Here is a 288,358-nt window from a genome sequence, read left to right as displayed (position 1 = left end):
TACATAGTTGGTCAAATCTTTTAGTTTAGTTTGTTCACAGGAGATTAAAAAAAATCTGGTGATTTTCATGTTTTTAATTCATTGTAAAGATTACATAGTTATGTTTAGAGTAACTAAACATGTGGATGTCAAGTTTTTCCACACAAAAACAAACATATATAGCCAACTGTACGTATAGAGAAAGTGAAACGAGCACCTCGAACATCATTCACTTTAACATTTCAAACTCACCAGATGCTCACAAGATGACACCAAAGTGAGATATGTTCACATCCTGTTTACAAGTAAGTAAGTACATTTACTCATGCACTGTAATTAAATACAATTTTGATGTGTTTTTATTTTACTTGAGTATTTCCATTTCATACTTGATACTTCTTCTCCACTGAGATACTTGTATACATTTATCTGACAGCTGGTGTTACTAGATACTCTAAAGAACAGTATAAAGTAGTTATAATGTGCTTGACCTCCACCAGCTGTGACATCTAAATGCTGTTTACGTGCTAAAGCATCAGTTATATTCCAATAAATAATATTATATATATACTTATAATAACATTCAAATTCAAAATTAATCCCACCAAGGAGCAATTAGTCACGAGCAGAAGTACACAGAGAAACACAGGCCAACAAACACACCAAGGAGCTAAAACGTGGAATAAAATCTATAAATAATATGTATATATAATGCTAAAAAAGAAACCTATGGAGCTCATTTTGAATGACAACTACAACGAGGTAAAAACATGACGGCGCTCTGATGGCAACAGAGATAATTCACTTCCTCATAGAGCTCTCTGAAAGGGGATCATTCTGCACCAAAAGTACTGTTAATTTAATACTTTAAGTGCATTTTGCTGATAATACTCTTTTTACTTTTAATTGAGTGAAATCTTGAATGTAAGACCATGCACCACTGCTTCCTGACTGATTTAGAGAAACTGAACTAGATGAACTAAAATAACTTCACTTATGTTTTATAGTTTGTTCACAGGCCGCAAAATAAATATGAAATGTCAGTTGTGTCGCTGCATCAATCAGTGGAATACTTTGAAGTGAACTATACTGCAATATTTACCTGATTTGTATCAGACAAAAGAGATTTGATCTGCTAGTAAAGATGATTTTATATCACTTTCAATTCTTCTATCTACTTGTGAAGCTTTTTCTCTGAGACAAGGTGCTCACTTCCTGATGAAACTGTCACAAGAGACTGAGGGGTTGAACCAGACTATAAAAGAAAGGTTTGATCAGAGTCGACATCTTCTCTCTCCAGTTCTCCTCTCACACAGTTGTCATTTTCCATCTGTTCACGATGCAGTTTTATGGAGCTCTGATCCTGCTTATGACTCTGTCTGCAGGTAAGAACATCTATCATGAGCTATTCATGTGACTTGGCTTATAATATAATAATGAAAATGATGGAACTATTTTTATTAACAGATCAGTTCAGATCTTTCATCTGCAACACATCCAGATGTTGTGTAATCCTTTCTGGTTTTTTTGTTGAGGAAATTCATATTTCGCAGTTTATTTGCACGTTTTTTTTTGGTAAAAATGTGTAAAACAATGAGCATTGAAATATCCATGTGTGACGACATTCTGTCTTTCTCTACAGCATGTGCATTGAGATGCTACTCATGTCAAGGGGCAACCTGCACAGACAAGATAACTTGTCCGGACAATCCCCCTGCCCCCCTTGACCGTTGTGCCACCTTTGAGGTGAACGGTGAGTTGTTCTTCCACGTCTCATACAAACATTTCAAATCTGTCAATCTGAGTTGAGATATCGCTGTACTAAACGCCTGGTGGCTTTTATTGTAATTGAACTGAGGTTTTTTTTTCTTCATGTCTTGCAGGTGTCATCGGCAAGTCCTGCGTGAACAGTAATTTGTGTCATGACCCCGTAAAGTGCTGTAGCACAGACTTGTGCAACAGCGCCGTACCCACTGGTTCCAGTGTCCTCCTCCTGCTGGTGTCCTCAGCCATCATCACAGTCTTCCTCTGAGGCTCTGCAGCAGCTACAGCTTCATTATATCGGTCTCCTTTAATTACCCAATTTGTAACTCTGGGAGAATAAACAAAATGTTGATGTGTAAAATCTGTGAATGACTGCAGGTCAATATTTGTAATAAAAAAACACAATTTGATCGATCACTGAATTGTTGACTTCTTTAAGTTCTGCATTTCACATGACTGTTTACAGCAAAACAATAGCTTTGTTATGAAGCCTTAATTAGTGACAAAACAGGACATAAAATGTGATGAGCAAATCAATAAATGACATGGTTAGTTGTTGATCCTGAGGATTAATGAAGGAGATCAGCAGACCTTAAGATTTCCTGCTTTGATGCAAGTTGTTATTTTTTACACGTATGTGTTAAAGTGTGAAACATTCAAAAGTTAACAAAATTCTCCCTCCAGACAAAAATAAAATGTAGAAAATGTTCGGTGTGCTCAAATGTGTGTCAAATAACTTGTTTCTTTATGCACAAAATATTCTTTTATCTTTTTTTTTTTTTAAAGACAAAATTAGGCTAAACTTTATTTTAGAGGTGGAATAAAACAGAATAAGAAATGAGGAAATGTGGCGTGTCCTGTATTTGGCAGCCGGATTATAAAACAGTCTTTATAGATGAATAAACTGAAGACAATCTACAAGCTGCTGGTTTACAAGCTAAAAGTACAGAGTTCAACATTTTTATTTTTATTTAATTTGTTCACGGGAGCTTAAACAAAGATGAAAGAAATCTGTGTAAAATAGAGCATATTGATGTGGTCATGTGAAAACTTCTGACTTTAGTTTTGGTGATATTCATGTTGTCAATTAACTGTAAAGGATTACATCATTATGTTTAGAGTAACTAAACATGTGGATGTCATTTATTATTTCAGGCTCTGTTGCATCACAGTGGAAACCTCCACATAGATTTCACCAAAAATGTCCCACAGTTAAATATTAGCCAATTAATTTATTCAGTGTTTTGACTGAATCCCTTTAAATGTATCAGACACTTCTCCCTCACAGCAATTAATCTAGTTTCTCTACATGTCAGCATCAAAAACATATGAGTGATATTATTCCAAACTGTATTGCTTTAGAAATGTTGATCTAATTTACCAGTTAAAGCCCCTGAGTGTTGAACATTTATGACGTCGGCACCATCTGGTGGTCAAGAAGAGACAAGAACGCAAAAAAGTGACACAAAGAGTCATCTAAATGCCGGGAGACGGGGAAAAAAAGATGCATTCATTGAAAATTAGATGATGTTCATGTTTTTAATTCATTGTAAAGATTACATAGTTATGTTTAGAGTAACTAAACATGTGGATGTCACGTTTTTCCACACAAAAACAAACATATTGTGATGTGAATGGGCTGATGAACTGAATGGACAACAGGTGTGCCTGATTGCGGGCTTGCTAAGTACATTTATTTCGATAGTTATTGTGTTCTATGTTTAGACGTGTTTTAATAGTGGGGAGGGATAGCAGCTGGGGAGATCAGTCACGATCCTGAATCTGGAGCTGTTACCTTAAAGTGGTGACTTGTGGGTTGACCAGTGTTAAATTGCAGTGCCTCCAGTAGAGGGAGATATCGTGCCGTGTCCGAGGGGTGTGCCTTAAGCTTGTTGTCTAGCCCTGTGTTAACTGTGATTTCACATCTGTAAGAGCTTTGGATGCTCAGTGGACTTGCAGGTCCCTCCGCGTATCCCTCCTCCCTTTTTATGAATTATTAGGTTTTGATAATAAAGATTGACTATATTTGGTATACATCTGTATTCTGTTGTTATTTGAAGGTTCTGACTTAGTGGCAGTGTTTTTCCTGCCACATGCAAACGAAACCCATATTTATTACAATATATAGCCGACTGTATGTATAGAGAAAGTGAAACGAGCACATCGAACATCATTCACTTTAACATTTCAAACTCACCAGATGCTCACAAGATGACACCAAAGTGAGGTATGTTCACATCCTGTTTACAAGTAAGTACATTTACTCATGCACTGTAATTAAATACAATTTTGATGTATTTTTATTTTACTTGAGTATTTCCATTTCATACTTGATACTTCTTCTCCACTGAGATACTTGTATACATTTATCTGACAGCTGGTGTTACTAGATACTCTAAAGAACAGTATAAAGTAGTTATAATGTGCTTGACCTCCACCAGCTGTGACATCTAAATGCTGTTTACGTGCTAAGCATCAGTTATATTCCAATAAATAATATTATACTGTATATACAGCGGGTAAAATAAGTATTGAACACGTGGAGTAAAATAAGTATTGAACATTTAGCTGATAATACTTTTTTACTTTTACTTGAGTGACATCTTGAATGTAAGACCATGCACCACTGCTTCCTGACTTATTTAGAGAAACTGAACTAGATGAACTAAAATAACTTCACTTATGTTTTATAGTTTGTTCACAGGCTGCAAAATAAATATGAAATGTCAGTTGTGTCGCTGCATCAATCAGTGGAATACTTTGAAGTGAACTATACTGCAATATTTACCTGATTTGTTTCAGCCAAAAGAGATTTGATCTGCTAGTAAAGATGATTTTATATCACTTTCAGTTCTTCTATCTACTTGTAAAGGTGTGTCTCTGGGATAAGGTGCTCACTTCCTGATGAAACTGTCACAAGAGACTGAGGGGTTGGACCAGACTATAAAAGAAAGGTTTGGTCAGAGTCGACATCTTCTCTCTCCAGTTCTCCTCTCACACAGTTGTCATTTTCCATCCGTTCACGATGCAGTTTTATGGAGCGCTGATCCTGCTTATGACTCTGTCTGCAGGTAAGAACATCTATCATGAGCTATTCATGTGACTTGGCTTATAATATAATAATGAAAATGATGGAACTATTTTTATTAACAGATCAGTTCAGATCTTTCATCTGCAACACATCCAGATGTTGTGTAATCCTTTCTGGTTTTTTTGTTGAGGAAATTCATATTTCGCAGTTTATTTGCACGTTTTTTTTTGGTAAAAATGTGTAAAACAATGAGCATTGAAATATCCATGTGTGACGACATTCTGTCTTTCTCTACAGCATGTGCATTGAGATGCTACCAATGTTCAGGGGCAACCTGCACAGACAAGATAACTTGTCCGGACAATCCCCCTGCCCCCTTTGACCGTTGTGCCACCGTTGATCTGAACGGTGAGTTGTTCTTCCACGTCTCATATAAACATTTCAAATCTGTCAATCTGAGCTGAGATATCGCTGTACTAAACGCCTGGTGGCTTTTATTGTAGTTGAGACTGAGGGTTTTTTTCTTCATGTCTTGCAGGTGTCATCGGCAAGTCCTGCATGAACAGTAATTTGTGTAATGGCCCCATAAAGTGCTGTAGCACAGACTTGTGCAACAGCGCCGTACCCACTGGTTCCAGTGTCCTCCTCCTGCTGGTGTCCTCAGCCATCATCACAGTCTTCCTCTGAGGCTCTGCAGCAGCTACAGCTTCACTATATCAGTCTCCTTTAATTACCCAATTTGTAACTCTGGGAGAATAAACAAAATGTTGACATGTTAAATCTGTGAATGACTGCAGGTCAATATTTGTAATAAAAAAACACAATTTGATCGATCACTGAATTGTTGACTTCTTTAAGTTCTGCATTTCACATGACTGTTTACAGCAAAACAATAGCTTTGTTATGAAGCCTTAATTAGTGACAAAACAGGACATAAAATGTGATGAGCAAATCAATAAATGACATGGTTAGTTGTCGACAAGATGTCGACTCTGACCAAACCTTTCTTTTATAGTCTGGTCCAACCCCTCAGTCTCTTGTGACAGTTTCATCAGGAAGTGAGCACCTTATCCCAGAGACACAAGTCTCTAAACTAAATTTTTTGTTCAGAGTCGCTTTGGTTTTGAAATCCTCCCTTTTTTTTAAGGTCTGAAGGTTGGCAAGTATGGCTGGAATGGTTTCAGGCTGATGAAGGGGAGATGAAACTAGAAAATGCATTTCCTGCTGAAAATGCGTGGGAAAGCTGACAGATGAAATTTATTGCAAAGCATTGCTGAATATGCAGAAATGTGAAATGACTTGCCTAAAAATGTTAAAGCTCAAATGCATTGCACTGCACTACTGAAAACCCTAGAAGATGAACTGGCAGAGTTGGAAGCTGAACTGCATTAGCTAAAAAAGCTAAGAGCTGAAATACATTACTAGAAAAGCTGGAAGCTAAACTGTAATACTGTCAAACGTGGTAAATTTGAATTTTTTTTTTGGTACTGGCAAACTTCACATAATTGAAGGAAGGATGAATGGAAAAATGTACCGAGACATTATTGAAAAAATCTGCTGCCATCTACCAGGGTGATGAAGATGAAACGAGGGTGGACATTTCAGCAAGACAATGATCCCAAACACACAGCCAAGGAAACTCACAATTGGTTTCAGAGAAAGAAAATAAAGCTGCTAGAATGGCCCAGCCAATCACCTGACTTGAATCCAATTGAAAACCTATGAACAAATTAAATTTAAAATGAAATGATGATCTCTGTACTTTTAGCTTGTAAACCAGCAGCTTGTAGATTGTCTTCAGTTTATTCACCTATAAAGACTGTTTTATAATCCGGCTGCCAAATACAGGACACGCCACATTTCCTTATTTCTTATTCTGTTTTATTCCACCTCTAAAATAAAGTGTAGCCTAATTTTGTCTTTAAAAAAAAAGATAAAAGAATATTTTGTGCATAAATAAACAAGTTATTTGACACACATTTGAGCACACCGAACATTTTCTACATTTTATTTTTGTCTGAAGGGAGAACGTTTGTTGAGCTTTGAATGTTTCACACTTTAACACATACGTGTAAAAAATAACAACTTGCATCAAAGCAGGAAATCTTAAGGTCTGCTGATCTCCTTCATTAATCCTCAGGATCAACAACTAACCATGTCATTTATTGATTTGCTCATCACATTTTATGTCCTGTTTTGTCACTAATTAAGGCTTCATAACAAAGCTATTGTTTTGCTGTAAACAGTCATGTGAAATGCAGAACTTAAAGAAGTCAACAATTCAGTGATCGATCAAGATGTAAAATGTAGAAAATGTTCGGTGTGCTCAAATGTGTGTCAAATAACTTGTTTCTTTATGCACAAAATATTCTTTTATCTTTTTTTTTTAAAGACAAAATTAGGCTACACTTTATTTTAGAGGTGGAATAAAACAGAATAAGAAATGAGGAAATGTGGCGTGTCCTGTATATGGCAGCCTGATTATAAAACAGTCTTTATAGGTGAATAAACTGAAGACAATCTACAGATAAGCTGCTGGTTTACAAGATAAAAGTACATAGTTCATCTTTTTATTTTAAATTTAATTTGTTCATAGTGATCAATTGGATTCAAGTCAACTGATAGGCTGGGCCATTCTAGCAGCTTTATTTTCTTTCTCTGAAACCAATTGTGAGTTTCCTTGGCTGTGTGTTTGGGATCATTGTCTTGCTGAAATGTCCACCCTCGTTTCATCTTCATCACCCTGGTAGATGGCAGCAGATTTTTTCAATAATGTCTCGGTACATTTTTCCATTCATCCTTCCTTCAATTATGTGAAGTTTGCCAGTACCGAAAAAAAATTCAAATTTACCACTTTTGACAGTATTACAGTTTAGCTTCCAGCTTTTTTAGCAATGTATTTCATTTCTTAGCTTTTTTAGCTAATGCAGTTCAGCTTCCAACTCTGCCAGTTCATCTTCTAGGGTTTTCAGTAGTGCAGTGCAATGCATTTGAGCTTTAACATTTTTAGGCAAGTCATTTCACATTTCTGCATTTTCAGCAATGCTTTGCAATAAATTTCAGCTGTCAGCATTCCCACGCATTTTCAGCAGGAAATGCATTTTCTAGTTTTATATCACTTTCAGTTCTTCTATCTACTTGTAAAGCTTTTTCTCTGGGGTAAGGTGCTCACTTCCTGATGAAACTGTCACAAGAGACTGAGGGGTTGGACCAGACTATAAAAGAAAGGTTTGGTCAGAGTCGATATCTTGTCGACAACTAACCATGTCAACTAACCATGTCATTTATTGATTTGCTCATCACATTTTATGTCCTGTTTTGTCACTAATTAAGGCTTCATAACAAAGCTATTGTTTTGCTGTAAACAGTCATGTGAAATGCAGAACTTAAAGAAGTCACCAATTCAGTGATCGATCAAATTGTAAAATGTAGAAAATGTTCGGTGTGCTCAAATGTGTGTCAAATAACTTGTTTCTTTATGCACAAAATATTCTTTTATCTTTTTTTTTTTAAAGACAAAATTAGGCTACTCTTTATTTTAGAGGTGGAATAAAACAGAATAAGAAATGAGGAAATGTGGCGTGTCCTGTATTTGGCAGCCGGATTATAAAACAGTCTTTATAGATGAATAAACTGAAGACAATCTACAAGCTGCTGGTTTACAAGCTAAAAGTACAGAGTTCATCTTTTTATTTTAAATTTAATTTGTTCACGGGAGCTTAAACAAAGATGAAAGAAATCAGTGTAAAATAGAGCATATTGATGTGGTCATGTGAAAACTTCTGACTTTAGTTTTGGTGATGTTCATGTTGTCAATTAATTGTAAGAATAACGTCGTTATGTTTAGAGTAACTAAACATGTGGATGTCAAGTTTTTCCACACAGAAACATACAACAGGTTGCAACAACCATTTCGTTTTCTTCGGCAGTTTTCACAGTTTTCACTGTTAAGAGAAATATTTCCCTTTATTATTTCATTATTGCATCACAGTGGAAACCTCCACATAGATTTCACCAAAAATTTCCCACAGTTAAATATTAGCCAATTAATTTATTCAGTGTTTTGACTGAATCCCTTTAAATGTATCAGACACTTCTCCCTCACAGCAATTAATCTAGTTTCTCTACATGTCAGCATCAAAAACATATGAGTGATATTATTCCAAACTGTATTGCTTTAGAAATGTTGGTCTAATTTACCAGTTAAAGCCCCTGAGTGTTGAACATTTAGGACATCGGCACCATCTGGTGGTCAAGAAGAGACAAGAACGCAAGAAAGTGACCTCAAAGGGTCTTTCCCATTTGTTCTTTTATACGGCTTGACTCCTCTCCTCGTGTCTTAGTCCCGCCCACGGGAGATGCGAACGGAGGAGGCGAGGAAAAGACTCGAGGAGAGAGGAAACAAGGAAATATGTTTTTAGAGACATGAGACGTCGTTTCCTCTGAAGCGTCACGTGAAGCGAAGTCCGTTTCTGATGACAGCAGCAGCTGATCACATCTGGATCAGCTGTCAGTCGGCTTTAACAGCTGTAGAGACCTTAGATGGAGTTTATGTCTGAACTGATCTAATAATAATAAAGACACTCAGTTCTTCTCAGTGGCAGAGCAGCAGTGTTTCCTCTCTGTAGCCTGTTATCTGTTTAACAAACACCTGCACATGAATAACAGCTGCAGTCTGTATTTCTACTGTGGACTGAGTCCTGCTTAGAGTACCAGGAACCATCTCTACTGGAACAATAACTTTATATTATTTATTCATTATTAGCGTCTGTAGTTATTGATATTCTGACAGTAGAAGTTATGTATTAGGATGAATGTTTCAGGGAAAATGTAAATAATGTAACTCATATCAAACCCGACGTTCAGGAATTATCAGCCTCATGTGACTGAATGGAAATGACTTAAATGATGTAAAAGATGTAAAAGACAAACTCTCCTTCTCTCTCTGACTTTAACTGGATCCTTAATAAAAGTGAATGAGTGAAATAACAGATCATCAAAAGAAAACTCTTTCTAATAAATGAAAGTTATTTGAGGTCTGATAGTTGTCAGCTTTTATAAACCCCTTTCAGTGTCAGACTCCTTCAGTGACGGTGTGAGAAGCAGAGATACTGCAGGTCCTCCTGCTGCTGGAACACCTACAATTAACACTGGTTATAACTAGAAGGTGAATCAGAAGACAACTAAACAATAAAACGTTTAATCTGTGATCTGTCTTCACTCCGGTATAAAACTCCAGTGATGTTGATGTATCAGATCAAACCGATCAGCAGCAGCGTCGAGGATCGAGGAGGCTTGCCGGTGGAGCTATGAGCGAGGATACACCAGTGTATCCTCCACGGAAGTCTTTTACCGACCGACACGCCCCCTTATTGGATATCAGTTACTAATTGGACGCTGCTGCCGACCGGACTGATCTGATAACATTACCTCTCATCATCACTGGAGTTTTATACCGGAGTGAAAACAGATTACAGATTAAAAATGTTATATTTTAGTTGTCTTCTGAGTCACCATCTAGTTATAATCTGTGTTAACTGAAGGTGTGAACAGTGTTGGATTTATTATGTACAAGAATGCTTACAATAACCTGACTGTTGGATTTGTTATGAATAGAGTGATTGTGAGGAAAAGGGAGGTGGCAGGTGCTGTTTTCTTTTGCAAGGTCAAGGAGAGGACGGAGTCAGAAGGAGATAACGAAGAAGAAGACATGCAGCAGAAACATCACATGCCATAACTCATGAATATTAATATTGTGTAAACCATAAAATGCTGGATCAGGGATAGCTCGGGGTTCAGACTTCACGAACTGACCCATGCACTGTATGTTGTCAGGGACACGTAGACTGGATCCAGATATCTGTATACTCTTTTATTTTACTTATGCAACATTAATTGTTCGGAATAAATTGTATTATTATGCTTTAACCCGTCTGTTTGGAAAATCTCTTTGTCATACAAGATTAACCAGCACGTAACTGGGCCTTGACCTCTCGGAGGTAGAAGGCCAGTTCCTTCAATTGGTGACCCCGACGTGATCTTCGGCATTGAGAAGCGTGTCCAAAGGACGGACAGACCGGCGAGAGAGAGAAAGGGATCCCTGAAATCTTAAAGGTAAGCAGAACCTGTTGTATCGAACTCTGCAAATTGGCTTACTCTAAATTATCTCTCTTGTTGTGCTGAATCTCCTTTGTAGTGATAAATGTTGCAAGAGTAAAGACCTTTTGGTGAAAACTAGGGGGAGGAAGCTGCCCTTTTGGTAAAGACTAAAAGGAGGAAAGCTGCCCTTTTGGTGAAAACTAGGGGGAGGAAGCTGCCCTTTTGGTAAAGACTAAAAGGAGGAAAGCTGCCCTTTTGGTGAAAACTAGGGGGAGGAAGCTGCCCTTTTGGTAAAGACTAAAAGGAGGAAAGCTGCCCTTTTAGTAACGAAAACTGGAAGGAGGAAAGCTGCCCTTTTAGTAGCGTGTTGAAAACTGAAAGGAGGAAAGCTGCCCTTTTAGTAGCGTGTAAAAATAGCGCTTGGAGCGCCTGTATGAGTGTACATTAATAACTAGTATTCAGAGGAAAATTAAAACTTACTGTTGATACTGGGCCAACATCGCTGGAACATCAAAGTGTCCAGTAGAAGCTTATGTTGGTAGGATCACAGCGAGGGGCATAGCGACCCATTTACTCTGAATCTAGTTACTGTCATAAACTGAATAAACCTGTGTGAAATAGTACTGGACAGAATGGACGGAGAATTTGACAAAGACTGTGAGGAACGGGGTGGCTGTGGGCCTCCCCGTTTATCATTTGGACAGCAATGGGTTAAAGTCAGGACCAATGTAATCTGTACATTTGATCCCAAGACTAGAAATAAAGAGACTCAAGACCTAGATGAGTGGTATAACATGACAGTGAAGGAAGGGCATTTTCCAGCCACGGGAAGTGAAGCCAAATTCATGCCAGTGATGAGAGCATTAATACAGGTGGTTCATAGAAAGCTGCTGCAAGCAGGACAAGACAAAGAAAAGGGACATATGTTTGTAAGGAGGAAATTGAGGAAGAAAGAAGACGAGTTGGCAAGTAAATTGGTAAAATATAATGTGATACAGATGGCTGCACTATCAGCCTTAGGCAGCCAGACGAAAGCCACCCACGCAAAAACCGCTGAAGCAAAACCACTAGTGAAACCCTCACCCAGTCCTAGCGCACCCCCACCACCAAACCCACATACTAGCCAGCCGCCACATTACATGTCCCTCCATCAGCAGTACCCACCTGGCCCACATCCCAACCCCCCTCCTTATCCTCCTCCTACCCCTAGTCCGGTACCAACCCCACAGGACAGTGATTATACAAACGAAGTTATGGCACCATTGTTTCAAGTGTTAGGTGGTACTTTGGAACTTTAACCCCTACGCTACCTCCTTCGGTAATGCTATTAGACAAAAGTATCCCATACCAGCGGGCAAGCTCCACAGCTTGGTGTTTAAGATTAAGAACGGGGAGAGCGGACGCACGTTCATAGAAAGAGCAAAGACAGAGTGGGCGGGGGCTACGAGGGTGAACCCAGATAAAGAATCACAGCAGCCTCTGTTCAGAATAGCTCTGTTAAAACATGCTCCGGAAGGAGTTAAGAGAAAGATGCAAGAGAATCCAGATATGGCAGGGGCAAAATCATCAAGATGGGAAACACATTTCTGCCATCATCAGGATGCAGAAACCAAGGAGGAGGAAGAGGAAAGTGAGTCATTAAAAGAGATGGTAGCTCAGTTGACTAAATTACAGTTGGCAGATGCACGGACTCGTGCAACAGATAAGAAAAAGGGAGGGAAAGAGAAAGATACCCAGATGGCTCAAATTGTAACACCAGCTCCAGCCCCGCCACAGAATCCTTATCCACTGCAGGGCCCGCCACAGGCTATATATCAACCCCAGTATCATGTTCCTTACCAAGCTGCCCCATATCAGCAGCCCCCTTATCATGGAGGACGGAATAGAGGCAGAGGGAGAGGAGGAGGAGGCAGGGGGAGGGGGTATGCCCAACCAAGAGGAGGCAGTTGTAACATCTGCGGAAACCCGGATCACTGGGCACGTGACTGTCCTCAGAAACAACAACAGCAGATGAGAGGGCCTCCACAGCAGTCATATCAGCCAACAATACAGACTCTACCAAACCAACAGCTAGCTCCAATGCAGGCATACAGCGGGTACTCTGCGCAGGGACCTCCACCTGGTCCATATACACCAGGAATGTTCCCATAGGGGTGCCCGACGGAGATGGAGGGGCAGGGGCTGGCAGAGCCCTGTCTCCAGTTGACAGTGAACGGAAAACGAAGATGGTTCATGGTGGATACGGGAGCACGTTACTCCACCTTAGCTGAACCTATGTGTTCCCTTTCCTCTCACTATGTTTCCGTTTTGGGATTTTCCGGCACTGAACAAAGACTGCCTTTTACTGTTCCACTTCCTGTCCGGCTTGGGAGACAGGTGATGGAGCACCCCTTTTTGTATGCACCTGATTGTCCACGTGATCTCCTGGGAAGAGATGTTTTGGCAGCACTGGGGGCTTCTGTACATTGTTCACCAGAAGCTGTGATAGTGAGTTTCCCCGGAGGAGAAGAAATGGTGTGCTCCTCCCCCTCCAGTGCTGATCGCATGTGCATGTTGAGTCCTGATACCTCACCTGATGCCCCACCACCCTGTGCGGACATATATTGGGCCCTGCTAGCCGACAGAAACCCTCTGATTGACTTTTACAACATGTGGCAACCATGGATTAGGGCTCTACACCCTTACCTCCCTGTTCCCGATCCTCCCCACTGCACTCTGAATTATGACAGAAATAATGATCTTACGTGTCAAGATGAGTTCCAACAAAATCTGTTAGATACAACCTGGGGGATAGGAGTAGGAGGTGTTTATCCATCTCAAGCAGGAAATGGCAGAGGCCGCAGCACTCGCTCTCCCAGATTACTCTCAACCATTCCATCTGGATGTCTCAGAGCAGCTTAGTACAGCCCATGGTGTCTTATATCAGAAACACAGAGGAGATAGGAACGTATTGTACTATTGTAGCATTTTGCTAGACACACAAGAACAGAGAGCCAGCCCCTGTGTCAGATATGCAGCTACTCTGGCAGAAATTGTAGACAAAGTAGGTCATATAGTCATGCACCATCCTCTACAGATTCTGACCTCTCACAGCACTGTAACATATGTCACATCCTCCTGTTTCACTCTCACCCCCCTCAGACAGACCAAGATCTTACAGGTACTCTCGAAACCACACATCTCCTTTGTACATGAGGGCTGTAATATGGCTGACAATATGACTGATGGCGAGAAACACTTCTGTGCAGAAAAATCGCTGCCCTTTGTAAAACTAAGGCTGGACTTAGAAAACTCCCCTTTAACGGAAACTGACCTTAGCTTATTTACAGATGGTTGCTGTTTCCGTCATCCCACCGAAGGGTTAAAAGCAGGTTATGCTGTGGTGTCTATGAATACAGCAAAAGAGGAACCATGTACTCTCGATCACGGTCCTCTTGATGGGAAACAATCTGCTCAGGCAGCAGAACTTACGGCTGTAGTTTGTGCTCTGCGGTTAGCGGTAGGGAAGGCAGTGAATATTTTCACAGACTCTGCGTATGTGTGCAATGCAATTCACAGAGATATGTCTGGCTGGGTACAAGCGGGTTTTAAGACTAGTCAGAATAAACCTATGGCTCATGAGGAGTTGATGAAAGAGTTGTTGGAAGCAATCCAGTTACCACAGAGGGTAGCTGTGATCAAAGTGAAAGGACACAGTCAGGGCTCTGACTTAGAGAGTATAGGAAACGAAGCAGCTGATGCAGCTGCTAAAAAGGCGGCAGGGTATTTACCTACTATGATGGTCATGACCACGGCAGATCTCGGTTCTGAGATAACTGATTTCTCCATTATACAAGCTCAAGAATCTGCCACAGCAGCAGAACGAACCATCTGGGAAGATAAGGGAGCTATAGAACAGTTTGATGGTATATGGTATAACGGAGATCAAATAGTTATGCCCCCCTGTTGGATGTCCTCAATACTGACTCAGACTCATGGACTTGACCATAAAAGCCACAAACAGATGTTACGAGATCTCCGCCACTGGTGGATTCCCCGGAAACATGCTACTATAACTGACTTTTTGACTAAGTGTGACGTATGTAGTACATGTAACATCAGACCTACCATCACTCCTAGGGCAGGAAAACATCCTTCTCCCACTGCCCCGGGACAGGAAATCTTTATGGATTTCACAGATATGGGAGTAAGGGCTGGGGGGAAAAGATTCCTCCTAGTAATTGTGGACGCATTTTCACGTTGGGTGGAGGCCTACCCTACGGGAAAAGAGGACGCAAAATCAGTCATTAAATGTCTGGTGAATGAGTACATTCCGAAACATGGGTTTCCTAAATTGATCAGGTCAGATAATGGTTCACATTTCAAAAATAAAGACCTGCAATCTGTTGAAAAGGCTCTGGGACTACAACACAAATTTGGCACTGTGTATCATCCACAATAACAGGACTCACACCATTTGAGCTTACGTGTGGCCGACCTTTCCCAGGGCCGTCCCAAAACCCCTCTCCCCTTCCTGACCTCGATTACAGACCATACTATTTGAAGGTTAATGCTCTTGTGTCAGCTCTCTCCTATACAGGTGACAAACCTGTCACCCCTGTCACAGAGGACGTTCCAGGACCTGACCCCGGACCCCCGGAACACCTTTGGTTGAAGGTGTTAAAGAGGAAGTGGTCGGAGCCACGTTGGACAGGCCCACACAAGGTTCTGGCCAGAACTGCAACAGCTGTGCAGCTTGCAGGAAAAGAACTCAACTGGTGGCACCTAACACAGTGCTCCAGCAGCAGGACAGGACCTGAAGCAGAGGAGGCAGCCCCACAAGGAGCCCAGGCTACGTGAAAAGAGGGTCACGTATAATTTTTTATTTTTCATATACTGTATAAACTGTGACTGTGATGAGATACACATAAGGGAAAGAAGGTTACAAGGTCTTGCCTGTATTTACAGTTAAATCAGGCTAACATGGTTGTTTAGGTGGACTCATCTAGGTGGTTTTTGAAAAAACATTATATATCACATTGTATTAAAAATTGTTGCTTAGAATAAATGCTAAAATAGACAAAAATAGATAAAAATAGATAAAAAGAGAAACCAGGGGTGGGGAGAATACACCAGAGAGAAATTTCACTTCCTTTCCCAAACCAGTATAAAATAGGACCACCCAGATAAAAGTTTTTCAGTTGCGCGCAGGAAAACAAACTAGAAGCATCATGCAGTACGGCAAACTGCTAATAGCGTTTGTTGTAGTATCTGTGTTTATCTCTCTTGTCCTCTTTTTTCTGGACAATCCTCGACCAAAAAAGGAGAAGCCAGAAGGAACAGGGAAGAATGTAACGATTAAACTAACACCAAACGACACCGAGGCACATCAAAATCGCACTGAAACCGTAAATACAACTGCACTCTGCTAAAACTAGCTAATCACAAGTAACTCTTTTTAACAATAGACAATGCTTTCACTCAGAAGCAGGGTGGAAGGTGTGGGCTACAAGGGGGGGAAGGCTAAACCAAGATTATAAAGAATGATGTAGTGAGGTAGCTCCCCTAATGAATATAAACTAGCTGACCAAATAGCTGCAGGTTTTGAAAACATACCTCTAATAAGTGCTCTGATCCCTATCACTCCTAACAAAAATGTTGACCGCATTAACTACATCCACTATAATGTTCTCCGTTTGACTAATTTAACCCGTGATGCAATTGCCGGACTAGCTGAACAAATGGCTCCTACGTCACTGATGGTGATCCAAAATAGAATGGCATTAGATATGCTGCTGGCAGAGAAAGGCGGTGTATGCTCAATGTTCCAAGACTCATGTTGTATTTTCATCCCTAACAATACAGCGCCGGACGGGACTGTAACTAAGGCGCTAGAGGGGCTCCGGACGCTGTCTGAATCGATGCACGATGACTCAGGTATCAACAGCCCCATTAACGACTGGTTAGACCGTACCTTTGGGAAATGGAAGTCCATGGTGGTATCTCTATTCTCCTCAATCCTTACTGTGTGTACATGCTTAGTATTATGCGGTTGTTGCTGTATTCCATGTATTCGCCACCTCACTGAGCGTGTGATTATTTCTGCTGTGCAACGAAAGCATCCGGATGCACCTCCTTCTTATCAGATGGCCATGTTCCAAGCTGAGAGACAGGGTCTCCTGGAAATGGTGGGGGATAGTGAAGATGTTGACCCTGAAGAGGTTGTGTGATGATGCTTATAATTAATACATCTGTACGTAACATGATGATGCTTATAATTAATACATCTGTACGTAACATTATCTATGCTTATAATAAATATATCTGTATGTAACATTATCTGTAGGTGAACTTAGTTAAGTTCAAAAGAGGGTCTGTTGGATTTATTATGTACAAGAATGCTTACAATAACCTGACTGTTGGATTTGTTATGAATAGAGTGATTGTGAGGAAAAGGGAGGTGGCAGGTACTGTTTTCTTTTGCAAGGTCAAGGAGAGGACGGAGTCAGAAGGAGATAACGAAGAAGAAGACATGCAGCAGAAACATCACGTGCCATAACTCATGAATATTAATATTGTGTAAACCATAAAATGCTGGATCAGGGATAGCTCGGGGTTCAGACTTCACGAACTGACCCATGCACTGTATGTTGTCAGGGACACGTAGACTGGATCCAGATATCTGTATACTCTTTTATTTTACTTATGCAACATTAATTGTTCGGAATAAATTGTATTATTATGCTTTAACCCGTCTGTTTGGAAAATCTCTTTGTCATACAAGATTAACCAGCACGTAACTGGGCCTTGACCTCTCGGAGGTAGAAGGCCAGTTCCTTCAACAGCAGCAGAAGGATCTGCAGTAGCTCTCCTTCACACACCGTCAGTGAAGCAGCCTGACAGTCAGAGAGGTTTATAAAACCTGACAAACTGACTTAAGATAACTTCCTGCATTTATTAGAATGTTTTTTCTTTTCGTGATCTGTTATTTCCCCCGTTAACTTTTATTAATGAAACTATTAAAGTCAGAGAGAAAAGCAGAGTCTGTCAGCAACAAACACCTTTTACATCATTTATCATCATTTCCATTCAGTCACATGAGGCTGATGATTCCTGAACGTCGGGTTTGATATGAGTTACATCATTTACATTTTCCCTGAAACATTCAGCCTAATTAATAATGTGTTCAAAAGACACCATAGTCTTATTCTGGGTTATTAAATAATGAACTCAATTTCAGAATATCAATAAATACTGACACTAATAATGAATAAATAATATAAAGATATTGTGCCAGTAGAAATGGAGAAAACACTACTGCTCTGCCACTGATAATAACTGAGAGTCTGTATTAGTATTAGTACAGTTCAGACACAAACAGCTGTTAAAGGCGACTGACAGCTGATCCAGCTGTGATCAGCTGCTGCTGTCAGAAACGAATGTTGCTTCAAGTGACGCTTCGGAGGAAACGACTTTCCAATACTCTTAAATCGTATTTTCTCGTTTCCTCTCTCCTTGCATGGTTTCCTTGCGTCTCTCCATGCTTCCCTGGTGGGAGGGACTAAGACGCAAGGAAAAGACGCAAGTGAGGGAAACAGGGATGCAATTAAGAGCTTTGGCATGCACCCGAGGAGGCGAAAAAACGACAAATGAGATGGACCTAAAGAGTCATCTAAATGCCGGGAGACGGGAGATTAAAAAAAAAAGATGCATTCATTGAAAATTAGGTGATGTTCATGTTTTTAATTCATTGTAAAGATTACATAGTTATGTTTAGAGTAACTAAACATGTGGATGTCAAGTTTTTCCACACAAAAACAAACATATATAGCCGACTCTATGTATAGAGAAAGTGAAACGAACACATCGAACATCATTCACTTTAACATTTCAAACTCACCAGATGCTCACAAGATGACACCAAAGTGAGGTATGTTCACATCCTGTTTACAAGTAAGTACATTTACTCACGCACTGTATTTAAATACAATTTTGATGTACTTTTATTTTACTTGAGTATTTCCATTTCATACTTGATACTTCTTCTCCACTGAGATACTTGTATACATTTATCTGACAGCTGGTGTTACTAGATACTCTAAAGAACAGTATAAAGTAGTTATAATGTGCTTGACCTCCACCAGCTGTGACATCTAAATGCTGTTTACGTGCTAAAGCATCAGTTATATTCCAATAAATAATATTATACTGTATATACAGCGGGTAAAATAAGTATTTAACACTTCACCATTTTCTCAGTAAATATATTTCCAAAGGTGCTATTGACATGAAATGTTCACCAGATGTTGGTAACAACCCAAATAAGCTATACATACAAAGAAACCAAAACAAATAAGTTCAGAAATTAAGTTATGTGTAATAATGTGAAATGACACAGGGAAAAAGTATTGAACACATGAAGAAAGGGAGGTGCAAAAAGGCATGGAAAGCCAAGACAACAGCTGAAATCTATCAGTAATTAGAAAGCAATCCGGCCCCTTGTCAGTGCAAATTAATATCAGCTGGTTCAGTCCCAACTGATGGCCTATAAAAAGGTATCTCATTACCAAGGTGTCACACAAGAAACATCTCATGATGGGTAAAAGCAAAGAGCGCTCTCAAGACCTTCGCAACCTTATTGTTGCAAATCATACTGATGGCATTGTTACAGACGCATTTCTTAACTTCTGAATGTTGCAGTGAGCACTGTTGGGGCCATAATCCGGTATGGAAGGAACATCATTTTACCATAATCTGGCCACGACCAGGTGCTCTTGCAAGATTCCTGACAGGGGAGTGAAAAGAATTATCAGAAGAGTTGTCCAAGAGCCAAGGACCACTTGTGGAGAGCTTCAGAAAGACCTGGAATTAGCAGGTACAATTGTTTCAAAGAAATCAATAAGTAATGCACTCAACCGCCAATACTTATTTTACCCGCTGTATATACTGTATACTTATAATAACATTCAAATTCAAAATTAATCCCACCAAGGAGCAATTAGTCACGAGCAGAAGTACACAGAGAAACACAGGCCAACAAACACACCAAGGAGCTAAAATGTGGAATAAAATCTATAAATAATATGTATATATAATGCAAAAAAAGAAACCTATGGAGCTCATTTTGAATGATAACTACAACGAGGTAAAAACATGACGGCGCTCTGATGGCAACAGAGATAATTCACTTCCTCATAGAGCTCTCTGAAAGGGGATCATTCTGCACCAAAAGTACTGTTAATTTAATACTTTAAGTGCATTTTGCTGATAATACTCTTTTTACTTTTAATTGAGTGAAATCTTGAATGTAAGACCATGCACCACTGCTTCCTGACTGATTTAGAGAAACTGAACTAAATGAACTAAAATAACTTCACTTATGTTTTATAGTTTGTTCACAGGCCGCAAAATAAATATGAAATGTCAGTTGTGTCGCTGCATCAGTCAGTGGAATACTTTGAAGTGAACTATACTGCAATATTTACCTGATTTGTATCAGACAAAAGAGATTTGATCTGCTAGTAAAGATGATTTTATATCACTTTCAATTCTTCTATCTACTTGTGAAGCTTTTTCTCTGAGACAAGGTGCTCACTTCCTGATGAAACTGTCACAAGAGACTGAGGGGTTGAACCAGACTATAAAAGAAAGGTTTGGTCAGAGTCGACATCTTCTCTCTCCAGTTCTCCTCTCACACAGGTGTCATTTTCCATCTGTTCACGATGCAGTTTTATGGAGCTCTGATCCTGCTTATGACTCTGTCTGCAGGTAAGAACATCTATCATGAGCTATTCATGTGACTTGGCTTATAATATAATAATGAAAATGATGGAACTATTTTTATTAACAGAGCAGTTCAGATCTTTCAAACAGAAAGGATTACACAACATCTGGATGTGTTGCGTAATCCTTTCTGTTTTATTTTGTTTTTGTTTTTTGTTGAGGAAATTCATATTTCGCAGCTTATTTGCATGTTTTTTGGGGGGTAAAAATGTGTAAAACAATGAGCATTGAAATATCCATGTGTGACACCATTCTGTCTTTCTCTACAGCATGTGCATTGAGATGCTACTCATGTCAAGGGGCAACCTGCACTGACAAGGTAACTTGTCCAAACATACCCCTTACCCCCTTTGACCGTTGTGCCACCACTGCTGTGAACGGTGAGTTGTTCTTCCACGTCTCATACAAACATTTCAAATCTGTCAATCTGAGTTGAGATATCGCTGTACTAAACGCCTGGTGGCTTTTATTGTAGTTGAGACTGAGGGTTTTTTTCTTCATGTCTTGCAGGTGTCATCGTTAAGTCCTGCATGAACAGTGATTTGTGTAATGGCTCCATAAAGTGCTGTAGCACAGACTTGTGCAACAGCGCCGTACCCACTGGTTCCAGTGTCCTCCTCCTGCTGGTGTCCTCAGCCATCATCACAGTCTTCCTCTGAGGCTCTGCAGCAGCTACAGCTTCACTATATCAGTCTCCTTTATTACCCAATTTGTAACTCTGGGAGAATAAACAAAATGTTGACATGTTAAATCTGTGAATGACTGCAGGTCAATATTTGTAATAAAAAAACACAATTTGATCGATCACTGAATTGTTGACTTCTTTAAGTTCTGCATTTCACATGACTGTTTACAGCAAAACAATAGCTTTGTTATGAAGCCTTAATTAGTGACAAAACAGGACATAAAATGTGATGAGCAAATCAATAAATGACATGGTTAGTTGTTGATCCTGAGGATTAATGAAGGAGATCAGCAGACCTTAAGATTTCCTGCTTTGATGCAAATTGTTATTTTTTACACGTATGTGTTAAAGTGTGAAACATTCAAAAGTTAACAAAGTTCTCCCTCCAGACAAAAATAAAATGTAGAAAATGTTCGGTGTGCTCAAATGTGTGTCAAATAACTTGTTTCTTTATGCACAAAATATTCTTTTATCTTTTTTTTTTTTAAAGACAAAATTAGGCTACACTTTATTTTAGAGGTGGAATAAAACAGAATAAGAAATGAGGAAATGTGGCGTGTCCTGTATATGGCAGCCGGATTATAAAACAGTCTTTATAGATGAATAAACTGAAGACAATCTACAAGCTGCTGGTTTACAAGCTAAAAGTACAGAGTTCATCTTTTTATTTAAAATTTAATTTGTTCACGGGAGCTTAAACAAAGATGAAACGAATCAGTGTAAAATAGAGCATATTGATGTGGTCATGTGAAAACTTCTGACTTTAGTTTTGGTGATATTCATGTTGTCAATTAATTGTAAGGATTACATCGTTATGTTTGGAGTAACTAAACATGTGGATGTCAAGTTTTTCCACACAGAAACATACAACAGGTTGCAACAACCATTTTGTTTTCTTTGGCAGTTTTCCTTCATAATTCAGGAAGTATTAACTGTTAACATTGAGAAACATTTCCATTTATTACTTCATTATTTCATTATTGCATCACAGTGGAAACCTCCACATAGATTTCACCACAAATTTCCCACAGTTAAATATTAGCCAATTAATTTATTCAGTGTTTTGACTGAATCCCTTTAAATGTATCAGACACTTCTCCCTCACAGCAATTAATCTAGTTGCTCTACATGTCAGCATCAAAAACATATGAGTGATATTATTCCAAACTGTATTGCTTTAGAAATGTTGATCTAACTTACCAGTTTAAGCCACTGAGTGTTGAACATTTTTGACGTGGGCGCAATCTTGTGGGCAAGAAGAGACAAGAACGCAAGAAAGTGACACAAAGACCTCAAGTTTACAGCGATTGTTTCATTTTTCAACAAACAAAACCCTTCAGAACAATGTGAAAGATACTCTAATCCCATAACAATTCCATACATAGTGACTTAAACATTTCAAAAACAGTGCTGACTCTAGCTTATATAGTAATAATTATTTCCAAGCAAGGCATTTAGATGACTTAAACCAGTGGTGTGCTTTTACTTTTTCATGCCAGAAATGCCCGTGTGAGAGCAGATGAACATGTATTCAGACGGCTGATCTTCATGTACTTTTGCGATGTCAGTGCTTGCAGAGCATCAAGCGTACGTCAATGTGTGTTTCATCACTCTGCCGGTTCTCTGTGCTAAAGATGGCATAGCTTAGTTCAGCTGATAAGGCAAATGAAGTCACAAGGCAGGCAGACATGGATGGCACGTTTTAACAAGGTCATCTTTGAGAACAATACCCGTTCAAGGCAAACCAGTAGCATTAGTTTAATAAATCTATTTGTGGATCAACAAAAATTCATTCTAATAAAATGTTTTTGTTTTGTTTTCACCCTGAGCTGTGAATTTATCTTGTACAACAGATGAAGATGAATAGATGTTGGCACTGGAATGACAGAATGGCACAACAGGTCACAGGAATGTAGACATACAAATATTTGTTGATCATCACCAAAATTTAAACCCCAGAGTCACGTCAGTTTACTGTATACATACACTCAAATCCTACAATCAAAAAGAAGTTAATAAATATAAAGACAAAGCGATTCACATGTCAGTGCAATGCTAATTAATTAACGCATGTTAGCTTAAACATAGGTAGTTGGGAGCTTTCTTTCCACAACACAGCAGTTGCCATGGTGACATAAGGTTTAGGCATGCCCTCTGAGCAAGGAGTGCATCGGTCCCACTCGGAGTGCATATTTATTGCCGGTTCAGTGCCCAAACCTGTCAAGCCACAATAAAGACACGTATTAAATCCCTTATCGCACAGTTATTTCATCTACCCTTCATCAGCCTGAAACCATTCCAGCCATACTTGCCAACCTTGAGACCTTAAAAAAAGGGAGGATTTCAAAACCAAACAAAAAACTGAGTTTAGAGACTTTGTTTCCTGCATTCTGGTGACTTTAAAAGAGTGAAAATAACTAAATAAAAAGTACACTGCTAGAGCATTTTTATGTTAAACTTTTCATTTTCCCTTTTACTCCCAGGAAAGAAAACAGAGTAATTCACCCCTCTGGTGTGAACTTGGCGTGTGAATCTCTAACATTTATTTTTGCTACTGCTTGAGTATTTCTTTCTCTTAGTTCTCCCTCCTTCTCTCACTCACTGAAGGTCCTTTCAGACACAACGCGACAACGTCACCACTACGCTCTGAAACCCGTTATTTCTAACAGCTTGCGCTGCGCCACGATGGCTTTTTGCTGCGTCGAGCAAAGCCCAACTTTGGGCACTGCATGCGGTGGTGAGCGCAGACTGCTCTGTCCCGCGGGAAACGACAGTTGGTGTAGCTCTATTGTCGTCCGGGTGGAAACAGCAGGGATTATACACTGTTCAGGTCCAGAAACAGGAAAGAAAGTGTGAAAATGTGCCATAAATTGGGAAAAAGTACGGGAGAACTGTGACCCCGGGAGGAAACCGGGGGAGGGAAATTAAAAAGCATGAGTCTCCCAAGAAAATTGGGAGGGTTGGCAAGTATGATTCCAGCTGTGGGCTGTGAAGAACATTTGTAATCTAGATGTCCGTTAGGTGGAAGACCGCTGTGACGATACAATCAGAGATCGGTTTTACTATCAGCTGTGGAAGGCACATGAGGATGAGGATCAGCTTAAGGATGGAGCAAGAGAATCAGAAGTGATCATTCTTTCTAATTCTTTGGGTGGACGGTTATAATCTGTAGGCAGGAGTCCAAAGAAAGAGGAGACATGAGGTTCATCTTTACCCAAAAAAATCACTCCCCTAGTGGTCATTTCCCTTTGAAAAACAAAACATCTCCTGCTATTTCTTGGCATGTGTGTGTGTGCTCACAAGAATGTATATGTGCATACAGTATGTGTGTGTGTGTGTGTGTGTGTGTGTGTGAGTAATGGGTCTTTAATGTCTTCAGTGAAACCATGTAAAGTAAGCGATCTCGTCCAGGTCCACAGGGTAGTCAGTGAGGTACATGGGGCCTTTATCGAAATGCTCCCCCTTGTAGCTTCTCCAGCGTCCTGCGGGCAGGTAGATGTCCCTCTCCTGCTTCCCCGGCTCCAACACCGGAGCCACCATCAGGTCGTCCCCGATCAGGAACTGGGAGTCGATCTTGTAGGCGGCCTCGTCGTCGTTGGCGAGCCACCAAAGGGGCCTTATGATTGGGTCGCCTGTATCGAGAACCTCGCCTGCCAGTTCGAGAACCCTCGGGGCCACCAGAGTCTCGTGGAGCCCGGTGAACTTCTGCGCTATCTGTACCACCTGCAGGTTAATGCACAAAGATCACAGTGTCAGATCACAGTGGAGCATAACAGACAGTGTAGCATGATGGCTGGCTAATTAGGACACTTCCTATTTGACTTCTGTTATCAAAACACGTTAAAGGGACAGTTTGTAAGATTTAAACAACATCTAGCGGTGAGGTTGCAAATTGAAACCTCTCCCGTGTGTCGAACATGTAGGACAACTACTACTAATCCTGCTAACAGACAAACAAACAAACAAACCAACGCCAGTGAAAGCATAACCTCCATCCTGGGCCTTCGGCCTTGGGGGAGGTAAATAAAGAAAGGATTGGGAGCGCCTTAGTAGCTGAGGTGGTTATGGCGAATGCCATTATATAACGGCAACGTCTGGCCTTTGGACCTTTGTTGCATGTCATACCCCTCTCTCCCCCCATTTCTACACTGTCTGCTGTCAAATAAAGGCCAAAATGCACAAAAACTAATCTTCAAAAGAGAGAGGATTCTACAGAGTTGTGAGTCTTAGATTAGCAGAAATCATCGTACAATTTGTGGACTCAACAACTGATTGAAAAGATGCACTTATCTTATACATCATAAAGGTTTACTCCCCGCTATTTATTACATTAATGCACAGAAAATAACAGAACAGGGGGAAAAAAACAAAAAACATTTATTTCTTGCCACTAACACAACAGTGTTTCACTTTGCTCACCTCGTTGTCATAGGCCCACGGTGGTATGGAGAACTGCATGGCAGGCATGAAGGCAGACAGCTCCAACCATCGGATGTACAGCTCTCTGTCCGGCAGAACACTTTTACCGTCTAAACCAGCTAAACATACAACACACGTGTCAGACTGTGTAGACTAAAACCATATCAAAGATCAACGTGTGTCTTTAAACCTGCAGTAGGCAGTATATATTTTTGGCATCATTGGGAAAAAATTCCATAATAACCTTTCAGCATATTGTAATTCAAGTGTTCTGAGAGATAACTAGACTTCTGCACCTCCTCATGGCTCTGTTTTCAGGCTTTAGAAAATCTAGCCCGTGACGAGAGACTTTGACCAATCACAGGTCATTTCATTGAGAGAGCGTTCCTATTGGCTGTGCTCCGGTCATGTGACCAGAACTTGGCGTTCCTTCACCAGATTTCACAATGAAGGCGGCGACACAAACTTCTAATTTTACAGCTAAACCGTGCACTACAAGATGATTCTGAAAACATCTGAGGAGAGAAATAGGCATTACAGTAACAGAATATTGATTCATATTTGATCAGCGCTGCCTAGTTTGACCGTTTGGTCGGGGTTCACGAGTGATTGACAGCCGGCTCTCATAGACGGCAGATGGAGAGCAGACCTCAGATCAGCTCTTACTGCTTGTTTTCCTCCGGTCTGTGAAATCTTGCAGATGCCGTTAGGAGCACCGGAGGACACAGAGGCACATGATTTTTTTCAGGTTACCTGTTTCATGTACTACTGTCACCATATAATGACCGTTTTATAAAAATAACTTTTTTGAAATCATATTTACCCCAATCTCACCTACTGCAGCTTTAAGAGAGCTGACTTTCTACTCATGTTGTGGAGAACGGTACCTGTGGTGCGGTTGGGGTACGCGTTCCCTCCGATCATATCAGGTAAGACAAACTGGTAGCCCAGAATGCTGATGGTCAGAACGGTGGGGATGATGGACTTGAGGCCGAGCTCGTAACCCCACACAGAGTCCCTGTCGATGATCCTGAAGAAGCAGGAGATATCCTGACTCTGGTAGCCCACCCTCAGCTCTGCACGCTCGCTGAACGGGATGGCCATCTCTGTGTAGCGGCGGGTGAAGGTGGACGGGTCAGCCAGCGGGACCAGGGTGCTGAACTGGCGCGGGAGGTAGCTCGTCTCACCTGCGTCGAACTTGAAAGACGTCACGTCATAGCGGGTTTTGATCATATGCAGGTGTGAGGAATACCACTCACGGGCGTCTGGGTTGGTGAAGTCCAAGATCCCTCCGATGCCGTTCCACCAACGGACCAGAGCAGGCAGCTCGCCGCTCGGCTCCCGAACGAACAGTCCCTTCTCCACGGCGACGCCAAAATTAATGGAGTCATAGTTGATGAAAGGATGTGTCCAGAGCGACACCTGAAACCCGTCCTCTCTGAGTTTGTCAAACATGCCGCTAGCGTTGGGGAACTTCTGCGGGTCAAAGTCAAACTCTCCGTAGTCGGCGGTGTAGCGGTCGTCCAGCTCCAGGTGGGAGCAGGTGAAGCCGTGCTGGGTGATGTCAGCGGCGTAGCGCAGCAGCTTCTCCTGAGTAATGGCCGTCTTGTGGAGAGCCCATGTGGACCACAACGGCTGTTTGAACACTTCAGGAGACGGGACCTTGATAGGCTTCGGGAAATACCGACGCACCTGAACACAACACAGAGCAGAGACTTACTACAGGTCAACAGTTATTGATTTTTCAGTGAAAAAGTTATTCACTTTCTAGCCAAGAGTTAGATGAGAAGAGAAACCACTCTCATATGTGTCCATTCAATTTTAAAAGGACCAGTGTGTATCATTTCCCCAGTATGTCTCTACTCACCATATATTTGTGAATAGAGGTGACGTCCGAGCCCACACACACTCTATAGCTGAGTTCAGGTAAGGCCTGCTGACCCTCTGGTGGTCTGAAGGGAGAGTCCTGGTATCGGGCCTGGAACCTGAGTGTCCTGTCCTTCTCGGACCAGCCCAAATGGAAAGGTACCGAGTCGTTGATCTTGATGGCAGTCGCATTCGAGGACAGCCAATAGCGTTCCAGAATTCCCCCGAAAGCGTTGCGATTGGAGTAGACGTCGCTGGTGATGAAAGGCTGCGGCTCCTCCTCGCCCTGCATCCTGATAGGCCAGTACTGGGTCGCTGTCTCGGCCCCTCCGTACCAGTGAGAGTCGTTATAGGCCATGGCGTGCTCCACCGAGCGCTTACTCTGCAGCTCCTCCCAGCGAACGCGGTAACACATCACCGTGTCCCTTGGCCGAACCGTCTGGATGAAGAAGTTGAGCTTGCCAGAATCGGACTGAGTGCAGCTCAGAGTATTTCCCTCCTTTGAGCAGGAGTCCAGATTCAGAGTGCCAGACCTGGGACAGAGGGGGAGAAAGTATACATGAACTTGTTAAGCACAGAACTACTAATAGTCCACGAGCCAGGGGGTTGGTCCGGCCAGTTTGGAGGGACCATGTGTCATAAAGGTCTATGTCGCTAGTGTTGGAAAATGCATGACAGCATTGCAGCAATGGAAGCTTTCTATGTACTATCACTCCCTTTTCCATCCCTCCATCATTACAATTTTCCCATGTTTTTTTGTCATTTTACACATAGATACTAGGCTGGGACGATACACCTATCTCCTGATTCGATACTATCACAATACTTATTGTGATTGTTAACTTTTTTAACACTAGACCATGGGAAAAAGCTGAATCATACACTTCTAGGGACCTCTACTTTGGACGATATCTAAATTAATACAGTAAAAATGTTTGATTTTCAGCATGTATGTAATCAGAAATGTCCTGAAGTCAAATATATCAGGATCATTGTCAGGAATTATTTATTAACATTTTCCAGCAACCTAAAAATCATAGAATAAAGACATTTCTCTCACAAATTAGTGGTATTTTCTTTTTAATTTATAAGGGACATGTAATGTTTTATACTTCTGGTGAATATAATCCAATCAATCTTATTTCCATATATGTATTATTGTATGTGTATATATATATATATATATATATATACAGTTCCCTTTATTAACACCTTCTTTTGAAAACTGGACGAAAACCTAGCTCTGCTTTTCCTGGCATGTGTGAAACCCAAAGTGTTTGCTCTGCCGTTTTCTGCTTTTTCATTGCGGCCAGCTGCGGTTTGTTTTGGTTGACGGATACGGAACAGACATGACATCACGTTACTCAGTCTACAACAATAAAAGCGGTGACTTCCTTCTACCTCCACATAGACTGAAATGAAGCAAATATATCGATTATCGACATTTCAAAATCATTTCAAAATCGTAAAAAAAAACAAAAAAACTAATAGATACAAAATAAAATAATACAGAATATCCTGAAGTCATATATCATTGAAAAACTTAGACTATAATCTATCCAGAAGTCAAATTACCATGACAAGGTCAAGAGAATTTGACCTTTGACCTCCAATGGGGCAAATTCCAAATGCCACTGCAAATGCCTTTATAACTAGCTTCATATTGATCTGATGTGATGGATAGTTCCAGCATAAAGAGCACAAAAAAAGAGCTTTAAAATGATATATTACATGAATAACAACAATAACAACATCTCTTATCAGAATAAACGTAACTTTGTGTATCTGATAGAATGTTATTGGAGCAGTTTGTAAATGTCTTTCTTTGCAGCAGAAACACAAAATAATACAAAAACTCAAAAAAAAAATCCTAAGAATTGAATTCTCTACCAGGTTTATCCTTTATTTTATATTTTTCCACTCTTAACCCGCTGTCAACATAAACATGTTACTACAGATGATCCTGTACGCTCCATTCTATTACTCTATTTCTCTGCAAGTGCAGGGCCTTTTTCCTATCGACGTGAGCTCGGCTGATAAAGGACACCACTAAATCGGTCTCCCCTCAGGGTGTAATCATGAGTCTGTCTCGTGTGGCTTTCCATTATCCAGCCACACATTTTCAGAGAGGCAGCCTTTTTAGTACCGCCCGGCACACAAAGAGGAACAACTGTGCCGAGGCCAAAAAAAAAGTGCTATATATGTTACAGGGATTCTTGTTAGCCAAGATTTGCTGGCTGTTAGTTTCACAAGAGAAGTGTTTATCACGGGAGTGCACTGGGTTGCATTACAACGCATATGAATGTTCCCATTTTTTTTAGTCATTCTGAGTTTCGATGCTCTGAAATGGCCTCGGGGTCAGCAGGAGGATAATGCTTATCACATACATATTACACCAGTAGACACTACAGGTGAATAGGCTAAATCATTTTAACTAATAGATATCACCATTAAACTTGCCCAGATGATTACATACTTTAAGACAATTTTGTTTTGTATTCCAAGTTTTCTGAAATTACACGTTTAAATATGCAAATGAGGCATTATCTTACGAAATATTAACTTTCCAGAACAGAAATCTGAACATTGGATAAAGCCGGGTTAAAAATTCTTGTTTCATTTTGTTGACATATTAGAGTCAAATGTTTTTACAGAGGGAATATCTCTTTTTATCACTTCATTAATCAGAAAATACTGTCAACAGCCATAAGAAAAAATCAATTTGCAACATGTTTTTAGGAATAAAATATTGTATAAATCAGGCTATGGCTGATATATGAACAAACCTCTCTGTAAAAAACTTCAGAATATAGATAGGAATGAAACTGGAAAGTTTGGTGGGTGTAAGTGCTGCGGAAGTGGAGATTTCAGGCTCAGAGTCTGAGAGAAGACTAACTAACTTTGAGAAAATGGCCTTTAAAGATATGGATTGTAAAATTCCTTACATTTTGCAGACACTACAGGTGAATAGGGTAGAAATTTTAACTAATATATATCACCATGAAACTTCTCCAGTAGCTTATTTACATTAAGAAAATTATTTTTTGTATTACATGTTTTCTGAAACTGTATGTTAAATATGTAAATGAGACATTATCTAATGTAAACTTTTGGTGAATTTAGGATAAATCTGCAGATGTAAATAGACAAATTGTCATAGAATAACTACCTAAATGTGTATTTTGAATGTTTTCTTTCCACTAGTCTGAAAGAAGACCTGTTATACAAGCAAAATAGCCCCAAATCTCAACATTGCCCGGTACATTTTGCCTGTAGTGTCTCGCCTTAATAATAAAGATAAAATTATTTTTTTAATTGACGTAAAATTATTCTGCAAATATTTTAATAATCAATTAATTACTTGAGTCACTTTACCAGCAAAAAATGCCAACTATTCTCTGGTACCAGCTTCTTCAATCTGAGTATTTTCTGCTTTTATCTGTTTTATTTTATTGTGGATTAAATATCTTTGGGTTTCGGGCTGCTGGCTGGACAAACTGAGCAATCTGAATATGTCACCTTGGTCTCTGGAAGATTGTGAAGGGGATTTGTCATCATTTGTTTGTGACATTTTATAGACAAAAAGATGAATGAGGACAATAACAATCAGATTAATGTATAATGAAAACAGTGAACCCACCTGAAGGTCATACTGAAGATGAGAGCCCCCGCCTGGTTATGAATAATAAAACCGTCTTTGTTGAGGTCCAGCAGCTCAGCCTTCAGCAGCTGGGCTTTACGGAGGGACGCGGAGTAGTAGCACCAGGCCACCACGGCAGCCAGCACCAGCACACAGCCCAACATGCCCGCTATCACCAGGGGCCGGCCCTCGTGAGCCAGTTTCTTCTTCAGCGGGGAACTGCCGGATCCTCCGGACATCTGCTGCTCCCCGGGAGCCACCGGCACGATCTGATACATGCTGAAGACTTAAAGGCAGTGAGGTGTGTAGGGAGGGAAGCAGCTTTGGAGGAGGAGGTACGGACAGCTGTAGTTAACTTGAATGGATGATATCCTCTTCACAGCGGCAGAAGTGGAGATGAAGGAAAGCCTGATGTCTACCTGTCGACCTTCAACAAAGTCTCCATTTCTGAATGAGGGTTGATTTGTCCAAACCTGCGAGACAGACAGAGCCAGACAGAGATCAACATTCAAGCCACCAGAGATATCATATTAAAGCTGTAACGATAAGTTGTCCACTATTAAATTAATTGCCAACTATTTTTGATTAATCAGTTTGAGTCATTTTTTAAGAAAAAAAGTCATAATTCTCTGATTCCAGCTTCTTAAATGTGAATATTTTCTGGTTTCTTTACTCCTCTATATGACAGTAAACTGAATATCTTTGAGTTGTGGACAAAACAAGATGTCATCTTGGGCTTTGGGAAACACTGAACAACGTTTTAGAGAATACATAAATAAACTGTGGATATAAAGCGTCATAATCCTATTATTTACAGAATAAGAGATAAGATAATCCTTTAGTAGTCCCACAGCGGGGAAATTTGCAGGATTACAGCAGCAAAGGGGGGACAGTGCAAACAACGAGAGGCATCAGTAAAAAAATAAAATAAATAAGATCTAATAAATAAGCAAGTAAACAATAAAGATATAGTCAGTAAGAGAACAGTAAAAAACTAAATATAAAAATAGACTGAATGGGTGGTTACCCATTATTGCACATATGAATATGAAATGTTGATATTTCACATGAACGAGTGAACCAGTAAAGAAAGCAGCGAGTTTAGTTTAGTGCACAGATAAGTAAAAAAGTTATTAAACTGGAAGAAAGTACAAAAAAAAAAAACTAAGTGAAATTAATAAATTAAAGGAGAAAAATCTCAACGGTGAGCTGGAGCTGCTGGAGCTGCTGGAGCTGCTGGAGCTGCTGGAGCTGCTGGAGCTGCTGGAGCTGCTGGAGCTGCTGTAACAGGCTGCCACTCGTGCGGCGCCGGACGTGAAAGTGTTTAATTCAAAATAAATAATCAGAGCATACAAAACCAGTGTTGATCTCTTGTTACTCCCAACGCAGAAGGTGTTTACTTGACAATCCAGTTGTCATCACCACTGACAGTCTCCAGGAACTACAGTTATAAATAGCTTTGGAGCTCTTCACATGACATGCTCGCAGATTCCTAAGATTCTCTAAAAACAATGTATTGCACAATGAGTCTGTAAGAGAGAGTTCATTTAGTAAGATAATTACATTTCCCCATAGTGCTGCTACATGCCTCACCACCACACTAGCGTATTCTATGTGTTAGTCTCTCCAACAAAGCTGCTATGTTACTGCGTCTGTAGGTGTCCTGCTGCATATATAATAGTTCAGCAGCAGCAGCAGCAGCAGCAGTGTCCAAGCAGAGAGAGAGAGAGAGCACAGAAGCTTTAATCTGGTAAATGGTAGGTAGATAGGCTCTGTAGCCACATTGGCACTGATGGTAACAGAACCATGACACCATAAAAAACAGGCTATGATCACAGAGAGTTACAGACACCATGTCAGCATGGTTACATTTAACTCTGCAGGTAAGAACGCCCTGCACACACAAGCAGGTAAATAATATTTAAGACTATAGAAGCTCTCAAATAACGGCACTGCAGCACGCCGTATGTTTTCAGATGGAGCACACAGGCCAATCATCCACAACAGAACCGTATTTAAACGTCCCAACAGGTATCATTATGCTCCAGCTCAACGCTCTCATTTTATTCTGATGAAGTGTTCGTGGCAATGCAGCAGGGAGGAAGGGAAACCCTGCAAAAACTGGGTTCCTTCACAGACAGACTGCTGCAGGACTCATCTTCCTCTTAAAGACAGCTTAGCCTCTGTTAGAATATTAGAATATCTGCATTTACAATTACCAACAAAACTGCACCATAACGACACACATGAGTATTGTGATATTATGTTTTGCGATACTGTATCGATTCTCCAAAACACAGTATTGATTTTTAATTAAACTCTTAGAAAATCCAACGGACCGGGTATTCTGTCTTTCAGAGGATGTAGCGGGCTCAGTTTTGAAGTTAGAGTGAAGATACTGGCATCATATGCAACTAGAAAACTAGAAAACCTAAGGATTCCATTGTCACCAACCATGTCATACTGGAAAGGAGGCTAAATAACGCTCCAAATTTACACTCAATTTTGGTGAGGAAAAACTGGCATGGCCATTTTCAAAGGGGTCCCTTGACCTCTGACCTCAAGATATGTGAATGTAAATGGGTTCTATGGGTACCCACGAGTCTCCCCTTTACAAACATGCCCACTTTATGATAATCACATGCAATTTTGGGCATTGGGGTTTCTAAACAGTCTTGGTAGTGCATAAATTGGGTATGACTGTAAAGCTGAGACTCTTGTGGATCCAATGAGTCCAGTTGTATTCATGTGTAATGATGTTAGTCCCCATAGTAGCCACTTAACATAGTGACTTTTTAATTTACTAAGAATTCATTGAATCAACTCAACTTGGTTTATTGTGTTAAAAAAAATAATAATTAACTTGATGGCCCAAACAATTCCATCAGACATTGTGTTTAATTTTCAAGTCCTAAATATTAGCACTAACTGCTCTGTAAGGAAACTGAATTATTTTTTCAATCATTACTGCACACGTTGTGTTTTATCATGCATGAGTAATAAGCTATTCTTTTGTTGGGATGTTAGGGGTAGTGTATGTTATATAATAGCCGCCTCACTGTGACCAGAAATCATTTTAAATTTGCTGCTTATGGGGGCCAAATGTGTGCAATGCAAAGTGTTTACTGTTTTGATATACAGCAGCAAATATATCCATTCTGAGGCCTGTACTACGAAGCAGGATTTGCGGTTATCGAGGTAACTTCAGGGTTAACTCTGGGTTTTCCGTACTACGAAGCTGGTTTACTACTATCGAGGTAGATCTCCATGGTAACTTATGCTGAACGGCTAACCTGCTCCGGAGCAGGTTATGTTCCAGATAAGAGATCAACTCCTATGAAATCACCTCCTACTGACCAATCGGAGCTCAGTGCGGGATTTTATGATAATATTACACACATATGAAGAAGTTACAGTCATAATCCAGACTAAAATCAACACAGTTTAAACTGACAAATACAGGAAGGACAGCTGGCTGTATGCTGGGGGTGTTTACCGCTTTGAGTTTTTACATTTATTTATTTTTACTTCCTCTTGAGTCCGTTTCACACCGTCACAGAGGGGGGAAGCAGGTGAAAGGATGTTTAAATAGTCAAAAACGCCATCTGCAACTCATAGGGTAACGAGTACTCCATTCATTTATTATTCTCGTAAATGCTATTTATATTTAGACAAGTATACTTTACTTTTGAGTGTTCCGTAAAATTAATAAATCTGTTAATTTACGGATTCACACATCTGGAGTTTTTCCTTTTTCCAGCTGTTCTTCCTGCATTTAGTAGCTTCAACTGTGTTACTGTTAGTCTGGATTAAGTGTTTAATTTCTTCGTATTTGTCTAATATAGTTTGCTCTTCCTTTGTTAAATGTTCCGCTCTGTCTGTCAGTCAGTAGTCTTGTTCATGTCTGTGATTGGTCAGATGCTGCAAACACCTCCTCGCGCTCATAACCAGACAGAGAAGGTTTGACTTACCGAGTTGATAACCAGCTTCGTAGTACAGTTTATCGAGATCTCGTTTGTTAGGTTAAGTGAAGCCAGATAAGGAGAACATACCCAGGGTATGTTGAACTCGCTTCGTAGTACAGCTCTGGTCAATCTGGTGAAGTACAATAAGCTGCACTCTGTGGGTTATTTTTTTTTATTTATTTGTTTGCATAATAAAACAAAGCGGGCAGAAAAACAACAACAAAAGAGAATAAATTGTGCAGGTGAGATTAAAAAAACACACCAAGGGGCTTATAGAAGTAATGTCACCTCAATAAACATTATATGCAAATACAAAAGTCCTAAAAATATAAATAAACAAGCAAACATAAAATCCCCAAAAAATGTAATTAAAAGGTCCCATATTGTAAAAAGTGCGATTTTCAGGTCTTTTATATTATAAAGAAGGTTTAAGTGCTTTATAAATACCGTTAAAGTATCAAAACGCTTATTATACGGAGAAATACACACAGCCCGTATTTAGAAATTGTGCGTTTGAAACAAGCTGTCAGGATTTCTGTCGATTTGTGATGTCACGAATATACAATATTTAGACCATTACACGGTAAATAAACTGGGAAACATTTAGAATGTTTACGTTTAAAACCGTGTCATGGTCTAAATATTGTATATTTGTTACATCACAAATGGACAGAAATCCTGACGGCTTGTTTCAAACGCACAATTTCTGAATACGGGCTGTGTGTATTTCTCTGTATATTGAGCGTTTTGATAGCTTAACAGTATTTATATAGCACTTAAACCTGCTTTATAATATAAAAGACATGAAAATTTCACGTTTTACAATATGGGACCTTTAAAGCATGTCAACATGTTCTTGTAGAAACACAAAATACAAGTATGAACCTGAAAATGAGCATGATATTGGATCTTTAAGCAACATAAATCAAGCAGAAACATAAAATAAATAAAATATATGTATGTATGATATGTATGATCATAAACACAAACACACTAGTCCTCCATAGTGACTGCTCATTGTTTGTGTTCACATTAGTTGAAGCTAAATACCTAATATATTACACTGAAGATCACTTTGCTGTAATGATAGTCACACACAGCACCTCCAGATGCATATTTTATATAATTTTCCACAAGGGTACAACAGTGTTAAGGGGACATAACTAACTGATCATGCATATCCAATGAGCCAGTGTCTGATCAATAACCCCTGAAGCACCTCGTCGACACGACTCTCAACGCTGCGTTCCAGTGACTCTGTACCTGGTTGTACCAGTTGTCACGGATTGGGCTTTAAAACGGTCGTGTTCGCAGTTAAACGCTCTGTTGGCCGTGTCAATATCACACAAGAAAGTTGGATAATACATTAAAAATGTCATTTTATAGCGCTGTAGTCATAAAACACAGTTATCTTACCTCCGCAGCTGACTCTCTCTGGGGTCAATGTGTACAGCTGTGAGCGCAGTAGTCTACTGCGCAGGCGCACAGCGGTTTGAAGTTCTATAGTCCCGCCCACCAACCAACCAATGATTGGTTGATTTCATCTGTCACTCATCATCCAAGGGGCTTCTGGGAAATGTAGTGTGAGAGTAAGATGGTCTTTAAAATGACTTACAAAAAGAGTCTACAAGAGTTTACAGTTTATCCTGTCAACAAACTGATATTTACAGAGCCCCCCTACACCCTAGGTCAGGGGTCAGCAACCTTTACTATCAAAAGAGCCATTTTAGGCAAAATAAATAAATACATTCTGTCTGGAGCCGCAAAACATTTGATCATTGTGATGAAGGTAACACAGTTTATAGTCTAAGCATATAGTATATAAGTCTAATGCAGTGAGGGCCAAAGAGCTAATGTACTACGGAGTATTAGGGCCACATTGAGGGAAAAAAAATCTGAGATTTATAGAATAAAGTCGTTATATTACGAGAAAAGAGTCATAACTTTACGAGAAAAAAAGTCGTAATATCACGAGAATAAAGTCATAATATTATGAGAATAAAGTCATAATATTATGAGAACAAAGTCAAAGTTTTACGAGAAAAAAAGTCGTAGTATCACGAGAATAATGTCATAATATTACGAGAATAAAGTCATAATGTTACGAGAATAAAGTCATAATATTACGAGAATTAAAGTCGTAGTATTATAAAGTAGTAATTTTACGTGTTATTTTCTTTTTTTCTCTTAAACTTCTGAAATTATTCTCATAATATTACAACTTTTTTCTCGTAAAGTTATGACTTTATTCTCGTAATATTACGACTTTTTCTCTCATAATAATACAACTTTTTTCTCGTAAAGTTATGACTTTATTCTCGTAATATTACGACTTTTTTTCTTGTAAAGCTTTGACTTTATTCTCGTAATATTACGACTTTTTTTCTTGTAAAGCTTTGACTTTATTCTCGTAATATTACGACTTTTTTTCTTGTAAAGTTATGACTTTATTCTCGTAATATTACGACTTTTTTTCTTGTAAAGCTTTGACTTTATTCTCGTAATATTACGACTTTTTTCTTGTAAAGTTATGACTTTATTCTCGTAATATTATGACTTTATTCTCGTAAAGTTATGACTTGATTCTCGTAATATTACGACTTTTTTCTCGTAAAGTTATGACTTTATTCTTGTAATATTACAAAAAAATTTCTTGTAAAGTTATGACTTTATTCTTGTAATATTACAACTTTATTCTCGTAAAGTTATGACTTTTTTCTCGTAATATTACAACTTTATTCTCGTAAAGTTATGACTTTATTCTCATAATATTACAACTTTTTTTCTCGTAATATAACGACTTTATTCAGTAAATCTCTGATGTTTTTTTCCCTCAATGTGACCCTAATACTCAGTAGTACATTGTCTCTTTGGCCCTCACTGCATTAGACTTATATACTATATACTTAGACTATAAACTGTGTTACCTTCATCACAATGATAAAATGTTTTGTGGCTCCAGACAGATTTGTATTTTTTTTTTTGTTGCCTAAAATGGCTCTTTTGATAGTAAAGGTTGCTCAATAACCTCAGTATTATACAGTGTAGTACCACCAAAGTTACTTCACACGTCAATTATCTCCTCATAGTTGTATTACAACATTTAGTTTAGAAAAAAATATTATATTACATAATTCTTTTGAATTTTTAATGGGAAAAATATTCAATAACTTCAGTATTATACAGTGTAGTACCACCACAGTTACTTCACACATCAATGATCTCCTCATAGTTGTACTACAACACTTAGTTTGGAAAAGTATGCTTTTGCATAATTTTGGTGATTTTTTAACGGGAAAAATATTCAATAACTTCAGTATTATGCAGTGAAGTACCATCAAAATGTCTTCACACATAAATTATATTCTCATAGTTGTACTACAAAATTTTGTTTGGAAAAATATTATATTGCATAATTCTTTTGAATTTTTAATGGGAAAAATATTCAATAACTTCAGTATTATGAAGTGAAGTACCACCAAAATCCCTTCACACATCAATGGTCTCTTCCTGATTATACTTATTAAACTAATTAAGACATTTTGATGGCACTACACTTTATAAAAGTGAAGTTATTGAATATTTTTCCCATTAACAATTCACCAAAATTCATCATCCAAGGGGCTTCTGGGAGGACTTTTCAGGTCTATTGAGGAATACAGCATATAATATATACTGTGAAATTATTCAGTTTTTAAGAGAAACTGATTTAGTTAAACGAATATAGTTTTCCTCATTATTATTATTAATATTATTATTATTATTTATTTAATTTTTTTTTCAATTTAATTTAATTTAATTTTTATTTTATTTTTTTTATTTTTTTTATTTTTTTTAATTTTTTTTAATTTTATTTAATTTTTAATTTTTATTTAATTTAATTTTTTTTTATTTTATTATATTTTATTTTATTTTATTTATTTTTTTATTTTGTTTCTGCACAATCTCCCGTTCCACACTCTAGGGGTGCATGCCAAAGCTCTTAATTGCATCCCTGTTTCCCTCACTTGCGTCTCATCCTTGCGTCTTAGTCCCTCTCACCAGGGAAGCATGGAGAGACGCAAGGAAACCATGCGAGGAGAGAGGAAACGAGGAAATACGATTTAAGCGACATGGTTAGGTTAATTGTGGACTCTAAATTGCCCGTAGGTGTGAATGTGAGCGTGAATGGTTGTCTGTCTCTATGTGTCAGCCCTGCGATGGACTGGCGACCTGTCCAGGGTGTACCCTGCCTTCGCCCAATGTCGGCTGGGATCGGCTCCAGCCCCCCCGCGACCCCTAACGGGATAAGCGGTTGCAGATGGATGGATGGGACGGTCGTTTCCTCTGAAGCGTCACGTGAAGCGACGTCCGTTTCTGATGACAGCAGCAGCTGATCACATCTGGATCAGCTGTCAGTCAACTTTAACAGCTGTTTGTGTCTGAACTGTACTAATACTAATAAAGACAAGTGCAAGCTGCAGTCTGTATCTCTACTGTGGACTGCTTAGAGGCCCAGGAACCATCTCTACTGGATCAATAACTTTATATTATTGATTCATTATTAGCGTCTGTAGTTATTGATATTCTGATTGTGAGCTCATTATTTAATAACTCAGAATATGACTATAGTGTTTTTTGAACACTGTACATTATTTATTAGGCTAAAGGGAAAATGTAAATGATGTAACTCATATCAAACCGACGTTCAGGAATCATCAGCCTCATGTGACTGAATGAGGATAAATGATGTAAAAGGTGTTTGTTGCTGACAGACAGACTCTCCTTTTCGCTCTGACTTTAATAGTTTCATTAATAAAAGTTAACGGGGGAAATAACAGATTATGAAAAGACAAATCATTCTAAAAAATGAAAGTTATTTTAAGTCAGTTCATCAGGTTATATAAACCCCTCTGACTATCAGGCTGCTTCACTGACGGTGTGAGAAGCAGAGCTACTGCAGGTCCTTCTGCTGCTGCTCAGAGCTTCAGTTAACACAGATTATAACTAGATGGTGACTCAGAAGACAACTAAAATATAAAACGTTTAATATGTGATCTGTTTTCACTCCGGTATGAAACTCCAGTGATGTTGAGAGGTAAAGTTATCAGATCAGTCTGATCGGGAGCAGCGTCCAATCAGTAACTGATATCCAATAAGGGGGCGTGTCTATCAGCAGCAGCGTCCAATCAGTAACTGTTATCCAGTAAGGGGGCGTGTCGGTCGGTAAAAGACTTCCGTGCAGGATACACTGGTGTATCCTCGCTCATAGCTCCTCCGGCAAGCCTCCTCGATCCTCGATCCTCGATCCTCGATGCACAAATAAGGGCTTTGGAACGGTCTTCAAAATGGCGCACCAGAACAACTTCCGGTTCAAGCGAGGATCGAGGAGCGAGGAAATGAAAATTAAGGCTGTTTTCGAAACCGCATACTGCATACTACTGAGGAGCGCAGTATGCAGTATACAGTACATACTGTAAACTGCGTTCCACAGTAGTATGCCGTATGTGACAGTTAAAGTGATGTATTTAGCAGTATGCTAGACGAGGCTTAAGCCTTCAAACCAGCTCTTAAAGCACAGGACAAAAAAACTAACTTGTACCACTATTACAATATTATCAAAAAATACAACTTTGATTTTGTTGTTTATGTTGTGCTTGTTTACTTTATAAGATACTGCAGGTTTAAACTATTTATTCTGACAGCTCATAAAGAAGTCCGACAAACAGGATCATCAACGAGGGGAGACGGGAAATATAAAACATTCATCCACAACGTTTACTTTACTCAAACTGCTTTTTCAGTTACAGCAAAAGGACTGATCTCCCTCCAGATATTAGAGAAATGTTAAAAAAGTGTCATGTTGTCTCATCAGGAACCTCTCTGCCCCGTCAGAAGCTGCTCTTTCCCTCTCCTCTTCTCTCTCCTCTCCTCTTCTCTCTCCTCTTCCTCTCCTCTCATCTTCCCTCGCCACTCTGCTGCTCTGCAGCCGCTCTGTGAGCGTCACTGGCCGGCTCTCCAGCGAGCTACGCCCGCGGGTGATTGTGGAGCTTTTTAACTCGAAAAAAGGCAAATAAACACAGGTTCCTGTTAATTTATAATGGACATCTGTGTTGTGATATTTAAACAAACTATCCGTCAACAAGGAAATCAAAGCCTCTCGTCTACAGACCGGTCTCTAGAGAGCTCCAGCAGCTCATAGCGGTCTCTGAGCGTGACTACCCGGCTTGCTGGCAGCGACCCGGGCAGGCGCTCGCTGGCTGTCACGGTATTCTGTGGAGCTTCTAAACTCCGACAACGGTGGAACAAATGTTCGATTCGCCATCTAACTTCGTAAAACTGCCGATATTAATAATCTACACAGTTGATTTCTCGCCTCAAAAACTTTCAGAAGTGAATTTAGTGTTGAAATGGCTACAGAAAACGTAAAAAACGAGCAGCTTTTGGCTGCTGTTTTTATACCCGTAGCCTGTGCTGTTCCGGCGCTTATGCATTGTGGGATACAGTAGGCGAGATAGACTGGTCCGATGCATACTGGAGAATTTTTCCAAATCAGTACGTCATCCGGGTATTTCTGGCATACTGGAGATTTTGCTTTTGTTCGCATACTGCATACTACATACTACATTTTGGCCAAATCAGTACGTACTACTAGTATAGTATGCGGTTTCGAAAACAGCCTAAGATGGTTTGCCAACCTTCAATAAACACCAAAGAAGAAGAAGAAGAAGAAGAAGAAGAAGGGGCTTCTGGGAAATGTAGTGTGAAAGTGAGATAGTCTTTAAAATTACTTACAGAAACAGTTTACAAGAGTTTATCCCGTCAACAAACTGAAATTGTCAAACTCACAGGGCATAGATAAGATAGATGAACTATTATTAATAATTATTTTTAAATCATCATCTGTGTGTTATGTGTCCATGGAAACAATTCAAATATCACAAACACTTGATGACTTTCAAAGGATTTTATTAACCTACAAAATAACTTTGAATATATGTGATTTAACATAGCTGCATTTTTTTTATTATTAACTATTTGTCTTTGACGACTTTGGAGGGTGAACACACAATTTTGCTGTGGTTGTATGCAGCATAATAAGCAATTAGTTGGCTAATTAATAGCAGATTCTGACTTGGCTGGACTGTGAGCCACATCAACAGGAACAAGAGTTGAAGAGATTGCACAAGAGCTGTCCTGAACAAACCACAGTGGTGAGTTAATCCACAGCAAACAATGTTTTTGTGACTCTAACATGCTTTTCTAAGTGACCACTGGGTGACAGCAACTAGCTATAAACAGGAGAGCTGAATGACACAGTGAAAGAAGCAAGTACTCAGCTCTTTTGTGTCCTTGTTTTGATCATATTTGTGTTATTGCTGTACCATTTAATTTCTGTTAGCTAGAAGAGCTAACAGTAGTAGCAACAGTAGAAACAGGTGGAGTAACCAGGCCTTCTAGCTGTAGGCCTAGTTAGCTTTATTACTGTTGTTATCATTGGTTACATTAGTGGTGGTGGAGGCAGCTGTGGTAACGTTACCAACAGCACCAACGGCTGAATTAAGCTAACGTTAACCTAGCTAGCTAACTAGCTATAGCAATAGTAGCAGTAACGTTAGCTACAACAAGTACTAGCAACAGAATGCTAGCAGCACTGGTAGTAGCCATAGCAACAGAGTATAAAGCAGTTAACCCTCTGAGACTCACAACAGACCTGTTTTTGTCTTTTATTCTGGTAATATTACAACTTTTTTTCTCGTTAAGTTATGACTTTATTCTAGTAATATTACAACTTTTTTTCTCGTAAAGTTATGACTTTATTCTAGTAATATTACAACTTTTTTTCTCGTTAAGTTATGACTTTATTCTAGTAATATTACAACTTTTTTTCTCGTAAAGTTATGACTTTATTCTAGTAATATTACAACTTTTTTTCTCGTAAAGTTATGACTTTATTCTAGTAATATTACAACTTTTTTTCTCGTAAAGTTATGACTTTATTCTCGTAATATTACGACTTTTTTCTTATAAATTTATGACTTTATTCTCGTAATATTGCTCTTAGATGGTTAGAGCAGAACTATAATTCGCAACTATGTTTTATTAAAAATATTTTAAAAATAACAATTTTAATTAATCAATTAATTGATTATTTTTGTATGTTTTTTTAGCAAAAGTGCCAAACATTCACTGCTTTCAGTCTCTCAGTTGTCTTATGTGACAGTAAACTGAATATCTTTGGGTTTTCCACTGTTAATCGGGCAGAACCAGTATTTAGAAGGTGTCACTTTGGGCTTTTTGTTAAATTGTGATGGGCATTTGTCACTATTTTCAGAAATCACAAACAGGTTTACTGCCAAGCAAGTAGGTTTTCACATACCAGGAATTTGCCTTGGTGTTGTGGTGCATAGTAAACATAGTACTGCAAAAATCAAGAGGCATAATTCTAGAATAGAAAAGGAAAATTAAGAAAATACTATTAAAAAGATATGTATAATATAAAACAATGTGCACCAACACAGGGAGGTAGCCATCCGCAGCACCATCTTGAGTCAGATTGTTTTTCTTAATTAATGGATTAATCTGAAGAATAAAATGCATTTTTTTAATAGGTTGTTTGGCAATGCAAATTATGGTCTGATAGGAAAAACAGGAGTGGCGGGAGTAACACTAGTATTTGTGGTACAGTAGCTGTAGTAACAGAAAAAGTGCCAGTTGCTGGAAGAACAGCTGTAGGAGTGGTGATAAGGGTTGCACTACCAGTAATAGTGATGTTTGTAGCAGCAATAATATTTGCCAACTCTGTTTCAGAAACGGCACTGAGTGAAAAGTCACAGGAGCCAAAGTGACTCATCCTGATCGGCTCGGGGGGGTGCAGAGGCCAGATGCTGCTGATGCTGGTGTCCCTGCTCTGCTGCGTCCCTGCAGCCAAGGCCTGTCTGCAGTGTGACCGCAGTATCAGGCTCCGGGACGATGTCTATATCCTGCAGGCTTCCACTATTGTCATCCAGATGCAATTGGAAAATATACGTAGACATGCCTACAACACCTTCAGGGAGACCAGCAGGGAGCGAATGGGAATCATTGGTGAGATTAAGACCTGGTTTTGCACCGAACAACATGACATGAGCTGATAATTCACGTAAAGCAACTTATACCCCATATCTCTTCTCTTAGTTTCATTAAATTTTTCCCAAATATTGTCAGGCGGCTAGGGTTATTTTATAGGGCTGACCCGAATGCTTCGACCGTTGCCATGGTATTCAACCTCCAAATTGATGCACCCATCCGACTTTTTCAGTCCCAATACGATAGCGTTACCTGGGCTTTGGGTATCAGCCGATACCGAGTACCGATCTGATACCAGTGTTTAATTAATAATCTGTATGCCTCACTGTGTGGAAGCGAACTGGGATCATTCTTTTATGTGTAAGGCGACATCAGGCTTGACATAAACATTGCTTTCTTAACTTTTAAAACAAAATGTGACCAATAAATACATAGATATAAATTTCTCTAATTGTTCTTTATTATTAAAATAATAAATCGCTCACCAGCAACTTGGTAAAAAATCATCAAAATGAACAGGAATTAAAAGTAAACCTTTTTAATGCAGCAACAAATTGTTAAAAAGTTATATGAATTAAAATTACAGTATATAATGTATATAGCATATAAACATAAAATTGAACTGAATAGATTGGCCCCATTGTCACCGATATCCGATCCAGCTATTTGAATCAGTGTTAGCCCGATATTTGATCCAGTATCGGTATCTTTGCATCCCTGTTAGTAGTTGAATGCTTCGTATGTAATAATAATGAATAAATCCTAAAATAGCCCATGAGTTAAGGAATAATCACACAACATTCATTATCATTACTTATTCTCAGACTGATATCACTGTTTGTTATGTGTAGAGGTGCGCGTGTGTACAGTAGTGCGGCACCACAGTGGTCAGTCATACACTGATTACATTACGTACACACCGCCCCCAACGTTGTTTTGCTTTTTTTATAGAAATAAAACCCATTTAGTTCATTTTGGCGTATCAGCGTCATGTTATCAATACATAGTCGGTCGACAGACGCTACAATCTGAAAGTGAAAGTGTCTGCTCCATACGGAGTCTCAGCTCAGAGTAGCAGGAGTCAGATTTCACACACGGGACGAGAGAGAGTTGACAGACCGAGAGATGGCGGAGGATTTGGTGTCGAAGCGAAAAACAAACGCGCCTATTTGGCAATATTTCAGATTTTAACCCAATGCTATAAGGGAACAATAACGTTAATGAGATAATCACTGTGAGGAGGACGGAACGGTCACAGCCGCTGTGCGGGGCGGAGCAGCGCTGGGTGGAAACCTGCGGCGAAAGCTGGACCGGAGAGGCCAGACACTCCGCCATTCGAGGGTAAAAATCAAAGTAAGCGCGCTACACATATTGACCGTCATCTTTTCCTGTTAAATGTCCGGTGTAATCGCTAACACCAGTGTTTTTTCCTCACTGTCACATCCCTAGACAGAAGATTCCAAGCCCAAAAAATTATATTCAGGACAGCCTTAGTTTTTTATGATTTGGCAATTGAAGCTTTCACCGCTTTGGCCCTTATTTATTCAGAATAAAGGTAAGATGTGTCTAAACTGTAAAATAGTAAAATCAGTAACATATAACTGTCTGTTTCCCATTGCTTAGATGCCACCACTTTCTACAGAGTCAAAACGGAGTACCAGAGTGAATTTGACCGCTTCTTGTCTCAGCCATTGGTTGGTGAGAAACAAAATGTGTTCCGTTGTATCATCACTGAATATATTTAGAGTTGACACTTTAATCAGAACATCCAGATTTTAAGACGAAGCCTGCTCTTTTTTTTTTTTTTTTTAAAGGAAGTGTACCAACGGAAACCATTCAGATCATGACTTTGGGCAGGCAGATCTTAACAAAGCACTTGGACAGATTCATCAGTCAGGGTAATTGGCATGAATAACAGCGAGCGCTCTGCACAGTATGAGGCAGGGCACTTTGTGCAAGTCTTCGTCGTGTACAAGATGCATTAGTTACAGATCATTTGCTTGTCTCTCCCTCAGAATTGTGCCCCAACCGGTGTGGTAAGTTTGTTCTGTCTGACCCTTCCCTCTATGAGCACATTGTGCACGTATGCACTATATATTAAGTTCATGTTTACAAGGCGTGTGTGTGTGTGTGTGTATGTGTGGTATGGTTTTCAGGGCTTTTGAGACGAAGAGTACTGGATTGCATCTCTTGCCAGTACAAGACTCACGTCTGTCCCTCTCCCGTTACCCAACCGTACTGCGATTGTATGTATTTCTTTATTTGTTTGTGTGTTCATGTTGTTGGTGAGTGGGTGGGGGCTGGTCGTACCAATGTACTGGGAGTGCACCGTTCCATCTGAGTACATGGACACATGCTGTCACGAGTGTGTAAATGTGTCCCTAAGCGAGGCTCCGCTGTCTGTCCATGTGCACAGCTAATGAAAGAGATTATTCAAGTAATCCTGACGCAAATGAATGAAGCATCTCTCCTCTCATTTTTCCTATCCTATCTCAACCTTTCTCCAGCGTCCTCCATGCTTGCTTTTGAGGGAGATCAGGTTGTGTTGAACTGTTTCCAACCATGGCATCGTCTTCTGTTGGAAAAAACAGAGTACCACTACTCCTGGTCCCCCTACTTGCCAGGATATGTAAGACCCTTTAGCAGCTATGTAAAAAACACTTTGTATGCTTCCTGATTCCCTCTACATTCTGTTCCTTATTTAGCTGCACCGTATCATCAAGAATAGGCAAATTTACTGTCTCACACCCACTAATTTACAACTATCACTTCCTAATGTGTGTTTGTGTGCAGCTGAACGAGAACGACTTCACAGTCCTGGTAGTGACAGACGACTCATCTGTGATCTTAAATCAGGTGCAAGCGAGGGATACGGGAACATATTACTGCTCTCTGCAGAGCCGAAGCGGAACCGTCTTCTACAGAGCCAACTACCAACTCGCTGGTAGAGTACAGCTCTTATTAGACAGGACATCACAGAAAAACTGGCAGATAATTCAAGCGGCAAAAGTCGACATCACATCTGAGTTAATTTAGCACGTTTTAACAGTTGCCACATAAGAGAACAAACACTCCAATAAACATTTGTCAACTCCAAATAATTGGCAGTAAATAAAACACTCAAATCAGATGTCTCAGTCTGGGTGTTCCAGTACAAATGCTCTTTAAATTTTAGTCGTCTGGGCCATGAGGATGTTAAAGGATAACTTCGGTATTTTTCATCCTCTATTTTCCCATGTTTTTGTGTCCAAGTGATTAAGGAGGACAACAATTTTTTTAATTGGTCTGTTATTGAGGGAGAGCGCTGCAGCCGCCAGCCGCTAAACCAGCTTTATTGTAATCATTTGGGGCAACCTGGTACTGTCAGTTTACGTCCACTAAAAGTGCTTGTTTTTGCAACTGACAGGCTGAGATTGTTATTATAAGTGTCTGACAACATAATGGAAAGAACCCTACAGAGTAATGAAACCTTTTTTTTACCTTTTGCTTTCCGTTTGTCATCGTGTCATGTGACTGCTTGCTGGAAAACAACAGTGGAAACGTGTGTGAGAGAGGATTGCCACGGGACACCGGTGTCAGAGTTTATTATGTTGGAGTTAGGGCTGTCAATCAATTAAAGTATTTAATCGTGATTAATCGCAAGATTGTCCTTAGTTGTGAATACAATAAGATTGTCCATAGTTAATCAACATTTTTTATCTGTTCAAGATGTACCTTAAAGGGAGATTTGTCAACTATTTAATACTCTTATCAACATGGGAGTGGACAAATATGCTTGCTTTATACAAATGTATGTATATATTTATTATTGGAAATCAATTAAAAATGACAGATATTGTCCAGAAACCCTCACAGGTACTGTATTTAGCATAACAAATATGCTCAAATCATAACATGGCAAACTGCAGCCCAACAAAACAGCTGTCAGTGTGTCAGTGTGCTGACTTGACTATGACTTGCCCCAAACTGCATGTGATTATCATAAATTGGGCATGTCTGTAAAGGGGAGACTCGTGGGTACCCAGAGAACCCTTTTTCATCCTTTTGATAGTTTTTCCTCACCAAAATTTAGCGCAAGTTCGGAGCGTTATTTTACCTCCTTTGTGACGAGCTAGTATGACATGGTTGGTACCAATGGATTCCTTAGGTTTAGGTACAACCTTAGGTACAAACTCCGAAAGATCAAATGCGTTAAAGAAATGAATGGCATTAAAACCAATAACTTTGACAGCCCTAGTTGGAGTACAGAAAGCGTAGCTTAGTGTTATCTAAAGGATTTTCAATGTCATGGTTGAATATTTAGCTGATTTTGACAATGTGGAGCGAGCGAGACCCACAATAACTAACAGACAAGATCAAGCAAAAGGTAAGAAAAAGGTTTTATTTCTCCATAGGGTCCTTTCCGTAATGTTGTCAGACACTTATAATAACAATCTCAGCCTGTCAGTGGCAAAAACGAGCACTTTTAGTGGACGTAAACTGACAGTACCAGGTTGCCCCAAATGACTAATTACAGCTCGTTTGGTGGCTCCTGGTTACAGTGCTCTCCTTCAATAATTCCAAATTCAAAAAGTGTTGTCCCCTATAGACACTTAGAAACAAAAACATGGGAAAATAGGGTCCAGGTTGAAAAATACTGAAGTTATCCATTAAAGCTAAATTAGCTAAATTAGAAACACTGCAGTTGATTTCAAAGAAATTAATTCACTACATGTTCAAAAGGTGAAGTAAAGACTTGTAATTAGTTACTGCGTATGTGTCTGTTGTGGTTTGGGTCTGTGGGGTGGATTCAGGGTGTGTCAATTTCTTTAAGTGGGTGGGTGGTTTTTCTCTGTTCTTTTTTTTCGCTGTGTGGGCTTCCTTGTATTTCATGTAGTGTTTTCTTCCATATATGTTCCTTATTGCTGTATGGATTTGAATACAAAGCACACCGGGTTTGCCTGTATTGAAATAAGAGCTGTCTCGAATACCATTTTTTGAGCTTCGAAGCACATATTCGAAGGTATTCGAAGCTTATGCTATATACTGCAGATAAAATGACAAAATAACCCCAACCAGAGGATTCATAAAAAGTGTTTTCATTCTCACTATCAGTACCTAGCTGCTAAATTAACAAAATAAATCTTCCGTCTAGTCTCCGTCTATTTGGAGGTTGGTGACTGGCAAAATGATGTGAAAACCCCTCTTGAAAGGCGTAGTCTTTTCCTCTACACAAATCTTGTTCTACAACTCCATTAGCTCATCTCTCTCTGTTGTTCTTCCTCCTCCTTCACAGTCGTCCCGAAGCCTAACACAACTCACCAACCCGCCATCACTCTGCCCTCCCTGCCTCTCGTAGAAAGCCAATCTTTTCAACCTGTGAAGGACCTGCTGGTGCCAGTCATCGTCATGGTTACAGCTCTGAGCCTGGCAGCGTGCGTAGGCCTCGCCGTCGTCCTGAGGTGAGAGACTGCGTAGTGGTGGAGGACTGGAGGTTAGCAGGAAGGGGTGGATGTGAACGGGGTGACACGGAACAGTCCGAGAGCATGACAAAGTAAATGATGCAAGATGAAGGAAGTGGTCAGGTAGTCGTATAGTTTGAGGAGTGAATCATGATTTATGAGGCTAGGGTATATGCCATATAATAGGTTTATTGTTTACAGTTGAGCCGATTACGTCATTCAGCTGTTTTGTCTGAAAGTATCGTCACTTTTTCCAGGAAGTGATGTCAGTTAGTTTAGCACAAAAATCAACAGGTGTTATGTAGATGGACAGGGTTTACCTGTTATTCGTTTGTATTAGTTGGGACTTAAAATTACTGTTTGTGTTTATAGAATGATGATGAGCCAGAGGAGAGCCGCGGAGGAGAAGAGGAGAAGGAGGATGGAGGGAAAAAACACCCAAGAAGACACTGTATACAGTATATTCACACTTCACTTTGACTCACATCAGGTTGGACATTTCTCTCTGTGACTAAATAAATTTCCCAGCGCAAAGTGCAGAGTCAAGTCTAGAAATTACACAGAAGTGAGAAAACATGTTAGCTACATGAAGCATAAAGGGTGTGTAAATGTTTTTGATAAGTATAAAATAATAATAATAATGAATTTAATTTATGTAGCACACTTTAAAATACAGCGAAATCTCAAGCTGCTTCACATACAGGGTAAAACAATCATAATACGTTAAAACACAAAAGAAACATGCCATTCAAATAGGATAAATAAAATTATAGACAAAATATTTCAAGACCAAAGATAAAAAGTAACTAAAATTAGAGATATTTATTCAATATATTGTTTGTCTTAAACAATGAGCTAGGATTGTCAGTGTGAATCATGGTGAATCAAACGCTGACATCTCGCTCGTAAAACGGAGAGACTGTGGTATAATAAAACCAGAGCGTACAACACACACACGCTCTTAAACACACCCACTAAAAATCCCCCAGAAACCCCTCAACTTTCCGTAACATTAAACATCAGCTCGCAAGAACACGTCGATGTTCTTTTGAATTTTTAATGGGAAAAATATTCAATAACTTCAGTTTTATGAAGTGAAGTACCACCAAAGTCCCTTCACACATCAATGGTCTCTTCCTGATATACTTATTAAACTAATTAAGACATTTTGATGGCATTACACTTTATAAAAGTGAAGTTATTGAATATTTTTTCCTATTAAAAGTTCACCAAAATTCATCATCCAAGGGACTTCTGGAAGGGCTTTTCAGGTCTATTGAGGACATTATAACAACAAATACTGTGAAATTATTCAGTTTTTAAGAGAAACTGATTTAGTTAAACGAACAAGAAGAAGAAGAAGAAGAAGAAGAAGAAGAAGAAGGGGCTTCTGGGAAATGTAGTGTGAGAGTAAGATAGTCTTTAAAATTACTTACAGAAACAGTTTACAAGAGTTTATCCCGTCAACAAACTGAAATTGTCAAACTCACAGGGCATAGATAAGATAGATGAACTATTATTAATAATTATTTTTAAATCATCGTCTGTGTGTTATGTGTCCATGGAAACAATTCAAATATCACAAACACTTGATGACTTTCAAAGGATTTTATTAACCTACAAAATAACTTTGAATATATGTGATTTAACATAGCTGCATTTTTTTTATTATTAACTATTTGTCTTTGACGACTTTGGAGGGTGAACACACAATTTTGCTGTGGTTGTATGCAGCATAATAAGCAATTAGTTGGCTAATTAATAGCAGATTCTGACTTGGCTGGACTGTGAGCCACATCAACAGGAACAAGAGCTGAAGAGATTGCACAAGAGCTGTCCTGAACAAACCACAGTGGTGAGTTAATCCACAGCAAACAATGTTTTTGTGACTCTAACATGCTTTTCTAAGTGACCACTGGGTGACAGCAACTAGCTATAAACAGGAGAGCTGAATGACACAGTGAAAGAAGCAAGTACTCAGCTCTTTTGTGTCCTTGTTTTGATCATATTTGTGTTATTGCTGTTCCATTTAATTTCTGTTAGCTAGAAGAGCTAACAGTAGTAGCCAGAGTTTAAAGCAGTTAACCCTCTGAGACTCACAATAGACCTGTTTTTGTCTTTTATTCTCGTAAAGTTATGACTTTTTTTCTCGTTAAGTTATGACTTTATTCTCGTTAAGTTATGACTTTATTCTCGTAATGTACAACTTTTTTTCTCGTAAAGTTAGGACTTTTTTTCTCGTAAAGTTAGGACTTTATTCTCGTAATATTACAACTTTTTCTCGTAAAGTTACAACTTTTTCTCGTAAAGTTATGACTTTATTCTCGTAATATTACGACTTTATTCTCGTAATATTACTACTTTTTTTTTCGTAAAGTTATGACTATTCTCGTAATAGAACTTTTTTTCTTGTAAAGTTATGACTTTATTCTCGTAATATTACGACTTTTTCTCTCGTAATAATACAACTTTTTTCTCGTAAAGTTATGACTTTATTCTCGTAATATTACGACTTTTTTTCTTGTAAAGCTTTGACTTTATTCTCGTAATATTACGACTTTTTTTCTCGTAAAGTTATGACTTTATTCTCGTAATATTACCACTTTTTCTCTCGTAATATTACCACTTTTTTTCTCGCAAAGTTATGACTTTATTCTCGTAATAAGATTTTTTTTCTTCTAAAGTTATGACTATTCTCGTAGTATTACGACTTTGTTTTCGTAAAGTTATGACTTTATTCTTGTAATATTACAACTTTTTTTATCGTAAAGTTATGACCTTATTCTCGTAATATTAAGACTTTTCTCGTAATATTGTGACTTTTCTTTCGTAAAGTTATGACTTTTCTTTCGTAAAGTTATGACCTTATTCTCGTAATATTAAGACTTTTTCTCGTAATATTGAGACTTTTTTTTCGTAAAGTTATAACTTTATTCTCGTAATATTACAACTTTTTTCTCGTAAAGTTATGACTTTATTCTCGTAATATTAAGACTTTTTCTCTTAATATTGCGACTTTTTTTTCGAAAAGTTATGACTTTATTCTTGTAATATTACAACTTTTTTTATCGTAAAGTTATGACTATTCTCGTAATATTACAACTTTTTTTCTCGTAAAGTTATGACTTTATTCTCGTAATATTACAACTTTTTTCTCGTAAAGTTATGACTTTATTCTCGTAATATTACAACTTTTTTCTCGTAACGTTATGACTTTATTCTCGTAATATTAAGACTTTTCTTCTCGTAAAGTTATGACTTTATTCTTGTAATATTACAACTTTTTTTCTCGTAAAGTTATGACTTTATTCTCGTAATATTACAACTTTTTTCTCGTAAAGTTATGACTTTATTCTCGTAATATTAAGACTTTTTCTCTTAATATTGCGACTTTTTTTTCGAAAAGTTATGACTTTATTCTTGTAATATTACAACTTTTTTTATCGTAAAGTTATGACTATTCTCGTAATATTACAACTTTTTTTCTCGTAAAGTTATGACTTTATTCTCGTAATATTACAACTTTTTTCTCGTAAAGTTATGACTTTATTCTCGTAATATTACAACTTTTTTCTCGTAACGTTATGACTTTATTCTCGTAATATTAAGACTTTTCTTCTCGTAAAGTTATGACTTTATTCTTGTAATATTACAACTTTTTTTCTCGTAAAGTTATGACTTTATTCTCGTAATATTACAACTTTTTTCTCGTAAAGTTATGACTTTATTCTCGTAATATTACCACTTTTTCTCTCGTAATATTACGACTTTTTTTCTCGCAAAGTTATGACTTTATTCTCGTAATATTAAGATTTTTTTTCTACTAAAGTTATGACTGTATTCTCGTAGTATTACGACTTTATTCTCGTAATATTATGACTTTATTCTCGTAATATTGTGACTTTTCTTTCGTAAAGTTATGACTTTGTTTTCGTAAAGTTATGACTTTATTCTTGTAATATTACAACTTTTTTTATCGTAAAGTTATGACCTTATTCTCGTAATATTAAGACTTTTTTCTCGTAATATTGTGACTTTTCTTTCGTAAAGTTATGACTTTTCTTTCGTAAAGTTATGACTTTATTCTTGTAATATTACAACTTTTTTTCTCGTAATATTATAACTTTTTTTCTCGTAAAGTTATGACTTTATTCTTGTAATATTACGACTTTATTCTCGTAATATTACGACTTTTTTCTCGTTAAGTTATGACTTTATTCTCGTAATATTACGACTTTTTCTCTCGTAATAATACAACTTTTTCCTCGTAAAGTTATGACTTTATTCTCGTAATATTACGACTTTTTTTCTTGTAAAGCTTTGAATTTATTCTCGTAATAATACGACTTTTTTTCTTGTAAAGTTATGACTTTATTCTCGTAATATTACGACTTTATTCTCGTAATATTATGACTTTATTCTCGTAGTATTACGACTTTTTTTATCGTAAAGTTATGACTTTTCTTTTGTAATATTGCGACTTTTTTTCTCATAAAGTTATGACTTTATTCTCGTAATATTACGACTTTATTCTTGTAATATTATGACTTTATTCTTGTAGTATTACGACTTTTTTTCTCGTAAAGTTATGACTTTTTTGTAAATTTGCGACTTTTTTTCTCATAAAGTTATGACTTTATTCTCGTAATATTAAGACTTTTTTTCTCGTAATATTACATCTTTTTTTCTCGTAAAGTTATGACTTTATTCTCGTAATATTACAACTTTTTTATCGTAAAGTTATGACCTTATTCTCGTAATATTAAGACTTTTTCTCGTAATATTGAGACTTTTTTCGTAAAGTTATGACTTTATTCTCGTAATATTACAACTTTTTTCTCGTAATATTATGACTTTATTCTCGTAAAGTTATGACTTTATTCTTGTAATATTACAACTTTTTTCTCGTAAAGTTATGACTTTATTCTCGTAATATTATGACTTTATTCTCGTAAAGTTACAACTTTATTCTCGTAATATTACAACTTTATTCTCGTAAAGTTATGACTTTTTTCTCGTAAAGTTATGACTTTATTCTCGTAATATTACGACTTTTTCCACAGCAAACAATACTGTTTTTGTTACTGTACCATGCTTTTCTAAGTGACCACTGGGTGACAGCAACTAGCTATAAACAGGAGAGCTGAATGACAGTCAATGAAAGAACACTGTAAAGAAGCAAGTACTCAGCTCTTTTGTACCCTTGTTTTGATCATATTTGTGTTATTACGGTTCCATTTCATTTGTGTTAGCTAGAAGAGCTAACAGTAGTAGCCAGAGTTTAAAGCAGTTAACCCTCTGAGACTCACAATAGACCTGTTTTTGTCTTTTATTCTTGTAAAGTTATGGCTTTATTCTCGTAATATTACGACTTTTTTTCTCGTAAAGTTATGACCTTTATTCTCGTAATATTACAACTTTTTTCTCGTTAAGTTATGACTTTATTCTCGTAATATTACGACTTTTTTCTTGTAAATTTATGACTTTATTCTCGTAATATTACGACTTTTTCTCTTGTAATATTAAGATTTTTTTTCTTTTAAAGTTATGACTTTTTTTTCTCGTGATATTGCGACTTTTTTTCTCGTAAAGTTATGACTTTATTCTCGTAATATTACAACTTTTTTCTCGTAAAGTTATGACTTTATTCTCGTAATATTACAACTTTTCTTCTCGTAAAGTTATGACTTTATTCTTGTAATATTACAACTTTTTTTCTCGTAAAGTTATGACTTTATTCTCGTAATATTACAACTTTTTTCTCGTAAAGTTATGACTTTATTCTCGTAATATTACAACTTTTTTCTCGTAAAGTTATGACTTTATTCTCGTAATATTAAGACATTTTTTCTCTTAATATTGCGACTTTTTTTTCGTAAAGTTATGACTATTCTTGTAATATTACAACTTTTTTTCTCGTAATATTATGACTTTATTCTCGTAAAGTTATGACTTTATTCTTGTAATATTACAACTTTTTTCTCGTAAAGTTATGACTTTATTCTCGTAATATTACGACTTTATTCTCGTAATATTACGACTTTATTCTCGTAATATTACGACTTTATTCTCGTAATATTATGACTTTATTCTCGTAAAGTTACAACTTTATTCTCGTAATATTACGACTTTATTCTCGTAATATTATGACTTTATTCTCGTAAAGTTATGACTTTATTCTCGTAAAGTTACAACTTTATTCTCGTAATATTACGACTTTTTCCACAGCAAACAATACTGTTTTTGTTACTGTACCATGCTTTTTTAAGTGACCACTGGGTGACAGCAACTAGCTATAAACAGGAGAGCTGAATGACAGTCAATGAAAGAACACTGTAAAGAAGTAAGTACTCAGCTCTTTTGTACCCTTGTTTTGATCATATTTGTGTTATTACGGTTCCATTTCATTTCTGTTAGCTAGAAGAGCTAACAGTAGTAGCAACAGTAGAAACAGGTGGAGTAACCAGGCCTTCTAGCTGTAGGCCTAGTTAGCTTTATTACTGTTGTTATCATTGGTTACATTAGTGGTGGTGGAGGCAGCTGTGGTAACGTTACCAACAGCACCAACGGCTGAATTAAGCTAACGTTAACCTAGCTAGCTAACTAGCTATAGCAATAGTAGCAGTAACGTTAGCTACAACAAGTACTAGCAACAGAATGCTAGCAGCACTGGTAGTAGCCATAGCAACAGAGTATAAAGCAGTTAACCCTCCGAGACTCACAACAGACCTGTTTTTGTCTTTTATTCTGGTAATATTACAACTTTTTTTCTCGTAAAGTTATGACTTTATTCTCGTAATATTACGACTTTTATTCTCGTAATATTACGACTTTTTCTCTCGTAAAGTTATGGCTTTATTCTCGTAATATTACGACTTTTTCTCTCGTAATATTTTGACTTTTTTTCTCGTAAAGTTATGACCTTTATTCTCGTAATATTACATCTTTTTTTCTTGTAAAGTTCTGACTTTATTCTAGTAATAATACGACTTTTTTTCTCGTAAAGTTATGACCTTTATTCTCGTAACATTACAACTTTTTTCTCGTTAAGTTATGACTTTATTCTCGTAATATTACGACTTTTTTCTTGTAAATTTATGACTTTATTCTCGTCATATTACGACTTTTTCTCTCGTAATATTACGATTTTTTTTCTTTTAAAGTTATGAATTTTTTTTCTCGTGATATTGCGACTTTTTTTCTCGTAAAGTTATGATTTTATTCTCGTAATATTATGACTTTTTCTCTCGTAAAGTTATGACTTTATTCTTGTAATATTACGACTTTTTTCTTGTAAATTTATGACTTTATTCTCGTAATATTACAACTTTTTCTCTCGTAATATTTTGACTTTTTTTCTCATAAAGTTATGACTTTATTCTAGTAATATTACAACTTTTTTTCTCGTAAATTTATGACTTTATTCTCGTAATATTACGACTTTTTCTCTCGTAATAATACGACTTTTTCTCGTAAAGTTATGGCTTTATTCTCGTAATAATAAAACTTTTTTTCTCGTAAAGTTATGACCTTTATTCTCGTAAAGTTACAACTTTATTCTCGTAATATTACGACTTTATTCTCGTAATATTACGACTTTATTCTCGTAATATTATGACTTTATTCTCGTAATATTATGACTTTATTCTCATAAAGTTATGACTTTATTCTCGTAAAGTTACAACTTTATTCTCGTAAAGTTATGACTTTATTCTCGTAATATTACGACTTTATTCTCGTAATATTATGACTTTATTCTCGTAAAGTTACAACTTTATTCTTGTAATATTACAACTTTTATTCTCGTAATATTACGACTTTATTCTCGTAATATTATGACTTTATTCTCGTAATATTACAACTTTATTCTTGTAATATTACAACTTTTATTCTCGTAATCAGTGGCGGCCGGCCAATAGAGGGCCACGGGGCCTGGCCCCACCCACCTTGAGCCACCAAAAAAAAAAAAAAATTATAAAATTATTAATTCTAAAAATTCTAAAAATTCTAAAAATTGTCAATATGTGTGTTTTTGACCTATGGAATATACCCGTAATATTTGTAAAATAGGATAACTGCGCCAAATATCTGATTTCCTCCTTGAACTCTCTGCTAGTGCAGCTCTCAGCTGCTCTGCTGCACGTGCACTTTCTGGGGCCAAATGGATTTGGCCCAAGGAAGGCGGGTCTAATAAGCAGTACAGCCAATCACTGATTAAAGATATATGATTACAAGCATGAATGACATACAATTCATCCAATCAGCGCCGTAAAAAAGACTTCCGGGAGGGCCAAACTGATTTGGCCCATGGTGTGCGCGCGCACGTTCACGTGTGTCTCTCTGTTCTCGTCAGGGCTCATGTCAGTTCTCGCGTGATCTTGTCTTCTCATCTCTCGCTTCTCTCCACTTCTCTTCGCTCACAGCCCATTTTAACGGCATGACAATGGAACAGCCAAGCACTAGTAGCGCTACTCTTGCAAGACTCAAAAATAAATGATAAAAATGTAACTGCAAAGTAGTAATGCGTTTTTGATACCTTTTTTTGCATTGAATCGTACTAGGATGTTTGTTGAAATTGATTGGCCCTACCCAAAAAAAAATCCACCAGCCGCCACTGCTCGTAATATTACGACTTTATTCTCGTAATATTACGACTTTTTCTCTCGTAATATTACAATTTTTTTTCTTTTAAAGTTATGACTTTTTTTTCTCGTGATATTGCGACTTTTTTTCTCGTAAAGTTATGATTTTATTCTCGTAATATTATGACTTTTTCTCTCGTAAAGTTATGACTTTATTCTCGTAATATTGCTCTTAGATGGTTAGAGCAGAACTATAATCCGCAACTATGTTTTATTAAAAATATTTTAAAAATAACAATTTTAATTAATCAATTAATTGATTATTTTTGTATGTTTTTTTAGCAAAAGTGCCAAACATTCACTGCTTTCAGTCTCTCAGTTGTCTTATGTGACAGTTAACTGAATATCTTTGGGTTTTCCACTGTTAATCGGGCAGAACCAGTATTTAGAAGGTGTCACTTTGGGCTTTTTGTTAAATTGTGATGGGCATTTGTCACTATTTTCAGAAATCACAAACAGGTTTACTGCCAAGCAAGTAGGTTTTCACATACCAGGAATTTGCCTTGGTGTTGTGGTGCATAGTAAACATAGTACTGCAAAAATCAAGAGGCATAATTCTAGAATAGAAAAGGAAAATTAAGAAAATACTATTAAAAAGATATGTATAATATAAAACAATGTGCACCAACACAGGGAGGTAGCCATCCGCAGCACCATCTTGAGTCAGATTGTTTTTCTTAATTAATGGATTAATCTGAAGAATAAAATGCATTTTTTTAATAGGTTGTTTGGCAATGCAAATTATGGTCTGATAGGAAAAACAGGAGTGGCGGGAGTAACACTAGTATTTGTGGTACAGTAGCTGTAGTAACAGAAAAAGTGCCAGTTGCTGGAAGAACAGCTGTAGGAGTGGTGATAAGGGTTGCACTACCAGTAATAGTGATGTTTGTAGCAGCAATAATATTTGCCAACTCTGTTTCAGAAACGGCACTGAGTGAAAAGTCACAGGAGCCAAAGTGACTCATCCTGATCGGCTCGGGGGGGTGCAGAGGCCAGATGCTGCTGATGCTGGTGTCCCTGCTCTGCTGCGTCCTTGCAGCCAAGGCCTGTCTGCAGTGTGACCGCAGGATCAGGCTCCGGGACGATGGCTATTTCCTGAAGGCTTCCGCTATTGTCAGCCAGATTGACATGGAAAAGATACGTACACATGCCTACCGCACCTACAGAGTGACCAGCAGGGAGCGAATGGGAATCATTGGTGAGATTAAGACCTGGTTTAGCACCGAACAACATGACATGAGCTGATAATTCACGTAAAGCAATTTATACCCCATATCTCTTTTCTTAGTTTCATTACATTTTTCCCAAATATTGTCAGGTGGCTAGGGTTATTTTATAAGGCTGACCCGAATGCTTCGACCGTTGCCATGGTATTCAACCTCCAAATTGATGCACCCATCCGACTTTTTCAGTCCCAATACGATAGCGTTACCTGGGCTTTGGGTATCAGCCGATACCGAGTACCGATCTGATACCAGTGTTTAATTAATAATCTGTATGCCTCACTGTGTGGAAGCGAACTGGGATCATTCTTTTATGTGTAAGGCGACATCAGGCTTGACATAAACATTGCTTTCTTAACTTTTAAAACAAAATGTGACCAATAAATACATAGATATAAATTTCTCTAATTGTTCTTTATTATTAAAATAATAAATCGCTCACCAGCAACTTGGTAAAAAATCATCAAAATGAACAGGAATTAAAAGTAAACCTTTTTAATGCAGCAACAAATTGTTAAAAAGTTATATGAATTAAAATTACAGTATATAATGTATATAGCATATAAACATAAAATTGAACTGAATAGATTGGCCCCATTGTCACCGATATCCGATCCAGCTATTTGAATCAGTGTTAGCCCGATATTTGATCCAGTATCGGTATCTTTGCATCCCTGTTAGTAGTTGAATGCTTCGTATGTAATAATAATGAATAAATCCTAAAATAGCCCATGAGTTAAGGAATAATCACACAACATTATTCATTATTCATATTCAACATTCATTATCATTACTTATTCTCAGACTGATATCACTGTTTGTTATGTGTAGAGGTGCGCGTGTGTACAGTAGTGCGGCACCACAGTGGTCAGTCATACACTGATTACATTACGTACACACCGCCCCCAACGTTGTTTTGCTTTTTTTATAGAAATAAAACCCATTTAGTTCATTTTGGCGTATCAGCGTCATGTTATCAATACATAGTCGGTCGACAGACGCTACAATCTGAAAGTGAAAGTGTCTGCTCCATACGGAGTCTCAGCTCAGAGTAGCAGGAGTCAGATTTCACACACGGGACGAGAGAGAGTTGACAGACCGAGAGATGGCGGAGGATTTGGTGTCGAAGCGAAAAGCAAACGCGCCTATTTGGCAATATTTCAGATTTTAACCCAATGCTATAAGGGAACAATAACGTTAATGAGATAATCACTGTGAGGAGGACGGAACGGTCACAGCCGCTGTGCGGGGCGGAGCAGCGCTGGGTGGAAACCTGCGGCGAAAGCTGGACCGGAGAGGCCAGACACTCCGCCATTCGAGGGTAAAAATCAAAGTAAGCGCGCTACACATATTGACCGTCATCTTTTCCTGTTAAATGTCCGGTGTAATCGCTAACACCAGTGTTTTTTCCTCACTGTCACATCCCTAGACAGAAGATTCCAAGCCCAAAAAATTATATTCAGGACAGCCTTAGTTTTTTATGATTTGGCAATTGAAGCTTTCACCGCTTTGGCCCTTATTTATTCAGAATAAAGGTAAGATGTGTCTAAACTGTAAAATAGTAAAATCAGTAACATATAACTGTCTGTTTCCCATTGCTTAGATGCCACCACTTTCTACAGAGTCAGAAAGGAGTACCAGAGTGAATTTGACCACTTCTTGTCTCAGCCATTGGTTGGTGAGAAACAAAATGTGTTCCGTTGTATCATCACTGAATATATTTAGAGTTGACACTTTAATCAGAACATCCAGATTTTAAGACGAAGCCTGCTCTTTTTTTTTTTTCTTTGAAGGAACTTTACAAATGGAAACCATTCAGATCATGGAGATAGGCAGGCAGATCTTAGAAAAGCACTTGGACAGATTCATCAGTCAGGGTAATTGGCATGAATAACAGCGAGCGCTCTGCACAGTATGAGGCAGGGCACTTTGTGCAAGTCTTCGTCGTGTACAAGATGCATTAGTTACAGATCATTTGCTTGTCTCTCCCTCAGAATTGTGCCCCAACCGGTGTGGTAAGTTTGTTCTGTCTGACCCTTCCCTCTATGAGCACATTGTGCACGTATGCACTATATATTAAGTTCATGTTTACAAGACGTGTGTGTGTGTGTGTGTGTGTGTGTGTGTGTGTGTGTGTATGTGTGGAATGGTTTTCAGGGCTTTTGAGACGAAGAGTACTGGATTGCATCTCTTGCCAGTACAAGACTCACGTCTGTCCCTCTCCCGTTACCCAACCGTACTGCGATTGTATGTATTTCTTTATTTGTTTGTGTGTTCATGTTGTTGGTGAGTGGGTGGGGGCTGGTCGTACCAATGTACTGGGAGTGCACCGTTCCATCTGAGTACATGGACACATGCTGTCACGAGTGTGTAAATGTGTCCCTAAGCGAGGCTCCGCTGTCTGTCCATGTGCACAGCTAATGAAAGAGATTATTCAAGTAATCCTGACGCAAATGAATGAAGCATCTCTCCTCTCATTTTTCCTATCCTATCTCAACCTTTCTCCAGCGTCCTCCATGCTTGCTTTTGAGGGAGATCAGGTTGTGTTGAACTGTTTCCAACCATGGCATCGTCTTCTGTTGGAAAAAACAGAGTACCACTACTCCTGGTCCCCCTACTTGCCAGGATATGGAAGACCCTTTAGCAGCTATGTAAAAAACACTTTGTATGCTTCCTGATTCCCTCTACATTCTGTTCCTTATTTAGCTGCACCGTATCATCAAGAATAGGCAAATTTACTGTCTCACACCCACTAATTTACAACTATCACTTCCTAATGTGTGTTTGTGTGCAGCTGAACGAGAGCGACTTCACAGTCCTGGTAGTGACAGACGACTCATCTGTGATCTTAAATCAGCTGAAAGCGAAGGATATGGGAACATATTGCTGCTCTCTGCAGGGCCGAAACGGAACCGTCTTCTACAGAGTCAACTACCAACTCGCTGGTAGAGTACAGCTCTTATTAGACAGGACATCACAGAAAAACTGGCAGATAATTCAAGCGGCAAAAGTCGACATCACATCTGAGTTAATTTAGCACGTTTTAACAGTTGCCACATAAGAGAACAAACACTCCAATAAACATTTGTCAACTCCAAATAATTGGCAGTAAATAAAACACTCAAATCAGATGTCTCAGTCTGGGTGTTCCAGTACAAATGCTCTTTAAATTTTAGTCGTCTGGGCCATGAGGATGTTAAAGGATAACTTCGGTATTTTTCATCCTCTATTTTCCCATGTTTTTGTGTCCAAGTGATTAATGAGGACAACAATTTTTTAAATTGGTCTGTTATTGAGGGAGAGCGCTGCAGCCGCCAGCCGCTAAACCAGCTTTATTGTAATCATTTGGGGCAACCTGGTACTGTCAGTTTACGTCCACTAAAAGTGCTTGTTTTTGCAACTGACAGGCTGAGATTGTTATTATAAGTGTCTGACAACATAATGGAAAGAACCCTACAGAGTAATGAAACCTTTTTTTTACCTTTTGCTTTCCGTTTGTCATCGTGTCATGTGACTGCTTGCTGGAAAACAACAGTGGAAACGTGTGTGAGAGAGGATTGCCACGGGACACCGGTGTCAGAGTTTATTATGTTGGAGTTAGGGCTGTCAATCAATTAAAGTATTTAATCGTGATTAATCGCAAGATTGTCCTTAGTTGTGAATACAATAAGATTGTCCATAGTTAATCAACATTTTTTATCTGTTCAAGATGTACCTTAAAGGGAGATTTGTCAACTATTTAATACTCTTATCAACATGGGAGTGGACAAATATGCTTGCTTTATACAAATGTATGTATATATTTATTATTGGAAATCAATTAAAAATGACAGATATTGTCCAGAAACCCTCACAGGTACTGTATTTAGCATAACAAATATGCTCAAATCATAACATGGCAAACTGCAGCCCAACAAAACAGCTGTCAGTGTGTCAGTGTGCTGACTTGACTATGACTTGCCCCAAACTGCATGTGATTATCATAAATTGGGCATGTCTGTAAAGGGGAGACTCGTGGGTACCCAGAGAACCCTTTTTCATCCTTTTGATAGTTTTTCCTCACCAAAATTTAGCGCAAGTTCGGAGCGTTATTTTACCTCCTTTGTGACGAGCTAGTATGACATGGTTGGTACCAATGGATTCCTTAGGTTTAGGTACAACCTTAGGTACAAACTCCGAAAGATCAAATGCGTTAAAGAAATGAATGGCATTAAAACCAATAACTTTGACAGCCCTAGTTGGAGTACAGAAAGCGTAGCTTAGTGTTATCTAAAGGATTTTCAATGTCATGGTTGAATATTTAGCTGATTTTGACAATGTGGAGCGAGCGAGACCCACAATAACTAACAGACAAGATCAAGCAAAAGGTAAGAAAAAGGTTTTATTTCTCCATAGGGTCCTTTCCGTAATGTTGTCAGACACTTATAATAACAATCTCAGCCTGTCAGTGGCAAAAACGAGCACTTTTAGTGGACGTAAACTGACAGTACCAGGTTGCTCCAAATGACTAATTACAGCTCGTTTGGTGGCTCCTGGTTACAGTGCTCTCCTTCAATAATCCCAAATTCAAAAAGTGTTGTCCCCTATAGACACTTAGAAACAAAAACATGGGAAAATAGGGTCCAGGTTGAAAAATACTGAAGTTATCCATTAAAGCTAAATTAGCTAAATTAGAAACACTGCAGTTGATTTCAAAGAAATTAATTCACTACATGTTCAAAAGGTGAAGTAAAGACTTGTAATTAGTTACTGCGTATGTGTCTGTTGTGGTTTGGGTCTGTGGGGTGGATTCAGGGTGTGTCAATTTCTTTAAGTGGGTGGGTGGTTTTTCTCTGTTCTTTTTTTTCGCTGTGTGGGCTTCCTTGTATTTCATGTAGTGTTTTCGTCCATATATGTTCCTTATTGCTGTATGGATTTGAATACAAAGCACACCGGGTTTGCCTGTATTGAAATAAGAGCTGTCTCGAATACCATTTTTTGAGCTTCGAAGCACATATTCGAAGGTATTCGAAGCTTATGCTATATACTGCAGATAAAATGACAAAATAACCCCAACCAGAGGATTCATAAAAAGTGTTTTCATTCTCACTATCAGTACCTAGCTGCTAAATTAACAAAATAAATCTTCCGTCTAGTCTCCGTCTATTTGGAGGTTGGTGACTGGCAAAATGATGTGAAAACCCCTCTTGAAAGGCGTAGTCTTTTCCTCTACACAAATCTTGTTCTACAACTCCATTAGCTCATCTCTCTCTGTTGTTCTTCCTCCTCCTTCACAGTCGTCCCGAAGCCTAACACAACTCACAAACCCGCCATCACTCTGCCCTCCCTGCCTCTCGTAGAAAGCCAATCTTTTCAACCTGTGAAGGACCTGCTGGTGCCAGTCATCGTCATGGTTACAGCTCTGAGCCTGGCAGCGTGCGTAGGCCTCGCCGTCGTCCTGAGGTGAGAGACTGCGTAGTGGTGGAGGACTGGAGGTTAGCAGGAAGGGGTGGATGTGAACGGGGTGACACGGAACAGTCCGAGAGCATGACAAAGTAAATGATGCAAGATGAAGGAAGTGGTCAGGTAGTCGTATAGTTTGAGGAGTGAATCATGATTTATGAGGCTAGGGTATATGCCATATAATAGGTTTATTGTTTACAGTTGAGCCGATTACGTCATTCAGCTGTTTTGTCTGAAAGTATCGTCACTTTTTCCAGGAAGTGATGTCAGTTAGTTTAGCACAAAAATCAACAGGTGTTATGTAGATGGACAGGGTTTACCTGTTATTCGTTTGTATTAGTTGGGACTTAAAATTACTGTTTGTGTTTATAGAATGATGATGAGCCAGAGGAGAGCCGCGGAGGAGAAGAGGAGAAAGAGGATGGAGGGAAAAAACACCCAAAACGTGTCGTCATGAAGACACTGTACACAGTAAATACACACTTCACTTTGACTCACATCAGGTTGGACATTTCTCTCTGTGACTAAATAAATTTCCCAGCGCAAAGTGCAGAGTCAAGTCTAGAAATTACACAGAAGTGAGAAAACATGTTAGCTACATGAAGCATAAAGGGTGTGTAAATGTTTTTGATAAGTATAAAATAATAATAATAATGAATTTAATTTATGTAGCACACTTTAAAATACAGCGAAATCTCAAGCTGCTTCACATACAGGGTAAAACAATCATAATACGTTAAAACACAAAAGAAACATGCCATTCAAATAGGATAAATAAAATTATAGACAAAATATTTCAAGACCAAAGATAAAAAGTAACTAAAATTAGAGATATTTATTCAATATATTGTTTGTCTTAAACAATGAGCTAGGATTGTCAGTGTGAATCATGGTGAATCAAACGCTGACATCTCGCTCGTAAAACGGAGAGACTGTGGTGTAATAAAACCAGAGCGTACAACACACACACGCTCTTAAACACACCCACTAAAAATCCCCCAGAAACCCCTCAACTTTCCGTAACATTAAACATCAGCTCGCAAGAACACGTCGATGATTTGACCCCAGCAGGGTCACGTTCCCCCTGAATGGAGCGATGCCGTTGTGTCACGTGGGCGTTTATGAGAGGAGTCAGGGATGAGGTAAATCTCCCGGATTAGTGTTTTTTTTTTCAGAGATTAATAGCCCCCAGCCATCCAATTAATCCTGGATAATCCCCCTGTGGGAGGAGGGGGTAGACATGGAGGGGTAGAAGCTAGCAGCAGATGTTTTCATCATGTTTATTTACCTATATATTCATTTACAGAGAGAGAGTAAGGGGCAACTTTTTTAAATTACAAATAATGTTCTTATCATTCTGAAGTTTTCTTGCGACACCATCACCAGACTTTTTATTTCTCTGTTTCCGTCTGCCTATAGTAGGCTCTCTGATTTGATGACAAAAGCTGATTCAAAAAATAGTCACACAAGTTGTATCACAATCTCCACCGCCTCCTCGTCTTCGACTCTACACGTCCGTCACGTCATATTTCTGCTCATTGTTCATCTTTCACGCCTTGTGCTATTATCAGCACCTAACTCGCTGACGATGTAAAAGTCAAACTTCCTGTGGCAGTAAAAGATCATCGTCACCACAACAATAACAAATTCACACCCATCTCTCAGTATCGTGTCAGGGCAGACGTATTCTCGGCTGATTCTTTGCCAACCAACATAGGAAAGATGATGAAACATGTGAACCAGATGAAAACGAAAGTGAGTTACTGATCAATGTACGAGTCACCGCATCCAGGAACTAAGTCACCTCTGAAATCATTAATCATTGCTCACGTTTTTCCAGGGTAATCTCTGACAAATATTTCAGGCGAAGTCAGTCTGGGTTATGAGCTATGCCAAATGTGACAGAGGCTGTGATGATACAGTATGAGGGTGGGCGTGTGTGTGGATGTTGAGGCCTGCATGGATGGTGACAGGATGTATGTGCGGTGCCGCTTCCTGTCGGGCTGCTGAGACATGGGGGCGAACATTGAAAAGAAGAAACCATTCTTTATAATACTCCCTCACACACAGAGTCACAATCTTCCAACTCAACAGACCTCATCGCTTCTCTGTGGGTTTCTACAGTATGTGTGTGTTCAAGCCTAAAGTGCAGGCTGAGGCTACAGTAAATGCATGCTCAGCGGCTCTGCTGACAGCCGTGATGAACTGTGTACCAGTGTGTGTGTGTGTGTGTGTGTGTGTGTGTGTGTGTGTGTGTAGATTGAAATCGCAGCCTCAGCAGTGGAGAGCATGACAAAGTGGGAGTGCTGCTGAGCGGCCAGCAGGCAGCGGTGAGGGAGTGGGAACGAAGGGAAGTGGGAACAAGAAGAAAGTGGAGTCAGAGGTTTGAGTGGGAGACGTATGTGGGAGGGCAGAGTAATTTGAATGTGGGTTATGAGGAAATGAAGACGTCACATTACACTTTGATATAAACAATCCCACATTGCGCATAAAGTATGTTTGTCTGTGGGTTGAAGGACAATGGGTGTCCTTATCCAGGGTGCGTAGACGTCTATAATATCCTACTCAATTTGAATACTTGCTTAAATATTACTCATGTTGAATTGAGACAACTTGTATTGAAAACTACTCCAGGAAAAGCACAAAAAAGGCTTCTCTTGAGATGTACTTGTAGCCTCTAAAACTTCAAATCTCTATATATATATATATTATTCACAATTAACTATGGACAATCTTAGTGTATTCACAACTAAATAAGCAACAATCACAGTGAAAGTTCATTAAAAAAACGTCCTTAGTTATCAAGTTTAATACTCAAAAACGAATCTGCTTCATCAGGAATGTTTGTGTATGATTTGATCACATCTGATCAAATTTCACCCAAAACTGTCATCAAAATTTGATCCAAATATTGCTAACGCCGTAACATCACCTTTTCCCAACTGAGCCCCCCCACTACTTAAAACCAGTGAGAAGATGACAAAAACACAAATATAGAAATCACTTGTGTAAAATAACAGTTCTAGCATTAACAGAAACTTTGAGGTTTATGTAGAATCCCGACACTCCAAGAAAGAAACTGAGAAAACCGGTTTCCAATGTGGCATTTTGACTGTCACCACGTCAACAGGAAAACACCCTACAAGCCATCTCTGATTCATTATTGTCTTAATCTTTAATATTTTAACATTATTAATTGAAAGATTAATGGTCTTTTGAGTTTAATAGTGAGGGGATGACCATCTTCTCCTTATTAGAAAGCTTTCTACCTAATTGCATTGCAAACTTCAGAGGAATATATAGACTATCCTGTTTGCTGAACTGAAGGCTTCCCTCTAATTTCTGGCTTTTCTTGTTGGGTATAATTCGTTATCAATAATCTGCTCAAAGGATTACTGTAAATCTGGTATTATTTTATATTTTTCATATTGTCAACAATCCAACGGAAAGACCAAAACAAGTATTGTGTGTGTAGCCTAAATGTGATCTTATTCCTCTGTGCCATGATGACCTCCATTATTGTCCATCGATAAGTCATATTGTGATGAACTAGAGCACTGCAGAGTACAGTCCTATACTCACTAGTGCACCAAATCAACAGCTGAAAAGAGTCCCCAATAAATGTACTATTTACTCCTGTTTGATTAATATTTACCAAAAACTACAGAGCCCAGCTGTTTGAGGAAATTACTAAGCCTTTTTTAAAAGATTTAAGAATGTATTTTCGACTTTTAGACATTTCAAACAACTTTTTTAACGTAAAAAAGATTGATGTCTTTTTGGTTTTGGTCTCATCATGAGATGTGTTGACAATGTGATATAGAATATCACCAGCCTCATCCTTTGAGTGTAAGTAAAATGTACTTGGAGTGCAAATGTATGAAAAACTTTATGGACTATTTTTAATATGTTGCTGTCCACCTCGCCTGTGTGCAAAATGAAACGTGTGTTATAAAGCTGTGTAATCCATAACTGGCGACGGGTCTAAATCCTCATAATAATGAGCAGAAACAATAGTTGTGTCTGTGCATTCGATATAACCGGTGTGCACCGTGAGGCAGAGGTTTTATTATTCTGCAGTGTAATAATGTCATAGAGAAGAAAGATACAGATGATTTCCCAGCAGAGCAGCAACAAAGCAATTCAGTTCAGTTCTGGTATTTCCTCACTGCAACATTTTACTTTTCCCCAAGGTGGAAAGCAACAAACAAAGAGGAAGTGTTACTTTAGTATGTGTGATCTGTGTGGGGCATGAAAACAGAAGCGGTGATGCAGTGACCTCCTACCCTCATGAAAAGTAGTATACTTAGTAGTAGTATACAAGTTTAAGTACAGTACAATGTACATAAAGTGTATTTCCCAAATATACTTTATGTAGTATTAGTAGTATAAGTATTAAAATCAATGCAATAGTAGTATACTTGTAAGTGTATACTACAATACTTCTTGGGACTAAATTGGCCCACTTTTTAGTTTATAAAAGTATACTTAAGTGTAAGAATAGTATACTTTGAGTACACAACTAGTTTACATCTAAGTTGTATTTTGTAAAGCAACTATACTAGGAAGTGAACTTATATGCTGTTAGTTTACTAGTTATACTTGTAGCCCACTTTTTTATGAAAGTACACTTTAAAGTATACACTCAGTAAACTACTAGTTTAATAGTTTTTACTGCAAGTATACTTGTACATTTTCTTTAACGTTTAGTACTTAGCCAATAATTTATGTATTACATAAAGAGACTTGCTCCTTTTGTTATTTGACTTTATGTTTTGTGATGAGATTTAAAAAAAAATTAAAATAAATAAATAATAATAATAATTAATTAATTAATTAATACAATTATTTTCATTTAATTTTTCTCGCATGCCTCCATGGTGAACGGAGAATGCAAAAATGTAGAAAATTCTTGATGATTTAAAGTAAATTAATATCGAAACATCCTTTACAAACTCTCACACACTCTAATAGGCTACTCTATCAAAAAGTAAACATAAGCCAAGTATACTTAGACTTCTCTGTATACTTGTCAGTAGAAGCCAAGTATACTTAGACTTTTCTGTATACTTGTCAGTATAAGCAAAGTATACTTAGACTTTTCTATTGTCAGTAGAAGCCAAGTATACTTAAGTATAATTTTGTTAAGTATATCTCTCTGATAAGTACATAAAAAGTAAACTGAAAGCACACTCTCTTATTTTAAGTTTAAATGAAGTACACTAATAGCACACTTGAATAAACTTCCTTTGGTAAAGGGTAGAGAAGCTCAGCTTTAATCTAAATATCTCAACTCTGCTGTTTCAGTGAAAGGGTTCAGTTTTAACTCGCAGCATGACGTCACTCAACACAAAAACACGGGATAACCCCAAAACGACCACGTGCGCGGTAGGAAAATCAGTGTTGACGTCAGTGTCCATATGAGGAGTGGCGGCCGTCCATATATGGTCGTTCCGCTCTGTGACGTCGTGACCCCGCCCCTCTCCTCCAGCTGTTATCAGTGAAGAGTGAAACTCTCAATCTGAAGCTGCTTTTAAACAGACCCAACAAGTACAGTAGATTATAAAGTCATCTCCAACAAGTAGCCTACTTTATAACGAAAATTATCACAAAAAATATATTTATTTTTTGTGATCATTTTTATTTAAGAACAATTATTTATTACTTTTAAATTATTTTTAAATACAATTTTTTTGTTGTTGTTCAGCCATGACCTCCAGCAGTGAGACTTTGGAGATAACTAGCAATGAGCTGGTTCACATACTCAGTAGCCCTGGTTCACATACTCAGGTGGTGCTCGACTGCAGACCTTTCCTCGACTTCTCGTTTGCGCACATTTCTGAGTCCAGAAACGTGAACTGGAACTCGATGCTGCGTCGCAGATCCAAGAGCTCCGTGGTGGCTCTGGAGTGGCTGGTGCCGGACAAGGCGCTCCTCGGCCGGCTGCGGAGCGGAGAGTTCTGCCCGGTGGTGGTGGTGGACCAGAGCAGCAGCTCCGTGGCCGAGCTGAAGGTGGAGAGTGTGGCCCAGATGTTGCTCACAGCTCTACACAACGAAGTCCACACACAGATCTGCTTCCTACAAGGTAATAAGATTTTTTAAAACTACTTTTACAAACCAAAATGTTGTTCTTTTAGGGCTGCTGTTGACTTTGCAAGAAAAAACATGCAGCTACAAACTCTGGAATGCATTTCCTATATAGAGATACGATCATCTAACTCTGTATCCACTTTGAATCCAGGAATAATAATAAACAAAAATACAAGTAAAAGTCCTGAAGTCAAATTGTTATTTAAGTAAAAGTACAGAAGTATTATCAGCAAAATGTAATTAAAGTATCTTAAGTAAAAGTACTCATTATGCAGAAAAGTTTCATTATTCAGTTTTTAGCGTATAAAGCTTTTTATTGTCGTAGTCCATCAATGTGGAGCCACTTTCAGATACTTTGTATACTACTGTGTAGATTAGTAGTATAGTACTGCATCATATCATGTTTTTTTAATGTAAAAAGTAACTACAAGTGTCATAAATGTAGCATAAAATGGAAAGCAAAGTACAAGTAAAGTAAATGTACTAAAATACCAAGAAAAATGAATACAAGAATACAAAATAAAAATACCCAAGTTGTTACATATTCATTTACTTCACATCAATTAAGAAAAATGAAGTTATTTGGGACCACTAAGTTAAGAATACATCTGTCTTTAGTTGTAACCTTACAGTGATGTTTTCCATGTAGTAAACCTCTTTAACCTCTTTAATCATCTAACTATCCACTTTTAAAAAACTTTTGAAAACACGTTTTTTTAGGATAGCATTACTATAAGTAGAAGACTGGGTATAAATATATATACATCCTTTTCTGGACGCATGTGTACATTTATACACATTTATGTATATATATATATACTGTATATTTGTTTTATCAACTTGTCCTACCATTTTACCACTTCTATTATTATTAATATTATTGATATGTTCTGTTTTAACAGTTACCATATCTTTTACTTTATTTATCTGCTTTTATTGTCTTGCGAAGCACTTTGTAAAATCTGTTTTGAGAAGTGCTATATAAATACATTTATTTTATTATATTATTATAAATGTGTTGAATAATATCTGTGTACTGAACATACTAATATATTTTAAGAATAAATAAGAGTTTAGCTTGTGTAAATCTCCATAATCAAAGCTAAAGGATAAAGAAACTGTTGAACCTGCAATTTAAAAAATAAGTATATAAAAGCTTATTTTCATGTTTACCACATTATTATTATTGTTTCATACATAACACATTTTTAAGAAGGACTTTGGTGAAAGCTCGGGGCTTAACTAATATTATGTGACCTCCATTTAGGTGGATTTGAGGGATTTTCAGAGGCCTACCCAGAGCTCTGTTACAGCTCAGCCAGCAGTCGCCTCTCAACAGTGGAACCAGAGCCAACAGTGTCAGGTCGCAGGACACCAGCATATGATCAGGTAAGATAAAATTCACCTTTTTTAAAGTATCAAAAGATAACACATAATGTAATACAACTGGAAAATATATAGCATAAAAAAGACCAGAACTGTGTAGTGATTATTCTTTTTTTTTGTAAATTGTAGGATGGTCCAGTGGAGTTGCTGCCCTTCCTGTTTCTGGGCAGTGCCCTCCACTCCTCCCGCAGAGAGACCCTGGCAGCAGCGGGCATCACAGCCGTGCTCAACGTTTCCTCCACATGCCCCAACTTCTATGAGAGCGAGCTCCAGTACCTGAGGCTCACGGTGGAGGACAGCCTCGTTGCTGACATCAGAGCGTGCTTCTCCACAGCCATCGCCTTCATCGGTGAGTCTCTCCCCCTAAACATCCAGAGCACCCAAACCTGTGTAACAGTCAAACACACAGTGAATTAGTCTCGTCTTCTACACTCTTGATGAAACACACAAAATATCCAAAACAAATCTCTAAGCAGCTTGGACACTATAATCCATCCTGCAGCCTCGACTTAAGGACCAACAGTGTAATCGTCTGATTACAAAACAACACGATTATGCTGCACACGATGCAGAAGAGAATTATTTTTTTATTTGGAAAAGGCACAAAACTTTACAGATATTTGTACCTAATACCCTTTTCTCATTTTTATATACATGTACAGTGTATATGCACAAAAAGAGGCATGCCACAGAACTTGTGGGTCATAACTCAGTCCTCTGGAGAACTGTAGGCTCCATCCTCACTTTCTAAAGTATGTAGCCGTGTATGCCCTTCCACATGTACAGATTTAACACATATACATATCAATATCATCTGCATACCCACACATATATACAGCTTACATGCCCACGTATACGTCTCCAACAGAAGAGAAACTCTTTATATTTGACCCCTTTACCTCATAAAGTTTAGTTCAGGAGAAGACAGAGTTGGATTTAAAAGATCTAACTTCATTAATGGTGAATAATGACAATGCATTTTAATTTCTGGGTGGATTCAGATTAAAGCGTTCTTTGTATTCCTGCTTGTAAAACATTCTCAGTGATGTCAAAGATTCTGATGTGTAATGGAACGCAATATGCTGATCAGTCTCTTCCTCTTTCCATTTCGTCTGGTTTCTTTTCCGTTCCGCCTCCAGACTCGGTGAAGCAGAGCGGCGGTCGGGTGCTGGTGCACTGCCAGGCAGGTATCTCCCGCTCAGCCACCATCTGCCTGGCCTACCTCATGCACACGCAGCACGTCAAGCTGGAGGAGGCATTTGACTTTGTGAAGCAGCGGCGTCAGGTCATATCCCCCAACCTGGCCTTCATGGGACAGCTGCTGCAGTTCGAGACAGACGTGCTCTGCCAGGGATGAAGACGCAGACACATCAAGAGGCAGCATGACTGTTCTTTTTTAATCCATTCTCCTGCCTCTTGTAGGCGTTACACTCAGAGCATTATCAGGACTCGTGTTTACAAATGCACTGTTTGTACTATTGAAAGCAGTGTAAACTTTGTACATTCAGAGAAAAGCTACTTGTGTTGCTGGCATCACATGACTGCTGGATCTGAACTCCTACTGTACTTTCAGGAGAAACTGACAAACAATAATGATTCTGAGCCAGCAAGTTGGAGCAGCTAATTTCCCTCTGACATTTTATACTGATTTATGTGCCTGATCTTTTGCAAGGGCTGTCTTATTTTCATACTGGAAGTCATTCCTTCACATTTCCGACCACTGTGACATGACACGTCTTTTCACGAGACGACACTGTGTTAACTACTCGAGGCAACACTGGAGGAGTTTTATTAGCTAATATATAAAAAATGCACACTTGTTACACTCAAGCTGGAAGAAGTTATGTAAATAGATGTTTTTTATTTGTATTTATTATTTCAACATTTCTTAAGACAGTGTGAGCATTATTACTGTCTGTTACTGCACTTTAAGGTTTGGCTGATTCCTGCTGTTTTTTCCACTGAAATAAAAACATGCTGAAGAACACACTGAGTCCGTTTACTCTGTATAGTGTCCTTATATCATACATGCTGTGACACACATTTCACTTCTTATATCTTAAAAGATACAGTCGATATATATATAGTCAACATTACAAATGCATAAGTTCACACACTGACCAAGTTGCTGCACTCTTACTGTCAAACCAGAAGGTATTAAAACGCTGCAATTGCTGAGCGTTTTGGAGGATTATCCACAGAGAATGGGTTTTACAGTCTCATGTCCTTTTTGACCTCAACACCCAATTTCACATCCACTTAAGTTGTGAGAACAACTTTGGACATTTGTCACAGAATGTGTACACTTGCAAGAGAGCAGAAAGCCATAAAGGACCTTTCGTAATCAGGAAGTTTGGAAAGTCAAATAAAGAACTTCTCATGTAGACTTTTAACCCCATAACCATACCAACAATGCCTTCTTGTTACATACTGCATTTGTTTTTAGTTAAACCGAACGCTGGTTCCTCATTTTGCAAGATTTACGGCTTATCATCCACGCCGATCTACGTTCATACCGGTTGTTTGTCAGAAGAACCACAGGTCACGTACCTTATTTTATCATGAGTAAAGGTCTCTTGTCAAGTCACACTATTTTGAACACTGAATTGTTATAAATAGTGTCTTCTATTATGAACTGTAGAAACAAAATGCAGTAAACTTAAACTTAAATAGGCCGAGATGACAAAGAACCACCACTAATAGAGCGTTTAACACCAGCTGCCTCCACTACCTCATCCCCCCATGCTAATTATGCCGCCCACGCTCTTCTCATAGCCATAGCTAAAATAATCCACTTCCTCTCATTTGCAAGTATCCATTTCACAAAATGTACTCGAGCGTAACTTTTATGCTTGACTTCTTCCTTCCATTAGCTACAGTTTTCCAGTCACGAAGCAGAGAAACAACCTCGGAGTTTTCAGGTTCTGATTATGACTTTCACTTCAGCTGAAACCCAGAAAAATAACATTTGTTCTGGTTTGTGTTCTTTCAGACTTTCACAGTCACATGCGGTCGACGTCCATTTGAGGTGTAAAGGCTGACTCATTTTAATGGATATTTCTATCAAGCGTAGCATTCAGTTGCATGTTGTTGCCCTTCAAGATCCCTGTTCAATTAAATGAAGTGTTGTTGGAGGCGCGGGGGCTGAGATTCAATGATAGAAAAAAACATCTACACGGTCAAATCTGTGCAATAATCATCTATCTACTGTAAGACGACATATGCAAACATTTCCACTGTAAATATGTTTCATAGTCAACCTCTTCAATACCTTTTTATTTTCTATTAAAGCATAAAGAAAGGGAGAAGATAGATAAATATTATGTCGGTTTTAGTACAGATAGTCAGACTGTGTAGGTGGTGTAAAGTAACTACAGTAAGTACATCTTTTTACACTACAATTTTGAAGTATTTGTACTTTATACTATTGTATAAATATTGTACTTTTTACTCCACTACATTAATGCTTTAGTTACCAGTTACAATTCAGATTAAGATTTTTACATTAAAAAACATATGATAAGTCTATAAAATACATTGCATTGTCTATTTGGGGCTCCTCTTTGAGTTGTCAGTAGTTCCACCAAACAGTGATTTCTCCTCTAAATTTCTCAAATGGTTCAGTAAAATAACTGCTTGGCGCCAGAAGAGGTAAAATTATGCAATATTTCCCCCCAAAAAAGCAAAAGATTAGAGAAAAGTTTGTAAAAAGAATACAAATGTGTGTAGCCAGATTTATCTTATGACCCTTTGGCAGGGGGTCAAACCGAAACTACCTCAATGTATATACAGTAAAGAAGTTATAATTAGCTCCACCTCAACCAGTTACTACAGTAAAATACTGTCTTTTATTATATATAATATTAATAAATGTAGTATATAATATTATATAAGTACTTTTACTTTAAATACAGTACATGTTGCTGGTAATACCTCTGTGCTTTCACATTAAGTAGGATTTGACTTGTAATTGTGTATTTTTACATTGTTGTACTGGTGCATTTACTAAAGTTAAGGATCAGAGTACTTCTTCCACCACTTCAGGTATTTTAAAAAGTAAAATCAGCCAGATTTCTACCTGTGTTATCACTGAAACACTGCTACAACAAGCTCTGGATATTAGTTCGTAGTGAGATAGCACACTCTGGTGACAGCTTCTGAAATTACCAGAAATCAAAAGCATCCAGCAGATGACGCCAGCAGACTGTTTGTTAACTGAGGCAGCCTTTATATTACACAGACAATCTCTCTCGCTTTCACACACACACACACACACACACACACACACACTTCCTATCATGGTCATTTATTTATCAGTGGAAGCAGACTGTTCCACCTCCGTTCATTTGAACGTCTCTCTCATCTCGTTTGTTGTATTCAGTCAGTCAGGCTCTTTCACCGTTACTCCGCGTCCACATTAAACTAGTGTCACAATCAATCATATTACATTAGGCTGCTGTGGCAGTACCTCCCAGCAGTGTGTGTGTGTGTGTGTGTGTGTGTGTGTGTGTGTGTGTGTGTGTGTGTGTGTGTGTGTGTGTGTGTGTGTGTGTGTATATGTATTTGTGGTATATGTAGCCTAGAAAAAGAGGAGCGTGGGAGATTAGGGATTTGCACAGTGATCACACTTACAGTATTTCCTATCCACGGCCGTGTCACTCAAACAATAAATCACAGTCGGAGAAAACTGCTAACAGATAATAGGAGCAATATGTGTGATATTGTTTGCTGGGGAATTACAATGTGGTGATATAACACACACACACACACACACACACAAACACACACACATGCGCTGGCTTGCATGCACACACACGTGTCATCATTACAAATGGAGTCAGGAAAATTACTGTGTGACCATCTGGGAGCGCTCCCTGTAATTGTTTGCAGGTTATACACACATTCCTGCTTGTAATGCTATTCCTCTGAGGACCTTCACGGATATAATGCATTCCAGTGAGTTCACTAGAAGGGGTCGTGACAATATGAACAGATAGGAAACAAGATGAAAAACATATTACTATGTATATATTTTCAGGCTTTTTTATGTGAATTCTGTTCTTTTAACTTTTAACCCCCGGAGACCCACAATAGACCCGTTTTTGTCTTTTTTAGGGGGGTACAGGAGGTCTTTAGGAGGAGATAGCAGGTCAAAGGTAGATGTCACATAGAAGTGGAGTACATCATCGATACCATATGTTACACAGATTTGGTGCTAAATTTAACCATTTTTTACCTATCGATAATTGATAAAAAATTATCAAAAATCCCTCCAAAATACCACATGAATACAGTTGGGCTCTTTGGATCCACAAGAGTCTCAGCTTTACAGTGATACACAATTTATGTAATTCAGAGACTGTTTAGGGACCCCAATATACAGAAATATTAAAAATACATCATTTTAGAATAGGCGAAAATAACACATTTATACTGCATTCAAAAAGCTGTATGTTTTTTGCCCCAAACTGCATGTGATTATCATAAAGTGGGCATGTCTTTAAAGGGGAGACTCGTGGGTACCCATAAAACCCATTTTCATTCACATATCTTGAGGTCAGAGGTCAAGAGACCTCATTGAAAATGACCATGCCCATTTTTCCTCACCAAAATTTAGCCCAACTTTGGAGCGTTATTTACCATCCTTCCCGACAAGCTAGTATGACGTTGGTACCGATGGATTCCTTAGGTTTTTAGTTTCATATGATATCTGTATCTTCACTCTGAGCCTGTTACAGCCTCTGAAAGAAGCTGATCGCCCATGATCCCGCAGGTCTCAGACGGTTAAGGCCTCTAAAACCATCCAAATACTCAATCTAAGAAGATAAAATCACTATTTGGTGGAGCTGCTTGTAACTCATAGTCACATGTAACCTCTGACAAGTGGTTGCAAGAACACATTACTTCTTTTATAAAAGGGTCAAAAGCCCAAAAGTTTAGGAACAGCTGCCTTTGTCCCTCAACTCTGACCTTAAACATCACAACTACATGACTAACCCCGACCAGTCAATTCACTTAACCTCTTTTCTGCATGGCCAAAATGTCCCCAGTTTCCAAACTCTCCATTTCTAAAAAATCAAACTGGTCCTCACAAAGGCAGAGGTGTACGAGCACACACGCACAGAAAACAGGAGGCAGAAGCCAATAACTCAAAAAAAAAAAGAAGGTCTAACTTGAAAGCATCCAAAGGGCAGGTACTGGGCTGTAATTGATTTGGACCTGAACCATAATGTGCTCAGACTCCTACGACAACTCTGCAGTGTTCTGACCTGCAGTTATCTGGCTTCACTCATTTGGGAAACTGTCTTTAAAGACAATTTATCTCCACTTCTTCCTCTTCTTCTCCTCCTTAGTTGTGTTAGAGCTCACTGTACCAAGAGACCGTGAATGGAAGAAAAGTTTTCTCAAAGATTGGATGCCCTTTTACAGACCAGGTGCAAACTTTTTCCGGTGTGGATGTCAAGCAAGACTCCGCTGTTTGTGATCCATGACGGAAACATTTTCTCCAGGCTTGAGTACTGTTTGTGTGTGTGTGTGTGTGTGTGTGTGTGTGTGTGTGTGTACCACATACTCTTACACAACAATCACTCCAGAAGCTGGTGTACTGAGCGCTGAACGCTGTGTGCCGTTCAGTCTCCATAACCTTGGCATCTGTGACACACCCCTCTCCCCCAGAATGCATTTTCAGCGTGTTACTAAGCACGGCTCACCCATGGAAACAGAGACACTTGATTGGAGTGCACTCTCCCGCTAAAAGCTTTATTCTCTTTTCCTTTATATTTAGAATGTGTAGCGTGGAGCAGAAAATGTACGAACCATTATTGGCTGCTGCTTCAGGTCACACAATCAGAGAGAGCAGGGCTCCCAATTGTAATTCCACGGGTGGCTAGCTGGGTTTCTCTCTCATTAAAGCAGCAATGCGTGGGGGACGCACTACAAAAACAAGTAAACACGACCACCTACCCACACACCATTCATAAGACTGTGTGTGTGCATGTGTAGGCTGTATTGTTGTGAGTTTATATCACAGAGGCCACCTACCTACTTTTAAACACCACGGGATAAACTCTGCAACCGGCTCAGTAAAACAGCAGCGTGACGTCGGTTTCACTCGATAATTGAACAATCGAGCACTTGATCTCAGGTGGGCAACAAATCATGAGGGGGTGCAGCGAATGTCTGTGCTGCTTCTTGGGGGGGGGGAGTATTGCAGGGTGCATAATGCAGAGGGATTTAAATGGATGTCAAGTGATGATGTAAATGCATGAGCACAGGAAGCAAGTGGCCTCTGCCCTGCAGCTGGAACAGTGAGCAGAGGTGGAAGGTAACGCAGTGCATTTATACCCAGTTTGGAGGGCGAGGTAGCTGAGCACGAGGAGACTTTATAATTTCACTAGAAATGATTCACTTTAACTGCAACATTTATGTGACGCTTGTAATTACCAGTTTCTGGGCGAAATCTGACCACCTCCAGTTTAAAGCATCAATGATTTATGAAGCCCTCTGAAGGGGATCATTTCTCAGAGTGAGGGCTTTTACTTTATTGAAGATCCTAAAGTTAGGAACTTTTAACTACTACGACTACTTTTCTCACAGCTGGGGATGAGTCCGTCTTTAAAGCGTAAGTAGGCAGAACGTTTTTGGCATCATTGGGCAAAAATTCCATAATAACCTTTCAGCATATTGTAATTCAAGTGTTCTGAGAGAAACCTTCTGCACCTCCTCATGGCTCTGTTTTCAGGCTTTGAGGTGCTCTGGCAAACTGTGTTAAAGAGTTGCACACTTGTATTTTGGGGTTCTACTAGAACATGTTTCCATGCTTTAATGTTAAAAAAAACACTTCATTTTTCTCAAACCGGCTGTTCTGCAGCACCTCTTCCCACCCTCCGTCTGAAACGCTCTGTTTGAGCTCCTGCCCGAACCAAACTCTTTGGACTCTGCTCCAGCTCCGCACTAACTAGCTTTGTTTGAGGGCGTGCCAAACGAGCCGCTAGGCAGGTGTAATGCAAATGTGTTACTTGGTGACATCATCACGTTACAGAGGAAAAAGGCGGGACTTCAATCAAGGCGTTTCAGGCAGTTCGGGAGCAGTGTTTCTGTTGGGGAGAGTAACTCCCTTTGGTGTGGACTTTGTAACTTTGCAGACCTTTCACTTGCACAAAAACTATATAACACACTAAAGGAAAAGGGAAAAAACACAAAAGCATAACAGGTCCTCTTTAAGGACATAGATGACCATGATAACACACTCGCACCACAACACTGCAGCATGTATACAAATCTTACAAGACCTAGGTGTATTTTGGTCTGTAGAGCTGCAACGATTAATAGATTAATCGATTCGGTTGTCAACTATTGACTGAATATCTTTGAGTTGTGGACAAAACAAGACATTTGAGGACGTCATCTTGGGCTTTTGGGAAACATTGATGACATTTTTCATCATTTTCTGACCTTTTATAGACCAAACAACTAATCGACAATGAAAATAAATGTTAGTTGCAGCCTTATTGGCCTGTACAACCTCAAACCCTTTAACCTATCCTAACCAAACATCCGAGAACAGGCTTGTGACGAGGTTGGGCAGCTATAAAACGTGAGTATCGGTGCCCTTCAGTGAGACCTCCGGCTGCTGCGCGCACTGAAAACGTTTATTGGCCCTAAATGACTGGAGTTGTTGGAGGTTACATGGAAACTGGTGTGAAGAACAAAGTGTAAAGATTCAGAGATCACACCGGCTTTCTAATTGGAAAGCATTGATCAGCCAAATGTGCTGTGCCACATATTGAAGAGGACGATGATGATGATGATGATGATGATGATGATGATGACTGAGTAGCTTTAAAAAGTGCAGGAGTCCCTGGAATGAAACTAATGTTTCCTGTAAGGCAGATGGCATCAGCTCAGCTCTCCCAGCTGGACACCTCAGCCTCCCATGGAGTTAATTGATCGCATCAGTGCCACCCAACAAGCCATTTCTAATAGAAGTGCGTTGGTTGAGGGTCTTGGGTATACATTTCTCCCTCGGCACAACACAAAGCGCCTGGGTCAGTCCTTCATGCTGGTAGCCATCAGACTCCACAACCAAGGCTGACCCCCTTATGAGAACTATTAGGACTTTAAGAACTTTAAACATGCACTATCTGCCTTTAAACATGCACTATCTGCAACCATCTTGGACTCTAACCACTGGCGCACTTTACACTTACTTACACTATACATCCTATATACCACTTTATAGACTGCACATATGTACATATTACATTTATTTATTGACGGACTGTACACACTATGTTCACCCATTCACTCTGTATCTTTCATATCTCTATTATTGTTTTTATAATGTTTCTATACCTTTACCTCTCCTGTGTTTCACTCTGTTTGCTGATGTTGCTGCTTTGACACCTGAATTTCCCTCCAGGGATTAATAAAGGTTCATCTTATCTTATCTTATCTTATTATAGCTTTTATTTTTAGCTTGTTTTCATTTTCTAATATTTAATGTTTTTATAACTGTTTTAATTATGTCTTAATGTTCTTTTACACTTTGTCGCAATGTTCTTGGTTCATCTTATCTTATCTTATTTAATGTGAGGGATGAAGGCAGGGAGGGAGGGGGGGCTACATGGAGAGAGAGAGAGAGAGAGGGAGAGAGAGAGGGAGGGAAAGATGGAGAGAGAGAAAGAGAGAGAGAGGGAAAGATGGAGAGAGAGAAAGAGAGAGCGAGAGGGAAATATGGAGAGAGAGAGAGAAAGAGAGAGAAAGAGAGAGAGAAAGAGAGGGAGAGAGAGAGAGAAAGAGAGAGAGAGGGAAAGATGGAGAGAGAGAGAGAGAGAGAGAGAGAGAGAGAGAGCGGGAAAGATGGAGAGAGAGAGAGAGAGGGAAAGATGGAGAGAGAGAGGGAAATATGGAGAGAGAGAGAAAGAGAGAGAGAGAGAGAGAGGGAGGGAGAGAGAGAGAGAGAAAGAGAGAGAGAGAGAGAGAGGGAGGGAGAGAGAGAGAGAGAAAGAGAGAGAAAGTAAGGATCCCATGACGCCCACAGCTCCACAATGACATCACCAGGTCTAAAAAGAAGCGCAAGAGGAGACGTGAGATGGGAGTTACCCCTCCACTCATCACTCCTTCAGGTCCTGTTCTGTTCACTAGTGGAGCTGCTGCGCCTCTGTGAGGAGCCTGTGGTGCACCAGAGGACCGGCTGTTATCTGGTATCCTGGTGAACTTCAGAGGGAGACAGAAGCACCAAAAGGACCAGAGGACCGAGGAGAGACGCACAGACTGAAGCTGCTCTGCACGGATCGTTTTCACTGCTGAAGAAACTGCGCGTTTTGGCTTTATATCTCAACTTTCTGTCTTTCCACCGACTGGAAACGCCTCCATCAGTCAGGAGAAAACATCTTTTCATTAGTAAACCACTGTAAATATCCCACAGTAACTTTTATTTCACTTTATCTTGAACCATTCTGCGTCTCGCTGTTCAGATGAGACTCGGTTTTACGCGCGTCTCCAAACGAGGACGCACGGAGATCAGACAGGAGGAGAGACTATCTACTCTCTTCTGATCTCTTCTATTCGATGTCACTGCGCTGTAAATGACATTACTAAATTATATTATATTATTGTAAATCTTCCACCTCTATAAGACAGTAGTTAATCCACTGAGGGGTAAAAAACAAAAGGATCAAACTTCGTGCGTAAAAGAAGTTTTCATTTTTTATTTTATTTTTTACTGTAACTCTGCAAAAAGGTTGGTGCAGCAGCAGTCAGAGTCACAAACATTTTATTTATTTATTTATTTATCTTTAATCAGTTCTTCAAAGTGGCATTTTTTAATTGGAAAGCAAAGCAGGGATCCGTGTGTTGACGCATTGCCCAGGACTGTTTTGAATGCTTAAAATGGACTTGGAGGAGCTGCGAGAGAGGAGGATGCAAGAGAGCCTGGAAACAACACAGGGATAAAACAACAAACAGCAACTGAGGTAAATATTACACTCATTATATTTGATTATAATCACTTAAATGTTGTATTTTATTATGCACAAACATGATAATCTTAAAATAAAATTATTAAACATTTTAGAAACACATTTTATTCAGTGACCAAACATATAAGATAAGATATACTTTTATCGTCCCCATGGGGACATTTTTCTTGGACTAAATTAAAACAGCATCAACAACAATAGTAAACGAATCCACAAAAGACATGGAAACAGTTTCACAGAAACAGATGTTTCAACACATACACAGTCCAAGTACATAATGGCACATACTATCACACACACCATGGCAGGTATTGCACCCAGGTAGTAATGCACTGCACCGTCTACCGTCCAGCCCATATTGCACAGACAATAGTCCAATATTACACAGATGCAACATATTGCACTGTCCCAATTTAACATATTGCACTGTCCCTATTTAACATATTGCACTGTCCCAATTTAACATATTGCACTGTCCCAATTTAACATATTGCACTGTCCCTATTAAACATATTGCACTGTCCCAATTTAACATATTGCGCTGTCCCTATTTAACATATTGCACTGTCCTAATGTAAGATATTGCACTGTCCCTATTTAACATATTGCACTGTCCTAATGTAACATATTGCACTGTCCTAATGTAAGATATTGCACTGTCCCTATTTAACATATTGCACTGTCCTAATTTAACATATTGCACTGTCCCTATATAACATATTGCACTGTCCCTATATAACATATTGCACTGTCCCTATTTAACATATTGCACCGTCCCTATTTAACATATTGCACCGTCCCTATTTAACATATTGCACTGTCCCTATTTAACATATTGCACTGTCCCTATATAACATATTGCGCTGTCCCTATATAACATATTGCACTGTCCCAATTTAACATATTGCACTGTCCCTATATAACATATTGCACTGTCCTAATGTAAGATATTGCACTGTCCCTATTTAACATATTGCACTGTCCTAATTTAACATATTGCACTGTCCCTATATAACATATTGCAATGTCCCTATATAACATATTGCACTGTCTAAACATATTGCACTGTCCCTATTTAACATATTGCACTGTCCCAATTTAACATATTGCGCTGTCCCTATTTAACATATTGCACTGTCCTAATGTAAGATATTGCACTGTCCCTATTTAACATATTGCACTGTCCTAATTTAACATATTGCACTGTCCCTATATAACATATTGCAATGTCCCTATATAACATATTGCACTGTCTAAACATATTGCACTGTCCCTATTTAACATATTGCACTGTCCTCATTTAAAATATTGCACTGTCCCAATTTAACATATTGCTCTGTCCTAATGTAAGATATTGCACTGTCCCTATTTAACATATTGCATTGTCCCAATTTAACTTATTGCACTGTCCTAATGTAAGATATTGCACTGTCCCTATTTAACATATTGCACTGTCCCTATTTAACATATTGCACTGTCCTAATGTAAGATATTGCACTGTCCCTATTTAACATATTGCATTGTCCCAATTTAACTTATTGCACTGTCCTAATGTAAGATATTGCACTGTCCCTATTTAACATATTGCACTGTCCTAATGTAAGATATTGCACTGTCCCTATTTAACATATTGCACCGTCTAAACATATTGCACTGTCCCTATATAACATATTGCACCGTCTAAACATATTGCACTGTCCTTATGATAGCTTTATGTTACGTGTTGTTGAGGAGTTTAATAGACATCGTCAAGAATGAATGTTTGTAACGGTTCAATCTGTATCGTGGGACTCTGTATCTCCTGCCGGAAGGTAAAAGTTGGTACTCCTGATGTAAGATGTGAGTTGGGTCTGACACAATTTTCTGTGCCTGTCTGATATTTTTGTGTCTGTAAAGACTCGTGGAAAGCGAACCCCAGCATGGCCTCGGTTCTGGAGAACGGCTGCTCCATGGAGCTGAGCGGCTGGAACAGCAGCTCCGGAGCCTCCGGAGCCTCGGGAGCGTCGGTGCCCTGCAACCAGAGCATCCTGAAGCTGGCTCCCTACTCCCCTGAAGCCACAGCGGCCTTCGCCACCGCCATCACCCTCATGGTCCTCTTCACCATCGTGGGCAACATCATGGTCATCATCGCCGTCCTGACCAGCCGGGCTCTCCGGGGACCCCAGAATCTCTTCTTGGTGTCCCTGGCTGCTGCGGACATCTTAGTGGCCACCCTCATCATCCCCTTCTCTCTGGCCAACGAGCTGCTCGGCTACTGGTACTTCAAGTCTCTGTGGTGTGAGATCTACCTGGCGCTGGACGTGCTCTTCTGCACCTCCTCCATCGTGCACCTGTGCGCCATCTCGCTGGACCGTTACCTGTCCATCTCCAGGGTGACTTATGGGCGTCAGCGGACTCCCAAGCGCATCAAAGCCGCTATCGTGGTGGTGTGGCTCATCTCTGCCGTCATCTCCTTCCCTCCGCTGCTCTCACTGAACAAAAGCGAGGGAGGAGAGGAGGGGAGTGAGAGAGGACCTCAGTGCCAGCTGAACGATGAGCGCTGGTACATCCTCTACTCCACCATCGGCTCCTTCTTTGCGCCGTGCGTCATCATGATCCTGGTCTACATAAGAATCTACCAAATTGCCAAACAGAGGACGCGTTGCCCTCCTGGGGAGCCCAGGAAGGATGGAGTCGGCAGTGCTACACCTGGTCAGCCTCCACGACGCATACAAGCCAACGGGAAGGATGCTGAAGACAGCACCCCCCCTTCATCCAACAAAACCTCCAATGCCAGACCACCCACCCTCGCCATCACCCTTTCTCCTAACCCAGGAGAGACCGAAACCTCCCAGAATTCCACCTCCAATAACCTCCTGCAGCCTCCATCCCCTTCTCAGGCCATGAGCCCCATCACCACCTCCCTTGATACCTCTCCTCACGACCCCTCCACTCCATCCCCACTGCCTCAGCCTGCTCCTGACAAGACTAAAGAGAAGGGGAAGAAGGGCAAGAAGCACGGATGGAGAAGAGCTGACAATAACAATGGTGACACCTCAAGCTCAGAGAGCGACATGGAGCACAGCCAAGGTGGAGGTCACTGCAGCGCCAGCATGCCGGGCTCACCTGCAGGAGGGGGCGTCTACTCTCCAGCTTCAGTGAAGCGCTACAGGGAGATGATCGCCACCTCGAAGGGGTCTCGGCTGGTTCCGGGGAGGAAGTCCAAACCAGAGAGCACCCCTGGAGCAGCGAGGCGTAAAGCCATGGTGAACAGAGAGAAGCGCTTCACCTTCGTCCTGGCGGTGGTCATCGGCGTGTTCATGGTGTGCTGGTTCCCCTTCTTCTTCTCCTACTCCCTGATGGCTGTGTGCCCGGAGACGTGCGCCATCCCACCTCCACTCTTTACCTTTTTCTTCTGGATCGGTTACTGCAACTCCTCACTCAACCCAGTCATATACACCATCTTCAACAAAGACTTCAGAAAGGCCTTCAAGAAGATACTGTGCAGAAGCACCAAGGGGACTTTCTTCTAGCACGCTGTACAGGACATGGAGACACACAAAACACATGCTGTTTCTGAGACATATAAAACAAATAAATCTCCATTTTTTCAGAACACTCAAAGGGCTGTTTTAAAAAAAAATATATATATATATATATATGTTGAACTGTGGAAGTTCCAGCATAAAATCCGGAACTGAGAGACTCTCTTTCAACAGCCACAGTTCGCCCAAACAGGCAACTCGGACTGTGAAATCTCAGTTTGCAGCAGATCCATTTTTACAGGGTTGAAAACAGGACAGACAGACACAGAACTGCTTAGCACTTCAGTATCGCTGATAAGATTTTGATTGCAAAGTTTTATCTCCAGATCACATTGAATAATGGATAATGCTGGGACACAGGCTGGTGCAGAATCACAGGAGAAATGTACAAGCACACTCTGTATAAAACTGACAAGGAGGGGGATGCAGGATTGAGAATGAACTCCTGAATAAGACAGTTTAATGTGTAATATATAAGTTGTTTAAGTTATGAAATACTCCGGGACTAATGGGGAAAGTACAAAGAAGGAAAAGTGACCTTAGATCCCTGTGAGCCTAGGGACATTTATTCATCAAAACAGAGCACAAGGTTAGTGGTGATTTCTTACGTCTGCAGTCTTAATATGCCCCATGCAGCTGCAGGGAGAACATGTGTTCCTCGATTTTTATCTAGAAGCGTAACAACAAAAAGGTTTCTGACGATTCCAAGTGTGATAAGCACAGACAAGGGAGCCCTTTCAGACTGAACTTGTGGGGGCTTTTCGTGAGGAGAAGCCAGCACGTCAGACACCTCGCTCTCAGCTCTCGGTGCGTGTGGGACACTCAGGTTGTTTGTAACGACACTCTTGGCTCTCACCTTTCCATGAAATACAGATTTTGGGACTTAAAAAGAGAAACCACATGTATGTTATTGAGATGTAAAAGTCAGACCCTCCTCATCCTCTTGGCTTCCCTGTTTTTTAACTTATCACACCAACTGGACTGGACTGAGCAATCCTTCCAATGAACTATTTGGACGTTTTAAGAAACTGTTTTTAGCCTCTTGGAAGTGCTCCAGAGGTTATCTAACGGGAGGTGCATCTGCTGAAGACTGACAAATTCTTATTATTGAACATTATTTTACAGACATCTGAAGTAGACATTGACTGTAAAGACACAGATGTGTAATGTATACCCCTCTAATTACGCCTACATGGGTTATTCTGAGATCCATTTGTCTGAGTCACTCTTTACCAACACCTCTCGCCTGCAGCGGACCTCTACATGGCACATTTGGTTTATAGCCGAGAGGCGAGAGCATGAATGGTACATTTATTTTTCTCACCATGAGACCGAGGCTCTGTCCTCGACAACAACAACAACAAACAAAAAAAAGAAAATGTGTCTGTGACCGTGAACAGCACACTGGCTTATTGACTCAATGGGACAAGGGCTGTCAGCAGCAACACTTCAATTTACTAATTGTCTAATACTGCTGACCTGTATGAGTGTGTGCGTGCGTGTGTGTGACTTTAATGTGTTTTTCTGTAGTGTCAGTGCCTCCTCATGGCTGCTACAGATCTACTGTAACGTTGGTGTCACTTTGTGAATGTTTCTACTGATCGTTGAGAAAGTCTCACTGAGCTGAGAGTTATCAGAGATACTGTCTGAGTACTTGGCTTTTTAGTGATCACCCTCAAGGGACCAAAGAGCCTCATAAGGACACCAGCCTGACTCAGTGATAATCTGGCTCTGTGTCGCTTTAATGAACTTTATATTTGGTGAGGGGGAGGCAGAAGATTGAAAACACTGTATTATTTATTTGTTTTTTGTGTTTTCCGTACGTATTTATTGTTCGGTTACTGTGCTTTTATTCTGAAAGTAAAAGTGAAACAGATATCAAAGTGCGAGAACACTGTACAGATTTTTAAGATCTCAAACAAGAGCGAAATGGATTTTCATGCCATGGAGCTCTAACTTTTGTGGAGCTATATTTGAGCTCGGGGGGATGTTGAGTTGAAGGAACTTTGAGTTATGTGCATATAATGCAGAATACTACAATGCAACATTTGTCATTGATTCATCTAGTTGTAGTAAAAATGTTCAAATCGGAGATACAAGCACATTCATGGATGTACAATTTATCAAGCTCACTGCAGCAGCAGCAGCAGCAGCAGGGAAATCTCTCTTCAGCAAACTTTCCCTCATAATTGAACATGAAAATGTCAATAGCACCAGTTTCAGGCGGGCGATTTTCAGGCTTTGTGCACATTAAGGCTACAATCCATACCACGCAGAGATGCTTGGAGATTCAAATAACTAATAAAAACAAACTGATTGAGAGTCAGAGCTCAGTGCACGTATACAACTGTTTGCTGCCCTCATCTGAAAAACGTTCTCTCCAGAAATACAAACAGCTACAGCGACACATTTATAACAAAGATAGACACACAGAGGCCGTGAATTCATGGCCAACAAATATGAGTTGCAATGCTGCTCAAACCCCCCACCCCCAACCCCCCCAACCCCCCAACACCGAAACCATGGCTTTATGTGTTGAGACTGCTGCTTTGTTTATTATAAAAAGTATGAATTATGGCTTAAAGGTGACAGATGCAGTAATCTGCCTCCTGATCACCATCCTCTTCCCCTCAAACCGCCTGTATTGTCTCTCCTCATCCTCCTCCTGTGTTTGGACCAAACTGCCTGGTCTGAGCTTTCTTCTATCCCCCCATCTGTCATCATCCCTTCTCCAGTTTTGGAAATAAAGCTACTTGAAAAAAGCATGAGTCATTCCCCGGTTCGTTTATTTCATCTTATTTTCACATGTTACAACGTCAGGGATGAGAGGGGGAAAAGAAACAAAATCATTTCCAGGAAGATAATTAACAATAAGATGGGTTTTATCAGAATGATGTTTTTTCGAGCATATTGTACATGTTGACCCGAAGTGCAATCTGAAGCAATTCCCAGCCGTTATGGCGACACAACTTCAGGAAAATGGCACATAACGTTGTGGGGTTGATGGCGGTTCAAGATGTCGTTGGAAAATCTCCTTTCACAGTGGAACATGAGAAGTAAGCTGCAGCAGTGATGCTGCCGGCTTGCCAACAAACACAGAGCAAGTCTATAAGGAATTGCGTGTTGCCAAATATCACACATGCACACACACACATATTGAATGTGTCATTCTGCACCACATACTTGTATTCAAGTCATGAAACAGACACACACACACACACACACACACACACACACACACACACACTTGTAATGACAGCTTGTTATATTTGAGGTCAGCGGGCCTACGGTGAATTGTAATTGATTTATGCTGATGGGCAGTTTGGGGATTTCTAAGCACTGAATCAGGTCTCTCTCTCTTTCTCCCTCTCTCTCTCTCTCTCTCTCTCTCTCTCTCTCTCTCTCTCTCTCTCTCTCTCTCTCTCTCTCACTCTCTGTCCTGCTTTTCCTTCACACAACTCGAAGACGATAAATTGATGCCCTACCTTTTCCATTTTCATGGTTGTGCTGTGGTTTGAGGTGCACGAGGAGGTGGACAGATAACTTATTAGAGCCAAGAGCAGGGAGCTGTGAAGTGTATACTTACAGTGTTGTGTATTCGTACAGACACACAGTGTCCCTAAACTGCTTGTTCTCCAGCCTCAGCTGGAATATAAAGCAGGCCTAGTTGGTGGCAGTGGACCCTCCGGAGAGAGGATGGACTACAACATACTCATTAGCCTCTTATTTCCACACAATAGTAGCCTTGAGGGGGGGGAAGAAAAGGCGCACGCAAGCTCCCTCCCATACAAGGACAAGAGTCCACACAAATATAGAAACACTGACACACATTAGCTCTCATTTATTTGTGATGGATGTGGCATTGCACGGTATGAATATGTATGTGTTTGGAGGGCGTTGCAGCGCAGCGCAGAGAGCCCTTTTCCATTTCCAATCTGTCCTGCACGTTATAACGGCAGATAGATTTCTTCGCTCTGTAATTTGGCTGTTGAAAAACACCCAAGAGGCAGGATGAAAAATGAGAGACAGAACACACGCAGGCTCTCTCCGTACTGAAGGTACGAGGCATTAAAATGCACTTTTCTCTTTGTGAAATCTGTGATAAAAACGTAATTTTTATAGGGCACAGGCAATTATGATTAGAATCGCTTTAGGAGTCTGTGGCTTTTCAACGGAGTGGTACTCAATAGTCAGTGTGTGTGTGTGTGTGTGTGTGTGTGTGTGTGTGTGTGTGTGTGTGTGTGTGTGTGTGTGTGTGTGTGTGTGCGTGCGTGTGCGTGTGCGTGTGCGTGTGCGTGTGTGTGTGTGTGTTTGTGTGTGTGGGCTCTTGCAGTCCTATCTTTGGGAAGTCCAAATTGAGCTTTAAACCTTGATAGCGAGAAAATGAGGACATTTTCTTCAAAGACTTGGTTAAAGAGTTCTGGGTTTTTGGCATTTCAGTTGTTTATTGTTTATTTGGCTCTCCTTTAGTTGTTACCGTGGCAACAACTGCTCTTAAACGGGGTCAGATAAATGCATAATTAACACAGGTTTACACATACAGTAAATAATACATGTTTAACCTTCCTGTCCTGACCACAACTTAGCAAGTTCATTTTCATTGGTGCCTTCAGGATCTGCCTCTGTAGAAGTTATTGGATATTTATATTATTGATTATTTATTACCAAACCACATGTAGTTTTATAGCCTTTGATTGTTTAACTTTTGTTTTTTTTCTCCTCTTCTATGTGGGCGATGACGTCGGCCTGCAGGCCAATAGTGTGCAAATTGCATGAAGGTAAAATCACTTCCATGTTGAAGTAAGTTTTATCGACACGGTGCAGCTTTAAAAAGTTTATATACAAGTTCCCTTGCAGGGATATTGATTTAAACAGAACTGAGCTACAATATCACCATTGCCCCCAAACAATAACTTTACCTCAAATCAAATACAGGTATAGAGCATGGAAAACAATGAATTTGAACACCCATACTGCCTAAAGATATTGCTTCTAAAGAGTTTTTTTTTACTAGTTTCTTGAGTTATAAAGTGTGGCAGGCTATTCCAGTGAGACATGGCTCCACACGTATGTTTGGTTGATCTAATTTAAAGGTCCGGTGTGTAGGATCTGGTGGTATCTAGCGGTGAGGTGAGGAGATTGCAACCAACTAATGGTATACGTGTCCACAGGGGCGTGTTTGATCGCCCCGCTTCCAATCATTGGACGCTTGATGGACTGCCTCTAGACACAAGGCACTCTTCACAAACGCTTTCCCTCGTGGGCTGCTGCTTTCAGCTTTCGAACCGGAACCAACATGGTGGTTTGTTTGGAAACTTTCTTGTCTTATATCACGAAAATAGTTCACCTGAAATGTGTTTCTGAAAACATTTAATGCGAGAAATAATCCATGCAGCTGGATCTGCCTTTATTTTGGATCGACAAGACTTCGTTTAAAAGTGTCTTGGGAGTTTCCAGAGGCGGAGAGTCGCGATGGACGCCTTTGATTTGCATAAAGTAGCCTAGACCTCAACTTTATGCCAATGAGGAGCGGCCAACGTGATGCCCCCCCGTCACTCGAATCGCGCTGCCACGCTACCAGAATGTATTGCATGGCTGCATACAGAGACAATGAATGGGAAGCGTGGAAAGGACGGAGCCAGTTGTTGTAAGAGTAGTGTAGGCCATTTGGAGCAGAGCCAGTGTGTAGAGTGTATGTGTATGTGGGAAGTGAGTGGTGAAGCAAGAGAGAGAGAGCGCCGGCGACGGGAGCGAGTAGCGTTATCGACTCCGGCTCAAGCAGCAAAAGTTAACTAAGTTTGGTTTGTCCAGTCTGGGCTACTGTTGAAACATAGTGGTGCAACACGGCGGACTCTGCAGACAGGACCCGCTCCCTATGTCAGGGGTCAGCAACCTGCGGCTCCGGAGCCACATGTGGTTCTTTAGCCCTCTTTTTTCTCGCAAAGTGATGACTTTATTCTTGTAGCATTATGACTTTTTTCTTGTAAAGTTATGACTTTATTTTCAAATTCTCAGATGTTTTTTCCCTCAATGTGGCCCTAATACTCAGTAGTACATTTGCACTTTGGCCCTCACTGCATTAGACTTATATACTATATACTTAGACTATAGGCTTTGTTACCTTCATCACAATGCTCACATGTTTTGCGGCTCCCGACAGATATATTTCATCATTCTCATCCTAAGGTAACGAAAACATTGATTCTCATTATCAGCTGATTATACACTAAAGAAATCATAGTTATTAATATTATATTCCATTTCTGCCAATAGATCCCCCTAAATGTTACACACCGGTCCTTTAATGTGTGAGGTTTTGGGGGTTAGAGAAAGCATTATGTCAGCGAGAGTCCTCACAAGTACAGAAGAATAGACGAATGTGGTTGTGTGAGTTTAAAAGTTCACTAATTGACGCACAAAAAGACGTATCAAAATAAAAGCCATTTTCCAGCTGGAAATGTGATGATTTTTAGAAAAAAAATATTCTTGTATGGTCTCACCATTGAATTAGGAATGAGCCTCATTTCTGCGTTCCCTGTGGACACAATTACTTTCATGTTTTTCATGGATATAAACACTGATGCATCATCGAGCCTCCTGGTGTTGGTAAAGAAAAGAAAACCAAGAGGACAGATTGTCACATTATTATCACGGCAGCATCAGGCTCTGCTGTAGTAACTCTATTAGTGTTATGTTTCTGAGAAAAAAATCTGAGCAAAACTGTGAAGAGAATCCAGCTGATCGTAAAGTCCAGACTGTGAAACGGCCATAAAATCCTCAGCTGAATGTGTTGACGGAGCTTCACTCAATAAAACAGATTGCTGGTGCAGTTGTGTGCGACTTACAAGCAAAGTTGCCCAACATGAAGAGAAGAGAAATACGACCGTGTCTTTATTTAGCCTGGTCATCATGGAAAGGTCACAGAGTTCATTCTGACACACAGACATGCACGTACATACCCCTCACACACATGCTGAGGCAAACACAAACAAACACAAAGTCAGAGTACACACACACACACACACACACACACACACACACACACACACACACACACACAAAGAGAAACAAACTGAAGCTTTAAATAGAGAAACAAATGACCAACAATCAACTGCACAAACAGATACACACTTACCCTTTACCAAGAAGAAGTTTATTCAAGTGTGCTATTAGTATACCTCTTTTAAACTTAAAATAAGAGAGTATACTTTCAGTTTACTTCTTATGTACTTATCAGACATATACTTAACAAAAGTATACTTACGTATACTTGGCTTATACTGACAACAGAAAAGTCGAAGTATACTTGGTTTATACTGACAAGTATACAGAAAAGTCGAAGTATACTTGGCTTATACCAACAAGTATACAGAAAAGTCTAAGTATACTTGGCTTATACTGACAAGTATACAGGAAAGTATACGTATACTTGGTTTATACTGACAAGTATACAGAAAAGTCTAAGTATACTTGGCTTATACCAACAAGTATACAGAAAAGTCTAAGTATACTTGGCTTATACCAACAAGTATACAGAAAAGTCTAAGTATACTTGGCTTATACTGACAAGTATACAGGAAAGTATAAGTATACTTGGTTTATACTGACAAGTACACAGAAAAGCCTAAGTATACTTGGCTTGTAATGACAAGTATACAGAAAAGTCATCTAAGCCAGTCCAAGTCAAGTCTTTGAGCCAGAGTCCACGTCAAGTCTCAAGTCTTTGAGCTAGTGTCCAAGTCAAGTCTCAAGTCTTTGTGCTAGAGTCTAAGTCAAGTCTCAAGTCTTTGAGCTAGTGTCCAAGTCAAGTCTCAAGTCTTTGAGCTAGTGTCCAAGTCAAGTCTTTGAACTACAGTCCAAGTCAAGTCTTTGAGCTAGTGTCCAAGTCAAATCTAAAGTCTTTGAACTAGAGTCCAAGTCAAGTCTCAAGTCTTTGAGCTAGAGTCTAAGTCAAGTCTCAAGTCTTTGAGCTAGTGTCCAAGTCAAGTCTCAAGTCTTTGAACTAGAGTCCAAGTCAAGTCTCGAGTCTTTGAGCTAGAGTCCAAGTCACGTGTCAAGTCACTGTGTGTGCAACTTAAATGCGACTCGAGTCCCAATCTCTGCTAAAAAGTGGGCTACAAATATATACAAGTATTCTTGCAGCGTACTTAAAGTATAGTTGCAGTACAAAATAAAACTTAGATGTAGTTGTATACTCAAAGTTTACTATTCTTATACTTAAAAGTATATATAGAAATATATACTTGAACTTTACTTACTTCATAAAATAAACTTGAGGTTTACTTCTTTTTCGTAAGAGCACACACACACATCATCTCAGACATCAAAAAAAGATTAAGATTAAAGATGATTTTCTTGATGTCTTTTTCAGCTCAAGCGTCGGCAGCTCTACTCTATAATTCATTTATTGATCCACAGTAATCAGAGCAACATCAATCTTGTCTCACACTTTTTACTCAAATCTTTTTTAGAGTGTGTGTAAGTGAGTGTGTGTGTTTGTGGCTGTTTGAAAGAGAAGAGAACCGTTTATGAGAATGCAATAAGAAGATGTTTGTTGACATACAGTATGAGTTTCCGTGGGTGTGTTTGTGTGGCTTTTGGCACAGGAAGCAGGACAGGATGTGCCGGGTGGATGTGAGAGTGTCATGTGTTTTCTGAGGGATACAGTAGTACAGTAGACTTAGTGATGGACTCAACAGGAGAGGAGGTCGTGTGGCTGCAGGCTCTAGTTGTTGACATCCTCATGGATCCATCTTTCTCATATATGTTCATCATTTTGTCACATGGATTGTCTTTATTTATTTTATTATGTTGGTCTAGTACACACAAAATGTATTGCACGTCTGTCCGATCCCTTCTCAGTTGCTTCTCCTGAAGTTTCTTCCATTTTTTCCCAGTTAAAGGTCATAATAGAGAGGGTGTGTGTCATATGCTGTACAGAATGTAAAGTCCCCCCGAAGCAGATTTGTTATATAGAGCTATATAAATAAAACTGACTTGACTTGACTAACACATAAAAAAAAAAATCACAAGACAAATTCCCTTCAATATAGTGGGCCGTTTATAGGGCTCCCACATCTTTGACACCACAATTTCTGCTGATGTCTGAAGTCTGGGACTCCTCAATACAAGCACCATATTGCTTCAATGAAATGCTGAAAGTGTCGTTCGATTTACCCTTAAATGTAGTTTTGAACTCACTTTCTGTGGATGCCTTCGCTTTATTCACAAAAACGCTGCATAAGCAGGTTTTATGAAGTACGCAATAAGAATCTTTATGAACTTCATGTGAACTTTATCCAACAAAGTTTGTGTGCACGTACAGAATGGAGATCGTTTTGACAGTGGCTCATCCGTTTAATTTAATAACATAATATTTGGAAGGGTCTTTTTATTATCATGAGCAAAAAACATGACATAGTTTATGTCATTCTGTTTTTCTAAGAACATTTTGGGAAACCCACTTGCCAAGAGTTAGATGAGAAGATTGATACCACTCTCCCTGGCTCTGCCCGTTACAAAATCCTCAACACATCCCAACTCGTCACATACTGACGCTTTGTCGGACCCCCTCGGCACCACTTTTCAGTGTTCACTTTTTTGTGTCAAATTATTGATTTCTACACGTAGCCGTGTAATAAGCGGGATAATGTACAACTAGCAAGTCATTGTTGTGAAATAAACTCCGACAGGGCGATGCAAGACCCCTCCACTTTGTGTCGGCGTGCGGCATCGCCCTGTCAGGATTTCTTTCACAACAGTGGCGTGGCGTTATGTGTTCTTGACTGGGAACAGTGACCTCCTGGAGTTTTGTTGTCACCTTGTAAAACCGAAAATGAACACTTCTACTCTTTGTTTTTTGCATGTGATTAAGCAAATAAAATATGATGTGTTTATTAATGAGCTTTACGCCAAATTCACCCCAGGCAGTGGCAAAGTGCAGCTCGCTGCAATAATTAAATTTTTCTGCAGCCAGGTGGCGTGTTCATGTGTCTGGCGGGAAGAAGTACATGCTGCAGGTCAACATGTCACAGGAGTCACAGGTTCTGTTTACTGATTGGCTGCGGGTCTCTGGCCGCACTTCGCCGCTAAAAGTTAAACTTTTCCAAAATTTTATTTTGGCTGCAGATAAAATGGCTCGCTGAGCTCAGGAGCGGCCGCCGCAGCTTTTCATATCACTGCATGGCAGCGTTAGAGGAGCTGGTAGGCAGATTCTTTTACTTTTGGACAGAGCCAGGCTAACTTTTATCCCTGTTTCCTGCCTTTATGCAAAGCTAAGTTAACTGTCTCCTGAATTCATATCATACAAACATGAGAGTGGTATCAGAGAATAAGCATGTGCTATAACTTTGAATAAAAACTAATTGGATTTGATTATTAATCCGACTCAGCTTTAACAGATAAATGACTTGCACTTTTGCAGAAACCCGACAAAACCAGAAGAAGAAGACAATTCATTCAAGTCTTTTCTTAGAAATACAGAGCAGCTTGAAAATCAACTTGTTATAAATACAGTAACTGCTGATTGTGGGTTTCTGCTGACATCATTAAACAAGAAGAAATTTAACTATAACGCCATTTATAAATGAGGCCGCTGACCTTAGTCTCCTGGCATCATCCCACAGTTTTCTCCTCTGTGCTTTGAAGCCCTAACGGTGACTGATTTCCGCGGTTGGCCTCTCATCATCAGTGTGGATGAAGGGCTCCATGTGACTAACAGGAGGAGCGCATCCATCGTGGCAAAGAGAAAGAGGCATTTATTTCTTATTTTCACAGTCTCAACATACAAGCCTTGTTTAGGTTTTTCTATCAAGAATCTCTCTCAAAGCTTTTCACTGTAGTTTTTTTAAATAAATTACCAACATTTTTAGTCCACTTTGAAAACCACGAATGAAGCCAGCAGATAAAAAGACATTTCTTTTTACTTCTTTTATGAGATTCAGAGGTCTCCAGCTACTCATAAAGCACCCAACCAGCACATACACATTGATATATTTTTATGTGCAGACAGCACTGAATATTAGATTACTACATTTTCAATTATTCTACACTGCCTGAAAAAGGTTATGACATGAGGAGAAGATGAAGTAGAGCCATACTGCAGGAATTTACCGCAACATTCAGTGTTAATGCCTGAATATTTCTGATATCTATCACTACGCATCGATCAGTAGAAATGTCTGAGTCCAGCTACAAAGAGAGGAAACCCTCGTTGGCTATCAATCAAATGCTGGCAGACTTCTGAGACAAGTCATCTGAGATGGTTAAGATAAATATTTCCTGAATGCCTCCCTGTGACAAGTAGATAACACTAAACCATATTCCAGGATGTTGAAGTGCACATATACGGTATTCCCATGCCAGTCATTTGGAATGTTTAATGTCAAATGTTAAAGCCATTTTGCAAGATGTTGATGAGATTTTTTCTGCTGCAGAGCATGAGACACAAAAACCCCACAAACTATCAGCTTGAAGACCAAATCTTTGCCGTTTAGAGTGGATTTTGCTGCCAGAAATACATGTTTTTAAGCAATATAAAAGCATGAAACCGGTAGCGCTCAGTGTGACGTCACACAAGGAACAATAAAATATATTCTATTCTATCTGATTCCTCCCCTTCAGGGTCTGAATGACATTTGTAAACAACCGGACACAGTCTTCCTTACAAAACTTTGGTTTCTTTTATGGGAAGGTTGCAAGGCCATCAACATCAGCAGCCATTCATAGATCATTCTTTATGCTATTATTAAGTACAGACTCCCTATTTATTAAGGGCGGGTGTTAGAAACCAAACCACTTTTTATTACCTTGATAGAATGAACTTATGGGTGCTGTGCTGACCTTCACACTGCAAACCAGCAAAGACATAAAAAATATACTCACTTAAACTCACCTTTTTTCCCATTTTTTTCTGCCTATTTGCATTTACATATATAATCTGTGAGGTACTTAAAGCAGCAGTGGGTAGAAATGGAGAAAATATGATTAAAAAAAGTTATTTTTATTAAACGGTTACTATATTCTGACAGTAGTGCATGAGACAGGTAATCTGAAAAAAAATCATGTGCCTCTGTGTCCTCCGGTGTCCTCCGGTGTCCTCCGGTGTCCTCCGGTGTCCTCCGGTGTCCTCCGGTGCTCCTAATGGCATCTGCAACCAATCAGAGCTGATCTGGAGTCTGCGGTCTCTGAGCAGCTGTCAATCACTCGCGAACTCCCATCAAACGGTCAAACTAGGCAGCACTGATCAAATATGAATCAATATTCTGATACTGTAATGCCTATTTCTCTCCTAAACAAAGTAGGAAATAACAACAATGAACACAATTAAAACAGACAAAAAAGAAACTATCTAACTACGTATGCTTCGCCTAATGAGGTTACGGTAGAAGTAGAAATATCTAGGAAAAATGACAAAATCAACAAAAATCTGTCAACAAAAACATGCAGGCAAAACGCTGGGCTTCAGAAATGTAAATAACAATATATTATTTTGTGAAATAAACTGCTTTTTATTTATTTATTTCACTGATAGTTATAGTTATACTATGTATTAAAAATAAAATCCTTAAAATAAATTAAAATAAAATAATATAAAATAAAATAAAATAAAATAAAATAAAGTAAAATAAAATAAAATACAATACAATAAAATAAAATAAAATAAAATAAAATAAAATAAAATAAAATAAAATAAAATAAAATAAAATAAAATAAAATAAAATAAAATAAAATAAATTGAACCCTTAAAGCTGCAGTGGGTAGAAGTGGGTAGCTGCAACTGTCAATCACTCGCAAACTCCGATCAAACAGATTGTAATGCCTATTTCTCGCATCAAATGTTTTCAGATCTTGTAGTGTACTGTTTAGCTGTAAAATGAGAAAGCTTGTGACCTGGCAGCCAGGTTAAGATCAGTTGAGGAAATACCAAGCACCGCCCACCAGCCGGAGCACAGCCAATAGGAACGCTCTCTCTCTCTGAAATGACCTGTGATTGGCCAAAGCCTCCCGTCACGGGCTAGATTGTTTAAAGCCTGAAAACAGAGCCATGAGGAGGAGCAGAAGTCTAGTTTTCTCTCAGACCACTTGAATTACAATATGCTGAAAGGTTATTATGGAATTTTTGCCCAATGATGACAAAAACATTCTGCCTACTGCAGCTTTAAATAAATGTAACTATGTGCCTGAGTGAAATGAAACAATTTCCTAAAGTAAGAAACTTTTTCTAGTTACACTTCCCTGCCACCTGACTGAGGACAGACGGCATAAAGAACAACAGCCTAATACCCCGGCTGTCTCCGACAGACTAAAGTGTTTGTGCATGTGTGTGCTCATGTTTTTATGTATGATCCTCTCCAACACATTTCACACTCTTGTTCCAGAGTAACACATGACAGTGTTTCAGTCTATGATTGTGGAAAGCAGATCTCCTCCTGTGGCTGTCATTGCGTGCCAGATGCCAAAAGCGGCTGACTGTGTGATCAGAGACGAGAGGGGAGCCAGGAGAGCAGAGGGTAATTTGATGGGGACGGGCGTTACTGATTGACAGTTTAGAAATCCTCTAGATTGCGTATCAAGCGTCGTGGCCACCGGGTGATGGGATGAACAATAATGAAACATGACACGGGGCTAAAGCTGGGTGAATACGGGAATAACTATATCTAGCATGTCTCACACTCATGCACGAACACAGTGACATTAAGAAGACTGTTTTACCTGCTGACATAATTTTAACTTCTCATTCAGCAGCAGCAAATCAGCTCAGCCGTAGTAAATGCAAAGCATGCAACTGAAGAGTCATCCTCTAGAGCCTGATGTCATCGGATATAACCACTCTGTTGCATTGGGGGAATGAACTCTTGAGTCTGGTAACTAGCTATCAAGGTCATTTTGTGCACACAAGTCTTGTAATAACGACTGTGGCGTGTTTGTGCCAAAGTATATTATGTCAGAGCCAATTATCTCAGTGATATATCCTGATACATCTTCAAAAGGCTCATTATGCATCAGTCGGGCTTTAGTGAGAGTACGCATGTGTGCCCTCTGTTCATTCACATGTGGGTGGAGGCCTAATTATCTCAATATTCTGCCTGACTGAAAGTACTCTAAATACTTTATTGACATCATGTATAGACTGCAGATGAACTCCCCACGCGTGATAGATACCAATTGAAGATATTCAATGCATATATGGTGAGTCAGTCGGTGGTGCGTCTGCAATACGGAGACGGAGATGGCTGAGAGACAAAACACTTGGCTTAAAAAAACATGTGAAATTTTCCACGCCTGCAATAAATATGTTATGAAATAGTTCATTGGGTCTTGGTTTATTTCTGTGGTAAGGTGTTATTGTATAGGGGATGAGCTAAAGAGGAAGCCATGTGGATGTTTGCAACACCATAATCAAAAGAGGAACAGCAGTTGATGGAGTGGCCCTGTCGTGAGCGACGTAACCCATGTTACATTACACCTTGTAGCCAATTAAAGCTGCAGGCGTGCACACCCTATATGCAAAGCGTGAATGCCATGTTCATGTTTCATCCAAAATGCCAGCCTTGCTATATATTTACATGATGATTAACATGGGATATTCAAACTCAACACTTTTCCATGCACAAACCTTTTTCAAAGAAGTATTTGCCCTCATAGTGAATTACTTAAAGGGGACCTGTTATTCTTCTGGGCTTTTTCCTTTTCCTTTAGTGTGTTATAGAGGTTTTTTTGTGCGTTTGCAAAGTTACAAAGCCCGAAGTCTACGGCAAAGGGAGTTAAGCTTTGTTTATACTTGCGTGAGACACCGTGGCGCGGGCCTCTGCAGATGGCGCGCGCACTACGAGCATGCACAGATGCGTTGTTCGTTGCAATATGCTCCAAAACGCCAGGGGGCATACAAACAAAATATTCTGTGGATAAGCAAGAAGTCAACGAGTGATACCGGAAAGGAAAGTAGTCTGCCTGGCAACAGTAGTAATATACACCGTCGTACCGCCGGCGGCAAACATTACATTTGTGTACTGTATTTATTACTGTCGCTTACCTCCATGTCTAAATTACTTTCTGTCTCTCGGTGCTTCCCCTCGGGTCGCTACTCTTTCCATGAGACCTTTTTTTTTAGCTTTTACAAAACGATTTTTCATATTCTTTTACAGCCTGCAGCAAAAAGCCTCTTCTTTCTTCAGTGTATTGCCTATTTCTTTCCAAGTATTTAATGTCATGTGACCATCCATGTGGCCTCTCAATGAACAGTTGTAGAGATGTCTGTACAGGCCAACTTGCTCGGCCAGTCATCCTTCCTCGGCTTCACTACGGTGAACCCTGCTCCTAATCTGCTTGAAACACCTTGTTCAAAGTCCTGCTTTTTCTTCCGTAAAGTGGTGATGTCACCAAGTAACACAATTGCATAATACCTGCCTAGCGGCTAGTTTGGCATAGCGTGGAGCTGGAGTGGAGTCGCTATGAGAAAAGTAAAGCATTTTTTTAAGATTAAAGCATGTAAACATGTTCTGGTAGAAAGAGAAAATATGCACCTGAAAAAAAGCATAACAGGTACTCTTTAAAGCTGCAAACGTAAAATATTTGTATTAACAATCGATCACATTGTTATTTGTATGTGAAAAGAGTCCCTGGTGAAACCACAGAAAATCATCACCCGACTCAGAAGTTCACCTCATATCTATGGAGCTTTATTTTTTTGCCTCTTTTAGCTCATTGTTTTGGTTTTTCTGTCCCTCAGACTGCCCTCATCAATCTTGTTTTCAGCAGCATCAAACAGATGTTTTCAGCAAAAAACCCACTCGGCGCCCGCTGTGCACTACTTGTCCAGCACCAATTAGCAGGCAGACAAAGTTAAGGACCAGCTGAGGGGCCAGATATTTTCCTCGGGGCTCAGCAGAGATCAAAACACACCTAAAAGGAGAGTGAATACTGGACTTTGATTTATCAAGTGTCCAGAGACACGACTCCAAATGAATGTTAATGTGAGGCTGCATCTACTGGATGTGTAAACAGGCAAATGATTGCTTTCCACCGTTTACTATGTCTAAAATTATGATAGATACAAATTGTGTATATTATACCTGGAGAAGAGAGACACTTTTCCAGCCAGCCCCTGGAGGGTTTTTAGTCAATTCTCCTTCACATTCCCTTGCAAATTATATATTGTATTAGGGCAATATGACGATATATATTGTAAAAACAATATACAAATTTCTATATTATATCTTGTTTCTACTGTGATATAGGCTAAGCCTATACATTTCTTTATTTTTTCTTGATAATTTCACTTAAAACTGTTGCACTCAAGTTCTTAAAATGAGAAAATACTCAGTATTTTTCATTTATGAAGTATCTAATTCACACAGGAGTATAAAAAAATAGGCTTTATTATGTGGTTATTTCATATAGACCATTCATTTACTGAATAATTACCAGAAAACATGCTATATCGCGATATATATCTTTATCTAGATTTGAAATTACCTATATCATGATCGAAGATTTTGGCCATATCGCGCTGCCCTATATTGTATCTTTTTGAAATGTTTCATATATATATATATATATATATATATATATATATATATATATAATAAACAAACAAACATATAGCAAATTTATGAGTTGACAATATGTCAATGTTTTCAGCTGGTTCCACTGCTGCCAAAGGATATAAAATGCAGCTTTAATACAGGAATCAACTTAAAACAGTAAAAAAGGACACCATCAAACATTTCATGATTTATTATGCTCTGAGGATGCTTACATTTTGTCAATATTTTGTTAATTAAGTTTTGTCAATGGTATCATTCTGTGTTTGGTCCCAGTGCTTTGAAAGTGAAAACGCTCCCTGAGGAGGAAACACCTGTTCAGCAGCTTCTCTCATCTCGTCTTCTACAGAGACACACTGTGAAATCAGCATCAGTTTTCATGTCACAGAGGAAAAGAGGGATTGTTTTTGGATCTTTTGGGCTCACCCCAGGTGATTTTTTACTGATTAACATACTTTCACCTAGGGAGGGAAAACTAATCAGTAAAATTAGCTTGGATGAATATCAAATCCCTCAAAGCCTGCTGGTCAATACTTGTATAGAGAAAATCCTTCCCCTGGTGTCTTAGAAACAAGTATCTCCTCATTAAATGGGGCAAAGACAGATTTGAGATGCACTGAATGCTTGATGTTGTGTACACAGCTCTTCATTTCCCCATCTGTTTAAACTGGTCTCAGTAATAAACTACAGCGCTACAGACATGATGCATCCTCACAGGGAATCTTGAGGCTTACCACTCAGTCAAGTTACAATCCATTGCATTTTATTGGTAGCTAAACTTCCAGTACTTTGGTTTTTGCTTTTTGTTTTGGCTCTACAGCTTCTGCACTCCGATATTTGAGATGAAACAACAGTATAGTGAGTCTCTTATCCTTTAGACAAGCTACAGTTTATCCGCGTTTCTTGATGACCGGCCCTGTTTGAAGCAGCCTGTCAGGTTTGTTTGATGAAAAGAACAAATAAAAGATGAAATAAAATATAAATAATATATTAGTAGGATCTATGTTTTGCAGAATTTATAAATGTATTTCTAAGGCCTTACTGCTTTTAAAGTTTTTTTTCTCCAAATAAATAATTAATAATATCTAATTAATTGCAGAAGTGTTTTCTTCTTTTGATAATCTTTCTTTATCCGTAAAATGTATTATGAATTTTGTTATTATTTAAAAAAAAATTAAAAATAAAAATCAAGGTCAACTGAAAAGTTTGAAAGCTCTGGAAATAGTAGATATAGATAGATAGATAGATAGATAGATAGATAGATAGATAGATAGATAGATAGATTTTATTGATCTCCGAAGGGAAATTGAGGTGTTACAGCAGCAATTTACATACATCACAAAACCATGCATCATTCACACAAACGACACGACATAAGTACAAAAAACACTGTATTCACCGTACAAATCATACATAATAAGATAAAAGAAATACAAAAATACAGTAAAATGGAATTAAATATATATCTCTGCTGTGCAAACTGAAAGTAAAATATGTGTTGTGCAAATTGAAGTAGATAATGCCTTGTGCATTGCCAAGTAGTAGTAGTAGTAGTAACCTAAGAGGTTGAAACCTCCAGAAAAAGCCAGGAAGTAGACCTTGAATTGGGATTGTTTAGTCAAACTACTATTCTTAAGAATAAACTTCAGAGCTTCAGTGTTAATTTTGACTTTATTTAGATCAGTGACCTCTCTGGACCACTTATTTTTATTTCTATGGTGATACCACACAAGATTAATTATATATAGATATATTTTTTTTTCAAATTAATATATATAAAAGTAATTTAAAATAACATCTCTCTATATATAAATGTATTTTATAATAAAACGTTTAAACTTAAGGTCGTATAAATCATTATTCATGTCTGTGCAAATCAGCAACATGACGTCACTTCCGGTAACCATCTTTGTTCGGATTAGCAGACAACTTGAGAAACGGTCGGGTAAAAAACAGAGAAAGAAATAACGGTTTTAAGTGCCGCTATCGGGATATTTCACCCTGTTAGGATTCTGGGAACATCTTCAACACTGCGGTAAGTGTTTCTTGTTTTTTTATAAAGTTTGCCAACTAATGTTATTCACAAAAACAGATGCTGTAAAGCCGTTACATGAGGGCCGTTACTCGGTCTGGTTCAGCGCAGGTGCTGCGGAGTAGTGATGGGAATACCGGCTCTTTTTAGTGAGTCAGTTCATTTGGCTCAGCTCAACAAGAAGAGCCGGCTCTTTCGGCTCCCAAACGGCTCTTCATTTTACTTCACTTCTGCCTTTTATAATTCAGCCAAAATTAGCTTTAGCTGTTTTGACCTATGATTAGTATGTGTGCACATATATCACTTAAGGAGACTGTTTGTAACTTTTTACACAAATAAATTTACCGGGTCGGTGTCACATGCGCGCTCGCGAGTGGCTACACTGTTCAGACAAGACTCCAACACAAACTACACGGAAGCACCAAAACCGCAAAGTTCTATCTAGTGAAGCCCGTCTTGCAAAACAGTGGGCGGCGGTCGGAGGACGTGGAGGAGACCGTAGCTTTGGTCTCCAGGGCCGGAGTCTGTGCTGTACACTGCTCTTCTGCTCCTCTGCCTGCCTTCACTCACACACCACGCTCGTTCTGGCTCCACCTCACGTGCATTCGCGCACACTACACACTGCAGAAGAGTTAGTTTAACTCTGATCATATCTAGTAAATGTACAGTGGATGTTTGTGCAGAAATAACTGCTGCAGCTCCTCCAGACCAACAGAGGTTTTCCGTGTCTTGTGAAGTGACGGGGCTCCGTAGTGAGAAACGTTATCGTCTCCGACCAAAACTCCGGTGTCTCCTCTGTTCCCTCCGGTCGCGGTCGGGAGGCTGAAGCAGGAAAAGCCAACACTAGGATCAGCAGTGATTCATGGAGAGACCTTCGTCTGGTCAGCTAACATTACTGCCAAGCAGGTGAAATATAGAGTGATATTGTGGTTTTAGCTGACGTGTGTCGCCTCACTGTTTTGACCGATGCTCGTTCATGTCTATGCAGTGCGAGTGCGAGCAGCAGGACGCTGACTTTCGTTGACTTAACGGCCAGAAGTGATGCTGTTAACAAGCAGTTACGGATAACGTTATGGGATTAATATGCAGTTTTAGCCAACGTTTTGTGAGCATTCAGTTAGCATAACATTAGCTAGCTTGCAAATTGTAAATTTCCCTGCCAGGGGACTAATAAAGGATTATCCTAGAAGGATGATTGTGTAGTTGGTGTTTGGCCTTGTAGTTCTGAAGGTCCTGCACCCACCCGTTTGTAAATTGGACATGGGCCTCCAAAGATTTACATATTACAATAATTAAATATTACATTTTTAAAAATGCGATTAAAATTAAATAAATATTGTACTCGATTGACAGCCCTAGTAGCATTACAATGTTTTCCTCTGAAGTAGAAGTACACAGTGAGTAGTATACAGTTGAGTTGCATATCTTTTAAGTGCTTTGGGGGCCAATGTTGTTGGGGTACAATGAGTTAGAATAGTAACATAATTCAATACTTGTTATATCTAGATATTATAATAAATCTATGGCTGTTTGGGGCCCTTACAGTCAGTTGCCTACGATGAAGTCTCTAACTGTTTTTTCCCATGAACCAGAGTGTATTTCACCATTGTTTCTGACCGTGAGAAGCCGCGACTTGGGTGTGTGACGCAACTATGTCATGACAGATGTATTGCTTAGGGCCCAAGGAAATGCAGTGGTCGAGTGTGAAGTTGTTTGTATGAGCGGTTTTAGAGAAAGCTGCAAGCAGCAACACCACAGCCCAATCAATCAGCCCGTTCTGAACGGCCGTGTTTTCAAAGGGCACTGCACTAGTAAAATCAAATCATGGAGCTCTTTAGTAGATTTATTCACTTCAAGTCTTGTCTGCTTTGCAGTATTTACACTTGTTGGGTATGCAGGGGCAAACTGTTCATGCCCATCTCTGTTTGTTGCTGACAACGCTGGTTAATGTTTGAACTATAATTCTTTGTTTCTCACCCTCCAGTGAGAACAGAAGTCCATTTTATATGTAGGCAGCACTTTGTTCAGTTGAATTGTTGTATAAGACGGTAGAAGTACACAAATCCACTTTTGTTTTTAACAACAAGGTTAAATAAATACTTGAAAAGATGGTAAAAGGCTATAAAAAGCAAATAGAATAGCCTTAAGTGTGTTTACTGTCCTTTGTGTATTATCAACAATAATGAAGGCAAATAGTCAGCTAAGGTTATTATTCATCTCAACGCTGATCATGTTGAAGTCTATTTAATATTTTGGGATGCAGATTTTTTAAAGTTATTTTTTTTTTTTTTTGGGGGGCATTTTTCCATTTTTTATTGAGTGGATAGAGTCTTGAAAGGGGGGAGAGAGAGAGTGGATACGGAAAGGGCCACAGGCCGGATTCGAACCCGGGCCGCCGCGGTCAGGACCAAGCCTTAATACATGGACGCCCGCTCTACCAACTGAGCTAACCCAGGTGCCCGGGATGCAGATTTTTAATCCAAATGTTTTTCTGTGACATCGACCTTTTTCACAGCAGACATTTTGACTTGTCTTAGTCGGAACAGTAAAGGTAAAATTGATAGCATCACAATTGCTCATTTCCATTAAATTTCCCAGTAATGTCAAGTTCACACTACAAGACTTTCAAAGTCGTCAGATCGCTGTACTGTTCACACTACACAACTTGCTGTCTTGTAATAGATAGAGATGCACCGATTGTAATTTTCTTGGCTGATTCCGATTTTTTTAATCTGATCTGCCGATTCCGATTTTCTTTCTAAGAATTAGAATTGACATCATGGCTCTAGACTTACTTTTTAGCATCATCCTGGAACGTCCCGAAGTCTGTTAAATCATCAAAAATCCAAAGTGTTATCTTTTACTTTGTCATCTTTAGTGGTTATTTGCATAAGATGAAACAATTCAGATGATTTGGAAATAAAGGATTGTATTTTTATTTAAATATTTACTTTGATTAAAACAAAATCTTGGCATTAGTAGTTTTAATTAAGTGTTAACGGCTGCTTAGAGATAGTGTTAGGATGTTAAACAGGTCATAATTCCCTCTCTAAAATCTATTTTATATTGCTGTGAAAACATCAAACACATGAACACATCCTGATAGCGTTATAATTTACTTTTGCCCGATATAATTTTTTACTAAATAGAGCTTGAACGCATCATAATGCAAGTCGTCCTTTAACGTGAGCTGTTAGCTCTGTTATAAGCAGGACTGTGCTCGGGAGAGACCCCATGCTGTTGGCAGAGGTCACTGTGTTTACTCTCAGCAGCATGAATGGGAATGAATTACACTATAATAAGTGTCTAATTAAGTTAGTTGTTCCAAATGTTTTTAAGTTCTTCCATGGCTTATTTTGGACTTGCAGTTGTGGCAAATTTGCAAGCTCTATGTTTACTTCACTTCATGCTGAAGAACTTTCACATCGATGACGTGTGTGTGTGTGTGTGTGTGTGTGTGTGTGTGTGTGTGTGTGTGTGTGTGTGTGTGTGTGTGTGTGTGTGTGTGTGTGTGTGTGTGTGTGTAGTTACTGTCTATGCCGCTGTGTGCTGACGTAAAACTATCATGTGGCACGTGTGTAAAATTGACTAGCAAAAAATTGGGACTGATCAGCCGGTCACCAGTCTGAGAACCGTCCACACGTTATGCAAATCAGCGTATTTCTGTAATCGATTACGTCGATGAATTGCCCCAGCCCCAATCTAAAAAGGCGTGGAATAACTTTTGTTTTTTGAATAAAATGCTGGAAATAATACAATTTAGCTTTTCTCTTATCAGATTAACAACGGATTCATCAAAGTAATAATCAATTGGATAACAGTTGTTAGTTGCAGCCCTCTTAATGCATACATTGTTCTTTTTCACAGTGGAGAATGCAAGTCTCCTGTGGGGAGAGGTGGTGACTAATAGTTGGTTGACAGACAGACACTATCAGCATACTTTATATGTTCCAGTCTGTTATCAGTTGTCTGTGTCCTACGACTTCACCTTCACTTTAGACTCACTATCGTCTTTACTCCAGAGTCACAGAGATGTTACAGATCAGTTGCAAAGCTGTGACTGATTACCTTTTTTGTTATCTGCTTGCTTTTTGATATAATATGTTTGAAAAAATATTAGTCATGCTGTTCGGCTTTTTCGAGTCAACACTAAAAGTGCATAGTCTTCCACCAAGTCTTTTTTTGTGTGCAGACACACAGTATTGAAAAGGGAGCCCTATTCCAGTGCTTCCCCTACCATACTCCCCTAAAAGAAAGAAACTAAATATATAATTTTCCTAATTTATGTGCACTTGTTTCATTTCAGCTAAGTGTGAGAGTCTTTACTGTGTTTTGCTATCATTTACTAGCGCTAGTTTCTCTCCTCTTCTCTGTGTTTCTCCGAGGGCGGAGCTTTGTGTGTGTGTGAGAGCAGGGAGACGGCATTCAGACGCCTGGCTATCCGCTAACTAACTTGTTGCCCTCGCTACCAGTATCAGCTGCTTTGTTTCAACAATATAAGGCTGAAACAAAGTGCATGCAGGCTGAAATTCAACTGTGATGTTCTGCCGGGAAATGCAGTAGAATACCTATGAGAATGGAGAAGTCTGCTAGCCGCTAAGCTAATTTATGCGGTGTAAAATGCCATAGGTGTAAGCTATTAGTGGTGACTAGCTCCCGAACTCGACTAATTTTTCATTTATATAACCTTAACAAGACAAAATCATGTTTTTCCCCCATTTCTTTTAGGGTGATAACATCATAAAATATGACAACAGACATTCAAAGCTTAATTCTAAAAAAATTCAATTAAAGCTTTGAATGTAAACAAAATTACATTCGGTACAGCCGTTTCCATAACGCTAACCACTCTGATGGAGCGCAGAGCAAAGTTTTGGTGAGCAGGCATACGAAGAATAGAGATGAACGGTGTCAGATCCATGGAAAAGAGACGCCAAACTGGTTTGTAATTAAGGATTTAAAAATCACTCGTCACTTGTGCTGATTAACTTGGCACAGTGGGCGGACATGCTGCGCCACCAGAAACATCTCTAAATATAATATTGTCGTAGAAAAAAACCAATCGTCAATCCGATCGGATTGCGAATTGGCACAAGCTTAGGTAAAAAAAAATAAAAAATTCATTCATTTATTTGGCATATTTCCCAATGGACATTTTGCCGTTGATAATTCCATCTGCCGGAAAACTACATGTGATAACGGCTAAAAGACGGCTAACGTAAACCCTGGGTGGAAGTCTTGAAGCAGGCTGGTAGAGTCAGTGTTTCCCCTACATAGGGCCATCTGTGTCAGTTTTATCGTGGCTGTCGCAGAATCATAAATAATGAAAATTTCATTATGAAACCTTAAATCAAATCATGGAGCTGCACCAAATGGCACAGGATTGGAGCAAAACAACATTGCTCTCAGGGACCTTGTGAAGATGAGGAGAAGGCAGAAAAGTAGATATTGAGAAGTGTTTTTAATGGTCGCTGTCAGCTCTGTTCAGACGGAATTATTTAATACATACATTATGAGAAATGTAGTTAAGTAGTAGAGACATACTCCTCGTACACTACGCTCATCGTTCTGGACAGTATTTTAGCCAGTGTCAAATCACAGCAGGTGGCTTGTAATAGACGACACATCCTCCAGCATAAAACACATAAAATCAAATATAGTTGAAGACAGCCTACTGTAGACCCTGGATAGAGAGCTTACTGCTAGCTGCAATTTCAACTGCTGCTATTACACTCCACAGAAGTAAAATTGCATGTAGAGGTGATGAAATTCAATAACAAATGCACAAATACTCAGAGCAAAACATATGGTGTCTCTTTGGACGGAGCACTAACAACATGTGGGGCTGTAATTAATATTGTGTAGGGGGAAAAAATGTGCTCCAAATGGCATTAAATATTAATGCGTGCAATACTTGGATCACACTAATTACTATAAATACATGTTTTTTTTATTTTAGGGTTACTTATATTCCTCCCTGAACTTCAGTTGAAGTGCACTCACGTGATGCTAAATAGGACAGCTGTCACGACCTCTACTGTATACAGTTAAACAAGTGATCTTTTCTAGGAAGCGTCCGAGGTATCAAGGAAGTTAGGACATTATTGGCATTTGGGACTCAGCTGATGTTTATCAGGCCAAAATAACTGAGCTCACCTACAGACATGTGTGTGGTAATTATCTTTATTATTATTATGATAGCATAAACTGTGTTAATAGAAATAGAAATGTGTTAGTTCTTGCATGGATTCAGTGAATTAGATTAATGGAAGAGGTGAAGGTATATTTCATATAAGTCACTGTCATGCAGGGCTGTCTTTGCGCCATCCGTATGGGCTGTAATGCAATGATACTATAATTTTATTTCCCTCCTGTCCCCATAAATCTGATATACATTTATGTACTTTGTGCAGATTTACTGTGAGTATAAATCCTTGAGATTCCTTTTTGATGGGTTGTGCTGCTGCTTTAAGGAGATTGTTTTTCAAAAATATTGACACATGACAACGTCCAGAGTAGGGCTGACCTGAATGCTTCGAAGCATCGACCGTTGCCATGGTAATCGACCTCCAAATCAGTATTCAAATGCTTTGTTTTTTGTTTTGTTTTTATAGTTTTACAGTTTATCTACTGATATCGTATAATCACAATTTTAACATTTTCATAACTTCCCTCACAACACAACACAGCACAAGCCTTTTTGTCAGGAGCATGTGTCTCTATTGATTGATTAAACAAAACTGTGTCAAAAAACAGCATGGCTCACGCTGATTAACATTACGTTCATTATTTTTTTCCCCCCAAAATATGTTTTCACAGCAGTTTGTAGTAGTAAAAAGCCGACAGAGCGGAGTGATAACTGATGCTGCGACAAAGGAGCCAACTGTTGTATGTTCAAAGAGTACCGACAGGGATTCAGAGATTAGACTGTTTGGTATTTTATTCTAGTGCAAAATGTAAAACACACATTTACATAGGAAGCAGTTGATTACCACAGCAGACTGATTAGGATTTTTATACAATTCGTAAATACATTTTACATAAATAAATTGGCAGGGTAATCTGCAATCATCTCCTCAGTCGTCGATAGTTGATGCCAATTGGCACAAGCCTACTGCAGTAGCCTTATCAAGGTAAATTACCATCGCTAATAACAACCTTGCAGGTGGCTATATTGTGTGTCTTTTCCAGTTTATTACAATATAAAACGTGTTTTCTGTTTACAAACGTAGGCGTAGATAGCAAGTATCACCCATCTTTTAAGTGGTTACATCTCCAGTCTGATCTCAAGCTCACTGCTGATAGGTACGAGGTTTGTGGCGAATTATGAAAGAAAGAAATGGCAACGAAAAATTAGGAGTTTAAGTGGCTAAAATATGACTTATCTAAAGACGTAATGTACAAATTCATGACTGACTCCGGCACAATGCTGGGAGGGAGAAGGAGAGAGAGCGTATATGAGGCAGAGGCATTGGGGGACTGTGAGAGAACAAATAAAATAAAAAATATATAATATATTATAAATAATTATATATTTTCATGAATGTCAGAGTTAAGGAAGGCTGTGTTAAGTTGCGTTAAATTGCCTTTTCTGTATTGTTTTAACATAAGGTTACATTTTGGACCACCAAAAATTTACTTTGGCCACCAAATTTGGTGGCCGGTGGGGCCAGTGCCATTTTCACTGCTGCCGGGCGCAGAGCTCTCCACCTCCCGCTGATGCTCTGACTGCAGGTCGATGTGTCCGTGGTGGGCTGGTTGCTGCTGGAGGTCCCGCTGGAGTCCGAGCTGAAGGAGATCCTGGTGAATCTGCATGATTTTGTCTGATTTCGTGAGGAATCCGACCAAGTGGCACAGTTGACGAACATTAAGAATAACCAGTTAAAAGTTCCTTTAAGTAACCGACTGTAACAAGGCTGCATTATTTAACTTTAAGGAATCAAAATGAATCAGTAACAGGTTATACACCACTTGCAAGATTTCCTTTTTTGACAAGGACATTTTTTAAACACCCACCTGATGTGTGGGTTGAGGTTTGGCAAAAAAAGGATGAAACGGTGAAAATGAGAGAAATTGAAAGCACAGCTGAGGCCTAATGTGATGTTTTAAAGCTCTGAAAGGATCAGAGATATCATGTAATTTCACCCTCTGATGGAGAGGAGAGGAGAGGAGAGGAGGGAAGCCTGTATCCATGTCATGTTGATACATGAGCTAATCCACGTTTCAAGTGCCTGAATGTGTGGGGGAGTGTGTAGCAACAGTTGGCGGTGAAATGGATTGACTTTATCAAAGTAAAAAAGCAATGTCCATCTACAGTGGTTTGCTGAAAGAGTGTCATGTAGTGCATCGGCGAGTGAATGTGTACGTCATAGTAGATAGAAAAGAGTTGGTTCACTGCAATCAAATGAGCTCGGAGTCAGAGGTTTTCTCTTCCTCCCCTCACATCTCATCCCTCTCCTCTCTCGTTTGTCTTTGCTCGCTGCACTGATGTCTTCCCTATTACCTCTGATTTGGCTTGTCTGGGTGTGAATACCTAATCATGCTGAAGATGCCACACTTTCATTCCTGGAAGGCTTTATTCTTATCCCTCTCCTCTCTGGTTGGGCTGACACTTATTCCTTACTGAGTGGGGGGGAGATGTGCCACATACAGTTCGTACAGGCATAAGCCTATGCTCGTCATGACCTGCTTTGCTCCCCCACCCACGCAGACACACATCTGCAGACGTTTTGTAGAAAATTAAATATGAAGGGATTTCTTTAGACTCATAAGAGCAGACATATACCCCAAAATACTCTCTTTTTACTCAGATTGGCTCGTCTTGCTTCATTCATAGATTTTAGAACAGAGTTAAACCAGTAGTACGCAGTATATTTTTGGCATCATTGGGCAAAAATTCCATAATAACCTTTCAGCATATTGTCATTAAAGTGTTCTGAGAGATAACTAGACTTCTGTACCTCCTCATAGCTCTATTTTCAGGCTGTGTGCATTGCGTCTTAATTATCCGACCGTTCTATAGAGGAGATCATCGCTCTCCAAATCCTTTCAAATACCTCCAGTCTGTCATTAAGGATATGTCGGGTTCTTTCCAGGTGGAGGGTATCAGTCAGTGTTGTTATCCAGGATTTAAACGTCAGCACTTCTTTCTTTTTCCAGAACCAGAGAATCAGTTTCTTTGCACAAAGGAGACCATAAGACAGGAGATGATGCTGTGGTTTTTAGAGCTTTCGGATTATCACTCGTGAACTCCGACCAAACAGTCAAACTAGGCAGCACTGAGCAAATATTAATCAATATTCTGTTACTGTAATGCCTATTTCTCTCCTCATATGTTTTCAGAAACATCTTGTAGTGTACTGTTTAGATGTAAAATGAGAAAGTTTTCTCGGGCTGGTTGGCGGTGCTTGGTATTTCTCCAACTGATCTCAACATGGCTGCCGATATGATACCCTGCCTAAATATCTCGATACCGATACTGAAACGATACCACGGCAAAAATTTGAAACTTCAGGAAAAGCAATGGAATAAAAGATGACAGAACATGGAACTTAAAATATTTTTTTATTAATTAAAAATCTTAAAATGTAAAAATGTATTCATTAAAAAAAAAAAAAGGTAAGCATTAATCTAATGTCCGCTATACTTAAACGTGCAGTAGACAGAATATTTGTGGCATCATTGGGCAAAAATTCCATAATAACCTTTCAGCATATTGTAATTCAAGTGTTCTGAGAGACAACTAGACTTCTGCACCTCCTCATGGCTCTGTTTACAGACTTTAAATAATCTAGCCCGTGACGGGAGACTTTGACCAATCACAGGACATTTCAGAGAGAGAGCGTTCCTATTGGCTGTGCTCTGGCTGGTGGGCGGTGCTTGGTATTTCCTCAACTGATCTCAACATGGCTGCCGGGTCACAAATTTTCTCATTTTACAGCTAAACAGTACACTACAAGAAGATGTTTCTGAAAACATTTGAGGAGAGAAATATGCATTACAGTAACAGAATATTGATTAATATTCTATCAGCGCTGCCTAGTTTGACCGTTTGATTGCAGTTTGCGAGTGATTGACAGCTGCTCAAAGACGGCAGGCTCCAGCTCGGCTCTGATTGGTTGTTTTACTCCGGTCTGTGAAATCCTGCAGATGCCATTAGGAGCACCGGAGGACACAGAGGAACATGATTTTTTTCAGATCTCATGCATTACTGTCAGGATATAGTTACTGTTTTATAAAAACAATTTTATTTTAATCATATTGGCTCCATTTCCACCCACTGCAGCTCTAAGGCTTTGATATTGTTCACTAAGACGACTTCAGGCTCCTAATGTGTCTTTTGTTTCTTTTAAGACAGCGCTGAACGTCTAGACATCAGTCGTCCTCATCAGACAAAACCTGCTGCTGCTGCTTCAGAATAAGGTAGGACAAACATCCCTCCTCCTGTTGCCGACAGACAGAGCACAACAAAATGCAGAAAACTGTGTCTTTGCCCGCATACTTGTGTGTGTGTGTGAGCCCATTCTTTGTAATCCCCTCTAGTGAATGTACTGGGGGGTGGGGTGCTCCGATGCCCTTGGGGTTGATCTGACGGCCTTGGTCGGGGGTCCACAGCTGTTCTATGGAAAATGTACTGAATAAGTCACTTAGTTGCTATGTTACAAGGGACCATAGCAACAGTATACCGTCATCTCTATCACAGGGAGTGTTTTTCTCTGGGGTTGGGGGGGCGAAACATCCTTTGAATGTTGAGTATGGCCTGCTGGGAGTTTTTGTGTGTGAAAATCAATGGAATGATAGTTCAGATATTTGATTATAGATTAGTTATTACCATACATAAATGATATCTCTTTGTGAGAGTGAAGTCGTGCTACTTCATGACACCGATCGTAAGCAGTCTGAACTCTGGTGAACTTTGCAGCACATTCAGGATCTCACCGTTCTCTCAATGCGTTCACTACTATTCCAAACACAACTACACTGCAAACCGTGTACAGGGAGCATGAATACAGCCCTAGTTTTCAGATTATTTTTTTAAACCAACTGGGATATATAGCCTATTTGGTTTGCATGTGGTTCTTTGAAGTGCTGTGCCTTGTGAGTGTCTTGTGTCAGGGGAACTGAGGCAGTAATTCATGGTATCTGGTGGGCGATGATTGCATCTGTCTCCCTCTACATGAGTGCTCTTCAGGGAATCGTGTTAGTCCGTGCATGTTCATGTGGATGTGTGTTTGTTTGCGAGCGGGATAGCTGCAAATGTTTTCAAAACTAAGTTCGCAGTGTAGGTTGACCTGATAGGACGTTTTGCAAACTATTGTTATCGTTGGAACTGGGCTCTGATGGCTGCACAGTCTCCACCAGTCATGCAAGGGTGTACATCACTGTTTTGCATGGATTCTTCATGCACATAATGAGGGCCACTTCTGTTGAAACATATGTGTGCATGTGATTTACTTCTGATCATCATCTAAACATCTGTAAAAGACCACATGAAATGGCACTTGTACTTCCAGACCGGTCGACTCCGTACGCTCCAGCCATCTCCACTGCATGAAAAAAGAAAGCGTTTTAACCACATTATTCTGGCGGTAGGGGCTATACCCTCGCGGTCCTGGGAACAGCTGGTTATGCGGTCCCGGGGAACAGCTGATTTTACCGCAAACAGACAAGCGGTAGCCTATTCATGTCATATCTGACCCGTTTTCAGCTGATTTCTGAAGTTATCTCTCAAATATACAACGCAACACTACCAGCTCTTTGTCCGTGATTCAAGACAGACACACAGGAAGGAAAAGAAATCATTAAATTCTCTTTCAAAAAATAAATTATGGTTAGTTTGATCTTAAGTTCCAGATTTATTTATTAATTTGGCCTACTTTGAGTTTGATGTTCCAGATTTATATATTTATTTAGGTATTTTATTAGTTTGAGTTTCATATTCAATGATCGAGATTTATTTATTTATTTAGGTATTTATTACTTTGTTTGATGTTCAGTTTCAGAATTATTTATTTATTAAGTATTTATTACTTTGAGTTTTATGTTTAGTTCCATATTTATATATTTATTTAAGTATTTATTACTTGAGGTTTGATGTTCAGTGCCAGATTTATATATTTATTTATGTATTTATTAGTTTGAGTTTCATATACAATGATCCAGATGTATTTATTTAGTTAGATATTTGTTATTTTGAGCGACGTACATGAAACCTGTCTTGGCGGAGGCCTGCGCTCTCCGAGTGCACTTCTAGTTTATTAAGTATTTATTACTCTGACTTAGATTTCAGTAGTTATATAGTTTGCAATAAAGTCAAAGATTGTTCATTTCTTTCCCATCACAACTTTCCCATTTTACAGCTAAACAGTACACTACAAGATGTTTCTGAAAACATTTGAGGAGAGAAATAGACATTACAGTAACAGAATATTGATTCATATTTGATCAGCGCTGCCTAGTTTGACCATTTGATCGGAGTTTGCGAGTGATTGACAGCTGCTCAGAGACGGCAAGGCTCCAACTCGGCCCTGATTGGTTTCCTTTGGCCTGTGAAATCCTGCAGATGCCGTTAGGAGCACCAGAGGACACAGAGGAACATGATTTGTTTCAGATTACCTGTCTCATACTGTCAGGATATAGTTACCGTTTTATAAAATAACTTTTTTTAATCATATTTGCTCCATTTCTACCCACTGCAGCTTTAAGTGTCAAGTTATGTTCACACTATGAGCTACAAAAACAACCAAACAAAAGCTACATTGTCACCGAGTCGCTATTGAAGTGTTGCTCAAGTGCTCCTTGACGTAGTTTTGTTGTTAGATAGCTCTGGGAACTGGCTAGCGGCATTTTTACATACGGAATGAAACAGGGTGAAACAAAATCATATGATTGGTTTGCGCTTCACTGCGTCATTGTTCCGCTAAAAAAAGTCGAGACCAGCTCAACTTCGTTTGTAGCGCATCACGCCTGTCACCTAGCAACAAGTGTCGGACGTCAGTTTGTAGCTTCGTGTCACCGGCTTCCATCGAAAATGCTGCGTTGCTCGTGTGAACACAGCATCAGTCCCAATAGTCTTCAATAAAAACTTATTTTAGTTGCTTGGTGAGTGTTACTGAAAGAGCTGATTGTACCTCTGTCTGTGTTTCTGCACCACAGTCAACTGACACTCTACCCCCCGCCCCCTCTCGCTCCTCTTCCTGAGGTGTCACTGACTGCCGAACCACAGGAACAGGCTGGAGGGAAGCTGTCTGAATTATTTTCCTCTCTTTTCACTTTTGCCCTCTTTTTTAATCTCCTCAAGCATATGCTCTCACACAAAGCTGGTATTCACTCTCTGAGCTGCTCGTCGTGTCACACTTCTGCAGGAGACAGTGGGTGGGCATCTACGGTCTTGAGGGTGCAAATATCTCTATAAGTATCTCTTTATCTTTAACCCCCCCCCCCAAAACCACCACTTCCACCATGTGCCGTGATCCACCCCTCTGTCTCGCAAAACTTGTAAACAACTATTCATCTAAATTGTGCTAGTGGTAGAAAGGTTTTTTTTAAACGACCAAAATCATTTCCCCATTTCTTATTTTATTGGGACACATGACGTGTAAGAGTTAGTATGAAGAAGAAAAACACAAAAACAGTTCCCAGTGGTAATATGCGTTAGTAGACCGAGCGTCTTTGTCATTCTTTGAACACTGTTTGAGGTTAATGTTGTATTCATTGAAGGATAGATTAAGCCGATCTTGTAGATGGAGCTGATAAATCAGCCAGGCTGATATATAATAATAATAATAATAGTTATGCAGTTACATAGTTTGTCCACCAGAGAGCAATGACAAGTTTATTTTTCAAACTGTGAAAGCATTCCAGCTGCAACAAATGACTGAAAGGACTTAGGTACACCGGTGTGGAAGTGAATTTACGTCAGCAAGTCCTTAACCGCAGTACTCATTTTGACGTTTGTCATTTCATAACTGGTTAAAGTGACGGTCAGCGCTGGCTAGAAATGAGAAGCTACTACCTGAATGTTTTATTATTTTGTACATTGCTCATTGCTATTGATAATTAGCATCGTAACTTAGCAAATCTGTGTATTTTACCAACCGCGGTATCCGCAGTGTGCTCAAATAATCTTTTACATTCACACATTCATGCAGCAGAACTCTGCACTGTAGAGAGCGGCTGTTAGGGGTGGGAAAAAAAACCCTGATTCACCTATGTATCACGATTAATTTTTTACGATTTTGAAATTGATTTTTTAAAGCCAGAATCGATATACAATAAGTGATATAAATTTGAGTCTATGCGGAAGTAGAAGGAAGTTACCGCTTTTATTGTTGTAGTCTGAATAACGTGACGTCATATCCATTTCAAAAACCAAAACACAGCCGCAGTGAGCATGAATCATGGATGTATTATTAGAACGAGAAAGCAGAAAACGGTGGAGGGTCCACGTGGATACGACGTACACCATCACATTTTAAACCCAACGTAAAAAGCAGAGCTAGACATCACGGCTAAAGCTGCATGCTTACTCTGTCATGGACAGGAAACGTTATCGTATTGCGGTACCGTAAGGTCAAGACAGCCGTCACTCTCATCTCCGTGGTCAAATGGGCCGACGCTACAACTGTTGAGCACCCATATACTGACATTTATGTTAAATGCATGCAAACGGCCCCGATGGAGCTGACCATGGATGTATGAAGAGAACGGAGCTGACGGGAGAGCTAGAGACGGACTTGGAGAGGTTAGAGGAAGTATACACGTGACTACATCAGGTTTTCAAAATAAGGTGTTAACAAAGGGAACTGTATATACAAAATACATATATGGAAATAAGATTGATTGGATTATATTCACCAGAAGTATAAAACATTACATGTCCCTTATGAATTAAAAAGAAAATACTAGTACTTGATTTTTGAGTTCCTGACAATGACTGATATATTTGACTTCAGGACATCTCTGATTAAATACAGGCTGAAAATCAAACATTTTTACTGCATTCATTTTGATATTTTTCAAGTTAAATGTCCTTAGAAGTGTATGATTCTACTTTTTCCCCATGGTGTAGTGTTAAAAAAGTTAACAAAAATCTCAATAAATCGTAATATCGAATTGCAATACTTACTTGAATACTTGATAATGGCAATACATATCGAATAGACACCCAAGTATCGTGATAGAAGTGTATCAGGAGATAGGTGTATCGTCCCAGCCCTAATAGGTGAGAGTCGGAACATAGATGGACTGGTAAATCAAGAGCTTTGCCTTCTGGCTCAGCTCCCTCTTCACCACAACGGTCCGGTACAGCGCTCGCATCACTGCTGACGCCGCACCGAACCGCCTGTCCGTCTCACGCTCGATTTTACCCTCACTCATGAACAAGACCCCTCCAAGACTCCTCCTAGATCTGAGGTCCCACAATTAGTCGGAGAATAAACTTTTCCGGGGAGGCTGAGAAGTATGATTACCAGATAATTTCACCACCCACAGGTGCAAGAAAATCATGATTCTCATTTTATCCATAATGTTTGCAGCCAAACATAGGTGTAGGCAGATCCTTCAGCTCTCATGAGAGCTGTGCATTTCAGAGGGGCAAAGTCTGTAGTGCGTCAAGGACTCGCTGACGTCAATTCACTTCCACAATGGTGGCCTCTGTGTACCATAACCCTTTGTGGTGCTTTGTTTGTGCATTGTTTTTGCCACTTCACATTGTAGTGCCTGCAGTACCATCACATCTGTGTGATGTTGAGAGGCTTGTGGAGTGTTTATTTGTTTCAATATCCCTGCAGGAGTCTGCTTTTTAATAGCGCATGAGCGGCTTCATACCTCTACCAAATTAACACTCTAGTGGTGCTTTTGTATTGTCTCTCATTCTACCTCGCAGTTTGCGTTTTCAATTTCACTGTCCTCTTCTAACACCACATTATTGATTTGTCGTCTTTTCTTCTCCCTCTCCCTCCGTTTCTTCTTCTGTGGAAGTCATCGTCGCCTCTCCCCTTCCAACACTATGCTGGCCACTCGGGAGCTGGAGTGCATTTGCGAGAATGTTTACACATATCACTGATAAATTGTTTGGCTTGATCTCGGAGAGCAGGCCTGCTATTAGAAAGGTTTATCTGATTTGGTGCTGGGGGAAGCAAATTTGCCATTATTTTTATGTGATTAAAAAGGATTCCCATAGGTCAGCTTTTCATTATACAGTGCTCCCAAAACCTTAGGGCTGTTGGCTTGTAATTTGCTATCTTCCATTTCTTCTTTGGATAGAAGTTGCACCCATGCATTTTCACAGTAAGGAAATTAGAGCTGCAAAAAATGACATTGCAATATATTTTTTCTGCGATAAATATCGATATGAAAAAAATACAGGAATTTTCCTCTCTAAGGGGGTCCTGGGAAATGCTCCCCTGGAAGATAATTTTGTACATTTTAAAGTTAAATGCATCAATCTGGGGCACTTTGAAAGCAAAATTAAGATGCTAAATCTATGAAGAACTCTGTGCTCTTGCAAACAATTTTGGCGGCAGTTGAATAAAATTGTATGGCCATAAACTGCTTTTGTAGTTGGAAGAATACTAAACACAAAATACCCCCAAACAAGCAGAGGCATTCTTCTTTTTTACTATTCCTGTAACGTTATCCCCACCACTAGTAGTCGCCATCTTTCTCAGCTCAGCTGCCTGTTCCACTAGTAGAAACTGATCTCTAGTGGCGCGTCATAGAAAGCGGAGCGTCTGTATTTATTGTATTAAAAATCATACCATCAGGATTTCTAAATACCCTGCTATACTGTAATATCGCCGCGCACATAAAAAACAGGCGTATGCATGTGATGTGAGTGTACAAAACAGTATTGGATTGTCTGTGTTGTATTTTCATTATGTTGTTGCTCTGTACACACGACATCTAGTGCACGTCTATCCGTCCTGGAAGAGGGATCCCTCCTCTGTTGCTCTTTCAGAATGTCTTAATATAAAAAAAATACTCTTATACTCACTGCAATTCTTAGAGAATTTAATTAAAGGTCAGTATGAGGACACGTCTCCTTTACAATGTCTAACTTTAGTTGTAGCTAAGATATTAGATAAGAGAATGTAATTTAGATTTCTTTGGCCTCATTTATTGCTGAGTAATAAGAGCAGAACTCCACTAGTGTGTAGTCATAGCTGTCAATCATTACTTTTAGAATATAAGCACATGATCCAGTTGTTCTTTTGCTTACATTCTTTCACTGACAATCACCCACTAAAGCATTATTTTGTTGCCCTCGCATTGCCATGTTTTGCATTTTTTGCTAGATTCCCATGACATTAATCAGCTGCTCCACAGGGCTTTCAACTTGTGTGTGTGTGTGTGTGTGTGTGTGTGTGTGTGTGTGTGTGTGTGTGTGTGTGTGTGTGTGTGTGCTTCAGTGGATACAGTGCACCAATGGCATTGTGCTAAGTGTTATGTCCAACTCTAAAGACTGTTTTTCGTCTCTGTTAGGTTGCTGTTCTCAGTCTAGTGTCTTGCTTTGTTCTAATCAGGCTACTGTAGGGTATATAGTGCAGGAAAAGACAACAGTACGTATTTCAAATCAATGTTAGTATGGACTGTAAATCACAAGTTTCATCACAATACAATATTATATGGATTCTTTGGACAAAAATATGATGTTTGCTGATATCAAAAAGTCTGCCACGATACAATTTTGATTCAATTCAGGGGCCTGCGATCGATGTGAGTCAATACCCCCATTAATCACAATCAGTAAAAATGTTTTATCAACTGACAAAAAGCAACTAAAATATGATTAGACAATTGTATTACAGGGCTCTTCCAGACATTTAAATGAAAAACAGTTGATAATTTTTAATAAAAAGAATAAAAACAGATGACTTGGTGTTGGAGGTCTGGTGGCTTGTCACAAAAATGAGAATAGCTGGTCCATCTTAAAGGTCAGTCCACCTGACGTGAGCCTGGGCCAAAGTTGTTGCTAACTTCAGGGCTAACGCCCTTCACTTTAACCCTTTGAACTCTGCAATAGTAATGTTCCGCCAGTGGTATTGGTATTTTTGCTAATTGTAATGTAATTTCTTCGAGTATCTTCAAATGCCTCATATCCCTATAATCTCTACAACCTAAGCTAAAAGGTTATGTAAGTAAATAAACCATAATAATTCATAGATGTATTAAAATTGTCATAAAAAAAATATACTAAATATGGCGTTTTTTCATAACATTTTACTAAATAAACACAAAACATATTGATCCAAAAGATTTCTAAATGTAGAAACATGAACAAAATATTTCTTAACACTCCATAAGTTTTTTGAACTATGTTATCTTAGATCGATTTAAACAGCATCATGTAAACAACGATCTCCCGCGGCCATTACGGGGCAATACACTAATAAATCTGGCGCCACCACGCATTTCACCAACTTTTATACTGCACCTAACGCAATGACATCATCATGAGCGTACAACGTGATGAGCCTTAGCTTTCTGCTGCAAAAAGAATGAATGCTTTAGCTATTATTGTTTTCATTTTAGATTGATTTAAACAGGATCATGCTAACAGCAATCTCAGGAAGGAGGTGCGCTTGGATGAAAATGATTAAACCGACGTGCCACAGGAATTTCAAAAATAAAAAAGTGCATCTTGAGTTGATGTTTTCACTTTGCATTGATGACATTGGTTCATCATATCACCATGTAGATTGATGGATCATTACACCCCTGAAAATGATTTGAAATTGAGTCTATCCATGTGGAAAAATGTCTCAACTGCGCCCAACTTATGTGTGATATTTTGCCATTTATTTTGGAAACCAGACTTTTGAATGTTGGTATTGATGAACAGATAGTGGTCACATATGGGAATGGCAGTGTGATTTAGTGCTGTGCTTTGGTTAATGATTTGATCTGGCATTTTCTTTTGACTTAGTGAAGGTTTTAGTAAAGGCTCAGTCCGGGTAACCACAGATTTTCAGTGCCTGTTAGATGGTAACAAGTGATTTAGTTTGGAAGAGACTGTGAATCATTATGAGCTCTGGTTCGTGACTGAAAGAATGAGATTGTGGATACAAGAAGCAGAATTGAGCTTCTTCTCCAGGAAGTCTCTGCTCACCTTTATGGGCATGTTAAGGAGCCCAGTATGCGGGAGGATTCTGGAGTAAAACCGACACTTCTTTGCATTGAAAGCAGCCAATATAGGCAGTTTGGGCATTGGGACATGATGTTTCCTGGATGGCTCCCTGTGGAGTTATTGTGGGCAGATCCAACTGGAAGCAAACCCAGAACATGCTGGAGAGATTACATATCATTTGTGACCTGTGAACACTGCGGGATCCCTCAGGAATAGCTGGAGGAGGGGTTGGTTTGGGCGGAAGGCATGCTGCCACCATGACCAGGACCTGGATGAGCCAGGGAAAATGAATGGGTAGATGGAGGGATGGATTGGGCAGTCGATTTGTTCCAAAACCAGCTCTGGCAGGTTCAGAATGCTTATCATTGACTTCTTTAGATGAGGAAGCACAGCAGACACAAAAAAGAACAAACAAGGCCAATAAATGGCTTTTGCTTATCTTTGTTTTGTGCACCATCATTATGCTTTCCAGGAATTCTTTACTATAGCTTTGCCTCCTGTTTACATCGACATAGAAAGACGGTTATGTTGGAGTGAATTCAAAACCAGACAGGTGACAAATTAAAAGAAAAACTTACTAAAAGACTGGAAAAACGCAGATATTTCTATACAGGACAGAAAATAGTTTGACGATTGTGAAAATGATGTGAATCGTGTGCTATGGCCTTCACATCTTCGAAGAATGATCAGGTAGTTGAAGTGATTTTCGAATAATATTTTTACTTGAAATGCCCATCCCTAGTTACAATTAGGGGTGGGAAAAAATGTTATCCACCTATGTATCGTGATTTTTTTTTTAATGATTTTTAAATAGATTTTTAATGCCAGAATCAATATATTTGCTTCATTTGAGTCTATACGGACCTAGAAGGAAGTTTCTGCTTTTATTGTTGTAGTCTGAGTAACGTTGCATCATATCCGTTCCGTATCCGTCAACCAAAACAAACTGCAGTCGGCCGTAGCGAGCTAAAACAAAAAAATAGGAGGGTCGGCGTGGACCTGTACCCTCACATTTTAAATCCAAAGTGGTAAACACTACACATAGAGTTGAGTATGGAAACACTTTGGGTTTCACTCATTGCCAGGAAAAGCAGAGCCAGACATCATGGCTTAAGCTGCATTCTAACTCTGTCATGGACAGGAAACGTTATTGTATTGCGGTAACGTGCGGTCAAGCCAAGTGGCGAGAGAGAGAGAGAGAGAGAGAGAGAGATGGTCTGCCAGCACATCGAGGGTTTGTGAGAGGGCATATGAATAAAACTGAGTGAGAGGTGATAACAAATTGATAACAGCAAACATGCAAAATCATTTATTGAGGAGAGAATAATAGATATTTGTTTGCTCAAACAAAATATGTTTTTGCTTGCGTATAATTTCTTTTCAAGATGTCATTTATGTGCTTGCAAAATATATTTTTCTGTGCTCCAATCTCCTGTTGCTCGCTCAGGAACGAGGCACAAAGATAACGCTATATCTGAGCAGCACCGGAGTGCTGTCACAAAATGAGTCTCCCGTCACACATTTATAGCAGGTACAATATTCCTTTTACAAGCGATATGGGCTTTCGCTGATTCATGGGGTACTAAAACATCTGCATCAAATCAAGTCAGTGACGTCAGTCTGAATAATAGAGCATATCCAAATCCTATTAAATCACGGATACGGTTTTCATCACATGAACATCAACGTTCATGACGGATTTAATCATCAGCTGTGTCTCAATTTACAAACCATTACCTGCCTAGAAGTGGCACTTGTTGTTATTTCATTTGACACAAGTGAATTTTAAATTAGCCTTTTTCAGCCTCTCGGTCTCTAAAAATGATTTGTATTCCAAACATTAGTCGAGCAAACAGCAGGAAAACAGGAAGCAAGATTGCTCTAATGTCTTTAATGCGTCAGTGGGTCCTCAACAAGCGTTGGTTTGCTATTGCAAGACAACAAGTTATAAAGCAGTGGAGAAAAAACTTAATTTGTGTATAGTGTTGCCGTCATACTGTGTACGTCATTGTGACATTAAACACTGATACGTGTAATTTCATGGAAATCTGCCTTTTGTTAAGTTCATTAGTGCTCTGGCAACAGTCCAAGTGCCAAACTGACAGAATGAAAGACAATTTTCTCCCTCGCTCTTTCTGTCTCTCTCTTTCTCTCTCACACACCCACACATTTGTCTTTCTATACTTGTAAGGACCCTTAAGCCCGGGCCTCACTGGGAACTTCCTGAGGTTCCTGGGAACCTGTTGTTTTTTATTTTGGCGTCTATGTTAACAGGTTAGAGCAGCCGTACTGCCCGCGTGAGCAGCGCGGCTCGGCTGCGTGTCAGCTGAGTCTCTTCTAGAGATCCGAGGTCTTGCATATTTTTACCACGTACCGCTTGACGCGTGCGGTTCACGGCTAAAATAGTTAGTATAGATAGATAAATAGTGATCTTTTGACAGTATATTGACATCATACTAGCAATATTACTACAGTTTCAATGTCTGTATCTGTAGAATATGTCACAGACATGAAAAAAAACACCGGAGGACACAGAGACACATGATGTATTTCAGGTTACCTGTTTCATGTACTAATGTCACGATATAGCGACCGTTTTATAAAAATAACTGTTTTTTTAATTATATTTGCTCCAATCTCGCCTACTTCAACTTTAACTTTATTAACTCAACACTTCCTGCTTCCGTTTAAAAATAAAAGCCCTCAAGCGTGGACAAAATTCCTTCATTTGTTAACACAAGGCTTTTATTCTGAAATATTTGCAGTGTTGTGGAAAATGCAGTGACTTGCAGGGCTCCCCGTACCGATGCAGCGGCCCACCGAGATTTGTCCCGGTATGCCAGATAGCCAGTACACCACTGGATTTACGTGACAGCCAACCGGCAGCTTTCTCCTCAGCGTAGGACATTTTTTTTACCGGGAAAAGAGTTGCGGGTGTTAATTTTGGACCCTGCTTGTATTTGTTTCTGAAGCATGATGTATTAGAAATATGTTGTGTATTTGTTTGATAGGTACGTTTTGTATTTGCCAATAGGAACGCTCTCTCTCTGAAATGACCTGTGATTGGCCAAAGTCTCCCGTCACGGGCTAGATGTTTTAAAGCCTGAAAACAGAGCCATGAGGAGGAGCAGAAGTCTAGTTTTCTCTCAGAACACTTGAATTACAATATGCTGAAAGGTTATTATGGATTTTTTGCCCAATGATGCCAAAAATATTCTGCCTACTGGAGCTTTAATGCTGTTTGTATTTGCAAAAGGAAATTGGCTCCATACAGTCGCATCAAGGCAAAGTTTTAGACTGATTCTGATGTTGTCCTTCATACATCGAGTGTGCTGAAGAGGCAGAAAAGCAGTGTGCTCTTTGCAGAAAATCCTCCTGTAAGATATAGTTTTTCCAATTACTTGCTGTAGTCTTTTCTTTCTCACTCTCTCCTCCTCTTGTACTGCTGTGATTAAATTGGCTGAGAAATGTAATATCAGAAGTTTTACTTAATTTGATTCTTTTGAGACAGAGGCTGCGGGCTAAAACTACTTTCTTTCAAATAGTAAATTGATGATTGTTTTTGGCGTTTTTCATCCCAGTAATTTTTTTAACATCTAATGGAGGAGGCATGGTGCAGTATGAGCAGCCCAAGGTAGCATCTTAATGGTATTGTTTGTGTTACATCCTTTTGCAAGTGTTTTTTTTCTCCATTTAGCAGCTATTATGAAGTCTTTTGAGGGCAACCTATTCATATTATGCGCAGGATATCCTCTCTGTTGCTTAATTTCCTTTTTCTTATTAGATTTTTGTCAGATTGATGTTTAAGGTGCTATTAAATATGCATGAGCAATTCTCAGCTGCAGCAGTATATAATTTAACTATAATTTAAGCAAAAATCCTACTTACTCTGCTGAGAAACAAGTGTGAAAGAGGGGTTTGTTTGTGTGGCGATGGGGGCTGGGAGAAGTAAAACGAAGGTGTTTCTCAGATTAACGTACAGACAGAGTAGAGGAGAGGAGAAGCTGACACAGCACAGATTTAGTGAAGAGAGAAAAGCGGCGAGGAGAGAATAAGCCAGGAGGACAGACGGTGAAGAAGGGAGTAAATCAGGGGGGGGGGGGGGGGCTTGTTTTGTTTCGCCTGTGTGGGATCCCTCTGGAGATTTATTATATAATGCACCGCCACTTCCTTATGTGATTTAGAATAAAGACAGTGTGAGGAATGGGCCTATATTTTTGAAATATTGCTTATAGCAGTGATGTTTGTCTAGTCCCTGCAGCCACAGATAAAAGGCACACGGTGGTTGTAAACAAGTTCACCTTTTTCTTGGAAACCTCTGGTATGGATTGCCTCCACGGTCGTCTTATGGAAAACTGCCAACCTGGAGGTTGACCGAAAATATAGCCTTGTAGTTGTCGATACCTAGAGCTGCACTAGCACGGAAGTGTAAATATGTTGTAAGCAATTCCCCCCATCTTAGATAGCGCTCTAAACAACCTTCAACCGTGTGTATGCAAAATGTGTAAGCCGACAAGACTAACAGAATAATATGCAAAGTTACATCTTCCCTTCACTGGAAAATTGATTATATTCCTTATGTTGACACAGTCATGAATGCAATATAGGAAGAGAGACACCTACACACAACATCGTGGAAAGTCATAGTAACTTTAACTCAGGTATGAGCTACAGTAAAAAAATAGTTTTTTCTAATTGGCTAATATTTACACTGTCAGCAGGCAGTTCATGAACTCTAGAAAGCCTTACGGATCGGTGTGTTGAATCATAAAACCTGCTGGAGGCAGCCTCTGATTTATACTGTAGTTTTTTTCCTGGGCCAGGTTTACACTTATAGGTACCAGCGCTTATCCGATGATGGTCAAAGGACCATCAATAAAGTGAGTACAAGTAATTGACAGTGTGCCGTAGGGATGTCCCGGAGAGTAATACTGGTTACCAATTACACCGGATATTTTACAAGAAAAGATGACGCTCAATATATGCAGAGCCTTTACTTAGAACGCTCTGTCCTCCACACGGCGATTGCCTCATTCAACGTTATAGTTCCCTTATAGCATTGAGTTTAAAGGTCCAGTGTGCAGGATCTGGCGGTATCTAGCGGTGAGGTGAGGAGATTGCAACCAACTCAAGCCTCTCCCGTGTACCAAGCGTGTTGAGGAGCTACGGGTGGCTGACGGTGAAAACGTGAATGTCCCTCTCTGGAGCCAGGTGGAGCAGAGCCAGTGCGTAGAGTGTGTGTGTACGTGGGGAGTGAGTGGTGAAGCGAGAGAGAGAGCTGCGGCGACAGGAGCGAGTATCGACTCCGACCCAAGCAGGAAAAGATAACAGAGTTTGTTTTGTCCGTTCTGGACTACTGTAGAAACATAGCAGTGCAACATGGTGGACTCTGTGAAGAGGACCCGCTCCCTATGTTGATATAAACGGCTCATTCTAAGCTAACGAAAACACAACGATTCTTATTATTGGGTGATTATACACTAAAGAAAACATACTTAATAATATTATATTCCATTTCTGCCAGTAGATCCCCCTAAATGCTACACACTGGTCCTTTAAATCTAAAGTATTGCCAAAAAAGCAAAATGACAGTGGGGGCGGTGGGCAAGAAATGTATTCAGGTACGCCCGACCACTTCGCTGTTCTTTCACTGTCAGCAGTCAAAAAACAAGGACAAACAAGGAATTGTGATGTTACTATTATTAGACAAATCTAAAATCTAATTCTAATTGAAGTTGAAAATGTTGGTAACTTTACGGTGCATCCCTACTTCACACAACTACCTCCACTTTTCATGTGAACAAACAAATGTAACACCATGAATGTCTTTGAGGTGAGACGGTATAAACATATGCAGTGTTCTCATTTAAGGGATTATCACGCCTCTCCCCGCCTTCCAGCGTGGCTGTTGAGAAAGGATATAAATACTTCTGCCTTTAGACATTGTTGGACAACACACAAACTAGTTTCAAGCGTTCTTCAGGCCTTAATTAACACTGATTCAAGTCATGTAAGTTTTGCTTACAGGGCTATTTTCTGTCCACTGATTTTCCCTTTTTTCCCCTCTTTCTGTTGAGTCCATTATATTTTTGAGGCTTCGCCTTTATAAGTCTAAATACATCTTCCCTTATCTGTTGATTCAATCGCATACATCCTTTTCAGCGAATGAGTGTACAGAGTGTTAAAAAATAGACACGCAGTTTTAGTTAGTCAGTAACTGCAGATAAATGTTGTCTCCACAAATGACTGTCAGAAATGTAATGGAATTGGTCCTGTGATCCATTTCCAACCCTCGGAGAGGCTTTAGCCTTGTGATCGGAGAGATAACATCTCACTCTGTCTCCACAGAATACCAATGTAATACTTGCCCTTGTCTCTGACGGCAGCACTTCTACACAGCTTCAATTGAGCCACAAAACTTTTTTCTGTTGGCTGCTTGAGAGAAGATTACGAGTGAAGCGAGTAATATGGTGCAGTGTTAGAAAGAACCTAGAAGGAGAGACGGAGTCGGGAAATGTATCTGAGAATCCCAAAGGTTTTCCTCTTTGTAAGTTTTCTAATGAAACAGGTGTTCCCCTTATCCTGCTGATATGAGAGCTGGGAGATGAGTTCACTCCTGCCTCATTTACATTCATATGAAACAAAGAATGGGAAACGTAACAAGCCTTTTCATTATATTTCCTGTAATGTGCCTTGGAACAATGTGGTTTCTTTATCCACTGCGGTACAGATTTAATCTTCTTTGACCCGCTGACAGCGATAATTCAACAACTGACTGATCGTGATTTAAAAGGTCACACATAAACAAGTTATCACAACATACAGGTTTAACTGGCATTAAAGGATCAGTCAGAAAGCTTATGCAATTTGGTGGGTGCGTGTTCATATAAATGCTTGCAGGTGTAGGTGTTTTGTGGGCTGAAAGCACTATGATTAATGTGGAGCAGATCACGAACAGCGGGGTGCCTGCTAATTCATCATGTCGGGATGCACTCATGAGGTTTAGCATGCCTTGTTGTTTTGTTGTTTTGATCGGAGGCAGTGGTTCAGAGCATATCGTGGAAGCAAAACTTTCCTAAATCAACATATTAAAAAAGCCCTGTTAAATATACGATTATGGCGCAGCTAATGACATGACAGCTCACGGTTGCCTGTTGTCATAACAACGCAACACACTTTCCAGCTTGTTTCTGTTGACTGTCAGAGCATGCGATGGAAATATTTGTCACTCTGAATAAAGCTTTTGAAATGCTGATACGTGTCACATCTCGACACTCGACGACTGAATCTGAACCGACCAAAAATAACTAAAATCAGACTGTGTAAGGCTTACAGCTTCACAAGCAGAGTTTGGCTGCTTGTAAGACACAAATATACGTCACTGTACGACTTTGCAATGTGTGCTTTTGTTTGAGCGTTCGTATGCCTGAGCTACGTAAAAAACAACAAAACAAGGAATCGCAGCTGGGATCGGCTCCAGCCTCCCTGCGACCCTGAATACGATATGCGGTTAAGGATAATGAATGAATGAATGAAACAAGGAATCACCTCTCAGTGGAGTCATCCTACAGGTTGCGTTTAGTTCAGCAGGCTCACATGTACCAACAAAATGCCTGTAAATGGTTCTTTTTTGCCCCTGTTCGCCGAAAATGTAGGGTAATTTTACTTTTGAACAAGTTAAAATAGGCTATAATCGACATCTTAATAATAGCAATGCATTAAACGAATGTGAAAACAATGTGAAAAGGTTCGCTCGTAGTGATGAACCTACCGAGAATTAGCCAGAATCTGCAGCTCCCCTGAGCTTTATGGAGCGTTATGGCGCGTTTCAGCTCATTATTTAGCTGTTCAGCCACTACTTTATTATTTTGGTTCACTTTCAGCGCTCTCACAGTGTCATTTATGAAGAAAAAGCTAAAAAAACAAAAAAAAAACACTATACGCTACCTGCTAATCACCAAACGGCATCCAAACAAATCAGTTATTGCAGGTTTAAAGAAATACAAGTAGTATACTTAATTCAATGTTTATTATAAGTTCAGTATTAATCTGCAAATTTGCCACAGCAACGTAGTCAAGGGATTTATTTAAAGCTGTTTATCACTTGTTAATGATTAATCCATATACTGTATGTTATACAGTATAAATGTTATTTTATTTCTGTTAAATAAGTTAAAATAAATTCTCATCAGACAGCTGATAAGAGTGCACAATACCTGTTGTGTGGGTGCACCACAACTAGGGATGCACCTATCCGACTTTTTCAGTCCCGATACCGATACCGATACCTGGGCTTTGGATATCCGCCGATACCGAGTACCGATCTGATACCAGCGTTTAATTAATAAGCTGTACGCCTCACTGTGTGGAAGTGACTGGGATCATTCTTTTATGTGTAATGCAACAACAGGCTTGACTTAAACATTGCTTTCCTAACTTTGTAAAACAAAATGTAACTAATAAATACATAGATAAAATAACACAAATTTTGTGAATTGTTATTTATTATTAAAATAATAAATCGTACACCAACAACTTGGTAAAAAAAATCCTCAAAATGAACAGGAAATACAATACACTCACTGGCAGCATACGCTAAAAGAGTTTTCCAGGCTTCACCAGCTCCCAATTTTTGGACGCAGACCGCTGCTTTAGAGAGACATGCACTTCTGCCCTAAGTAGCATTTAACAACAAACGTATGAGAATTGTGTTTCCTCATGTGTATTAAAGTTTTACGTTTGGAAATCCCCTGGTGGAGAGACTCAGCCTTGTCATGCTACAGTAAGCGTGTGTATTTATGTGTGAGTTTGCAGTAAAGCAATCAGGTGACATACTCTAACTCTGCCAGCGTCTCTGGCCTGTGTTGTTGTCTGCAGCATCCGCTGTGTACTCCCATTCCCCAGGCGGTGTACGGCTCTGCTGCATATCTGCAACCCCTGTGACAGTGCCAGTCTCTGTGTGGCTCTGTGCTAATGGTTTCCTTTGAATCATAAATTAGACTTGAAAGGAGCGGGAGAATGAGCACATGATTGAGGACTGGGAGATACAGAGTGAGTTTGATGGATTTTTCTATCATTAATACAGATTGTCTTGCCACAGAGCCTCTGTCATGTTGGGTAATTACATTGATTTCATCTGTTAGTCAAGTATTTTATCAGAGCGTAGCGTTCATTGAGTGGGCATATGTGTGCCTGCTGTAGAGAATTAGCCAGGTCACACAAGGGCCTGTCCGAGGACTTTGCCTGTAATTACAGACTGTGTGGCAGCAGCATGTTTCTTATTAGGCCTCCAGTATGACATCCCAGCCATGTGACTCTTGGCAGTCCTGCACTCTTGCCCCATTTAATAGAAAGTTTAACAGAAACACTCAAGGAAATTGTCCACAGCACTGTCTGGATTTGCCTGTAGCAGTCACACTCTACAGCAGCTACAACTAAATAGAACAGCTTAGAAGAGTTAAATATCCAGTAATCTTTAAGTGTATTTGTACAGTGTGTTAAGGTACATTTTTATGATTTTGAAAACAATTTTGAAATGCCAGAATTGATATATTTGCTTCATTTGAGTCTATGCAGAGGTAGAAGGATAAAGTTACAGCTTTTATTGTTGTAGTCAGAGTAATGTGACGTCATAACTGTTCTGTATCCATCAGACAGAAACAAACAGCAGCCAGCCGTAGCAAGCAGAAACTGACAGATACGACAGAGCAGACACGACCTGCACCCTCACATTTTAAATCCAAAGCTGCCTGCTAACTCTGTCATGGACAGGAAATGTTATCGCATTGCGGTAACGTGCGGTCAAGCCAGCCGTCACTCTCATTTCCGTGGTCAAATTAGCCGACGCTACAACTGTTGCAGGGAAACCGGAAGACCGAGGACGGCAGATATACAAGCCGTTGTTATGATACGAGGACGGGAGAGCTAATGACGACCTTGACGAAGTTAGAGGAAGTATACACGTGTGACTACGTCCGGTTGTCAACAAAGGGAACCGTATGTACAAAATACATATATGGAAATAAGATTGATTGGATTATATTCACCAGAAGTATAAAACATTACATGTCCCTTATAAATTAAAAAAAAAATACCACTAATTTGTGAGGGAAATGTCTTTATTCTTTGATTTTTGGTTTGCTGGGAAAAAAAATGTAATAAATAATGCCTGACAATAACTGATATATTTGACTTCAGGACATCTCTGATTACATGCATGCTAAAAATCAAACATTTTTACTGTATTAATTTAGATATTTTCCAAAATAAAAGTCCCTAGAAGTGTATGATTCAACTTTTTCCCATGGTCTAGTGTTAAAAAAATTAGGAAAGATTGCAATAAATTGTAATATCGAATCGCAATACTTGTAGAATTGCAATACTCGGCAACCAAGTATCGTGATAGTATCGAATTGGGAGATAGGTGTATCGTCCCAGCCCTATAAAATTGTGCTTTGAGTTTCAATTAATTCAATTTCTGTAGAAAGATTTGCTGCACGGATACAAGATGCAGCTGTGTTATTGATCGCCTTCAGGGAGATTCTGAGGAGCTGCATCCCAGTCTGTTTTACATTAACACCAAAGTCAGCTTGCTGTGTTCCCTCTCCCCAGATCCCACTTTGTCTCTCGTCACCATTTTCTGTAATGTTACCGAGGGTGCTTGAATGGCTGTTTTGAAGGGCTTAATACTACAGAGGACATAATGACATGAATACTACGCACAGCGCTGTGACATGGTCGGGTGTGTTTTGAGGACTGGTTGGAGACAGAGATGGGATGTTGTTCCCAACCGCAGCGCTGGCTCGCCTGCTTGTACTGAGGCAGGTTAAGTGCCTAAGGACATTACCATTCACTGACACGGCATGTCATGGGTGAGAAAAGTTGATGTGCGACGAGAGGAGGAAAGGGATTATTTTCCTTCCCGCCGCGCCAGCTGGCGCTTTTGGCCCAAGTCATATTAATTGGCTGTGGACAGGGCAAAGCGTGATCACTCAGTGACAAATGGGTAGAGAGTCAGAGAGAGAGAGAGATGTGCTGGAGACAAACACAGACACTCTCCTAAGGCATCCTGGCCATTAGTTTTCTGTTTTGTGCGTTACTAAATGAACAGGCTGTGAATAAAACGTTTTTTTGTCTCTGTGCCGGAAAGCCCCTTTTAAAAGGCACTTTGGTGGCTCCGTGGGTCATTTGCCACAGATACGTTTGGCTTCTTGCCACACAGTTTACAACATTTCAGTGGGGCTGCATGGTTAAGTGTGTGTGCATCCTCTTTTGCATTTTAAGTAGATTTATCTTTAAAGTTTCTTCAGTACGATTCCCTGAAGTAATGATAGAAACCAAATACTAAAATGATGTATTATAGAATGATAAAATATTGGCACAGTAAAATGCATGCTAGATTTTAATATGTTGTATTTATTTCCATGATTTATTAGTTTGTAACTCATCCTATATGCCTAAATTTGCACCAATTCTATGTGTTGAAGAGATTTCTTTACATTGTGTATATTTCTCTATATGTTCTACAAAGACACAGATTCTCTTTGTTGAAAGAAAACAGTGCCTATTTGAACTGAAACTAAAGAGCTGGAATGATAAGTCAATTAATCCCTTTTAATTGATTTAGTCAATGAACAGAAAAGTAATTTAAAACTCTTTTGATGAGCAATGAGTCGTAGTATCGCAAAGTCATTTGACAAGCAAAAACATCAAACATTCACCAGTTCCAGCTTCTTTTTGATGATTCGCTTCATTCATTTATCAAAAACAAGACATTGGATGACGTCACCTTGGGCTTTGAGAAAATTGTGATGGACATTTTTCACTATTTTCTGACATTTTATGTTTTCACAGATGATTGCAGTTATATTTTTTCTGACATCTGATGTTTGCCATTCAGACCGAGTCACTCAACAAAGCTCTAAGTTTTCTTTGGTCTGCTGTCACATCTGTCATAAACATATTAACCTTTTTTCTATTTTAACCAGTCCAAATGTTGCAGTGACATTCACTTTTCTATTTTAGATATAGACTGGAGACTGACAAAGTAAAATGACAGTTGTTTATATGATTTGCAAAAAAAGAGTTGATCAAAATAAACATGTTGTGTGGCTAAATTTGATTAAAGCGGCTATAATCAATATTGTTTAGCTGTCTGGCTGCAACTGTACTATTGGTGCTCTCATAGCATTGTTTTTGGCCACAGCGGGCAGCTGTTTTCAGCAAGAAAGCTCTAAACCCACTGTACACTAACTGCTCAACAATACTTAAATGCTAAACAACTGGATATTGTCTCAGGAATTGGTTGAGACCAAAGACAGAGCTAAAAGAGTGAATATTGGACTTGACGTTCATCAGGTGGACAGAGACACAACTCCAAATGAATGATTATACTGCGTAACTAATGGATGTATAAATAAATAACTGTTTGCAAACAAGTTCACCAAATCAACTTAAAAGGTGATATGTCAATGCTGTGTTCACAGCTTGTTTCTGCTGCCCCAAAGTGGCCAAAACAAACAGTTATTTCAGGTTTAAAACTTCAGTAGGCAGAATGTTTTTGGCATCATTGGGCAAAAATGCCATAATAACCTTTCAGCATATTGTAATTCAAGTGTTCTGAGAGATAACTAGACTTCTGCTCCTCCCCATGGCTCTGTTTTCAGGCTTTAAAAATGTAGCCTGTAACGGAAGACTTTGGCCAATCACAGGTCATTTCAAAGAGAGAGCGTTCCCATTGGCTGTGCTCCGGCTGGTGGGCGCCAGCGGTGCTTGGTATTGCCTCAACCGATCTCAACATGGCTGACTGGTCACAAACTTTCGCATTTTACAGCTCGAACAGTACACTACAAGATGTTTCTGAAAACATTTGAGGAGAGAAATAGGCATTGCAGTAACAGAATATTGATTCATATTTCATCAGCGCTGCCTAGTTTGACCGTTTGGTCGGAGTTCGTGAGTGATTGACAGCCAGCTCTCATAGACAGCCGACTCCAGCTCGGCTCTCAAAGCATTCATTTTGATGTAGTCAACAATGCCTGAACCAGTTGTGAACTGTTGAGTTTCCTCATGCTTCACTGTTATTGTTTACAGTATCTTCCTTCCGCCACTCCCAAGAGGTAAAGCACTCAATTTGGTGTCATCTGAGTCAGCCTTTTTAAAAAATCTAGTAGGAGTCGGCTCCATACAGTCATATATTTACTTTAAATTAAATTCCCAGCCTGACTGTTCCGGATATGATGATGATAATCTCATTTAACTCTACTAACCCTCCCCTTTGACGGGACAAACAGCTGGAATAACAGTTTACATAGTTAAATGAAATTACTCTTCCAGCTGGTTTATTTATGTGTGCGTGTGTAACGTGTTGGGTTGGCTGCTAGTTAGCACCTGAAACCCGAACCCACGAACACATATCGAGTTTAGGTATTGCTAGATTTCCCAGAAACACTAAATGCCAGTAAAGACACATCCTGCTTGTCCCGTTTAATCTGGTTATGTCAATAAACTGACCAGCACATCCTTTCAGGGAGATGAAGAGATGCTGGAACCAGAGCACTGACATCCTTCTCTGTTTAAACACACACACACACACACACACACACACACACACACACATAACATATACGGTACATAGTATTATATAAAGCACAGGGCCTGCGCTGCTCAGATGTTATTGATATGTGTAATCATGGAGTGCCCTACTCTAATGGAGGAAGAGTCAATGCCTCTCAGGAAGTCTGGCCTTTTGAAATGTCACAGTCGTTTCAGAGGACTATCCATTAAAAGAGAAGATTTCGGTCCTTCGTCTTCCACTTGTCTTTTCGCTTCCTTTTCAGCCGATATTCTCTCTTTTTGCACTCCAGTTTTCATTGTTCATCCCCTCTCTTAGAGTCCATCTCAAAGCTTTGAAGAATGTCACAATGTGCTTTTTGATTCTGGCACAGGTAAAAAGGGGACAAAACTGCACTGTGGCAGTTAAAGGTGCAGTGTCGCACCTTAGGTTATTCAGCTATTTTTCAGTGCACGTAAACAGACTGTGCAATTAAATATTCCATACTCCTCACTGGGGGATTTCCCTTTCGAGGCTTTTTATATTTTGAGTCCTCCCCTTTATATTTCATTTTCCTGACAGAATGTGAGGACCATTGTTGGTGTTTTGCATGAAAATCCATGTAGTTCACCATCTACAGTGGTAGTATTATGTAAGTGGTAATGTACAGCAAGCCGGTCATTGTTGTGAAAGAATCCCCGACAGGGTGATGCTGCACCCCGACGCGGAGGGGTGCAGCATCACCTTCAGGGGGTTTATTTCACAACAATGACCTGCTAGCTGTACATTAACCCCGCTTATTACACGGCTACTTACTGAAGAAATTAATATATTGACACAGAAACGGTCCTCCAGAGTCTGACATCATAGCTGCGCCCATAGCAACGGCCTGCTATACATAGCAACGATCTGCTATACATAGCAACAGCCTGCTATACATAGCAGCGGTCTGCTATACATAGCAACAGTCTGTTATACAGAAATAACAGACCGCAGAACGCTGTGATTGACCAATCAGAATCAAGTATTCAACACAGCTGTGTAATAAGTAATTATAAATGTTTATATTTAGTAACACAGATTGCAAAGTCAGCAAACTAGGTCTGCATTGCAGCTAACGTTTATTTTCATTATCAATTAATCTGCATACTTTTCGATTAATTGATAAACCATTTTGTCAGAAAAGAGTGAAAAAGGCCCGTTGTAATTGTTCACAGCCCATTTTGACGTGTTAAAATGTGTTTTGTGGGAATTTTGGAAATTTAAAAATCATACCTTTTTAATAGTGGGAGGGGGAGGGGGGATGCACATAAAAAAGAAATACTAGGTCTTATAGCATGTTTTGGTTGAAGATGTGCCCATCTAATTGAATTGTAACGACGCACTCTTTCACCATAAGTACAGAAAATTGGCCAGCGTCCCATGAAATAGGAATCAACCCTCTGCATGAACAGTTCATGCTCCCATCACATGTGCAGCCAACACTACTGCACTGTCTGAGCCAAAGGACTACTGTACATGCTTTCATGTAAGTTTCGATTATATTACTGGAGTGAATAGTTCAGATAGCCAGCAGATGGTAGGTCTAAATACAGCCTGAGCAAATAACCCCTATATTGTTTTAAGTAGGGCTGTCAATCGATTTAAACAGTTAATCACAATAAATCGCAAATTAATCACACATTTTTTTTATCAGTGTCAGTGGGCTGACTTGACTATGACTTGCCCCAAACTGCATGTGATTATCATAAAGTGGGCATGTCTGTAAAGGGGAGACTCGTGGGTACCCATAGAACCCATTTTCATTCACATATCTGGAGGTCAGAGGTCAGGGGACCCTTTTGAAAATTGCCCTGACGTTTTTTCCCAGCCAAAATGTCACGTAAATTTGTAGCCCGCTACAACCTAAAAATGGCAAGTTGCGTTAATGCGTTAAAGAAATTAGTGTCGATAAAACGTGTTTGCGTTAACGTATTATTATCGCGTTAACTTTGACAGCCCTATTTTTAAGTATTTTATTTTTTAAGTTACTTCCTGTTAATGCCCATGGATTTTTTTTAACTTTAAAGAATTTTGATTGATTATTTATTTATTTATTAAAATAGATGGAACTTTTGGTTGGCGGACTAAATGATTAATCAACTAATCTTTCTATGTTATGTACTCTACATAAGTTATTAGCTAAGTGAAAAAAATAATTTGGTAGAGCTGTACCTCTCTGTTTTGGGACCCTTTTTTCTAAGAGTTTGCAGCACATAGTTCTCCCATCCTGTGCCAGTGGGACCCAGCAGATATGAGTCTCATACACTTGACCTTAACATAAAACCTTTAAACACTCAGACAGGGGAGTGAAGTGCTTTGCTCCACCAAAGGTCACTCCCACAGATTTCTCCCACTCTGGTGCAGTGCCTGGCAGCAAGAAGGAAAAGGGTGAACCCAGCAGGCTGCCGCTTTATGACCTCGGGCCGAATACATTCCTGGACAAATATAGCCTTGATCGGTCTTTACACTACAGCTCTCCGCTTGTGAAAGTGCCTGTACAGAAATTAGATTGATGGAAAATGTTTATAGAGATGGGTTTTCATTTACAGTTCATCATCTTTGACCTGAACTGGTGTAGATATACATAGATCTTCAAGATTAATTCATTGTAAATGGGACAGTTTTCTGGTGTGTGTGTCGGCTTGAATGGTTAAAGGCAATTATTTAAAAATGACATGTTCACATGCACACTAGTACCCCGGTTTAGATCAGATTTCGATGTGTGTAAACTTCATATGCTGCTTTCACAATGCTGAATAAGCCTTGAGCTCACGTTGGAGAACCCCAGTATGCTGCCCGGGTGATCGGCCCGTTCTCATTCTCAGGGCGTCAAATACCGACGCTTTGTCACGGCCGTTGGCGTTTGATACCGCCGCACAAGGCACCCTTTAGCGGCACTATGCGACGCACCGGGCTTTCCATTAACTACAATGTAAATCTATCCGCGGCAACAAGAAAAACGCTCAGAGAAAGTGACTCTGGTGACGTATTATAAAGAGCGACAGGGTAGGTTGGAGGGGATGTGGATGGGTCCAACAAACACAGGGCTTTCATCCAGGAGACCACTGTTACGTTTCACCTTCACTTTACAATCAGCTGATCAAACATCAACATCAAGTCACATTTTCACTGTACAAACATAGTAATTTTAAGCCCAACCATGTTGTTTTTTCCTAAACTTAACTAAGTGGTTTGTTGCCTAAACCGTAGCACGTTTTTTTTGTTTAATTCCTAACATTAAGCGCGTGTTTACTATAACCGAAAAGTGACGCTGAGGGTCTGACAAAGACGAGGTGAACATACTCCAGGTTTCTGATTATTGTCTGTGTATAATGGTCTTGGTCTACATACTGAAATAAGAGTGATGTGAGGAATCATTGTCCCCTGAGCTGAATCAGACACATCCTGACATGCCTCGTTTCGCAATTTACTAAATGAGGATATGTGTGTTCTTTTTTGTGTGATGTAGCACCTCTGCTGTTTTTCTCTTCAGGTTGTGTTATCACACCTTTTCCGCTTCCTCTTTTGTGTCTTTTGTTTTTCTAGTTGGAGCTATTCATGGGTAGGAATAACCTAAAAAGAAATTGCATTGCAGGAGTTCGCTACTCGTTTAACACATTTTAGTTTAAAAAACATCATAATTCCCTGATGCTTTGGCCTGGAGTCATCTCAGGCCCAGCGGGCCGCTGGGCTTGCAATAGGCTGGCAGAAACCCTGTTATCGGATCGGTGCATAGACTGACGTACTCGCCAATACCTGATCCTGAATTTTGGGCAGTATCTGACACATTTCCGATACTGGTACCGGAACAACTCTACTGAAAATGTTCAAAACTAGTTAAAAAAGCAGGCTAATACCCTGATAATAGTCTGTATGTAAACATGCTCCTAGTTTCTGTCTGTAAACCTCGTGGGTTTAGGCGTTAACAACATAAAGAGGATTGGATATTGACACAGCGTCCCTCCTCGTGTCACAAATTCATTTATATTCTGGTCTGTTGGTCTTTGAGATGCTGCTGCTGTTTTTGATCCGTAACATTTCTAATCTATACGACCTCAAATGTGACAGATCCAGTCACTCAGTCTTTGATTCAGTCAGGCGCACACACTACGCTCCTCTCTCATTTCTCTCCCCGTCGCTCGCTTGTTTTGTTTCCCGGCCGCAGCAGTGTGATGAGATGAGAACATGCAGCGTCGCTGTTTACAAAAATGACTGCCAACCTGACATTCAACTGTCCATCAGCTGCCTACATGAATTCTTATTACCCCCCATTCTGTATTCCCGCCTGTCATTTTTCTCTCTCCATCTCCCAACATAACATGGCTTTTCTTCCCCTGGTGCCTCACTCCTCCTCCTCCTCCTCCTCTCCTCTTCTTTCATCGTTTCATCAAATCACTCCATCTTAATCTTCCACAGCTATCAGAGATGTCAGCTTTAACCATGCTTCCTCTTCTGCCTATTTCTTTCCCCTTTACCTCCTTTGCACTACCTCTCCTCCTCACATTTCTTCATCCCACTCTCCTGTTCCGAATAAATGCTGCGGTCGCCTCAGATCTCGCCGTGTATCGGTTTGTTTGAACTGGAAGCAGCTCTTTCTCTGTTGCTCATGTTTCCTCCCACCACACTATCGCATTTATCTTCATCCACCGCTCGTCCCATCCTCCCTGTGTGCTTTCCTGTCCCTTCCTCTGCCTGTTTAATGTTGCTCCATCTTCTCTGTGTCCATGTCGTTTATCTTCCTCCTCTTCTCCCTCTTTGGAAAACTTGTCTTTCTCTCTTTTCTTACTTGAGATTAATGTATCCGCCCATCCGTCAGGATTTGTCAATAAGGTTTGTTTAAGTGTATATACTTAGAAAATCTGTTTAAGCAATTTAAATCCGGATCTGCGTTTGGTCCATTCTCCTTTCACTACACTGGCAGTTTAACCCATTAAAACTCCGGGCCGTTATGCTGTCTTTCGGAGGTTATTGTGGTTTGAGTTTTCAAGCGGGAAGATTGCTAAATAACACTACAAAGTTACGCTAAATTTTGGTGAGGAAAAACTAGCATGGTGATTTTCAAAGGGGTTCCCTTGACCTCTGACCTCAAGATATGTGAATGTAAATGAGTTCTATAGGTACCCACGAGTCTCCCCTTTACAGACATGCCCACTTTATGATAATCACATGCAGTTTGGGGCAAAAAATGATGTATAAATGTGTTATTTTCGCCTATACTGAAATGGTATATTTGAATATTTCTGCATCATGGGGTCCCTAAACAGTGTTGGAATTACATAAATTGAGTATCATTGTAAAGCTGAGACTCTTGTGAATCCAATTAGCCCAACTGCATTCATGTGTGATGATGTTAATAGCCCCATAGTAGCCATTTCATTGTAGTGAGACAATGTTTTGAAACTTGACCTGATTGTATAAAATGACCTGTGGTGACCTCTAGGATAATCACAGCCTCGTGAGACTTTACAGCCACAAACTAGAGACCTAGAGCATTCAGAGGATGGATGGATTTCCTAGGTAGATTGACAATAAGGTGGTTTCTGAGCAGTTTACAGAACAGAAGTGCTCGCTATTCAATCGCCGAAAAATACAATTCTTGCAGAAATTTCTAAAAGTTTTTGATACCAAATCACAGCATGGCTTTTATATGGCGTTCCTCAAGGTCTCGGTGTCTTAATGTCGTATTTTGGAGGGATTATTGATCATTTTTATCAAATCTCGAGTGGTAAAAAATGGTTAAATTTAGCAGCAAATCTGTATAACAAATGGTATAAAATTGCTGCAACAACTTATGAGACATAATAAAGCATGAGAACGACCATCACAAACTCATATCAACATGCTCTGCGCTCTTATACACTTTCACGATTTATCGTAATTGATTAATTAATTAATAAGTTAATATTTATTTCTGATTTATGACTAGAACAGCTTGACACACAGTGCTGAGCTGCATGTCAAATTTATCTTCATGTTCCCAGCTCTCAGATGACGTACACCACTTCTATGTGACATCTACTGCTGACTATTCTGACTATTCATCTACACCAGATCCCGTCCCCCACCCCGACCGCTCTACAAAAAGAGGGCGGAATGAAAAGGGATTAAAGCGAAGTGTCTTTCACTATGTATTTGTTGATCTCAGTGTACCAAAAGATGTGATGCTGTCCAGTTGCGTTTTAGATTTTCTTTGTGTAAAGCTTCATGGTTAATCTCTGTGAGTTGAAAGGCCTTGTTTGTGTGGACCAAAGAGAGGTGAAAAGGACCCCTTATATTTTTTTAATCGACAGGAAACCTTGCTGATGTCACTAGCTCTCCTCTCTTCCCCTACTGGGTAGATTAAGACCTTCATCCCTCTATTCATCTCTCTGTGACGCCGCTGGAGTCTGTATTTTCCTCTCCCCCCCCTTGCCTTATTTTCCTCTTGTCTTCTATCGCCTTTATCCTGTACTCGTTTTTTCCCCTGTGGCGAAAAAAATCAAAATGTCACCCACTACATTGAGACATCCTGAGCTTGCCCACCCACACAATCCTTGCACTAGAACGGGCCCGCTTAAAAAAACACGGAGGCCTGGATCATATGAAATGGTGAACGTTGTGATCCATACAAAACGCCCTCTACGGAAAGAGGAGCAATTTCTTGCTGGATTCGCCGCCTGTCTCTCCTCAAAAGTGATGCTTCCTTCAGCTTGGCCAGGCAGAACCCAGTTAACACAGAGACTGAGTTTTAATTTCCCCAGATCCTCCACCATTTAGCTTCTCATGTAGCCTGTCGCCGTCTTGATTGGCCAGAACGGGGTCTACGCTGAATGTAAAGAAAGCAGAGCCTCTCTTTCATTTGAAAATTGATGCATTTTCAAACTGGCAGACGTACAATAGCAGACATAATTATGAGAATAAGAACCAAGTTGAAAAAAAAAGTCCTTTCTCTGAGGCAGTGAACCATTTGAGAGGAGGGATATATAAAGGAGGTGTAGCAAGAGAGATTTAGAGGGAGACATGTCCTAATCAGAGTTAATAGTCGGATGCTACATAGGTCACACATTCACCCATATGGCTGATAGAAAAGGGATCATGGTGCTCTTCTTCCTCCTCCTCCACTTCTTCCCTCATTATCACATTACTCCAAAATGCTTAGCCCCAGACGATTAGCCCTGACTCACCAAATGGATTTTTGTCTCCTCTTTTTCCTCTCTTCCTATACCTCTTCAGTTTTTAAAATGCTGCTTTGTCACACATCAGCTGAAATCCTCGCTTATTTTTTTTAAAAACTTTTTAGCACTTTGCAGTGGCAAAGGGAGCAGTGTCATCATCAGCAACATGAGCAGAGGCAGGGCTGTCAGCAGATTTACCATAGTGTTCTCCCGACATATTGGTGCGTTAAAGGGAGAGAAAGGGCAGGGCTCTAATTTAAGTGCATTCCACTGTTCAGGGTACAAAAAAATTTGATTAAACCATGACATTAATTTCTGATGAAGTTGTCAATGTAGATTTGCAGCAAGCGTGCAAGGAAAACGGACATTCCCGTTAAAATCAACGTAGCAGGATGGTCAGAGCGGTGGCTATTTTGATGTGTACAGTTGCCATTGGGACTGTTGGACCGTAGTGGGCTGACTTCCGTATAAACTAGATTTTGCAGTAACAACTAAAACGAGCAGTGGAGTACTAACGTTACGAAGCATAGAGAGCCAGAGTAAATGAGTGAAATTGAACAACTTAATGCTTCAGGCCCACACTATCACCGCTATCACCAGGAAAGCACTATTGGTGCTTTCAAATGAAACTCGTGAGCTCATGTTTACAACATGGGAAGTCGTGTATATGAATGTATATGCCTGACGTTCAAGTGGTTAAGTAGTGAGAACATTAACGTTACTGTCGGCGTCTAGAAGCCACAGAGGCTAACAATTTAGCAAGCTAGCAAGCAGGTAACATAATGCAGGAAATGCAAAGACATAATGACAGAGGAAAAGGATGAGGCCGTTGGGAATAACAACATTTTCCTCAGACATATCATAAAATTACGAAGAAAAACAATATACGAATAACATTCCAATACATTAACTTATTATGCACCGAAAAATTAACTTACGAGGGTTCCGCCATTTCTGACAACATCAGCAAACACGTCACAACTCGTGAATTCTAAGCTTTCAGAAACCTTCCACTTACGAGGTCGTGAATACCACAAGAGGGACTCTTCTCATGAACGCGGTAAACTCGACCCCATTTGAAGGCACCATATCACCAGATGAGTGACAACTTTTATCTAGCTAGCTCGCTAATTCCGCCATGCTTTAATGCCACACTGGTTACAGGAAACGAGGCAAAAGGCTGGCAGGTGGCGAGCGGCAGCGCAGCGTCCAATGGTCCATCCGCCTGGGGACAAGCTTCCTAGTTAACTAGCCAGCCATCCGTCTCCAGAGCTGCGTCCAATCTCTTCCTGGTGAGCTGTGACCACACTTTACGGCCCCACTTACGTGTGTTGTAATCAAAACAACTAACAACAATCAACATTTTCTTTTCTACTAGTAAAATGACCACGGAAAACAGTTCAATGTCCATTCTACTCCTATTATGTTTCTATGGCACGCTGACACGCTCACACACAGCGAGAAGCTGAACCGCGACTGTCAGGCAATTAGTGTCCCGAAGCGGTGGTGGGATTTTAGGGCGGCCTAACTTCCAAATGTACCACGTAAGAGACAAAGACGGGGACAAACTTCAACCACGCTCTTATGAATTGAATGCATGTGGTATGAATAAATGAATGAATATGTATTTGTAAAAATAGTTTTTTTTTAATTCATTCATTTCCTTGTGGGTTTTTTTTAAGGCCAGGCATCAGTTTTAATTATGGAAATAATTTTATGACAGGAAAAACAGTCATTTTATAATTGGGACAGCCAGCATTTACTTTGGGACTGGCGGTGGTGATGAAAAAAGTTCGGTTGGAGCCCTGAAGTGAGTCAGAGTGATTGAAGCATGAGTGGTGGGCTGTAGTAACATGTGGAAGAGGTGAGGTCATACTCTGTATTCAGTTTTCTGAAAAATATGTCTATTTTTTCCCCATGTGCAGCTATTTGTTGTGATCACCCTATGTCCTCCTCTTCTCATCTAAAAGCTGAAAGCGCTACTGTTATCCTCTGCTCTCATAACAATTAAACAACTCCCCAAACTCAGAATTCATAATTAAGCAAATCACTCGTCTGATTGAGTAATTAAAATGGGCTGTGTTGTTTCTATCCCCCAGAAGAGTCCAAGAAGCATTTTGAATTAACTAGCGTGGGCTTCTGTAATAAAATAAACATTATTCACTGCATCAGACTGCAATTTCAGTATCATGCAATACAATGCAATATGTTAATATCACCTTTTGTGAAGCTTTTAATGGCGCTGAGAGCTGTTGAATCAACTCTGTGATAATGTTTGAGGCTGTAGTGTGAGGTGAGTACTAGATTGTATTACATCACGCTGCTATTATGTTGAACAAAAAGACCTCACAAAACATAATGAAGTACAATACAATTTATTAAATACAAAATAACTGAAGCACTTTATTATCCCACTGTGTTGCTTTATAGGTAACAATATAATACAATCTAATAAAAACTGACCTCAAAAAGGGTCATAAAGAGAAGTGCAAAACAAACCAAATTATGCTATTATATTGTAATATACAGCCTTATAGTGTGTAAAATGTTAATATAATGCAATGTTATGTAACACAAGTATGAACTGTGAATAAGGCTGTGACATATAGTCCTTTTTAAACAAAGGGATCTTTTTGTGTTCACATTGTCAGTTCATTTGAAAGAGGACTCAGTTCTGTTTCGGCTCTGATGGGGTCTCAGTCCTCCTTCTGTTCACACTATAGTTCCTACCTTCGTCACTGCTGGTTAATGCTTTCCCCTTCAATGACATTTTTAGGATTGGCACAGACGCTTCCACACAGAATACTGTCCAGTTCGTCGTAAAAGGGTCATGTGTCTTTTATGTCAGCGGATTCCTCGCCTTTTCTCATTTTATCAGGTGTGGTAAAGTACTTTTGAAGTCGTTTTTTTACTCTTACGCGGCACTGCAGTGCGGTCCTAACGAAGCCCCTCGCTTTCATTTGACAGTTAGCTTTTGATGTGTTCTTTGTTCCATGTCTGGAGAAGTGCAGTAGTTTCTTCTTCGGTCCAAACTACTCCTCGTCCACCGGCTGCCATGGTTCCGTATTGTTTTTCCGAGCTTCACAGTATGCAAGCACGTATGATCTGTCTCGAGAGGGCTGAAATACAATGGCAAAAGGCAAAGCGAACCTGGAGCGCTTTGTGTTCACAATGCACATTAAAGTGTCAGTAGGCAGTATATTTTTGGCATCATTGGGCAAAAATTCCATAATAACCTTTCAGCATATTGTAATTCAAGTGTTCTGAGAGAAAACTAGAGCGCCCACCTCCTCCTCATGGCTCTGTTTTCAGGCTTTTGAACATCTAGCCCGTGACGGCAGACTTTGACCAATCACAGGTCATTTAATTGAGAGATAGCGTTCCTATTGGCTGTGCTCCGGTCATGTGACCGGTACTTGGCGTTCCTTCACCAGATTTCACAATGGTGGCGGCGTCACAAACGTTCTCATTTTACAGCTAAACCGTGCACTACAAGATGATTCTGATTTTGCATTACAGTAACATAATACTGATTCATATTTGATCAGCGCTGCCTAGTTTGACCGTTTGGTCGGAGTGATTGACAGCCGGCTCTCATAGACAGCTCCGGTCTCAGATCAGCTCTTACTGCTTGTTTTCCTCCGGTCTGTGAAATCTTGCAGATGCCGTTAGGAGCACTGGAGGACACAAGGGGACCAAGTGTGAAAACACCCTAAGAGTTGAATCAATATCTTTCCCACTCAGTGTTGAAAAGATGAATATTATAAGCCTCCATTGTGTCATTCCTAAATATAACTAATTTGTTTTGATGATATCAGACCAGTTATTTTTACGTACTGTGTAGCCAGTACTGTAAAGACCATTAAGCTTAACACTTAACACTTAAGCTCAAAGATACACAAAAGTATCTTTTGTACAAGCATACATAAATTAACTCAACCATCCTGCTTGAAACAATAGAACCTGATGGGTTTGAATGGACGCCTTGACACCAGACTATTAGCATTTCCCTCTTGTCCTGATTAATTGCATGGTGAAATGCTCCCCTCCGACTCTCGTCTGAAGCTTGACAGTTTGTTTGATGTGTGTGACTTTCCCTTGTTCTCCGTTGGATCCCGTCCGTTGCTGTGACTCTTGGGCAGGGTGGGAGTGCTCCTCACACACACACACACATACACACACACACACACACACACACACACACACACACACACACACACACACACACACATATACACACACACGCACACACAAAGAGAGAGCCTCTGTTTAAGCCTGGAACTCGTGCCTGGCCTCCTCTCCATTGCTAATTGCCTTGTTTCCCATCTGGGCTATCTGGCATTAGTTGTGCTCTTTCTCTTCTTTACCCTTTTCCCCATTTCTCTGTAAGATATGTGACTCTTCAAGCTATTAAAAAAAAAAAAAAAATGCTGTTACATAATCCGAATGTCACTTGAAATGACAAACTCTTCATAACTCTTCACTTGCCTGTTCCAAAAGTAAGATATTTGGAATTGACATTTGTAATAACGTAAATAAAATCCAGCCCTACAGCATAACCCTGCTCAATTAGTATGTTGTGCAATTCATGCTCTGAGTAAGGCTGTCAATCGATTAAAATATTTAATCGCAATCAATCGCATGATTACCCGTAGTTAAACGCGATGAATCGCAAATTAATCGCACATTTTTTATCTGTTCAAAATGTCCCTTAAAGGGAGATTTGTCAAGTATTTAATACTCTTATCAACATTGGAGAGGGCATATGCTTGCTTTTTACAAATGTATTTATATATTTATTATTGGAAATCAATTAACAACACAAAACAATGACAAATATTGTCCAGAAACCCTCACAGGTACTGCATTTAGCATAAAAAATATGCTCAAATCATAACATGGCAAACTGCAGCCCAACAGGCAACAACAGCTGTCAGTGTGTCAGTGTGCTGACTTGACTATGACTTGACCCAAACTGCTTGTGATTATCATAAAGTGGGCATGTCTGTAAAGGGGAGACTTGTGGGTACCCATAGAACCCATTTTCATTCACATATCTGGAGGTCAGAGGTCAAGGGACCCCTTTGAAAATGGACATGTCAGTTTTTGCTCGCCAAAATTTAGCGTAAGTTTGTAGCATTATTTAGCCTCATCACGACAAGCTAGAATGACATGGTTGGTACCAATGGATTCCTTAGGTTGTTCTAGTTTCATACGCTGCCAATATCTTCACTCTAGCTTTAGAAATGATCCTGCTACGACCTAAAAATCGCAAGTTTTGTTAATGCTTGAAAAATTAGTGGCGTTAAAACGAATTTGCGTTAACACGTTATTATCATGTTAACCTTGAAAGCCCTAGTTCTGAGCCAATCCTGTGAATCAGTATCGAGCATAGACTGTATATAATAAGTGGATGCAGTCACTGTGATGTCACCCATTGGTTTTTGAACTGCCGTTTTGAAGCTTCGAATTTGGCATTTCAGCCGTCGCCTTCTTAGTTTTTGGCCGTTGCCGTTTTTTGGAACCAGAAGGGACGCGAGAGTTTGGAGTTATGTATAACTGAACGCTGTACAAGACATTTTAGGCAACAAAAATGTTACAGTTAACTTTTATGAACTGAAAACACAGGTGTTGTGAAAGTGCTAAAGATGTAAGATGAAAACTAAAGCATCCCCTGCTTTATGGTCTATTTGACTGTAAATGGGACCATCATTTTCTAAATGAACATCATGCTGTATTGAAGAAGACTTGAAACTAGCGATTGAGACCATAAACGATAGTTACGTATGTAACTACGGTTCTATGAGTTCTGGATGACTGCCAGAGGCAGTGTTTAACACTGGATGTTATCCATCTCGCGCACGCGCAGGTCGAGTATTTAATATCAACAAAGTCACATGTGACCTGGGATGACGTAGTTTATATAAGCCCACGTCATCATCAGATATGTCCCTCCAGAATCTTCTCGCCAAGATTCCGAGTGACAGCCAACTCTGGCAGTCATCCAGAACTCATAGAACCGTAGTTACATACGTAACTATCGTTCTATTTCGTTCTTCCTGACTGCCAGAGGCAGTGTTTAACACTGGATGACTACTACCAACGTAGTCACGAGGAAAACCCACCTCACCGGGAACGGCCTGTGGATTCCTGAAAGACCACCGATGCTATTGCATGGGGAGCAGCAACATTGACCCTGTAAAAACGGGCAAAGGTGCATGGAGTAGCCCAGCTGGCCGCAGCGCAGATATCACTTAGGGGGATCCCCCGTAGCGCTGCCCAGGAAGTGGAGACACTCCTGGTGGAGTGGCCTCTGATATTAAGAGGTAAAGGCAGTCCTTTTGACCTGTATGCTTCCTCAATGGCCTGAACAATCCACCTGGAAAGCCTCTGCTTGGACAGGGTGTGCCCTTTCCTATGGCCCCCATAGCAGACAAACAGACTATCAGAGCGGCGAAAGCTTGCAGTCACCTGTATATAATGCCTTAAGGCCCTCACTGGGCAGAGCAGTTCCGCTGACTTAGCATCTTCCCCCTGTAGGCATGAAGGGTCATAAGCTGCCAGCTCCATGACCCGATTAGAGTGGGCCGGAGCCAACCTCTTCGGGAAAAATGATGGGTTAGGCCAAAGTGCTACCCCTGTGCCATCTGAGTTCCAGCGAATACACGTTTCACTCACTGACAAGGCGTGAAGTTCACTCACACGTTTTGCTGATGCCATCGCCAAAAGGAAAGCAACCTTTACTGAAGACCACTCCAGCCCCGACTGCTCCAGAGGCTCGAAGGGGGGGAGACAAAGGGCTTCTAGCACCAGATGCAGTTCCCACGAGGGAACCTTGACAGCCTGCGGGGGGTTCCGCCGCTGGGCTCCTTTAAGAAATCGGGTCACCAGAGTGTGAGACCCCACGGTCTGGTTATCCACTCTGACATGCCCGGCTGAAATAGCAGCTACATAGACCTTCAAGGTAGAAGGAGAGAGTTTCTTCTCCAGCAAAGACTGCAAAAAACTCAGTATTATTGGCACAGAGGCACTCTGAGGTACCTCCTCATGCACTTTACACCACTCTGAGAATATTTTCCACCTGTTGGCATACAGTGCCCTGGTGGAGGGTGCTCTTGAGTCAGAAATGGTTTGAATTACCGCCCGGTCACATACCCTTAGGAGTGGGTCCGGCTCCTCAGGGGCCATACCCAAAGCTGTAGGCGATCCGGGTTCGGATGCCAGATGCGGCCCCCCAGTTGTGAGAGCAAGTCTTGCCTCTTGGGCAGGCACCATGGAACTCCGTCCAGAAGCCTGTGCATCCCCGGAAACCAGGGTATGGCCGTAAGTACAGGAGGCCCAGTGGCACTACTGATGTTACTGACGTCAACATACCTAACAGCCTGAGAAACAGGCTGTACCGCAACCTCCTGTTCTTCCGGAACCGGAGGAGGAGCTGGAGTATGGCGTTTACTCGTCTTGGTGTTGGGAAGGCCAGCATATGGCGGGAGTCCAGAGTTAAACCAATGAACACTACCCTTTGGCTGGGTATGAGACAACTCTTGGCATGGTTGACGGTAAGGCCCAACCTCGTCATGTGATGCAGAAGGGACGCAGTGTCCCGTTCTGCCTGTTCCCTGGTCAGAGCACAAATTAGCCAATCGTCCAGGTATGGGAGGATAAGCATCCCCCTGGCTTGCATCGGGGCGAGTGCCGCCCTCATGCACCTTGTGAAGACCCGTGGGGCAAGGGAAAGACCAAATGGGAGCACCTTGAATTGGAAGGCCTTGCCTTCGAATGCGAAGCGCAGGTACTGCCTGTGAGGTAGTGCTATTGGGACGTGAAAGTATGCGTCCTTTAAATCGATGGATGTGAACCAACTGTGCCGTGTCACGTTTTGGAGCACATCTGCTGTACTCAGCATGTGGAAGGGCAACACCTTCAGAAATGTGTTCAGCCCTCGTAAGTCCAGTATAGGGCGAAACCCACCCTCTCTCTTTGGAATCAGAAAATAAACTGAGTAAAACCCACCTTGCTGTGTCTCTAGCCCTAGCTCTTCGATGGCACCCTTCCCCAGGAGGGTGGCTACTTCTTGTCTGAGTGCCTGGGACTTTGTGGGATCTCTGACCGTGGTCAGTCTGATCCCACTGAAAACTGGGGGCCGGCGTCGGAATTGGAGATTGTACCCTTGGGAAAGCGTAGCCACCACCCAAGGGTCTGAAGTGCTGCTTTCCCAGCAGCTGAGTTGCTGCTGGGAGAAGCGTCCGACTGCCGGCCCCGGGGCATCAGGATCTTCCCCTCTGGCCCTTTGGGTACCTGGGGGGGCGATACCCTGACCCCCGACCCCTTCTCGCTTGAGGCACCGGCCGTGCCGGAGCCTGCGAGGTCCTCGGGTACGTATCAGGACGAGCTGGAAGCCGAGGGCGACTGGTACCACCACCCTGTGGGGGCCGCTGTCGCCATAAAGGCGTAGGTTCCCGGAAGCTAGCAAACTGCTGCCGAGTCTGGTTCGCCGGGGATTCCACGCTCCAAGGCCTGCTGTGCTGCTGGGCCAAACAGCTCCCCCGGAACCACGGGGAGAGTGCGGAGGGCTCTCCGGCCCGGCTCCGAAAGCGGAGATTGGGCCAGCCATACCTGCCGGCGAGTCAGCGTAAGGGTCGACATTAGTCTGCCAAGCTCCCTTGTGATAAGACCGAACGCCTGCAGGGATGCATCACTGAGGCTCTGGACGGAAGCATCCACGCCAGCAGTTTGCAGGGACTGGGACAAGGATAGTATCAGATGGGAAAGAGAGTTTCCAAGACGGCCCATGCGTGCCGCTGTTTCATAAGCCTTGACTAGAAAGTCGTCTGTGATGCGACACTGGGGCCTGGGACAGCGAGCATCAGGCCTCAAGACCTCATTGGGAGACACAATAAGGGCGGCAATAGATGGCTCCACTGCTGGCATCTTACCCAGTCCGTAAGTGTCAGCGTTCTGCATTGAAGCTAAGGCCCTGCCGTCAGTGGTGTGGTGGGAAAGCGATTTTGGGTCTGGCCAGCATTTGTGGAGCTCCTCAATGTATGGCTGGGAGGGTGGAACAGAGAAACCCGCCAGGGGCGGTGCCCACCTAAAAAATGCACTGGATGAGGTGCCCGCAGTCGGGGCCTCATCCACGCCGAAGCGTGCCAGAGCCATACGGACCACTGGCTTAACTGTCGCTGGAGCAGACTCTGAGCCTGCCCTGGACCCACTTCCTGACTGCTGGGAACAGGTGTCAGAAGCGTGGGAGGAGGCTACTAGCTCTCCCTGTCCAGGCCGGTCCTCACAGAACTGGCTACAGGAAGCCCTCGTAGACAGGGCATCCTCATCCCATCCCGGTGGGGTAGGCTGGGTTGCGTTCACCCTGCCTGGCTGAAGGTTAAGGAGCAGCGCTTTAATCTCAGCAAACTCTGATGTTAGCGTGTCGACCTTAGTTGCCAAACAGTCCACTTTCCGTGCCCTTTTTTGTAGGTGGGGCCCCCCCAGGTGGGGCGCGTCTCCGCCCACTCCGTGCATTTGAAGGTACACCCGATAGGGGCAACTGGCACTCGAGCTGCTCTTCTAGCTCAGCTAATCGAGCTATCTTCAGCTCCCGTGGCATAAAACTACAATTCATGCACTGACTGTCGGACAGCCCCTCCCTCAGGTGTACCACACCGAGGCATGTGGGGCATTCATCATGGCCATCAGTAGCTAGCAGTGGAGCCATGCAGGCACGGCAAACATGCTCACCTAACATGGTGCTGCTGATATTTATAATAATTCTTAGTATTAATTTTATACTCTTATATTTAATTAAATAATGTATTTATCTTACTTATATAATGTGTTTACTTAGTTATGCAAATCATTGGTTACACTGGAGTGAAAGCACTCTCTAGTAACAGAGAGAAAAATTATTACATCAATTTTCTCAACAGCAAACTGTCTCCGTAACTAGACACTAGCTTTGAACTAGGACTGTTATTATACAGAAGACAGGGAAGATAATAACTTCCCCTTTAACAGCAGCCACAAACTGAGTTAACCCACAAGCGAAATCACTTACTGGGGAGCGATCGCTCTATCTATCAACAAAGGAGATGTCTGCTTTAACGAGCGAAATCACTCGCTGCTGAGCAATACACACTGTAAAAGGAAATGAATTAGCCGACAACAGCCCAACGGGCTCGTTGTCCGACGGAGGCTCGCCGATACTGTAGCGCAAACACTTAGCTCGGCGGCCATAAACAATAAAGGAGACCGAAAACAGACTCCTATCAACAAACGTAACTTAAACTCTAACGACGGGAGGATATACTCACCTTGTGATCCTAGCTCACCTGTCGTTAGCCTCGCTGAATTGAACCGGCGAAAACACCGGTGTTACAGCGTCTAAAGTGTTAGAGTGTAGCCGTGATTAACTAATCGCAGCCCTTGGAGGACGAAACCGTAGCTCCAACCATGCGGTTGCAGGGCTTCCAGCGAAAAGTCAACGGCTTATCTCTTTTAATCAACCTGCATTCGCGGATTACCTGCCGCGAGAAGATTCAAGGGACATATCTGATGATGACGTGGGCTTATATAAACTACGTCATCCCAGGTCACATGTGACTTTGTTGATATTAAATACTCGACCTGCGCGTGCGCGAGATGGATAACATCCAGTGTTAAACACTGCCTCTGGCAGTCAGGAAGAACGAAATAGAACTCATGTTTACAGTGTTTACTGAGGTAATAAATCATGTGAGAAGTAGGCTCATTTTCTCCAATGTTGCTGACCCCAGCTTTAATATTGCAGGCATTTAATAGACATTTTGGAGCCCTTTTCACTTTCTTTAATTGGATCTGAAATATGAGTAATGCAACTGGGTATTGAAATGGTCAGTGATTGCATTCAAAAAAGCTAATTAAACATTTCTAATTATTTTGAAATGAAATTGCATGTTGTTAAACATTAATAACTTTCCCTTTGTTTTGTAGTTTTACACAAAAAGGAATATTGGATTAATTAATATTGTGCGACCTCTTGAAACTAAAATTTGGAAGTGACTGCAAATAAAGGTGATTTTGATTCATTCAGTTGTGCTCTGCTGCTTTATATTGGCTGACTGTACGAGTGATGCACACTGGCGTGACTCTCTGGTACAATGAAATGGACCAGAGTCATAATTAATGTCATTATTTTAAACCTATGACTTTCCTGCTATGACAAAGTCAAAATATCTGCTGTTAGAAAGCCCTTTTAAATGGCCAGTTTATCTTTTGGAGCTTTTTTTGAGAGTTTTCTACTAGGGCTTTAACGTATCGTATCGATCATCTTATTTAAGTGGCTCCTGCAGGAGAATTTTCTCACTAAAGACCAACGTATCATTGGTTATTTATGACAGTAAATGTGAAAGGTTTTGTAAGCCAGTTATAGGTTGATTCATTTGAAAGAATGTCACGCTGGCATTTGTCAAGAATCCCAAAACAGGCGCCCTCTGGATTAAGGAACCGAAAATGAACCTTAACGTCTCTGGATGGAGTTCGTCTGGGGACATTTGCTGCATATCATTCCCATCTCTCGCTCCCCTCATTTCCTGTCATCTCTCTTCTGTTGCTGTCCAATAAAGGCCCTAATAAAATAGTTAAAGGTCTTTAAAAAGTAGCCCCAAATACAGTGTCAGATACCAGCAGTCACTTCATATCACAGGTTTTTGTCCATTTATTCTGATCATTATCCATCCATTCTCTTCCTCTTATCTGGAGCTGGGTTGCGGGGGCAGCAGGCTAAGCAGGTTATTCCAGACGTCCCTCTCCCCAGCAATATTTTCCAGCTCTTCCTGGCGGATGAGATATATAATCTCTCCAGCGTGTTCTGGGTCTACCACCGGGCCTCTTACCAGTTGGACGTGCCCGGAAAACCTCTAAAGCTGGGGACACACCAACCCGCCATCAAAGAACTAGAGGTGAGGAAGGCCGCCTGCTGAGTCGCCTTTGTCTTGGCCAAAAAGTTGCACGCGAACACACTGCAAAGACCACAGCCAACGGCCAACTACCATGTACAATCTGCGCCCGCAAGAGAGGAAATAACTCTCCACACCAGCAGGTAGCGATAGTTTGTATTTGTCATTCAAAAAGGGAAACTGGAAGACCGAGGACGGCGGATATACAAGCCGTTGCTATGATCCGTACATGAAATAAAGCGGCGTCGACGACCATTTTCACACCACCGCTTAGCTTCATTCCAGATGTTGCTGTGTAAATATCCGTGTATTGGAATGATCAGATGAGATGAGATGAAAATTGAGAAGAGCCTTCTGTGTTTTTCCTATTGACTTTACTCGTTTGCTTGCTTTCCTCATGTCTGTTTCTCTTCCCGTGCACTGATTCGTTTACGCTGAACTGCCAATGCCCGAATCACCTCAGCTGGCCCCTTTCTATGCGAAGGAGCAGCGGCTCTACTCCGAGCTCCCTCCAGATGTCTGAGCTCAGCTAAGCTCAGAGATATATATCATTATCATTATCACTGAGCTCTTTTTCCATCACTACTGAGGTCACAAGGTGGCAGAGTAGTTTCTCAGTTGTCTGCTTTTGGAACCGCCTCAGCCATCACTTGGAGGCAGGCCTACTAAAAAATGAGAAATTTCAGGCTCTAGTTCAAACGTGTCTGTCATCCAGATGAAACATTTTGTGTCAACACTTTGCTGTGTTTTATGTTCGACAGATGTGCCAAGAAGTTAATATTGAAGTCCGGTCCAATATAAGCAACTGGACTTTTAACAGATCTGTCTCCCTTTTACAGGTGTTGATTGTAGTGAAAACTCCTCCACTTGAGTTGCCCCTCCACATGTTGGCAGTTGAAATCAGGTCACTGAGAGTTCAGTAGAAGTTATTACACTGTACTCATCATAATCTGAGCTTTCATTACTAAGCAGATGACTTTTTTCCTGCTGGCCAAATCCTCCCGCATGTTAAGAGTTCCTGGACACCCTCGTCCACAGAATGAGCCTTTCATTTAGTGTCTGTGATGATGTGTGACAGGCAGAAAATGAGACTATTAAAACCAACGAGGAGAATAATCCCCCATAACACTGTATTATATTATGTGTTATTGACAACATATTTGTGTCAAGATTTTATGGATGCTCATTTGGACGCAGATATCTGCTCCAGTTTTCCACGGTTGCGACGGTCAAATAAAACATCTGAGTCACATTAAAGCTACAAAGACTTCAATGTTTTCATCAGGACACAGAAACACAGAGATAAGGCTGAAAGTGATGGAATAATAGCGTCTTAATCTACTACGTTGAACTTTGATTCGGCTGTATGATGTCGGGGAGAGATGTATTGTATTGTATATATACAATTGTGAAATGTGGCAGCCAGTCAGTGAGGCAAGTTAATGTTTGGTTCTTTCCTGGTTCAAAGACATGTTAGCAACTTGTCACTAAAATGAGCTGGTACACCTGAAAGGTCAGTCCACCTTAAGTGAGCCTGGGCTGAAGTTGTTGCTAACTTCAGAGTCTCTCTCTCTCTCTCTCTCTCTCTCTCTCTCTCTCTCTCTCTCTCTCTCTCTCTCTCTCTCTCTCTCTCTCTCGACCAAACACAACCTACACACTGAGTTATTAATTAAAGGAGTTTGCTACTTATATAACACATTTTAGTTTATAAAACATCTTAAAAGCACCCCGATGCTTGGGCTCAGTGGGGAGGCAATTTAGGTGCGGCGGCCCACCGGGCTTAAAATACACTGATGGAATCCCTGATCTTTTTTCTTTTATTGGTATTTTTATGTATGCTAAAGCTTACCACACATGCCCTGTTGAAAGAACACACATTTAAAATTAATAATACTGTGAAAAACTGTGAATATATTGGTGAGCCAATGTTCCATTATTATTATTTTTTAATAAAAAATATATTAAAAATTAAATGAAACACTGGGCCCGAAGCAAAAGAGGTATGTCAATCAACAATGAAATACTGTAGCCAACAATAAAGGCTCGAAGGAGGAACAAGTGCCAAGAAGTTGTTTATTTCACGGCAGATTAATAAAAGCGTTGTTTCAGCATCAAGTCATCATCAGCGTGAAATAACACAATTCCCCAGATGATGGCTGCACCTAGGAGTCCTAAAGACTACATGTTTTGACCACTTTTTGATATGGGATGTTTATAGAGTCTTTAATGTTTGAGCAGAGTAAATAATAACCCAAAAAGTAAAACAGGCCTTAAGTAAAGAAAAGGGGGAAAAGTTCTCTCTTTAATACCCAACTGTCTCTGTTGGCTGGTCCTGAGCGCTGCTAGTAATAGGATTAGTCTGACAGTGAACACACAGGAGGACGGTGTCGACTCTGGGTCAATTATTTTTGTTTAATATTTGGTCCACACTATGTTGGCAGCCTCAGGACAAACAGGGAGGGTAAGAAAGTAAATATGTAAATAAATTAGAGCTGTCAAAGTTATCGCCTTAAAGCAAATTATTATTAACGCCACTAATTTCTTTATCTCATTAATGCAACTTATGATTTTTAGGTTGTAGCGGGCTCAGTTTTAAAGCTAGAGTGAAGATAGTGGTATCATATGAAACTATAAAACCTAAGGAATCCATTGGTGGTCCTTGTTGACCTCTGACCTCAAGATATGTGAATGTAAATGGGTTCTATGTGTACCCACGAGTCTCCCCTTTACAGACATGCCCACTTTTTGATAATCACATGTAGTTTGGGGCAACCTGTGAGGGTTTCTGGACAATATTATTCATTGTTTTGTGTTGTTAATTGATTTCCAATAATAAATATATACCTACGTTTGCATGAAGTAATTATATTTCCCAATTCCCATGTTCATACGAGTATTAAATACTTGACAAATCTCCCTTTAAGGTACATTTTGAACAGATAAAAAATGTGTGATTAATTTGCGATTAATTGTGATTAACTATGGACAATCATGCAATTAATCGCGATTAAATATTTTAATCGATTGACAGCCCTAAAATAAATAATATATAATATAATAATAATAAATTTGATAAATAAATAACAAAATACATTAAACAACAACACAAAATAAAAGTGCCAATGGACATTATTATTATGTTATGTAAGGTTTATTATGGGGGATTATTTGGATGCAGATCTCAGAGGAGTGGTGCCCTGCATCCAAATACATCACAGTATCTGTTGTTGGAAACAGTAAAGACCGGAGACAGTCTATGTACTCAGGCAAAACAATAAACACCACAGTTTAAATTAGAAAGTAAACTTATCTTAAGCATGAAATAATCTTTTTGTGATCACAACAAAAGTAAAGTAAAAACCAATATTGTTACCTATGTCCTTTTAGTCCTGTCCAGTTTGAATCAGAAAAACAACTGTTTTCATACAACTGCTTTCAAGGACTAGGATTAGGAGAACAATTGTACGTTACATCTCCAGGTTTCTGTAATACAATGCAACAGCTGCCTTGATGGGTGTCCCTGAAATGGGCTGTGAAGTGAATGACATATTGATTTTGTTGCATATTAAAATTTCAGTACACCAGTGGTGACAACTGTCAGAATGCTTTAGGCTACGGAGGCGCCCAGTCAATAAGATGACAGGCTTACAACAGGAGGTCTTAAAATAGTGTATGCTTGGTGGAATTTACTCAGATGTTGCAGCCAAACAACAAAATGACAGCTTAATAAAAGCCATAAGCTGACACGGCTAAAACACTTTCCGGCAGCTTCCACTTAATGCACTGAATTATATGGTGACTTTCCCTTAGTAAACAACCCAGAGCATTTCACACGTTTTGACTTATTTATCATCTATTTTCAGCTTTTGAGGTAAATTGGGGATGCTGTACTTATGTCACAGTTGTAAACAAGGCAACGTCATGCAGTATTTAAATAGATTTTTGATTTAAATACGCAACTACTTTGCATTAGTCAGCGTGTTGCTGTATTAGTGCAGATTGTTTTGATTTAAATGGGTTCTTTGTCACACCTATTTAAAAGATGAATGAAAGATCAAAATTAGAAAGTCATTAGAAATTACTGCAAGACACATAGATATTAGCGGTGGGAAAAAAATCAATTCACCTATGTATCGCATTTTATTTTATTTTTTTTACGATTTTGAAATTGATTTTTGTCTTTCAAATTTTTTTTATTGGGTTTTTTATAGACCAAGCAAAAGTCACCTTAACAAATGTAGAACATAACAAATTGTCCTTGATATGAAATAAAAAACAGACAAGGGACCATCCCTTCTCCCCCTTCCCCATGTTGGTCTCATGAAAGGGAAAAAGAAATAAGAAAATGAAAATAAAATAGTAAATTAACTAATTAAGAACAGTAACTAACTATAAAACTAAAATTAAATAAGAGAGAAAAAGTATATGAAATCTGATAATGGACTTAGCAAAAAAATTAAAAAATGAAATAATAAACAAAACAAAAAAATATTTTTTTTTATGCCAGAATCGATATATTTGCTTCATTTGAGTCTACGCGGAGGTAGAGGGAAGTAACCGCTTTTAATGTTGTAGTCTGAGTAACGTGAAGTCATATCCGAGCCGAAAGTAAAAAGCGTCAGAGGGTCGGCGTGGATACGACCTGCACCCTCACATTTTAAATTCCTACACATCCAGTAAAGTATGGAAACACTTCGGGTTTCACACATTGCAGTAAAAGCAGAGCTAGACATCTTGGCTAAAGCTGCATGCTAACTCTGTCGTGGACAGAAAACGTTATTGTATAGCGGTAACGTGCGGTCAGGCCAGCCGTCACTCTCATCTCCGTGGTCAAATGGGCCGACGCTACAACTGTAGAGCACCCATATACTGAAATTTATGTTAAACGCATTAAAACGGCCCCGATGGAGCTGACCATGAATGTATAAAGAGAACGGAGCTGACGGGAGAGCTAGAGATCACCTTGTAGAAATTGGCAGAAGTATACATGTTTGACTACATCCGGTTTTCAAAATAAGGTCTCAACAAAGGGAACTGTATATACAAAATACATATATGGAAATAAGATTGATTGGATTATATTCACCAGAAGTATAAAACATTACATGTCCGACATAAATTAAAAAGAAAAAAACACTAATTTGTGATGGAAATGTCTTTTTCTTATACTAAGTAAAAGTCCCTAGAAGTGTATGATTGAACTTTTTCCCATGGTCTAGTGTTAATAAAGTGAACAAAAATCACAATAAATCATAATATTGAATTGCAACACGGAGAATCACAACACATATTGAATCGGCACCCAAGTATCGTGATAGTATACAATCAGGAGATAGGTGAATTGTCCCAGTCCTGATAGATATACCACACATTAGAGCCCTTAAGTCTTGAAGTGAACAAAACATTGTTTATTATCCTCTCAGTTACCAGAGTATTTGTATTTATTTGTATTTATTAGGATCCCCATTAGTTTATTCAGATACATCCGCTCCTCTTCCTCGGGTCAAGAGTTAAAGTTTGAAGCGGATGAGATAAAACATCATGAAGATATAAACCTGTCATCCTAATTATCTGGGTGCCTTCGGAGTAAGACTATTAAGAGAGAACTGCTTTATTCCACTCCCACCACTCAAAAGAACAAGAACATGATGTTCAGAGTTGAAGAGGGCTTTTAATATAATCAATCAAAACAAAATGAATTCTCAACCTGCTACCAGATCCATTTCATTCTGCGGGGCAGAGCACTTCACGATGCATTATTGTGAAACTAAATGTTCTGTGTGTAGAAAGAGTAAACAACGGTTTATTCATTTGCTTAAATTTGTTCTCTTTCATCAGCGAAGGGAGGGTCAGAGGAGGTCTCTGAACAAATGGGATGGAAGTTCAGAGACCCAGAGGATTGTTCAAACAGAGTTAATTGAGGTTTTGCGTAGTAAAATCCACTCTACCCGTACAATCGTATGGGCCCCCGCTGCTCTGACAGCTCATGTTTTCCAACAAGAATAATTTGTATGCAGTTGCCCTTTAATGCATTAAATGGACTGAGATAAAACAGTGAACTGGGGTCAAGCTTTTGGGGGCACAAATGCATGGGAAATTCCATTTAGTAAAGAAAAAGTACAGGGAGGGGGTCTAACAGGAGGGGATGGAGCGAGGATGCCCACCCTTTGAGTTAAGTGACAGAATCCACCCACTCTGTTTTAATTCTGTGACTACATTTTGTGATTCGTGACTGTTTGATAGAGTGTATTTTGAAACACTGAATTGCTGTCTATGAAATATAAAAGAGGTCTTTAATGAGTGTTGCTGTAAAGATTATTTAATTATTAAACTTGGTATGCAAGTTTAATAATCGGGGTACTGTCAAAACATGCTTGTCTGCGTGCCGTTTGAATGCATCGGTGAGATCTGCAGTGTTTCTTGTCGGGGCTGATTCTTAGAAGAGCTACGCAATTAATTAAAATAATTTTGGTTCATTTGTTATCTAATTTTTACATGACAATGATTCTGTAGTGTTTCCATTAGCAGGGAGATTATTGAACTCTAACCCAGATATCCCCCAATAAATAACAAGATTATGAGACTAGTTGTGCACAGACTAAAAATCTAAAAGGCAGAACCCTCATTTATTTGAATGGATCCGCTCTGTTGACGCAGAAGGCTCTGGAAAAACAAACGCAGGATTGTCTGGCAAAGAACTTGAACCTGGCTCATAATAAGAGTGCTTTGTGTGTACAGTATGTGGTGCAGGTGGCTTCTTGCTTACTTTGTGTGCTTGTAAAGCTGGTATCCTGTGTTTCCCACAGAATTAGATTGTTCTTGTGGTGATAGCTGGCACTTTTGGATTAATGGTGGATTCTTTTGAAGTTAAAGGAACAGTGTGTAATATTTCAGGGGAATCTATCAGCAGAAATGGAATATAATATTCATAACTATGTTTCCTTTAGTGTATAATCACCTGAAACTAAGAATCGCTGTGTTTTCGTTAGCTTAGAATGAGCCGTTGATATCTACATAGGGAGCGTTTCTTTGGGTGGTCCCTGCTGTTAGCTATATAAGTCAATAAACCAGTGGTTCTCAAATCTCTGGGCAGTATGGTCGCTGGTGGGACTTTTGTTTACTTTATATCTTACCTTTCTGGTGTAGTATGTTGTTAGCTACTGCTGCTGTGTGAGCTCAACAGTCGAGCAGAAACAGCATTGCGCGCCATGCGGATGAACTGATTCAGCTTGTATACAAGAGAACGTTACCCAGCCCCGCCCACTCCCTCAGTCTCTCTACATCCACACACACATGCAATGCGTGGATTCCGGTCATGAAAATTAACATTTCTGATTAATAGCAGATGTGTTGCGGTCGGTTGGGTAAAATAATACATTGTTAAAGGTCCAGTGTGTAGGATCTGGCAGTGTCTAGAGGTGAGGTGATGAGATTGCAACCAACTGAAGCCTCTCCCGTGTGCCAAGTGTGTTGGAGAGCTTCGGTGGCTGACGCGAAAACGCGAATGGCCCTCTCTAGAGCCATTTGGAGCAGAGCCAGTGCTTAGTGAGTGTGTGTACGTGGTAAGTGAGTGATGAAGCAAGAGAGAGAGAGCGGCGGCGACAGGAGCGAGTAATGTTATCGACTCCGGCCCAAGCAGCAAAAGTTAACAGAGTTTGGTTTGTCCGTTCTGGGCTACTGTAGAAATGTAGATATAAACAGCTCTATCGATTCTTAGTTTCAGGTGATTATATACTAAAGAAAACATACATATTAATATTATATTCCATTTCTGCCAATAGATCCCCCTAATTGTTACACACTGGTCCTTTAAATGAGGAAAAGCATTAAAATAAAGGCTTACAAGATTTCTTAAAAACAATCATTGCTGGAATGAACCTCGTGTGTGACACTAGAAGTCTTTAAGTCCAACGAGGGGTGAGCGGAGCGCAGCAGTCCGTCGACCACCTAGATCCAGTCCTGGTTGAGCAGAGTCAGCAGCACGTTGGGCCGCTTTACGCCACGGTAGTCCCGCCGTGGGTCCAGCCCGCACACCACAAGTCCTCCACTTAATCGCAGATGGTGTCATTCTCTCGGCCGGATAAAAAAAAAAAATGCTAAAATGGGTCGCCAAATATACTTGGGCGGCCGTTAACATACCAGGCCAAGTAAAGTCTGTGTGGGAAACACTGGATATCTGTATTGTTCATTCAAAATTCATTAATTTATGCCAATTTGTGTGGTGGAGAACTGAAGAAAATACAAACCAGCTTATTGAATGCTGTTTGCGATCCAGAAGTGTTTATAAGCTTATATTTTATATTACCTTATGTGTTTGACAGTGAGAAAGGCTGCTAAACACAGAGCCAGCACAGTTGAAGTCAATTTTACACAACAAAATAAAGCATAAGCACTGAACTGTTTGCTAGCTGTTGCATTTTCAAGTTTTTGAATAGCTGAATAAACGACTGGCTTCACCACAACAACTGTGCGACCTTGTCACGGCACCATGTGGAAGGTTACAGATTTCTACTTTTATATTGGTGTCTAGATCGATTTGCAAGTCATTGTACGTTAATGGTTTCAATAGGTCGGTCACTGGGACTGATGCCCTGCGAGTGTTCCTGGCTGATAAAACCCTCAGAGCCGCTTGTTGCCAGCAGCCGGGAAATAGACCACGCAAGCTAGAACCTCGTCAGAGCCAATTCTCCAAACACTGCCAGCTCTGCTGAGCGCTGCGTTGCCTGCTGTCAGACAGTGCAGAATGATAACTACCAGAATGGGCCTTAATATGCAGCATCCACCAATCAGGACTGTGCAGCTGGTGTACAAGTCAACATTCCTGAGTGGATGACTACACCACTGCCTCATTTGATAGTATTGGATTCTGTGATGCTCATAACGTCACATCACATGCTTATCGGTCATGTTTTTCCTGTAGTAAAAGCTTAACAGTGCTTTGCAACAGCATGTAAACCAGCTAAGTTTATTTATTTAAGTATTTTTAATCTGACTTCAAATAGATGACTCCTGTAAATTTCATGGTTGCACCATAATTACATCATTTTCCAGCAGACAGCAAGTGCTGCTAAGGGCGCCTCAGTGTGTCTCAGAGAGGCTGTATGTTTGTGCTATATCTAAGGATTTAGTCAGGATTTTACCCGAGTCTGTGTCGGCTGAAGTTGTCAGCATAAAGTCAGCACACGTCCCAAACTGGCCCTGGTGTCAGGCCTTTGTTGAAAGTGAGAGTCAGGTACGAGAGGCTCTGGATTCATGCAGAATTCATGGTGCTTACTGTTTCACTTCCTATTCTCTTTGGTGCTGTAGAGCAAGATGCAGAACTATGGAGCATCTCTGTCATGGAGCCTTTGACCAGGATAGGGCTCGACTCAGTGTCAACTAAATATTAATGATAAGACATGAAATATTGACGTCCACTATTGTTGAAAATGAAGTTTGAGGAGGAGTGCAGGGTAAGAACCAGATATTGGCTCTTTGTTGTTAGAATTAGGGCTGGGATGATTCACCTATGTCGTGATTTGTGTATTGTATTGTGATTTGATATTGCAATTTATTGCGATTTTTGTTAACTTTTTTAACACTAGACCATGGGAAAAAGTTGAATCGTACACTTCTAGGGACTTTTACTTTGGAAAATATCTAAATTAATACAGTAAAAATTTTAAATTTTCAGCATGTATGTAGTCAGAGATGAAGTCAAATATATCAGTCATTGTCAGGCATTATTTATTACATTTTTTTCCAGCAACCCAAAAATCAAAGAATAAAGACATTTCAATCACAAATTAGTATTTTTTTCTTCCGCTGTTTTCTACTTTTTCGTTTCGGCTCGCGTTTGTTTTGGTTGACGAATACGGAACTGATATGACGTCACGTTACTCAGACTACAACAATAAAAGCGGTAACTTACTTCTACCTCCGTGTAGACTCAAATGAAGCAAATATATCAATTCTGGCATTAAAAAATGAATTTCAAAATTGCGATACATAGGGGAATTGATTATTTTTCCCACTCCTAGTTAGAATGGTGGGAAACAGGAGTCTGAATGAATTTAGAGTGGACAGAATGGGTTCACCAAAAATGTGGACTGCTTAGCAGAGCTGCTCTGGTCCTCGGGAGAGAAAAGCTCTCATATTAATGAGATTTAAGAGTGGTGGAGTTGAGTAAGGAGGGGTATTGTCCTGCTTGTAGCCAATTCTGAATAGTGATATAACCGCCTTGAGTGGTAGCATTGGTCGAAATGAGACAAATCAATGAGGTTAACGAAAGGAGAGCACTTCTGAAATGTTGACCACAAAGAGGCAACAAGCTGGTGGAGCAAACAAGTGTGATGGACAGCTGAGATAAAGGGTAGTCGACTGTAAATGCAGCCAAATCTATCCAGCATTTCACAACCATAAGGATAATCAGGAGAGGTTTTGTGGCAAGAGAGAGCATGAATGTGTGTCTTTGTGCGTGAGTGTTAGGAGATCAAACACCTTTAAGTGTTTGTGTGCAAGTCGAGAGAATAAAATCAGAGAATTTCATCTGGGGGGTATTATGGGATCCAATTTAATGTGTGAGGATTTAAAAGTTTAGTTATGTAAGCCCAGCCAAAGACCTTTCCCAAAGTTGTTGATGAACAACAGTAAAACTCAAAAAGGTAAGATTATAATACAGTATTTAAAATGGTGTTAAGATTTTTTATAAAACCTTCGCTATTGCTGCTCATCACCAGGTTTCCTCATGACTAGTCATGTAAATGTTGCATCTTCCTCTATACTGTTTGTACTTTCAACCTACAAAGCCATTCCTTCTCTTTTGCTAGACTGTAGTCTTACTAGACACTAAAATTAATTTGAAATCCTGTTTGGATGCCATACAGCACACCAGACGAACCCAGGTCATACTGTAGGCAGAAGTAAACACTGCAGTGGCACCTCTCTTGTGAACTGTAGTTCAGAGGTGTTAAAGGCCAGATACCAGAGTCTGTGTTGGCTTCTCACTACTTAAGTTGTCAGCATAAACAACATTTCCCAAACTGTCCCTAGTGTCAGGCCTTTGTTGAAAGTGAGTCAGGTACGAGAAGCTCTGGATTCATGCAGGATTTATGGTGCTTACTGTTTCACTTCCTATTCTCTTTGGTGCTGTAGAACTGTAGAACAAGATGCTGAACTATGGAGCATCTCCGTCCTCTGTCCCTGGAGAGGGTTACTAAATATTACATGGGGGCAATGACGAAACATTTACAGTAGAAAATCAATTTTAAGGGGCAACTCCCAATAACGTTCCATGTGTTTAATAGATCTGGCTTTGGTGGAAATAAAAAAAGTAAGCTGTCTTCCTCCGGGATGCTTTCGTTTTCGAAGGTGTTCGTGGTTAACAGTTGTACTACTGTGATCAGCCATTTCCAATTTGCAGAGCTTACGGGGCACCCTATTGTTGTGCCTCTGTCTAAAGTATTTCCATACTATAAAGGATCGTAGGCGAGGGCTTTTAGCTGTTCTCTGGGAAACTACATGGGGCGGCTGTGGCTCAGAGGTCGTCCACCAATCGGAAGGTCGGTGGTTCGATCCGTGGCTCCCCAAGAGCTAAAAAACCCCGCCTACATGTCGATGTGTCCTTGAGCAAGGTGCTTAACCCCAAATACCTTATACTTAAGCCCTTGTATAGCAGCCTCTGCCGACAGAGTATGAATGTGTGGGTGAATGGGTGAATGTTGACATGTAGTTTAAAGCACTTTGAGTGGTCAGAAGACTAGAAAAGCGCTATATAAGTGCAAGTCCAGACCGTTTTAACAGACAGCTAGACATTGTTCCTGGACCATGCTGTTATAAGCTGCTCCAACAATAAACTTCAACTTTGGAAGAAAATATAAAGCAATTTCATTTCTGTGAAATTGTTAAATCTTCACGTTGTGCTTGCGCTCTGACACACTGTTCAGTTTAACTGTGCCGCTTTAATAATGCCGACTGCCCTTTAGAGTGCAGCGCATGAATCAACCGCTGGATTAATCTTTAGACAAGTACAGTGTTTAATCTATTGTTCTGAACTCTTGGTTTGCTAAAGTTTATGCCCATGGATCTAGTCTCATTGTTGCTCAACAAGAAGCAACACAATTTAAATGCTGTGCTATAAACAAATCACTCCACAGAATTAACTCGGAGCATAGTTGAACACGCTCCTGTCTCCAGCCGGGGGATTGATTATGCTAAGTAAACCGCTAGCAGTTATTAATTCTCAAATATGTCACAGCCCTACAATTAAAACCAACTTCCACAGTCTATCAAAGATAGCAGAGAGCAAGGCTGGAGCCCTGCCAGCACCAGTCAGCAGATGTCAAGAGAGTGAAACACTGCATTATCAAAGTAAACACTTTTAGCCTGAGAAGCCTCCGAGAGACGGAGAAAGAGAGTGAGGGAGCATGAGCGAGACCTTAAGACAATGTTCATGATCTATAAAAAGTAAGTCAATATAGCCTGGGGGGGGCCATGCTAACTCGGTTCCCTGTGGTATCTGTGTTCGACATCATTTTATATATATATATATGCTCTGCAGCTGTCAATCTCCTCCAGAGTTCAGTAAGAATTGAATAAATGTGAGTTTACCAGGAGCATCTACTCCACTGGTCATTGAATCTATAGGAGAATTAGATGCCTTAATTCTCCCCTCCAGCCAGATTTACTTCCTGTTTTTTGGTTAATGTTCTTTCTCACACAGAGAATGGGGGTGTGGTTAACCAGATTGCATCGTTTTTCATCCCAGTTTAGATGAATTTACTGTTTATCAGACGTAAAAAGGGACAAGAATTAGTACAACACGCTGACTCTCTCACTCGCTCTCTTCTTGCACCGAGGAGCTGCACCGTCTCACGCCGGCCACAGCGCACCGGAGGACGGATAGAGATGTTGCCGAGGTCCGCTGTTTGAAAAGCAGTTTAGGGACGTTTTGGAGGCGCACCGTCCATCAGCACCAGCCGCTCTCGCCTCAGCTCCAGCACCGACACCGCACCGGGCTGCACTGTGATTCGTTTATTTCTAAACGTTGTGCGCTCCCCGTCATTTGGACCTGTTAGAGGCCTGCAAACCTCCGGTATCGGCTGCTTTCCGTTATTTTATCTCCAGCAGGAGATGATAAAGAAGAGAGCGAGTGAGAGAGACAGTCAGTGTGTTGTGTTAATTCTGCAGGTGGGATTTCATGCAATGCATTGCATTGATTTCACCTGTTCTCGGCACGCACAAATGCCATGGTGAAAATAAACACACTGAATTAAGGTGGAGGAAACTAAAAATAAAATGAAAACCCTCAGTTAACTGATGCAACAAGTTGGGCTAGCTCATTACATCTAACTAGCTAACTAACTAGAAAGACAAACTGACAGACAGATAAACAGATTATTTATCAGTTTGCTGCCGCTCAGACGCAAACGAGCGTGAGTGTACCTGCGCTATCTTGGAGGATGATGTATGACCTGCAGCTTTTATTATAGCCATACGTCATATTCCTGCTTTAGCAACAACCTACTTTTTTTAAACTCAAAATTAAGTTATTTATCCAAAAAAGGCAAACAGTGAGGCTAATCAACTTAGTCAGGAAATTACTCAAATAAATATGAAATATCATAGAAAAGCCAAAATATACTGGAGGGGGGCTTCAAAGCTGTTGAACTGTGTATTGTGTGTGTGTTTGCCAGCATGGCTGAGCATTGAATGGTGGGTGAAGGCTTTAAAATTAGCAGCATTAAAGTCTGAATATTACACTAATGAATTGGAATTGCATCTAGTAATGTGACTCACAACTTGGCCCTGGTAATTATCTGGAGCTGAAGACAATTTTCAGTCTATACCATAGTTCAGGCTCCTTAAACTCTTCTAGCACCTGATAGGATGTTGTTGCTGTAACCGTTATAGCTTTTATATAAAATGCACCGTTAGCCGCTTAAAGTGGATTTGTGTTTTTTCTGTATGTTAATAATGCAGAGGCATCTCACCATCTCATACTCTGTCTAATCTAATACTCCTCACCTCTCAGTGCAGAGGAAAACTCTTTGCTATGAAAATAAATCCCATACTCTACACCTGATAGCACCTAAATAAATCAATTATCTGTGGAGTCAAGCAGGTACTGTAGTTGTTAAAGAGATTTCACAGACGGTGGGTGTATGTTGTATCTGCAGTTATCTGATCTGACAGGCGAAACACGCTAACAGGTCCCTGTAGACCTTCATCCTCATACATCCAATTATTTATCTCTGCCTATCTGGGTCTGGCTTGGGGTTGACATCCTGGTACCCGACCATGTCTTCAAGCTCTTCCTGGTGGATCCTGAGGCGTTCCCAGACATTGTGGAAATATTCTGCCCAGGGGTCTTCTTCAATTTTGAAGTGTCCATATGGAAAACATTCACAGAATAGAGTTCAGAACGCATTCTAGTCAGATGCCTGAAATCATAGATCCATTTACTGTCAATTTCAATGTATGCATTCAATCAGCATGAACCAGTTTTTAAAGTTATAGGGGATGGTAATTAGGGACATGCTGGTATCACATTTTCCAGTACGACTATTGTGGCCTAAAATACAACTATAAGGGGCCGTTCACATGTCTAAAAACATGTGGAAAACGGCAGCCATGCCACTTACTTCCTTTATCCAAGGTGCTTTGGAGGTTGCGCTACTGTCGCGCCTGCCATTACTGAGAAACCTAGGTCCTAGGTCCTGCGTGCTGTGATGACGATGATGAAATTTCTATAATTTAGCAGTAAAAGTCTCACTGACTAAACTAAACAATGTCAAAACAAAGATAAATGGATTTCCAGCACCGTAAATCCCTCGCAGTAGCTTTACTGCTCGATTTCTCTGTTTCAGTGTGGCTGACCTTTGAACCGGACGTTATGACGTTTTTGGATGGAAAGGGTGAAGCAAATAAAATAGTCCGTGGGACAGATGTAGCTCTGGCTCTAAAAGGATTAAATTCTCCTCCATATATGTACCGTAGACTGATATTTATGGAAGAAAGAAAAGGTATCTGCTGACTGTGATTGTTTATTCCTCGTCACATGACATGCGGTGCGAGCTGCAGCGTTCCAAAAGTTTAACTATTTTTGTCTCGGAGCGCCATGAAAAGAAGGATGCTTGGGAACGCTTGAGTGCCGCGACAGCATCACTCCCGCATGTCTACATTGACAACATTGGATTTGAGGGCGCAAAAAACGCGACATGTGAACGGCCCCTTAGTGCTTGAAATATAGTAAAATTACTTCACACTGTGTTTGTCTTGGATTATTTTTAACCTAACAAACTGAACATTGAATCATATCCTGCAACTTTGGGCTAAAAGTTTGCCAGAAATGAATTTCAATTCAAGTTGAAATCTTTTTTAAAAGGCAGAAGAAGGTTTGTAAACCTGCACAGAACATAATATAAATGGCAAATTTATATGGGATGCCCCTAGCACTCTCCGCCTCTCTACACACTTTGTCATGTAACGTTATGACTCAGTGCCCCTGAATTAGCCACGCTTCACTATAGTCGGTCGACTAGTAATACTGGCATACAGTCCAGGCAGTAGCTAGAGCTAGACAGACAAAGAGCTGACTTCACTGGTCCTGCTGTGGTGTCTCTACCTCTGTTGGACCAGTAGAAAGGCGCTCCCTTGTGGCTTACCAAAATAAAACCAACAAAGGTAGAAGTGTTGTGCTTCACAGTGCCCTCTGAAACTGACAGAAGTCACGTTAAGCTTGGCAGTATTGTTATCAGAATGATTCACCATAGTAAAACCAGTATACCAGCACATCTCAAATGCTTATAAAGGGCAGTGATAATCCTTCTTACCATCCAGTACGTCATTGTGACAAATGGAACAGCTGAGTTATTGTTGTGTATATTGACAAACTTGTGCCTGAGTTTGCACAAGTGTTGGTGCAGTAATTTGCTTTCACTGCCAAAAGGCTGGCCTTGCAGAAATAATATTTACTAGAGACCATCTTGCGATGAGATCACACCAGCCGCGATGCCAAATCGTGCCAGGGGCATTAAGTGTGTGTTCACTTCAGTCCACAGATATATAAACACCAGTTCCCAGCAGACGTCCACTGTGGAAGTCTTTGACTGGCCATACCTTTTACAGTCACAATGTGTTTCTCTATGAAAGCCTGTTGTGGTCCTTGGTCTTGGTGTTATCATGACTTTCCCTGTGGAAGATGAGCAGAATGTTTTGCTCTCACTCCATTTCCCTCCTGTCTGACCTGCTGTCCTCTGGCTCTCTACTCTCCTACACCCTCCTGCTCTACCTCTCCAGGTGACGTCCATGTGGCAATCATAGTTAGCCGATCATAATCAAGGTCATTATCGTTTAGTTCCCCTCCTCACTGGCCAGACACTCCATGATGTGGGTGCCCCGTTGTTAAATGTCCAGGCTGATCCCATGAATCCCGTAGCCTGCGGTATGTGAGGCTGCTGTTTGAAAGACATCATGTCCCACCTGGATGTCACTTGGTGGGGAGCGGTGTCTGTCCCTGCAGCCTGTGGCTCCTCACACACATATCCCTCCTCACGCACCTGCTCAGTTCATCCACGTGTTAGCAGACAAAATTCTAGTATGTTGTTTACCCCTTACCATTCCCACCTCTCTTTTTAGAGGGGTCGGGGATGGAGACAGGGGATGTCCAGCGGTAGATAAAAAGTCAACAGTAGATGTCACATAGAAGTGTTGTACATCATCTGAAAGCTGGGAACCTGAGGATTAATTTGAGATGCAACTTAGCATTGTGTGTCAAGTTGTTCTAGTCATTACTAAGAAATATAATGATGATAGGAGTAAATGATGGCCATTCCAATGCTTTATTATGTCTCATAAGAAAATAACACATTTGTACTGCATGCAAGAAACTGCATGGTTTTTGCCCCAAACATCATGTGATTATCATATTCACCGTCATCATCATACTCGTGGGTACCCATAGAACCCTTTTTCATTCACATATCTTGAGGTCAGAGGTCAAGGGAACCCTTTGAAAATAACCATGCTAGTTTTTCTTCGCCAAAATTTAGCGCAACTTCTTATCATTATTTAGCATTCTTTCCAACAAGCTAGCATGACATGTTTGGTGCCAATGGATTCCTTAGGCTTTCCAGTTTCACTTGATATCAGTATCTTCCCTCTACCTTCAGCCTGCTACAGCCTCCAAAAGACAAAATAGCAGCCGGGCTTGCCGGGGGGCCGTCAGAGTTTTAAGGGGTTAAATTAGGCTCAAATAAATAGTCTCAAGTAATTGTGAATAATGTCATTGGTATTATTGTACCTCCCGGCTTTATTTGTATGATCACCAACTAATGCAGACTGGTTCTATCAATTACTTTCCAGAGAGATCTGCCTGATAGTGAGACTGGGAATGTCAAGGTAGACCATGATTCAATTCAAGTTTTGATTAATTTATTAAACATAAAAAGGACAATAATGATGTTTGTTTTTGGTTGTGGACAAAGCACAGTGGTCATGATTGGTTGATTAAACAGAGTTAAACAGATCAAATCAAGAAGCAGAATATCTCACTCTGATAGAGTCTCCTCTGCTTCTCCAAAATATAACTTTACCAAAGTGTAGAAAAGTGTCTGCCAGACTGAGGGGAGTACTTGTCTATTGGCAGTGAGTGCTTAGTCCGCTCAGTCCTCTGAATTCCAAGTAAGGATTTTGTACATCAATGTTGAATCGTTTAGAGAGAATTGTGAAGCATCCAAGAATCAATAATCTTTTCACCCCTACCTGATGGGAGGGAAAGTGGAACGTATCACTGGACATTGGGGGGGGTAAATGTATCAGGACTGCCTGATCCTGATCTCACCTGAAACAGCTCATTATAAGAAATTGCTGAGTCAAATATGAGCAGAAGATATCAGAAAGGCATTATTCAACTCAGAATCACAGCACCCTACTTTATTTTTGGCTGGACCGCAGCAAAGCACAGGCCTACTATTGGTCGGTTGAGTTGGAGTTTCCTCATTGACCGTTGCTCTTTCAAAATGAATAGGTGTGACGGTGTTTCTGCTGGTGACGTCTTTGCCTCTGCGATCAATCATCTGATTCATTTCCTCAATACATACATGGTTGTTGTTGCTGTGCAACGTGTTTGTTACTCCCTCGGCAAACCTCGACCCAGAAAGCCTCAAAAACAAGCCACTGTCTTTTTCCTTATACATTTTTATTTTCCTCTATATGTGTTTCAAATGTGGTATTTCAATCATTTCTCTGTAGGGTGTTGACACAGGTTGATGCATATGTTAGTAGTGTAGTGTGGGCATAGCCCAGAGCAGACAGGTGTTGCCTATAGGCACAGAGAAGAAACAGTAAAGCTGTCAACGGTCGTTAAAGTGGAGTAGGTTTCAGTTTGTCCATGAATAAAAGCTGCAGCTCATCAAAGTAAGCATGAGCTTCGGCACTGGAGGCAAAACAAAAGTTCCCCCGGTGCTTCCTAACCACGGTCTGGAAGCTGAAGCAGGAAAGCTATCTTGCTCTGAACATTTGAGGCTGTGGGCATGTTCAGAATAGTCATGGGATGTAACCTAGATCTGTTTCACAAAGCAACATTAATTACACAATAACACTTTAGATAAGAACAGGACAACAAATTGTTGAAAATACTGTAGCATGATTTTATTGTTGAATTTATTAAATTAAATCAGTCCTCAATCATTTGTCTCAAACTTATCTTAACCATGTCATGATACACTACTTCGGTACACTTGGAGAACAAATATTACTATGACCACTACAGAAAATTGCAGATGAAAATTTAATATCCAGGAATTGACATTATAGACTCTACTGCTGACTTTTCCTGTAACAATTTGTATTTGTAATTTGGCCATAATTTAGCACATTGACCATATACGGTCCAGCCATGTAATAGGTTTCCACCTAGTCTTGTTCTACTTTGTATAGGTAGGCATGTGTAGGCTGTAGCCTTTTAGAGAAAAGGTTTAAGCTTTGTGCTAAGTGCCCTGCATGTTAAGTTAATAATGACACATGTCAACAGCTTGAAGATGTTATTGAGGAACATCAATAAAAGAAGAATCTTAATGTGCTACTCCCAAACAAAAAAAGTGTGAAACTCTTTTTGTGGAGTCTTATTAGAAAGTTTGGCCTTTGTGAAAAAGAATTAAGATTACATTGGTGGATTTTAGGCTGTCAAAAGTTCTCAAAAACCATTGTAAAGTGTCCGAGGACATGCCTTCGAAGTCTTACCTATTAGGCCCAAGGTGAGTCTGAGTCAAAGAACTTCTACTTTTCTTTCAACCCACTTTATGTTTCATCAGCAGTTGTTTCCTTCCTGTCTATCCTCTGACTGCCTTTGACATTAAAGCCCAGTTGCTCCCTGATCCCTGGAGGCTGCTAGCAGATGAGTGGTGTCTGCATTACAGTACAAAGGCCATTTGAGTATTTTTAAGAGAAGCCGGACCCAGGGAGTGAGGAGACGGATGAAATAGTGAAGTATCAGTGGCAGAGTTTCATGCCACAAACCATAATGCAGTGATTAGTGAGTGATTGGATTAGATGACATTAAGGCCAGTTGTCCTGCCTGGTAGACAGGCACTGAAAAGTTGAATTCAGGTTTTACAAGCCACCACGAATAAATTATTGAAAGGATCAGAGTTCATTGTTATTATTCAGCTGCTGTCTAATAAAGTGAGTTTATTAGCTAGAAGAGTTCACCCATGACTCTTTTGTTGAAGGGTGAGTTGTTAAATTCAAGGCACGTTGATAATGAATTACATTTACACAGATGGTTTTGTGGGTAAGATACATCGGGTCCTGCCAAAGAGCAGGCGATTCAGGTCTTTATTTCTAAACCTAGATTACATGTCACTGCACAGAGAGGCAATCCATACGTCAGATGATGTCAGATCCATATAGCACCGAGTGGAGTTAATTTACTAAACCAGCTGAGCAGAAAAACAGCCAATTGTTGGTCTTGGTACACGCTATAGTCTGCACAATTACAAAGCTCAAAGTCAATTTCTCAGATTTCTACATAAAGAAACAGGCTTTCATTTAGACTCACTGTCACTACATTTACCCTTTGCTTCACTTGCAAAAACTTAGTCACAACTTTTCCACCTTGATTACCACTTTCCATGGTATAAAATACAACAGTTCAAGGCAAATCAGTCGGTCTTATACGCCTTGATTATTGCATTTCAGAGTATAGCTTTGCAAATGCTTTTGGGAAGTGAAAGAGAGGTGGTTGCCCATAACGTGCATCCTTTGCACGTGACAATACTAGGGATGTCACGATACCAGAAATGTATTAATCGATACCAATACTATTGAAATTCCACAATTCTCGATACCCAATTCGATACCACGGTAAAAAATAAATAAATAAATTTGTAATGTGTATATGTGTTTATATATATCCTCAGATTGCAAGCAGTAGTTTAAATTCACTGACATAGTGACATTTCACCGGGTAAAGGCTACCAGAGATGGGACCAAGTCATCGCGTGTGTGCGTCCGTGCGTCTGCGCGTGCGTGCGTGTCAAACTCCGACACAGAGAGCAGAGGACAGAAGCAGCCGCATTAGGCGCTTCGCGGGTTTGAATTTCGGACCCTGCAGGCATCGTACAGTAGCTTCAGTACTGTAGAAAACGAGTACCGTCATGTTTTTAGATTTTGGCATCATCTTGGTATCGAAGTATCGGTTCTCGTGACATCCCTAGACAATACTGTACTGTATGTCACTGTGTTAGGGACTGACAGAGGGGGGTCTTCAGCAGTACGGAGATGGACAGCTGAGTTCGTTCTTGTTCCCAGGGCGTGAAATACCGACGCTTTTTCACGGCCGTTGGCATTCGATACCGCCGCACAAGGCACCCTTTAGTACTCGATACCTGATGATGCACCGGGCTGTTTGCTCTTTGCATTGGCTGGACTAAGTTAACGTCTTATTTTTATTTTTTTTGTCTTAGGTACCTCTTGCGGTACTGAGAGGACACAGTAAGTTGGGCTGGTAGTTTACTTTTTTTCTCGACATCAGAAGGCCAAGGTTTAAGAGTCATGGTTTGCTTATTAAATATAATGGTTGGAAAAGGTCAGCCTTTGCTTTTTATTTTCTCCAGTACTATCTTCCTTTGATGTCAGTATAATAAAATATGACTATTTATGGTGGAAGCATGCGTTTTCCCCCCAGTCACTCAGAATGCCTCAAGTTAAATATTTGTAACTCCGGAAAAGTTCAAGTAAAAATAACAAAACAAATGATATGATTCTGAAAGACTAGGAAATATCTGTGTTTGTGTGCGTATTTGTTGGGCTAATACTTTGGTGCTTCAAACAAAGTGCCGCAGTGACTGTTGTTTAAGAGACTTCCTTTTGGCTGCAAGTTCTGCTTATTATTTCTTTCTTCCTAGTTATTTCCCCATGCATTATGGTCCTTATAGGAGTTGCTACTGCAGTGACAATAATTAAGTGCTTCCTACGCCTGTAAACACTGCTGTTTGATTGGACCCTAAGTTGGAGCTGCTGGGGACCGGATCTAACTTTCTGCAGTGGTGGGTGTGCTCAATGTCCTCTGTGCCACCCAGTGACTCCCATGTCTGGCATATCTTGCTCAAAATTGAACTCCTGGGGCTCCTATTCATCCTGTTGAGTCCAACTTGGTAAAGTTTGACAAGTAAATTTGTGGTATTGACCAATAGCAAACTCGTCTAGACAGTGGTGACCTTTGAGAGAATGGAGAGCCGGAGAGTGACACTGCTCTGCAGCAGTATAAAGGGTTCCATAACAAAGGCAAGGTAGCAAACAGTTATGAGTTGATGGTACAAAGTAATGTTAAAATTACTGTCGTCTTGTGTCGTCGATGTGTAGAGGGGCAGTGTGTCCCGGTGAATTTATTACCAGCACGTTCAAACACTGTAGACATATTTAGAGTTAAGGTGTTTGTGTGACCAATGAAACTAACATTTGGACAGTGACACATTTTTATATAAACACTTTGTATAGAACAGAGGGGTGATGCTTTAAACAAGTTGATCCAGTGTGGGTAAAAACAACACTTTTTACAGACATTAGGTTTGTTTCCATCCACCTGTTTATTGCATATTTTGAATTTGCGCATTAAAAAACCTGAGTGGAAACAACACAAATATTTCAAAAAGGTTTTTACGTTGAGGTGGAAAGGTTAAAAGCAAAATGCACAAAAGTGTAATGGAAACAGACTTGGCGAATTAATCACAACATACATGAAGCATTCGGCTTAAACGTCCACTGAAGAGATGAAAAATGATGGCAGACGAAGTCAGATCTGTGAGGAGCGATGAGGAGACTGTAACCTTCCTAAAATTAATACATGAAACAAACATAAATGCCATATTCACATAATTTTTTCTCCATTTTCCCACCATTATGGGGTTTGACTGGCCCTCTATTATGTTATCTCAATGCGCCCTCTTCTTCTGTAATGGTATAATGGCACCTGACTGGAGAATTAGCGGCAACCAACTACTAATTTGCATAACAATAGTGGATGAAAACACACATACATTTGCATTTTCTTTTACAGATCTTGGTCAGTATGTCTGTAATGTCAAGGGGGAGACTCGTGGGTACCCTTAGAACCCATTTTCATTCACATATCTTGAGGTCAGAGGTCAAGGCACCCCTTTGGAAATGGCCATGACAAAATTTAGCATAAGTTTGGAGCGTTATTTAACCTAGAATGACATGGTTGGTACCAATGTATTCCTTAGGTTTACTAGTTTCATATGATACCAGTATCTTCACTCTAGCTATAAAACTGACAAGCACTGCAACCTCTGAAAGATCGGTTGTGTTAATGCGTTAAAGAAATTAGTGGCGTTAAAACAAATTTGCATGAACATGTTATTATCGCGTTAACTTTGACAGCCCTAATCTTTACATTACAAATAGTTGTCTGCTGCTATATTAATGCTCTGAATATCGTATAGAGAACCTTTAAAATGTGCATTACATTTGGATGGAAACCTGGCTACAGGCGTATCCTCTCGGTGCTGGCACCTTAACGCTTCCTGCCTTCAGCCTTCTTCTTCTCAGCCACATTCATCACATCCCCTTATCAAGACAAGGACCCTTACGAACCTGACTGACGATCAGGACAGGTGGTGCTGTGACAAGAATGTGAGGTAAACATCCTCCTCACAGGAGATTTAAGGCTGAAAAACACTTAAAGCTAATTTCTATTGTAACTTTGAAGTCTTTACACATCACACACACACACACACAGAAACATGAACAACTAGATGAACTTGTTAACTTTATTGAGCGTTGAGTGAATGAGCTCCACAGCTAATATTGTATGCATTTATTGTAGCCCCAGGGACAAAAGTAAGGGGTTAAAACAAGTTAGTTCCTAATAAAGTTGGATGAAATAATAATTCAGTAAGGCCTTTAAAATAACTGTAATTTAGTTTAATAAAGAAGGCATTGTTCACTTGTACATATCCACTGATAAATTGGGCAGTTTGTGTGATTCATTTATGGTATTATAAGCTGCACCCACATCAGGTAAACCTTTGTGTTAGCTACCTTATGAAACTGAACCCAAAACACACCTTCCTTTTATACATCTGACCCGTCTCTCGACCTGGGTCGCGATGCCGAGTCTGTCAACGCGGGTTAACCCTTGCAAACATACAATCAACACTGGTTCAACCGTAGTTGAGTCCTCGGTGTGAAAGGGGTATCAGTCTTAAGTTAGTTACAGCAACTTGGGCATCATACTGAGTGTACTGTACATATTATTACTTGCAGCCTGTGGACATGTTCTTGATGTATATGTGCTCATATTGAGGTCACTGGCCTGTGGCCTTTTGGAGAAACTGGAGCTCTGATGCTGAAATCAACAAATTCATAATTAATACATCTCAGGCCGACGGCAGTACAGACCTTCTCAATGGACCACATGCTGCTGTTTGATGTTATACCCCCTGCCTCACTGTCATTATTTTCAATCTGAGGAGAATACCACCTCCTGGTTCTCCTTCTTGTGGCCTAAAACCAAAAGTGCCCAAATTAGGAACATTTTATCAAAAGCTGTGGTTTTTGGTGAAATCACCATAGTAACCATCGTCACTGCTGTCATTTTATTCCAGTTGTTTCTCAGCGTAGTTTGATTGGTGACGAACCTCTCGGAGCCAGTCTCTCACAAGCTCTATTTCTGACTGGTGTCATACGTACCGGACCGATCTCTGAATTATGTGGAGTGTGTAGATAATGGTGTGACTCACTTCCCCTCAAAACCCCCGAACCTTTTAGCAACTATTAAAAGCAGGCATTGTATATAAAAAAAATGAAGCATGTTAATGCAACTGCATGGCCCTCTTTCCATTATCAACAGAAACTGTCAAGTATATAAAATATCAAAGAAATATGATGTTTTAAAAAAAAAAACTGCCACGTTTTGTCAATTTGACAGCTCAGTAAAGGGGAGACTCGTGGGAACCCGTAGAACTCATTTGCATTCAGATATCTTGAGGTCAGAGGTCAAGGGACCCTTTGAAAACCGCCATGCCAGTTTTTCCTTGCCAAAATTTTGCCTAAATTTTGCGCGTTATTTATCCTCCTTCCCGACATGCTAGCATGACATAGTTGATACCAATGGATTCCTTAGGTTTTTTAGTTTTACGTGATACCAGTACTGACTCTGTGGCCCAATTCCAATCAGGTCCCTACATCCTCCCACTCCGTCACGGAGTGAACTCCGTTTGTAGTCACACTCACAGCTCAATGAAGCACCCTTCTTTAAGGTCAAGGGTATAAATACAGCGGCCACTTCGGGACGAACTTCCCTCTCTCCAGCAAGGAAACAAAAATACTTTATTGTTCCCTGGGGGAAATTGAGTTACTTTTGCTCCCAATCTAGACTATAAATAAATAAATGATATATATAGATATATAGATATAAACATGGAGAAATCATAAGTAAATATGAATAAGAAATATTTATAACATTGCTAATAATGATGCTGAAAAAATTCGATCTATCATTAAGTGTGTAAAAATGCAAGAATAGCATAAATAAATACAAATGTTGGTTTAAATTTACTGCATAAATAAATACAGTGTTAATGCCAGAGAGGGCTAAACCACATTATTAAGAAGTAGAAGAGGTTAAACCTACTTTTTCTTGGAATAATAGATGACAGTGACATAATCCCTGAGGTAGTGAAAGGGCAGATTGATTGCTGATACTTGAATAATTCCCCTTCAATTAAAACCACACTCCCACATTTGGCCTCCCGATGACATTCATTAAAAATGCAATAACCTATGCATTCATATTGCATGCGTTTGCAAAAAGTAGGAACGGGTCTGACAACAAGTCCAAGTTCAGATTGTCATCAGCATCAAACTGCCACCATTCGTCCCATCTTTTCTTTTTTTTTTCTTTTTCAAATTTGATTAGTCCCATGTTTTAATTTGAACTGCTTTCCAGACAAACAAATGAGATTGGAGGGAATCTGAGGCAGAGACACTGAAGGTGAGGGACAGATGGGAAGCATAGACTCTGGTCTCAGCTAAATGAGCTGTTGCTAGAATTATTGGTCAGATCAATCCCGCGGTGCTAAGGCTGTCTACCTGCAGGCCAGCAGTAGGAGTTTTATGATGTTGTTCTCCTGGAATGGGACACACGCACAGAGTGAGACTGTATTTTACCTTGTAAGGCCTTCGGTCGTTTCAGGAGTGTATGAGTAAGTTCTCCTTCAATTTACCTAATCAAAAATATACTGACATTTAGTGTAAAGTTATTGTTATTGTTAAGTGATGTGGTTGTATTGTTATTGTACTCTGAATTAAAAGTTATAGGCATGGTTACTGAAATTTGGCTAACTTAAAGGTGTCATTGATAACATTCAGCCACTAGATGTCGCATTCTCCTTCCCCCGTTCCATTGTATTTACTTCACAACAAGTCGTTGCCAGACAAATCTCAGCCATTTATCTGTTTTTTTTCCAACACTAACTGGCAACCCAGAGATACCACGTGATACCAATGTCGTTTTTCTATTGGCTCACAAGCCTTGTTAGAAGTGGGAAAGAAACATCAGATATCTTCACCACCAAAAGTTTTAAAATGATTAATCATAATATATTTATTTTTTAGGAAAAGCCATACTTTTATTCAGCGCCTTTCTTAAGGCTCTGTAGATGTATTGGTTTTTTTAAAAATGTATTTTATTTCTCTACATAAAAAGACCTTTAAGCACCATATACACCATAAACCATACACTGCGAGACCAGAAACACAGAAACTATGAACATGGTAATTCAAACAGTGCTCAAAAAGAAGTGCTGATTCAGCTTTATGGTAATTGCAGAAGCTTGTATTGGATTATATTCCGTTGTAAGGGCAGGGTCAGGCAATGAAATGTACATGAAGCTTGTAAATGAAATAGTAGAAACAGCCTTCAGTATAATGCAGTCTTTATACAACAGTACTACAAAGTACAGCCTAAATAATTACCATAGGACTGAGTCAGCACACAAACAAGTAGTAAGCTCAATAAAAACTGAATATTTTAAGGTGGTATGAGGTGCAGGGCTACTGTGTTGCATATTGTAACATTGTGCAGGCGATTCCTTCTCGTGGATATTGTGCCCCGTTGCACACTTTAACTGGAAAGCTCAAGTATTTGTTGATAAAGGTGATCTTTTTTGATAGTTTAATAGTTAATAGACATATACATTGAATTAATAGCTAGGCTATAGGCGACCAGAAAAAAACGGAAAACAGCAGCGGCGCTAGACCGAACTCTACCGCTAACTCGTGCCCTGTGGGCGACTCATTAGCTCCGTGTTGGTATACAGTCGTTTGTCTTAAAGGTCACCTATTATGCAAAATGCACTTTTCCATGTCTTTTAAACATCAATATCTGTCCCCAGTGTGTCTACAGGCCACCATAGTATCATAAAAGACCATCCTCTCTCTTTTTCTCCTCCTCCGTTTGTCCGGAAATGGGTGCAGAAAAAAAATTCGCTTTTTTCCTTGTATTCTGACGTCATTAGAGAATGCAAGTCACGTGAGGGTTTCCTGGTCGAACCAGAGCAGAACCTTCAGTAGCTGACCCCGCCCCACAGCGCGTCACTGTCTCTCCTCCTCAACCGAACTTGAGCAAAGTAGCTCCTACAGTTAGTCTGCAAGAACCAGCAGAACAGTCTTCATGTACTCCCATCATCTAAACATAACATGTTCATTCACAAAGGCTTTATGTAATTACACTGTTTAAACAGATGATATTTATATATTATATATATTTGATGTCATGCATGTAGCAGATTACAGGTAGTAAATAGTGACTTGTAAGCAACACAACACATTTCTGTTTCACAGTCAAACTTTATTTGAGTAGACAGATGACAATATTAATTATTCACAGCATTTGTAATCATCTCACCTGTTAGTTAGTTATGTGACATGGTACAGGAGAAAGTCTTCAGCTCTGGTAACTATGGTAAGCTAAGCTCCGGTGGTCTGTAGTCATGGTAACACAGAGACAGCTACTACTGTAAATAATATACCATTACTCTGATCTTCCATACATTTATCTTTTAGCAGAAATAATGAACTGACTACTGTTTCACATCTTCTATTTTCCACCCTGATGGTCGCTGTGTTTACACACCGTGTCATAGCGGTAGCATGTAGCTAACCCGTTAGCATGTAGCTACATGCTAACGGGTTAGCTACATGCTACCGGGTTAGCTTTGTATCTCCATGTAAACAGAGCCATCTGCTCTCAGCTGTCTGCTCTCCTCTGGGATGATTCTGTCGGTCATTTCTCACAGATGGATCTGTAAAGACAGACGTAAAACAGTGTATGTTTACGGTTTACAGAGTTGATGCATGAGGTAAACACTGAGCTAACTAACAGAGATATAAACAGCATTATTTACCTGAGAGAAACCGTCAGGAAAACCTGGAATCTGGACCGCAGATGTTCATCATGTGTCGCCGATTTCTGATCAGATTCCTCCGGTAACGTGCGCTGGGTGAAGTTTCTGGTTTATAAACTTTATTCTAGCTGCTATCTCTCCACTCGTCTCTCTCTCTCTCTCTCTCTCAGAGAGAGAGAGAGAGAGAGAGAGAGCTTCTCCGGGAGGGAGGGGGAGGGTGACGCTGTTGTTGAGGACGTTTGATTGACAGAAAACGCTGACCAATCAGAGCAGAGTGGGAGGAGACAGAGGCTACAGACACAGAAATCAGCACTTTTGGAAATGGGCTGAAAGAGAGGTTGTAGAGACATGCTGGAATGCATGATCTGATTGTTTTTTTGAAAAAAAAAATTCAGAGACATGGTTTGGAGGTGTCTGAGACCTATAATAACTAGTTTAAATGGAGTATAATATGTGACCTTTAAGGCCTTAGTTGTTACTGCCAATAGTAAAAGGATTAATTTATCATTCAGACAAACTGATGATGAAGCTAATCCTGGCCGTGACCCGGATTCCATTGATTAAGACCCGATGAGTTGAAAATATGCTGAGACAAGAGGATTGGACCACATTTCAATAACACTTGTTCTATCAAACTGTTTTCCTGCCCGTCAGCTCTTTGCAGGCAGCAGGGGGATCCTGGGAATCCTGCTGATGCTGGAGAGCCACAATGATTCGGGTTAATTTGATTGGTAGTCTCCAGAAAGAAACCTCATGAATTTGAAAGTTATGGCCTGATTATCACATAAATTGCCTTGTTAAATAGATTAAACTTTCTCTGCAGTGTGTGCGTACGTGTGCATTGTTTGTATTCGTGTGAGAGAGGGAACGAATCAGAACGCGAGATCCATCCGAGATAACTCACTCTCCATTACTTATATCAACAGCGCAGATAATGCTAGTGTGGTTCTTTATTACCATCATCAGTTTTATTGGTGTTGTTAATACTGCGGGTTTGTTCCTCTGGCACTCTAATGCAGAAGAGATGAGTGGATCAATCACAGCTAGATTGGCTCCTGGAGGAGAAATAACCTGCACGAGGCAGAGAGAGAGAGACGAGCGGAGTGAGCGGCGGAAAGATAAAAAGCAACAAAGAAAAAAGAAATGACGATATGAAAGCATTAACAAAATAATTGAACAAACAAATGGGCAGAGATGAGTTATTAGTCGAGAGAGAGGAACCGAGTGAAAGAAAATGGGATGCCCTGGATTGTGTGTGCATAAAAAAAGATTTACATTTAGGGAAAAAAACTACAAAAGTACACAGGAAGAGCAAAGAAGTGTTTTTTTTCTTCTTGAAAATGAAAGGATGAGTTTTTGCAAGGAGTGAGGAGAATCAAGATGAAAATAATAGAAAAACTCTGACAGCAAATAGAGTGAGTGCTTTATTTTTCTTACAGTCAAAAGTAGGCTACTACCAGGAGCAGAGATTGTGTAATACTAAAACTACTGTGTGTTTCCTGCTCTATCTTATTTGTTTCACTGATGGAAAACTGAACAGGGGACGAGATTAGTTGGATTCTGTTTTGTTTGAATTTTTTGTCTGCAAACTTTCATAACTGTACTTCTAGTTATCCACTGCATCAACAAGTAAGCAAACATGGTCAGGTCTGTCTTTGGTTTGGCTCCCAGGTAGTGGGCAACTCCGGGTCTGAGAAGTGAAGCCAATGCTGAAGTGCCTTAAACTGTCATTCTCTCTAACAGCCAGCAGGGGGCGACTCCTCTGGTTGCAAAAAGAAGTCTGATTGTATAGAAGTCGATGAGAAAATGAGCCTACTTCTCACTTGATTTATTACCTCAGTAAACATTGTAAACATGAGTTTATGGTCTCAATCGCTAGTTTCAAGTCTTCTTCAATACAGCATGATGTTCATTTAGTAAATTATGGTCCCGTTTAGAGTCAAATAGACCATAAAGCAGGGGATGCTTTTGGGCGTGGCTACCTTGTGATTGACGGGTCGCTACCACGGCGCTATCCAGTCTGGGAGTTGTTTATGTTTTCGTCTAATAACTTTAACCCTTTCACAGTGTGTTTTCACTTCATGAACATTAATGATAACTTTTTGGGTCGCCTAGAAATGTCTTATTCAGCGTTCGGTTGTACTTAACTCCACCCTCTCGTGTCACTTCTGGTTGCAAAAATCCAAGATGGCGACAGACAAAACTCGAGGCTTCAAAGCGGCAGTCCACAAATCAGTGGGTGACGTCATGGTGACTACGTCCACTTATTACATACAGTCTATACTCCCAGGTCTATCTATGGCTAGGATGAGTAATACCACAGGGGAATTGGAGAATAAACCAGATACCTTAATGGTTCCACAATTTTGTGTTCAAAAGAATAAGACCGATGCTGTTTGGATGCAAACATACAGAAATACACACAAATACGTACGTCACAGTCCCAGTTCACTAAACTACATGATAGACAGACACAGTATATCTTTACATTTTGTGTGTGTGAAAAAAGCTGAGTTACAAAGAGAAGTGAAAGAGGAATCAGGAAAACAAGGCAATAAAATTCAGAAAAAAACCTTGAAGTACTTGATACGACATGTGGGGTGTTAGCGTCTGTGAATGGGTTAACGTTTAGGCCAACCTTATTATGTTAAACTCATTATTGCACACACAAACAAACAGTTATCAGTCACTCAGTTCATCGTTTTGGTGTGAGAATGTTGTTGCATTATAATTGCATTATTTCAGTGGAACTGCCCTCAGTACTTTACGTAATATTTCTTAAAGTTGCCTCCTTTGGTAAAGCACCATTTTTCTCCTTGAATGTCTCATTTGGACGTGAAGAAAGTAGTAGAAAGTCGGGATGCTCCAATAGACAGCAATCTGTACCAGCTGATGAAATAACACCACAAAATCACTCGCAGTGTTTTCACTGCCCAATCCATCATGGCTGCCGAGTCTCCACCACTCACTTTATGTTCCCGTCCAGCTGCACACAAACTCGAGATGGTGTTGTTGATGCAAATGCAGTAAAGGAGCCAATATGTTCAGGCTGCTGGTGCTTAACATCCTACCAGCTACTGGAGCTAAAAGAGTTAACGGTGAATTTCAGAGTTCTCTTAAATGAAAACAGGCTTTGGAGAGTTTGTTCTTGCATGTATGAGTGTTTTGTATGTCTCCAGGGTAAGTTCGCTTGTCAGAATCTAATTTTGAGCAACTTTTTGACACCCGCTTCTGTGGTCTGTTATTTTGCGACAGCAGACAACAGACCACAGTGGAACTTATAATGCAAGAGCGAGTCTGCCGTAGTGTTGAAAGGGGACATGAAATTATGACAACCCATAATGTGATGGACAATTTTGTTTGACAATTTTCACCAGGTGTGGGATTTATAAAACTAAGGCTACAGTTTTATCTCTCAGAGAGACGTAGCCTGGGGCGGGAGACCTGTCCAGCATTTTTAAGGTAAGGAGACGGTTGTTGATCTGTGATCCTTAGGGTTCCCCCTCCCACGGCTCGGGAACCGATTAATTACACAGTCTAATCATCATAGTGTTTAATAAAGTTTCACTGCCGATTGTTATCAGATGATATTCAGTAGAAATATGTGATCGGGAGATCGGCATTTATATGCTTTCTAGTCGCCGATCCCTGATTAAGCTACATTGAGAACAACAAATCCGTGCTAGTAACGTTGGCGGCACCGGAGGGGTTAACGGCTAACATACGGAGGTTCCATTGAACACATTATGATGTGTTCGGACTCTATTCAGTAAAAATGAGGCGTAAAATTATGACGTTATCATGATATGTTAAAATGTAATCTTGTAAAATGTAGCTTTTGGCGAGAAACATGATGGGGACATCTCTAAAAGTTATATTTCCTCCCTTTTTTTCTGCTTATCCGATCTGTGACTCGATTGTGATATGATCCGAACTTACATTAAGCAAAGTAGTGGCTTTTGTATGTTATCTTTGTGAAAAATGCTTAAAAACAGGAAATCAACCAAACGGATATTGGATCTGTCGATCCTAATGACGTGAAAAATGTGATTGCTGTCGGCACTAAAAGCTTGATTGGAGCATCCCTTTTAGAAAGATGTCAGATACAACCACCTCGCCTATAGTTGTTGTAAAATGAAGAGCAGATTGGAGATGATGGTAAAGAGAAGAGGAGACCATTGTTATTACCAGACAGTAGATGATGGGGCAGATCACGGACAGGAGGACGGCAAAGAGGAAAAAGTTTGAAATGAAAGGGAAGACAGGTGGTGATGGGAAGAGTCGACGTGGAGGGGTGTGAGTCTTTTGTTTCACATCACAAAAAGTAGACGAGAGAAATGATTTCTTTAGCAGTTTGACATGGTGGTTAAAAATTCAAGAGAGAGGCAAGAAGTGGTGCAGAGACTGGGGAGCCAGAGAGGAAGAGTTTAGGAGCAGCAGGAGAGAGAGGGAGGGATGGCAGTAAGACAGAAGAAGCCAAGGCTGTGTTTTGTAGTGTAATTAGAAGAGCTCTTACCCCGGGCCCCATCAGGGATGTTTCTGTTCTCCACTTGAGCTCCTTGTTGTTTATCTGCACAGCTGGTTGAGAGATGGAAGGGAGCGGGGGGGAAACAAACTAAGCGTGCAAGTTGGAGACGGAGCAGCGAAGGCTTCAGGGTGTCATGTTTTTGAGGAAAATATGCACACACCTGTGGAGTTCTGTTGCTTTTGTGTTCTGCTATTACTTGTCGTCAGTTGTACTTTCTCAGATATGTGCACGTGTACTGTATGCGTCCCTGTTTAGCTACATTATGTGTCTGCTTAGCTGTATTTAGAGCCTCACCGAAGCCATCACGAAAGCCTTGCAGATATTTTTTATTAAGTGTGAAGGACCAGGTGAGCAGCTTTGTGTTTCTGCTCCCTCTTTCATTTTATCTGAGTTGGCGGACAAGTTTTATTCACATCCGCATTATGCAATAGCAATTTTTCAAATCTTAACAGATGTTGAAAATGTGAGCGACCCTACACATAACGACATGTTATGTTGAATTTAACAGTTTTGTTCCTATAGTGTGTGGAGAGCAACAGATTCATTCATCAACAACAAGAGTCCCGACTGAAAAAAACGTGAATTTCGCAAAATCTCTCACGATCAAACGTGACTTTAGTGTAAACAAACATGGCGGACAACAGGCAGGAAGAATTAGCGATTTAAATTTTTACTTTGTACTGAAAATTCACAAAGGATGGATGGATGGATGAAATCATGGAGACCCGTTAAATACACACTCGCGTTGTTGCCACAAATTAAGAAGTCGGTCCTCCATTTCTGAGCTTCCATCTTACTACTACTTTATGCTTTGCGTTTTGCATTAGCTCATGAGTTAGCCGCCGCCATGACAACGATGGTTCTCCTTCCTTCTTCAGTCAGCTTGGTTCCCCATTGGCTGTCGTTCGTTCCCACGTGACTGCGTCACCGGCTGTCCTCGGGGTTCCCCACACACAATAGGATATCCGATCGTAAATATTGAACATGTTTAATATTTACGATTTGAGATCGGTGCGGCCAGGATGGACTTCCTAGCCGATCGGGGGATATAAAAAACACTCCTAACATACCTCACACCACAGGAATGTCTGGCAAGATAATCTTTAGAACAATCAAAAAATCAGGGCTTTGCTGAAGATTGTGTCTTGATTCTCGTGTAGTGTGTGCCCCGCATATTTAGAGCCCTTCATGCCTCACTGCAGCCATCACAATAGCCTTGCAGATATTTTTGATTAAGTGTGAAGGAGGTGAGCAGCTTTGTGTTTCTGCTCACTCTTTCATTTCATCTGACAAAGTCACCGGACGAGTTTTATTCACATCTGCATTACGCAATAGCTTAAGCAGCAGTTGCACAAGCAGGCTTACATAAGTATTCTTTACCACCCCATTTTCCACAATGTACAGCACTACCTTTATTAAAGCAACTAATTAACAGATATGCATGTATTAAAATATGATTAGATGGAACAAGCGTCTGTGTTGCCGGGCTAACACCGTTAGTCACAGTTGTAAAAGTTATTACAATTATAATAATGTACTATTCTAATTATAATATCAATCATGTTATTGCTTGTGTGTGTATGCACAAGTGCTGGGTCACTTGGGAATATGGTATATTACAGGTGGTGGTGTGCTAATGGTTTCCCGTGTGCGTGACCATGAATGGAATTGCTTGTCCAAGCCATTTAAGTGATGTAGACCTTCTGCAGCACAGGAATCTGTTGACTCAGCAGCGTGGTCGTGATTTTACTCTAAAGGTCTGTCTATAGTTGATTTGAACCCTTTCCTCTTGTTGTGGAAACTCATATATAACAGAACCTGTGGCCAGTTGATTGGAGTATTGGAGTAAGTGATTTGACTTTGAGTTTGCCGACCTAAGAAGTTGAAAAAGTTTGTGTTTTAGAAGACCAGTCCATCATGGCTGCCAGATCAGCAGCACACGTTTTCAGCTAGAGTGAACAAAATATGATCTTTATTCACAGTGAGCTGGAAAGACCAGCAGAAGTGATAAAGTAAGTGTCAAGTTGTTCAGATGAGGAGTATACTGCACACAGAAACACATCTCTTGCTTTCTCTTCATTTTTCTTTTCTTCTCGTCATCCCTTTTCCCTTTTCTTTCTGTTGCAACTGGAGATAAATTAAGCAGAACAGCATCTACTACAGGGTTACTTCAATAAAGAAGTATAGGTAGTTCACAATGCCATTACAAGGCTTCTTATTCAAAATACCACTTTTTTCAACACATTCTCACTCCCAACTCGTCAAATATCGCCGCTTGGTCAGTGCCCCTCGGCATCAGAGACCAACGCACGGGGAACCCTCCTTGTGTTACTTTTGGACGGACCGCCGACGGCGTGTCAAGATACACTTGTTACATGCATAGTGTCCTTTCAAAATAAACTTCTCTTTTCACAGGAAGTTAGGTTTAGATAAGACAACCACTTAGTTAGGATTAGGAAACGGTCGTCGTTGACGTTAACTTCACTGACTAACGACTCAAGGACTGACGATACCAACGAGTCACGTGACTAACGACGTACGTGAAGTCTTGTTTGTTTGATCCATCCACCAAGCCCTCCCGCCCGCCCTTAGCGGACTTTCAAGCTATTAATACTACGTCACTTGCTCCGACCGTTGAATAACGCCGCGGGTGGGTTTACTTTGGAGTTAGTTGAAAGCCCGGTTCGTCACAAGCTGTTGCTGCTCCGCGGTCGGTTTCCGATGCCGAGGGCCGCTGGCAAATTGGCGGTGTTTGACGATCTGGGATGATTTATCGAGTTAAAACATACAAAAGGTACTAAAAGTAGAGGTAGTGGCTCGGGTTCCCAATGCCTAAAGATGTAGAACTCAGAGTGCGCTACATGTACCCCAAAAGAAACTAAACACAGCCCATCCAAAACTGTAAAACACTACAGAACAAACCAATACTACAAAAGCTGAAATGGTATAAAATCAATCACTACTGTAGCTAGTCCAGTGGCAAACCTGTATTATTTTAAGCCTGGACTGTATAGTCTATCCTGCTTCTCACTGCTGGGCTTTTTCCTGGATCCATATGATTCTACACCAGTAGCTCACGGGGGCACGCAGCAGGAAAAGATGCTATAAAAGTCGATGGGAAAAGATCTTTCAAGTAAACAGAAATCTTCTTGTACCTGCTACTGCTTTTTCTAGCATAGACAAAATGTGGATGCTGCTTCCACCCACCATAACACGCCTCCACTCCACTCCACTTCACTCAGAAAGACCAAAACATAAAAAGGACAGCTGACAAAAACATCACACAGTATGTATAGAGGAGAAAATTCATTCATTAACATGCACGTCTTTAAGCGTTAAAATCCAGCTTGTACACTGATGCAATCCCTTATTATGCAGCAGTGTACAAACTGGATATAAACGCTATAAATCTTTGGAATCATCCAATCTCCAGACTGACTTCTAAGCTATACTCAAACACACAAGCCCCCCTCCCCATCAACAAGACCTTGAGTCGACTAAAGACAGCTTTGTTCACAAAAAATGAAGCAATTTATTCAGTCGACTGAAAGGTCTGTTTTAAAATATGAAAAGACATTTATATGCAAGGCTACAGCCTCCATCTCAGAGCTCCACAATGCAGTATACAGTTCTCTGCAGTGTAGCTTATTACCAGAGGCCGTTCCCACATCCAGCATTATGACCTCTACAAAAAAAATCCCCGTAAGAAGGATATTGATTGCCTGTGGTTTTACAAAGCCCTCCTGAACAGCTTGCTTTTACCTTACATCAGCTGTGTATATACCTGACATGATCACAAATATGGCTAGTGAGCTGATCAAAAAAAAAAACAGCTTTTAGGTAGAGTCCCCTGAGAAATTAAAGTGCTGAAACGGAGCATCCTAAGCCCCTGAAGACTTTAACCACCACCTCTACACACAGGAGGTACAGCTGACAAAATGATGCACCGTGTAGTAAATGTCGAGGTAATCACAATGGAAAGGACTGAGGGTCATATGAAGCTGAATGCCAAACAGCAGTCTTTCCAGAGATTAAAGAATAGCCTTGCAAAAAAGCGCTTTGATATGTGTTTTCAAAGCAACATGAAACAATTAACAAAGCTCAGACGGGTGGAGAACAAGAGGAACTCGTGCAGTATATATGGGGTTGGTCAAAGTCTGCTGATTGATTTCCAACCTAATTTGACACAGCTTTGTGTCGGTGTTTTCAGTGGGGAGGTCCTTACTCTCTAATTCTCTTTCCATTCAGTCCTAACATTATTTTTCTACCTCTGTGGCTGTGGCGGTTAATAGTGAACTTTTATCAAAGTGGTGTGTCTCAGCTGTCTACGTTGAAAATTTTTTAACGTGTTTCGTTATCGATTATGCACAGCAGCGTTTTCAAATTAGTTTTACAATTGGATTTCCTTGTATAAATTAAGGTTAATACAACAAATAGGATGGAGTGTAGTGCTGAGGTTCCTCATTCCTTTAGTGAAACGCTGATCAGGGATTATCTGGTATGTTGTTAAAAACAAATCATTGAAAAGGAGTTGGATTTGCTCAAAATGCAAGAACTCATAGTGTGTAAAGCACTTTGAATACAAGTGATGTTTTCTCATGATATCACATGAATGAAACAGGAGATCATGAACATCATTCAATCTGTGTTGGTCTATTATTTACAGCGCCCCCCTACACCCTCGAGGAGAACATTTGTATTAACTCGTTCCCTCGAGTTACTTCATAGAGCACTTCTTCCAATCATTCCTGACTGTCCACGCATTGCTTATGTACGGAACCCCCCTAGATGATGTACTTCGGTAAAGTTGGAAAGATATTGACAGATTCAAACTTACTGGATCAATAACTTATAACAGAAACGTTGTTAAAACACAAACGACGTCTCTTTCTAACCGTAGTAAGGTAGACAACGAGCTACAACCTCATTTTAATCAAAATGAGCCGTTCTTCGAGCTGGACACATAACATTGGTCTTTATGTGCAGCCGGCTGTGAGACGAGTGGTCAGGGTCCGTCTACAAAGTGCAACGCCGAAAAGAGAAAAATATTCAATAACTTCCGTATTATACAGTGTAGTACCACCAAAATTACTTCACATATCAATGATCTCCTCATAGTTGTACTACAACACCTAGTTTGGAAAAGTATGCTTTTGCATAATTTTGGTGAATTTTTAATGTGAAAAATATTTACTAACTCGAGGGAACGAGTTAATGAAAAAATTCTCCTTGGGGTCTAGGGGGGCTCCGTAATTATTCATTCTAGGGCTGTCGATTAAAATACTTAACCACGATTAATCACAAATTAATTGCACATTTTGTTATCTGTTCAAAATGTACCTTAAAGGGAGATTTGTCAACTATTTCATACTCTTATCAACATGGGAGTGGACAAATACGCTGCTTTATGCAAATGTATGTATATATTTATTATTGGAAATCAATTCACAACACAAAACAATGACAGATATTGTCCAGAGACCCTCACAGGTACACAACAGGTACTCACTACAAACTGCAGCCCAACAGGCAACAACAGCTGTCATTGTGACAGTGTGCTGACTTGACTATGACTTGCCCCCAAACTGCATATGATTATCATAAAGTGGACATGTCTGTAAAGGGGAGACTCGTGGGTACCCATAGAACCCATTTACATTCACATATCTTGAGGTCAGAGGTCAAAGGACCCCTTTGAAAATGGCCATGACAGTTTTTCCTCGCCAACATTTAGCGTACGTTTGCAGCGTTATTTAACCTCCTTCCCGACAAGTTAGTAAGACACGATTGATACCAATGGATTCCTTAGATTTGATGCCAATATCTTCACTCTAGCTTTAAAACGGAGCCTCTGAAAGATCAATATCGCAATTTGCGTTAATGCATTATTACCGTGTTAACTTTGACAGCCCTAATTGTAATACTTATGCAAACAAATATTTTGTATTCTATCTTTGGAATTCATTTAAATCACTTTGTAGAGATCTTTCACTTTGACATGAAAGAGTGTTTCCTATTGATCATTTCAAAAACCTTGAATCTAAATTGATACAGTGTTGTAAAACAATAAAACATGAGTACTTTCAAGGGTGTGAATACTTTTTATTGTAGGTTATTTGTTATGAATTGAATTTCCTCCTACAGGGTTAGAGTACTGCTTTGTATTCAACACTGTTGTCTGCTGCCAATTCCCACTGGATTCCTTTAGGTTCTCCTGTTTCATATGATACCAGTATCTCCCCTCTAGCTTTAAAACTGAGCCCGCTACAACCTCCGAAAGATCGATTGCATTCATGCGTTAAAGAAATCAGTGGCATTAAAACAAATTTCCGTTAACATGTTATTATCACGTTAACTTTACTATCTTTTTATGTGTTTGTATTCTAATGGTCTCACAGTGAAAACATTTTTCTCAAATGTTTAACAAAAAAAAAGAACTCCCAGGACGATTAACATTTCCAACCAATTTCATCAAGCTTCCTTAAAGGCTGTTTGAAATTAATTTTTAATCTGCATTAACAAAAAAACAAACATTCTTTTCCTTCCGTCTCACGTCTTCTCACTCGGTCTATCCGTTCCCTCGCCTCTGGAATGAAATATGTTTGTTGAGTGTGTGTGTGTGTGTGTGTGTGTGTGTGTGTGTGTTATCTTGTTTTCATTAGACTCTAATAAATTGTACATTGTTTTTGAGAATTAGCCTTGGAGGAAGTTTTGGTATTTTTCACTCCACAGAGAAGTGATAGAGCTTGGCATAAAAGGTAAACAGTGACACCACTGTATTCCTTTAGAGAGGGAAGGGGGGAGATTCACATATGAATATGAATTCAGTCATTGAGCCCACCTAATGACCCTCACATGTCTTCCTCTCTCACTCCGACATAGAACCACACAGCCCTCAGCCTTGATTGTATTAGATTTAAAGTTATGATCATGAGACCTCAATAAATTGCCTTCTTTCTCTTTTTCTCCGAAGGCTTGTAAACCATGTGGCAGAATTACATAGACATGCACATTACCCTTTCAATGGCTATACTCTTAATGAAAGGAGTTTAGTTTAACTCAGTTACAAACAGATATGATCAATATAATAGCATTACATATTACCAGAATACTGTATATGAGAAGGCCTTTACTCTTAGCTGTGAGTCAGGGTTGGGAGGGTTACTTTAATAATGTAATCCAATACAATTACTAATTACCTGTTTAAAATGTAATCAGTAACCTAATCCAAGTATCGCAATATAAACGTAATGTATTCTGATTACTTTTTGTTACAAGAGCAAAGAAACATGATGAAATCTCGCCATTATGTTGTATGTAAAGCAGAAAAGAGGAACAACATCACAGTACAGTGCAGGTTCTGCCTTCAACCTATGTCATACTTATGTCTTAACCTTGACATCATCAAAGGATGTGACTCATTTGGCACATTTGTGTAACCGGATTTTAACTCGGAGCAGCAACAGTACCCATATAAATCCAGTTAAATTAACCTACATGCAAATTTCAGAGGCTGTGCCAGATGGTTTTTTTTTTACATTCAAAGCTTCTATAGAGGTTTTGAAAGAAGCTCATAATGTCTGTCGTCATATTTTATGATGTCAAAATATGGATGGATTTTGTCAACACAAAAAAAAAATGGGGAAAAAATATGTTTTTGTGTTATGTTAGGAGTGTTTCTCCTGCCGACTCTGCCCTGCACTTTCCTGCTCGGCTCGTAAACTTTACATTGCCATGACGTCATGCCAATAAAAATCACTTTTCTAGGCTCTGGGAAAGTTTTACAAATATGAATCTTCCATGGATTGAATGAAGCTTCAAACTATTTGGCAGGCTACAGACCGTTATTTAATTTTTTAGAACACTTCTTCAGTTAGGCTTACTTATTTTCAAGTTATGTAATGTGGGCTGTTATATGGCTATTTAAAACATATGTCCTGTAGTTGTTCTATATGGCCGGAATACTGGTATAATAGCGGCCATATTGGCCGTCAAAAAAAAGTCTGTCTTAAAGCAGCAGTGGGTAGAAATGGAGCAAATATGATTTAAAAAAAAGTTATTTTTATAAAACTGTTGCTATATCCTGACAGTTGTGGATGAGACAGGTAACCTGAACCTGCCTCTGTGTACTCCGGTGCTCCTAATGGCATCTGCAAGAATTCCCAGACTGGAGGAAAACAACCAATTAGAGCTGATCTGTCTCTGAGCAGCTGTCAATCACTCACAAACTCTGATCAAACGGTCAAACTAGGCAGCGCTGATCAAATATGAATCAATATTCTGTTATGTTAATGCCTATTTCTCTCCTCAGATGTTTTCAGAAACATCTTGTAGTGCACTGTTTAGCTGTAAAATTATAAAGTTTGTGACCCCGCAACCATGTTGAGAATAGTTGAGGAAATACCAAGCACCGCCCACCAGCCGGGGCACAGCCAATAGGAACACTCTCTCTCTCTGTTATGACCTGTGATTGGTCAAAGTCTCCCGCCACAGGCTAGATTTTTTAAAGCCTGAAAACAGAGCCATGAGGAGGTGCAGAAGTCTAGTTTTCTCTCAGAACACTTGAATTACAATATGCTGAAAGGTTATTATGGAATTTTTTGCCCAATGATGCCAAAAACATTCTGCCTACTGCAGCTTTAAACTCTGTTTGGAGGTGTCCTGTCAACAGTTTTACAGATGTGTCTTTTATAGTGGAGGTCTATAATGGGGAAAATGATTTTTGGGTCAGGTGGGATCTTTTTGTTGCAGTAACCTGGGTGGCCAACTGGCAGCAAGGCTGAGTGGTGATGCCATATCCAGCTCCCTTAATGCATCCACGGCTCTGACTCATACTAGTAACTAAAAGTCAGGATATCACGGTCGCTGCTGCTTTGAGTTTGGCCATTAAAAAAAAAATCTGTTCCTGACAAGCCCTCCCAGTTTTATGACTGCGATACTAAATCACTGTAGTGCCCTTTTAAACTAAAGTAAGTGATCCAGTAAGGCAGTCCAGTAAGTGATACTTTGCAGCTTACATTAAGAAACTATGAACATTATATAACCGTTTGATTGTAATTTTATATAATTGAAAGACTGAATGAAATGTGAGATGATGCAGCGTAATGCTTTAAGGATCCTTTGAGTCTGTATGCTGCTCAAGGACACTGAAGTAGTCATATGCCTCCCAATGATTTGAACCTACAACATCTGTCTCCGTACTCACTTCACCACCCTTCAGCTCATATTTCTTTCTACTGTAGTCAGTGGCCTTGAGCTTCATCTGCGCTGCTCCTTTTTACTGCGATCTCATAGCCTTCAACACCTTTTCACTCACAACTTTACCTTGCTCTTTTTAAAGTAGTTCCCATTTCGTGAAGATAAATCCAGCTTGTATACGACGTGTCTAAGCCTTGTGCTGGTCTGTGTTTTTGTACGTTTAAAGAGGCCGTCTGATTTAAAGTTGCTGTCAACCTTATGTTGTACACCATCGCTATAACTCCTGTGGCCATGAATAAAAGTAGAGATAATTATACACCACTCTGTTTCCTATTATTCATCTGTAGGTCACGCACAAACACACGCATACACACACACACATAAGCATGGCCCTGCTCCTCAGTTGAACTTCTTTTAGCCTCCATTCATTCTTACATCATCATTCTGCCACATCTATCGCACCTTACTTGAACCCGAGTATCTGTGTGTGTAAATGTCAGTGTGTGTGATCTTTGCCTTCATGCATACAAAGACTATAGGTGCAGCAGTGATGTGCTGACAACTGAATGCACTTTTATAATCCCAATGAAGCATTTTACGACCATATGTTTGAAAATAAATATTATTTGCAGCTCTGTGATTTTCATTAGCTGTAAATTTACTAAAGCTGATTAATACTAAGAATAGGGCTGTCAAAGTTAATGTGATAATAACGCATTAACGCAAATTTGTTTTAACTCTACCAATTTCTTTAACAAATTAACGCAACTTGACATTTTTATGTTGTATCAGGCTCAGTTTTAAAGCTAGAGTGAAGATACTGGCATCATTTGAAACTAGAAAACCTAATGAATCCATTGGTACCAATCATGTCATACTACATACATACGCGAAGGAGGCTAAATTTTTTTTTTTTTGGCGAGGAAAAACTGTCATGGCCATTTTCAAAGGGGTCCCTTGACCTCAAGATATGTGAATGTAAATGGGTTCTATGGGTACCCACGAGTCTCCCCTTTACAGACATGCCCACTTTATGATAATCACATGCAGTTTGGGGCAAGTCATAGTCAAGTCAGCACACTGACACACTGACAGCTGTTGTTGCCTGTTGGACTGCAGTTTGCCATGTTGAAGAGCTGGTGAAATCAAACGTAGCTCACAGACAGTAATTTGACATTTTTTTGTCAGCTTGTCAGACAGTACGTGTGCGTGCACACGAGAGACCAAGTTCCTGTCAGGTTACACAGGTAGAGGACATGTTTACATGCCCTGCAGTGACCTGTGAATCCACCTCTGACCTTATTTTGAAAGCGTGGGTAGTTCATCAGTGGTTCACAACCTATTTTCCTTGAAAAATAGCTGATGTTGTTTTTGAAAGGTCAAATGCTAAAAAATATGGACCGAAGCAGAATATTTCGTTAGATGAAAACATTTTTGAAATAATCACATCACACTTTTTTCAATAATAAATCTTTTTGACTTTTTGACTTTACAACGCCGTGGATTTATTGGAAATGTTTGGATCACATGAGTCAGAAACAATCCTACGCAGCCGGCACTGGAATCTAATTCTACAAATAGTACTAATGATATTAGTGTAGCCTGATCCTTATCTGCAAACTGTGCACAAATACCGGGTTTAATCTAGGGCTGTCAAAGTTAACGTGATCAGTCAACGCAAATTTATTATAGCGCCACTAATTTCTTTAACGCATTAACATAACTTGCGATTTTTAGGTTGTAGCGGGCTCAGTGTTAAAGCTAGAGTGAAGATACAGGTACCATATGAAACTAGAAAACTTAATTGATCTTTCAGAGGCGCCGTTTTAAAGCTAGAGTGAAAATATTAGCATCAAATCTAAGGAATCCATTGGTATCAATCGTATCTTACTAGCTTGTCGCAAAGGAGGCTTAATAATGCTCCAAACCTACGCTAAATTTTGGCGAGGAAATATTGTCATGGCCATTTTCAAAGGGGTCCCCTGACCTCTGACCTCCAGATATGTGAATTTAGGTTCTATGGGTACCCACGAGTCTCCCCTTTACAGACATGCCCAGTTTATGATAATCACATGCAGTTTGGGTCAAGTCATAGTCAAGTCAGCACACTGACACACTGACAGCTGTTGTTGCCTGTTGGGCTGCAGTTTGCCATATTATGATTTGAGCATATTTTTTATGCTAAATGCAGTACCTGTGAGGGTTTCTGGACAATATCTGTCATTGTTTTGTGTTGTTAATTGACTTACAATAATAAATATATACATACATTTGCATAAAGCAGCATATTTGCCCACTCCCATGTTAATAAGAGGATTAAATACTTGACAAATCTCCCTTTTATTTTGAACAGATAAAAAATGTGTGATTCATTTGCGATTAATCTCAATCAACTATGGACAATCATGCGAGTAATCGCGATTAAATATTTTAGTCGATTGACAGCCCTAGTTTAGAAGCCTTACAGACGAGAAAATTAATCTGCTGAAACAATCATTTAAGTCTTAACTTAAGCAAAAATTCCCCAAATTCACTGTCAAATTATATGAAACTACCCTTTACTTATACCGGGTAGTTTAACCTGTATCTTTAGTAGAAAAATAGAAACTACATAAATGAAACAGAAAACTAAATATCTTTGGGGTTTTGTGTTGTTGGTTCACAAAACAAGCTATTTGAAGAGGTCACCTTGGGTTTTGGAAAACTTTAATTGCCATTTTTCACAATTTTCTGACATTTTATTGAAAAAAAAATTATGAATTGATAAATAATAAGCATAGAGAGAGAGAGTGATAGAAATAAATGTTAGTTGCAGCCCTTCTTTCTGCCCTTTTTCAAATGTGCTGTAGCTTAATGCTTTCTCAGCTGCCCTTAAACTCAACACGACCAATTATTCATAACTCCGATAAGTTTTTGAAAGAGCTCACAAGAGTGTGCTGCTTGTCCCTTTTCTTAATCCCGCCATGCTGCTTATCCCTCCGTAATGCAAGACACCAGACTTACAGGAAATCTCTGCAAGAAAATGAGTCCATTCTGTTGAAAATGTTATTTTAGTGCATCCACTCATGATGAATCTCTCCCCCAAATGTCTTCGGTGTCTGTCTCTTCAGTCTGTGAATTCATTCAGTGTTTCTGCCTTGATAAGATTCAGTGAAGTTATTTTCAGCTGCTGAGGATTTCCACTAACTGAAGTGTATAAAGGCTCACACATGAATATCAGGCCACCGAGTCATGCTTCCAACGGGATCAGTGCACTCTGCGCCTTCTCTGCAGCACAGGTGGTTTCTGTTGCCGCGGGACGAGGGCAGCTGCGGGTCAAAGATGAAATAAACGTTTGTTTAAAGTTAAATTATAAATGAATAGGATGATGAGTGGATGTTATGGAGGAGTTGGTGTTGATCACACAAGCTTACATTGTTCCTTATTAATGCAGCCTTTTGGAGAAGTCGGATGTTTGACTTTGCACCAACACACACAGACCCATTAACATATGTTTACACAGTTTTAGGGGTTTTCCCCGAGCTTTTACGGAGCTTAGGTTTGGGACTTAAAACTATTTCACATCATTTTGGACCATTATTATTACTATAGATAAAACCTATAAATGTTTACATATCGCAACCATCGTCTTAATTCATCTGTCAATGTTAGGCCTGTAAAATCATATTCTGTAAATCAACAACAGTTCACTAATTAGATTTAGTTGGAGACGACTATAACGTGAATGTATGACTGTATTACTGCAGCAGCCTCACACTCAAGCTAACGTTAGCTAGCCATGCTAGTCACTGTCACCAGCATCATTTATCCATTTAGCACACTGACAGTGAATATTCACATATTGTATGTGCCTCAAATCTCAGTGTGAAAGCCTCAGTTAACCCGCTACACAACAGCTTTTCATCATTTCCTCTCCTGTGACGGCGAATTTCTTTCTCCTAACTCGGAGCGCAGCCTCGGCAATGACGCCATGCTGGTCTGGTCTATAGCATGGAGCCATAAAGCCATGCTGGTCTGGTCTATAGCTTGGAGCCATAAAGCCATGCTGGTCTGGTCTATAGCCTGGAGCCATAAAGCCATGCTGGTCTGGTCTATAGCTTGGAGCCATAAAGCCATGCTGGTCTGGTCTATAGCTTGGAGCCATAAAGCCATGCTGGTCTGGTCTATAGCTTGGAGCCATAAAGCCATGCTGGTCTGGTCTATAGCTTGGAGCCATAAAGCCATGCTGGTCTGGTCTATAGCTTGGAGCCATAAAGCCATGCTGGTCTGGTCTATAGCCTGGAGCCATAAAGCCATGCTGGTCTGGTCTATAGCTTGGAGCCATAAAGCCATGCTGGTCTGGTCTATAGCTTGGAGCCATAAAGCCCCTCTATTAGATCTTTTTTAGGACACGGCTTAACATGGATTTATTGTTGGTGCAACCAACTACACAGCAACTCTTGGGCATGGTGTTATTACTATTCCCGGTTTGTTTAAAGTAGGCCATTAGAGCCAACTCTGGATGACGTATTGCCGGTCTGATGGATAAACCAATATCGGTCAATAACATCTGCCGTTGAATATATCTGTCGGGTTCGATTTGCTAATGATGATGATAATAATAGCCGTTTAACAGGAGAGACTTCAGAGATCAGGTCCAAAAGAAGTCAATTTTATTTAAAGACTAGCATTTCGACACCAACTGCGTCTTCATCAGAGTCAAACCGATCTGAGACTCACATTAATAACATTTAAATAACCTCCCCTAGGAAATGATTCAGCATAGTCTGGACAAATGGGGAGGGAACAATAAGCTGCTTGTAGGCAGGTAAACAATCATACATCATATAATAAAAAAAAGAGAGAGAAGTAGAGGTAAATATATAATGACAGTTTCAGTGACCACATCCATGTACATGTATCAAAAATAATTGTAATAATCGTGATAAATAACTTCCCTTCTTCACTCAATAATAGCCTATAATTAATATTATTAATAGTTCCCAACTCCAGGCCTCCAGGTACCTACCTGTGTGCTAAAATGCTTAGGCGCACCCTGAATTTATTCTCAGGTGTTGCATAACAGCTGCCAACTCTTCCTGAACATTTTTGGTTCATGAATCAGTTACCAAACAAACCAGTTGCATCAGACGTCAGGTTGCATCATGTTGTTTGAATGCAGCTGTGTTTCATGTGTTTATGTGGCCCGCAGAGTTTAGGAGAAGCATAGCTGCAGGTCTCTCGCCTCTCGCCTCTCGCCCTCACCTCAATCCGTTGGACCCTGGTAGGTCGGCTCAGGTGTCTCGTATCCCAACGAGCTTAATAAAACATCATGGCTGTCAGGCAGAGATGAGAACTTGTTTAACGGTAGGAGAGGAGAGAGAGGGAGTAATATGGAGGTGTGAAGGGGGAGAGATGATTGGTATCTGACGTGTAATTAGCATTCTCTTTTTTTTTGTGAATCCAGTGCATTATAGAAACCTTTTTATCTCACAGTATCAGATAGAAACGGCTCAGTGATCAGCGTAATTATCATCAGATCTTGTAAGTCAAAAACACGATGATCAGTGTAATTATCATCAGATCCTGTTAGTCGAAAACAATCTGATCTCTCTTTTTCCAAGTCTCTCCCTCTCGCCCCCTCCGGTTTCCCCTCAATCATAATCTTGTACAGTTTTTGTGCACGCTTTAATGTTGTTTTCATGAAAGAAACATCAAAAGTCACAGCAATTCTCCCTTTTTCTGTCTTATTATCTCTCTCACACAAACATTTGATGTTTTTATCGCTCCGTCTGGGCCTTGTCTTTTGTGACTAGATAAGTGGGGTCACCCAAAGGGGAGGAAACTATCATAATCATTACATTTGAGATATTTCAACAATAAACCACGGCCAAAAACAAACCATGATAATTAGTAAAGTTGAAACGTATCAATCAGCCTTAACAAGCCTTTATCACTACAGACATTTTGACTTGTCATACAAGGACAAAAGGTGTCCCAGTAAGTCATGACAGTGGAACAGTGAGTCAGCATGCACAATACCAGGACCCTCAACCTTAAGCAGCTAAATGAATTCAGACATCATTCACTTTATTATTTGTTAGGGCTGTCAATCGATTAAAAGATTTAATCGGGATTAACACATGATTGTCCATAGTTAATCACGATTAATCGCAAATTTTTTAACTGTTCAAAATGTGGAGAAATATGTGTGTCCTCGCTGTCTCACTCCACCTCTAGACGTGAAAGCGCGCTCACTACACACGTTTGTGCAGAAATAAATGCTGCAGCTCCTCCAGACCAACAGAGGTTTTCTGTGTCTTGTGAAGTGACGGGAGTCCGCAGAGAGAAATGTTATCGTCTCCGACCGGGTGCCGGTGTCTCCCTGCAGGCGCAGTCGGGAGACACCGGCACCCGGTCGGGGAGGTGATAACGTGTCTCGCTGTGGAGCTCCGTCACCGACCCGCTTTTCCTGCTCAGCCTCCGGTGTCTCCATCCGGAGAGGGAGACACCGGAGGCTGAGCAGGAAAAGCCAGCATTGATTCATGGAGAGACCTCCGTCTGGTCAGCTAACATTACTGCCAAGCAGCTGAACTATAGAGTGATATTGTGGTTTTAGCTGACGTGTGTCACCTCACTGTTTTGAGCGATGCTCATTCATGTCTATTTAGAGCGAGCAAGCGCGAGCCCGACGCTGACTTTCGTTGACTTAACGGCCACAGGTGTCGCTGTTAACAAGCATTTCTGAAAGTTACAAATAGTCCCTTTAACAACTTTTTAAAATCAGATTTTAAGCAAGGTGGTTTTTCTAATATATTTGGGCACTGGTGCCAAAACATGCAAGCTTCCTGTCCTCTTAAAAAGCCGCAAAAAAAATAAATGATGGGATCTCTATCTTTATTTTTTAATGGATCACACTGGTTAAAATAAAGCTGATCAAAATTGGATGCTTTCGTTTCTACGCCTGTATTCTGCTGTGTTTTGTGCACCTCAGCCCGTTGGTGTTGCAGCATGCTGCTCTCCTTAATTGCAACCGGGCTGCACCCTGCGGGCAATTTGCGTCATATTTGAGTGAAAATCAGTGTGTGTGAGTGTGAAGCATTATGTGGTCACTCCGGTGATTGACTCTGGTCTGATCCCCGGGTTGGTAATTGGTGTCACAGTCGGTCTCAGTCCACTCTCACATCTCCAGCCCCCTGCATTGTCTCTCTCTGGCCCTTCTCTACAGCCACAGTCCGTCTTCCTTAAGCCTTTTAATTAGCATTTTCAATCCATCCATCAGATACTCTTAGATTTTCTCTCCTTTCCCATCACCTGACCACACCTGTTCCTACTTCCCTCATCTGCTCTGCAGTTGCCTGGCTTTCCCTGCCTACCCCCCGCAACTGCATCTCTTTCTCATTAGCCCTCGTCAGCTAGTGGCAGACCAATTTAATTAGATTTCTATGTTGCTATGTGCTTTTGTCTTTGCTTTTGAGCCACCTGTACCTGCCTATCTGCCTGCTTACCTGCCTACTTGTACCTGAAACCTAAAACCTCAACCTGGAACCTGTACCTGCCTGTAAGTTTTTGCATGTTCACCTCTGCAATAAAATCCTGAGGCCTGTACTACGAAGCGAGTTCAACATACCTAGGGTATCTCCTCGTTGAAAAATGGTATCAGAACATCTCTACCCAAGAAGAGAACTAATCCGGCATATTAAGTGAAAACACCGTAGGTGAGCCATGGATGTGTAGCTTTAAATGACGCTCTGTTTAACAAAAGTAATACTGTATGAACTTAGTATCCAGGGGACAGCTGAGATAAACAAATAGCTACTGTATCATGGTGAAAAAAGTAGCATTTCTTTTTTACGTTTTAGATCAGACTGAGTAACAGAAACAAATACCGTCATGCAAGATCAAGTGATCTTTGCACACCTGTAAACAGACAGATATTAGAAATTATTCATAGTTCTGTAACAGTGTTTTTAATTTGATTGTTGGCTGTCAGACTGAAGCACTGTACAGCGGACTTTAATGCAAAAGCAGTGTGAAGCTAAAGAGCGGAAAAGAGCAGAGAGTAAAGGTAAAGAATTCCTTTTGTTCTGGGAAATCAATGGTCCTCTGTGGCTCCATGACACACACACACACACACAACTACTGATTCACAGATTGATTTTCTGTCTGTGTGTGTGTGTGTGTGTGTGTGTGTGTGTGTGTGTGTGTGTGTGTGTGTGTGTGTGTGTGTGTGTGTGTGTGTGTGTGTGTGTGTGTGTGCAATCCAACAGGGACAGCTGATGCATCCGGCTGCATAGATGTGGGTGTTTACTACATTAACATTCTTTTCGTGGTTTACTTGCAGAATGTAAATAAAAGCCCTTCACGTTGAAGTCCCTGTGGCGTTCTCTATCTGCCTGTCGAGCACAATCCTCGGTCCCCATTGGCTTGTTTTAGAAGGCTGATAAGCATGTCAAAGCCATGCTCTGAAAACTGCACAGCTCTTCCATTTTAATTCAGATGTGTTGTACATATTTTCATAGTATTTTTTATGGCTGTCAATTAGGGATGTTAATAATTAACCGTTTAACCGTTAACCGACGTTAAGAACTTTAACCGATTAACGCTATCGGTTAAAACGGTTAAAATAAATATTAATAATTAATTAAAAAGCTGAGAAAAATTCAGAGGAGCGGCTCGTCTCTTTAAGGAGAAAAGCTGGTTCACCTTAACATCCCACCTTAAGAGGCAGAGCCGGAGTTACAGATACAGGAAGTTGTCTCCAGTCTCTGGCTCGCTAGAGCGGAGCGAGTTGTAACCTCGTAGCATTTATCCACCGACAAATGAACTGTACATACACTGTGTGCTACACCTACGTTCACAGCTACATGTGGTGCCTTCAAATGGGGTCATGTTCATGAGAAGAGTCCATATGAACGCCCCCCTTTTGTGGGGGTGTGAAAGTTATCTTTCATATGATGCCAGTATCTTCACTCTAGCTTTGACATCCCGAGCATTTTTTCATATTTTTATTGTATATTTTTATTGTTTTCTTCTATTCTATATTTATGTTTCTTGGTTTTTAAAATACTTGCTTTTCTTTTCACTTCATTTTCTCTTACCATGTTTATGCACCAACACGCTAAAGCAAAGTATTTGAAAATATGTGGAAACCTACTTGGCAATAAACTAGATTCTGATTTTGTTATTAACGCTAAACCCAAGTACACTGTGTATCACTGGCTTTTCTCATTTATTCCTTCCTTGCTAAAGCGATTCTCATATTGAACGTTTTCAGTGTGAGGAGAAATTCTCTGTCAACAGCAATTATTTGTCACATTTATTGTCATCACATGTTGGCTATAGATGTTTTTTCCACCATATCATGTAACTATGTGAATGATTGTTGTCAAATAAGGTCATCCGCTCACAGACTTGATATACAGGACTTATGATTACGTCAAACAGTCCCGGTTACAAAGAAGCCCTTTTATTCCTGTCTAGGGCTGCACCGTATTGATTTCCTGGTAATCGGTAATTTGCACGATCACTTGGCTCACATTGATGTTAATCTCTTTTATTGCAATAACACTCCGTGTCTACTTTCCACCAATTAGTCTGGTCTGTAATAGGGACTTTCCTGCAGATGCAGACGTCTTAATGACACTTATTTATTACTAGTCCCTGTCCTGTTTGCAAACACTCAAAGAGATAAAGATGAGTTTATTTCCCATTCCTGTCAGATAATGTTTAAAGATGTAGAAACTCAAAATTGTCAATTAAAAGCCCCCCACCAGCCAGTTTTACTTCCTGTTTTTTGGTTAATGTTCTAGTTCAAACAGAGAATGGGGTGTGTTTAATAGTCAGATGTAATTCATTACCATGGCAACCAGAGTGCATCGTTTTTCAACCCAGTTTAGATGGATTTACTATTTATCAGACCACAAATGAGACAAGAATTAGCGCAACACACCGACTCTCTTCCTCACCGTCTCCTCCTGGCGAGGCGGCCGTCTGGCTGCTGCTGCACCGAGGAGCCGCACGTCGGCCACAGCGCACCGCAGGATGGACAGACATGTTGTCGAGGTCTGCTGTTTGAAATGAAGTTTCGGGACGTTTTGGAGGTGCTAACACCAGCCGCTCTCGCCTCAGTTCCAGCACCGACACCACACCGGGCTGCACTGAGATTCCTTTATTTCTCTAACGAGACTTTTCTCTTGTTTTCTTACTATAGTCTTACGTCATATTCCCATTTTACCAACAACCATCTTTTTTTTTTTTATTATTTTAACTCTGAGCACAAAATGAAGTTATTTGTCAAAAAAAAATTGGCAAACAGTGGCTAATCAACTTAGTCAGGAAATGACTCAAATAAATATGAAAAATAGAAATGCCAAAACACACTGGAGGGGAGCTTTAATAACTGTTAATTGTGTTGTGGTGTTGCCATCAGCTTGTAGAAAAGCTTTTAATTACTTAATTGTGTCTTTACTTCTGGATGTAGATGCTGGATTTCCCAAAAATGTCCAAAGATGGATGACTGCTCTTTCCTGGGCGTCGCCTTTCATGTTTGATCATTAGGCTAATGAGCTTGTTGCAGCTTAGAAAGGACGATTTGCTGATTTTTGTGAGGTGTTCAAGATTGCAAGATTAGAAAAGAGAGAGAGACTTGTAGATTTGGCTGATTCTTCTCCATATAAATGCCAAGGAAGTTTATTCAAGCAAGGAGAAAAAAGTTGATTTGAAGCGTGAATTTCAGCCGAGGCTGCATACAAAACAAAGTGGATCAGTAAACAAGTTGCGGCTGCAGGAGGTGTTGCAGTGGCTCCATTGTGCTCAGCAGCAGGTGGATTTTCCAAATAAATTGTGAATTGGCAGTCATTCTATATTTTTAACTTTAACACATTTTACTCTAGAAGCTGTAACTTGGGAAAATGTAGCTAACATTTCCTTGTTGACTCTCAGTCAAATACACACACACACAGTGACCTTGGTTTGTAATCCATGTGGCTGTTTTTCATTGAATGTGCTGTATTATGTGAAGCCAGTCTTTGGTGTATTATACTCACAATGTCGGCATTCAGCACAGACAAAGCTTCCACTTGGTTCTTGTCAGGTTAACAATGGCAGTGCTGCTCTTCAGTATTTTCAGGTCAGGTTGTTTAAGTGGCACAAACAAACTGTATACGGCTGTGGGAGTCCTCTATTCACTCTACAGTACATTGTGTGCCATGGTTACATATTGTCGTAGTGACTTCAGCCACATGGCTTTTGTTGTTGTATGTGACCTTGAGGTCTCGCATTGCTCTTCATGTTCTTTGCATTTAATAGAAACTCACCCATCGTCCTGGCATTTGGACTTGCATGAGAAAAGTCACAATTAACTTGATTAGTTTTTTTGTAGCAGTATATCACTTCTACATCATGGGCGCCAAAGGGCCATTGCCCCCCCCCACTTTACGGCCCTGTCCCACTTTCTTTTTAAGGTCGCTAATCAAATCGCACTATATTGCAAAGGACGTTTCAATCGTTCCCGTCCGCCCCGTGCATGTCAAGACAGGAGGGTGTCCGAAGTGTTTTTACTCTACAGATACGCTCTCATTTGAATCTGTGCAGCAGCTGTCTGTACGGCTCCATCTCAGCTGAGCAGAGTGTGCATCTTTATTCAATCATAATCAATTATTTTGTAGCCTAATTCAAATGAAATCAAAGTGATCTGACATTCAGCGCGCCACAGTTTCATAATGGTAAATGGACATGCATTTATATACTGCTTTTCTAATCTTCCAACCATTGTAAGCGCTTTAAACTGCATGTCAGCATTCACCCATTCACACACACATTCATACACTGATGGCAGAGGCTGCTAAGGTGTCAACTTTACCCATCAGGATCTAATCTAAATACTCATTCACACACCGATGGTTAAGCCTTCGGGAGCAATTAGGGGTAAAGTGTCTTGCTCAAGGACACATCGACATGTGACCAGGAGCAGCCGGGGATCGAATCACCGACCTTCCGATTGGTGGACGACCTGCTTTGAGCCACAACCGCCCGATGAACTGAAAATATTTTTACACTTCTCAACTGATGGGCTGGTCCTTGCCGGGCACATCTTCCAGTGCGCCGTGACCGAGGTCTGCTTTGAAAGGCCCGACTGTGTGTTTTACAGCTAACCCTCGCCGCTGCCCGGGGGCCGTGGAGTTCTCGCTGCGCAGTGCGCCCTCTCTCCCTGTAGGGACGGACGGGATTCGCGGCTGTGAAACGGGGTGGACTGTCCTCAGTGTGACGGGTCTGTGGCGATGTCAGCACCCCGTCTTGTTTACCGTGCTTATGCTGTGTGACTTTTTTGCCATCAGCATTCATAACCATACAACCTTCATGATTTATTGTTTACTAGAGCACAAAGTTCTTCATAGATCTAGCCTCTCAAAGTGCTCCAGATTGATGCATTTAACTTTAATATGTTCAAAATATTTCCTTCTGGGGAAAAATCCTGTGGATTGGTTGAGTTGTATATATATTGACAATTTAACATATCTGATCTGATTGAGTTTAACTTATCTCTCAACGTCTGTCTCCCTTTTCAAATAGACCCTATGTGTATTTAAAGCCCCCCTCTAATCACTGAGCAGTTTTGGGAATAGACTCGAACGCACCGACCGCCATCACTTTGACTGCTGCTCTAAAATTAATTCCAATCTAACCTGACCTGGCAGCTCTTAATGGCTTCTGATTTTTAATCTTTTCTCATCATGGGCCCACTTAGTTCTTTGGCTATCACATTAGCAAACTACAGCATATTAATTAAAGGCTATAATTGATCAATTAACGTGAGGAGAGGATGAACTAAGCTAGCATAAATAGGAGGAGGAGCGTGTGGCGTCACTGTGTGAATTATGTTGCATGTTGTTGACAGGGAAGACTGTGTGAGGATAATAAGACTCTTTCTTGTTAGTGGTCTTGGCATACTGCTGTCTCTTGACGTCATGTATTCCCTTCTGGAGTAGCTTATTTAACCTCATTAGAACCTTTTCCTGAATCTCTGCCGGTTTAATTTATAGTGTTACACGCTACCCCGTTTTTGCTGCCTCGTCTCCTCCGTCACCCTCTGCACCTGCGAAGCATCGCAGCAGCCCTGGGACCCTCTTATCAATGCCTTTGTTCCCACCAGAGTCGAGTAATGAATGTGGGAACTTGAGCCAGTTGAAATGGAGCATCTCCCAGTGGGGACGTCTTAAATTTTAATTAGCAAAATTAATGGGGCAGAGTGGGATTAACAGAGTGGGACACAGATGCCAAAGACAAGTCTCCCATCTAACTATAAAGCGAGGAATCTCTGTCTGTACGTATTTATGTACGCTTGCGTGTGTGTGTGTCCGTCGCATATCTTGAGAACCGTCCCTCCGATCAACTTCACGCTTGGCGGGTGTGTTGCTGGGGACCTGAGGACGTGCAGTGTTGAAGTTGGTTTAATTTGGACACGCGACACATTCAATATTAATACATTTTGAATAACCAAGCAGTAACGCTCTATAGGCTTGCCGTGGTAGTCGGTGTTACCGGTGTTACACGATGGTTGAGCACACACCGATTACCTTACTTGCCCACTTACTTGCTTTTTTTTTAAAGAAATAAAACCTATTTAATTCATTTTTGCATGTCAGCGCCGTGTTATCACTTCATAGTCGGAACTGAAAGTGAAAGTGTCTGCTCCATATGGAGTCTCAGCACGTAGAAGCAGATTTCACACACAGGAATAGAGAGAGTTGACAGACGAGACGGCGGAGGATTTGGTGTCAAAGCAAAAAGCAAAAGTGCCTATTTGGCAATATTTCAGATTTGATGAGGCAATCGCCGTGCGGAGGACAGAGCGGTCACAGCCGATGTGCGCTTCGGGGCTCTGCGTACTGCAGCATGAGTCGAGCATGTCGTCCGCGGCTCTTGGACTGCAGTTCACTTTTGCTGCTGCATGCTGGATATACTAACGCTACAACCGAACTCTTCTTCACTTCCCTGGAGTCAATGAGCGGTTCACGACAACGCTTGAGCCAAGCAATCGGCCCGCTCCGAACGGGCCACGCACTCCGAATGGCCACGTACTCTGAACGAGCACACCCCCCAACAATGCTACAAGCAGCACTTCCAGGAGGCAAGCAATCGGCCCAAAGAAGTGATAGTCAATGCAAAGCTACGCCTCCGCCACTTTGGACTCAAAGCGACCGGATGCCAGTAAAAAGTGGCGTACAAAAGTGAAACAAAATTATTTCTATTCTATTGTGGCCTTTATAAATGGCCTATGCTGAACAATAAATAATAAATATAAGAAGCGTTTTTAGTCCAAAATGGCAGCTGTTGTAAAAACACCGGAGTTTCGTCTCTTTGCTTCTACACTCTTTGTTCGGTCGCTCCGTACAGGCGTTGCACTAGTTGAACCTAATGAGACCCCTGAATGTGATGGGTGTAACCACAGGGAAATTATTAGAGACAGTTTGTGCCACAGGATGACAGCAGGCTCCGTCTTCATCCTTTTGTAGTAGAAACAAAGCCTTACGTAAAACTAGAGGGAGGCTCTCTCAGGAAGGTGTCTTTTATACTGCCGTAGCCTCCTCCAGCATGCGCTGCCTCTTGATCTGTATTAAATCCACCTTAATCTCAGATGATTACTCATTTGAGCTCAGGCACAGCCAACGCTATCAATTAGGTAACCTGTTTAAGCTAGATCAAATTACATTGTGACCTACGTTGCCAACTCTCATTACCGTGTTTCCGAGCGGGCAAGGAGACCAGCATCGGTTACATAAGAGCTGTTTTTCAGCTGATGGCTATGTACCCTGCTTTTAATGATTTATAACCCACTACTGAGTGTTTGCCGTGCTCCACCTGGGCGTTTGCTGAGCAAAGACGGCCTTGAGTTTCTCTCAATCTCTAATCTCTTAATGGTAGTTCTGTCCTTGTTTTATTCCTTCCTGCATACAAGCAAGCACAAAACTTTTGAAGCAAAGTTTGAGGAAGACAATGAGGAAACCGGCAGCAAGAAGCTACTTTCCTTTAACTGAAAAGAATGAAGGGACGTTTGGAAGAAGTGCTGGTTAGTTGAGTGAAATTGTAGCTGTGGGCACATGGTGATAGATCGGTGAGGGCTGCCAACTCTCCCCTGCAAGGACCCACGGACAAAATACATTTTATGTCACACTGAGATTGTTTGTGCACAAGTGGATGTGTTTATTTCCTTAAATTGGAGAGATGAAGCCTTTTCTGAAAAGCACTGCCCGCTGAAAAATCACAAAATTGGTCTTTTACTGAAAAGCTCCTTAAAATGTGCTCACAAACAATCCTTTTTTACTCAACACAATGTGCACTGTTTTAACACGCCACTGTATGATATACTCTGATCTTTTCTCTGCTAGGTCGCTGAGTAGAAGTCTGCAGGGAGCTCACCATGGTGCAGGAGAAGAATGACGGGATAAACAAAGACATGGTCCTTCCACCGATTCAACAGAATAGACCTGCTGTAAGAACGCTGCCTGCATGGCTCTCTCCCTCTGTCGTCTCCCACTTTGCTCCATACGCACCGATCTCAGACTCTTTGTTCTTCACAATCACAAGAGAACATGCTCGGCCACATGTGCTCCGTTCTGTTTGATGTTTACCAAATCACAGGATGTGATGCGTCAGTGAGTCATTCTGATCCAGCAGAGAATGAAGAGATGTTTTACTAGTCTTATGTCTGTTCATGTATTAAGTGTGGAGCTGGAGCTCAGAGGCGATTAACCAACACATCTAAACCTCACAAATGAACACGTTATATCTTGTTTGTTTAATCCGGACGCAAATAGAATTATAAAAACAACATTCTGTGTTTTTTATGGGGAGTTGGGTGCTGTAACTCTTACTTGTCTAACAACAGTTTGGCACGATGACTTCCCAGAGTCGTGTTGTCGCCATGACTGCCAGGGGGATGGATAACAAGCTCGTTGTTTGTTCTATAAATACATTACTCCTAAATAGGGATGCACGATTGCAAAATTCTGGGCCGATACCGATGTTTAAAAATAACAATTTGGCCGATACCGATACCATTTGTTTATTTTGTTTCTGTTATTTATTCCCCTTTTGTTCCAGGCAAATAAAGACCTCTTCATTATAAAATAAAATAAAATAACTGAGCTGTTTTAAAGTCATTCAGCATTTCAATACACTGTCTTTGAATCAGCACAAATTCAATCATACAAATTTATGAAACAACCTTTAGTTTAAACTTCTTTCACATGAAAAATATATATATGTATATATATATATTTTAAAAGACTGCTTCAAAAGTCTTTTCAGCTGCTATACAACTTCCTACTCAATGAGGAGAATGTTTCAGTACATACCCCGACAAAAATATGATGTGATTAATTTGCGATTAATCACGATTAACTATGGACAATCATGCGATTAATTGTGATTAAATATTTTAATCGATTGACAGCCCTAATAAAAATAAATTCATATGATGTCATTGTAACTGATAAACCAGTAACTGAGAGTCTTTATTGGGATAGGTTGGCCAGATAGATAAAAAATTATAAACAAAAATTTAAAAAAAATAATAAAAATGTTTTTATCATAGCTTTATAAGAAGCAATATTGCAACTACTTGCATGTGTTTTTTATTGCAAACCTATTGCTTTTTTTACTGTAGTGACACAATTAACTATCGACAATCTTGCGATTAATATATAAAATATTTGAATCAATTGACAGCTCAATTTAAGACATGCTGGTATGTGGTTTTAGCCTGATGATACTAAAACTTTGCCTACACACCTGAATAATTCACTGTTTTTACTTCAAGTCAATTTTATTTATAAAGCCCAACATCACAAATTAGCCTCAGGGGGCTTTACATCTCCCCAGCACCCTCAATACGTGGACCCTCAAGGCCTTTTTTTCTGTTTACCTTTCCTCTGAACTAGTATGATCATTTCAATTATTGATAGTTTGATCGAGGCTTTTGTCATTACAGTAATCTTTTGTCTTTAAATCGACCTTTTCTTGTGCAAGGCACTGGTTCAGTCAGCTGCTCCGTTAACCGGAATCCATCATCATCATTCAACCTGGAGAAAGTGTTATTGATTTCAGGAGATTCATTAGCTCATTTCGTCTAAACAGGGTAATCAGTCTGAATCCTAACTAGCACTTCATTTCAGACGCGGTAACGGCCCACACGCACACACTGCATGATAATTAATGGGCAGCGTTGCATAACACAAATATTTGTGCGTCTGACCGGCGGTCGACATGCTACAGGAGACCTTAAGTCTGATTAGTATACAGTACACAGTCGGGCCTGTGAGCTGTTTATACCTGATGTGCACTGATTGCCTGATACCGGATCTCATATGGGGTCTGTATTAATATTTACAGCACTGGAAGTTGCATCCTCCCATGGATTCAGAGTTAACCCAATCACAAACTCAAGAATCAAAGCATTTAAAATGGCTATTTCTTCTCTCTCTTTTTAATTTTCCAGTGCTGTTATATTTCTGAAGAGCCGGTGAAATCAAACGTAGCTCGCAGACAGTAATTTGCCATTTTTTTGTCAGCTTGTCAGACGGTACGTGCGTGCACACGAGAGAACAGGCTCCTGTCAGGTTACACAGGTAGAGGACATGTTTACATGCCCTGCAGTGACCTGTGAATCTGTGTATAAATGCAGCACGTCAGTAATCAGATTTTACCCCTGACCTTATTTTAGAAGCGTGGCTGGTTCATCAGTGGTTCCCAACCTATTTTCCTTGAACAAAAGCTGTTGTTTTTGAAAGGTTAAAGGCTAACAAATATGGATTGAAGCAGAATATTTCTTTTGATGAAAACATTTTTGAAATAATTACATCTATCTTTTTTCAATGATAAATCTTTTGGACTTTTGGACTTTACACCGCTCCGGATTTATTGGAAATGTTGGATCAGATGAGTCAGAAACCATCCTACGCAGGATGGGCTGCAGTTTGCCATGTTATGATTTGAGCATATTTTTTATGCTAAATGCAGTACCTGTGAGGGTTTCTGGACCATACATTTGCATAAAGCAGCATATTTATCCACTCTCATGTTGATATAGTATTAAATACATGACAAATCTCCCTTTAAGATACATTTTGAACAGATAAATGTGCGATTAATCAGGATTAACTATGGACAATCATGCGATTAAATGCGATTAAACATTTTAATCGATTGACAGCCCTAATAAAAACAAATTCATATGATATCATTGTAACTAATAGACCATTGTTTTGTGTTGATAATTGATTTTCAGTAATAAATATATACATAAATTTGCATAAAGCAGCATATTTGCCCACTCCCATGTTGATAAGGATATTAAATACATGACATATCTCCCTTTAAGGTACATTTGTACAGGTAAAATATTTGCGATTAATGGTGATTAGATATTTTAATCAATTGACAGCCCTAACACAGACTTTTGTATACATTATCCAGTAAGTATGTCATTATGATTTTAGTTATACATGTGTAAATATAATTTTGACAACCTCAGAGCAGACAAATCCTGGCGCACCTCCTAAGGGGGGCCCGACCCCAGGTTGGGAACCACTGGTTTATACTAATGTTGCAGTGACAGAACCGGCAAATGTGTTTTAATTTTACAAATAGTCAGCTGTTTTCCACTCAAAATGAAGTCTCTTCAGTTTAGTCAGTGAGGTTTTTACTGCTAAATTACAGCAACTTCATCGCCATCGACATCGCAGGTTTTGGTTGCTTAGCAACGGCGGGAGTGCAACCTCCCATGCACCTTAGATAAAAGCATGAAAGCGGCACAGCTGGCGTTTTCCACGCGTTTTTAGACGCAACATGTGAACAGCCCTTTAGAGAGGTGTTGATTTGATTCTACGGCTGGAGGATGTAGTTTACAGAGGTGTTTCTGTTATTTAGCTTCGATTGAATTGGGGTGGACAAAATAAGAGAAACACCTGATCCCTGTGTCACTTTGTTTGTGTAATTCATTTGTTTGTGTTTCTTTTCCCTCTCTCAGCTGTCGTGGGAAATGAAGATCAAGAAAAAGCTGAAGACGGTGCCTCCCTGTCTGGGCAAGTTCAGACCGACTGTTGGCCAGTGCTGCCACCAGTGCACCCCCGACAGTCTGGTGAGTGTAGAGCAGCGTCGAGGTCGGAGAAGGTTAGAGAGAGAGAAAGGAGAGGAGAGGAGAGGAGAGGAGAGGAGAGGAGAGGAGAGGAGAGGAGAGGTAGACTAATAAAATGAGAGAGGTAGTCTGTATGTTGATACCATCCAACAAATTCAATTGACTGACTGAAAATATACTGACTACATGACACATTAAGCTTCTTTAGTGAATTTAAAGATGTCCCCGTTCTGATGGTATCCTTCAGCTGCATGTGCCTTTTTATCCGCCTTATTCCTAGCCCCCATGATGCCTTGCGTGAATTATGGCCGCAACTTCCGGCGCGTCGTGTCACTGAACCGGAACCAGCGTTTTCTATGGTAACGGTAAGCTAATCCTCTCTCTTAGAGCGATATAGTATCGTAAAACATGTGTGAACACCACCTCAAACAGGATAACTAACTCCTTCTACTATGGAGGGACGGGAGGACGACCTGAAGAAGTGGCCTCAGATAACCTACACTAGCATATTTAGCTACTTTATTGACTTCGTTGCTACAGACGGTGAAGAGATGAACAATCTGAAAAGCTCTGAGGCAGATCAGTACTTCCACAGTAACAAGGTTTAGTTTTTTTCTACACACAGATAACCGTAAGTGCTGCACTTTGTGCCATAAACTGCCTTACATTTTAAACTGTACAGAAAATAGTGAAAGTAACTGTCTGTCATTAAACCAACGCTACAATGCTGAGTACTTAAAGGGTTTATGGGTGGTCTCTCTTCAAGTTTAGGTTTCTCAGCCACATTCTTCTGGATTCCTCGTCTGTAGGTCGGCGATGGAAACTGGACCGTTGGTCACAAGAACAATCCCTTTTTGTTTTGGGTGCATGTTCAACACACTGTTGTTGAAGCCACAAATTGATCTTTGTCTGGTTGTGAGTACAGCGGCGAACAGCGCAACAAGAACCAGAGCTCCACAAGGACATTTTAGAAAATGAAAATTTAACGTTAGTTAAATATCTGATAAAAAATAAAGCTGGATTTGATAAATTGAAGTTGAATTACTTTTCAAAAGAAGCGCCGTTGGCGGTTAGCCACTATGATTAGCCTGTGGGACTAACTAGGGATGTGACGGTGAGGAAATTTCCCCACCGGTTAATAAATACACCAGACATTTTACAAGAAAAGATGACAGTCCAAATAATTAGAGCCTTTACTTTGATCTTTAGCGTTGGGTGGCTGTGTGTCTGACCTCTCCGGTCGAGCTTTCGCTGCGGGGCTGCAGGTTCCCCCTGGCGCCGCTGCGCCGTGCACACCGGCTGTGACCGCTTCGTCCTCCTCACGGCGATTGCCTCATTAACATTATGGTCCCCTCTCTCGGTCTGTCAACTCTGTCTTGTCCCATGTGTGTGAAATATGACACCTGCTACTCTGAGCTGAGACTCCATACGGAGCAGACACTTTAAGTTTGTAGCGTCCGTCCTCTGACTATGTATTAATAACACGGCGCTGATACGCCAAAATTAACTAAATGGGTTTTATTTCTGTAAAAAAAAAAGCAAAACGACGGTGGATACGTAATGTAATCGGTGTGTGCCCGACCACCGCCACAAGCCTAGGACTAACAAGCTTACTGCTACTTCCGCTACCTCACCAGAAGTTACGTCCATAATTATTTCTACAGTAACGCCCCCAAGAATAAGGTGGATAAGATGAATTAGATCTGGGTTAACGTTGATACCCAGGTCATCTGTCTGTTTTTGCTTTTCTGTCACGTTGTAGCGCAAGAAGCTCGGAAAAAACTCTTCCCTTGGCTTTCACAACCTGCTGAGCGTCGACGAGACACACACCAGGTATTCACAATATCTACAGTATTCAGGCGAGCAACTCAGAAACTGTTCCAACGCACTCACCCATGCACATTTTCTGCCTCTGCATTGTGTGTTTTGCATCGTAGGTATCGAGGCTGGTTGGTGCGGAGGGTGTGCTGCGCGCTGTTTGTGAGTGGGAGCAAGGTTTACGAGAGTCCTGTTAGCAGAAGACTGGAGAGAGTCTGTCAGAGCAACAGGTACCTGAGGGGAGAGAGGAGGAGGAGGAGGAGGAGGAGGAGGAGAAGAGACACCAGAGGAGAGTAAATAAATGATAGGCAGAGATAGAGAAAATGAAACGGGCCCTGCAGTTCTGGAGAGAGGGAAAGTAGAGAAAGGAGGGAGGGGAGATAAGGGACACAAACAAAGATACAGAAAATGAAGGGCATCACGGGGTCCGTGCAGAGTGAATGAAGAGAAATGGGATAAGTTTGGACTCGTCACACTTTCCATATATGTGTCACCGAGTCTTTAGTTTGTATCTGTCGTTGTCTCTCCTTCGGTGTAATTGAGTTTAACCTTTACGTAACCTGACCTCTTTTCTCCGGGTTGTTGTTGTTGTTGTCTTACTGGAAGGCGTGTGTTTGTCTGCATGGAGCACAAAAGAGGCTTTGTGATGTTTTAACCCCGCTGTCCTGTGACCATGCGTTCTCAGGGTGAAGGAGGCGCTCACAGCAGAGCATAAAGAGCCGGAGGGGGGATACAGCCGAGGGCATCTCTCGCCATTCCTCCCCCTCATTAACACCTGCATCTCCTCTGGGCCCTTACGGTGCGTCTGTGTGTTTGTGTGTGTGTGTGTGTGTGTGGGCCGAAGGGGAAAGTACAAGGTTCAAAGATTACTGTTTATTTATTTATAAAATACTTTTATGTATTGACTTTAAGCTGCACTATGCAACCCTTTCACCTTTCCTCAAGAAATAAACAGGATATATTCTATTCTATTATCCGTGTGATTGAAGCAACAATAGAGTTGTGATGTTCAGTTTAGTTTCTTTAGAGGAAATTCCTTTTGGCAGCGTAAAAGCTGCACTAAAAACACACTAAGGTATAAAGACACTCATCGATTTCAACCAGACGGCACTGAAACAAGAACATCTCTGCTGCTACTCCAACTCTAGGCCTCTTAGATCCTCAGAACAATTGATTTGAGCTGTTCCACGGTCGAGGCTAGTCGGTAAGGGAGACCGTGTCTTTGCAGTGGCAGCTCCAAATCCTTCGAATAGCTTTCCGCTTTCTATTAAATGTTCCCCGTCCACTGACACTTTAAAGACAAACTTCAAGACATACTTATTTTCAATGTGGCTGCTCTTTGTGGTTTTAATGTTTTAGTATTTTATAAAGTTTTATTTCTTATAAATTTCTCTTACAAGTTTTATTCTGTTTAAGATTTGTCAGAATCAGTATCAGTTTTTATTTACATACATGCAAGGAATTTAACTCGGTATTTAACGGTTTTATGCATCTCTCTAAGCCCACTTACAAGAAGTAGAAATAACAGCCAGGGACAAGGACAACAAAACTGGACAAGTAAAGGTAAAGAATAGACAGGACTGTTATGTACACAAATAGTGGAAAAATAGGTATATATATACATATTATATAAATATATTTCAATTAAAGTGGCAGATGGCAGTGTATTTTTGGCATCATTGGGCAAAAATTCCATAATAACCTTTCAGCATATTGTAATTCAAGTGTTCTGAGAGATAACTAGACTTCTGCACGGCTCTGTTTTCAGGCTTTAAAACATCTAGCCCGTGACGGGAGACTTTGACCAATCACAGGTCATTTCATTGAGAGAGAGAGCGTTCCTATTGGCTGTGCTCTGGTCATGTGACCAGAACTTGGCGTTCCCTCAACAGATTTCACAATGGCGGCCGCGTCACAAACTTTCTCATTCTACAGTTAAACCATGCACTACAAGATGATTCTGAAAACATTTGAGGAGAGAAATAGGCATTAACGTAACAGAATATTGATTCATATTTGATCAGCGCTGCCTAGTTTGACCGTTTGGTTGGAGTTTGTGAGTGATTGACAGCTGCTCAGAATCGGCAGCTGGACAGCGGACCTCAGATCAGCTCTTACTGCTTGTTTGTTTGATGCTGTTAGGAGCACCGGCGGACACAGAGGCACATTATTTTTTTCAGGTTACCTGTTTCATGAACTACTGTCAGCCTATAGCGACTGTTTTATAAAAATAACTTTTTTTAATATTTAATATTTGCTCCGATCTCGCCTACTTCAGATTTAAGAGAGACCCGGTATCGAGTGAACAATCATTTATTACCTGGTGCTTGATAAGTAGAATACAAATACAACAATACAAATAGTGCAAAGGTTAAGATATGTTCACATTATAATATTGCCTTCTATTTTTCCATTGCAACCTGTTGTTGTTGTTGTTTTGTTGCTTTTGCTGATAATATTCTCTTCAGCTTTTACGGCACTCCAGTTGCTTTTAAACATGCTACACAAATAAACTTGACTTGGCAACGGGATCGACAGACAGGCTGGAGGAGCTGGAATGTTTTGACAGACGGACTTTTGGCCTTGGGTCTCTTTCATGGGATTTGTTGACAATAACAAAAGTAGAGAATACTGCCAGCCTTATCCCCTAAAGTACCGTACCCAAGGGCATCAGCTGCTGTTACTGTGGAGAAGAAGCCAGTCAAAGCGGGATTCATAGCTGTTGGGAATTCAGAAGCAAATTCATAGAGCAATAAACCAAACAAACAAAACAAAACAGCCCTCCATAGTCGCCAAATTCAACCAATATTGACCAAGAATATGATTTCTAACCTGATTTACATAATTCAATGTTTAGCTTATTCTCACAGAATTTGAGGCTCAGAAATTTCATTTTACTGAAATGCTCCTGTTTTTATGTAAACAGGCTTTTATCCAAGAGCAAGATATTTTCTATCACAGCTGCTAATGTTTTTTACTGATGATTAAGCTGATGAAAGTTGTCGTGCAGAAAATTTAAAAAGGACATTTGCATTCATCTGGGACCCTGGATGACCACAAATGACTCTACTTGTCTTTGGCAGAACAGTAAGAACAAGACTCGGTCAAAACCGAGTATATGACTGCACCGTGTTCGGTCAGTCCGTGAATTTGTGGCTAAATTGTTACACAAATAGTCAGTGGTCATGTCTATAATGTTAAATCCAGCGGTACATGTCCACCAGGTCCGGCGAGGACACTAGGGGACGCACTGCTCCAGTCAACTGGCCATTCAAGCGATGACGTACCCTCTAGTGGAATGCACCTGATGCTTTTACAAACAGGAAACAGCGTGGCGGCCTGCCTGTAAACGTTCTGTTATTCCGTCTAAACAATCCACCAAAATCTACTTCTGAAAACATTTTAAGTGAGAAACAAACTATGCCACGGCTGAATCTCGTTTCATGTTAGAACTAGATTTTGCCTATTTTCACAACTTGGTCCAAGTTGCGTGAGCTGGACACGTCGCTCTGGACGGGCTCATTCGTATAAAGGACTGTTCCTCGCCTTTTCATTTTGAAAGAGAAACAGCCAATGAGGAAACTCTAACACTTGGCCGACCTATTGTGTAACTTCATCACTCAGTCAGTGACAGACTTTAGCGTCTGTAGGGCCGGCCCTCTGCGGTCCAGCCAAAAAAACAACAACTATAGAAAGAAAAGAAACACAGAGATGGTTCACATTGTACCACTAGACATGTAGGATGTTTGCCAGATTGCAAATGTTTAATAACTACCTACTGTTGCATGACTATCCATCAGCCGGTCAACATCCTATTCAAGATGAGTGACGGTTGTTGAGGAATAAACTTGTCCCTGGGCAGCGGAGGACACGCAACATATTTTGAGCCTGCACGATTATGGCCAAAATGATAATCAGGATTATTTATCATGGTTAGTTATTGATTTTAGAGTCAAAATATTTCTATTGCTCTTTCACATATATATAATAATCTAATCATAATAATAATTATATAATATTTATACAAACAGAGCATTGCACTTCCATGCTGTGCTACATTCCGGACAAATCTTTGCATCAAAATGGTTCTTCTCCTGAACATAGTGTGTTTTTGTTCTGCAAAACGAGTAATATACGGTCTATTACTCTTCTACTCTGGACTGCAGCCGCAACAAAGGTTTTTTGCAGGGTGCACGCTCAGTGGCATGACAGCTCCCCAAAAGTGAAGCCAGAACATCTTGATCGCCCCCTGGTGGCTGGCTGGTAGTTTAGGAAGCGCTTGATTTGATATGCAGCTGCAGAGCATTTTAAGACAATCAGACAATCATGTTCATTTAATTGTGGGACGCCAAAATCTTGATTGCGATTAATATTCGATTAATTGTGCAGCCCTAATTGTGTTCGCTCCCGGTGAAAAGATGTGTGTTGTATGTTAAATTGAAATTGGGTGCCATGATTCTGTCGGGAAGCATTAGATTAATGCAAATGTCTAGAGAAACGGTGTGGAAACTTGTGGCTTTAAATCAACTTTTTAGCTTTTCTTTTAGTCTTTAGGAATCTCTCTTCAAAATCTGCCCTGTGCTGTGTTTCTTGTCCCGTCTTTCTCTCTCTCCTTCTCCCTCATTTACAGCCTCTGCCTTCGTCTCTATCTACAGCTGTCACCCTCACACACCCCTCTCTTTATCGCTTTCCATTTCGCTTCTTCCCTATGTCATCAGTTTCTTTCTCGACCTTATCCCTCTTCTCTCCCTGCGTTGTCTCGTTCCCATCTATCTCGTTTACATGTTGTCACACTCTCTTTGCAGAAGCACCCTTCTGCTTGGCATCACGTTATTGGCGGCTGTTTCTTAGCCTCACCGTTATGTGTCAATTATTCCCTCGTGTACATTGTCGCTCTCTCCTCCTTACCTCCTCTTCTTTCTATACATCTCTCCACCCACAATCCTCTCCTGGCTAGATTCCTGAGCTGGGTGATGCTGAAGATGTTTTCATCCGTGTTTGGCAGCGTACAAGTTAACCTCAACCATCTGCCGGCTTTGCGCAGAGCCTCCCAAGAGGTGCGAGCATCTATAAACACACACATACATATGCAAAGAAATGTCCTAACTTTTTTTATTCACAGATGATTAAATGTGCCACAAACTGCAACCCCAAAGGGTGTCAACTCGTCCTGCAAAACATGGAAAGCTCACTTTGTATTTACACATTTACACTAGAATAATGTTTTGCACAGCCACACTCAGGATGTGCTCAGCCGTCTGATGAGATGCTAAACAGCTACAGCTCTGTGTGTACACACCCGCTACAACACATTTCAAGGTAAAGACAAATATAAAGATATTTTTCAGTGAAGAAAATGTATGAATACTTTTAAAAGTCTGTAAAAAAATACCCAAAACTTTCAAGTTTCTCTTACTTGCCTTGTTATACTTAATTATTGTCACTTTTTTACTGAAGACTACACAACTCTAATTACACGGTTGACTAAATAAATACCAGTAAATAAGTCTGAGTCGGGCTGCTGTTGCAGAGGTTGAAGATGGGCATGAGTTCAGAGATCTCACTCAAATTGCAGTCTATTATGTAAATGAGAGCAAAACAGCCAGGGCATTATTCTAGTGATGCTTATGGTTTTCAAATGGTTGTCAGCTGGTTGTCAGTGCATATTCAGGGTTTCTTACACCATGTGAATAGTGTCTCGTCTTCTGGATTATTTTTAATCTGTCAGATGTGTTTTTGAAACGTGTAAATCGGGCGACCGTGTAAACAATGGGTTCAGTTCTTGACTTATCCCGTTTCTCAATTTACCCTCAAATGTATAATCCCATTGTCTATATTTTCAGCTCACATTTGTTTCACACATGATTTAGTATAATGAGGGACTGTTTCATGTGACAGTCTCACCGTGACTTACATGTCTTCATCAAACTAACTGTTTTATTTACTGTGGACTGATTACACACAAAATAGGGCTGTCAAAGTTAATGTGATAATAACGCAAATTCGTTTTAACGCCACTAATTTCTTTAACGCATTAACGCAATCAATCTTTTGCTCAATCGATCGTGGAGTCTAAAGCTCGAATGAAGATACTGGTATCATATGAAACTAAAAAACCTAAGGAATCCATCAGTACCAACCATGTCATACTACCTTGCTGGGAAGGAGGCTAAATAACGCTCCAAACTTGCGCTAAATTTTGATGAGGAAAAACTGTCATGGCCATTTTCAAAGGGGTCCCTTGACCTCTGACCTCAACATATGTGAATGAAAATGGGTTCTATGGGTACCCACGAGTCTCCCCTTTACAGACATGCCCACTTTTTGATAATCACATGCAGTTTTGGGCAAGTCATAGTCAAGTTAGCACACTGACACACTGACAGCTGTTGTTGCCTGTTGGGCTGCAGTTTGCAATGTTATGATTTGAGCATATTATTTTATGCTAAATGCAGTACCTGTGAGGGTTTCTGGACAATATCTGTCATTGTTTTGTGTTGTTAATTGATTTCCAATAATAAATATATACATACATTTGCATAAAGCAGCATATTTGTCCACTCCCATGTTAATAAGAGTATTAAATACTTGACAAATCTCCCTTTAAGGTGCATTTTGAACAGATAAAAAATGTGCGATTAATCAGGATTAAACATTTTAATCGATTGACAGCCCTAATATTTATGTTTTTTAACAACGTATTTTGTGTGTTTTCTCTCACATATTTGCCTCATTTATTACATAGGTACAGTGGCGTCACATTTTCTGACAACAGTCGTCAGAAATGGTGACTTAATGGCTTATCCGTCAAGAGAAAAACATTTTATTCATGGTTTCATCTGGAAATGACTTCCTCTGTCGGGAAGCATTAGATTTATGCAAATGTCTAGAGAAACGGTGTGGAAACTTGTGGCTTTAAATCAACTTTACAACAATACATTTGCATAAAGCAGCATATTTATCCACTCTCATGTTGATATAGTATTAAATACATGACAAATCTCCCTTTAAGATACATTTTGAACAGATAAATGTGCGATTAATCACGATTAACTATGGACAATCATGCGATTAAACGCGATTAAACATTTTAATCGATTGACAGCCTTAATAAAAACAAATTCATATGATGTCATTGTAACTGATAGACCAGTAACTGAGAGTTTTTTTTGGGATGGGTTTGCCAGATAGATAAAAAAAAACTAATAAACAAAAATAAAAGAAAGTAATAAATACGTTTTTATCATGTCTTTATAAGAGGCAATATTCCGACTACTTGCATGTTTTTTTTATTGCAAACCGTATTGCTTTTTTTACTGTAGTGACACATTCACATCCTCAAAAGTACAATCATATTTTATCGGTCTGCTTTGACTTCACTCCATATATAAATGAGTTTGCGATAGTAGCTCTTCATTTCCCCATTTTAATGGAAAATAAAACCAAATAAAATAAAGATAAAGGGCCACATACTGTACAGAACAATACAGCCGTTGTTGACCTTGAAACAAAACACTCACAGTAAGCTGCCACTCTCTACAGTACATACTGTCACTTGAACATACTCCCCGTGTATAATCTTAATCTCTGCCTAAATCTTTCTTAATTTAGAGTGTAAAAAAATAATAAGATTGTACAGATTTGTATCCCTGCTGCTTTTAAATTATCGATGTGTTTTCTTCCATTCTCCTGATACCATCTGAAGCTGGTGGAGCTTGATTATAATATTGATTGAATATGAGGCCACGGAAGCACACTCCTAATCCGTGCACCACCTCTGCACAGTCCACCATTGTTCTCCATAATGGCAATGTGTGGAATCCGGTTTATCCAAAGCTGCATCTGTTCTGCGATTCAGGGATCTCTGCTGGTTTACGTGTACGTGCGTCAGAGCGTCATGGACTGTGCTCTCATCCCTCTGGTGCTCTTCTGTCACAACCTGAGAGTCCCGTACACTGTGTGTCCCCTCCACATCAACAGCTCCTCCTTAAGGTATAAAGAGACAGAGAGAAGCGGTGAAGTAAACACACCCTCCCCCCCACTAATAATGCATGCAGACACCGTGTTGAGATGAATCATCGCTCCAGGCTTCTTAAATTAAACTTGTTATTATGTCTGAGATACAGTTTCCTCTTTTTATCCCTATAGATCCATCCTGCAGAGAGTGGGTGTGATCCTGCTGCCAACTTCTGCAACAACTGAGCAGGATGCTGAGATGGACAGTCTCTACTCACCTGTCATGACCTCCGTAAGTCTGACGTGTGTTTTGAGGTGAAAAAGTTGAGGTTAAAACTAGGTTTTTATTTTCGGCATAAGTTTTTCTTTTAATGTAAAAAAAGCGACTTGTTGCCGCCACTTTGTTACCTGAGTTGGACTAAAGGGATCACATACACCGATCAGCCATAACATTAAGACCACTGAGAGGTGAAGTGAATAACATTGATTATCTCGTTACAATGGCACCTAGCAGTGGGGGGGATATATTAGACAGCAAGTGAACATTTTGAACTTTGAACTTTGTGTTGGAAGCAGAAAAGATGGGACAACGTAAGGATGTGAGCGACTTTGACAAGGGCCAAACTGTGATGGCTAGACGACTGGGTCAGAGCATCTCCAGAACTGCAGCTCTTGTAGATGTTCCCGGTCTGCAGTGGTCAGGACCTACCAAAAGTGGTCCAAGGAAGGAAAACCGGTGAACCGGCGTCAGACCCGAGGCTCATTGATGCACGTGGGGAGCGAAGGCTGGCCCGTGTTGTCTGATCCAATAGAAGAGCTACTGGAGCTCAAACTGCTGAAAAAGTTAATGCTGGTTCTGATAGAAAGATGTCAGAACACACAGTGCATCACAGTTTGTTGCGTATGGGGCTGCATAGCCGCAGACCGGTCAGTGTGCCCCATGCTGACCCGTGTCCACCGCCAAAAGCGCCTACAATGGGCACGTGAGCATCAGAACTGGATCACGGAGCAATGGAAGAAAGTGGCCCGGTCTGATGAATCACGTTTTCTTTTACATCATGTGGACAGCAACGAGTTCGAGGTGTTGACTCGGCCTCCAAAATTCTCCAGATCTCAATCCGATGGAGCATCTGTGGGATGTGCCGGACAAACAAGTCCGATCCACGGAAGCCCCACCTCACATCTTATACAGGACTTAAAGGATCTGCTACAGACGACTTGGTGCCAGATACCACAGCAGACCTTCAGAGGTCTAGTGGAGTCAGGTCAGTTATGGCTGATCGGTGTATGCATTCCTCTGCTCAGTGTCTTCACATGGTTGATACAGCTTACAATGCTTCTCTGAGGTTCATTACCAAATGGAAAGCTCTGACTCACCACTGTGAGTTATACTCTCAGATAGGATGACCTTCTCTGGCCACCCGCAGGCTCATTCATTGGTACACCTTTATACATAAGGCAATTCTTGTCTTCTCACTTTATTCAAATTGAGGATTTTGTTTAAAGATTTGTAATTTTTTTTTTTTTTTTTAAGATGTCAGGATGGCTCAGCTTTTCTTAGATACAAGTAGGAGGGCTTCAAGGAAGATAGGTTGGGAACCACTGCTCTATCTATCCAACATAAACATTCAAAATGGGCCCCTTTATATTTCCTGTTGCAACGTTTGTTGATACAGCAGCTGACAGGAAGTAAACATGGACCAAAGCCGTTGCACTAGCAACAGAATGGCAATGAAAAGGCCTACATTTCTTGCTATATTTCACCGCCAAACCATAAATGTCAACGTCATAGTGGCACTAGATGAAAAACTCATGGGATCACTAAAAGTCCGTACAGTACTATTCGTCCTCAGGGGGGAATATCTGAACCAAATGTCATGGCAACCCATCCAATAGTTGCTGAGTTATTTGAGTCCAAAGTGGTGAACCGACCAACTGACACACCAACATTTCCATCTCTAGAGCCACGCCAGTAGCTTGGCTGAAAATCAAAGGTTTATTTTTAGGTAGGGATGCACCAACTTTTTCAGCCCCGATACCGACACCTGGGCTTTGAGTATCAGCTGATACCGAGTACCGATCCAATACCAGTGTGTAATTAATAATCTGTATGCCTCACTGTGTGGAAGTGACTGGGATCATTCTATATGTGTAAGGCAACATCAGGCTTGACTTAAACATTGCTTTACAAACTTTGTAAAACAAAATGTAACAAATAAAAACATAGATTTTAATTAAATTAATTGTTATTTATTATTAAAATAATAAATTGTACACCAACAATTTGGTAAAAAATCTTAAAAATGTCCAGGAATAATAATTCAAGTGTAAACGTTTTAATGCAGCAACAAATTGGTCAATATTTAAACAGGAATTCCATTATATAATGTGTATAGTATATAAACATAGAATTGAATTGAATGAATTGGCTCCATTGTCACAGATATCCGATCCAACTATTTTGAGTCAGTATCAGCCTGATGTCTGATCCGGCATCGGTGTCCAGGCATCCCTATTTTTAGGTATCACTTTCAATTGAAGCCACATGAAGCTAATTTATCCATTAGCCTCGACTGGAGCTTGTGGTCAGCGATGACCACTTCTTCCCACCAACAACCAGTCAGACGGACTTTGTGTTTCAAATTAAACTGTACTTAATCACTTAGAGCTGAAGGAGGCCAGATTGGAGCAAATATGATTAAAAAAAAAGTTATTTTTATAAAACGGTCGCAATATCCTGACAGTAGTACATGAAACAGGTAACATGTAATCTGCAAGAAGTCTTTGACCAGAGGAAAACAAGAAGTCAGAGCTGATCTGAGGTCTGCTGTCCAGCTGCTGTCTATGAGAGCCGGCTGTCAATCACTCGTCAACTCCGACCGAACAGTCAAACTGCCTGAAAACAGAGCCATGAGGAGGAGCAGAAGTCTAGTTATCTCTCAGAACACTTGAATTACAATCTGCTGCAAGGTTTTTATGGAATTTTTGCCCAATGATGCCAAAAATATGCTATCTAATGCCGCTTTAAGAACAGTTTTGAGCCACGGAAGACTTTTAACAACTGTTTACACGTACAAATGCCCCTTCAACCGTCAGAAGTTAATTCCGGTTTTGTGTTCCCTGTTGATCACCAACCATAAAAACACCCTCTTGTTACAAACCTTTCCATCCTGACAATTGGAGCCGTTCCTCATTAGCAGCGTATATGAAGCCGTAAACATTCTGTTTACTGGTAGATGGAAAACGAAGCTCTGGGCTACGAATCAGTAAACATGTTGCTAATGCATTTTGCCGGAAAAAAAACCCTCACAGACAGACAGCAGGTAATTATATAAAATTACAGGGTAAGCAAAAGATACCTGTCCTTGTAATTTTGGCTGCTTAACGTTTGTGCATTCGGTTCAATTCATGCTCACACGCTTTTCATTTCCACTCCACGTTGGAGTGTTATCACGGTCAGAAAACAACCTGTGTTTTCCCCCCCGCACCTCTCCCTCTTTCCCCCCCGGCCTCATCCCACTCTCTATTCATTCTCAAAATTACCAAGGGGCTTGAGTTTGGCTACAGAGATTGTAGCTTTGGAGTTGGCTGGAGTGACAAAGCAGCGAGGAGAGGCCGGAGAAGGATGGTGGTTAACTTGATTGTGTTCGCTTGGCAGGTCTGAGCAGGTTGTTTCTATTTTTATGGGAAGGTAATTTGTGTTTTTTTGGCCTTGTTTTGGAGATTAATGCGTTCTGCGTTAATGGCTCCCTCCTCTCTCTCCTCTCTTGCATCTATTCCTCTTCTTTTGTTCTCCTTGCTGTGCTCCTATTTACTGATCAGCACCTGTTCATCATTAATATCTTCCTGTCTTTATATCTAGCGAGGGAGCTCTTTTGTGCTTTGTATCAGTTTGCCTAAAGACGTATTTCATTTGGAGGAGTTACTGGCTTTATTAAGATCAATATTGTGCTATACAGCTCAATAAAACGGCGCAATCTGACATTAATCTAGCAGACGGCAGCCCCAGTGGAACATAAACAGGTTGTTTATGACTGACGCAGCTTTTTTTTTTCATTGACCATTTATGTGAGTAAGCATATCTGCTGCGCGTGTGGAAGCAGGCTTGTTTTATTGGTTGAATTTCAATGTTAATAGACCTTTATTGTTTATTGAGTGTAGGCCTGCTTAGCTGCTGTTCAATGCTAATTGAATTTCCCTTGTCTGTGAGGCGAGAACAGTACTCGGGGCAAGGGAAGTGTCTCTGAATGTCATGAAGTGTCCCCCCACAGTGGCTTTTTATTTGTGCTCTTTATCCTGCCGGCTTCCTGCTTTTTGACTTGTGCTCCCTCTTTTGCCCTCCACACTTTGTTTTCTTGCCTCTTTGCTATAATGCTTATGTATATTTTAGAAATGCACGACAGGCATTTTATGTTAATTGCTCCCCTTACTGCCAAGACTTTTCAGACCTTTTCTCTCTCCTCCCTCCTCAGCTGCTACGTGAGCTGCTACATGAGGGTCAGGCGATAAGCGTCGGTGTGTCGGCGGAGTCTGGCCGCGGTGGCCAGTGGCTGGCTCGCATCAGGCAACTCATCAAAGAGGGATCTGTCCCCGATGTCAGTCTGGTCCCTGTGGGCATCTCCTACGACTGCGTGCCCAACACCAACACACAGGTGGATGCGTGTAAACACACACTTGCAAGCGCACACACTTAATACGAGCCATCTGTCACGTCCTCAGGAGCAAATGAGCAGGTTTGGTTTTTTAACGGAGCAGTTTTCAAACTGTTAGGTGCACCTCCTCAGGGGGAGGCAGAGGAAAAGACTTAAGGCAAAGATACTTTCCTGGAGTTTATGAGCAATGAGTGTTTCTGGACATTGCTGCAAGCAGCACTTCCTTGCAGCTAAGCAACCGCCACACGCTCCGAACGGGCACGAGCACCCTCCCCGGAGCTACCGGGAGCCAAGCAATCGGCCCGCTCCGAACGAGCACGTGCTCCGAACGGCCACTGCTCTAGTAGTTCCAGTACAGAGCATGAAACTGAGAGTTCATAGCTATTGCTAATTTTCAACTCTTATCCCTAGTTGGGCTTTTACATGTACAGTGTAATTAAAATGTACAGCTTTCAGTATCATAAAACTATAATACACTACAAATATGGAAAAACAATAACTTTACATAAATAAGGCTCAGAATATTGTGGCGGGGGGGCAAAGTTGTCTTGATTCTATCTGATTTCATCTCGTCCTGGTTCAGAGGTAAAACATAATTGCCAGTGATGATCCAGAGTGCAGCTTTGAAAGTCTTGTTTCACAACTTTGCTCTCTAATTTCTCACCAGCCAGCGCTGGTTGATTAGTTGAGGTTTGCATTTCATTTGTTATTAGTCTCCATTAGTCTCGCCCTCCGTTATCTGCACTTTGAGACGATATACTGGAGAGTGGGTGTAGCTCGGTTAATTGCCATAATAAGGTCCTCGCCTCATCATTTTGTTCTGTCATTCACACACAGTACGCATACAGTACCGAACACACAGTTCTAGTACCGACACTCTCAGGCCGGCTGTTTTATCTCAGAGCTGCTCATAGATCCTGCTCATTAGTGGTACGGCTGCTGTAATGTCTCTCCTAAAGGCAAGCCTCATTATGATACAACTCTCTCTGTGTGTGTGTGTGTGTGTGTGTGTGTGTGTGTGTGTGTGTGTGTGTGTGTGTGTGTGTGTGTGTGTGTGTGTGTGTGTGTGTGTGTGTGTGTGTGTGTGTGTGTGTGTGTGTGTGTGTGTGTGTGTGTGTTACATATCCTCACAGGTTGACTTGAGCTCTGTGTTGCGATGCTTGTGGTCTCTACTCTGGAGGAGACCAGGAGGAAGTGTGAGGATCCACCTCGCTCAGCCGTTTTCTCTCAAGGTGCACATCATCAAAGACCTGCTTTCATTCATTTACAGAAGTAGTTCCCAGCCTTTTCTGGCTTGTTACCCTTTAAAATTAAAGCTGCAGTGGGTAGAAATGGTGACAGTAGTGCATGAGACAGGTAATCTGAAAAACATCATGTGCCTCTGTGTCCTCCGGTGCTCCTAATGACATCTGCAAGATTTCACAGACCGGAGGAAAACAACCAATCGGAGCTGAGCTAAAGTCTGCCGTCTCTGAGCAGCCGTAAATCTTTGCGAACTCCGATCAAACGGTCAAATTAGGCGGCGCTGATCAAATATGAATCAATACTATGTTACTGTAATGCCTATTTTTCTCCTCAAATGTTTTCAGAAACATCTTGTAGTGTCACGGGCTAGATTGTTTAAAGCCTGAAAACAGAGCCATGAGGAGGTGCAGAAGTCTAGTTTTCTCTCAGAACACTTGAATTACAATATGCTGAAAGGTTATTATGGAATGTTTTATATATACATGTATATATATTTGATATTGAGATTCCAACATTTTGGAGTCAGAACACATAGAAGATTTATAAGACAACTTTAAAAAAAAAAGCTGCACTCGATACTGACTGGGAGCCACAGATGGATCATTTGCTTCGCAGCAGCATGTTCAGTTTGAGCCCGACTCCCCAAAGAAGCCAAAGAAACTATTTCTTGACCTGAATATTGACTGTAATGGTTAAGGCTGTTTGTACTTAAGGGATTTATCCTGTTGGCAGAGGCAGGATAGTTTGCACTTCTGCAGGTCACTTGCAGGCTGCTGTAGTTGCATTTGGCCAACAGGATATTGTCCATAAGTATGACTAGAAGTTTCAGGCATGGTTTGGGAGCTTTGTTGTCGGCCAAAGTTTGTTTAAACAGAGACAGATTTGCTCCCAGTTGTGTTTGTCCAGGAACAAGATCATAATAATAATGAATTTAATATACACTCACTGGCCACTTTATTAGGTACACCTTGCTATTACCGGGTGTTCTTCTGCTGCTGTAGCCCATCTGCTTCAAGGTTGGACGTGTTGTGCGTTCAGAGATGGTATTCTGCATACCTTGGTTGTAACGAGTGGTTATTTGAGTTACTGTTGCCTTTCTATCATCTCCAACCACTCTGCCCATTCTCCTCTGACCTCTGACATCAACAAGGCATTTCCGTCCACACGACTGCCGCTCACTGGATATTTGCTCTTTTTCGGACCATCCTCTGTAAACCCTAGAGATGGTTGTGCGTGAAAATCCCAGTGGATCAGCAGTTTTTGAAATACTCAGACCAGCCCGTCAGGCACCAACAACCATGCCACGTTCAAAGTCACTTAAATCCCCTTTCTTCCCCATTCTGATGCTCGGTTTGAACTTCAGCAAGTCGTCTTCACCACGTCTAGATGACGTAATGCATTGAGTTGCTGCCATGTGATTGGCTGATTAGCTATTTGTGTTAACAAGCATTTGAACAGGTGTGCCTAATAAAGTGGCCGGTGAGTGTATATAGCACACTTTAAATACAGCGAAATCTAAAGGTGCTTCACACAAAGGGTAAAACAATCACAATACAATGTTGAGACAATTTACTCAAGAAACATGCGATAAAGCGTCAAAATAGGATGAATAGTATTGGTACAAATGATGTCCTGACATAAGTTAAAAGCATCTAAAAATACTATAAAATCATAGTGATTATAAAACCCTAGGGGAAAGCTAAGAGGAACAGGTGAGTTTTAAGATTATATATATCTCAATATGATGCAATATAGTTGAAGACAACCACAGACTGCAGCCTCCAGAATGATCATAAAGTTGATTCAACACATCTCTCAAACTGTTTCAACAATAGCTGAGCATTATAACCTTCATGGAGGAAGCCTTTATTTCACATCTTTTGTAGAGGTTTACCTAATAAACTGGCAACTGAAGGTTATCACATGGCAATAATAACAGAGGAAATGGCTTCTGCAGCAATAACAGCTGGAATTAAATGTTTTCATGCAAACTTTGTTTAATTTCCCTCACTTGGTTTGCCAGAGCACTAATGTTGGATGATTCAGATCTGTTTGCGTTTATGTATGTAGGAGATGTGCGAGTCGGGGAGGTGCAGAGTAGATGAATGGCTCCCTCTGCAGGACCTGTTGCTGCCTGTTATCCTCAACAACAGGTAATCAAACCACCTGTGAACATCCCTATATGCACGTGTGAGTGCTCATACTGTATGTGAACAATCCACAATTGAGTACGGATTTGGATTGTGTTTTTTTATCTGTGAAATCGAAAAGTTACTTTCTGTCAAACTTTTGAAGATAAACTTTCCTCTAAACCTTGAATCTGGCACAGACGCCGTGCGAGCTCTGATGAGAGTTTTCATCCTCTTAGACTCGGTTCAATTACCATCAACATTACACAGTCTGCCAGTGAAAAAAAGATAACAGAAAGAAAATAACATCCTCGCACAATCTCTGCTTGGCGTCTGACGAGCAAAGTGGCTTCTCCCTTCATGTGTTTAATTCTTCTGAGAGCGCAGGAAGAGAAAAAATGAAAAAAACAGCACGAGTGAAATAGCAAATGATAGATGAGAAGAGGTGTAGAGTGATAGTTTAGATTGGATTGTTATCAGCGTGTGTGTGAGCAGTTTTAGCTCTTTGTGTACATCGTTAACACGCTCCGCTACTTAACGCTGCGTCTCTGCTGGCTTACTCATTCTGTTTCAGCTTTTGAAGCCTCTTTTTGTTTTAAAAAGTTTATTTATTCATGTTTGAGATGAACAACGTCGCTGTCTGTAGGATTTGTGTGTTAACAGAGCCAGATATGATATACACAACTACACGTATCCCCCTCACATATGCAAAGCTAAAACACATAAATAACACACTCGCATCACTCCAGCGTAGCCTCAGATAAGCGGCTCATAAAATGTATCACACACCTCCATTTCTGAGTGATGTAGCTGCTGTTTTATACGCTTGTATGCACCTAAAGTGTCTGACTCTACAGTGTTATTTTACCCACAATTATATGGTGTAATATGGTGTTAAGTCATCCACTGAACTCTCATAATGGCCATTAAGAGTTCAGTGGAAATACAGCTAATGTTCCTTCTCCTTACACACAAATGTTGTAATAAGAGTCAATTGATCATTACAGAAAATGTTCATGTAATATAATTAAATTAAGCGTCTCCATTTTTTCCAGCTGGAGCAAATAATACTAATACTTGATTACTACTTGATTTGTTATGCAACTCCCTCGACAAAGAATCCAATTTACTGCAACAAACATTGATGGCACGAGGCCAACTGTGGGTCTTTTCTCTCCTCCAAGTTTACCGACTGTGTTATCCTTCTTTAAAGTTGTAATCCTCAAGATTTCAGTTCTGGTTGATTTTGCGACAGCTGCGATGGTGGTATCAGCAGGTGTGGTTTAATTCAGCAACACTCGGTGAGCCGCTACAGAAATACACCTAGCGTATCTGTTTACAGTGCAGCCAACAAACTTTTGTTTAAAGGAACAGTGTGTAACATTTCGAGGGATCTATCGACTCTTTTTGCGTCGACGTCATTATTACGTCACGGTGTTAGCTGGAGGCAAAACGGTAGCAGTGGTCCAAAGTTACACATCTAAAATGTCATCTTGCTGTGTTGTTGGGTGCCAAAATCCAGATATCACAAACATTTGAGGTGACAAACTGTGATTTCACTATGACTTGCCCCAAACTGCATGTGATTATCATAAAGTGGGCATGTCTGTAAAGGGGAGACTCGTGGGTACCCATAGAACCCATTTTCATTCACATATCTGGAGGTCAGAGGTCAAGGGACCCCTTTGAAAATGGCCATGACAGTTTTTCCTCGCCAAAATTTAGTGCAAGTTTGGAGTGTTATTTAACCTCCTTCCCGACAAGCTAGTATGACATGGTAGGTACCAATGGATTCCTTACGTTTTCTACTTTCATATGATGCCAGTATCTTTACTCTAGCTTTAAAACTGAATTGAATGAATTTGCGCTAACGCGTTATTACCACATTAACTTTGACAGTCCTAATATAAATATTTCGTAAAATGCTGACTAGAACTAGTATCTAAAATGAGGTTTGACTTCATGGAAAGGATTGAAACTTTCAAAAGTTATTCCTGACATCCTTCTATCTCACTTTTATTCACTCCAGAGCCGACTGTGTGTTCGGGCGGAGGAGGATGTCGTGGCTTCTGCCTTCGTCTCATTATGCATCTGAACTCATAGAGCCAACTCATCCAGAGAGAGACCTCAGCATCGCCATCATCCTCCACCTCATCTTCTGTAGGTCCAGGATTATGTTTCCCCCCTGAGTCGTAAACAAATCTTTGTAAGCCTTTGTTTTAATGGTATGCAAATTGTTCTGCATTATCTCTGTGTGTGTGTGTGTTCTCTCTTTCTAGCTGCAGCCTCCTGCACGGCTGTGATGTCCACCAGTCTGATGGCCAGTCTTTTGCTGTACAGGCACCGCAAGGTACATGCATCATCCCCGTCGTGGTGTGTTTGCTGAGCAATTTTCCCCTTGGTGCTGTCAAGAGTTTAAAATCCGCCTCTTCCCCGCTAAGGATCCATCAATGCTCCAAGAGGCTCATAAAGTGAATTGGTTTTCGTACCAGTTTATTAGAGTGTGACAGTGATTTTCTGAGTCATGCCCACCAGTCTCTCACTAACGTCACCAGATGGTTAATGCCCGTGCCTCATTCTGGAACAAAACTTCTCCATCCCTCCTTCTCCTCCGCAGGGTGTGAGTGCCTCTGCCCTGTGTCGTGATGTGGCCTGGCTCACGGAGGAGCTGCTGTTCAGGAACAAAGACGTCGGCTTCGGGGGAACTTTAGAGGAGGTTGTCCGCTATTCCCTCTCTCTGCTCGCCCCTCACCTCATCATAGCTGCAGCGCCGTCGAGGTTCGTTTTCTGTCTTGTCAAAAAAGGACAAACAAAGAACACAGATAAGCGCTGCACAGCAAACTTGTCTTGCTTATCAAAAATCCAATTTCCCTTTCAGTGTCTCCTTTACTGTCCATGTCTACCCTCCTTCTAGGAAAGACCCTCTTATTGTGCCCCGTCCTTCTCTTGCTGCCACGCTTCACCTCACTCTCCAGGCGCAGATTGTCACTCACACCTTTATTTTGGAAGCTGTTGGTGGTGAGTGACTTTGCATGCATGTATTTTGTGTAACTGACAAGCCTAAATATCATCTCGAGACCCTGTGTTCTACAGGCGCCTTATTTTTCGTGGGAGGCCTTGGCCGTGGCGCCGACTGTTGGCATGTCAGTACGGAGAATCAGTTTGAAACATGACATTTTAAAAGTACTAAATATTCTGAATGTTTAAGGCATGCTAAGCAGCGTCAGGGTACTGTACATGCAGCAGCTCATTTTTTATCCACTAAACATAAAAACAGAAGTGCAGTGCAGCTCTTTGGCTGGTTTCAACTGTTTCTTCTGTCATGTGTAGGGATGAGAAATGAAATTTTGCACCTGTAATAAGTGAGTTAGTCAGGAAATTAGAACGATAAGAGACCATACTTCAACCTTACAGTTTATTTTCCATAACCACAATCTTTCCCTCACCTTAACCACACTGTAGCTGCCAAGTGCAGATAGTGCCGAAAGCGAGAATTTTAAAGACACTGGCATTGAACATAATCTGGGATATTGCAGAATCACCCAATTTTGTCGTCCTTGTTCGGCGATAGGATTTGAAACAGCATAATATGTATGAGTAATATATGGTAATCATCTAAAGGCAGAAAGCCTAGATGTGGTAGAAGTGTTATATCAGATGCATACTGTATGGTGAGCTGTCTGTTACATACATGTGCTGTTTTATTTTTAGATAACATGCTGGCAGGCAGGCTGGGGTGAAACCACAGATACTGTAGCCCCATTTTAGTACTGTTGAAGTACAGGAAGCTACTTTGCCTGAATGATTCATTATTCCTGCATGACTTGTTTTGGTTGTATAGGAAGTGAAGCTGGTGGGCAGTGGGCTTTGTGCTGCTGAAAGCCTTTGTGTTGTAGATTGATACATGGATGCTAACGTCAAGTGGTAAAAATAAGTTAAATCAGCTATATTGAGGTGGTGATGTTTTGTTGTGTAATATCCGGTAGTGGAAGAGGTGCTCAGATATACGTACAACAATGTTACAATCTCGAAGGTCTCCGTTTCGTTCTCTTTGGCGGTAAGCGGTAAATGCAGGTGTGTTTTTGGATCTCACTCACTCCCAGAGATCCAAACAGTGTGTGCTGAAAAATGTCTGACAATTGTCTGACAAATGTAAACAAAAAACAAAAAAAGAAAAGTAAAAAAATGTCCTAAAAAAAGTGCGGAAAAAGTCCGAAAAGATTTATGAAAATTGTAAAAAAAAAAAAAAAAAATGGCTGAAAAAAACTCTGAAAAATGGCTGAAAAAAAAGTCAGAAAAAATTTCCGAAAATTGTCAAAAAAAAGTGTCCGTAAAAAAGTCTGAAAATGACAGAAAATTGTTTTTTTAAAAAAGTCTGAAAAATGTCCAAAAAGATTTATGAAAATGTAAAAAAAAAAAAATCTGAAAAAATGTCCGAAAATTGACAAAAAAAAGTGTCCGTAAAAAAGTCTGAAAATGTCCAAAAATGTCAGAAATTTTTTTTTTTTAAAAAGTCTGAAAAATGTCCGAAAAGATTTATGAAAATGTAAAAAAAAAAAAGTCTGAAAATGTAAAAAAAAAAAGTCAGAAGAAATGTCTGAAAATTGTCAAAACAAGTGTCTGTAAAAAAGTCTGAATATGTCCAAAAAATGACAGAAAATAGTTTTTTTAAAAAAAGCCTAGAAAAAAGTCTGAAAAATGTCCGAAAAGATTTATGAAAAATGTAAAAAAAAAAAGAAAATGTCTGAAAAAAAGTCTGAAAAATGTAAAAAGAAGTCCAAAAATGTCAGAAAAATGTCAGGGAAAAAAATGACAGAAATTTTTTTTTTTTTTAAAAAAGTCTGAAAAATGTCCGAAAAGATTTATGAAAATTGTAAAAAAAAAAAAAAAAACTCTGAAAAATGTCCGAAAAATGTCAGAATTTTTTTTTTTTTAAAGAAAGTCTGAAAAATGTCCGAAAAGATTTATTAAAATTGTAAAAAAAAAAAAAAAAAAAAAAGTCTGAAAGTGTAAAAAAAAATAAAAAGTCAGAAAAAATGTCCGAAAATTGTCAAAAAAAGTGTCCGTAAAAAGTCTGAAAATGTCCAAAAATGACAGAAAATTGTTTGTTTTTTAAAAGTCTGAAAAATGTAAAAAAAAAAAAAAGTAAAAAAAATGTCCAACACATGAAAAGAAATATCATATTAATAAGTATGTTTTCTTTAGTGTATAATTACCTGAAAGTAAGAGTCATGTTTTCATTACCTTGGAATGAGCTATTTATATCTACTGTACATAGTGAGCAGGTTCTCTTCACGGAGTCCACCGTGTTGCTCCACCATGTTTCTACAGTAGAACCGCTCCCTATGTAGATATGAACGGCTCATTCTAAGCTAACGAAAACACAACCTTATCGGATAAATGTGGTGGAGTAAAAAAGTAAAGTATTTGCCTCTGAATTGTTGTGGAATATATGTATAAAGTAGCAGAAAATGGAAATACTCAAGTTAAGTACAAATATCTGAAAAATGTACTTAAGTACAGCACTTGAGTGACAAAATGTGTGACCCTGTTTAAGGACACGAACGATCTGGATGTCAAGACTTTCCCACCGGCACATGAAAGCAGGATAACAGGGATAAAACGTATAAATAAAGAGATAACACTTGTGTAAATGGCGGAAATACTCAATCTTACTTATCAGCACAATCTCATCCACTGATCTATTAGCCAAAGACCGTGTTTAGTGTCCAAACAGAAACACTTTGAGATATTTTGCTAAGATACAGATCAAAACCTACTTACTTTGGATAATATAATAATAATAGCTTGTGTGTACGAGGGATTAGAGCCGATAATCTAATGTTTGTGTTTGTTCTTAGCGTGTGCGGTGTCGGCCATGCTGTGCGAGGTGGTCGGCAGCGGCGTCAGCAGCAGGGTGAGGAGCGACGGCGTGGACGGAGAGCAGGTCAACGGAGACATGGAGTTTGACGTGGCGCTGTGCCAGTCGGAGCTGACGGAGAGAGCCCTGCAGCTCTGCCATCTCCTGCCTCCGGGCTTCATGCCAGTGAGTGTGAATTCATATCACACGCACGCACCCAGTGTGTCTCATTCAATGGATGTTTAATGGAGCTGAACAGCCATTCATCCTGCTCTGCTGCCTCTATCTCAGGCAGAGAGAGGTTTTGAATTGTGTGTGTGTGTCTCTGTGTGTACGTGTGTGTGTACATGCTCCATCAGACTGACTTAAAGGGCTCCGAATCTGAGCCAGAAGAACTATTCCTTTCTCTGTTTGCTCAACTTTCATTTCGGCAGCTGCACTTTCTTGTCTCTTCTGCTCGCAGCTATGTTCCTCACCTCATTTCTCAGCGAAAAGTATCGCTCCTGGTCTCGCCTTCCTGCCGGCCATCTTTCATTCTGCTCCTCTGATCTCTGCGACGTCTCTACCAAACACCTCATGCTCTCTGTCAGCTGTCTCCCTCTGAACTTCATAGAGGTGTGACGGGCTGAAGCTGTGTGTACATCTAACCTTTCCTCATTTTTGAGCTTACCCATTATTATCTCCTTCTCTCTCTCTCTCTCTCTCTCAAATTCAAATAAACTTTATTAGCATGACAAAGCAGTACAGAAATCAATAAACATTGACATATTATGATTAGCAATTAATATACAATAATATGCAAATATCAACAATCCTCTCAAACACAATATAATAAAGGCTTTAAAGGGACTCTACGTAAGAATCAGAAATGCTTGTTAACAGCGACACCTGTGGCCGTTAAGTCAACGAAAGTCAGCGTCGGGTTCGCGCTTGTGCTCGCTCTAATAGTCATGAACGAGCATCGGTCAAAACAGTGAGGAGACACACGTCAGCTAAAACCACAATATCACTCTATATTTCAGCTGCTTGGCAGTAATGTTAGCTGACCAGACGAAGGTCTCTCCATGAATCACTGCTGATCCTAGTGTTGGCTTTTCCTGCTTCAGCCTCCCGATATATATATAAAAACTAAGCATTCGAATACTGATTTTGAGGTTGATTACTATGGCAACTGTCAAAGCTTCGAAGCACTCGGGTCAGCCATATATATCATATTCATAACTATGTTTTCATTAGTATGTTATCACCTGAAACTAAGAGCCGTTGTGTTGTCTCTACCTTAGAATGAGCCCTTCATATCTACATAGGGAAAGGGTCCTCTTCACGGAGTCCGCCATGTTGCTCAAACCAAACACTGGCTCTTCAGAGAGACTTTTGCATTTTTACGTTACCTGAAGGCCACCGTAGTTCTCTGACACGCTTGTGAAACTTGAGCCGCAGAGTGCTAAACTGTGGTACTGCCAGCCACCGTCTGACTCCCGTTGCTCCTTAAGTAGTGATGTTATTGTAAGGAGGCCTCTGAGTGAGGTGAACGGCTTTACCACGGTTTTGCACTCGCTAGCTCACGTTAACACAATCTTGGAAAGGGAGGAGTGAGCGGAGGGATACTCAGCTGGTTGCAATCTGCAACCACATCACTAGATGTCGCCAAATCCTACATACTGTACCTTTAAATAACAATAATAACTGTAGCTGTAATACAGATGTAGTCACTCAGAAACATTTACTACAGAACGTGTTTCTCTCAATGTATGAGAACAGTCAACATTTTGTGCAGCTAATATTGCACACTGACTTCAGGTAGATGGATAAACTCAGGATAAACACACCTCTCTCAAATTCTGATATTTCTCACTGTACAGTAAGAAGTGAGATTCAGTCTCAACCTCTTTTATGACACACAGCCTGGCCTCCTCTGGGTCGTCTGTTCTGCCAGCGACGGTGCGTTTCTATGGCCCGGCTGCGTCCACTCAGTCTGTACATTGTCAACATTTTCTATCAGTCACGATGGTCAGGTACTCTGCCACCGTGTACTCTCTGTTTTGGGTCGAATAGGGTTCTAGTTTACTTTATGGTTTGGTGGTTTCCTTCCAATATTTGACAGAATTTTCTTTTTGTTTTGAGATGAGTTGGTTGGGCCAGATTGTTTGGTTTCTGTCCTGAAGCCCTGGTGTGTGTGTGTGTGTGTGTGTTGTCAGAGCTTCAGGACGAGCTGGCAGAGAGGACTATCTTTGTTCAGCTCTTGGCACTGAAGGGCTTTGTACTGGTCAGAGTGGAGGTGGCTAGACAGGAAGTGTAAAATTTGATGACTCGCTTTTGAATGTTAATTGTTATCTCTCTCTCTCTCTCTCTCTCTCTCTCTCTCTCTCTCTCTCTCTCTCTCTCTCTCTCTCTCTCTCTCTCTCTCTCTCTCCAGCCCTGCCAGTCGTCCCAGAGTTTCGCTCTGGATGCCGTTGACAGTCTGGTACGCTGTGGCATCCTGATCATGGAAGAAGTAAGATCAATTTTTACACATTTCTAACAGTGTTTCTCTAAAACGCTACATAATGTGCCCGCTGTACACTAACTGCTCAGCACCAAGTGGCAGTTAGAGACTAGCTGGTGAACATACTGGAGCATTTAGCAGCTAAAGATCCAGGTATTTTTACTCAGGAGTCGGTGGAGAACAAAAACAGAGCTAACGAGAGCTCCACCCTCTCGTGTCACTTCTTCTGTAGATTAAAGGCTTACAGTATATGAAGTCATTCAGACCAGACAGAAAGAGTTACAGTCTGCAAGCTGCTGTCTGTTTTACCCTCCATCCTCTCTGTAGATTCCCAGAGACGTCCCCATCTGTGATTTCTGGAAGAAGGAGGGCGCGCTGACCTGGACCACCTCTGACGACCCTTATCACAGCGACTCTGACTGCGACATGGAGGAGCAGGACCTGCGCTCCTACAAGGTACAGAAGAGCACTGCTGAGCACCCTCCTGGCTTCTTCACATGTTTTAGAGAAGCACTAGAGGTTATCTGAAGGGAAAAATGCTCCAAGCTGAAAACACCACATGAAAAAGAACTTTGAAGTAACTAAATCTCCATTACAAAAGCACCTACACAGTTGAGTCACGTAACTTGAATGTCAATTAGCAGTTTGCGTCATCTTTAAAAGAAGCCCGACTGTCATGACTGTTATATGTGATTTTTCAAAGCAACACAAGGAAGCTTATCAACTTCCAAAGGGACCAAACAGCCATTAAAGTGCAGGTGCGTCGGTCACAAACGCTGCAAAGTGACTTTGAGGAGCCTCGAGAGCCATTACATGTGAAACTGCATCAGTAAGCAGCAATCAAAGCACATATAGACATTCAAAGCTTATGGATAAAGTACTTTTTTCTCATTTTCAGCATGTCAAAATGCAATAAAAGTAATATCAGGTTGCATTCAAAGGTATACTGTCAGTATCAGAGTATTTTTAGATCAAAATCCCCTTCAAATCCCTTCAAGTCTTTTCTCTTCTGTAGAACGGTTTCAAATGTTCGATGACTCATCCTGCACTCGGGGACGTTTACAAAAATTCATCCAATCAAATGAGACTTTGGGCGACTCGCTAGCCACACCGATTATATAAAGCCTGCCTTCACTGTTTGTGGATCGTAGTAGCTAACAGAGCAATATGGAGGGATGTGTGTTTGGATATCAGTGGACAAAAATGTTTTCATTGACAACACAATGTGGCTTAGATCTAATTCATTAAAGGGAAACTTTGCAGATTTGGATGACGTGAAACGACCGGCGGAGTTCTCCCGTTACACGGGGACTTTAATGAGTGGAGGAAGATCAAAAATGTTGATCTTTCCATACAGGTGCGCTCTATGATACAGTTAAAGATAGGGTCGACGATGTTGGAAAGCTAGCATAATTTGAAAGTAGCATGGCCTCAGGAGCTCCGTCTAAACCCACCGCCTCCCCTCGGGGCTCCTTCCAAGGCAACGCCCCCCCATGCACGAGCACCGCCGCATCGTAACTACTTCACAGACACAGAACAGAGAGAGGGCCTCAACTAACAACGCTACCTCATGACCAGTAACTGCGGCAGTGCTACTGCAGGGCTGAGTTTTCTCTTCCATTCTCCAGGAAACGTGCGGCGGTGACGCGTTTTGAGTTCAGGCTGGTGCACGCCAAGGGTAGAGTACGAGCAGGGAGGCATCTGATTGGTTCTTTCCAAGTGGACCGCGATGCAGTGCTTGGTAGAATTTTTTACAGGATTACAGCAGCTACAGATGACGGCTCTTTTCCGGTCCTTTTTCAGAGCTCATCAGTAATGGATCGCTGTCGGGGTGTAAAGACCATTTCAACCAATAGAACAAATAGTGTCTACTGGATAACATCGGCAACCCTGCCTTTAAGCAATCAAGGCAGTGCAAATGTATTTGTCTAGCCCCTTTTAACAACAAAGCAATTCAAAGTGCTTTATATAATATAAAAAGGCCAGAGATGTGTGTGCTCAGAATTATTCCAGAGCATCACATGAGCAGAGTCACACCGCCAAACTGAAAATACATATTGCTGCAATAAATACAAATAAAATAAAGCCTTGATGTGAGTGTTCTGACTGAACTTGACATGCAAATGAAAAAGAGCAACAATCCACACAATAACTATTGCATGCACTCAAAATGATGAGTGATCCGCCCTTCAAAGTTGTCGTCAGGTAAACATCCGAATGAATTAAAAGACAAAAATGACAGCTTCACCTAAAGTTAGAAGATCACATGATACAATATACTATGTATATAAAAACATGTAATTGTAATTAAAAAAAATTAATTTAAAGATATATTCACAAAACTCTAAAATAAAAGCAAAAGATAGGTAGAGTGGGGTCACATTTTTAGACAACAGCCGTCAGAAATGCTGACTCTAAAAGACAGAATAGCGTTGGCAGGCCGTTTGATTTTGAAGAGGTTCATTAAAAATCTATAAAGCATTTTGGAGAATCGATACAGTATCACAAAACATAATATCGCGATACTTATGTGTATCGATATTTTCTTACACCTCTACTTACTAGTCCAGCAAAACCACTACCACCTCCACACTGACTTCAGCCTTGTCCGCTGAGGAAGAGCCTCATCGATGTCTATACACTCTTTACTCTTCTAATCTTTAAACCTTCTCCATCTTATACACTCACTCTTCTTCTCCCGTTGCCCTCAGACCTCCACACCAAACAACATATTCCCTCACCAGCTCCTCTCCTGTCTGTTAAAAGTTAGCTGACTAAATTTACTTCAGGTGGTCTCACAAGCACGCTGGCGGTAATCCGAGTTAAGTTGCTATAATAACTGGTCTAGCCTGGTATTGTGTGGGCTCAAAGTTTAGAGATTGAACTTTAAAAAGTTTCATTTTGTTCACTGTACATGAAGAACTTTGTTTTTCCAAAGGCACTTACATTTTTTATTAGATATTGTGTTTGTGTATATTAAGTTATTAATTTTAAAGCTTCTCAGATATGCAAGCTGAAGAACAATATATTCCCTCAGGTGGCAAGGATGTATTTGGATGTACAGTATGCATACTATAAAATTTTAATTTATGACCTGCAGCTTAAACCCAACTGTTTATTGTCTTTCTGTCATTTCTAGTTACTTATCGGACAACATATAACCTCATACAGATCCATGTGATGAGCTAATATCAGCTGATATATTAGTTTTCTTGCTATCATATTCTTTTGGGGCCACTTTATGCAATATATATACTTTTTAATCTGCTTATTAGGCTTGTCTAAATATTATCCTGCAAGTGCATTTTGTAAGTAATTTTTTGCTGAGCAGCCTCTCCGGCCTAATGTGTTTTTACTCCTCTGAACACCAGTTATTGGTTGAGTTGTATGACTGCTCTCTCTTTAGTTCTACTGTGTATTGAAGCTTCACAGAGCTGCACATTAACGTAACGATTGTTTAAACGCTGATTGAATTAGCCTTAAATGACTAAATGGCGAATGCTCATTGAAGAATTGGATGAGCTCTCACCAGCTACTCTCTACAATATAAACTCTGCCCTGTATATTATCATGTTACATGATTATAATGACCCCATGCACGCGGTTAAACTGCTGTATTTATAAAGGGATTTAATGAAACCCCCAGTTTCATGGCCTCCGTCATTACCAGATGAAACCATGAATAAAATGTTTTTCTCTTGACGGATAAGCCATTAAGTCACCATTTCTGACGGCTGTCGTCAGAAAATGTGATGCCACTGTACCTGTGTAATAAATGAGGCAAATATGTGAGAGAAAACACAAAATAAGTTGTTAAAAAACATAAATATTAGGGCTGTCAATCGATTAAAATGTTTAATCCTGATTAATCGCACATATTTTATCTGTTCAAAATGTACCTTAAAGGGAGATTTGTCAAGTATTTAATTTTTCTTATCAACATGGGAGTGGACAAATATGCTGCTTTATGCAAATGTATGTAAATATGTATTATTGGAAATCAATTAACAACACAAAATAATGACAAATATTGTCCAGAAACCCTCACAGGTACTGCATTTAGCATAACAAATATGCTCAAATCATAACATGGCAAACTGCAGCCCAACAGGCAACAACAGCTGTCAGTGTGTCAGTGTACTGACTTCACTATGACTTGTCCCCAAACTGCATGTGATTATCATAAAGTGGGCATGTCTGTAAAGGGGAGACTCGTGGGTTCCCATAGAACCCATTTACATTCACATATCTTAAGGTCAGAGGTCAAGGGACCCCTTTGAAAATGGACATGCCAGTGTTTCCACGCCTAAATGTATCGTAAGTTTGCAGCGTTATTTAACCTCCTTCATGACAAGCTAGTATAACATGATTGGTACCGATGGATTCTTTAGGTTTTGTAGTTTCATATGATGCCAGTATCTTGACTCTAGTTTTAAAACTGAGCGCTACAACCTCCGAAAGATCGATTGCGTTAAAGAAATTAGTGGCGTTATAATTGCGTTAACTGTGACAGCTCTAATAAATGTCCAGGCCAAGACTTCCTCTTCTGTGCGCTGCTCATTGTTTACAGTCAGATGAGCAACTTGATACCGCAGTCGGAGTTGAGAGACGACGTCTACAACCGGATTGTTTCACTAGCAGCCAGTTTACAAGCTCATTTTAAACCAATAAAAAGCTAAATCATCATCAGACGATAGCCGGTGGGTTCCCAGATTGCATTTCGCTGATGAGTTCCGCCTCTTTTGCTCCCCATACGGACTGTTTACCTGCATCCAACCAAAGGCTGCTCAAACATAATTGGTCAATCAATACTACTCAGACTCAGACCAGAATGCTTCTGATACCAAAATCCTGTCCCGTTGCCTACAGCTTCTAATAATGTTCGGGTGTCCACTTACATTTGTAGTGTACGGCGATGTCAGGACTCGTACGATGAGACAGCTTTCTGATGAGGACTGCTTCAAGGTGCAATTTATTCATCCATAAAACCATGGAAATCACAGTTCTCCCATCCTAGTAAACCAACGCTCATTACAGGACATTAAAAAGGGAAATAAATACATAGATAAAAACAACATAAAACTATATTTTACAATAAAAAAGATGTTATAAAAAGAGAGGTGGGGGGTGTGAAAGTGCCATTTCAAACAACAGCATAAAAAACTAGGATTAAAATTACATTAAAATGAGACTTTATGTCCTTATTATTACACATTCCTGGTTGTTCTGTTGGATCCCCTGTGTGATGAAAGAGGGAAATTAAGGAAATAAAATGGAAAATGGCCTGAAGGTCTTCTAAAGATACGTCTATTGGGACTTTATTGATTTTTAGATTTTGTTAGGGGTTTCAGTTATTTTGTCCACCCTATATACGAATAAAAACTTTTTACTGCATGAAACTAAATACTTTGCCAGCAATGAGGTTTGAACCTGAGACACCCACATTAAAGTGTTTCTGTATAATACCTCTGTGTCCTGCAGCTGCATTACTTTCTGGGGCCGACAGACCAGCAGACAGCGACTTCTCACTCTGTGCTCACTGTAGCGGAAAATGCTCATTCGTTCCTGCTCTCGCCCTCCATCCTCATTTTGCCATTTCTGACCAGCCTCCCGTTTCCCGTCTCTACTCTTCTAGATAAGCCAGCCGAGTCAGTGTCCAGAGATGCTATTCTTCCTCTGCAGTATGCTCGCTGGTCATCTGAGGGCGCTGTGCTGGACGGCCGCCGCTCTGGACCTCCTGCTCACACCTCTGCCAGGTACGTATGTTTACGGGACAGTGTTTCTTGTCTGTCTTGGATGATGGTGACGTTATGTATAGACACGCCTCTGCCTCCACTCTCTAACCCTTAGATTCAGTTCATCACTCCGCCCTATAGATTTATTACCGGTGACAGTTATTCTACTCATCACTGCATTTTGTATGAAAAGGTTGAATGGGCATCTCTAGCAGTAAGACGTAATAGGCATTGGTTTTTATTTATTTATTAATAAGGCCCTTAATGGCAACTTGCCGTCATACATCACGTCCTTATTAAATTGGTCATTTAGTCATTATATGATTCGTTCAAGTGATTATGGAAGACCACAAGAGTCGAGAAAATAGTAATAGTAAAACATTTAATTGATTAATAACTAATTGTACAATAAAAATAGGCATTAATATTTGTATTAATCTATGAATAAATGGATTCAATTACAAAGTAATTCATCATTTGACATTTTAATGGGCAATAAAAAGAATAATTAAAATATATAATGTACAAATGAAATATTAATCCATCAATAAGTAGTTAAAGTTAAAAAGAGATTTACAAAAACAGTCAATAAGTACATCATTTAATCAATACATTTATTAATTCATGAATAAATAATGGAATTTAAAAATCTATTTGAAAATGCAGTTTGAACAGAGTAATAAATAATTGGATTCACAAGTTGAATTAAGAATACAGTTTTTAATCAGACATTTAATTTTTATATAATAATAAATCATAATTTTCCCATTTGCATTCCCCTTAATAATTCCATTATGTATCTATGAATTAATTAATGTGTTTTTGTACTTATGACTGTTTTATGTTTTTAAAATTTTAAGTATTTATTGATTAATTAATATTTCATTTGTAAATTATTTTTATAATTGTTCCTTTTATTTCCCATTAAAATTGCAAATAATTAATTACTTATACATACAAATACATTTGTAAAAAAAATCGATTAATGTTTATTTTATTGTACAATTACTTATTTATCAATTAAATGTTTTATTAATATTTACGTGACTCTCGTGGTCCTCCAGAAGTGATCAGCTAAAGCTTGAAGTCCTGCGTGTAAACACTACATTTGGGGAAACTGATTTTGGTGTTTGTGCTGCAAAAACTTGGAACAATTTACAAAACACATTAAAATTAAACACATTTGTTCCTACAAGTGATTTTAAATCCATGATTACAAACTACTCCGCTCTCGAATGTAACTGTTGTGTAAATGAGTCTGGCTGATTGCTTCTTGTAATACGTTAATTATGTTCTGTGTGTATTTATTCTGTTTTATTGTTCTCTCGACGTCATTGAAAATGATGAGTCCTCCAGATTTAAATAAAAGTTGAATGAATGTTTGGTGTTGGGGAGGAAGTAACACATATAATTGTTTAAAACAAGTTGTAATGTGGTAACTTGGAGTTCTTCCTGTTCTTTTTTTTTAAAGCAAAGAAAACAGAATATCTCATAAATTAATTCCACATGAAGTCCAAATGAATGCCAATGCCGTTCGTCATGATATTTATGTTTCACTCTGAGCCATTTGCAGTTACCCACTAGTCATAAATATACATTATGATAGTCACTGAACCATGAAATCTCCATAAATATGTATATCTTATAGCACACAGTGGTGTGGTCTGGGGGGGTAAACAGTAAGCTTGTATCTCTGCATTTTCAATCTTCTGTGAAGAAAACTAAATTAAATAGTTAAAGTTTGTATTATTATTTAAGATATAAACAGGATAAGGGCGATAACGGTGGAGACCTGAACATAGAACATTGGCCAAGTATCAGGGAGAAGAAAACACTGAATTTGTTAACAAAAGAATCCTATTAAGTATGTATGATTGTTAAAAATACATAATACAGACTGTAGGAGCCAAAGTGTGTATTTAGCCTGTTGTTTATTATTATTATTATTATTATTTATTTATTTAGGCTGCACACGTTCTTTTGGTTAACATCACTTGGGTGGTGTCAACTATTTTTACCTGTTCACCGCGGTAGTCAGATAAAGAGGGTGAGATAGGCTTGGAAATTTTCTGTTGACCGTCACTTCACGTTAAGTTATTCCAGTTATTGTTTGTAATTCCTTTCATTTAATAAACAGTAAAATGCATCTGGACTTTTTGGAACGAGTCACACAGTCAACAGCCTCCTTCAGCCTCTTAATGGCGTTAAAGGTTCCCTAAAAATAACAGGAAAACTCATCTCTGATGCAATAAAGAGTTCTGCAGAAATGAGTCCTAAAACCCAGAAATGAGTTAGCATTTTAGCACTTCCTGTTCTCTCGCCTGGAAGTCAATGGGTTTTTAGTTAGATGTCTGAAATACGGTCTCTGGTTAACACAAGCTGAACACAAGATTTTATCGTTTTGTTCTACGATATAAAATACATCAGTAAATATCCCACTTGTGAATTTTGAAGCCTTTAAAAATCCCAGACGAGCCCCCAAATTATGTTACGACCCCGAGAAAAACTTGTTGACGAGGTCGAACATAATCACACGAATCAAGAGTTTTCAAAAATATACAAGTTTTTATTTTTGTGCAACACAGATATAGTTGACCAATAATTAACCAAACAGCTAAGTTAAGTAAAAAAACAAACTAACCCCTAAAGTTTTACCCATAACTAACTAAACTGGTAGCCGGCAAAATGAGACTACTAAACATCATCACGCCGACTCGTCCTCCTTTACAGCCTCGTTGTGTATACTCGCGCTCATTCGACCGTATTGTAGTTTGTTTATAGCCTAACGTTAGCTTTTTACTTCTGGCGATTGCATTCACACTTCAAAATTCATAAAAGTGGTGTTCATGTGTGGAGATTATCCTGCTGAACAAATCGTGTAAGCATCATAAACGTGTGTTTGCCACAGAGCTTATTTTCTGCAATAATCGAAAACCCAATGGAAAAATCCCATTGGCTTTATATCAAGGGAACCAGGGAGATGTTAACTTCCTGTTTAGCCTACAAAAATACATCATCCCTGGAGCACTCTATAGTCACAGGAAATAATCTTATCAAAATTCATCCAAATCGCTCGTTTTACACAAACTTCCTGCAGTTATTGTGTTCGCAATTTGGGTTAACTGTACAGTTTATCAGTTGTTCTATACTGTTATTGTTATGCAATATGAAATATTCATTAAATATGTCACTTAGTCAGAGGTCGTCACTTTACTCAATAATAGAAAAGGGTCCCTTAAGGTAAAAAGGTCTGTCCTCTCTTTGCTCCGAGTGGAATAATTGTCTTTTATTTTCATGTGTTTCCCGCCTGCAGAGGCAGAGTTTGTGGCTGAGATACACTTCCGCCTGTGTGACACAGCAAATAAGAAGAAACAGCACTACGGTGAGCTCAACCTGACATCCACCTCCCAAGAACACACACACACTCACACAAAGATTTTTCTATTTCTTTATGTTGTAACTTTAAAAGCTTTTTCCCACTGATTCAGCGTGTGCTGTAACAAGTCAGCAAAGACTCCCCCGCACACATCACACACTTTCCTCTTCTTAAAAAACACATATACGACAACCAGATACTACCCAAATGACTCTCTTCAGTAATGCACAGGATAAAACTCCCACCAGTCCCGCTGGTAATGGCTTTGTTCTGTTATCCCGACCTGCTTTTTCTGTATTGGATGTCTGTCTGTTCTTTTGATTCATGTGTGCCTTTGTGCCGTATCTCACAGAGAGCTGCTCAGAGGAGGCTGCACACACTGCAGTTAGATCGCTAATAGACCTTGGGGTGAGTGACAGCCTCGATGTGTGTGTGTGTGTGTGTGTGTTTCTAAATCTGTCTGTCTGCGGAGAATTACAGCTCGACTCAGGACTGAAAGTTTAGGCGCAGTCCAACTCCCCGAAAAGTTCAGTTTTGCCATCCGAGGAGAGCCCCCGAATCCAACCCGAATCCCAAAATCGTAATAATCAATTGCTGGCAGAGGTTTTCAACAGTATTCTTGAGCTCCGAGCTCAGCGTGAACGGGAATCCAAGATGATTTTGCTGCAACGAGAAAGAAACTGAGGCTGACTCGAGCCAGCCATATCCAATCATGTTTGAGGCAGAAATGTCAGTCTTTAAAGAGAATCCACTGGGCCAAGGACACAAGTGATTTTAAATTAGAAACTGGAAAAGTGTAGCAGAGGCAACACTTGGTTTTAGTTTTCTAGTCGCCGAAGTGATGCACATTTCACAGTTTAGTCTTTAAAAAGAAAAATACTGGTGTCCTACGGACCTATAATCTTACTATTGTTGTCTTTATCTACTTTACATTTACGAACATTATGTTTCAACTAGGGCTGTTAAAGTCAACGCAATGATAACGCATTAACGCAATTTGCAATTTTTATGTAACGGACTCAGTTTTAAAGCTAGAGTGACGATACTGGCATCATATGAAACTAGAAAATCGAAAGAATCCATTGGTACCATCCCTGTCATACTAGCTTGTCGGTAAGGAAGTTAAATAACGCTCCAAACTTGCGCTAAATTGTGGCGAGGAAAAACTGTCATGGCCATTTTCAAAGGAGTCCCTTGACCTCTGACCTCAAGATATGTGAATGTAAATGGGTTCTATGGGTACCCACGAGTCTCCCCTTTACAGACATGCCCACTTTATGATAATCACATGTAGTTTGGGGCAAGTCATAGTCAAGTCAGCACACTGTCACACTGACAGCTGTTGTTGTCTGTTGGGCTGCAGTTTGTCATGTTATGATTTGAGCATATAATTATGCTAAATGCAGTACCTGTGAGGGTTTCTGGACAATATATGTCATTGTTTTGTGTTGTTAAATGATTTCCAGTAATAAATATATACATACATTTGCATAAAACAAACATATTTGCCCACTCCCATGTTGATAAGATAATTAAATAGTGGACAAATCTCCCTTTAAGGTGCATTTTGAACAGATAAAAGATGTGTGATTAAATTGTGATGAATCGCGATAACATATTTTAATCGATTGACAGCTCTAGTTTCAAACTATGATGGATGTAATTTGGTTTTTATAACATTTCTAAATGATCAGAAATTCACTCTTTAGCACAGATTTAATTGCTGTCCAGAGACGCCTCTAAATAGCTGGGATCAGTTGTGTACTGAAGTACAAATTTGACATAAATATACATTAGTACATCCATTTTATACTATTTTATATTACACAATGCAGTATGTTAGCAGAGCAGCAGCTTCAGCGCTCCGTCTGTATCTACACATGATGCGTTCAGGCACGGTATTGGGCGTAGGTCACCTGTGTTTTGACAGAGACCAACAAACAGTCGCTGTATTTACGAGCATGAAACAGAAGAAAATAGTTTTGAAGCTTTAAAATACTTTTTGGGTTGCGTTAACGCACTTTCTGTATAGCACAAATGAAAAGCGAGCCATTGGACTTTGGACTTTACTACATTTATATGATAGCTGTAGTCAGTAGTTACTTTATGGATAATTATTTTACACACGTAATATATGATCAGCTTGTAAAATATGATTTGTTGTATATTAAACTATCCAGCAGATATGAAACACGCTACATTTGGTCAGAGCTAGGCTAGCTGTTTCCCCCCGTTTCCAGTCATTATGCTAAGCTAAGCTAATGGCTGTAGCTTCTTATTTACCTGTCAGACATGAGAGAGGTATTGATCTTCTCATTTAACTCTCGGCAAGAATAAAATAAATATTGAACTCTTCCTTTAAGTACATTTAGCTGATGATAAATATTTTGAATACAGGGAAACTGTTTGTAAGGTGACTTCCTTCTGAGGACCCCTCAGTGACATTATTCTCTTCCTGTGGGATGTGAGGTGACCTGATATGAAAACGCTCCACTCAGGGACAACGAACCGAGGATTAAGCTCTGACGACACCAGATAAAGGCTTCACGTTTATTGTGATGGATTATCAAGCTGCTGCTGCGACAATTCTCAAGCCTGGGAAATTGGTTTTTTTCATAAGGTGCAAGAAGGAAGGCAAATGGTTTATATGAGCGTCTGTTATCTCCATCTGCACCGACTCTGCAAACAACAGCGAGGAATAATAAAAAGGAGAAGGGCAACATAGCTGATAAAACACCAGCTGAAGGTAAACACGCCGATTCTAGTCAGAAAAATGGAGGAAACAGCAGCTCCCTCGTCACTCTGATAGAGCCTTTTTATCCAGAGATGTATTAATCAGTGTTTCGCCATAAATTCCCTGCTCTCATAATTTACCACTCAGCCTTTCAACTCAATAAAGTATCAGTCTCCTCTGTCAGGCTGTGGGTTGGGAATCACTGCCTTTTAAAAATAGAGCATCATTGACCCATATATCTGCAAAGATCTCACAAGGCCCTTATTAACTTTCTTATCAAGGTTATCAGTCAGATGTGGTCGGTATCAGGCTGGTCACTGATGTCAAGACGGCGGGATTTCTAAGATCTACAGGTCAAATCAAAGGGGAAATGTGCTTCTACGGGTCTCCAGAGTTCAACCAAAAATCTGTAGAGTGCGACTAAATCATTTTAAAGGTCGCACCGGTGCGCCTGACATGTACTAGGTCTATGTCTCTGTATGTGTATGTTTCAAACCTACCAGCCGACTCTCCTCCTTTAGCAACATCGTAACCATAAAACGTACCGGTAATTCAAAATGAAGAAAAGTAATGTGTTTTTTTCGTCAAGAAAAATGCTGCGGTGCCGTTACACCTGTTCCCGGCCCAGCCCAGACCACATACTCGCAACGCACACATTACATTACGCTCCTCTTATACCAACGTAATATGTAAACATGTGGCTGCCTGACGGTACCGTAGGTAGACTGTTAAACTCACTATTGACGCATCCAGGTGACCCACCCTATTTTTTCCCTGATAATGCCGCATTGTGAACAACAAATCTGTGTAAGAACTCTATGTAAGAATCAGAAATTGACACTAAACCCCAAAATGCTCCCCAGGCACCCCTAAATGCTTAGAATGGGTTAAATGCAGAGGTCAAATTTCATGTATGTACCTGTATGTATATGACAAATGTAGTAAAGTTTAAGTTTTGACCCGAGTCCTTCACGTTAAAAGCAGTCTACAGGCTGGTAAAGGAAACACAGAAAGTTGTGGGAGGTCTCATTTTTTAGGTTAAGTTACAACCTGTTCCCTCACCTGCAATAATTCATACGTGTAAAAAGTTACATAGAGTCCCTTTAACTACTAACTACTACTTACGTTATGATGCATTCAGGCTCTATTCAGTAAAGATGAGTATTGGGTGAAGGTTAATTCTCACGTTATCATGATGTGTTCAAATGTAATCTCGTAACATGTAGTTTCTGGCGAGAAACTTGAACAAATTCAGTTGTTTGAAGGAGATGTTTTCACAGCAATATCAGATAGATAATAGAGAGGGAATTATGATCTGTTTAACTTCGTAAGAAAAACCAGTATGCAAACATTAATAAAGGAGTGGAGTTTTAAGTAAATGGGATTTATTGTTTCACTTTTGTCTTTTACCGTGGTATCAAATTGGTATCGAGAATCGTGGGATTTCCTTGGTGTTGGTATCGACTACTAGATATCTGGTATGGTGACATCCCTCGTGTAGTCCCTCTGGGAACTAACAAAACGCTTAAAATGTATTATTGCGGTGCCAAAAGGTGCAGTGAAAGATTTTGGGTGCACCTAAATGAAAAAGTTATGCACACCAGTGCAACCAATGTTAGTCTGGAGTTATTCTGGCTCTCCCATTTCGCCTCATTATTTCCGATTTCCCTGAGTGAATAAGGTGGTTCAGTGTTATTTAACATCTTTGTTTTCCTTTTTCATTGTTGAAGTGTTCTTGTTTTGAAAGCTCTTGCTTTTATCTCTGTTATTAAGTCTGTGTTTTTGTATGTGGCCTTGTGCAAGAAGCGCACCACAAAAAGATAAGAAAAGCTCGGCGCTCACTCACAGTGTTCACATAAAGGTTGCTAAATTAAAAAAAGCATTGTTGCTGCGACGAGCTGCCCTGACAGCGCTGTGTTTATGTCCGCTTCAGGTCCTTTCGGAGGAGCGTCAGAAAGGAGGCGTCTTCCTGGGTGTCGTCCCTTTGTTCCAGCTGTCAGAAAACAGGCAGAAGCTGCACCGCTTCATCTCACAGTACCTCTACAATTAATGTGTTTAACTGTGCAGCATGACTCAAGGGCCTGACACGGCTTTGTTGTGTTGCAGAGTCTGACCTCATCCTCTGTGTTCGTGTCGGAGACGCTCGTGTTAAAAAAGATGCACGCTGAGCCTCGTGCCTTTAGGTTAATTGCATTTTGATTTTTCAGTGATGAGACACTGATGTTAAGTTTATCTTTAGTAATAGCATTAGCATAAAGCCGCAGGAGACGAGGATTATAAAAGTCCCTGTAATCAGCTGTGAGGCTCGGCGCAGCTCATGTTTCGACCATGTTTATGTTGTAATGAAGGACGCACAAGTTTTGTTTGAACATTAAGCTCAGTTCTGCTTCTTTTTCTAGTTTTTCACAAGTTAACTAATGTTCAGACTGACAATAAACAAACGGGTTCCTTGTACACAGACTGGTTTACAGTAGTATATTATGCTCATTCTTGTAACTTCTTCATTGTAACTTTCCGTCCTCCTGAATGTAGATCTTTGTGTGCTGACTCAGACCTCAGGAGAGTCGGTCTGTTCGACGTCGACCTTTTGACACTGAGGTGTAGAGACAAATCGATGTCTCGGAGCCCTCTGTTTGAACAGTCACGTCTTTTTAACACGATCACAAACCAAAGCTACATCTGATCAGCTCTCATCGACCGTGAAACTCTACTGCCACCCAGTGTTCAACCGCAATACTCCTCACACATGTAGCTGGGTCTTAAATCCACACTACACACTAATGTAAGCAGGTTTTCAGTATGTGTGTTCACAAAATTCTCAAAACTGTCAGTGTATTAATTTAAAGAATCCTGATTTTTGAGTGTGCTGTTGCCTCTATAGCTGTCTCGACCGACCAAAGAAATTCTTAGTCAACTAACACATACGATTTTGTCGACTAATCAATTAGTTGGATAAACAGGAAGGCAATCAAGGCACTCCAAAATATCCAAAATATCAAAACAAGTGGCAACGAGGAAGAGAATATATTAAAAGTAGTGCTAAATCATTTAAAAAGCCAACATGTTTCGACCACTGTAGGTCTTCGTCAGGGCTTACAAACAAACAGACAAGGCGGATGTGGCCTCACCTATATGGTATCAACAACCAATGGGAGGCAATCACATGATCATCAATAATATTACAAAATGTTACAAAATATCACAAAGAAATAACACAGAAACAAGTAATTCATGTCCTTCATTAATGAAACTACACCTTCTTTACAACGGAGGCTGCAAAGCAGGGTCGGCGCCAAAGTGTTAGGGGCGGACGGGCAATCAGCTTTGACAGGGGGGGCATTTTTTTCACCTCATATGGCCTTTATTAAGTGTATCTTTAACATTATCATGTTTTATGAAAGAAAGAAACTGACAGAGAGGTGTATACATACTGCCACTTATGCGCACAGGCGCGCACGCACGCATACACATGCTGTTATGTCCACAAAAAACGGTTATAAACTAACACCGTGTCCTAACTGGAGGCGAGCGTCGGACTATCGCGCTGCACCGCGTAGCATCTGACGCTCTCTGTCCACACTGAATACGTTAAATCTGCACTTCTGTTACATCATGTAAACAAACCAGGAACATATCAGCTGTGAGCTCCAGATCAGACTGGAGCTGGAGACGTAACCACCTCAAAGATGGGTGAGTAGTACTTGTTATCTTCCTACGTTCGTACTTTGTTTTTTATCAGAAAACACACGTTTTATTTTTGATATTTACTGGAAATAACGATATAGCAAGTAGGTTGTTATCTAGTGATCTTCTCCAGCCAGCTGCCACCTTATTTTGGTTTCTGTTTTGAAATGAGGAGGTACTGAGACCTGTACTACGAAGCAGGATTTGCAGTTATCGAGGTAACTTCAGGGTTAACTCTGGGTTTTCGGTACTACGAAGCTGAATCGCTTCTTACCGGGGTAGATCACAATGGTAACTTATGCTGAACGGCTAACCTGCCCCGGAGCAGGTTATGTTCCAGATAAGAGATCAACTCGTATGAAAACACCTCCTACTGACCAATCAGAGCTCTCTATGGTGATTGTATGATAATACTAGAAAATTTCGCAAGAAATTTTGACCAGTGTGCCTGGTGCTGGGGGGATGGGTGGGGGCGAGGGGTGGTGCGGGTGGCAGATTCAGACTGTCTGAGGTCCATAGTGAGGTCATCACTGTAGGTTGGTCGTACTCTATATCCTATACCGGATTGGCACTCAGTGTGATCTGGTGGACGGGGCACGATCGTCTGTGGACCACTGAAAGGAATCAATGAGTTCTGAAACAATAGTTGCTTAAATAAGTATACTATTGTGTACGAAACAGCGTGATGGAGTGAGGTGCTAAATAAGCATTGGAATAAGACACTCTTGAGATAAAGGAGTGTCAGGAAGAAATTACTAAATTAGCAATTGGGCAGGTGAGAAGAGGGAGAAAAGAAACTACAACTAGAATTAGATTTCTATGATCCAGACGCACTTATAATATACTTACACAATCAGTGTGCACACACACACACACACACACACACACTTACATAATCAGTTCACACAAAGACACACACACATGCCACACGTGTTCCCATGAGAAAGAAGTGTTAAGAAAAATGTTCTTTTCTTGAGACACACCTCCTAAAAGTCCTGCCAAGCACACAGTTATCTATTTTACTCAAGGCAGAACTGTCAAAACACTAAATGGGAACCCGTGTGGGCATGTGCATGTGTGTTAACGTTTATGAATTCACCTTCATGACAACACGTATTGTTTTGCAGTAGGTGAAGTTCTTTGCAGACATTTAGCTACAAACTGATTATTTTGGTGCTATATATTTATTATAATTCTATCTTGTCTAAAAGTGTTTGGAATTAAAACAATATAACCATCCAGATAAAGAGACAATAACTGTTGTCATGAACATCACAGCAAAATAAAGACAACTTTATTTATATTAGGGATGTACCTGAATCCGAATTGGTTATTCAGGAAAGCACAAATGATGCGATGAAAACAGATTAAACAAGCGTACAACAACACAACGCCAGTGTGGGGAAAAAACGCGTGAACGAGCCCCCAAATATGTTACGGCCTCTCAGACAAACAAAGACTATATAACAATCAATTTATTTTAAATCAGGACAAAAGTAACTATAGAAAATGTAACTGAGTAATCAAAAGGTTGGAGATCCCGGTTAAATGAACAAAAGAAGGGGAAATTGCTGGGCCAGCCACGCAGTGGGCCGTCGCACCCAGCTCAACCATCTAAACTCAAAAGTGTCTAACTTAAACCAAAAACCACCAAAACTTATGTACCGGAGATCTCCAGCCCAAAAACAAAGTCACAAACTAAATGCTGGGAAAATGTATATATATATACATACTGGAAAAACAAAGTTTGGAAACTTGTGTTTGGTGGATTATTTCTCTGTTGTTACAGTGCTAATGGTCATTGTATTTTACATCGTTGGAAAGCCTGTTTATTTACCTTCGCAATGATGTCCAACTTGTAAGGATCATGCATTTGTGGGATGAGCAGCACAGATGATTATGTGGGTAGCGCCCAAAATGCTCTGCCAATGGTAAACAGTGTATTCTCATAAGGCTACCAGGAAGCCTGCAATGACTGCCCTTCACCGTCAGGCCCGTTTGCGCTGGTGTCGACAACACAGACAATGGAACCTGAACATGTGGGGGAATGTCATGTTCAGTGATGAGTCCAGGTTCTGTCTGCCAAAGTTGGATGGCAGGGTCAAAGTATGGAGACGACGTGGAGAACGCTATGCTGATTGTAGCACCGATGGAGTAACAGCTTTTGGTGGTCGGCAGTGTCATGAAGAAATTACTAAATTAGCAACTGGGCAGGTGAGAAGAGGGAGAAAAGAACTACAGCTAGAATTAGATTTCTATGATCCAGGCGCACTTATAATATACTTACACAATCAGTGCGCGCACGCACACACACACACACACACACACACACTTACACAATCAGTTCATACAAAGACACACACACATGCACACGTGTTCCCATGAGAAAGAAGTATTAAGAAAAAATTTTCTTTTCTTCAGACACACCTCCTAAAAGTCCTGCCAAGCACACAGTTATCTATTTTACCCAAGGCATGCGTGACTTACACAGAACTGTCAAAACACTAAATGGGAACCCGTGTGGACATGTGCATGTGTGTTAAAGTTTATGAATTCACCTTCATGACAACACGTATTTTTGCAGTAGGTGAAGTTCTTTGCAGACATTTAAATACAAACTGATTATTTTGGTGCTATATATTTATTATAATTCTATCTTGTCTAAAAGTGTTTAGAATTAAAAAAAAATATAACCATCCAGATAAAGAGACAATAACTGTTGTCATGAACATCACAGCAAAGTAAAGACAACTTTATTTATATTTGGGATCTACCGGAATCCGAATTGGTTATTCAGGAAAGCACAAATAATGCCATGAAAACAGATTAAACAAGCGTACAACAACACAACGCCAGTGTGGGAAAAAACATATATATATATATAGATATAGATAGAGGACAGAGATGTTGAATGTCATTGGGTAATCACTACTTGTGGTGGGTGCGATTCCTGACTCTGATGGCATATTTATGCTCGGCGAGGCGATTTCTCTGGCGTCTTTTTGTGCGGTCTATGTAGAAAAAGTCCTCCTCACATGGAAGACATGCGGTATATCACATAGGTAGTGTTACAGTTAGTGAAATCACTTTGTTGATAGGTTTTATCTGTGTTGACGTCAGCAAAATATTTAGTTTGCATTATATTTTCACAGTGAGGGCAATGCATGAATTTAAAGGTGCCAAACGGCTTCGTCAGCCCTTTTTTATCTGCTGGATAAGATATGAATACATGAGCCTGTCCCGATGAGTAGTAGCGCGTCTAAAAGAAACAATAAGGGGTTCAGGAAAAACGTGACTCAATACAGTGTCGCTCTCAACGATGGCCCAGTTGTTCTTAACTATGCGTTGATCTGTTCAGCAAGAGAATTGTATGTCGTGGCAAAAAATGGGCGAGACTGATATAATCAATTAGTTGATTTACAAAAAGTCACGTCGTCACACTACTGCAAAATGTTAAATGGGTCCATTCAGTGATTTCAGGAAAAAGAAAATGAATTAAGCAGGTTCATAAATCAAAGCGCAGATCGGAGTAATTATGAAGAATTTTCTCTCAGGCAATACAAGGGACACATTTTGAAGACAGCATATTTTTTAATTTAATTACATTCCTCCCTTTATTGAAAATCTGCTCAGAAAGTGTTTGAATCCAAAACTTAATTAGAAATACTTTTTAACTTTTAACATATTAAATGAAGTCATGGGGTTCACAGTCTCTACTCTATAGCATGAGTGGGTGGCTGCTGATAGACAGAGGGGTATTTTTACAGATAGTGATGACTGTGACTCAGTAACTGAGGTCAAGCTGCAAACAGCACACTGAGTCACGTAATTATACTGTTTCATGAAGTAAATATATCATATTTTCCCTCCTAAAATACCATGTTTTCCTTCCTCGCATTTACCGTAGTATCATGAATGAAACATTCATCAAGAAACATGAATTATTTTACACATTTACAGCTGATTTTAACACATTTTATTAGAAGAAAAATCAATGAAACTTTTTTTAATTTTTTTAATTTTGAAATTCATTGCGTGAAGCAGACGGTCAGAAGTGTAGTTTATTTAACAGCTGACATTCCTTCATGGGTTGTTGGTGTTTGTCTCAGAGTTTAGACCATAGACTGTATATAAGAAGTAGACGTAGTCACTGTGATGTTATCCATTGGTTTGTGGTCTGCCGTTTTGAAGCCTTGAGTTCGGCATTTTGTCCGTCAGTATGGCTATCGCCAACTTTAACCCTTTCACAGTGTGTTTTCAGTTCAGGAAAGTTAATTAGAATCTTTTCGGTCGCCTAAAAATGTCTTATTGGTTGGTCACCATTTGGTTGTACTTAACTCCAACCTCTCGAGTCACTTCTGGTTGCAAAAAAACAAGAAGGCAACGGTCAAATTGAATAACTCGAGGATTCAAAAAAGCAGTCCATAAACCAATGGGTGACGTCACGGTGACTACGTCGACTTCTTATACAGTATACAGTCTATAGTCAAAACCCTGGGACAAACACCAACGATCCATGCTGTTTTGAATCCTTGAATTCGACAATTTGGCCATCGCTATCTTGGTTTTTGGCCGTCGCCATCTTGGTTTTTTGCAACCAGAGGTGACATGAGAGGGTGGAGCTAAGTACAACCGAACCGAACCGAACCGAATTTTTAGGCCAAAATGTTACAATTAACTTTCATGAACTGAAAACACACTGTGAAAGGGTTACAGCTGTAAGACTAAAACACAGACAACTCCCAGACCGGACAACGCCGTGGTAGCGACCTGTCAATCACAAGGTAGCCCCGCCCTAAAGCATCCCCTGCTTTATGGTCTATCTGACTCTAAATGGGACCATAATTTACTAAATGAACATCATGCTGTATTGAAGAAGACTTTAAATTAGCGATTGAGACCATAAACTCATGTTTACAATGTTTACTGAGGTAATAAATCAAGAGAGAAGTAGGCTCATTTTCTCATAGACTTCTATACAATCAGACTTCTTTTAGCAACCAGAGGAGTCGCCCCCTGCTGGCTATTAGAAAGAATGACAGTTTAAGGCACTTCAGAATTGGCTTCACTTCTCAGACCCCGGAGGTTGTTCACTGGTTTAGACCACTTTGTTGATAATGGAGCCTAATTGGTCTATCTGGCACTCCACCACGTCTCCTTTCTGAAAGAAAAAACAGTTAAACGCTTTGTTAAAATACACCTTTTACTCTTGAACTATTACCCTCGCTATTAAAACACAGAGTCCCTTTAATTTGAATACATACATTATAAGCAGCCATTAAGTTCTTTTGGATAAAGTGAAAGTAAAACTAGAGTTGATGTGCAGCTACAGACACAAGAACTTGTGCATAATCGCTTTACATTTTCTTTTACATTTTCGTCTCACATTAAATCACCTTGAGAAAGACGGGTGGCTTTCTGAACACGCCCACGCCTGGAGGAGTACCTGTCAGGAAAACATCTCCTGGAGTCAAAGTCACAAACCTGACAGGAGGAAAAACACACAGTGGAGGTTCAGATTCAGGAGATTAATTTAGATCAGACAAAGGCATGCAGAACAATAATTTTTCCCAAAGTATCCTAGTGTATGTAGAGATCCCGTGAAAGGGGGCGTGGGCTGCCGTTTTTACAGAACGACAGCGGCATTGTCAGCAGTAAGTCAGGCGAGGGAGGGAGAGGCTTTCCTGTCCAAGAATCTCAGATCAGATCAGAGGACGCTCCAGTTGGTCTCGGTGCTTCGGGGCAGAAACCGTGGTGGATAGAGGTCTTATTTGAAAAATATAATTTCAGATTGGAGTCCATAAAGAATGGAAGCCCATTTGCTCGCACAGTGCTCCAATTTGATTTGCATAATATCTTAAATGGAAACTCTGCACTCTCAGCTCGAGTTACTGAGGCAGTAAAAGTTCTGTATATATTATGTAAATGTGTGAAGTTGAAAACAAGCGAAAAGACACCGTCATCATGAGCGGTCGCCGGAGGTCAGTGACGACACTTTAAATGAACAAATTAATATTACACTTTAATATTTAACTTTGATTATATAAAGTTGTGATTTAATCCTCCAGTTTCAGGAGACTGATGCTTAAATACCTTCATCACTTCCGTTCACCTGCGCGGGATCAATTAAGTGAGAGATGATCTTATCATATCTTATCTTAATTAGCCATTAAATGTCAGACTGAGGAGCTTTAGACTGATGGAATTGAAGCGACTGAAGCATTGTTATATCTTAAACTGGTTAGCATAAAGATTAAATTATCTCCTTGACCTGCTGAAACATTAAAATGCTGCTGATGTGCTTTTGCATTAGTACGATAATTCATTCATTATTTTTGCAACAGCTTAATGTGTTTTTCTGACGATAAAAAAAGGTGTAAAATTAGTTGAGGCGAGTTTAGGCTGGACACAAAATTTAATTTAATTATTGTTAATTAATCAGCCTCAACAATGAACCTTATCAATAACCGATCAAACTGTTTGAACGCCGTGAACTCGGGATGTGACGGGTCAGATTGAGTCTCTCAACCTGCGGCTGCCGGCGGAAATCATTTAAATTCATATAGTCTAATTAATTAATTATTTATTAAACTTGTATATTAGTCTAATTAAGTGGCCACCTGTTGGTCGTTTATTAATTCCTAAAAACGCCCTCATGTTGCTGACGTACCTGGAGACCCAGGCGACCAGCGCCTCCGTCTTGAAGATCATCTGCTCCGTGTTGCTGCTCTGGACGACGTCTCCGTTAACCAGGCAGCGGACGCCCAGGTTGTGAGGATCTGGAGCGGGAATGGTGTTGAAAAGACTTCAATTTAAGTCACAAAGCTCCTGCTGAATATGTTTTCTTGCCTACAGTTGGCGGTATCATGGGTTGTAATTCACGCCGGCATCAGCCGTGGGCCAGCGGCATCAAGTTTTCAGGTTGTTCGTACATCCTATTCTTGTGATCGTGATTTCTCAGGAACGCCTTGAGCTAATTTCTTCAAAGTCCACTTGGACTCAAAGGATGAACTGATTCGATTTTGGTGGTTAAAGGTCACTGTGACCTCACATAATACGTTTTTGGCCATAACTCAAGAATTCATATCCTAATTATGACAATTTCACAGAAATGTCTAACAGGATAAAATGTTGAAGTGATGACATTTTGAACAGACATGGATGTAAACTGGAACTTGACTGTTTGGCAGAGGAATACAACCACAAGGAATTGCTGGCTGGCTGGGGGACGTTACACATTTGTAAAACAGCAAATGAAACTGATGCAAGAGTGGGTTGTTTTTTTGTGGTGTTTCAAGACAAACACCGTCACTACTGCTACCTAAACAAGATAGGAAGCTCATCATCTTATATTGGTTTCAATTTTAGCAAAAACTTAAATTGATTAATAATTTTTTAATTGGTTAATCCATCCATCCATTTTCTGCTGCTTATCTGGGTCATGTTGATTGATTAATTATACTATTCAAAATTATTGTAATGTACAGCTGGGAAGTACCGACAGATATGTGGCAGAAATGTCAATAGATTATTGTGCTTAATTTAGTGTATTATACTTATATTCTCTACTGGTTTTCTGCCATTCTTTGACATTTCTGACAGTGAAAAAGATGGTAAATTGATTTAAAAGCCAGTAAGTATTTAGAGAAATTGAGATTGATAAACTCTTGTCATCACTAGTGTTGAATCATTTTTCAAATTTATCACAGCTAGAATTAATCCTACAGTACAGATGAACTAATTTGTTTGTTTTATCATCACGCTACGTTGGATAAATATGTGATGATACTTGAACACGGTCTTAACGTCACTTAAATATCTCTTCTTTAGCAGATAGTGAGTACCAATTCTAAACTTAGTTCTGTCCACAGCGCTAAGTAAAAAAGAGATTTTAACTTTCGTTTATTATTATCATTTTGTGTCTATTCCACTGAGGGTTATCGTACACCTCATCATGCCAAGCCGGAAGATTTATATGCTTGACTCCGAGGTTAATCTGAATATTTATGTATTCTGGATTGATATCGCCACGTAAGTATGACAACACACATTCATCAGGAATGTTTTCAGCCACAGAAATCCATTAATCATCATAATCGTGTGATTCACCAGATGGTCTTTGATTCCCCCTCTCTGTCTTGCTCTCCCCGCTCTCACCTTTCACAGCGTCCGTGGTCACCAAGGCCGGGCCGAGAGGACAGAAGCTGTCGAACGTTTTTCCCAGCAGCCACTGCTTCCCGTTGCGCTTCATCTGCCAGTCACGCGCGCTGACGTCATTGGCCACGGTGAACCCGGCCACGTAGGAGAGGGCGTCTTCCTCCTGAACAACGAGAGGAGTCAGAACAGATGCTTCTCCACCAGCGTGACCATCCCAGGTGATGTTTGTTACGCTCACCTTGATGTGTTTTCCTCTTCGTCCAATCACAAAGGCCAGCTCCACCTCCCAGTCCACCTCCTTCAGTCACACAGAACATGAAATGACGATCGTAACATTAGTGACAGTTGGGTCCAGTTATAGTTAATTCTTGCATATTATACCTTAAATCCAGTGTAAAAATAATCTTGGGACTAATTTTGATCCCAACTGAAATGTTCAGCTCTTTTTTTTTTACTAAAGGAAAATTGCAAAATTCAGACCCCTATTTCAACTTAACGATTTGGAAAAAAAATCTGACCGCAACACCTCGTTCCACTGCCTCAACAAATCTTCGACTGCGACTGCGACTGCGACTGCGACTGCGACTGCGACTGCGACTGCGACTGCGACGTAGATCACACATAACTCCAGTTTCTTTCTTTTCTCCATCGGCTCTCTGTTACTTGTAGGGTTCATTTTGTAATATTACTCTTGATATAGAGGCACTACGTTAGATCTAAAGAGTTGTTGTGGCCTCTGACCAGCGGGAGGAGCCTCAGATCTTCAGAGCTGAGGGCTGAAAACTAAAATGTCCCTGGAACAACCTCCTACAAACCAAATCAATGCACAACTTTAGAACGGATCGTTAAAGGCATTTGTTTGACTCTCTTCTTCCTGTAAAACACTTTGTCAGCTCCTCTATGAAAAAGTGACGTATAAATAAAGTTCCTCACCTGGCTCTCTGAGGGCAGAATGATGTCATCGTACGGTCCCGTGATGGCGTTGGGGAATTTGCTGAAGATGATGGGCTCTTTGGGGATCGGAGCGTTCTGCTCCAGGCAGTGGTCCCGGTAGTTCATCCCCACACACACCACCTTCTCCGGGGCCAACACGGGAGACAGCAGTTGGATGTCTGATCGCTGCACCACACACTGACCGGACGACAAGGCTCTGAGGAAGAGGAGGAGGAAGAGTAAGAAGATGATGATTTGGGCAAAGTTGATTGAAGAGGAAGACAAAGATGTTGAGGCAGATAAAGTTAAAGGAACAAAGAGACGATGTAGGAAGAACAGATTTAAGAAGATGATGTTTCACCGCAAAGATGAGATGGTTTAAATGATTTAATCCATCAAGAAGAGGAAGTTATTAATTAAGGAAAGGATGTTGATGTGGGAACAAAATTATGATTTAAGAAGAGACATCCTATTTGACTGAGGAAGACGATTAACCATCTGTGTTTTACGATGATTTATGAAGGTGATTAAACAAGAAGAAGTTGCTGATTTATTAAGAAGAAGTTGAGGAGGAGGAAGATGATGATTTGGGAAGAAGAAAAGCATGATGATGATTGATGGGGATCAATTAGGAAGAAGAAGACAGAGATTAAGAACTAATGTAGAGTCAAAACAGAAGAAAGGTATTCTGTAATAATGTGTGTGATACCTCTGAGCACACTCCAGACCCTTGTCTCCCAGCTCCAGCAGCTCTCTCATCGTCGAGGGCATGGAGGGGTCAAACGCCTTCAGATCCACCACGCCGAGCCCGCCGTCGCCTTGCTCCACTCCCACTCGGATGCATCCTCCTCCGTCGCCATGGCGATGAAACTGCACCAGACGCATCGCTGCACCACTCAGGCCTCGCCTCTGTGGGGTCGTTGCGTGTTGACTTTGAGAGAATAAAGTCCTGAATGTGCAGAAGGAGCGAAGAGGAAGTCTCATCTGTCGAGGACACGAGAAGTGGAAGTGATGCGAGGAGACGAGGAAGGAAAACAGATGGAAGATAGAAAATCAAACTCAGCAAATTAGATTATTTCCCGCTTTATCAAGATGTCACACCTGATCCTAGGGCTGACCCGAATGCTTTGAAGCTTCAACCGTTGTCATGGTAATCGACCTCCAAATCAGTATTTGAATGCTTCTTTTTATTTTTTATTTACCTTTTTACATATAAGTATGTAATAATAATGTATAATCCCAAAATAGTCCATGATATAAGGAATAATCCCACATTATTCATTAGTCATATTCAGCATTAATTATTTTTAGTTATTCTCAGACGGATATCGCTGTTAGTTGTGTGTAGGGGGGTGTGTGTGTACAGCAGTGCGGCAGCGGTACTGAAACAGGGGAGATGGAGACAGACAGACAGACAGACAGACAGACAGACAGACAGACAGAAGAACATGTCAGCCTGCCACACCTTTGAATATTTCTTGCCGAAGCTTTGAAGCCCAAAAAATGGTGTTCAGGACAGCCCTACCTGATCCTTCACATGTCAAGAGACACAAAATCCAAATAGATCACAGCACCTGAGCACAAATCAAAACCTCCCTTTTCTATTTATTATTGTTTTTTTCCGTTAATCAAGTCTTTTAGATGCCGTAAAATAGTGAAAAGTGCCCAATACAGTTTCCAAATCAAGATGCTGAATTTAAAATGTTATAAAAGAGAGCAAAGCAGCACATTTAACATGCTGGAACCAGAGACAGTTTGGCATCTTTCCTTTATAAATTAGTAATCTTGCATTACAGTCCAGTTTACAGTCCAGTCAACTAATGGATTTGTTGACTTATCATTTCAAACATGTATTTTCTCACCTGCTCTTCCTTTGTCTCAATCACACCCAGACTAAACTGACATGACAGTGCATTCTCATGTAGGACTGAGGGGGAAATAACAGTAGATTTTAGGATTAATTCTGATTTGAAGTTCACCTTGTATTGATTCTCAAAATCCCCAGATCAACCTTTGCATCTGTGCCTTTTCTAAGTGAAAACTAGGGCTGGTCAATATGATGATATAAATCATATATATTTTCTATATCGTTTCTATCGTGATATAGACTAGGCCTATATTTATTTATTTTATTCTCTTTAATGTCATTTAAAACTGTAATGTTCATTTTGCACTCAAGTTTTTAAAATGATAAAATACTCTTTAAACTACTTTTCATTTGTCAAGTATTTAATTCACACAGGAATATACAGAAATAGGCTTTACCATGTGGTTATTTTATACAGACTATTTATTGCAAAAACAACATGTGGGAAACACAATCAGTTCCTATAAAAAAGCACTTGTTAGTTCAAATTTCTGAAGTTTGCCAGGCTTTACTAGGATTGTTATGAACTCCTCTGACTTTACCTGTTCTGCAGGAACAGTTTTAAACTCTCTATAACACCTGAATTACACCCTGCAGCCAAACTAATGAGAGGAGGCTGCTAAAGTGGGTCAAATGCATATCATGTCAGCATATCTGCCAAAATGCACCATCATCAGTGCATGCTATCACTCGATATTAGAGCTGTAAGTCATAACCACCACAGTAAAAGCATGAAGACACACCTGCAGCAGCAGCTAGTATCAGTTAACTACTCACCTGCAGCTCCAAGTGAAGCGTTGCAGTTTGAAGTTTGAGATTAAACGCCTTTTTAAGAGGAATGTGACACAATAACCTGCTACTGAATAACGGAACAGCTGATACTGTGTTCATGCCTTTTGTACTGTCTCTAGTTAATACTCACCTCTTCAGTTCTGCACAGAAAACTACTTCTTTTAGCTACTTCCGGTTTGTGTTTTGTAGTTCTTGAGGTCAATCCTGACAGAAGAGAGATAACTTACTGAACAGAAGCAAACGACACAAGTGTAGCCATGATTATTATTAAATTATGTCAAGAAATAACTCATATATGTGTCTTAAAATCATTTTAATGCTCGCTTTTGTTGAGTTATCTCTGAAAACTACAATTCCCTACTGTATCCGTAAATGCGCCTTCAGGTACAGTAGGAATTTCGGCAACTTAACATAACTACCTACCAAAGAGAGGATATTGAGCTACACAACAACCTTAAATATGATTACCAATGTCATTATATGGATAACCAGATTCCTAGTAAACACTTTTAAATTAAAAAGTAAAACTCAATATAAATCGACTGAAAGTAGCATTTTACGACTCAGATTGTTGTAATTACGAGCTATGAGAAGCCTACGAAGGCAGCACCAGTGCATCTTAGCTGATCATGTGATCAACCGGAGAGGGCTGCATAAAAGGAGCCGCTGCACCGACTATCAGCTGTCTCTTTCACCCTGAAGACACCAGAGGAAGAGGAACAAAATGTGCACCAGGTCAGATTAATGGATCATATATATTATAACGATGTTTTTGTTTGTTTTTAAAGGTTTTCTAACGTGCAGCTTTACCCACAGCCTGCACAAAGAGAGCCAGAGAGGGTTTAGTTTAATAGGATATCCTCCTCCCACAGCTGTTGTATAATGTCCTGTTTTCTTCAACTGGCTTATTTTGTATTTTATGATAGTAATTTAATGTATCTGTGATGCTTTATTTATATAGTTGATGCATTCACAGTTTAAAGTAGTAAATCTGATCCTCTCATGTGGCAGAAAAGGTTTTGATCATTTCTGGATTATGTTTCCACTAAAAAGGCCCACACAGGCTTTTTTTTTTTTGCTACGTTTTCACTTTCAGTCTGAATATACTTCCCTTGTGTGTTGTCATATGATGCCAAAAATGTCTGACGAGTGTAAAACGAACCAGAGTGGTTAACAGATTTATTACATCATTATGCACAAACTGTGGTGAGTCCTCCCTATGAAGAGCACAGTTTTGATTTTGCTGAGAGGAAAACAAGTAATTTAACCTGACACACTGTTAAAACTAAAGCAGATCTCAAAGGTCTTGCATGTTTCCACACTTTGACCCTCTCTGTAATCATTATCCTACATTATAAAAACTGACTTAATTGCATCACTGTGTCTGAGAACTAATGCTGACATTGCTTATTCAAGAGGAAATAACTGTTCTGTGCGTGTGTTTCTCTGTGCAGCATCCAGCGTGTTGAGTGGACCACAGACCTCAAGAACCCGAAGTGAGTATTGTAATAGAAATGCTGCACTTCCTCTTTCTTTTGTGCATCTTAAGACGGTTTTGTCAGATGATGGTTTTGTGTCTTTTGTTCTTAGTTATGATGGCATCGTGTTGGTGTCCCGGAGCCATGAAACGCTGCCCCCTGAGCTGGAGAGTCTGAAAGCACCGCTGCTGGACTACAGCTCTGTGAGTCTCTGTTCTGACACCACCAGTCACCCTCACTAACTTCAATTCAGTTTATTTTTATATAGCGTCAAATCATAACAGGCGTTATCTCAAGACGCACTTTAGGTCTAGACCTGCTCTTTATGAAGTGTGACTTGAGATTACGTCTGCTCTTCCTTTGTCTTTATCACACTCAGACTAAATTGACATGTAAATACGTTGTCATATAGGACTGGGGAAAAATAACAGTAGATTTTAGGATTCATTCTGATTTTAAGTTAATTTACGTCGTATTGATCAACCTTTGCATCTGTGCCTTTTCTTAGTGAAAACTAGGGCTGGACAATATGATGATATAAATCATCAAAACAATATAACGATATCTATCATATATATTTTTCTATATCGTTTCTATCACTATCAGGCTTGGCCTATATTTATTTCTTTTTCTCTATAATTTCATTTAAAACCGTTATGTTCATTTTGCACTCAAGTTTTTAAAATGATAAAAATACTCAGTTGCTTTTCATTAGTCAAGTATTTAATCCACACAGGAGAGTACAAAAACATGCTTTACCATGTGGTTATTTCATACAGACTATTTATTTATTGAATTACCAGAAAACATGCTATATCGTGATATATTATGTTGTTATCGTTATGAAATGATCTATATTGGGATAGAAGATTTTGGCCATATTGCCCAGCCTTAGTGAAAACGTGTACATTGTTGTGTGTGTGGACTGTAGTTACTTGTTATAAATGATTCACTCAGGGTTACATAATGTGTAAAACATCTACATTCTGGAAATCAAGTTATTACAACTCCACACAAAATGGTTATTTACAATCAAAAGTAGTGTTTATGATAGCTGCTGTTTTGTGGGATGAAAGAGAAATTTACCAAATTGAATCAAATCAGGGCTTTCTGAATCAAAATTAACCAAATCGAGAGATTAATACCGGTTATTAATCCGTATGTGAACTCGGGTTACATTCAGTTTTCCCACCTCTCCACTAAAGCATTTGGTTACTAGACGGTTAACAGGACAGGAAAGCAGAAAAAACAGTTATGCTGCACAAAATTACATTTATTTCTTAGACATTTAGATGTTTTTCTTGTGAATTTCTAGATAATTTCACCTCTTCAGGCCTGTGTTGGCCATATACTCTACAACCAGTTTAAAAGGGTTAACTTTGACTACTACTGTAAACAGAGATGGGCTGTGAAGATGAGATTGTGACGGTTTTATTCTCTTTTGCGTTGTTTTGCTTCCAAATCTCAGAATTAGCAACCGTCTTGGTATTTCAGGTGATTCCCAACAAGAAGTGGTGTAACTTTCCTTATCTGCTCTCCGTCTAGGTGGACAGCGGTCTGGGGGACGAGGTGGTTATCCTGAAGGTCCCTGGTCTCCCTGGTAACCGCCTGGTGTTTGCCTCCACCGGCCCGATAAACCGCGACTACGATGATGTCAGGCGCTTCAGTGATGCAGCGGTCAACGGCATCAAACGGTCTGTTGATGGAAGCTGATTTGATCCCCTTTTAGTGTTTCATATTGCTGGTTTACCTCCAGGTTTATTTGTCTGTCTCGCTCACCTGTGTGTCCATCTTCAGGGCCTTGAAGGCAGGCATGCAGCGCCCTCTTCTGGTGTGCCCTCCACACAAGGACTATAAGAACAGCACCGTGGTGGCTGCACTCGGAGCCCTTCATGCTCTCTACATGGTGAGATACATAAAGGCTCTGTTTATACTTGGCATTTAATGCATCTTGGATGATCCGACTACTAGAGGACAGTTTTAAAGTAGTAGTCATGTGAAGTAATACTTCATTAATGTACTGCAAGAACAGTTATACAATACATTCTGTATCTGCATGTATCTAGATATAAAACACTAGCTCTGAACATGCAAAAATACACTCACATGTTCTAATCTTTTTTTCCCTAAAAGCCCCTGGAAGTGAGGGAGGGGAAGGTGAAACCCGACGACTACAAGGTGTGTGTTCTGGGTCTGTGGGCAGCTCAGGAGGCTGAGGGACGGAAGCTGGTGGAGCTAGCCGATGCTCTGGAGAGTGGGAGGTGGGTTAAAAACACTTCACCTCATTCCCTGCTAAGGTTTGTCACGTTGTGGCGTTCACTCTTGTTCACCGCCAGCTGTCCTGTCTCTCCTCCTCAGACTGGCATGTCGTGACATCGGCGGCTCCGACCCTGAACGTATGGCTGCTCCTAATGTGGCTGATTACGTCCAGGAGCTTTTCAAGGACAGCCCTGTAAAGGTAGCCATAAACTGTACATCATGATCCTCTGAGAAAGTCAACAGTCACCTGGTATTCCTCCTGAGAAAATGTGTAGAGACTATTTCAGTCACAGTCCAGGACAATTGAGTGGATGTTTGGTTCTTCAATGACACTTAAAGCTGCTTTTTCCTGGCCTCAAACATAAGAAACATAACGATGTGTCTGTGTTTATTAACCTCCAGGTCGAAGTGATGAGCGACGTGAAGGTTCTGGAGAAAGAGTATCCCTGTCTGGCTGCCGTCAACCGCTGTGCTGACAGTACGAGAACAAATTCTGTTTTTAACACTTATTAACCTGACCCAAGACCGGTTACCTACCGACCTGTACTTATTGATAATGTCCTCTTCATACAGGTGTCCCCCGTCACCAAGGCAGAGTGATCAAGCTGCAGTACTGCGGAGAGGGACCAGTCGAGAAGACGCTCATGTTGGTGGGAAAGGTGAGAGGAGATTGTCAAGATTTTACACTTTTACATGATAGTAAATAGAATATCTTTGAGTGTTAGACTATTGGAAGGACAAACAAGACATTTGAAGACAAGTCGCCTTGTCGTGAGAAATTATAAAGGGCATAAATAATCTGTGGATAATAGAGAAATTTAAGGAAGGAACATTGGGTTTAATTGATCAGGTATTGGCCAAAATGTTGCATGTTTTGTGTCTGTATATGAGCGACTACTTGATAAATAGAGGTTGTTTCTTATGTGTTGTTTCCAGGGCATCACCTACGACACTGGCGGAGCCGACATCAAGGCTGGAGGTTTCATGGCCGGGATGCACAGAGACAAGTGTGGAGCTGCTGCCGTGGCTGGCTTCTTCCAGGTAAATGACCCCCCGTCCCCCGTCCCCTCGCTGCACCTGAATAATAAATCTTCAGAGAGGTTTTACTGCAAGACTTCTTCTCAGGACTTGGGCTATATATCAACACTGGGTGGCTCGGATCTGGATGCTGCTGAGTCATGATGAACCAAAAGCATATTAGATGTAAAGAGATTAATATTTTCCTCCATGCCAGCCCTTATTTAGTCTTCAGAGGAAAACAAAGAGCCCTCTGTAGGACGTGACATACTCAGAGAACTTCGAAACTTGAATGTGAAACTTGATGCATTTTTATTTAAGTTTGCAGCACCGCTCCGTTCCTAACCTCCTCCTGCTCTCTAGATTTTAGCCAAACTGAAGCCCAAACATCTGAAGGTCATTGGCTCCATGGCCATGGTGAGGAACAGTGTCGGTGCAGGTCGGTGTAATCTGATTTTTCCCCCCCCCATCATACATGTTCCCGTTTACATTTCCGTCAGTATGATCTGTGTTAGAGCTCCTGTGTGTGTTTTCTCAGACTGCTACGTGGCCGATGAGCTGGTGGTTTCCCGTGCCGGTCGCAGGGTGCGAGTGGGAAACACAGACGCTGAAGGACGCATGGTGATGGTCGACCTGCTCTGTGAGATGAAGGAGAAGGTCACTACAACCCGTTATTAATACTTGTTTACTCATTTGTTCATGTTCTCTGCAGTTTTATCCGTTCTCACTCTGATCTTCTGTGTGTGCAGGCGGTTCTTGAGACTTCTCCTCAGCTGTTTACTATCGCTACTCTGACTGGTCACGCCATCAGAGCCATGGGACCCAACTACTCTGTGAGTGCTGCTGAAATACTGTCTGCCACTTACTGAGACATGTTGATATTTAGTTTTTAAAGATTCAAATAATCCATTGCTGTAAAAAGCATCGTTTTTTCTGAGTTCAGTTGTGATTTTTCTGTATAGATCATCATGGATAACGGACCGGCACAGCGCAACAAAACTGCTGCTCAGTGGCAGAAAGGTGAGAAAACTATAGGGATGAATTCAACTGTTTTGATCTTGGGAACTGTAGTTTGACAAAATATTCGTAATTGCTCGTATTTTCTAGGGCTTTCATCTGCATCTCATGAGCTTCATCAGCAAATGGATTTATAATCATGTGACTGCAGTATCAAACTATATGCATAAAGTTACAAAGTGCAATATTAACTACACCTAAGCACCTGTTTTTCCTTTTAACAAATCAGAGCTCAGAATTTGAGCTAAATAATAATTTCATCCATTAATTTATTTTTGATTGTCAGCAAATGTATTTGTATTAATGACAAAATGATTCATTAATTATCAAATATTTGTTACTTCTTCCTGAATGCAAAGAGTTGCATGCTTTGCTGTTTAATATATTTATAAACTGAATGTGTCTGGGGTTTTGTTTGCCAAACTAAACCATTTTAAGACATACATTTGGTAATTTAGTATGTTGTGACTAAATGAGATTACTAAACGTCATCACGCCGACTCGTTCTCCTTTACAGTCTTGTTGTGTATACTTGTGCGACTGTGTTGTTAACGTTAGCTTTTTACTTCTGGTGATTCCATTGACATTTCAAAAATCATAAAAGTGGTGTTTATTTGTGGAGATTATCTCGCTGAACAAAACATGTAAATATCATAAACGTTTGTTTGCCACAGAGTTTATTTTCTGCAATAATCCAAAACCCAATGGAAAAATCCCATTGGCTTTTGTCAAGGGAACCAGGGCGATGCCAACTTCCTGGTTGTTCTACAAAAAACACGTCATCCCTGCAGAGCTCTATATACAATCTATGGATTTAATCCCTTTACAGATGCAATAACGTGGATGTCGCCATTTGGGCTGTATCAGATACTTAAAAACAATAAATAATTTCCAACACAACTGCTTCATAGTGGTTCAATGCTCAGAGAGCTTTATTTCCTCCATCACTAACTCTTCATCCTCTCTCGTACAGCTGGAGAGGCGTTGGGCGACGTGTTCGAGGTGTCCAGCATCAGACGAGAGGACTACGACTTCCACAAGGGAAAGTCTGAGTACGAGGACATTCTGCAGTGCAACAACTTGGCGTCCTCCGCTACACCTCGAGGACACCAGACCCCTGCAGCTTTCCTCATCATGGCCTCAGGGCTCGACAAGGTGCTCACACATTGTCTCAATAAATTTAAGTGTGAAACAAATATAATATGGAAGAATGAGTGCAGTGATGAACTTGTTTTACTTTCCTTCCTGAACGCAGCACGGTGTGGATTCTGACGCACCTCTGGCGTACTCCCACGTTGACATCGCTGGGTCCAGCGGTCCTTTCCCCGGTGTCCCGACAGGAGCCCCCATCCTCGCCATGGCAACCAACTACATCCTGTCTGACATCCTCTAAACGGATACACCCTTTTATAAAAAGACCACGCCCTCTGCACTCAATGCCAACACAAATTTGGAACCCTTCCAAATATAAATGAAATCTCTGCCACAACACGTAACGCAAAATGTGCAAATCTTCATGTCTGACATTCCTTAATACATTAATAATACCTCAGATTGCTTTTCTGCAAAAATGCTCCTTTTTTTAAGATCTTGTGACATTCGTTCTGCCTGCACCAAGTGTCAAATGACCCTGTTCTTAAGTGGCCTGAACCAACATATATATATACTCAGGGGTTAAATGGCATTATAAAACTATCATCCTTTTTATATGTGTGTCTGAATGTGTGCGACAAACCGGGGACATGGTTGTGTGATTAGTGATGCTGTGTGTCAGTTAAAACAAGCACTTCTCATTGATCAATAAAACCAAATTTAGACGTTAAACTGTCACTGTGTTCTTTCCATATAATTATTTTGGCACATGTTTGCATATTATTACACATAAATTATCAGGGGAAAGAATAGGAAGAAGAAATATTGTCTCATATACACATGTACATTCATGCCTCCACAAGTACCCCCACATATACAGTACATACTACATCTATATATAGTATTCAGCACAGTATAGCTACTATGGCAGGAGAGACAGAACTCCTGCATTAGTTCTTGTACAAGAATATTTTTGAATTTATTTAGAGAAAAAAAGCCTTTCAACAGAATCTTTTGTTTGCATAAAAAAGGGTTTAGGGTATATAATAACAGTAGATTCACCAATAGATTAGATATTTAGATTTTATTTGTTCACAGATATAAAAAAAGGTACAAGTTGATATTACATAAACAATAATAAATGGGATGGAGAGGTGTAAAAAAAAACTCAGAGGGGCTTGATCAGTGCACTCTCCAGTGCATACCTTAATACCTCAATTTTTAAAAGAGAATAAAATATTTTAAAGGATGGTAATGAGAGAGACAGTCTATGGTCCTCACAATATAATAGAATGAATCTAATTTTAATTGTCTGTAAACACCACATCCATTGTTGCAAATGAAAGGGCGGATTGTTCCACAATCCCCCTTTCATAACATGAATTTCAAGAATTTCTTTTTTTTTAAAAAGTGTTTACTATAACTACACTTAACTTAAACATGTAAATTAGATTACAATAAATAAGTATATTATTTATCTACATATATATAATTTATATATGTAATAATACATTTATTTTAAATACATTTTATTTAATTATAATAATTTTATTTTATTTAAATAATTATTTTTTCCTATGTGTTGTATGTATATGTATGTATATATATATATATATATATTAAAAAAAATAATAATAATTTAAAAAAAGAGTTAATTTTAAAAAAAAAGATAGAAAAGTATTTTACCATTATAACCATAAACTATTAGTAATTAATTAATATCCAATATGTGCTACTTTTTTGTTATATTGTACATTTAAAATCGAGTTAAATTTAATATATTTGGGTTTTGGGCTGCTGCTCATGTAGAAAAGCCATTTAATATATATATATTTATTTATTATATTTATATTTGTTGGATTGACCTCTCCAACATGGCCGACATCAGTGCCCACCACTCGCCGGTAGGAAGCCACGTCATCGGATACGGAAATGACGCAAAAACGCCGAGTCATTAAAAACAGAGTTTAGCGCGCACTTACAGCTCAAATCTTCCCTCCTTCTCTCTGACAGAGTGTGTGTCTGCCTGCTGCTGCGCTTCTGCCTAGCAACACAAAGCCTGAATCTCTCTCTCTCTACTATTCCATCTACCACCATCATGTTCGAGGCTCGCCTGGTGCAGGGCTCCATCCTGAAGAAGGTGCTGGAGGCTCTGAAGGACCTGATCACGGAGGCCTGCTGGGACGTCAGCTCTAATGGGATCTCCCTGCAGAGCATGGACTCCTCTCACGTCTCCCTGGTGCAGCTCACTCTGAGGCACGACGGCTTCGACTCGTACCGCTGCGACCGGAACCTGGCCATGGGAGTCAACCTCAGCAGGTACATCACAAAACATCAATATTACACAGTTAGACCAGAAAACAGTCTTATTATCCGTCAATCTGTGGGTTGTTGGGTTGTTTACTAACGATAGAGTTGAGGGAGAGTTGACTAAGTTTACCGGCAGCTTAAATCGATGAAAAAACAGCTGTCAAACAATCACTTTAGCATCTTTTATTAGCTTAAAATACTGCTCTGTCTGATATCTGAAGTGTACAAAAGAGGACGGCCATCTTGGCAGAATTGCCCGGGCATGTCTCTAACATTTGGCGCAGTTTAGTTTAGAGAGACGCCAGCTGTAGTGACGTAGTGACGTCAGTTGAGCGCCAAATTCTGAAGGGAGGGTTGGCGGGAATTGTTGTTCAACCCGGGAACATCCACTTCCGTTTCACAGCCACCGCCGGCTCTCTTTGTAACACAACACCGGTGTTCTGGATGATTTAGTTACTGAGCTTTTTGATGATGACGAATCATTTCCACATGTTGAAACAACACATTTGAGATACTTAATAATGAGATGTCAACTTGGACTTTTTTTTTTTTTTTTTTTTTTTTTTTACATTTTATAATGTAATTGATTGGGATTAATTGTTATTGCACATTTAATTTAGTTGAACACTGTTTGCAACTGAATACTAAAACCAAATGTGAAATCGTCAAATTGCTAAGACCCAAATATATTAAACTCAATTTTAAATGTGTAATATAACAAAAGTATCATATTTACACTTGAGGGTGGATATTAATTAATTAATAATATTGTGTTAATCCATCATTATAATGGTAGAATACTTTTCTAACTTTTTTATTATTTAACTATTTTATTAAAATGTGCAATATAACAGAAAAGTAGCACATATTCACACTTGTGGGTGGATATTAATATAATAATATATTAAGCTATCATTAAAATGGTAGAATACTTTCCTATCATTTTATTTAACTCTTTTTCAAATATTTTTAAAAGCCTCCTGTGGGCAGGTGTTGCAAACCTAATGGTATTATAATCTGAGAAGTTAGCTTTGGTTTTGGACTTTTTATAGACTAGTTAATTAATTAATTGGGAATAATCAGCTCATTAATTGATAATGAAAATTTTATTTAGTTGAATACTAAAGCCAAAGGTGAAATCATCAAATAGCTTTTCTACTTGAGCAGCAGCCCATGACCTAAAGATATTAAATTTAACTTATTTTAAATGTAAAAAAACTAAAACTAAAATATTCACACTTGAGGGTGGTTATTAATTAACATATTTATATATATTTTTTTTTTATTTGCCTCTTTTCTATTATTATTATTTGAAAAGCTTCCTGTGAGCAGGTGTTGTAAATTATCGTTTTGCTATTAACACTCAACACAGTGCATGTATGTTACAATTCTATTTTTTTTATATACTTTATTTTTTTGAGCTTGTTTTCATATATGCAATTTACATTCCACACATACAACAGTTTATAAACAAACTTTTAAGTAATGAGCTTAGACACAAATAAAGAGACAAAACAAGATGTACATAAAAGCAAACGTCAGTATTAGAAATTATAGAGAGAAAAATAAATAAAAAGGGGGGCAGGGATATAAGTATATAATATATGTTACATTTCTAATGCTACTGTGATGTCAAATAAACTAAACTTTCAAGCGAATCATCGTATTAGTGACATTTCAGTGTATTTATAATTTCCCTTTTTTTGTAAATTGTGGTTTGTAACACCATATAACTTGTTTTATCTCCCGGTCGTTCTCTTACAGTATGTCAAAGATCCTGAAGTGTGCAGGAAATGAAGACATCATCACCCTCAGAGCAGAAGACAACGCAGACACACTCGCCCTCGTGTTTGAGACACTCAGTAAGTTATTGACATTAAAGCAGATTGAAACCAACTTGACAGATGAAGTTTAGCTCTGTTTCTTCAGCATCAATGTCGTATTCACCTCTTTTCTTTCTACTCTTACAGACCAGGAGAAAGTCTCAGATTATGAGATGAAGCTGATGGACCTGGATGTGGAGCAGCTCGGTATTCCAGTAAGTCATTTATGTCCTGTCCTTGTCTTTTTGGGTGCAATATACTTTTCATTAGAGATGAATCTGTTCCTGACCTTTCTGTCTGTTTGTCTGTCCCTCCAGGAGCAGGAGTACAGCTGTGTGGTAAAGATGCCCTCTGGGGAGTTTGCCCGTATCTGCCGTGACCTGTCCCAGATCGGTGACGCCGTCATGATCTCCTGCGCCAAGGACGGAGTCAAATTCTCCGCCTCGGGAGAGCTTGGAACCGGAAACGTCAAGCTGTCCCAGACCAGCAATGTAGACAAAGAGGACGAGGCTGTGAGTATTAATGTTGGATTGAGGTTAAATTCAGAAAAACAGTCGAGCCAGACTAATTAGTTTGGGTTTTATAGTAACCTAGCAATGACTTTGGCCAGTTCTGCAGACGTCACCTACATCTTTTTATACTAGGGCTGTCCAGAATACCTTTTTTGGGCTTCAAAGCTTCGCTGAGAAATGTTCAACGGTATTCGAAGTTTCACAATCTGTCTCCATATTGCCTGGGACAGTGCTGCTGCCGCTAGGGCTGCGCAATTAATCAAATATTAATCGCGTTCATGTTGTCGCTGAAATCATAGAATAGTCGGGATTATCATTTTGGCCATAATCGTGCAGCCCTAGCTGCCGCACTACTCTACACACACACACACACACATGCACCTTGCTATTTGGGGATTTACACATTTATTATTACATATTTATATATAAAAATGAAAAATCACTTTTCAAACGAAGCATTTTAATTGTGATTTGGAGGTTGAACACCATGGCAACGGTCGAAGCATTTTATAGATTTCTTTTATTCAAACGTAAGATGATTCACTCAAATTAGTTGCTGATTTAATGTTTTTGTCCCCAGAAGCGAAACTTACGATCTGAAATAATTATTCTACGAGCAGTGAATTAATCTGCAGCTATTTTGATCATAATTTAAGGCATTTATTTATGTTTGCAAAATACTTAATTATTAGTACCAGCTTCTTAATTGTGAAGATTTGCTCATTTTCTTCGTTTTTGTGTGCTTGTGAATATGTTTTGATTTCAACGGCTGGAGGCGTACAAAACAAACTATTTGACGTCACCTCGAGCTACTGGAAAATAAGATTAGACCCTACTTTACTTTTGCAGTTGTGATGGCACATATAAAATGTTTTGACCATTCCCCTCGCTTTGTGTTTCTAGGTTACTATCGAGATGAACGAACCCGTCCAGCTGATCTTCGCCCTCAACTACCTGAACTTCTTCACTAAGGCAACGCCGCTGTCCAAGACAGTCACTCTCAGCATGTCTGCTGATATCCCCCTCGGTAAGAGCACCTGTCCTCCTTAAATAACTTTCATCTTCTTCTGGATTCTCAGCATGTTCACAGAAACTGTTGTGGCCCTAACTTGACTCTTTTTGTGTCTTTCTACAGTGGTGGAGTACAAGATTGCTGATATGGGACACGTCAAATACTACTTGGCACCTAAGATCGATGAAGAAGCTTCCTAAGTTGTTTAATAACGGTCCAGAAAGGGAGAATAGAGGAAAGCAGGTGACTGGGACTTGTCCTGAGTGATCGAAGAGCTGAAGTGATCTCATGGTGGTGGACGATCGCTCTGTCTGAGGTTTCTGATCTCCTGTCTAATGAGATTCACAGCAGGAGGTGAAGTTTTATAAACTGTCATCTTTTAGACACATGAATAATGTGATAAAGCTTCAGTGCTTTGACTCTTTGTGTTCAAAGCGACTGGCTGTGTGGTCCAGACAGCTCCGGTGTAAATTTCCAGCACTTCTTCACTCCACTTGTCTCTTGCTCTCGATTTCGGCCATTTCTTTGAGAAAGCAATTTTTCAATTATCCTATTCCTTCTTGTAGATAATGCATTTGTAAATACTTCCTGTGGTTTCGCACTGTCAGCCAACCCCAAATGTTTTTGTATTCATTGATCCAGTCCAAAATAAATGATTCAACTTGTTTCCAATATCCTTCTTGTGTTTCTGATGTTTGTTGACAAATGTTTTAGGATGAACTTGTACTGTGCCTAAAGGTTTTCAAAGTGACTCAATTTGGACTTGTTTTTAATAATTGGCCTTAAAAGTCAAGTCCGATTTTAAAGTTTGAGTCTTGATTTTCAGCCATTTTACTACACTCTTATTAGACTCCTTTTGATCACAAGTAAAACTCATAACCAAGCCAATGATAAACCCTTACTCTGAATCTGATGAGGCAAGGCCTCATTTTAGATAAAACTGTTCCCTTTGTACTTTCAAGCCAAAAACTGCCTGGTATTTATCCCCAAACTGCATGTGATCATCATAAAGTGGGCATGTCTGTAAAGGGGAGACTCGTGGGTACCCATAGAACCCTTTTCATTCACATATCTGGAGGTCAGAGGTCAACAGATCCCTTTGAAAATGGCCATGACTTTTCCTCACCAAAATTTGGAGCATTATTTAGCCTCTTTTGTGACAAGCTAGTATGACATGGTTGGTACCAATGGATTCCTCAGATTTTCTAGTTTGATATAATGCCAGTATCTTCACTTCACTAGCTTTAAACTAAAATCCAGGCTGGATTTTTAAGAGGTTCATTAAAAATCTATACATTGTTTTTGAGAATCGATACAGTATCACAACTGCATCGATATTTTCTTACACCCCTTCTAAAGATTGTACTAAAGTAAAGTACATGAGAAAATGCACTTACTTTCCACCTCTGCAACAGTAACCCAGTGTGAACACTAGGTGGTGCTCTTCTGCTATTTTTGGTTTTTCTTCTGTAGGAAGTCAGTGATCAATCTACATCTATCTCCCTAAATGTCAAGTTATACTCTTACGCAGACAAACCAAAGAAAAGTGCATTAAGTAGCCGTAGATACCAGCTGGTTTCTTCCTATTCCTGTCACATTATGTCATTATAGACACGCTGCTCTGTGTACAGTAGGAGGTTCAGTTCACACTGGTCCAGATGTGGCCGTCAATCAGATTAAAGCTTTGTGAGGATTAAAACCGTCTGACTCCTCACTACTTACTGAACTAAAACACATCAAACAGCTGCAGACAGACTGACAGAGTTGTGTCTCTCGGGTATTTCTGGCTGCATGTCAAGTGAATCCTCTGAATATTCAGCAGTGTTATTCAGTTTGTTCACTGACCTGCACAGAAATAGACCTGAAGCTGTGATTACTCCTGGTAGGTGATGTCAAAATCTCTTTAATTTGGATGAATAACTGAAAAAACAATGAGGCACCAGCAGTAAATGACATGACCTTGGGCTCACAGTCATGTGGGGATGATCAATCATGATGGTCCCTTTCCATAAATCCACACATTTTGTGATTTATTAAACTTTTTCTTTTGGGGAAAACTGCCAAATGGAAATTGACGATATGTTACTTCAGAATAAATTATTACACAAATGTGTCACACTGGTAACGCTAGAAGCTAAAGGCTACAGCATCCACTTAACATATTTTAGCACAAAGACTGGATATGGAGAAACAGCTAGCCTGGCTCAGTTCAAATGTATGAAAGAGTAGTATACTTCAAGTTTATTTTATGAAGTAATTAAAGTTCAAGAATATATTTCTATATATTTCATTTCTACTTTATGTAGTAAGTATACTCATATGCATGTGCAATATTACTTCTTTTCTCATTATATGCAATATTACTTATTTTTATGCTTTTTATTTATCTAAATTTTTTTTTTTTTTTTTACTTTACTTATTTTACTTTACTTATGTTATTTACTCATTTTACTAAATGTATCCTACTTTATTGTTATTCTATTAGGCATTGGTTCTAGAAATAGTACTTTTTATTTTATACACTTGTAATCTCTGGCACAAGAATTTCCTTTGGGATTACTAAAGTTCTATCTTATCTTATCTCTTATCAATGTACTAGTAGGGGAGAGTGGGGTAAAATGAGCCAGTGGGTAAGTTGACCCACCCCCTGTATCTTGGCAACTGTGATTATGTTTTGTCATGTGACCATAAATTCAGGAAGTACCCATCATTTCTATCTTGCTGTGATGAAGTGAAGCACATGGGAGAAGTAGTAAGTACTTTTTTACACCAAAAACAGTTTTTTCCCAGTCAAAGTAAATTTTCTGCATGTCAGGAATAATGAATGTTAGGTCAAAGCAAATGTATCCAGGTCTAAAAAAATATATGATACATGTTGGTGATTTACTAAGATATAACACCATGTTAATCCCTTCGTTAAAGATTAGCCTGAATTGCTAAACTGGGCCATTTTTTCCAAAATGGTAGCTATGGGGCAAAGTGAGCCAAAGGCTATGGGGTAAGTTGAGCCACTGGCTCACTAATATTCTACTATTATTCCAAGCCACTGGCTCAACTTACCCCACCATAAATTAACCAAATTAATTCTCTGATGTATAAAATGGTATTACTGTTGAGTGTTACACAACTTGGTTTGATTTTTTTATGTGTTAACCTTTATAGAAGAGGGAGATAAAGGAAGTAAAAACAGTTGGTTATAGTGGAACAGCAGAGGCAAAGAGGGTCCTCACAGAGGAGGTAGAGAAGGAGCTTGCAGACCATACCAAGAAGCTGGCTGAACAGTTCCACGGCCTTACTCCAAAGAAATGCTGTGAACTGGCATTGGAATTGGCAGAAAGAACAACCTTTCTGTCCCCAACAACTGGAAAGAGCAGGGTTTAGCAGGTAGGCCTAGGTCAAACCAAAGACCAAGACGAAAATCACAGCGTACAGCAGTTCTGAGGAGAGTGTGATGCCATCCCATTTGATGACACTTCTGAGCATGAGAGAAGTGAATCAGACATCTCAGATCTGTCAGTTGGTGACTTTGTCATAGTAAACTTTGTATCCAAAGGCAGAAGCTACCATTACATTGGCTTGGTTGAGAGCCTGGAGGGCAACGAAGTGAGTGCAAGATTTCTCAGAAGAATCCGGGGGAACACTTGACGTGAGAAGCCCACCTTTGTATTCAAGGAAAAGGATGAGGCATCTTTTCCACTGAGTGATGTGCTGAAGGAGCTACCTCAACCTCAAAAGGCTGGAGGAACTGCAAGGAGGGAGCAACAGTTCATATTTCACTGCAACCTTGACGACTGGAATATTGTCGAATATTGAATGATATTTTGATTGTTCAATGGTCTTGAAACTCACAGGTGGTTTGTTCTCACAAGTTCATAACTGTGAAACTGTTTGTTAACACACTTATGCTGAGGTTTAAACTTAAAAACTCAGATGTTCAGTTTACCCCACGATGGCTCAACTTACCCACTGACTCGGATCAATTTACCCCTTACCTGGGGCAAGTTGAGCCACAGGAGCACTTTTTTTGGGAAGGTCATTTTTTCCAGACAGCTTTGTGATGGATGCATGCTGATCATTTCATTTGATAGGAGAGATCCTGAATTTAAGGTTCAAGTTTTCATTCTACTTCTGTCTCATTTTTCCTAACCTCGAGGACAGCATAAGTAAAAATTGGCTCATCTTACCCCACTCTCCCCTACTTGTAAGTCTACTACTTTAATACTTCTTAGGACAAAATTGGCCCACTTTTTAGTTTATAAAAGTATACTTTTAAGTATACGAATAGATTTAATTTAT

The 288,358-nt window shown here is 40.1% G+C and overlaps 11 protein-coding genes and 2 long non-coding RNA genes across 29 annotated transcripts in view; 10 read left to right on the top strand and 3 right to left on the bottom strand.

The window, feature by feature from the left end:
- LOC141769883 (lymphocyte antigen 6B-like) overlaps positions 1-2,160 on the top strand; it is a 6,943-nt gene extending 4,783 nt beyond the window's left edge. The window contains exons 1-3 of one of the 2 annotated variants that reach the window (XM_074639383.1): positions 1,211-1,364; positions 1,622-1,732; positions 1,863-2,160. In XM_074639383.1, the coding sequence (XP_074495484.1) occupies positions 1,319-1,364; positions 1,622-1,732; positions 1,863-2,011 (306 nt within the window). In that variant the 5' untranslated portion in view covers positions 1,211-1,318 and the 3' untranslated portion in view covers positions 2,012-2,160. Of the gene's footprint in view, positions 1-1,210; positions 1,365-1,621; positions 1,733-1,862 lie in introns of those variants that run through there. The other variant, XM_074639384.1, reaches the window with a different exon arrangement.
- Positions 2,161-4,652: 2,492 nt separating this feature from the next.
- On the top strand, positions 4,653-5,615 carry LOC141769882 (lymphocyte antigen 6B-like). The gene is made up of 3 exons (XM_074639382.1): positions 4,653-4,814; positions 5,072-5,182; positions 5,313-5,615. The coding sequence occupies exons 1-3, from the start codon at positions 4,769-4,771 to the stop codon at positions 5,459-5,461; spliced, it is 306 nt and encodes a 101-aa protein (XP_074495483.1). The 5' UTR covers positions 4,653-4,768; the 3' UTR covers positions 5,462-5,615.
- A 4,902-nt stretch (positions 5,616-10,517) lies between these two features.
- LOC141769885 (uncharacterized) lies at positions 10,518-15,882 on the top strand. Its single transcript, XR_012594344.1, has 2 exons — positions 10,518-10,888; positions 15,438-15,882. It is a non-coding gene; the product is annotated as an uncharacterized LOC141769885 (long non-coding RNA).
- LOC141769886 (uncharacterized) lies at positions 10,895-11,375 on the bottom strand. Its single transcript, XR_012594345.1, has 3 exons — positions 11,249-11,375; positions 11,107-11,138; positions 10,895-11,073 (listed from the first exon to the last, which is right to left on the bottom strand). It is a non-coding gene; the product is annotated as an uncharacterized LOC141769886 (long non-coding RNA).
- A 6,379-nt stretch (positions 15,883-22,261) lies between the features above and the next one.
- On the bottom strand, positions 22,262-36,753 carry LOC141769864 (myogenesis-regulating glycosidase-like). Its single transcript, XM_074639351.1, has 6 exons — positions 36,627-36,753; positions 31,246-31,718; positions 27,607-28,138; positions 26,627-27,431; positions 25,740-25,858; positions 22,262-25,043 (listed from the first exon to the last, which is right to left on the bottom strand). The coding sequence occupies exons 2-6, from the start codon at positions 31,521-31,523 to the stop codon at positions 24,696-24,698; spliced, it is 2,082 nt and encodes a 693-aa protein (XP_074495452.1). The 5' UTR covers positions 31,524-31,718; positions 36,627-36,753; the 3' UTR covers positions 22,262-24,695.
- A 4,952-nt stretch (positions 36,754-41,705) lies between these two features.
- On the top strand, positions 41,706-50,229 carry LOC141769858 (izumo sperm-egg fusion protein 1-like). Of its 6 annotated transcripts, none has more exons than XM_074639330.1 (10): positions 41,706-41,830; positions 44,001-44,276; positions 45,882-45,956; positions 46,073-46,156; positions 46,274-46,294; positions 46,415-46,504; positions 46,766-46,887; positions 47,052-47,202; positions 49,534-49,699; positions 50,072-50,229. In XM_074639330.1, the coding sequence occupies exons 2-10, from the start codon at positions 44,075-44,077 to the stop codon at positions 50,208-50,210; spliced, it is 1,050 nt and encodes a 349-aa protein (XP_074495431.1). In that variant the 5' UTR covers positions 41,706-41,830; positions 44,001-44,074; the 3' UTR covers positions 50,211-50,229. The 6 variants fall into 6 exon arrangements, with proteins under 6 accessions (XP_074495431.1, XP_074495432.1, XP_074495430.1 ...); XM_074639331.1 differs by lacking the exon at positions 41,706-41,830 and adding an exon at positions 42,066-42,403 and having other exon boundaries at positions 46,073-46,150; XM_074639329.1 differs by lacking the exon at positions 41,706-41,830 and adding an exon at positions 42,070-42,517.
- Positions 50,230-51,343: 1,114 nt separating this feature from the next.
- Positions 51,344-65,503, top strand: izumo1 (izumo sperm-oocyte fusion 1). Its single transcript, XM_074639334.1, has 10 exons — positions 51,344-51,668; positions 59,264-59,539; positions 61,168-61,242; positions 61,358-61,441; positions 61,559-61,579; positions 61,722-61,811; positions 62,073-62,194; positions 62,359-62,509; positions 64,841-65,006; positions 65,379-65,503. The coding sequence occupies exons 2-10, from the start codon at positions 59,338-59,340 to the stop codon at positions 65,461-65,463; spliced, it is 996 nt and encodes a 331-aa protein (XP_074495435.1). The 5' UTR covers positions 51,344-51,668; positions 59,264-59,337; the 3' UTR covers positions 65,464-65,503.
- A 5,026-nt stretch (positions 65,504-70,529) lies between these two features.
- On the top strand, positions 70,530-74,469 carry dusp2 (dual specificity phosphatase 2). The gene is made up of 4 exons (XM_074639327.1): positions 70,530-71,091; positions 72,364-72,485; positions 72,612-72,831; positions 73,622-74,469. The coding sequence occupies exons 1-4, from the start codon at positions 70,716-70,718 to the stop codon at positions 73,837-73,839; spliced, it is 936 nt and encodes a 311-aa protein (XP_074495428.1). The 5' UTR covers positions 70,530-70,715; the 3' UTR covers positions 73,840-74,469.
- Positions 74,470-82,599: 8,130 nt separating this feature from the next.
- adra2b (adrenoceptor alpha 2B) lies at positions 82,600-87,110 on the top strand. Its single transcript, XM_074639326.1, has 2 exons — positions 82,600-83,458; positions 85,361-87,110. The coding sequence occupies exon 2, from the start codon at positions 85,384-85,386 to the stop codon at positions 86,974-86,976; it is 1,593 nt and encodes a 530-aa protein (XP_074495427.1). The 5' UTR covers positions 82,600-83,458; positions 85,361-85,383; the 3' UTR covers positions 86,977-87,110.
- An 18,298-nt stretch (positions 87,111-105,408) lies between these two features.
- gpat2 (glycerol-3-phosphate acyltransferase 2, mitochondrial) lies at positions 105,409-258,569 on the top strand. Of its 10 annotated transcripts, none has more exons than XM_074639335.1 (24): positions 105,409-105,567; positions 115,922-115,986; positions 214,371-214,474; positions 218,012-218,122; positions 219,882-219,952; positions 220,057-220,167; positions 220,623-220,736; positions 224,895-224,994; positions 227,796-227,929; positions 228,086-228,185; positions 232,366-232,545; positions 233,679-233,777; positions 235,861-235,943; positions 237,949-238,079; positions 238,199-238,269; positions 238,537-238,697; positions 238,834-238,937; positions 241,781-241,965; positions 244,196-244,273; positions 244,592-244,720; positions 249,900-250,020; positions 253,313-253,381; positions 253,728-253,783; positions 258,043-258,569. In XM_074639335.1, the coding sequence occupies exons 3-24, from the start codon at positions 214,403-214,405 to the stop codon at positions 258,157-258,159; spliced, it is 2,397 nt and encodes a 798-aa protein (XP_074495436.1). In that variant the 5' UTR covers positions 105,409-105,567; positions 115,922-115,986; positions 214,371-214,402; the 3' UTR covers positions 258,160-258,569. The 10 variants fall into 10 exon arrangements, with proteins under 10 accessions (XP_074495436.1, XP_074495444.1, XP_074495443.1 ...); XM_074639336.1 differs by having other exon boundaries at positions 105,414-105,567; positions 115,918-115,986; XM_074639337.1 differs by lacking the exon at positions 105,409-105,567 and adding an exon at positions 106,381-106,470.
- A 5,185-nt stretch (positions 258,570-263,754) lies between these two features.
- On the bottom strand, positions 263,755-271,879 carry fahd2a (fumarylacetoacetate hydrolase domain containing 2A). 2 transcript variants are annotated; one of them, XM_074639364.1, is made up of 8 exons: positions 271,673-271,879; positions 269,593-269,867; positions 268,884-269,100; positions 268,189-268,248; positions 267,951-268,113; positions 266,464-266,572; positions 265,190-265,277; positions 263,755-264,954 (listed from the first exon to the last, which is right to left on the bottom strand). In XM_074639364.1, the coding sequence occupies exons 2-8, from the start codon at positions 269,865-269,867 to the stop codon at positions 264,892-264,894; spliced, it is 975 nt and encodes a 324-aa protein (XP_074495465.1). In that variant the 5' UTR covers positions 271,673-271,879; the 3' UTR covers positions 263,755-264,891. The 2 variants fall into 2 exon arrangements, with proteins under 2 accessions (XP_074495465.1, XP_074495464.1); XM_074639363.1 differs by lacking the exon at positions 271,673-271,879 and adding an exon at positions 271,528-271,666.
- Positions 271,880-272,156: 277 nt separating this feature from the next.
- On the top strand, positions 272,157-279,137 carry LOC141769867 (putative aminopeptidase W07G4.4). Its single transcript, XM_074639356.1, has 16 exons — positions 272,157-272,277; positions 272,997-273,038; positions 273,133-273,223; positions 274,566-274,714; positions 274,818-274,926; positions 275,154-275,281; positions 275,379-275,478; positions 275,682-275,757; positions 275,853-275,938; positions 276,216-276,320; positions 276,660-276,735; positions 276,835-276,953; positions 277,046-277,129; positions 277,259-277,316; positions 278,287-278,468; positions 278,569-279,137. The coding sequence occupies exons 1-16, from the start codon at positions 272,267-272,269 to the stop codon at positions 278,704-278,706; spliced, it is 1,554 nt and encodes a 517-aa protein (XP_074495457.1). The 5' UTR covers positions 272,157-272,266; the 3' UTR covers positions 278,707-279,137.
- Positions 279,138-280,372: 1,235 nt separating this feature from the next.
- Positions 280,373-284,736, top strand: pcna (proliferating cell nuclear antigen). Its single transcript, XM_074639323.1, has 6 exons — positions 280,373-280,724; positions 282,480-282,577; positions 282,686-282,753; positions 282,856-283,050; positions 283,954-284,077; positions 284,186-284,736. Exons 1-6 carry the CDS (start codon positions 280,504-280,506, stop codon positions 284,260-284,262), a joined length of 783 nt encoding a protein of 260 aa, XP_074495424.1. The 5' UTR covers positions 280,373-280,503; the 3' UTR covers positions 284,263-284,736.
- The last annotated feature ends 3,622 nt before the right edge of the window (positions 284,737-288,358 follow it).

Source organism: Sebastes fasciatus, chromosome 6 (assembly GCF_043250625.1).
Source record: "Sebastes fasciatus isolate fSebFas1 chromosome 6, fSebFas1.pri, whole genome shotgun sequence".
Taxonomy (NCBI): Eukaryota; Metazoa; Chordata; class Actinopteri; order Perciformes; family Sebastidae; genus Sebastes; species Sebastes fasciatus.
This window is presented reverse-complemented; position numbering and strand designations above follow the sequence as displayed.

Bases quoted from the DNA above. Each gene is read 5' to 3' on its own strand.
- pcna (XM_074639323.1), top strand. From the start codon at position 280,504: ATGTTCGAGGCTCGCCTGGTGCAGGGCTCCATCCTGAAGAAGGTGCTG. The intron at 280,725-282,479 runs GTACATCACAAA...GTTCTCTTACAG, and splicing joins ATGGGAGTCAACCTCAGCAG to TATGTCAAAGATCCTGAAGT. The intron at 283,051-283,953 runs GTGAGTATTAAT...TTGTGTTTCTAG, and splicing joins TAGACAAAGAGGACGAGGCT to GTTACTATCGAGATGAACGA.
- gpat2 (XM_074639335.1), top strand. From the start codon at position 214,403: ATGGTGCAGGAGAAGAATGACGGGATAAACAAAGACATGGTCCTTCCA. The intron at 220,168-220,622 runs GTACCTGAGGGG...ATGCGTTCTCAG, and splicing joins AGAGTCTGTCAGAGCAACAG to GGTGAAGGAGGCGCTCACAG. The intron at 250,021-253,312 runs GTACGTATGTTT...TCCCGCCTGCAG, and splicing joins CCTGCTCACACCTCTGCCAG to AGGCAGAGTTTGTGGCTGAG.
- dusp2 (XM_074639327.1), top strand. From the start codon at position 70,716: ATGACCTCCAGCAGTGAGACTTTGGAGATAACTAGCAATGAGCTGGTT. The intron at 71,092-72,363 runs GTAATAAGATTT...ACCTCCATTTAG, and splicing joins ACAGATCTGCTTCCTACAAG to GTGGATTTGAGGGATTTTCA. The intron at 72,486-72,611 runs GTAAGATAAAAT...TGTAAATTGTAG, and splicing joins GGACACCAGCATATGATCAG to GATGGTCCAGTGGAGTTGCT.
- izumo1 (XM_074639334.1), top strand. From the start codon at position 59,338: ATGCTGCTGATGCTGGTGTCCCTGCTCTGCTGCGTCCTTGCAGCCAAG. The intron at 61,442-61,558 runs GTAATTGGCATG...TCTCTCCCTCAG, and splicing joins GGACAGATTCATCAGTCAGG to AATTGTGCCCCAACCGGTGT. The intron at 61,580-61,721 runs GTAAGTTTGTTC...AATGGTTTTCAG, and splicing joins ATTGTGCCCCAACCGGTGTG to GGCTTTTGAGACGAAGAGTA.
- fahd2a (XM_074639363.1), bottom strand. From the start codon at position 271,641: ATGAACACAGTATCAGCTGTTCCGTTATTCAGTAGCAGGTTATTGTGT. The intron at 269,868-271,527 runs GTGAGTAGTTAA...TGTCCTCGACAG, and splicing joins CGCTTCACTTGGAGCTGCAG to ATGAGACTTCCTCTTCGCTC. The intron at 268,114-268,188 runs GTGAGCGTAACA...CTCGTTGTTCAG, and splicing joins GAAGAGGAAAACACATCAAG to GAGGAAGACGCCCTCTCCTA.
- LOC141769864 (XM_074639351.1), bottom strand. From the start codon at position 31,523: ATGTATCAGATCGTGCCGGTGGCTCCCGGGGAGCAGCAGATGTCCGGA. The intron at 28,139-31,245 runs GTGGGTTCACTG...CCTCTGTCCCAG, and splicing joins ATCTTCAGTATGACCTTCAG to GTCTGGCACTCTGAATCTGG. The intron at 25,859-26,626 runs GTACCGTTCTCC...TTGTATGTTTAG, and splicing joins GTACCCCAACCGCACCACAG to CTGGTTTAGACGGTAAAAGT.
- adra2b (XM_074639326.1), top strand. From the start codon at position 85,384: ATGGCCTCGGTTCTGGAGAACGGCTGCTCCATGGAGCTGAGCGGCTGG.
- LOC141769858 (XM_074639330.1), top strand. From the start codon at position 44,075: ATGCTGCTGATGCTGGTGTCCCTGCTCTGCTGCGTCCCTGCAGCCAAG. The intron at 46,157-46,273 runs GTAATTGGCATG...TCTCTCCCTCAG, and splicing joins GGACAGATTCATCAGTCAGG to AATTGTGCCCCAACCGGTGT. The intron at 46,888-47,051 runs GTAAGACCCTTT...GTTTGTGTGCAG, and splicing joins CCCCCTACTTGCCAGGATAT to CTGAACGAGAACGACTTCAC.
- LOC141769867 (XM_074639356.1), top strand. The intron at 273,039-273,132 runs GTGAGTATTGTA...TTTTGTTCTTAG, and splicing joins ACAGACCTCAAGAACCCGAA to TTATGATGGCATCGTGTTGG. The intron at 274,927-275,153 runs GTGAGATACATA...TTTCCCTAAAAG, and splicing joins CCCTTCATGCTCTCTACATG to CCCCTGGAAGTGAGGGAGGG.
- LOC141769882 (XM_074639382.1), top strand. From the start codon at position 4,769: ATGCAGTTTTATGGAGCGCTGATCCTGCTTATGACTCTGTCTGCAG. The intron at 4,815-5,071 runs GTAAGAACATCT...CTTTCTCTACAG, and splicing joins GCTTATGACTCTGTCTGCAG to CATGTGCATTGAGATGCTAC. The intron at 5,183-5,312 runs GTGAGTTGTTCT...CATGTCTTGCAG, and splicing joins TGCCACCGTTGATCTGAACG to GTGTCATCGGCAAGTCCTGC.